We start from the raw sequence: 280,987 nt of genomic DNA, 5'->3' as shown, positions 1-280,987 counted from the left end.
CTTGGATTTTCAGAAGGCTTTTGATAAGGTCCCACACAATAGGTTAGTGTGCAAAATTAAAGCACATGGGATTGGGGGGAATATACTGGCATGGATTGAGAATTGGTTGACAGACAGGAAACAAAGAGTAGAAATAAACGGGTCTTTTTCCGGGTGGCAGGCAGCGACTCGTGGGGTACCGCAGGGATCAGTGCTTGGGCCCCAGCTATTCACAATATATATCAATGATTTGGATGAGGGAACTAAATGTAACATTTCCAAGTTTGCAGACGACACAAAGCTGGGGTGGAATGTGAGCTGTGAGGAGGATGCAAAGAGGCTCCAACGTGATTTAGACAAGTTGGGTGAGTGTGCAGTTTTGGTCTCCTTATCTGAGGAAGGATGTCCTTGCCATGGAGGGAGTGCAATAATGGTTTACTAGACTGATTCCTGGGATGGCAGGACTGACGTATGAGGAGAGATTGGGTCAACTAGGCCTATATTCACTAGAGTTTAGAAGAATGAGAGGTGATCTCATCGAAACATATAAAATTCTAACAGGACTAGACAGACTAGATGCAGGGAGGATGTTCCCGATGGCTGGGGAGTCCAGAACCAGGGGTCACAGTCTCAGGATACGGGGTATGCCATTTAGAACAGAGATGAGCAGAAATTTTCTCGCTCAGAGGGTGGTGAACCTGTGGAATTCTCTACCACAGAAGGCAGTGGAGGCCAAGTCATTAGATGTATTCAAGAAGGAGATAGATATATTTCTTAATGCTAAAGGGATCAAGGGATATGGGGAAAAGGCGGGAACAGGGTACTGAGTTAGACGATCAGCCATGATCATTTTGAATGGCGGAGCAGGCCCGAAGGGCCGAATGGCCTACTCTTGCTCCTATTTTCTATGTTTCTATGTTTGTTGTTATTGACTATTAAACTGTTTAAAAATGATTAATCGCCCGATTAATCCGTCCACCCTCCCCAGTTAATGGAGCCACTGCTCTCCTTCCTTGCTCTTTCCCCCATCCCCTGCCCACATTCACAGAGACAGTCTCCTACCCTCTGCCAGGTTCAGGACCCTTCCCCAATTCTTCCCTTGCTACTCCTCCCGGCTCCTACCTGACAAAAGCTGCTGCTCTCAGTGTGGGACTGTACAGCTCGTTGTGGGTGGGAAGTCTTGATCTGGTTATTTGCGGCAGTGAGGGGCAAGTCAACGGCAAGAGCTGCACGGTCTTCACGGGGCGACTTGAATTCCACCGATGGGGCGATGGAAGGGGGGGCAGTGATTTGCCGGGGGCCCTTCTTATTTATTCAGCGCGGACAATTACTGATTCCTCTTTATAATCTGCTCAGAATGTCAGCGATTGTCTCGAATTAACCAATGGCATCACTAGGCCCATTGTGACATTGAGGATTTCCAGTCCTCATTTGTTGGTTCAGTAGCCACTCACGTGGGCGTGTCTGTGAGTGCTCCGCCCACACTGACAGGCACTGTGGGAACACTGATCCGGGGTCTGTGGGAGTCCTGCCCACTTTGATGGGATCTATGGGAGTCTTGCCCCCCCCCCCCCCACTTCTCAGCATCTTTGGGAGTCTCTCCTTCTCTGACGGGATCGATGGGAGTCTCTCCCCCTCGGTCACAGTCTGTGGGCATCCTCCCCACCCCCCCCACAACAGGGTCTGTGGGCGTCCCTCCCTCACAACAGGGTCCGTGGGAGTTAGGGTTTCCCAATTCTGGTTGGACTTAATCCTAGAAGTTTCATCACATGACCTCCCGCCTCCCCGCCCACTCAAACAGCCATTTTTTCCCCCCATCTCCAATATTTTTACAATGAATGAAAGTATTCAAAGAAAATGAAAAAAAATATTTTAATACCCATATGTTTTACTTCCGGGTTTGCTCCCAGCAGTGTCCAGGAGATTAATCTTTAATTCCTTGAGACTCCAGGACAATCCTGGAGGGTTGGCAACCCTTGGGAAACTCTGCCCCCTTTGTTGGGATCTGTGACCTAACTCCATATACCCGCCTTAGCCCCATATCCCTTAACACCTTTGGTTAACAAAAATCCATCAATCTCAGATTTAAAATTAACAATTGAGCTAGCATCAACTGCCATTTGTGGAAGAGAGTTCAAAACTTACCAGCCCTTGTGGGTAGACATGTTTCCTAACTTCACTCCTGGAAGCCCTGGCTCGAATTTTTAGGCTATGTCCCCTAGTCCTAGACTCCCCAACCAGTGGAAATAGTTTCTCTCTATCCACCCTATCAGTTCCTCTTAATATCTTGAAAACTTCAATCAAATCACCCCTCAATCTTCTAAATTCCAGGAAATACAACCCTAGTTTGTGTAATCTCTCCTTGTAATTTAACCCTTGGAGTCCGGGTATCATTCTAGTAAATCTACACTGCACTCCCTCCAAGGCCAGTATATCCTTCCTAAGGTGCGATGCCCAGAACTGAACACAGTACTCCAGGGTTTTGTATAGCTGTAGCATAACTTCTATCCCCTTGTATTCTGGTCCTCTAGATAAAAAGGCCAGCATTCCATTAGCCTTTTTGATTATTTTCTGTACCTGTCCATCACATTTTAATGATCTATGTACACTGACCCCTAAGTCTCTTTGGACCCCCCACTGTTTCGAGCTTTTCCCCATTTAGAAAGTATCTGATCTATCCTTTTTAGGTCCAAAGTGGATGACCTCATGCTTGCCTACATTGAAATCCATTTGCCACAGTTTTGCCCATTCACTTAATCTATTAATATCTTTCTATAATTTTATGCTTCCATCTGCACTGCTTACAATGCTGCCTATCTTTGTGTCACTGGCAAACTTGGATATGTGGCTCTCTATTCAGTCATCTAAGTCGTTAATAAATACAGTGAATAGTTTTGAGGCCCCAACACAGATCCCTGTGGGACACCACTAGTCACATCCTGCCATTACGAGTACCTGCCCATTATCCCTACTCTCTGTCTCCTGTCGCTCAGCCAATATCCTAACCAGATCAATAATTTGCCCTCAATTCTATGAACTTCAATGTTAGCTAACAATCTCTTATGAGGGACTTTATCGAATGCCTTCTGGAAGTCCATATAAATAACATCCATAGACATTCCCCTGTCCACTACTTTAGTCACCTCTTCAAAAAAATTCAATCAGGTTCGTCAGGCATGACCTACCCTTTACAAATCCATGCTGGCTCTCTCTGATCAGCTGAAAATTTTCAAGGTGTTCAGTCACTCTATCCTTAATTATAGACTCGTAATTTCCCGACAACAGATGTTAGGCTAACTGGCCATTCATTGTTCGCTATTTTTTTAGAAAATTCCAATGAAAATGACATAAAAAGTTGTGTTATTTAGCTTCTGCAGAAACCGGATTGTGTAGATTTGGAGCCTCAAATTTGCTTCATTCTAAAGTCAACTGTGTAGGTGTACAACTCCAAAGTTGCATTTTCTGAGTATCTCACGATGTTAATCCCAATGATGCATGTTCGTCGCGGGTTGACATTAAACAGATAAAGCAGAGATTTTCAAAGGATAACAGTGATATTTTACACTCTTACTGACACAGTTGCATAAAACGCTCAGGGTTATTTTTGCTACTACGGGTCTTGACATTCCAATGAAAATGACATAAAAAGTTGTGTTATTTAGCTTCTGCAGAAACCGGATTGTGTAGATTTGGAGCCTCAAATTTGCTTCATTCTAAAGTCAACTGTGTAGGTGTACAACTCCAAAGTTGCATTTTCTGAGTATCTCACGATGTTAATCCCAATGATGCATGTTCGTCGCGGGTTGACATTAAACAGATAAAGCAGAGATTTTCAAAGGATAACAGTGATATTTTACACTCTTACTGACACAGTTGCATAAAACGCTCAGGGTTATTTTTGCTACTACGGGTCTTGACTTGTACAGAGGTACTGTCCCATGCACACCAGTCACCCTCTGGCACTTTGAACGAGTCTTCATGTTGTGAACCTAGATAGTGAGTGTTGATGGGCTGTTCAACTCTGGCAGGCATCACATATATGCACACACAAACTTTCCAGCAAGACCCACTGGATAGTTATCATAGAATGGTTACAGCACAGAAGGTGGCCATTCAGCCCATCGAAACCGTGCCAGCTCTTTGTAAGAGCAATCCAGTTAGTCCCATTCCCCCGTTCTTTCCCCGTAGCCCTGCAAATATGTTTCCCTTCAAATATTTATCCAATTCCTTTTTGAAAGGCACAGTTGAATCTGCTTCCACCACCCTTCAGAGGTTATCGGGGTGGTGCCCCTTTCTCCTTCCTATCCCAGGTGCACAGAGACCATTTATAGCCACTCGGGCTGAGCTCAACGAACTCAGCAGAGAATATAATTGAACTTGAAATCTTGTATTCTCTATGAATCAGTTACACACTGCCTTTACCACCCGAGCTATCAGAGATAATGTACTGTAAATAACAGAAAATTCAATACACAAAGCTTAAGGGAACAATGCAGGAATCAGTGCAGTCGATAAGCGCTTTATATAAATAGATGCTTTGCTGATTATACAACCATATTAACAAGAGCAATGTATAAATATAACCAAGTAACATTTTCAATTTTAAGTATACAGTATAATAGTTTTAATTTTAATTTTATCTGTCTGTTTTCTCCCCTCCCCTGCCTTCCTCTTCTCTCCTCTCCTGAAGGCATGGATTCCTTCCTGGAACATAGTACCACTGACATTGGACACCCTCTGGTGGCTATTTTGACTATTGGAACCATCACAGCTCAGCCCAAACCCATCCACATACTTGTACATGTACTTCCAGCAGAGGTCACACTGGTTGACTCCTCCCACCTTAGGTTGGCTGGCTGTTCACCTGTGGGAGGCATCGCGGCTGAGCATACTCTTTATCACACCCAGCCACTCGATCACACTCAGCCACTCGATCACGCCATCGCTGTCCAGGCTGATTTTTTGACACGTGTGAAGTGAAAGCAGGTAAGTTTGTCAGCGACAGCCGCACTCTCGTACGATCATGTTCTCGTGGTGACGCAACACCACCTCACCCTTTTCAATGTACAGCATGCTCATTGGACTCATTTTGATGGGAACACAGCAAGGCGAAGGCACCAGTGTGGGATGGTGGAATTTGAGCAAACTCTGAAAATATAAAAACACAGTTGGTGCAAAATCTTTAAAAGTCAGGTTATATTAAGTGTTACTTGAGGTTCATCTTACATATCGCACTTTACTTCTCCATCTTCACCCTGTATCCCTGCTCTCCTGAAGGTGCTGACTCAATAAACGGTACAGCTCTAGGAATAACAGCAGGCTTTTTATATGTATGAACCAGAGCAGTACATGTTGGAAGGCTATTTGACTATGGGGACCATCACAACTCAGCCTAATCCTATCTGCACACATGCACTTCCAGCAGAGATCACCCTGGATAACTTCTCCCCACCCTTTCTCCAGCTCAAAAGCACACCCACAACTGACCACGTTCATTCACCCAATAAGTTGAGGTTCCTTAACTTTTTTTAAGAGTATCTAGTTATTAATACTGGAGAATTGAGTAATTTTTCATTTCAGCATCCTCATTCTCATCCTTGTTTCTGAATCCCTCCCTATCTCTGTAACCTCCTCCAGTCCTACAACCCTCCGAGATCTCTGCGCTCCTCCAATTCTGCCCTCTTGCGCATCCCAGATTTCCATCGTTTCACCATTGGCGGCCGTGCCTTCAGCTGCCTAGGCCCTAAACTCTGGAATTCCCTCCCTAAACCTCTCCACCTCACTCTCCTCCTTTAAGATGCTTCTTAAAACCTACCTCTGACTATGCTTTTGGTCACCTGTCCTAATATCTCCTTATATGGCTCAGCTTCAAATTTTATTTGATAACACTTCTGTGAAGCCCCTTGGGCCGTTTTACTACATTAAAGGATCTATATAAATGCAAGTTGTTGTTGAAGTCTCCCTGAAAGATTGAATTAGGATAATGCTGCCAGCTCATATTAATGGTCAAGTAAAGTAGTCAATCTAATTTAACTGCAAAAGAGAAAGACACACCAGCATGCACAGTTGTAACATGTCCCTGTACTGCAACAACACCACTTCACCACTTGGGACAAGTGGGCAGCTGCAGTTAACAGTTGACCATGGAGTTGGAGGAAAGCAGAACTCTCCATGTGCATTGTCCTTAGAACTGCATCATGTACTGCCCGAGAGGGTGGTGGAAGCAGATTCAGTCGTAAGTTTCAAAAGGGAATTAGATAAATGAAGAGGGGGGGGGGAATGCAGGGCAATGGAGAAAGTGCAGGGGAGTGGGACTAATTGGATAGCTTTGTCAAAGAGCTGGCACAGGCATGATGGGCCGAATGGCCTCCTTCTGTCTTGTATGATTCTATGATTCTAATAAATTACAGCACAGAAACAGGCCATTTGACTTAACCCTACTATCAACATAACCTTCTATTCCTTTCTCCCTCGTGTTTATCTAACTTCCCCTTAAATGCATCTATGCATTTGCCTCAACTACTCCACATGGTAGCAAGTTCCACATTCTAACCACTCTCTGGGTAAAGAAATTTCTCCTGAATTTCTTATATTTATGCCCCAGGATTTCCTCACAAGTGAAAACACCTTCTCTAGGTCGACTCTATCAAATCCCTTCACAATTTAGGTCATCCCTCAGCCTTCTCTTTTCTAGAGAAAAGTGTCCCAGCCTGTTCAGTCTTTCCTGACAGGTATAACTTCTCAGTTCTGGTGTCATCCTTGTTAATCTTCTTTGCACTTTCTCCACTGCCTCTATATCCTTTCTGTAATATGGAGACCAGAACTGAGCACGGTACTCTTAAGTATGGTCTCCCCCAGTTTGAAGGTCGACTGCGGTTGATGGTTACGGTAAACTCTTTTTTCAATCACTAAAAGCAGCATTAAAAGGCAAGAGATGGGTGTTTAATGTGGGGTGACATTGGGACCCTACCTGCATGTAAGCATGGTTGGTGGGTTTGGCATCCTCCCCAGATGGAGACGGGCACTCTCCCTCACAGCGGAAGGCGTTGTATCTCTTAGGGAAGATGACCCAGGCACCCCAGCCGATCTTACCAAATTTGATCTCAAAGTTGATCCTCCGGCATCGGTTCGAGTTGTTGCTCTTACTCTGGTGGCGGGCGTGCCGGTATTCCAGGGCTCCGCTGCGCTCAGCCCTGCCTCTGGTGCGGGCTTTCTTTGGCCGCCGTGCCACCTTCCTGCTGTGCTTTGGCCGGCGGCCCTTTTTCTTTCGGGGCTTCCGCACTCGTTTGGAGCTTTTGGCGTCTTTCAGGAGCGAGGAGGTGTCCAAGCAACTCTGCTCGGGTCTCCTGGAGAACACCAGTAGCAGCGCCTTCTCCCTGGTCTCGGGCTTCCCCTGGGGGGCACTGGCGACACCGGGGTGGGACCTCTTCCTCCTGCAGGCTCGGGTCACCGGCTGCTGGAGCCTGGCATTCCTGCCCTTCTCACTGGACTGACTGCGGTCGATCCAGTTCCTCAGGATGTCGGTGACGTTGTAAACGGCGCAGTCTGTGGCGTCCTCCAGCACAGAATCAGGGGGGAAAGAGCCCAGGAAGAGCTGCTCCTGGCAGGTAGCGTGTCCACACGGGTATTCTGATTGGTGATGGATCTCCAGCAGGAAGCAGGACTCTGCGAAGGCGGGCAAACTGATCCTCAATTCGGCAAATTGAAGCGTCTCGTTGGGGACTAGTGTGGACATGTCAAAGGTGACAACCCACCGGCTCCCATTGTGACGGAAACCTAGGAACATAACAGCAACAGCAGAGATTAAACCATTGAATATGCAAGCACTTTCGATAGTTTAGTCACTAAACGCCCTGCCGAGTGTGATACAGAGTAAAAATATAGAAACATAGAAAATAGGAGCCATTCGGCCCTTCGAGCCTGCTCCACCATTCAATATGATCATGGCTGATCCTCTATCTCAATACCATATTCCTGCTCTCTCCCCATACCCCTTGATGCCTTTTGTGTCTAGAAATCTATCTAGCTCCTTCTTAAATATATTCAGTAATAAGCAGACCAGGGCACTCCCTAGACATCAATCCCTATACTCTGCTGCGTCCGCTGATCTCCTCCGAGGCAGTGGTAAGGTCTACATTTGACCTCGGTATCTATGGAGGAGCAGGTATCAGCCAGGATTCCCACTCCTGAATCGCTGCCCGGTGACTCCTGCTGGGAAGTGTGGATGTTGGGTGAGGATAGTGTTAGTTTGGACGTGATGCCTCTAATAGTTCAACAGCCTGCTAACACGCAGTCTAGGATGAAGAGCAGGTCAGGTGCCAGCACCTGTGGTGACTCAACGTAAGTCAGCATCTCCTGGAGAGGAAGGGAAGAGGGAGTGGGAGACGTTGAGAGTAGGTATAGCTGAGGCACAGTGTGGTACCAGCAGGGTGATCCCAAGGAATTATTAGCAACAACAATCGATGCTTCAAATTTCAGGAATAGACAAGATAATACTGTTCGAAAGTTAACAAAAATCTAAATGTGAAAATATCAAACAAGCCTCAAAAATAGCAAAGAAGTCCCAAAGACTGGATATTTCCTTCCCTTTTCTGTCAATTCTTTCCCCTTCTCTGCCGAAGGCATTGGCTCCTTGATGGGGTATGCATTCCATGGGGAATGTTGGCCAGGATACCAGGAGAATGTTGTTCTTCAAAATAGTGCCGTGGAGACAGGTTTAACGTCTCATCCAGAAGACGGCACCTCCGACAGTGCAGCACCTTTTAAGATGAGACGTTAAACTGGGGGCCAGTCTGCCTGCTCAGGTAGACACAAAAGATCCCATGGCACTACTCAAAAAAGAGGCAAGGGAGTTCTCCCAGAGTCCTGGCCAATATTTATACCTCAACCAACACCACTGAAACCAGATTATCTGGTCATTATCATCTTGTTTGCGGGACCTTGCTGTGTGCAAATTGGCTGCCGCATTTCCTACATTACAACAGTGACTACACTTCAAAAGTACTTTATTGGCTGTAAAGCGCTTTGGGACGTCCTGAGATGGTGAAAGGCACTATATAAATGTAAGTTCTTTCTTTTTTTCGAAGGCTGTGTAAGGGTGGAGGAGGACAAGGAAAAATAAAGCATCAGAATCCTACTTGTGCTGAACATCATTGGTGGCTTTGACCAGATTGGTCTCAGTGGACTGGATAGAAGCAAGACTTTTTTTTTATTCGTTCATGGGATGTGGGCGTCGCTGGCGAGGCCGGCATTTATTGCCCATCCCCAATTGCCCTTGAGAAGGTGGTGGTGAGCCACCTTCTTGAACAGCTGCAGTCCATGTGGTGAAGGTTCTCCCACAGTGCTGTTAGGAAGGGAGTTCCAGGATTTTGACCCAGCGACGATGAAGGAACGGCAATATATTTCCAAGTCAGGATGGTGTGTGACTTGGAGGGGAACGTGCAGGTGGTATTGTTCCCATGTGCCTGCTGCCCTTGTCCTTCTAGGTGGTAGAGGTCGCGGGTTTGGGGAGTGCTGTCGAAGAAGCCTTGGCGAGTTGCTGCAGTGCATCCTGTGGATGGTACACACTGCAGCCACAGTGCACTGGTGGTGAAGGGAGTGAATGTTTAGTGTGGTGGATGGGGTGCCAATCAAGTGGGCTGCTTTGTCCTGGATAGTGTCGAGCTTCTTGAGTGTTGTTGGAGCTGCACTCATCCAGGCAAGTGGAGAATATTCCATCACGCTCCTGACTTGTGCCTTGTAGATGGTGGAAAGGCTTTGGGGAGTCAGGAGGTGAGTCACTCGCCGCAGAATACCCAGCCTCTGACCTGCTCTTGTAGCCATAGTATTTATGTGGCTGGTTCAGTTAAGTTTCTGGTTAATGGTGACCCCCAGGATATAGATTGTGCTTTGAATGTCAAGGGGAGGTGGTTAGACTCTCTCTTGTTGGAGATGGTTATTGCCTTGCACTTGTCTAGCGCGAATATTACTTGCCACTTATCAGCCCAAGCCTGGATGTTGTTCAGGTCTTGCTGCATGCGGGCTAGGACTGCTTCATTATCTGAGGGGTTGTGAATGGAACGGAACACTGTGCAATCATCAGCGAACATCCCCATTCCTGATCTTATGATGGAGGGAAGGTCATTGATGAAGCAGCTGAAGATGGTTGGGCCTAGGACACTGCCTGAGGAACTCCTGCAGCAATGTCCTGGGGCTGAAATGATTGGCCTCCAACAACCACCACCATCTTCCTTTGTGCTAGGTATGACTCCAGCCACTGGACAGTTTTCCCCGATTCCCATTGACTTCAATTTTACTAGGGCTCCTTGGTGCCACACTCGGTCAAATGCTGCCTTGATGTCAAGGGCAGTCACTCTCACCTCAGCTCTGGAATTCAGCTCTTTTGTCCATGTTTGGACCAAGGCTGTAATGAGGTCTGGAGCCGAGTGGTCCTGGCGGAACCCAAACTGAGCATCGGTGAGCAGGTTATTGGTGAGTAAGTGCCGCTTGATAGCATTGTCGACGACACCTTCCATCACTTTGCTGATGATTGAGAGTAGGCTGATGGGGCGGTAAATGGCTGGATTGGATTTGTCCTGCTTTTTGTGGACACGACATACCTGGGCAATTTTCCACATTGTTGGGTAGATGCCTGTGTTGTAACTGTACTAGAACAGTTTGGCTAGAGGCGCGGCTAGTTCTGGAGCACAAGTCTTCAGCACGACAGCCGAGATGTTGTCGGGGCCCATAGACTTTGCTGTATCCAGTGCACTCAGCCGTTTCTTGATATCACGTGGAGTGAATCGAATTGGCTGAAGACTGGCTTCTGTGGTGTTGAGGATATCGGGAGGAGGCTGAGATGGATCATCTATTTGGCACTTCTGGCTGAAGATGGTTGCAAACGCTTCAGCCTTGTCTTTTGCACTCACATGCTGGACTCTGCCATTATTGAAGAGAGTCAAACAGGGATTGACGAGAGAGGTGGGCACAGAGTTGGGTGGCCTCAACATAGAATCTTGGAATGGTCACAGCACAGAAGGAGGCCAATCAAGCAATTTTTTCCCCTTCAAGTGTTTATCCAATTCCTTTTTGAAAGACACGATTACATTTATTTGCACCACCATTTCACGCAGAGCAGTCCAGATCACTAACAACCTTCTGCGCTAAAGGTTTTCCTCATGTTGCCTACATGCCCAGTTTAAAAAAGGGGCAGATTGGAGGTGTTGGGGGTAGAAATTAATCTTTAGCATCAGCGCATCGGCCGCTCGATATTCGTTCTATTGAAGGCAGTAGAGTTGAATATTGGGCGAGGCGTATAACCGGCGGCCGATGCAATCCCGCCCGTTTCGCGCTAACGACCAAGACGGATTTCTAGGCCGAGGTGTTAGTTGGGGAAGAATCACTGTATAAACTCGAAATTTCACCTTAATCGGCTGCAGCACGTCCAAATTTTAATTTGGGAGAGAAATACTGACAAAAATGTGTTGAGAAACGTGCAAATAAATTCAGTGAAAGTTGTTCCTGATCTTAGACAATGTAAAGCTAACAATTACTGGTCGGGTTGGGGCGGGGAGTCACACAAACCTTTATTGAGGAGAATGTGAGTGGGAAACCCATTCCCTGCAATGTTGAAACTGGTGCGATAGAGCTTGAAATTCCCCTTTCGATAAAAAAATGGGAATGCTTATCCTCTGACTAATTAAAACGTGGAAATGCACCATGTTAAAACTTGCGCTTTCTGACAATCTGATTCCATTCGACTTAATTGTTATAAAGAAAAAAAGACAATCTACTCTTTGTTAAGAGGATTTTTTCTTTCGGGTGGGACATATAAAAACAACTTTTAGCTAAGATCGCTTTGTGTATATATATACACATACATACAAACATGCACACTCAATACCAGAATATCAGTTAAGGAAAGGGATACTTTCAATGGAAGACCAGAAACGAAATTACAAACACAAAGATTAAACACTGAAACAAACTTGGGTCCCATTCTTCAAGAGAACACTTGCCTAAAACTTGAAAATTCAGTGTCTTGGGGCTGCACCATCTGTGGACTTACAGCTAGTGAACACAGAAAAACAATGAGAGCAGTCAGTTTTATCTCCATCGGGGAGCTTTCCCAACAAGCACAGGGCAGCAGTTGATTTCATTTTCACTGTTACTTCTTTGTGTTTAAAATTTCTCTTATCAATTATTGTCACTGTTTCCACAGATTAAGCCACTAAGTGAATCATGCAAAAATCAAAAACCTTACAGGGGTGAACATAAAAGTCAGGGTCAGAGAGATGCTGGAGCCTATTTTCTTCAATAACACCCAGGCATTTAAAGATATTGGGTGAATTGTATAAAATAAATGGTTGCACTTAATATAAGCAGTTATATAATTTCCCTTTTAATTATATTACCTAAGTTTGCCTCCTGTCGAGAGGGAGTGACCTCGGTACATTCTCTCTCTCCCCCCCCCTCCCTTTTCACTCTTACCACAGGCTCTGGTACGACAGTGGGGTCATAATTCCTTAATAAGAGTTTATTTTCCTGAAACCAGCTCCTTTACCAAAGACACAACCATATCCTCCCTCGGTCAAATAGCCCGCCAACATTCATGCGAGAGGAATGGCCACACGAAGGAAGGGAAAGGGGAAATGGGAGGTACCCGAGTGCTGAGACAATCCTTCAGGAGAAAAGAATAGAAAATTGGAAAAATAATTGCAGTCTACAAAACACCATTCATGAGATATGATGGGTAACGCTCGCTCTAACAAGCCATCCCCATCCAAAAAAAAAGTTAACCTGTCTTTTATATTTACAGATGTTAGACCAGCTGTGGAGCATTTTCTATTTTTAAAAACTCAGATCTTAAGCATTTTGCAGTATTATTGTTAATATAAACCCAGTGACTACACTCCAAAAAGACTTTATCGGCTCTAAAGCGCTTTGGGGCGTCCTGAGGTTGTGAAAGGCGCTATGTAGAAGGGAGTCTTTTCTAGTACATCATGCACCTATAAACTGAAAATAAAAGTGTCTTTTAAAGAATTTAATGCGGAGCATCACAGGAGCGTTATCAAACAAAATCGAAAAATAAGATTTGGAATTAGAAACTAATCTCATTGAATCATGTGTCAAAAGAGCGCTCGGCAGAATGTGGATTGGAGTTGACAGTCCCTGAGATAACTTGTCTACAATACACTCTGTGAGCAGCCAGATTGAGCAAGTATTACATTCCAAACCCCTGGCACGCCTTGATCCTATGGCCAATCCCTGTTCAAAGGCATCAAACCCTGAATGTGGATTGAGAAAGATTGGCTCTGTCTGGGAGAGAGATTTGGGAGAACCAGCGGCCAGATCAAAAACACAATTGCAAACCGAAACCAACACACACACACACACACACCAAACTCTAGAGCAGGTATACTTTACTTTTCGCAATCAGGCTCCGCACCGTGTCCGCCTCTGGTACCATGGGCCGTTCGTGGGATGAGAGGCCAGTGTAATTTCCCGAGTTGTAACTGCGGTACAATTTGATCATGTGGGAGGGGAGGTTCAGGCTGATGTTTCGAGCCTCCAGGCGCTGGATAAAAGCTGCTACCTCCCTCAGGGTCGGCGGGGGGCCCGGTTTGGTTTCCAACACACGCCAAGTCCAGTTGCCCGCCGGGTTCCCCTGGACCATTGAGATGAAGCCGAGGACCATCAGCAACGCTGCGGTTGGGAACTGCATGTCGACTGAAATAAGTGACAGCTCGCTGTGTGCACACCCCTTATATACAACCCACCCAATGCATATTAACGCCAACAATGTCCCAGACAGATCGAAAGTCATTATTTTGCTAATGTAGCCCATTCATGACCAATATTGCAGGTAGTAATTAGTTTTGCAGGACAACAGAAATTGTATTGTAATCTCCAATTTTTTTTACACCAATGTTACATTTGGTTTTCCAATTGTCAAATTATTCAGTGTTACTCAGCAGTTTCGATGTTTTATTTAATGGGAGCTTCAGATGTGTAGAAGTGATAGACTCGACGTGAAGCTGCTGCACAGGACTCTTGCATATAAACCAAACAGAAAATTGTATGGAGTTACCGCGCAATTTACAACCATTCGGAATAAACCCAACTTGAGGTGAGATGAAAGGCCATTGCGTGAGCTGCTCCTCTTGCATTACTGTGGGCTATCACTTTAAACTCTGATCAACCCTATCGTAAATCCGCCGCAATCGTTATGCATTGATTGTTGGTTTGTGATCAAGGGAAATTTAATACCCCTGGCTGGACATTGAAACATATATTTTTAAATGAATAATGACTTGTTTACATTAGCGATGTAGTCTACTCCTGAGAATTCATTTTTACACTACAAAATGGAATTATCCAACAGTTTAAGGAACACCTTGGGAAAGTTTTTCTAGATTATATAAATGTAAATCAGTGATAAAAGAAACAATTGAGTGACCAGATCATTTGAATTAAGCAACTTTGATCGAAAGGCGGACTGTATAAAGGAACTGATAACAGTGCACATGCAACTGGACAACCCATTTGATACAGATTTGTATTATCAATTAAATTCATACAATTTTATTAACCCACAAAGTTCAGACAGATATCCCCCCCCCAAGTCTTTGTCCTGAATTAAACAGTCTTTGTATGCTACTATTCTCTGTATTCGATGAATAGAAACAAGAAACTCTTGGAAATCCATGCAACAATTAACATGTGATTGAAATATATTGACAAGGCTTAGTATTTTGCTTTAATGTATTTAAAAAATTTAAATATAACTTACAAATATTTTCAGTCTATTGCAGAAATCAAGGAAGAAAATAAAATTAATTTCCATAGTTTCTCTAAATTAGCATAATCTATCGCTCTTAATTAAAAGTCTCCTAATTTCATTGAGTCTACAGCACAGAAACAGGCCATTCAGCCCAACTGGTCTATGCCAGCATTTATGCTCCACACCAGCTTCCTCCCACCCTACTTCATCTAACCCTATCACCATATCCTTAATTCAAATGATCTGATGATTGCAGGGCTATGGTGAAAGCGTAGGGGAGTTGGACTAATTGGATAGCTCTTTCAAAGTGCTGGCACAGGCATGATGGGCTGAATGGCCTCCTTTTATGCTGTATGATTCTATGATTCCAATTTTTAGCACTAAATTCCCACTTTGCTAGCTTAAAATTTTAAATGTAAATTTTTAAACTTTAAAATTCACATCCTTCTTTTGAAACCCCTCTACAGCCTCGTCCCTTCCTATCTCTGTAATCTCCTCCAGCCCTACAACCCTCAGTAATCTCTGCGCTCCTCCAATTTTGGCCTCTTGCGCATCCCTGATTTTAATCGCTCCACCATTGGCGGCCGTACCCTCAGCTGCCTAGGCCCTAAGCTCTGGAATTCCCTCCCTAAACCCCTTCGTATTTCTACCTTTCTCTCCTCCTTTAAGTCGCTCCTTAAAATCTATCTCTTTGACCAAGCTTTTGGTCACCTGTCCTAATATCTCTTTATGTGGCTTGGCATAAACTATTGTCTGACTACGTTCCTTTGAAGTACCTTGGGACATTTTTACTCCGTTAAAGGAGCTATATAAATGCAAGTTGTTGTTGTTATTTCTGATGCCTAATACAAATATTGGATAATTCAAAGTTGTTAGCACAAAAATGAATGCTCAGGAACAGACTGTAATCACAGGAGGGGTCACGGCTGAACCATTGTATTCTGTTACAATCATTAGAACTGAACACTTGAGAGTAGAGGCAAAGTACAATAGAGCATCAGTACTGTTTTATATATACCGTGCTATGGGTGAGGGAAGACAGTTCATTTAATTATACATCACAATGTTTATTCATAGGCCTTATGGCATACATTAAAGAAAGAAAGACTTGCATTTAAGGGATGAGGGACTTCAGTTATGCAGAGAGACTAGAGAAGCTGGGATTGTTCTCCTTAGAGCAGAGCAGGTTAGGGGTAGATTTAATAGAGGTGTTCAAAAGAATGAGGGGTTTTGATAGACCAGATAGGGGGAAACCGTTTCCACTGGCAAGAAGGTCGGTAACCCGTAGATACAGGTTTAAGATAATTGGCAAAAGAACCAGGGGGAAGATGAGGAGATATCTTTTTACACAACCAGAATCATGATCTGGAAAGCACTGCCTGAAAGAGTGGTGGAAGCAGATTCAATAGTAATTTTCAAAAGGGAATTGGATAAATACTTAAAAAGGAAAAATTTTCAGGGCTGTGGCGAAAGAGCAGGGGGAAGTGGGACTAATCGGATAGCTCTTTGAAAAAGATAGCACAGGCTCAATGGGCCAAATGGCCTCTTTCTGTGTTGTGTGATTCTATTCTACATAGTGCCTTTCACGACCTCAGGACATACCAAAGCGCTTCACAGCCAAGCGTTGTTAGTATTTAAAATAATATGATATCTACACCAGATTGGAACTTAGATACAGAAGTATGTGAACAGATCAGTGTTTGTGATAACTGAAAATGCACTTCACATAACTGTCTGTCCATGAAGTGAAAGGACATTTATGACTTAAAATGTATTCTCAACATTATGTAAAAGAAAGACTTGCATTTATATAGCGCCTTTCATGAACTCAGGATGTCCCAAAGTGCCTTACAGCCAATGAAGTACTTTTGAAGTGTAGTCATTGTTGGAATGTACAGAACATAAACTAAGCATGAACTCACACTGTAACTGTAGTGTCAGTGTGAACTCGTTTCACTTTGGGGTTGTATTCTCTAGAGTTTAAAAGGTTAAGGGGTGATCTGATCGAAGTTTATAAGATATTAAGGGGAACGGATAGGGTGGATAGAGAGAAACTATTTCCGCTGGTTGGGGATTCTAGGAGTAGGGGGCACAGTCTAAAAATTAGAGCCAGACCTTTCAGGAGCGAGATTAGAAAACATTTCTACACACAAAGGGTGGTAGAAGTTTCGAACTCTCTTCCGCAAACGGCAATTGATACTAGCTCAATTGCTAAATTTAAATGTGAGACAGATAGCTTTTTGGCAACCAAAGGTATTAAGGGATATGGGCCAAAGGCGGGTATTTGGAGTTAGATCACAGATCAGCCATGATCTTATCAAATGGCGGAGCAGGCATGAGGGGCTGAATGGCCTACTCCTGTACAATTTGCACACAGCAAGCTCCCACAAACAGCAATGTGATGATGACCAGATAATCTGTTTTAGAGATGATGATTGAGGGATAAATATTGGCCAGGACATTAGTCAACTATCTCTTTTATTTTCTTATGCACCCTTAACTCCAGTTTTGGTTTAACATTCCCAGGTACCAACCTGTGTGTCCAATGCAGGATAGGACAGTAGGGAGTCATGTTTGATACTGGCAATGTCAAAAGTGATTAGAACGAACTGACAAACTCACATCCCAGAAACCGGCTGTAAATCCTGGATTGGATATCACCTGTACTCATTTCATTGGATATCACCTGTACTCATTTCATTGGATATCACCTGTACTCATTTCATTGGATATCACCTGTACTCATTTCATTGGATATCACCTGTACTCATTTCATTGGATACCACCTGTACTCATTTCATTGGATATCACCTGTACTCATTTCATTGGATACCACCTGTACTCATTTCATTGGATATCACCTGTACTCATTTCATTGGATACCACCTGTACTCATTTCATTGGATATCACCTGTACTCATTTCATTGGATACCACCTGTACTCATTTCATTGGATATCACTTGGACCCATTTCATTGGATATCACTTGGACCCATTTCATTGGATATCACTTGGACCCATTTCATTGGATATCACTTGGACCCATTTCATTGGATATCACTTGGACCCATTTCATTGGATATCACTTGGACCCATTTCATTGGATATCACTTGGACCCATTTCATTGGATATCACTTGGACTCATTTCATTGTTAAACAATAGCTGTGAATGCACTGTGTGATTGGTAAGTGAGTTGAGATTTGGCAGAGTAGCAAGTATCTTAATTTATTATTGTAGAATTAGAAATGTTTTATTTTAAATGCACCAACCAGGTTTACCTTAACAGGTTGATAACTCTTTCATCAAGAGAATTCCCCACCCTGTTTCTAACCTTGTTGTAATTTTTCCTACCGCTTCACTCCCAACCCTCTTCAATATTTCTATTCCTGTCTGAGATATGGTTTCACAGTCACAGGGCATTCTCTGGTTCCTCATCAAAGTGTCCATTATTCATGTGTAAGTCTTGACAATGGGAATTAGCTGGCTATTCAATCACAGGGGGAATCACAACCGAACTCCACCCTGCCCTCACTGAGTGTCCCACCAACACCATGCGATTGCCATCAGCAGGACTCCTTAAATATAAAAGTGGCTTTAAATGGGTGGTTTCAGAGTTACCAAGTATGCCTGAACCCATCAGCTTGTTCCACAGAATGACTTTCTCCCCCTGCTGATCTCTGCCAACATTTGGCAACCTGCTGAAGAAATCTATAGTCAAAACAAATGTGAACAGTTTGCGCACACACAGTAATGTACTTCTCTCTTAGTTTTTCGTTGGCTGCAGATCCCGTGAGCTGACTCCTGCACAAATCCCAAACGAGTGTTGAATAGGGTATGAGCTATTGTTGGCAGGATGAGAGTAGTTGGGAGATCAGAACTGCTCTCTCTGGGGCTCAGGAGAGTAGCCTTGTACCTGTTTACTGATCAATGCTGTACCAGCCTTTGCTCAGTGGGTAACACTCTTACCTCTGAGTCAGAAGGTTCGAGGCCCACTCCAGAAACTTGTGCACATAATCTAAGTTGATACGTGAGTATAGAACCGAGGGAGTGCTGTGTTGTTGGAGGTGCCGTTGTTCAGATGAGATGTTAAACCAAGGCCGCATCTTAGGTGGATATAAAAGATCCCATTGCACTATTCAAAGAAGAACAGGAGAGATCGGTGATGGGTTGACTTGGAGATTGGTGATGTGGTGGATTTGGAGACCTTTGATGCTCCTAAACCTTTCCACCTCTCTCTCTCCTTTAAGACGGTCCTTAAAGCCTACCTCTTTGACCAAGCTTTTGGTCGAAGGAACAGGAGTAGGCCATTTAGCTCCTCGAGCCTATTCAATGAGATCATGGCTGATCTATGACCTAACTCCATTTACCCACCTTAGCCCCATATCCCTTAATACTTTGGTTAACAAAAATCTATCAATCTCAGATTTAAAATTAACAATTGAGCTAGCATCAACTGCTGTTTGCGGAAGAGAGTTCAAAACTTCTACCACCCTTTACGTGTAAGAGTGTTTCCTAACTTTACTTCTGAAAGTCCTGGTTCTAATTTTTAGGCTATGTCCCCTAGTCCTAGACTCCCCAACCAGTGGAAATAGTTTCTCTCTATCTACCCTATCCCCTTAATGTCTTAAAAATTTCAATCAAATCACCCCTTAATCTTCTAAATTCCAGGGAATACAACTCTCGTTTGTGTAATCTCTCCTTGTAATTTAACCCTTGGAATCCAGGTATCATTCCAGTAAATCTATGCTGCACTTCCTTCAAGGCCAATATATCCTTCCTAAGGTGCAGTGCCCAGAACTGAACACAGTACTCCAGGTGTGGTCTAACCAGGGCTTTGTGTAGCTGTAGCATAACTTCTACTGGTGATGAGGTGGATTTGGAGTCCGGTGATAGGGTGGATTTGGGGACTGGTGATGATGGTGTGGCTCATTGCAAGGTTGCTGTAAGGTCAGGGGCCTGTAAAGTTTCCCATTCGGGCTGCAGACCCTGATGTTGGGGGCAGGGATGGGGAATGATGTACACAGGGGTGTAACACTAAAGATTCAGGCCCCTGCCAGAACAAAATAGTTGCCATGGCAGCAAACACTGTTGGGGAAAGGGTGTTACCCTGGGAGACATGCACGCCACCTCAGGTATAATCACAATACTGCCCCTAGAAGCCATCAATATGGGGTATTAAGTTTTCAAAAAGTACAGTAGACTCACCATCCCTCCACCCCCTACCCCCGCCCCGGAAAATACAACACAAATAAAGACAATCCACATTTGTGTTTGAAAGTTAGGATGCTCCATGACTAGTGGGTCCATTATAAATGAGGTATTATTGACATCATAGGGCCTTTAAGAATAGGCTGTTAACACAGTCTGTGGCTTTGTTATGGGTCTGTAGGGGGTTGATTGATGTCTGCACCACAAAAAAAAGGAATGTGCAGCTACGTTGTTTGATTGATTCTAGGAACAAATAAGTCAAGTGGCCCGACCAAGGAGACTTAGATGTTAAAAGTCAGATTTTACAAACTACTGCATATTCATAACCTCGAAACTACTGAGTTCAAAGCAGTGGGCTAAATTGGTGCCTTAAAGTTAACTGACAAGTTGTGTCATGTTTAATGCTGAGATCTGGTGCTGGAATCCAGGCTCAATTGACTTAAAACAGCCTCTACTGTGAAGCTGCAGTATCCTGATCCCTTTACCTTAGTGCGTTGCCCCTGAAGGCAGCCCACCTTTGCCAGCGGTGGAGTGGACATCACCTCACAAAATGTTTTTCCTTGACTCTTTTAGCGAGGCAGCGCTGGTATCAATATAACCGCCCAGCACGTGTCTGTATAGGCCAGCGATGTGGTTTGCTGCTTTATGTCCTTGAGAGTTACTCCCTGCCCTGACTGCATTGACTCAGTGGTTCAGTTGGTCGCACTCTCACCTTTGTGTCAGAAGGTCGTGGGTTCAGATCCCACTCCAGAGACTTGAGCACACAATCTAGGTTGACACTCCAGTACAGTGCCGTCTTTTGGATGAGATGTTAAACCGAGGTCCCGTTTGCCCTCTCAGGTGAACGGAAAAGATCCCACTGTACTATTCGAAGAAGAGTAGGGGAGTTGTCCTGGCCAAGACCGGCCTTGACCCACCCATCCTCACTAACTACCATCCAATCTCTAACTTCCCTTTCCTCTCTGAGGTCCTTCATTGCATTATTACCTCCCAACTCTGCGCATCTCTTCCAGAACTACTTGCTTCAATCCCCTCAGATTGTCTCCTGCCCTTCTCACAGCGCCGAGTCTGGCAAATGTCATGAACGACCGCCCCTGTGACCGAGATGTATTATTCTTCTTTGACTTCCCCCCGGTGTTTAATTTGGTCATCCTACTGCACTGAATGGTAGAATCAGAGAATCATACAACAACTTGCATTTTTATAGCGCCTTTAAAATAGTAAAATGTCCCAAGGCGCTTCACAGGAGCGTGATCTGGCAAACATTGACACCGAGCCAAAGAAGGAGAAATGAGGACAGGCGATCAAACGTTTGGTCAAAGAGGTAGGTTTTAGGGAGGAGAGCGTGGTAGAGAGGTGGAGAGGTTTAAGGAGGACGTTTAGGGCCTAGACAGCTGAAGGCACAGCCTCCGATAGTGGGGCAAAGGAAGTCCAGGATACACAAGAGGCCAGAATTGGAGGAAGGCAGAGTTCTCGGAGGGTTGGAGGAGGTAACAGAGCTAGGGAGGAGCGAGGCCATGGAGTGATTTGAACGTGAGGATGAGAACTTTAAATTTGGGGTGTAAACTATACACATCAGATCCCCACAGGACAGTCCTAATAACCTGAATACATGGCATGGTATGAGAGTTCACTGGTGAGGCTGTACAAGGCCATACAAGGTGCCATCTGCCAGTTGCATTCCTATGTATAAAGGGCAGGAAGCAGCACCATCATACAGCCAGAGCCCCTGCATTTCATTCTATGGGATTACACAGCGAAATCCCACAGCACCACAGAGACCGGCCTTCAATGGAAATGTTAAAGAAAGAAGGAACTTGAATTTGTACAGCGTCTTTCATGTCTCCAGGTCGTCCCAAGGCACTTCACAGTCAATTAATTACTTTTGAAAAGTAGTCGGCATTTTTTAGGCAAATGCAGCCGCCAATTTATGCACAGCAAGGGCCCACAAACAGCAGTGAGAGAAATGACCAGTTTATCTGTTTTTGGTGATGCTAATTGAAGGATAAATTTTGGCCAGTGAACCGGGAGAAGTCTTTGAATAACGCCATGGAATCTTTTACATCCACCTGAAGGGGCAGGCAGGGCCTCGGTTTAAGAAAGAAATGGAGAAGATTGACCAAAGAAAGAAAGAACTTGCATTTATATAGCGCCTTTCACAACCTCAGGATGTCCCAAAGCCAATGAATTACTTTTGTGGTCACAGTTGTAATGTGGGAAACACGGCAGCCAATCTGTTCACAGCAAGGTCCCACAAAAAACATTGAGACCATGGCTTACCTCCCGACTCCCCAAAGCCTTTCCACCATCTACAAGGCACAAGTCAGGAGTGTGATGGAATACTCTCCAATTACCTGGATGAGTGCAGCTCCAACAACACTCAAGAAGCTCGACACCATCCAGGACAAAGCAGCCCACTTGATTGGCACCCCATCCACCACCCTAAACATTCACTCCCTTCACCACCGGCACACTGTGGCTGCAGTGTGTACCATCCACAGGATGCACTGCAGCAACTCGCCAGGCTTCTTCGGCAGCACCTCCCAAACCCGCGACCTCTACCACCTAGAAGGACAAGGGCAGCAGGCACATGGGAACAACACCACCTGCACGTTCCCCTCCAAGTCACACACCATCCCGACTTGGAAATATATCGCAGTTTCTTCATGGTCACTGGGTCAAAATCCTGGAACTCGCTTCCTAACAGCACTGTGGGAGAACCTTCACCACATGGACTGCAGCAGTTCAAGAAGGTGGCTCACCACCACCTTCTCAAGGGCAATTAGGGATGGGCAATAAATGCCGGCCTCGCCAGCGACGCCCACATCCCATGAAAGCATGAAAAAAAATGACCAGAAAATCTGTTCTTTTGGTGATGGTGCTTGAGGCACAAATATTGGCCAGGACACCAGGGAGAACTCCTCAGCTCTCCTCTGAAATAGTGCCATGGGATCATTTCCGTCCACCTTAGCGTCTCATCGGAAAGACGGCATGTCCGACAGTGCAGCACTCCCTCAGTACTGCACTGGAGTAGCAGCTTGAGTTATGTACTAAAATGGGATTTGAACCTACGACCTTCTGAGGGGAGGGGGCCGCGACAGGAACAATTTTAAAAGGGAAGTGTAAAAGCTCCTCAACAAATTCTGTCGAAGAAGAGACGTAATACTTAATTATCACGGGTAACACAAGCATGTTATCTAAAGAGCACCAACTGTACATTTCACAGCGGATCCCAGACACCGACACATCCACCCTTTAAGTACTGAAAGCCCTTTTGAGGTTTTGAATATTTTCAGTCATTAAAGAGCCGTAATATTTTTTTCTGTGTGGATTGCACTGCTGATAAATTGGAAAGTAGAGTTGGAAAGATGGGGATACATTTCTCAACAACCCACTCCTGGCAAAGAGAATCGCTCAATGGGAGAAAATTGGGAATGCTGATTGTCAAAAGAAACATTCACCCCCCCCGCTCTCTCCACAGAGGCTGAGCGGATCCGGAATTTTCCGCTTTTTGTTTCAGATTTCCAGCGCTACATTACAACAACAACTTGCACCTTTAACGTAGTAAAACCACCCAAACGTTTCCAGCAGTTTTTTCTTTGCTTTTTGTCAATAGATCTGATAATTTGGGGGTTGGACACCAGTTAAGAATAATGACCGTGAAAGCTGCTGTGTCTTGTTAAAAACCCATTGATTCACCAATGCCCTTCAGGGAAGGAAACCTGCCACTCCTACCCGGGCCGGCCTACACCTGGCTCCAGTCCCACACTACTCTTAATGCCCCCAGGGGTGGGGATTAAAAGCTGCCCTGTCAGTATTGCCCACACCCCAAGAACAAATAAATAAAAACACGACAACCATGACTGCTAACACCACAAATTCTCAATGAGATCCAACAGCAGTATATGAACTATCTGAAACAAAAAAGGCCACTAGAAATGCAATACTTTTATTCTGTCCTTGGGTTAATTCTGTGGCCAATATTTATCCCTCAACCAAATCACGAAAAAAACATATTTTCTGGTCGTGATCTCATTTCTGTTTGTGGGATCTTGCTGTGTACAAATTGGCTGCCATGTTTCCTACGTTACAAAGGTACTTCATTGGTTGTGAAGCGCTTTGGGACATCCCGAGGCCCTGAAAGGCGCTGTAGAAATGGAAGATAATTCTTTCTTTCGCACTATGTATATTATGGGATGGATCGTACAATTTAGTACGCCCGCGACAGAACATTGCATGATGGAAGCGGGTACGGGAATTTGAGGGCACAGGGCAGCATGCCCCATGTGTTCTCCACTGGCACTCAACACACTGAGCACCGCCCTTGAATTCCCAATAGGTACTCCCATGGTGCGAGGCTAATTCATTAAGTCTACCCGTATAATTAATAGCTGTCATGGCTCAATGAATTGTAAGACCCGCCCCTCCTATCTCTGTAACCTCCTCCAGCCCTACAACCCTCCGAGAACTCGGCGTTCCTTCAACTCTGGCCCCTTGTCCATCCCGCACTTCCTTCACTCCGCCATTGGCGGCCGTGCCTTCAGCTGCCTAGGCCCTGAGCTCTGGAATTCCCTCCCTAAACCTCTCCGCCTCTCTCTCCTCCTTTAAGACGCTCCTTAAAACCTACCTCTTTGACCAAGCATTTGGCCACCTGTCCTAATATCTCTTTATGTGGCTCGGTGTCAAATTTTGTCTGATTGCGCTTCTGTGAAGCGCCTCGGGATGTTTTACTGTGTTAAAGGTGCTGTATGAATGCAAGTTTTGTTGTACTGTAGTGCCAGGATTTGGGTGTTCACCATAAACCCATTCAAGCTTTGCTTCCGCAGTTCATGATGTTGTAGAGTTGCCAGCTCTAAGGAATGGACACATTCTAAGGAATGGACACATTCTAAGGAATGGACACATTCCTTAGAGGTTTCATCACATGACCTCTGACCTCCAACCGTCCAGTCCAGTCAAACAGCCTTTTTATCCAATGTTTTTATCCTGGAAGGTTGGTGACCCTATGATGTTGCCCGAACATCTGGCGCTGGTTGAAAACCCAGTGTAGGCAGTGGGTGCTTGGGTTACGGCATCATTGCTGGCAGTCTGACGTCGACAGCAGCACTGTAATATCAATGAGGTGGCACCAGTGCCTCTGGGAGCCTGGTTTACCACCTCCAGCGGTCGGCCAATAACCTGCCTTTCACAGGCAGATGGGGCACCTGGCATCTGTTTGGAGTGGTGCTGTTCGCTATAAACAGGCGTTAATTGGATTTGCGCCTTGTAACTCCCCGAGGTATAATCCTCTTTCACTGCCCTGGGGAATGTGATAACTGAGTGTAGCGACATTACAAATGCTGACTAATTACAGCTAGTTAGCACTGAATGAGCTGTGTTATTCAACAGAACCTTCCCAAAGTTCAAAGAGTTGCCCGGTATCTGTGGAACGCATCCCAGGAACATCTGATAAACTACTTGTCACTCCATTATCCATAAATGATCCCTAAAGGCTCATTCGTCCCCATTCAGTTTATGTTTTGGGCGCGATGCTGCTTGGTGGAGTCGTTTCCTCCAGAGAAGCTGAGGCCCGCAGGAAGGGAGGGCCTTCACTGGCATTCTGGACTCAGCTGCTCATCCTGCGACAAATTAAGACAGCATCGTCAGAGGGACCTAGGCCTCCAGTATAACAACAACAACAACTTGCGTTTTTATAACGCCATTAAAGTAGTAAAACGTCCCAAGGTGCTTCACAGCAGCGTAATCCGACAAACTTTGACACCGAGAAGTGACCAAAAGCTTGGTCAAAGAGGTAAGTTTTATTTTTTTAAATTCGTTCATGGGATGTGGGCGTCACTGGCAAGGCCAGCATTTATCGCCCATCCCTAATTGCCCTTGAGAAGGTGGTGGTGAGCCGCCTTCTTGAACCACTGCAGTCCATGTGGTGAAGGTTCTCCCATGGACTGTTAGATGGGGAGTTCCAGGATTTTGACCCAGCGACGATGAAGGATCAGCGATATATTTCCAAGTCGGGATGGTGTGTGACTTGAGTGCCAATCAAGCGGGCTGCTTCGTCCTAGAGCATTTTTAAAGAGGAGAGAGAGGTAGAGAGGCAGAGAGGTTTAGGGAGGTAATTCCACAGCTTAAGGCCCAGACAGCTGACAAAACATACAAAAAACATGTCCTGAGGCATTTCACAGAGGCATAAGAAAAAAAATATGGTTGCCAAGCCAAAGGAAGAGATATCAAGAGGGGCGATCAAAACCTTGCTCAAAACTATGGGATTTACAGAAGGTCTTAACGGAAGACAGGGAGATGACAGCACGGAGGGGTTTGAGGAGGGAATTTCAGAAGTTAGGCCTAGGCAGCTGAAACCGGAGGTGAGGGTTTATGCACAAGGGAGTGGAGTCAGAGGAATGTAGGATTTGAGGGGGTTGTAGCACTGGAGGAGATTTCAGAGATAGTGAGGTTCAATGTGAGGTGATGGGGGATCGGGAGTCGATGTAGGCCAGCGAGGACAGGGTGATGGGCGAGTGAGACGGGCCAGAGGGATGTGGCCAGGGTGTAGAAGCTCGGCAGGGGCAGGAGCCCCTTACTGCAAAATCAGGCACGATGTGCTGACGGTTTCTCTTCAAATCATTTTGGCCGACTTTGCAATGGAGGCGCGGCGCCACTGAGCCCTGGCACTGAAGAGGAAAGTTTACTGCCGTGATTTGTCACTCCCTGAGGGGAGGGTCCAGCCGCCAGAATGTAAAAACCGTGAGGAGTAATTTCGGCGGAAGATCGGCGGGAACCACAAGCGGCAGGAAAACCATCCACCCCCCCCCCCACCCCCCCCCCCCACCCGCCCCCAACTGCGTTGGAAATGCGACCCCAGAGTTTCAAACACCTGCGTCTATGCAAGCCTCCGATGTGTAGCTGTTTGCCTGTTGCCTCCCCGGTGCCGGTGAGTGCACCCTGCAATGGAAACAGAGCAGATTTGACTGCACCGGCAACCTCCAGCTCTCCTGTACTGCGACCCAGAGTATTGCTGACTGGTGCTGGGGTACATAGAGGTACATAGGGTCGTAGTAACAGGGGTAGTCCCTCGAGACTGTTCCGCCATTCCATCAGATCATGGCTGATCTGCATCTTAAACCCATTTACCCGCCTTTGCTCCGTATCCCTTGATACCCTTACCCAAAAAAAAAATCTATCGATCTCAGTCTTGAACATTTCAACCCCCAGCATCCATAGCCTTTTTGGGGGGAGCAAATCCCGGATTTCCATTCCCTTTTGCGAAAAAAATTGCTTCCTGATTTCACTGCTGAATGTCCTAGCTCTAATTTTAAGATTGTGGCCTCATGTTCTGGATTCCCCCACCAGAGGAAATAGTTTCTCCATATCTACGCTATAGAATCCCTTGACCATTTTAGAGGGCTAAGGTACTGCTCCTAATGTAGGAGCCCAGATAACTAATGCTAACAAGTTCTTCAGTGGCAGCCTTGGCTCAGTGGTTGCACTCCTGCCTCTGACTCAGACCAATCATGGGTTCAATCCCCATTCCAGGAGCTTGAGCGTATAATCTGGGCTGATATCTCAGCTCGTTACTGAGCGAGTGCTGCATTATTTGAGGTGCTGTCTGTCTTTCCCGTGAGATGTTAAACTGTGGCTCTTTCTGCTGTTCCGGTGGATGTAAAAGATCCCAAGGACTATATGGGGTGACGAGAAGTTCTGCCTGAATGTAAATCAGGTGGGTTCTATAACAAGTGGGTGATCTGCTCCACCAGATCACTGCCCAGTAGGTGATGCCACTGTGTCCTTACTGATTCCTTCCTATTGGGACTAAGGTAGCCATACTTGGCAATGGCCAGAGATTTTCCCTGATGTCTACCTGATTAGTATCACAAAGTCAGGTGGACAAAAATGACAACTAAATATTTAATTAAATTGAAGATTTAAAAAAAATCCCAAACTTGCAGGACAGGTGGGCTGAGCCAGGAAAGTAGAGATCAAGATGGGCAGCCTAAAGGTTGGTTCATGAGGAGCTTCCTAAAGGACGAGAGGAAGGTTTCAGGAGGGAATCCCAGTGAGGAGGACCAAGGCAGCTGAAGGCTCTGCCACCAATGGTGGGGCAAAGGCAGGGGTGGAAGCAAAGCATTTGGGACAATACGAGCCTTGAGGGGATTGCAGAGACAGGGAGGAAATTGCATTTATATAGCGTTATTTTTTGTGCTGTTGCTTGAGAGATAAACGCTGGCCAGGATAACTTGCCCACTCTTTTTGCAAGAGTGCCGTGGGGCTTTTAATGTCCACATAAGGAGGTTTAATCTTTCATCTGAAAGACGGCACCTCCGACAGTACAGCAGTCCCTCAGTACTGCACGGAGTGTCAGCCCAGATTATGTGTTCAAGTCTCTGGAGTGGGAATTGAACCCACAACATTCTGACTCAGAAGATGAGAGTGCTACCACTGAGCCAAGGCTGACACTTAAGAGCAACGTGAAGACGACGATGAGGATTTTAAACTTGAGTGATTAGTGTGGGACAGGATAGGGATAGCAGAGTTTTGAGAAAGTTGGAGTTTAAGAGGGTGGTAGATGGGAGGGCAACAAGGAGAGTATTGAAGTCATCGAAAACCAGTGGCAGAAAGACCCCCACCACCAGCACCGCTATAAAAAGCCCTCTTTGCAGCTACTCACTGCCTTCACCAGTTGAGCTGTTGTGAGAGGCACTGATCAGAGCTCGTTCCAATCAGTCACAATGTCCCAGCTATGGGGAGGAGGATCTGTCCTGCCTGAAGTCTGACTGATTACACATCGTTGTCGGGGGGAGGGGGGTCTGGCCTCTTGAGGCTCTTGTCACGAAGCTGCTGGTAGCTTATTTCAATTGGAAATATGTTTATGAGCCAGATTCCCATCTGTACTGTAGTGGAGATAGGGATTCTATTCAAACGTTAAAACATATTTACGATTGAAGTTTTTGTCTGCACAAAACCTGCAGAGCTATGTGAATGCAAATTGTTGGGTGGAATTCTCTGAGACCCCACGGCACTGGTGGAACACATTTGGCAGCTTATTAGAATATTGTAGCCAACGCAGCCACAATTCTTCAATAAGCTGCCTGAGGCACGGGAGGCACCCAAGGTAAGTTCTGCCCATAAACCTCTGGTGCTAGGAGTTCCTCACTGGTTGGGGGTGAGACAACTGAACTCCTGTTGACCCTTGTCTCTGCTGAATAAACAGGAACTCGACACAGTGAGAACCCCGGCTGTGACAGCCTGGCACTGCGACACTTTGAGGTGTAGTTCCTACCCGTGTAATTCCTAAAGTTGAGCTTTAGTTCTCAGGACAGGAAAGGCTCGTAATCAAAACATGAAATCGAGGGTAAATCACCATCCCTCCGTAAACTTGAGCCCATCCAAAACTCTGCTGCCCGTATCCTAACTCGCACCAAGTCCCGTTCACCCATCACCCCTTGTGCTCGCTGACCTACATTGGCTCCCGGTCCAGCAATGCCTCGATTTTAAAATTCTCATCCTTGTTTTCATACCCCTCCATGGCCTCGCCCCTCCCAATCTCTGTAACCTCCTCCAGTCCTACAATCCTCCGCGATCCCTGCGTTCCTCCAATTCAGGCCTCTTGCGCATCCCTGACTTTAATCGCTCCACCATTGGCGACCGTGTCTTCAGCTGCCTAGGCCCTAAGCTCTGGAATTCCCTCCCTAAACCTCTCTACCTCTCTGTCCTCCTTTAAATCACTCCTTAAAACCTACCTCTTTTACCAAGCTTTTGGTCACCTGTCCTACTATTTCTTTGGCTCAATGTCAAATTTTGTCTGATTACTCTCCTGTGAAGTGCATTGGGAAGCGTAATCAGGTAGGAAAAATTGACACCGAGCCAAATAAGGAGACATTAGGACAGGTGACCAAAAGCTTGGTCAAAGAGATGGGTTTTAAGGACAGCACACGGGAAAAGTCAGGGATGCAAAGAATTCTGCCCATCTCCCTGTTAGAATCTTTACCACAGTTTGTTTTGATGTACTTTTATTCTTCTCTTACTCTTATTCCCTCATTTCCCGCTTCACACACACACAATATTAGAACCATAAACGGAGGCTCAAAAGGAGGCCATTCGGCCCATTGCGTCTGTGCTCGCTCTTTGCTAGAGCAATCCAAAACTAATCCCACTGCCTCGCTCTTTCCCCATAGTCTTGTATCTTCCTCTGCTTCAAATATTTATCCACAGTTCCCTTGTAAAGGTCTCTGTCTCATCTCCTGCTTGTGGCAAAAACATTTCATTCTTCAACAACTCAAGGATATTTCCCTTTAATCTCTCTTGTCAATCTCAGTATTTGTCTGGAGATATCCCTCCGTTAACTGGAATGGCAGGTGAAAGGAAGCGTCCCCTGCTCCATCAAGGAATTCTCGTTTCTGCCTGGACAACTGGAGACATCCAGCGACTGGGCACAGATCGCCACTGGCAGATGCCAAGAAGCTGGTTCCCTGTCATGCACACATCTTGGAAACCGAAAAGAGTGAGAAAGAAAATTAAATGTTTTAAACAAAGAAACGAACAAAGTAGAATGTGTGGAAAGTGCTTACAGAGAGAAAAAAATCAGGAAACATACTTGATTCCTAAAAGTGTAGTAATAAGAGGTGACTTTTCGAGTTTGGGGTTACAAGGTTCATTGCTAGCACTGTTACCTCTGAGTCCGAAGGTTGTAGGTTCAAACTCAACCCCATGCTTTGAGCACCTAGGGGCAGATTTTGACTTTGTGTAAAAAGGGTGATAAAGAATCAGTAAACTGTTTTACATCTCTCCCGATTTTTATTTCAAAGTCAGTGGAAAACAGGCCGCCGATTCGCCATCACCTGTTTTTACACTATCGCACAAAGTCAAAATCTACCCCATAATCTTAACTGACACTCCACCGCAGTACTGAGGGAGTGCTGCACTGTCGGAGGTGCCGTCTTGCATTAAATCGAGGCCCGTCTGCCCTCTCAGGTGGACATAAAAGATCCCATGGCACTATTCGAAGACAAGCAGGGGAGTTCTCCCCAGTGTCCTGGCCAATATTTATCCCTCTACCAACATCACTTTAAAAAAAAACAAATTATCTGGTCATTTATCTCATTGCTGTTTGTGGGATCTTGCTGTGCGCAAATTGGCTGCTGTGTTTCCTACATTACAACAGTGACTACACTTCAAAAGTACTTCATTGGCTATAAAGCACTTTGGGACGCCCTGAGGTTGTGAAAGGTGCTATATAAATGCAGTTCTTTCTTCCAATGGTACAGACTCGTCTTCCAAGAGCGCATTTGACGTGCTGCATGTAATTTTCTGACCCGGTTAATTTAATGGTTGGAAAGTCTCGGGCCTGACGTGCCTGCATTCCTCTTATGTCCCCTCAGGGGGCAAAGCTCACTGTGAAATCAGAAATGCAACAGAATCAGTTAATAAAAATAGTAAATATTTCAAAAAGTCCAATTACATTTTTTTTTACATAGGAAGTAAATGACAATATGTCAGAGAAAAAGAGTAAGACAAAAAGGGGAACGTTCTGTGCACCCAGCAAATGATGCTTCACTTTGAAAAATTACATTAAAAGTAAAGGGACAGAAGTGATGTTCACCACTGTTCCACAAGGTGGCGATGTTTCACTCCCCAAAACGTCTCATTTTCAATATTTCTGGGGTATATTTCTCAGGTGTATTTTTGGGGTATATTTCTCAGGTATATTTTTGGGGTATATTTCTCAGGTATATTTTTGGGGTATATTTCTCAGGTATATTTTTGGGGTATATTTCTCAGGTATATTTTTGGGGTATATTTCTCAGGTATATTTTTGGGGTATATTTCTCAGGTGTATTTTTGGGGTATATTTCTCAGGTATATTTTTGGGGTATATTTCTCAGGTATATTTTTGGGGTATATTTCTCAGGTGTATTTTTGGGGTATATTTCTCAGGTATATTTTTGGGGTATATTTCTCAGGTATATTTTTGGGGTATATTTCTCAGGTGTATTTTTGGGGTATATTTCTCAGGTATATTTTTGGGGTATATTTCTCAGGTATATTTTTGGGGTATATTTCTCAGGTATATTTTTGGGGTATATTTCTCAGGTATATTTTTGGGGTATATTTCTCAGGTATATTTCTGGGGTATATTTCTGGTATGTGTTCCTGGGCCATATTTCTGGGGGTGTCACATCCTATGTGACTGTGACGATGATAAACTATCCCTCCTCATCCTTCTCGACCTGTCTGCAGCCTTTGACATGGTTGACCCCACCATCCTCCTCCAATGCCTCTCCTCCATCGTCCAGCTGGGTGGAACTGCGCTCGTCTGGTTCCATTCTTATCTGTCCAGTTGCAGCTAAAGAATTATCTGCAATGGCTTCTCTTCCCGCTCCCGCACCGTTATCTCTGGAGTCCCCCAAGGATCTATTCTTGGCCCCCTCCTATTCCTCATCGACAGGCTGCCCCTCGGCGACATCATCTGAAAACACAACGTCAGATTCCACATGTACGCTGACGACACCCAGCTCTACCTCATCACCACCTCCCTCGACCCCTCCACTGTCTCTCATTTGTCACATTGCTTGTCTGATATCCAGTACTGGAAGAGCAAAAATTTCCTCCAATTAAATACTGGGAAGACCGAAGCCATTGTCTTTGGTCCCCGCTGCAAACTCCGTTCCCTAGCCACCGACTCCATCCCTCTCCCTGGACAATGTCTGAGGCTGAACCTGACCATTCACAACCTTGGCGTCCTATTTGACCCTGAGATGAGCTTCCGACCACACATCCGCTCCATCACCAAGACCACCTACTTCCACCTCCGTAACATCGCCCGTCTCTGTCCCTGCCTCAGCTCATCTGCTGCTGAAACCCTCATCCATGCCTTTGTTACCTCCAGACTGGACTATTCCAATGCTCTCCTGGCCGGCCTCCCATCTTCCACCCACCATAAACTTGAGCTCATCCAAAACTCTGCTGCCCTTATCCTAACTCGCACCAAGTCCCTTTCACCCATCACCCCTGTGCTCACTGACCTACATTGGTTCCCGGTCCAGGAATGCCTCGATTTTAAAATTCTCATCCTCACCCCTCCCTACCTCTGTAACCTCCTTCAGCCCTACAACCCTCTGAGATCTCTGCACTCCTCAAATTCTGGCCTCTTGCGCATCCCCCGATTTTCATCGCTCCACCATTGGCGGCCGTGCCTTCAGCTGCCTGGTCCCTAAACTCTGGAATTCCCTCCCTAAACCTCTCCGCCTCTCTGCCTCTCCTCCTTTAAGATGCTCCTTAAAACCTACATCTTTGACCAAGCTTTTGGTCACTTGTCCTAATACCTCCTTATGTGGCTCAGTGTCAAATTTTGTTCGATAACGCTCCTGTGAAGCATCTTGGGACACTTTACTATGCTATAGTATACAATGCGAGTTGTTGTTGTTGTTGTTGTTGTTGTTGTTGTGGTGGTGGTGTATTTCTGGGGGTATATTTCTGGTATGTGTTCCTGGGGTGTGTTCCTGGGTATATTTCTCAGGTATATTTTTGAGGTATAGTCCTGGAGTATATTTCTTGGGTATGTTGCTGGGACAATTTTTGAGTTGTATTTTCGGAGTATATTTCTAGGGTGTTTCTGGCATATCTTTGGGAGGGTTGTATATTTTTGGGGTACAGTCCTGCGGTATAGTTGCCAACTGATGCTTGGCAGGTTCGTACTAAATTGTTCCTCTGTGCTTTTTCTAATGCGGGCATTGAATTGGTTATTTTAATGCATTAATATGGGAACTCCACTCGAAATTATACCCCAATGTAGCAACTTAGCACATCGCTCCGAAACATCACAAGGCATTTCACATCCAGTCAATTCATGTGACTGTTTCTCACGTAGGAAAACACAGGAGCTGTTTAATGCACAATGTGACCCCAATACGGCAGTGAGATGAATGGGTTCTAGTTCTGGTGCTTGAGGGAATAACACTGATTAGCAGATTGTGATCACTACAAACAGAATATCAGGTCCTTATCTCATTGCTGTTTGTGGGATCTTGCTGTGCGCAAATTTGGCATTTCCTACATTACAACAGTGACTATGCTTCAAAAGTACTTTGTTGACTGTAAAGCACTTTGGGACGTCCTGAGATTGTGAAAGGCACTACATAAATGCAAGTTCTTTCTGGTCTCAGCTGTTGGTTGAGGGATAAATATTAGCCAGGAGACCAGAGAGAACTCCCATTACTCTTCTTCAAATAGTGCCCTGGGATCTCTTATACCCACCCAAAAGGGCCTAGGTTTAATATCTCATCTGAGAGACAGCATCTCCGACGGTGCAGCAATCCCTCAGTACTGCAGTGGAGTGTCAACCTAGATTTTGTGCTCAAGTCCCTAGAGTGGGGCTTGAACCCACAACCTTCTGATTTAGAGGCAAGAATGCTGCCAATTGAGCCAAAACTAATACCTGCCTCTACACTTGAGTGTTTATATTATATAGCTGAGCTCAGTAGGCTACGGAGACTTGCATCCAACGATGAATCTAAGCAGAGGGAGAGTGCCGCACCGAAGTCAGTCTCTCGAAATAGAAAAATAAAAATTAAAAGCAGCTTTTGTGAATTGAGCACTATACATACAGTGAAGGACTGGTTGCTAGGAGACAGTCTGGCAACAATCCTGAGCTTTACGTTTACTCAGAAATGGTCGTTTTCAGCCGCACTCTAAAACTGAATCAGTGATTTAAAGTGGTAACTACACAATGCCATTTGATTTAACCAGGTTGCACTTATAAAATAAATATTTGAATCCACAAACAGATCACAGCCAGAGGCTACGCTGTATCAGGGAGGGAGGTCTTGGGATGTGGAAGTGGGGACAGGATGCACATTTTCCAATGAAAAAATGTGGTAAATTCACCGACTCAGAGCTCCCAGTGGGGAGCCGCACTCAAAGGGATCATCAATCGGGGAATTGGGTCAACAGTGTTGTAAAGAAAGAAAGCCTTGCATTTATATAGCGCCTTTCACATCCACAGGACGTTCCAAAGCGCTTTATAGCCAATGAAGTACCTTTGAAGTGCAGTCACTGTTGTAATGTAGGAAACATGGCGGCCAATTTGCGCACAGCAAGTTCCCACAAACAGCAATGTGACAATGACCAGATAATCTGTTTTAATGATGTTGGTTGAGGGATAAATATTGGCCCAGGATACTGGGGTGAATTCCCCATCTCTTCTTCAAAATAGTGCCATGGGATCTTTTACGTCAACCTGAGAGGACAGACGGGGCCTCGGTTTAACGTCTCATCCGAAAGCCTGTAGCCCCATCTCCGACTCACACTCCCTTTGAGCACGAATCCTTGCTGAGAGCGTAGGATCAGTGAATTTACCTAAAAGTTTATAAGAGATCTTCCCAGAGAAGATTAGCTGTTTTTTTGTTGGTTCTTGGAAAATAAATAAATCAATAATGTTTTCCTTAGACAATGGAGATCAATAAATAAATACCACAGTTAGAATCATAGAATCTTACAGCTCAGAAGCAGGCCATTTGGCCCATCGTGCCTTTGCGGGCTCTTCCCCTGCTCTTTCCCCATGGCCCTGCAATTTTCTCCTCTTCAAGTATTTATCCAATTCCCTTTTGAAAGTTGAATCTGCTTCTACCCCCTTTCAGGCAGCACATTCCAGATCATAACAACTCGCTGCGTAAAAAAAATTCTCCTCATCTTGCCTCTGTTTTTTTTTCAACTAGCTTAAATCCGAGTCCTCTGGTTACCGACCCTTCAGCCAGTGGAAACAGTTTCTCCTTATTTACTCTATCGAAATACAGAAATAAATCATGTAATATGGGTGGGGGAGGGTAGCTCTCTCCTGCCCATCTCTTTAGGGTGGGGCTTTTTATAGCAAAGGCCAAGAAATGTACAAAACAGTTTTCATCCCTTATCTACATCTTTCCCTCTTGACTAAGTATTGCTTTTGGCCCCCACCGTGAAATCTGTACTCTCCCCAACCATTTCACCCTCTTCCCGGACACTGTCTCAGTTTGTTTGTAACCTCGGAGTCCTATTTGACCCCGAGCTGAGTTTCCAACGCCAGATCCTCTCCATCACAGAGACCACCTATTTCCATCTCCATAACATCGCCCGTCTCCACGCCTGCCACAGCCCATCTCCTGCTGAAACCCTCATCCATGCCTTTATCACTTCCAGGCTCTAATATTCCAATGCTCCCCTGGCTGACCTCCCATCATCCACACTCTGTAAACTTCAGCTCATCCAATGTCTGAATCCTACCCCACAGCAAAAGCCACTCACCCATTATCCCTGCCCTCGATGATCTACCCTCATCCATTGGCTTCCAACCCTCCAATGCCTCAACTTAAAATTCTCATCCTTGAGTTGAAATCCCCTCATGGCCATGCCCCTCCCTACCTTTTTAAGCTCCTCCAGCCCTACAACCTCCCCCCCAACCCCGAACTATCTGTTCCTCCGACTCTGGCCTCTTGTGCGTTCCCCCCCCCCCCCCGACCTTTGCCCCACCATTGACAGCCGTGCCTTCAGCTGGCTAGACCCCATGTTCTGGAATTCCCTCCCTAAGTCCCTCCAACTCTCCTTCTTTAAAATCCTCCTTGAAACTCACTGGTAACCGGAAAACAGATAATGGGCCAGAATTTGCTGTGGCAGGGCATCCAACAGCGAGGAAAACTGGGCATTGGGGACCTGAGTGAACAGGGCAAGCAACTGTGCATCTCCTTAACCAGTGAGTTTGAAGGATTGTGAAATAAACAGCGGAAGGACGTGTAAATTAGAGTGGGTGAATTCAATGTGAAATCAGGTACAGAAAGAGAAATAAAGAGAGGGAAAGAAAGATTAGATTAAGAGAGAGAGAAAAGAGATGGAAAGGAAAAGTAAAAAAAAGTTAACATTTTTTAAAATTTGGCTCTTTTAAAATCTCCAACAACAATTAAAATCTGAAGGAATGAGACTCCACACTTGTAATAGTTAATTTTCAGTGCCAGAGCTTCTGATTGGCAGTAATTAACAATCATCACGTTTTTAAAAGGGTACTTACTCTTGTAATGACAAGACTTAACTTTCTGTGGCCAGTTTAGTTCATATTTACCGCGCAGATACAGCGACTTCACGCCTTTCAGTGCATTTCAGTGGTGAGGCAGGCAGCGAGATGCCGTTTTCTTGAAGCTAACGGTGGAGCAGCGCAACTCGGACAGCAACTTTTGGAAATTGTCATTTGACCGCGCATCTGCTCCTCGCCTGAAGTTGCTGCACCATTTACGCATGAATAACGGCGAGTGCCATTAGCCCCACCGTTATTCTGACAGCAAAATCTGGCCCAATATTTTCCTTGCCCATTGGAGCTATTTAAACAAATAAGTACCACAGTTTTATAAAGTGATCTGTCTCGATGAACAGTTCTCATTTTTCAATTCTCAGTATGAACAAAAAAGGTGAATAACCATTTGGAATAAATTACAAACTAGAAAGAATCCACTTTGAAATGTAAATAGTTTTAGCAAATGTAGTAAACCTAAATAATTTTCTCCAGGTAAATTAGCTGAGAAAATGTTGAAGAGGCTCATGCTTCATCTTGAGGAGATTGCCTGGCAGTCCGAAACAACAGAAAAGAAACATGCCTCAGTTTTAATAAACATAAGTTTCATAAATAAACTCCCTATTATATACTGTTTTTCCTGTCACAATTTAGCGTACAAAAAGGTCAAAAGTTCATCCTTCATTTTCTTTCATGTTTTTAGAAAAAAAATACAACAAATGTATTTTTACCTCCAAGCCCCCGAGATGGTTTCCTGCTTTTGTTCTGTCAGTAATTTTCTGTCATTTGGAGTGTAGGGTGAGGGAGCGGAAGAGAGTCTGACACTTTGCGATTGGCGAGCCACGCTGTTATACAGAGAAGCTACAACACAGAAACAAACCATTCGGCCCAACTAATTATGTTGGTGTTCCCTCTCCATGTGAGCAAATAGTCTTAATCACATTCATCCACTCTGTTCCCATATCCCTCTATCTCCTTTTCTTTCATCTAATTTTGAATGTTGATATAGTTTCTGACTCAACCACTAACCCTGGAAGTATTTCACAGATTCACAACTCTCCTGCTCTCTGTTCTAAATCTCTTACAATTAATCTTGTATCTATGGCTCCTCGTTCTGGACTCTTCAACTACCTGAAACAATCTGATTCCATCCAACCTGTTCCATCCTTTCATAATTTTAAACACTTCTATTTTATGACCCTGTAATTATAATAACAAACAAAGCCCATTTTTTGGGTCTTTCCTCGTATATGCATTTCCTAAAACTGGGCTGTACCTTCTCTCAGTAGTCCCAATATCCTTTCTATAATGTGGAGCCCAATGCTGCACACACTACTTTATCTGAGATGTTTTATATAGGTTCATCAGTACCTCTTGGCTTTTATATTCTATACCTCTTGTGATAAAACCTAGAATTCCATTAGCTTTGTTAAGACCTTATCGACCCTTTAACAATTAGGGAATTTGTACCCCCAAATCCCTCTGCTCTTTCCCAGCACCGAGCTCACTTCCATTCAGAGTATAATTACTGCTGTTATTTATTTACCTCATCCTTACTGACATTGAATTCTATCTGCCATCTTTTTAGCCCATTCCCCCTTTTTATCAAGATAGCAATATCCCTTTGCAACTCCCTTCAGTCTTCTAAAGAATTGACTATATCTCCTATTTTGGTCTCATCTGTAAATTTCCTTTGATCTAAAATTCTTAGAATTTATCTCAGAAAACTTTAGAAAGTTCATGGTTTATGTTGTTTTGAAGTTTTTCTGCATAAAGAAAACTCAGTTACCTTAGAAGTTCGATATTTTTTCACGAGATGGGGGGGGAGGGGGGCAGGTCTCACAAACAGCAAGTGCCAGCGTGCTCTGTGAATGTTCATTTGACTCAGTACCGTGGACATGAACAGCAGCCAATCAGGAGAACCATTAAAAAAAGTATTTCAAATTGAGCCTCAGGATGTGACACTTGAGCAGGCCGCTCCAAGAGAATATTTTCCGAGAATTTACCAACAATTCTATAAGTACTTTATTTTGATTTGGCTTTTTTCTCGTGGGATTTTACTTGGTGGAAAATTCAACAGGGCAGCTCAAACCGACTTTTTGACGCAAGTTGATTGATCCGGCTTCTGCTTTTACTGGTGGCTGCTGCCGACTGCTCATTTTTGGTTTGCAAACTTCTCGACTGGTGGTTTCCATACGTAATTGCTGCTCGCTGATGCGTACAGAATCTACCTCTCGAATTGTCCATTTTTAGCTGTTTAATAGATTTGAGCCAATCTGGTGAAAGTGGCAGCACCGAGATCTGTTTGCTCTAGTTCGTCGAGACTTTTTAAATAGACTCTGTAGATTGTTTGCTGTAGTGCGCTGTTTAAATAGATTCTGTTTGCTGAGTAAATAGACTGGTCTATGGATAAGATATCGTTTTCATATATATACTAGTGTAATGGCTCACTGTGCTATATAAATGCAAGTCTTTCTTTTTACGGTTGACAGCAGTTACTTAATGGATATCTTCCTCCCTCTGATAATGTTTAGAATTGTTTTTTGACTGCTCCGTCCGTGCCCTGAGTAAAACGACAATAAGAATGTAATAATTTAGTGCACATCATTAAGAAAATGCAGAGTGTCGACTGACACCACTGTGCCAGCCAATGAGTTGAAGGTGGGGCGGGACTTACGGCAGGACTCACAGCAAACAATGTATTTTACAGCAAATAAAGACTATTTACTCAGCAAACAAAGTCTGTGTAAACAGCGCACTACAGCAAACAATCTACAGAGTCTATTTAAAAAGTCTCTACGAACTAGAGGAAACAGAACTCATGACCAAAACTATAGCAACTTCTCCCGATAAAAGCAGGATTATTCCTCCAGCAAAAGGCAATGTGTGGAGGATAGTTACATACAAATTATGTGCATAAAATCAATCCCAGTCACTTACAGCAGTGCAGTATCCAGGCATGATTGAAGGGGGAATTATCCAATTATCTCCATTCTGGCAGGGAATAGTAGTGCCAAGAAAATGAGAGTGAAGTCTATATATTGTAGAAACTCTGCACACTGAGCAGTGACCTGATCATTTGATTCTTTTGCTTACATTATCATCCCAGCTTGCAGAAGCGAGACCAGGGTCTGAATGATTTTGCCTGCGGTAAAATTGCTGCCCAGTTAGAATGCCAGTGCCAAATTAGTGCTTTGGGCTCATGCCCACTAGGAAGCAGGTTGAGACTGCTCAAGGTTATTTTACACATGCACAGGAGACAATTACTCTGGGCTGGATATGATTCCAGGTCCCAGAGGTAAAAGGCCAGTGTACCAGCCCATTGCTCCATGCAGCCCCACAGGCTCCTCCATTTTAACTGATGGCAGGTTCTGGAGATTAGCTCTGTGTTACAGTGGGCTTAATATTTTTGTATGTGGAAGTGTCAGCCATGGTTCAGTTGGTAGCACTCTCGCCTCTGAGTCAGAAGGTCATGGGTTCAAGTCCCACTACAGAGACATAAGCACATAATCCAGGCTGACAGTCCAGTGCAGTACAGAGGGAGTGCTTCGCTGTCGTAGGTGCTGTCTTTCGGATGAGATGTAAAATCATAGAATGGTTACAGCACGGAAGGAGGCCATTCAGCCATTGAATCCGTGCCCTGTCTGCTCTCTCAGGTGGACATGGCGCTATTCAAAGAAGAGCAGGGGAGTTCTCCTGGTGTCCTGACTAATATTTATCCCTCAAACCAACATCACTAAAAACAGATTATCTGGTCAGTATCTCATTGCTGTGTGTGGGACCTTGCCGTGTGCAAATTTGCTGCCGAATTTCCCTACATTAACAGTAACTATACTTCATTGGCTGTAAAATGCATTGGGACATCCTGAGGTTGTGAAAGGCGCTATATAAATACAAATTCTTTCTTTCTTTGAATGACATGTTGGAATTTATGACCAAAGCAATCGACACTCACCAGATGAAGGATCTGGGGCTGTCCTGCCCTGTGCATTAACAAGGGTGAAATGTAAGGCCACTTTGATATCGGCAGCAGGAATATTTCCCAAGTCATTCATCTCGGCCTTTGTAGATTCTGATCTCTGGCCTCCTACAGTGTGCCTCCTTCTGCCCTCCTCTGCATTGATTTTTCAAAGGTTAATATTCTGCTTGTGTTTTTATTGGTTTCAAGAGCTACCAATTTCCTGTGTGTGTTTTTGTCAATTTCATACAAGATATTTCCACATGCTCGGGTTGTACAGAGTCCATGTTTTAGTACATGTTTCACAGGCGAATGCGGTGAGGGTAATATACAGTTCTATAGATTAAGGTGAGTGGTGCTCGGTTTCAGGGCCAGAGTTATCCCTGACCAGGGGAGGGGGTTGCGATGTTGCATTAGGTTACAGCTGCTGTTGGCATTATGCACAGTGGGGACTATCTCCTCAACAGGTAGCCCTGGGGCTGGTCTGGTTATCAGTTCCTGTTTTCTTTTAATTAAATATTTAACCAAAATATTAAAGTTTCTGCTCCCTGCTGCAGATACATTAGGTTGTTGAGTGCCTCATTTGGTGAAAACTGAGTTCTGGTCATTAAACGTGGGTCTCGTGGTGTGGCTTTGATAGGAGCTAGCCGCCCTCCATTACCCCGTCCTAGTGACCATTCTTCATTTATGAGCCTAGACGATGAGTGACAGTTGGACATTTGACCATGGGGGGAATCACAGCCACAGCTAATCATGTCCTTTCCCAATGTCCCTGCACACAAATATTCCAGAAGGACAAGTGGGACAGCAATCAGGAACCAGAACCCTGGCTGATTTTTCCCCGCCATAGGCCAGGGATACTGAGGTCAATTAGACCCCTCGACTGTTGCTGTAATGAACTCAGTGTCAAATCGGAGGCCTTCTGATCTGTTTGGTTTAATACCACACTAGGCGGAGCACACAGCCCATAAGTCATCAGGGTACCTACTGATGGTTTTCAGTGGTTATAATCACAGTAACTATTGGGTTAAATAACCTGACCATAAATTCTACAGGCCCTGTTTACTTTACAGACCTGGTTCATCTTTAACACATAATTTGGAAACTCAAAATGTGACACGTTTACATTCCATTTAAAGAAATCTGGCTTTGAAATGCTTTTAGATCTGCCTGCTTATGGACATAATATAAACTCCCAAGACAGATTGTAAACTATTTTTAATTAATAATGGGGCCACTGTTGAATTGTATAATGGTAGAGGTGTATTTTTCTTTGGTGTTGAGTGAATCTATTTCCAAACTTGCCCACAGACTGAAGGGTGCAATAGGTCAATTGTCAGTACATCAGGGATCATTGTGCAGAACCTGGGAATCACTTCTCCGTGAGAAATCATAGAATCATAGAATGATACAGCAAGGAAGGCGGACATTCGGCCCATCGTGCCTGTGCTGGCTCTTAGAAAGAGCGATCCAATTAGTCCCACTCCCCACCACTTTCCCCATAGCCCTGCAGAATTTTTCCATTTTAAGTATTTATCCAATTGCCTTTTGAAAGTTGCTATTCCAAAACATAAAAATAACATTACTTAACTTCACTACATTGTGAATTAAATAGAAAAAAGAAAATGAGATAATCTTTTAAGCCCGTGCGTATTTTTTCCGTCCTGCTGCGTGACCGAGCTTTGAGCTGGCCGGTCACCTGAAGGATCCTTCACTCATTCCCACTGTGGCACGCTGTCTCTGGTCAACTGCATGACAATGACTGCAGACTGATCCCTCAGAGGACTCGAGGGAGCTCTGAATGGGCACAGCACAAAGCTACAAGGTGGAGGGTTGCATGGTGGCAAGCACACGAATTAGAGCCAATCTGCTCTGCCAACTGGCCTGGGTATATGATGGAGTAACATAAAGATAGAACAACTTGCATTTATATAGCGCCTTTCATGACCTCAGCACGTTCCAAACCACTTTATAGCCAATGACATACTTTTGAAGTGTCGTCACTGTTGTAATAAAGGAAAATGCAGCAGCGAATTTGCAAGTTCCCGCTAATATAATGACCAGATAATCTGTTTTTAGTGATGTTGGTTGAGGGATAAATATTGGCCAGGACATCAGGGAGAACTCCCCGGCTCTTCTTCAAATAGTGCCATGGGATCTATTACATCCATCTGACAGGGCAGACAGAGCCTCAGTTTAACATCTCATCTGAAAGATGGCACCTCCAACTGTGCAGCACTCCCTCAGTACTGCACTGGAGTGTCAGCCTAGATTATGTGCTCAAGTCCCTGGAGTGGGACTTGAACCTACAAACTTCTGCCTCAGAGGTGAGAAGGCTACTACTGAGCCATGGTCGAAACCTAATGGAGCGGTAACAGCTATGCATTGTCCGAATGTGCCATTCTCTGGCTGATGTGCCACAGTCTAGCCATGGTGCTGTGGACAAGTTATGAACAAAAGCTCTTTTACACCCAGAATGTTGAAGATAGGATCTTGACATCTCAGCAGGGACTCTTTGAGGTCAAAGGAAGATTTGATAAGATTGAGATCCGATTAGCTGATTGGGAGGTTGATGATGTGACCTCATAGACTGGTGAGACGGTCAAGATAGTGAGCTAAACAGAGATCAGGGAAGTTGATAAATTGTGACGAAGTTGGGTGCTTAGTTAGTTGTAATGAACTGCTGCTACGGAAACTTTTTGCAGACGGTGACTCAAGGATAATTGTTTTTTAAAAAAGCGTGATCTAGTAGTGCTGGTTTTGAAAAAAGACTTGTTTGATGTGCTATCCTTTTGTATCTAATTTGTCATTGCAGCTGTGTGACCAGGTGACAGTGTGTGGTTTTTGCAGCATTTGGACAAGTTACTGTTGATAATGCCCTTGCAGTGGTATTTGGCCCAGAGATTGGTGATAACGTGAGGTTACTAACTAAATGTCATGGGGCGATTCAGGTTTATTCCTGTTTACCAGAATTTAGACCATTTCATGTGTAGACGTTCCTGACCTTTAAAGAAACAATAATGCACACGCTCTCGACTTGTGTGTCCTAAACATAGTGGGCACCAAGTAGCACTGGGAGCTGAAGCCTCAGCAACATTGATAGAGACAAACAAACAAATGGGCTAGGAAGTCCCATTGCAAACAATCTTACTGCCTACGGTGGATGAGATATATAGGATGCCCAAGGGCCAATTCCAGTCCATGTTCACCAACTTCTTGGCTGATTCAGGATTGACCAAGGATCTGATCCAGAGATCTTCACAACCCTCTGGAGAGTTCAGAAAGCTGAGTGCTGTGGGGCACATGACATTATGAAGCTATGGCAATCTAGAGAGTAATGGTTGGGTATTAGCAGGTGAGCAAGCTGAGGCACATTTTCCAACAGCTTTATAGGCCCCAGTCAAAGGTGGTTAATATGCCTAACAGAGAATCTCAAGTAGATTGCTGTGATATGACTGTAGGTGCTAAGCGAGGATCATAAGTGTAAGAGTTTTTATGGGATTGCAATATGAGATGGCTCTGTCAGCCTCTGGTCAAACTGCAGGTGGTGGGACATTCTAGAATGGGAAGTCTAGCTTGAGTGGATAACATTGCCTGTGATTCCCTGGGTGCATGGTTTGCCTTATCCATGGAATGCGTTAATCCAAAGAATGAAGGTGTGTGTTTACTGTTATAGTCACTCATAGTGGAGAAATGAGAAGTTATGAGACAATGGGTAGAATTCTCCTCACTGATTAGAAATGGGGGGAAAATCTACCCAATATCATAAGGCAAACATTTACGGTTCAAGGTAGGGCCCAAACTTATCAAGTGGAGGAAAGGTAAAATACAGATGATATCTCTCCAGCCTGGGACATTTATTTGTGCCCTTTATTTAACAAACCAAAGTGATCTGAGGAATGACCACATTAACTCCAGCACAGATAGGAGCAGTATTGGATAGAGAGTTGACCTCTTTCTGAAGGCCAACGAGTGGGACAGTGTTTTGTTTGTACGTTACCAGATTTGCAGAAGATCAAATCCACCATGTTTCAAGGCCAGACATGGAAGGATTATTGACCAGGCACTGAGATAGATTCCATTTGAGCATAGGTTGAAGGATCCTGGAGGCTTGCAAGGGGATCCCATTGGGGTGTGAGAGATCATGGGGGGATTTCTCCTCTGCAAGGGGAATCCTATTGGGAGCCCGCTGTGCATATGTAATGAGCTCCGACCCAGGAAAGTGGGTTGGGCTGGGGTGGATAACTGAAGGGTGGGCGGAGTCCCTTCCTACTGTAACTCCGCCTCTAAGAGGAGAATTGTCCCGCTAATATCTGCCCCTCTGGTTCTGGCCGTGTTGCATGCCACCAGCACAGCTTGAGAGGAGATTTGATAGAGGTGTACAAAATCATGAAGGGTCTGGACAGACTAGATAGAGAGAAACTCTTCCCATTGGCGGAAGGGTCGAGAACCAGAGGACACAGATTTAAGGTGACTGGCAAAAGAACCAAAGGCGGCATGAGGAAAAACTTTTTTTAAGCAGCGAGTGGTTATGATCTGGAATGCACTACCTGAAAGAGTGGTGGAAGCAGATTCAATCGTGGCTTTCAAAAGGGACTTGAAGGGAAAAAATTTGCAGGGCTACGGGGAAAGGACGGGGGAGTGGGATTAACTGGATTGCTCTTGCAGACAGCCGGCATGGGCTCGACGGGCTGAATGGCCTCCTTCTGTGCTGTAACCATTCTATGATTCCATGCCACGAATTCTGAATTCATTGACTTCCTACCATGTTCTTCCTCTCACTCTATGTTAAAATATATTTTCTTCAATTGAAGCACCGTTTCCTTCAGGCAGTGAATAGTCTAAAGCATCAACATTTCCAGAGGGTCCCCATGCGGAAAAGTTTGCAAACCTTTACGCTATGTGGCACTGCGTACACTTACTTGATTGATTTGTAAATTTCCCGGCTTTTTTTCTATCTGATTCCCTACAATAAATTAGAGACAAAGGATGTTAGGGAAATACAGACCTGAAATTATGAGACTCAGCACAGACCAGAAATAGAATCTGGGACCGTCCGTATGGCTTCGTAATGCACTGGGCAGGGCCTTCACCCACTAGGTTGTTGGAGCTACTTCACAAAGGATGTCTTTTAATTTTGTTGGGAATTCTTGAAAGTGCACACATTCTGGAGGAAGTTATTAAGGAACCCAACTAAATAGGCAGGTGGTAGAGTGAAACTCTGCAGATTAAACAATAAAATCTCAAACAGTTTGAACACCCAGAAGGAGGCAAGATGTCTGTACAAAAAAAGGGTAGTCAAGGAAACGGTGCATTACAGAGCAAGATCAAAGAATCTGACATTTCCTTCCCTTCCCTGGCCCTAATATTTGATGGTAGGTGAGGAAAGGTGACTGATGCACTCACTGGATGTGGCAGTAAAGACTGTGAGAGGCCCAGTGAGCCTAAAAGTGAGAAGCCATTCTCCGCTCTTGTCGTTACAAGGCTCCTGAATGACAGCAGGAACAATAAACAAGAGCCATGGATCTCGGGTAAGAAAGAAAGAACTTGGATTTATATCGTGTCTTCCACGACCTCAGGACGTCACAAAGCGCATTACAGCCAATGAAATACTTTTGAAATGCAGGCACTGTTGTAATGTAGGAAACGCGGCAGCCAATTTGCGCACAGCAAGATCCCACAAACAGCAACAAAATAAGTGACCAGATAAACTGTTTTTTAGTAGTGTTGATTGATGATTAAATATTGGTCAGGACACCGGGGAGAACTCCCCTACTCTTCTTTGAATAGTGCCGTGGAATCTATTAATTCCACCTGAGAGGGCAGACAGGGCCTGGGTTTAACGTTTCATCCGACAGTGCAGCACTCCCTCAGTAATGCACAGGGAGTGTTGGAGTGAGAGCAAACACCAGCCCTCAAATCATGCCCACTTCCACTCGGAGTTTGCCGGATAGCAATCAGGATGTGGAGCGCTGGCCATTTTATTCCTCCCCCTCCTTACTCTAAGGGTACTGAGGCCAAAGGTAGCAGCGTGACTGTTACCCTGGATGAATATCTGCTAAATCAGCACCGGTCCGGATCAAAGCTGGGATCTTCTGCATAGCTCAGCTCGACATTGCCTTCACCAGCTGACCCATGGGGAAGGGAGAGTCCATCATTACTTTTAGAGTTTATTAATAGTTAAGCGTTTGGATTATTTTTGGAGGCAGTTCTCGGTCATTAAATAACATTTTGCAAATCAAATTTAAAGAAGTTCTCTCTCTTTTACCCTCAGGCACTGCCTTGTGTAGGGATAAGATTATACATACTGACTACCCTCTGGTACCTTCCCTCCATCGCCATTCTCTCCATGTGTCCCTTCACAGTGTGTGATGATGGGCTATCCAACTATAGGGAGGCATCTCCTCCAAAGCAGAGCCAGTCTCCACCCTATGGCCGAGATTGGCTAAGACCACAGATCAGGGATTTGACCCTGGACCGTGCGGTTTACTGCCACAACACAAGGTGATTTAGGCATTGCACCAGGGGGTTCTGCAGAGACCTATTCCTATTGACTGCACCCAGCACCCCTGCACTGCAGAGCACCAAAATGGAGAGGTCCCATCTCTGATTCACCACATTTTCTTTTTCATTTGTTCTCAGGATATGGGGAGTGCTGGTAAGCCATATTTATTGCCTATCCCTAGTTGCCCTGAGAAGGTGGTGGTGGGCCTTTTCTCATGAGTAGTGACTGCTTCATTTTACAATAGAATAGCATGTTGGACCACTTCAGAGGGCATTAAGAGTCAACCATGTATTTTTTTTTATTCGTTCATGGGATGTGGGTGTCGCTGGCAAGGCCAGCATTTATTGCCCATCCCTAATTGCACCTTGAGAAGGTGGTGGTGAGCCGCCTTCTTGAACCGCTGCAGTCCATGCGGTGAAGGTTCTCCCACAGTGCTGTTAGGAAGGGAGTTCCAGGATTTTGACCCAGCAACGATGAAGGAACGGCGATATATTTCCAAGTCGGGATGGTGTGTGACTTGGAGGGGAACATGCAGGTAGTGTTGTTCCCATGTGCCTGCTGCTCTTGTCCTTCTAGGTGGTAGAGGTCGCGGGTTTGGGAGGTGCTGTCGAAGAAGCCTTGGCGAGTTGTTGCAGTGAATTCTGTGGATGGTACATGCTGCAGCCATGGTGCGCCTGTGGTGGAGGGAGTGAATGTTTAGGGTGGTGGATGGGGTGCCAATCAAGCTGGCTGCATTGTCCTGGATGGTGTCGAGCTTCTTGAGTGTTGTTGGAGCTGCACTCATCCAGGCAAGTGGAGAGTATTCCATTACACTCCTGACTTGTGCCTTGTAGATGGTGGAAAGGCTTTGGGGAATCAGGAGGTGAGTCACTTGCTACAGAATACCCAGTCTCTGACCTGCTCTTGTAGTCACAGTATTTATGTGGCTGGTCCAGTTTCTGGTCAATGGTAACCCCCAGGATGTTGATGGTGGGGGATTCGACGATGGTAATGCCGTTGAATATCAAGTGGAGGTGGTTAGACTCTCTCTAGTTGGAGATGGTCATTGCCTGGCACTTGTCTGGCGCAAATGTCGTCCAGGTCTTGCTGCATGCGGGCATGGACTGCTTCATTATCTGAGGGATTGCGAATGGAACTGAACACTGTGCAATCATCAGTGAACATCCCCATTTCTGACCTTATGATGGAGGGAAGGTCATTGATGAAGCAGCTGATGATGGTTGGGCCTAAGACACTGCCCTGAGGAACTCCTGCAGCAATGTCCTGGGGCTGTATGTGTGGAGTAGAATCAAATGTAGGGTCAGGTGGGTGGGAGCAAATTCCCTGAAGGACATTATTGGACCCGGAGTTAGGCCATAAATCACCAGGTTTATTGAATTCAATTGCACGGCTTGCCACTGGGGGATTGCAAACTCCTGACCTTTGAATTACTAGTCCACGAACCATAACCACTACACTACCAGATCCGATATGATGGCAGTTACTTGATCTCAGCTCGAGCTATTTCATTGTAGGGAGATGCTGAGCTAAGGCCAAATCCTTTCCCAGGGGTACAATGGAACAGGAGCAGGCCTTTCAGCCCCTGGAGCCTGCTCCGCCATTCAATTAGATCATGCCTGATCTGTGCTTCAACTCCATTTTACCCGCCTTATCTCCATATCCCTTTAAACCCTTATCCAACAAAAATCGAATGATCTCAGTCTTGAAAGCTCCAATTGACCCAATTCCATAGGTAAGGAGAGAATGACAGAGATTAACTCACCCCAGGGTGAGTATGTGCATCTCCTTGTTCCAGTTGCACAGCAGCATTGACCGAGTCCTGAGACCAGATTTCTTAATTAGTGGCGTTAAAACAACCCTCAGCAGTATATCTAGCCTCCATTATGAAATTACTAGTTCGTTGCCTCTCAGTTGGGGATAGTATGTGACACAGGGAAAGAGCGAGCCTCCATTGTGAAATTACTAGTTTGTTGCCTCTCAGTTGGGGATAGTATGTGACACAGGGAAAGAGATGAAAAATGCCTTAAAAAGAGGAAGTCATCTTTTCAATCACGAAAATTGTAATAGTTATGAGACACCAAAAAGCAGATTTTTATTATGTGGAGATTTTTATTGACAGAGGATCAATTCCATGGGGACTTTTAAAAAAATCATTCTGGGGATATGGGCAAGGCCGGCATTTATTGCTCATCCCTAGTTGCCCCTTGAGAAGGTGGTGATGAGCCTTCTTCTTGAACCACCGCAGTCCGTGTGGTGAAGGTGCTCCCACAGCTGTTAGGTCGAGTTCCAGGATTTTGACCTCGCGGCGATGAAGGAACTGGTTATCCTTTATTGTCCTTTCCAAGTGCCTGTTAGAATTCTAAGAAGTTTCTCCTTGTCTTCTCCTGTGCTGTGTTCATTATGACCTTGTGACCTGAGAGATGGTATTCAGCTCGTTTTGTGTCTCTTCAAAACTGGTTCCTCTCTGTGGGCAGGAACTCTGATTGAGATCTCCCGTCTCATTGTTTGACAATTGCCTCAGTGAGGAAGTTTAGTTCTGCATCAAGGAGACGCCCATTGAACTGCTGCCTACTTTGCACCTGACCTTTGACATTTGTACTTATGTAACGCAACTTTGTGCAACTTTTATAAGGCGTACCCTAAATGGAATGTACAAAAGTTGCAATGATAGAACTTGCCCCAATGTGCCGAGGCTGAAGAGAACAAAAAATTTGTGCATTAGAAATGGTAATCTTAAACAGGAAGGGGAAAAATAGACCCAAATGTTCATTAACCACTCATTGTGCAGCAGCACTTTGATCATAATCAACATGAATGGAACAATTTACTGGATTCATTTGGTTTTGTATTGTTATATGGTGCATTTCCTGTAAACGTCACACTTACTTCCTGTCACACTTCTGTCGTCACACTTTAACTTATCCTCTGACTCACTGCGAGCAACGCCGTGGGAGGTCTTCTGGTATTATCCAATAAAATACGAGGTGCAGCTGTTTTAAGGGGTAATTCTATGATTGCATGCTCACCGTAGTCCCGATTCTCGGACCCGTGCTTCCTGCAACAGGGGATCCCCACTGGAAATGTAGAAATGCATAAAGAGTTACTTGACCATAGTAAAGAAGAAATGCATGATGGATATTTGACCAATGTTAACTCCTTGGCTCCCATAATGGGGTAGCTACAGCACACACACATAGAAAGACACAATTGTGTAATTACATTTAAGCCTTGGTATGTTGATAATTAAGTTGGCTGTGCAGGTGCTTGGTACTGTCTGCACCCCCCCCCCCCCCGCCCCGAGCAGATAAGGGTATTGCTGACTATAAAATATAATGAGAATACAGTTTCTTGAGAGGCCATGTGGCCTTGAGACTGACTTCAGCCCTACTGATAACCAGCTTTAGAATTTAGGGAGGATAATGTTCTCAGGCCTACGAGGCCTACGTGCCAAAACAGGAATGAGCTATGGATGTCCAGAGGAGGCAGGCTCACTACTTGATTGACCAACTACCTGAACCCCTGAACCAATAAAGAATGTACATCTACACCCATATTCTATGACAGGTGGGCATTGCTAATTAAACTGTATAAATGTGAACTGTTTCCTTTGTTCAGTGAAGAGGTTGTTCTGACCATTGTTCCGAATACAGCTTCCCTTGTATATAAGTCAATTAAAGTAAAACTTTTCCCTTTGTGATACTGGTCTGAGTGTGTTAGTGCATTGGTATAGTGTTAAGTTTTTGACAGAAGTGTGGGATTGAGGATCACCCCCTTAACGTACTCCTAAAACACCATGGGGTAACTTTTCTGCTTCCAGTGCAGAACTTCGTAAGACTGGACTCCATTTTGGTCAGCGAGTGATTCACGGCCCTCTGATTTTCATGCCCATATTCCTAATGCACTCTTTTAGTCATAGAATCTTACACCACAGAAGGAGGCCATTTGGCCCACGTGCTTGTGTTGGATCTCTGAAAGAGCTATCCAATTAGTCCCACTCCCCTGCCCTTTCCCCAAAGCCCTTCAAATTCTTTACTTTTCAAATATTTATCCAATTCCCTTTTGAAAATTGCTATTGAATCTGCTTCCACTGCCCTTGTTCAGGCAGCGCATTCCAGATCATAATAACTTGCTGCATAAAAACATTTCTCCTCATCAGCCGTCCGGTTCTTTTGCCAATGATCTTAAATCTGTGTCCTCTACAGTTTCTTCTTATTTACTCTGTTAAAACACCTCATAATTTTGAACACCTCTATTAAATCTTCCCTTAACCTTCCCTGCTCTAAGGAGAAGAATTCCAGCTTCTCCAGTCTCTGAAGTCCCTCATTCATAGTATCGTTCTAGTAAATCTCCTCTGCATCCTCTCCAAAGGGTGTGAAGTTGCCGGGAGTCACTAAATTATAATATTTACCTCATTGCTTGTGTGGATTCCATTCCTGCGTCACCGTTGAACATCCAAGGGTTGGATTCCTGCAGATTCTCCCCATCGTTCATCGTAACTTCGGCATAAAACCCGGAGAAACTGCGTAAGCGGCCGTTTACACTGCTTCTCCCGGGGGTTAGGGCATGAGATCGGAAGAATCTCCGCAGAATAAAATAATGAAAGGGCTGGATTGCGTGCCTATTGATAGATTATTCCAGTTTGACAGATTGGGGAGGACCAGGGGACATGCATTTAAACTGCACTGAAGTAGGAATAGACTGAATGTTAGGCAGTTCTTCTTTTCCCAGGGAGCCTCGGGAATGCGTTGCTCACTGGGCGGTGGGAGCAGACTCTCTGCAAGCTTTCAATGGGGAGTTGGGCCGGCTCTTGGCTGGGGCAGCGATCGCGTCATATAGAAGGTAAGTGGATTAGCAGACAATGGTCATTGTGATCTCCTGAACTGGATTCGATCGGCTGAGGGGGGTCAGAGAGGAATTTTCCAGATTTTTAATTTCCTTATTGGCACTGGGTTTTTCAACGTTTTTTTTGCCTCTCCCAGAAGATTACATGGGGAGGGGGGGGGGGGTGTAAGGAAATGTTTAGTCCTGATGCTCCAGCCATCTTGGTCTGGGGTAGGCTTGATGGACCAACTGGTCTTTTCCTGCCCATCAATTTTCTTGGCGATCTTGCTGGATTGTACTGAGGTTTGAATATGGAGTGAGACAGGGATTGGGCTCAGCTCTCATGTCCTCCACAGGGGGAGATTTTAGAAAGAGCGTTAGGAACAGTAGGTTTACAATACACAATAGATGGTGCACTTACATAATGTACAATACAAGAACCTTCTCTGTAAATATGCACTTACGATTGAATTTGGACTGATATATTAATAATATTATGTGTTTATCTATAATATCAAATCCCCTTCTGCCTGTTCAATGAGGATTCCATTGCACTATTCAAGGAAGAGTTGTCCATGTATCTTAGTCAATATTCCTCCCTCAACCAGTACTACCAACAAACAGATTAACTGGTCATTCATCTCATTTGTGCTTTGTGCGAACTTGCTGTGCCTAACACTAACTCCCGGAATTGCCTATATAAATGACTGCACTTCAATAAAAACACCATTCAGTTGGTTGTGAAGTGCCTCGGGATGTCCTTAGAGTGTTGTATGGATTCAAGTTCTATCTTTCCAAATAATAATTCATCACAATTATAACTGGCAATCTCCCAAATGTTGGTAAATATGTTGCAGTTTGTATTGGCTGATGAATATTATTAACGATCAGTATGATTTGGGAAAGGGTTCACATTCGAAACATTAACCTGTCTTTTTTTACTTTTCAGCTGAGGACTGACCAGCCGTGCCCAGCATTTTCTGTTTTTACTTCAGATTGTACAACATACAGTAAAAGTTCCATAATCCACGAGGCTGCAGAATTGCAACAGCATCACTGAGAGTCGATCTTCCTGTACACGGATCGGATCGCTGCTGGCAGCAGACTTGGGAGGACCTGTCATGTAATAGAGGCAGCAGGTTTGTCTGAGGCAAGCCTCTCATCCGTGCTATTTAAAACAGGAAGAGACTTCTACAGACTGTTGGCTTGACAGCAAAAACTTCCAATTGCAAGAAGCAGTGGCTGTAAGTATTAACACTGAGGGGCTGTCTGTGTGAGAAGGATTTGCAGCCTCATTTCACTGTGCTGTGGGTAGATTGGGTGTTGCCAGGAGCCAACCTGCGATTGGCAGGGCAGTTGATGAATTCTACTTTGCAAGGGCACGCCCTCATATCCTCCGGTGTTGAGTCTTGCTTAATGTTAGTGTGCATGTGTGTGTGTACATGTGTGTGTGTGTACATGTGTGTGTGTGTGTGCAGAGAGCGGGTGACAGTGTGCACTAGGCTCCTTGTGCCGATGAAAGTATCTAGACTTTACTATGACCAGCCCTCCAGCTTCACAGACGTGCTGACTGGGATTCTATCGAGATGCTGTAAAGACTGTGCCTTTTCAGATCCGAAATCTTTTCAACGCGACCAGTTCTGTTAAAGGACTGAGCTGTTAAAGGGAACTGAATGTTTGCTGCAAAACCAGTAGCTCAGGTAACCAAAAGAAAAACAATTTTCTGTTTCTCCTTTAACTGATGATTGAACTGGTAGTTGGTCTGGGTTCGAACTCTGCCACTGACTTTCATGCAACAGTGATTAATGTTATATGCAAAAAGGGAAGTGAGTAAAATATAAAACACTTCAAAGCACGTGGTACTGCTCAGGAACTAGTATGTGTTCAAATGGATAAGTGCACTAATAGTGTTATTTAAGATGTGGAGATGCCGGTGATGGACTGGGGTGGACAAATGTAAGGAATCTTACAACACCAGGTTATAGTCCAACAATTTTATTTTAAAATCACAAGCTTTCGGAGATTATCCCCTTCGTCAGGTGACGAAGGGGATAATCTCCGAAAGCTTGTGATTTTAAAATAAAATTGTTGGACTATAACATAATGTTATTTAATGCAAAGGCTTCCCTAATGGTTCAACTGGTGTAAGTGAGTAACACACACCAGATGATACCAGTCTGTTGCATCTGATCTGTGCTGGGGTTAGCTGACCTTAGCTGAATGGTGGCACAGGTGCTACAATTCGGCCTCAGCGCTGCTGAGCTAGGGAGAGGGGGAAAAAATATCACCCAGGGCTTCTGCTAAGCATGTCAGCTGTGGCTCAGTGGTAGCACTCTTGCAGCTGCATCAGAAGGCTGTGGGTGTAAATCCCACTCCCGAAACTTGTGCACAAAATCTAGGTTGGCACTCCAGGGCAGTACTGAGGGAGTGCTGCACTACTGGAGGTGCTGTCCTTCGGATGAGACGTCAAACCAAGACTCTGTCCGCCCTCTCAGATGGACAGAAAATATCCCATGGCACTATTTCAAAGAATAGCAGGAGAGTTCACCCGGTGTTCTGGCCAATATTTAGCCCTCAATCAACACCTAAAAACAGATGATCTGGTCATTATCGCATTGCTGTTTGTGGGATCTTGCTGTGCACAAATTGGCTGCCGCGTTTCCTACATTCCAACAGTGACTACACTTCAAAAGTACTTCATTGGCTGTAAGTCTTTCTTTTTTCTTTCCTGCTTGCTGGCTTGTAACTCCCGCATGCACGCTATGTGTTCACGTTGTGCAAGGTTAGGATTGGGCTCAGGTACTGCATTCGCCATCTAGACCACTTGGGGGAGATTGCAGAGGGTGCCTGCGCCCACGGACCTCCCCGTACTCCAGCCCAAGTCAGTGCCTTCAGGAAAGTGGGGTTGGGTGGGGGGCAGAGTGGGGGGTAGGGTGGAAGGGAAGGGGAGTCAAAAACTGGAGAGAAAATTGAACAAGAATACTATTAGCTCGAGATAAAGAAAACAGATAGGTGTGTGTCCAGGCTGCAAAAACAGGATGTTCAGATACCACTAACATTGCATAAATGGGGCACTGCAACCATCAGCATTGCTGACTTTACAAGGGAGATAAACAGGAAGACTCTTTAATGTTAGTGAACACTAACATGAAAACATGGCATGTATGTGTTTTCAGAGTACAGAATCATTTTTTAAAAAAGTCTGTGCATGTATAGTCAGTTTGCACATTCAACTAAAGTAGGTTGATTAATAGATTTTAACAGGTATTTAATGGAAAGAGTTTGTGAGATGTTTATTGGATCTTTCATTACACAGTAGGAGGTGCAAAGAAAGAAAGAACTTGCATTTATATAGCGCCTTTCACAACCTCACAATATCTCAATGAAGTGCATCTGAAGTGTAGTCACTGTTGCAATGTAGGAAACGAGGCAGCCAATTCACGCACAGCAAGATCCCACAAACAGCGATATGATAATGACAAGATAGTCTGTTTTAGTGATTTTGGTTGAGGGATAAATATTGGCCAGGACACCAGGGAGGACTGCCCTTTTCTTCGAATAGTGCCATGGGATCTTTTACATCCACCTGTGAAGGCTGACAGGGCCTCGGTTTAACATCTCATCTGAAAGACGTCACCTCCGACAGTGCAGTGCTCCCTCAGTGCTGCACTGAAGTGTCAGCTTAGATTTTATGCTTGTCGCTGGAGTGGGACTTGTGATTTATCCCTCAACCAGCACCACCAAAAATAGATTAGTTGATCATTTATCTTATTAGCTGTTTGTGGAATCTTCTGTCTGCAAAATGAGTTGCCTTATTTTCCTACATAACAAGAGCAGTGTCTGGACTTTACAAAAAATGAATTCATTGGTTGCAAAATGCTTCAGGATGTTCTCGGGCCATGACAAGGTATTAATGCAAGTTCTTTATTTCTATATATTATACAATTATATCAAACATTCTCCCAAATCTCAGTAAATGTGCTGCCATTTGTAGGGTAGGTGCCCAATGCTGCTGAGATTTAACACTTCAGAAAAGGAGAAAGTCAATTATTTCTACAGCTGTTTGAAACAGGACGAAGAATATGCAGCATGATTTTATAAAGTCTAGCACTGAAATATGTGGAGAGGACGGTTATAAGTAGATGGGGATCATAAAGCATTGTAGTCAGTTAGAAATTGGTCTTTGCTAGTAGTGTGGAAACGGTCAATGGCGAATTAGCCGTCAGTTTTACATTGAACCCGATTTTTTTCCCCATTGAAATTAAAGAAAATCAGGTGACGTAAAGCGGGCAGCCAATTGGCTATCGCCATTTTGTCTGAGTTCCCCCTATGGGTAAGTTGGTAAACGCACAGCTCGTTGTGGTATTTATCCACACAACTCAAGGAGGCCCCAGGTCTGAATAATGATCTGTGTTGAGTACCATGATTTTTAAGTAGGGTGGCAGTAAGGGAAAGAAATCATCCCTGATGGAAAGTGTGTATTTAAGGTAAGGACAGGATTAGGCCTGGCTGCCCACCCCCGCCACCTATGGTCGAATGCCCTACTGCTTCAAATTCAGGTCAGCTGTAGATACCTTCTTGGGTTCAATAGCGTCAACTGCTCCCGTAAGCAAATTCCAGCTGCTTTACATGCTAGAGTTGACTCAGACTGCCCAATATCTACTTATACGGAATTCCCTCCCTAAGCCTCTCACCTTTACCACTCTCTCCTCCTTTAAGACGGTCCTTAAAACCTACCCCTTTGACCAAGCTTTTGGGCACCTGTCCTAATATGTGGCTCAGTGTCAAATTTTGTTTGAGAACCCTCCTGCGAAGTGCCTTGGAACGTTTTACGGCATTAAAGGTGCTATATAAATGCAAGTTGTTGTTGTTGTAACCCAGGGGATGTAACAATCCTTTGACATGAACTGGATTTTGCATCTTTCACATGTGCTCTCCAATCTTTCCCTAGGTGAATTGTTTACACTTCAGTGAGACAAGGCCAGAGGAAAACATTAAGCTGTTTCATTTCTCAGACAAGAAGTGACTATATGGAGCTTCTTGGACTTAATTCAATCAGTACAATTCATTAGCGCCTAATAATACAAAATAATGAATAAGCTCGTTGGGAACACACACAGACCACAAGGGAGCTGAGGCAGAGCCAGTTCTGTGCATCCACACACTTACACATAGAAAAAAGAAAGACCTGCATTTATATAGCGCCTTTCATGACCTCAGGACATCCCAAAGTGCTTTACAGCCAATTAAGTACTTTGGAAGTCCAGTCACTGTTGTAATGTAGGAAACGCGGCAGCCAATTTGCGCACAGCAAGGTCCCACAAACAGCAGTGAGATAATGATCAGATCATCTTATTCTACTGATGTTGGTTGAGGGATAAATATTGGCCAGGACATCGGGGCGAACTCCCCGCTCTTCTTCGAAATAGTGTCATGGGATTTTTTACGTCCACCTAAGAGGGCAGAAGGGGCCTCGTTTTAACGTCTCATCTGAAAGACGACATCTCTGACTGTGCAGCACTTCCTCAGTACTGCAGGAAGTGTCAGCCTAGATTTTGTGCTCAAGTCTCTGGAGTGGGTGACTCAGAGGCGAGTGTGCTACCATTGAGCCGCGGCTGGCATCATCATAATAGAAAATAGAACTGACTGTCTGTAACATTTCCAAGTTAGCAGACGACACAAAGCTGGGGTGGAATGTGAGCTGTGAGGAGGATGCAAAGAGGCTCCAATGTGATTTAGACAAGTTGGGTGAGTGGGCAAGAACATGGCAGATGCAGTATAACGTGGATAAATGTGAGGTTATCCACTTTGGTTGTAAAAACAGAAAGGCAGATTATTATCTGAATGGTGATAGATTGGGAAAAGGGGAGGGGCAACGAGACCTGGGTGTCCTTGTACACCAGTCGCTGGAAGCGAGCATTCAGGTGCAGCAAGCAGTTAGGAAGGCGAATGGTATGTTGGCCTTCATTGCAAGAGGATTTGAGTACAGGAGCAGAGATGTCTTTCTGCAGTTGTACAGGGCCTTGGTGAGACCACATCTGGAGTATTGTGTGCAGATTTGGTCTCCTTATCTGAGGAAGGATGTCCTTGCCATGGAGGGAGTGCAACAAAGGTTTACCAGACTGATTCCTGGGATGGCAGGATTGACGCATGAGGAGAAATTGGGTCGACTAGGCCTATATTCACTAGAGTTTAGAAGAATGAGAGGTGATCTCATTGAAACATATAAAATTCTAACAGGACTAGACAGACTAGATGTAGGGAGGATGTTCCCGATGGCTGGGGAGTCCAGAACCAGGGGGTCACAGTCTCAGGATACGGAGTATGCCATTTAGAACCGAGATGAGGAGAAACTTCTTCACTCAGAGGGTGGTGAACCTGTGGAATTCTCTACCACAGAAGGCAGTGGAGGCCAAGTCATTAGATGTATTCAAGAAGGAGATAGATATATTTCTTAATGCTAAAGGGATCAAGGGATATGGGGAAAAAGCGGGAACAGGGTACTGAGTTAGACGATCAGCCATGATCATTTTGAATGGCGGAGCAGGCCCGGATGGCCGAATGGCCTACTCTTGCTCCTATTTTCTATGTTTCTATGACTCCAGGACCTGAATATTAACTCGGAGCCGGGAAGGGAGCGTGGGGGGGAGAAGATTTTCAGACGGGAAACCCGGAGATAAGGGTTTCCTGCACGTCGTGACGATTTTGACGTTAGAATGTCTTTCAAATTTTTTCAACAGGTTTTGCACCCGACAGCCAGACAAATTGACGGACTGCGGCTGCCTGTCGGGTGGAAAGCAGCCGGGGAGAGATCAGCGTCTTTGGGGTTTGCATGGGGGCGGGGTGGGGGAGGAGGGGTTGGGGAAGTCGGACATCGTTGGGGGGGAATGGAGAAAGTTGTAAATCGTGGGGGCGGGGAGCGGACTTTAAAAGGCAAGCTTGATTAGCTGCGGGGAAACATTCCTGCTCCTCCTGGCCCACAACCAGTGCAATAAAGGCATTTACCTCATGCATTTGGCCCTTGATGCCTCCGTTTCACTGGTGAGATTCACGAGGTGTTAAATTCAAAGGTCTTTTAAATTCAATTTAAAAGTACTTACTTAACGTCTCATAATGGGGTAAATTGCTCCCATAAGTACCCACCCGCCTGCACTAACTATGGACCCGCCTCCTAGAGAGCCAAAGCAGGAGGTACCTAATCTGAAGACTAATCCCAATTGTAATGTAGGAAACGCGGCAGCCAATTTGTGCACAGCAAGGTCCCACAGACATCAATATTACAAACAACGTGTGTGTCACACCCTAGATGTCACACTTTGTTATGGATACAAAACACTCATAAACAAAAAGTAGAGGAAAGCCAGTGTCTTCCAATCTACAGAGATAGTTGCAAGTTAATACCCGGTACAGAAAGTTAATACCCGGTGCAGAAAGTTAATACCCGGTGCAGAAAGTTGAAATATAATAGTAATTGTCACTAACTATAAATAAACTGTTTAATATTTTTTTAAAAACAGAGATAGTTGCCATCAACAGAAAATAGTTTCTAATTGCTTTAAAAATATATAATTTTAAAAAAAAGACAGTCTAACCTTTAATTGACCTCAAGATCTGGCTAAGAGCAATTATCCTCTAACTGACCCAGGAAGTCACAACAATTGCATCTTATGACCTGAATGTTACACACCCGGTTAAACACAGCTGCACTGTGGTAGTATAATAATACACTGAATGGTATAACCAGCATTTTGTGCAATTAATCATGAACAGCACTACGGTAGATCCACTAGGAGGCTTTGAAATTTGTAGCCACCCGCAGAATGTGCCTTTTTAAAATTCCTTTTGCTGTGGATTTTTTTTGCATAAATATCTATAATATACTTAAAGTCTTGCATATAGCAAGCACTTCCTGTAAGTGTCACATGTATTTCCTGTAACGCTTTCCCCGTTGCACTTTCTTCATAACAGCCCCATTGTTATCGAACATTGCATTCTCCGATTTACCAGAAGCAATGCCATGGGAGGTCAGTTAAATCATAAAGTCACGGTGTGGTTTATCACATGGTATTTATCGAGGGATGTATTGGTACATTGGGGTCGATTTTCACCCCTTTCGCCTGGTGGTAACGGCCTCAAAATGGGGTTGGTTGTCTCTCCGCCCCATTAACCCTGGTGATGTGGTCAACGCCATTTTGAAAGGGGCCTTCTGACGGGTGTCCAAAGTGCCCGCCTGTTTCAGGTGATCGGACCCTTTTAATATGAAAATCAGGGTCCTATCACGTAAATAGGACCCCGATTATGAATTTATTTTGGAACTGGTTGGAGCTGGCACAGTGCACACTCCACCAGTTCCATGGGCGATGGAAGAGAAGAGGCCCAACAAAGGTAAGTCTTGAATCATTTTTGTGGGCCCCAGAGGAGCAGTTCACAGTAACCCATTCCAGCACAGGCCGAGTGGAGGTTGTTTTGAAGCACAATGTGGAGTATTCAGTAAAATATAAATAGCTACTGATAACCTGATTTCGGACTATCTTCATATCTGGAGATTGTACCATCATTGCTGCACTTGTTAGATTTTGTTAAATGTGCTCTCCCCTATCCCTTCCTCTCCATGGGCAGCCCCCCCCCCCCTTTATCTCTGTAACCTTCTCCAGCTCTACAACCCTCTGAGATCTCTGTGCTCCTCCAATTCTGGCCTCTTGCACAACCCCGATTTTAATTGCTCCACCATTGGCGGCCGTGCCTTCAGTTGCCTAGGCACTAAGCTCTGGAATTGCCTCCCTAAACCTCTCCGCCTCTCCACCTCTCTCTCCTCCTTTAAGATGTTCCTTAAAACCTACCTCTTTGAGCAAGCTTTTGGTCACCTCTCCTAATATCTCCTTATGTGGCTCGGTGTCAAATTTTGTTTGATAATCGCTCCTGTGAAGCGCCTCGGGACGTTTTGCTACGTTAAAGGCGCTATATAAATGCATGTTGTTGTTGAAGGTACTGTCTGTTGCCTGGAGTTGATTCCACGGGTGGTGGATGACGTTTAACACCTTGACTAAATGACCATTCTTCCTGTGGGTATCTGGACAACCAAGTGAGTGCTTTTCAACAGACGTCACTGAATCATAATCAGGAATCCTGTTTCACATTTCCTTTACCAAACCCAGAAAGGCTCCTTTATTTTGAATTCTTTGGTTGATTAGTCACAGTGGCTTGTTTACAACATTTTACAACATGTGCTGTTAGCACGGTAGTATTATATAACTCTTCCTTTTATTCCTTAGTTATATATATAAATTGGGGAACAAACGAATAATTGTTTTTGAACTGGCTAGTGTTAAAATGAAAGCTGTCCTTTCTATTGAGACCATCAGCTGAGAATGGGATCAAAGCTGTCTGGGAAAAAAATTAGGCCAGATTGTTGATCTGGTAATTAATCAGATAAGGAGGCTGCGTTTGTCTTATGTAATAGATGGAAATTGTGTCAGCGTTAGCATTTTCCCAGTGTGTGGCAGTTACTTGGTGCCATTGCCCATTAAGATGGTAAGGCTACCACAATCCCTTTGATCTGACCTTAATTGAAAATTCTGTAGCCAGAAACTGACTGAACCTGGTCCCTTAGTACAGTTCTCCCACTTCATTTGGGACATTCAGCATTACTGCAACGAGACAAAACTCCATGGGAGTAATTTTAACTTTTGGTGATAGTGTAAAACGGATGATATAGGACGGTTGCCCGTTCTACACCTCTCCTGATTTCCCTTTCCGATGATTTCAATTTTAATGAGTTCAACAGACGAGCTCCGTTGCCCAACTACTATTTCAAGAGGTCATTAAGGTCAGCGTGGACATGTGGATGTGTGACAGGATATAAAGATTTGCCGACTATGTACTTTGCTAAATAAGTCATATAGGAACAGGAGTAGGCCATTCAGCCTCTCAGGCCCCTTCCACCATTCAGTTAGATCATGGCTGATCTGTACCTCAACTCTATATCCGCCTTTAATCCATATCCCTTGATACCCTTACCTAATAAAAATTTATCGATCTCAGCTGTGAACCCAGCATCCCTAAACTTTTGGAGGAGAGAATTCCAGATTTCCACTACCCTTTGTGAAAAAGTGCTTTCTGATATCACTCCTGGAAGCCCTCGTTCTTATTTTAAGATTGTGCCCCTTCGTTCTGGACTGCTGCACCAGAGGAAATAGCTTCTCTGTATCTCCTCTATCGAATCCTTCATAATTTTAAACACCTCGATCAGATCACCTCTTAACCTTCTAACTTCAAGGGAATGCAACCCAGGTTTATGCAACCTGTCCTTATAATTTAACCCTGTAAGGTTAAATAGAAGCTACACTACACAAGGAGCGAATCATTAAAGGAACATGGTCCTTTATTGTATTTTCAAGGCCTTCCTATATTTTAGGAAGTCACTGTACATTTTGATCGCACAGTGCTTACAGGAGGAGGACAGGGAGCCGATCGTGTTTCTTGGCGCGCTCGCGGAGATTGATATGGGTTGGAGGGTTGAGGCAGTTTGTCCCATCTTGGTTTCGGACGGTCATTTGGATCAGCAAATGAGGGATTCTTCACTACTGGCCTGCTCACAGTCACGTTGGATGGAGTTGTTGTCCTTCCTCATCAATGGGCAGGTCACTGGGGGGGCAGGGCGGCACCTGACAACAGCTTGTGCTCAGAAAATCCACGTAGAATTGTGCGAGGCCCTACTCCACATGTTGAGCCTCACTAGACACCGGAGCAGGTTAGAACTCGGCCTGTAAGACCAAGGGGCTGATTTTGTCACTGATGCTGCACACCAGGAACGGAGCCTCTCTCATTACCCCTTCAGTCTTACGTCTTGATTTTGAAATGTAATTAAAATCGCCGTAAGAAATGGAATGTTGGAATTGAGAAGAAACTTCTTTACTCAGAGAGTGTTTAGAATGTGGAACTCGCTACTATGTGAGATACAGTGGTTGAGGCGAATAGCATAGATGCATTTAAGGGGAATCTAGATAAGTACATGAGGAAGAAAGGAATTGAATTGTTGATAGGGTGAGATGAAGTAGGGTGGGAGGAGGCCCGTGTGGAGCATAATCACCGGCGTAGAGCAGTTGGGCCAAATGGCCTGTTTCTGTGCTGTAAAATTCAATGCAATTCTATGTAAAGGGAGTAAGCTAGAAATTGTAAAATTAAGGGGGCTCATGTAGTGAAACAGCGGGTTGGAGGGCTTGTTTCTGTAACAGTCTATGATCCTATGAGGTGTGGACGTAACTTCCATCTTTGTCTATAAAAAATGACGAAATGACGAAAACAACACTGATCTTACGGTTTGAGACAGAGATACAGATAGTATTGAGGCAGGACTGGTATCACTGTTCATATCTGAGGCTGGCCTACCTTGACTAGGGAGACTTATAGTACAGTCACTTGCTAATGTCCATTTGGAGGGATAAAAGTACATTTATGTAATTGTCCTTATAAATTATGCCTCGTCTTTGGCCCTTCTGTCCTTGGCATCAATCAATATCTCCGAGAGGGCAGGTCATAACCTGCTCCCAGAGTGCCACTGGTGCCCATATAGGAGGTCTGAGGGGCAGTCTGAGAATGACTCACCTCAGATTTTCCTCCTCCCCCTCCCCACCCCCTCACTTTGACTCCTGCCCACTAGGTGGAGTTCAGATCTGTAACTGAGAGAATGGAGCCTGTGTCTCGTCCCCACTCGGTGCTCTGAGAGTCTGAGCTCTAACACTTAACCCCTTGCAGTGTTTGTTTTACTCTTGACTCCTGGTGTGTGCAGGGTGTGACTCCTGGTGTGTGCAGGGTGTGACTCCTGGTGTGTGCAGGGTGTGACTCCTGGTGTGTGCAGGGTGTGACTCCTGGTGTGTGCAGGGTGTGACTCCTGGTGTGTGCAGGGTGTGACTCCTGGTGTGTACAGGGTGTGAATCCAATGTGTACAGACTGCGACTCCTCATGTGTACAGGATGTGACTCCTGGTGTGTACAGGGTGTGACTCCTGGTGTGTGCAGGGTGTGACTCCTGGTGTGTGCAGGGTGTGACTCCTGGGGTGTACAGGATGTGACTCCTGGTATATACAGGGTGTGACTCCTGGTGTGTATAAGGTATGAATCCAGTGTGTGCAGGGTGTGAATCCAGTGTGAACATAAGAACATAAGAACATAAGAAATAGGAGCAGGAGTAGGACAATCGGCCCCTCAAGCCTGTTCCGCCATTCAATAAGATCATAGCTGATCTGATCCTAATCTCAAATCTAAAGAACACAAGAAGTAGGAGCAGGACCCGGCCACTCAGCCCCTGGGCCCGCTCCACCACCCATAGGGCCTTGACCGATCCGAACTCAGCTTCATGTCCAATTTCCTGCCCGCTCCCCGTAACCCCTAATTCCCTTCACTTCTAGGAAACTGTCTATTTCTGTTTTAAATTTATTTAATGATGTAGCTTCCACAGCTTCCTGGGGCAGCAAATTCCACAGACTTACTACCCTCTGAGTGAAGAAGTTTCTCCTCATCTCAGTTTTGAAAGAGCAGCCCCTTATTCTAAGATTATGCCCCCTAGTTCTAGTTTCACCCATCCTTGGGAACATCCTTACCGCATCCACCCGATCAAGCCCCTTCACATTCTTATATGTTTCAATAAGATCGCCTCTCATTCTTCTGAACTCCAATGAGTAGAGTCCCAATCTACTCAACCTCTCCTCATATGTCCACCCTCTCATCCCCGGGATTAGCCGAGTGAACCTTCTTTGTACTGCCTCGAGAGCAAGTATGTCTTTTCTTAAGTATGGAGACCAAAACTGTATGCAGTATTCCAGGTGTGGTCTCACTAATACCTTATATAACTGCAGCAATACCTCCCTGTTTTTATATTCTATCCTCCTAGCAATAAAAGCCAACATTCCGTTGGCCTTCTTGATCACCTGCTGCACAGGGTGTGTACAGGGTGTGACTCCTGGTGTGTACAGGGTGTGACTCCTGGTGTGTACAGGGTGTGACTCCTGGTGTGTACAGGGTGTGACTCCTGGTGTGTACAGGGTGTGACTCCTGGTGTGTACAGGGTGTGAATCCAGTGTGCATGGGGTGTGACTCCTGGTGTGTACAGGGTGTGACTCCTGGTGTGTACAGGGTGTGAATCCAGTGTGCATGGGGTGTGACTCCTGGTGTGCATGGGGTGTGACTCCTGGTGTGTACAGGGTGTGACTCCTGGTGTGTACAGGGTGTGAATCCAGTGTGCATGGGGTGTGACTCCTGGTGTGTACAGGGTGTGACTCCTGGTGTGTGCAGGGTGTGAATGCTGGTGTGTACAGGGTGTGAATGCTGGTGTGTACAGGGTGTGAATGCTGGTGTGTACAGGGTGTGAATGCTGGAGTGTGCAGGGTGTGACTCCTGGAGTGTGCAGGGTGTGAACGCTGGTGTGTACAGGGTGTGACTCCTGGTGTGTGCAGGGTGTGACTCCTGGTGTGTGCAGGGTGTGACTCCTGGTGTGTACAGGGTGTGATGTCCAAGATCATAATTTCCGAGATTATTGTGATTTTCTTCCCACTTTGTCGTAATTTATTAGCTTATTGAAGCCAACATCCATTGTTCGTTGATGAGGATCTGTGAAGTAGTCCAGGGAACATCTGTCAGTCTTGTCTATCACTGATGATGAAAAGGACGTTAAGTAGGAGAACACCGCAAAGATTTGGTGAGGTGAGATTTCAATAGTCAGCGGATGTCATTCAGCCGTGGATCCTGTGTGTTTAAAACATTTCTCAGGGAGTTTGCCTGTGATTTACTGTAGTGAGAATTTAATCAGTGTTTATTGTTCACCTTGAAAGGAAAAGTTTCACTCGGTCTCAAATCATTTTTACAAGATTTGATTTTTTTCCCTCAAGGGAAGTGCTGACCTATATAGAGATTCACTAAAACAAGAGCGAAATACTGCAGATTCTGGAATTCTGAGATAAATACAGAAAAATGCTGGAAACATTCAGCAGGTCAGGCAGCACCCGTGGAGCGAGAAATAGAGTTAACGGCCCTGATATTTACGGGGAGGCAGGGAGGGCGCGGGGGAGGGTGTTTGTGTGTGGTGGGGGAGGGGAGGGAATCCCGGAGATCCCAGGAAGGCGGAGGTCCTGCTGAATTTAACAACAGGACCTCGTCATCATTTTTTAACTCTGTTTCCCGCTCGGCAGCCGGCCAGATTGACAGGCTGGTTGACAGTCGGGCGGGAAAGCCTGCGGTAGAAGGCCGCAGCGTGGGACCCTTGGGGACGGTCCCCAGCAACCGGGAAAGATCGGGGGTCGGACCGGCAATCGGGAGGGAGGGGGGGGGGGGGGGAAAGGCTCGGGAGTTTGGGGGGGAGGGCGGCTGATCGCGGCAGAAGATTAACTTAAGGAGCTGGGGGGAAGCACTTCTGCTCCTCCTGGCCCACAAGCAGTGCTGGAAAAAGCTCTTAGCTGCTGGGTCCGGCTGTTCGTGCCTCTCGGGACACTCACACGGCTAGAAACCTCCCACCCCGCCGTAAAACGGGCACTTATGAGACGGGTTGGGGTTGGGTGACCCGATTTTTAACCTCTTCCCCCGGCATTGTGTGGGGAGGTTAAAAATTTCCCCCAACGTTTCAGGTCGCTGATCTTTTGTCAGAATTGGAAGATGTTAGAGATTTTATTTAATTATTATGATTTACTCAGCCTTCTGCTTCTTTTTACTATTCAATAGGTGTCCTTCAGTTTAGAAATAGCCTGTAAATCAGAGAGTCGGAGGAGCTGCGAGACTTTTCAGTGATCTGTGCGTAACTCGTTTTATCAGCAAAGCAGCGCAAGAGCCTTCTCTGCTCCCAGGATAAAGCAATCCTTGCAGTTCCAGATCCTCACTCAAGCTATAAATCGTTGTCTTTCCCCCTCCTACTCTCTCTCACCTCCCCTCCCCGCCCAGGGTGGGGAACGATTCCCCGAGCACCCAGCCACCCTTGCTCAGCTGACCGTTCTTGGGGCGCCCGGCTAGACGGTGAGTGTGGCGGGCTATTCCACCACAAGAGGCATCACGCCGGAGGCTGATCTGTTCTCGTGCCGGACTCCACACATGGACGTTCCAGCCAGAGTCACTGAATAGCAATCAAGAGCGGGAGCCTTGGCCGAATTTTCTCAGCCTCACTCCTAGCTTTAGGGCACTGACGTCAACTGTAATGTCTTTACTGTTACCCGAGAGGCAGTCACTTAGGGTTTCCATTCCTGATTGTTATAAAGAAAGAAAGAGTTCGCTTTTATATACCTCAAGATGTCCCAAAGTGCTTTTCCGCAGGTACTTTTGAAGTGCAGTCACTGTTTATGGGGTTGAGGGTTGAGCTGTGATGCACCCCATGGTAAAATAGCTCGCTAATACTCAGTGCCTAGGTACTGGAGGACGTCTGGTGCCCACAGAACTGTACCCCAGCAAGAAACCATGCCTTTGGGAGAAGAGGGGAGAAAATGGAGGCCAAAATAACAAAAAAAAAACTTATCATTTATATTAATGCAGCAGGCTCACTCTCATGGCTGCGAGACTTTTCAGTGATCCCTGGAGTGGTACAGAGTCAGCTTTCAAAAGGAGTTCAAAAAAATTACAATCAGTCAAAGCTTTCTGCCTCACCTTTGCACAAATAGAAGCTACTTTCACGTTGTAAGTAGGGCAGGAAATAGCCACAATGTGTGTGTGATTGTGTGTGTGTTTTGTGTTTGTGTAGTGTGTTTTGTGTGTGATTGTCTGTTGCGTGTGTATCGTGTTGTGTGTCTGTCTGTGTGTGTCTGTCTGTGTGTGTGAGTTTGTGTGTGTGAGTTTGTGTGTGTTTCAGTTTGTGTGTGTTTGTATGTGTGAGTTTGTGTGTGTGTACGTGAGTTTATGTGTGTGAGAGAGATTTTGTGAGTTTCTGTGTGTGTGTGTGAGATTTTGTGTGTCTGTGTGTGTGTGTCTGTGTGTGTGTGTGTGTGTGTGTGTGGTGGCGGTAAAGGTCTTTTGCAGCTCAGTCTGTATCTGAGATGATGGGGGTAGAAATTCATATTCGTAGGGAAATTAATATCCAATGGTACTCAATAAAGTAAATAATGCCAGTTCCCTGAGCTTCTGAGTTACAACATAGACGCACTGGTCAGTGGCAGTGGACTCCTCGGCTGCAGCCCTGTTATGTAAAGGAGGCAGTGCTGGGTGTCTCCACAGGCTCAGTGACAAACCACAGCGGGGAAGCTTCTGCTAAGCCTCAGATATGAGAAGTCAGCCCCTGTGGCACTGGAGGCAGCTGGTGGGCATTTTATCTGGGCCGTGGCTCAGTTGGTACCCCTTTCGCCTCGGAGTCAGAAGATTGTGGGTCTCTCCAGAGACTTGAGCACATGATCTCTGCTGACTCTTCAGTGCAGTACTGAGGGAATGCTGCACTGTCGGAGGTGCCGTCTTTCAGATGAGACATTAAACCGAGGCCCCATCGGCCCTCTCAGGTGGACATAAAAGATCCCATGACTATTCGAAGAAGTCATGATGTGGAGATGCCGGTGATGGACTGGGGTTGACAATTGTAAACAATTTTACAACACCAAGTTATAGTCCAGCAATTTTATTTTAAATTCACAAGCTTTCGGAGGCTTCCTCCTTCCTCAGGTAAATGTTCAGGAGCCTGAACATTTACCTGAGGAAGGAGGAAGCCTCCGAAAGCTTGTGAATTTAAAATAAAATTGCTGGACTATAACTTGGTGTTGTAAAATTGTTTACAATATTCGAAGAAGAGCAGGGAAGTTCTCCCCAGTGAGCTGGCCAATATTTATCCCTTAACCAACATCAGTAAAATCTGGTCATTATCTTATTGCTGTTTGTGGGATCTTGCTGTGTGCAAATTGGCTGCCGCGTTTCCTACATTACAACAGTGACTACACTTCAAAAGTACTTAATTGGCTGTAAAGCGCTTTGGGACATCCTGAGGTAATGAAAGGCGCTATATAAATGCAAGTTCTTTTTGCTTGCTCCATTTTATCACAGCAATCCTCTTACTCTCTCTAAAGCATGAATTAATTTTATTAGATTTAAGATTACTGGTCTCCTGATGGGTGAGTGTGTAAATCTAGTGGTTTGAAATTGAGGCCAGGGAGGTCTCAGGTTCAATCTCAAGTCTGCGCGGAGTTAACTGACCTCAGCTGAGGTGGCAGAGTGAGTTAATACAATTGGCCTCACTATCCCAGAGTTAGAAGGCGGTGTGAGGGGGATTCAACCAGGGTTGTCACCCTTGATCACTGTCCAGTGAACCCTGCTGGAAAGTGCACGTGTGTGGACGTTGAGTGCAGGGGTGGGGACAGGATCGGGCATGGCTGTGATGCCCACCATGGTTGAGCAGCTGGGCGGCGCTCAGTGTGAAAGCTAACACATGAAAGAATGGCCACGAAGGTGAGGTATCTGCGACGTGCGGAACTGTAGTCAGAGAGAACACAGGGGGGGAAAGACCAGAACAAACGGCTGGCTTGTGCTGCCAGATCGAGTTAAATGGACACAGTGAGGCCATTCATCACTGAGGACCTTCCCTACGCTTTCTGCACACACATCGTTCAGTTTTCAGGAGTGTCCTAGTTTCACAGCAGCAATGCTACAATACACCTCATTCTCTAACTGCTCCTGCGGTGTCCTGTGAACAAAGGGGCCTGTGTTTTTGCCGCAGTGAGTGGAAGTTCTGTCACTACCTCTTCCTATTGTGGGGCACAGACTGCACTGATAAGCACCCAGCATGCGTCTAAACAGCTGGAAAACAAAGGCATAAATACAGCCAGTGTCCGATGGAAGGAAGTGAGCATGCAGCTGCAGGATACATCTGGCCAGCAGTTCCCAAGTTAGAGGAAGAGGGGACTTGCACACACTCTGACTTTCCTATTTAAAGGCCGGAAGTGAACAGACCTTGGGCCAACTCGACCCTGGTATGTCATCCACAGTATCAGTAATCCGATCAGGGGCTTCCACACGGGGACACAGGCTGAAATCATCTGACCTTCATTCTATTCAAGTGAGCAGTTACTCCTATACACAGGGCTAAAAATTCAACTAACAATGCTGCAAATAAACCACAAGGACAGTCAGCAGCTGTAAAGAGAAAAGTCAGATTATCAGCTCGGCTGGAAGACCCTTCGAAACACCTAAAGTCTTAGACATTTCCAGCAGAATCTTTCCTTCGCTCCTCTCCTTCCTCCCAAAAAACGTTTTTTTTAATGCCGGACGGGGTTTTTTTTTGTGTTATTGGGCTGGAGTGAGTGGGTCAAATTGTTCCCTCCTTCCCAGCTCCTGAAAATCGACCCGTAACCTGGGGACTCCCACCCACTATTACGCCGACCCTTTTGGAGCTGGGTGAGTGGGGGGTAGATCTTCAAGCTGCCGCCCGGGCGTAAAGCTGGCGTTGCCGATTTGCCACTCGGGCGGGTTCTAGGGTGGGCGGACCAGCCGCTATCATCACCCGTTCGTGAAGGTGAGATCTCAAAGACAAAATGATACAGATATCGCTGCAAGCGGGCAAGAGCAGGATGGGATGTGAAGGCACATTTTCAGGTAGTGGTCTAGCCGTCCTGGATCAACACATTGGCCCATAAAAGGCACATTGATCACTGTCTAGGCATTGAGTGATTCCACATATAGCTATTATATTCCTTTTGTGAAGTGTAAATTCTAGACAGCTGAAGCAGTTTTGATCTTTAGAAAATACTAGACTGTGGGACCGCTGTTGCTTACAGAACTGCCTCACTACTTCACAGTCATAACGGGGAAATTCAGTTACAACCTGAATAGGAAAAGTTATTTGGTTCAAAGGCATCCTTACTACATCCTCATTAAGTTCTCATTGCACCTTCAATGTGTCATCACCGTGCCCTCATTCCATCCCTCGTTGCACCCTGTGATGAAGTGTACATCCATTCCCGGTATGTTAGGGCACTAGGACCATGGGGGAGTGGATAGTGGCAGCTAGCTAGGCTCCCAATAAGTCACCACGGGTGTCACTGATCAAGTGAAACAAGCAAGGGGGCTATAAAACCCAATGATTTAGGGAGGAGAGGGCGAGGGCACGGGCACGGGCACTGACTGGCACACTCGATCACAGCATCACAGCCCTCATTCCATCACTTGTTATGCTTTCATTCCAGCCTTGAGGGGCTGAATGGCCTACTGTGTTCCTATGAGACTGTCTGGTGTGGTATAGGAGTCTGATGGGACCGTCTGGTGCGGTATAGGAGTCTGATGGGACCGTCTGGTGTGGTATAGGAGTCTGATGGGACCGTCTGGTGCGGTATAGGAGTCTGATGGGACCGTCTGGTGCGGTATAGGAGTCTGATGGGACTGTCTGGTGTGGTATAGGAGTCTGATGGGACCGTCTGGTGCGGTATAGGAGTCTGATGGGACTGTCTGGTGTGGTATAGGAGTCTGATGGGACTGTCTGGTGTGGTATAGGAGTCTGATGGGACTGTCTGGTGCGGTATAGGAGTCTGATGGGACTGTCTGGTGTGGTATAGGAGTCTGATGGGACTGTCTGGTGCGGTATAGGAGTCTGATGGGACTGTCTGGTGTGGTATAGGAGTCTGATTGGACTGTCTGGTGTGGTATAGGAGTCTGATGGGACTGTCTGGTGTGGTATAGGAGTCTGATGGGACTGTCTGGTGTGGTATAGGAGTCTGATGGGACTGTCTGGTGTGGTATAGGAGTCTGATGGGACTGTCTGGTGTGACTGTCAGCTTTACTTTAGGCCCTTTGCATGTTGGGAGCTAGCACAGAACCACAACAGTATAAAAGCAGCTCATGTTGTGATTAGGAAGGGGGATGTTGGCCAGGGTTCCAGCTTTTGATTATGGTCCAACATTCCCTGATGGAAAGCTCAGGTTTTCAGAATTTGGGGTGAGAACAGGAAATTGGCTCAACTGTGATGCCCTCTGTAGTAGACTAGCCGGCCGGCATTCATTGTCCAGCCTCCATTGAATGGTAAGGAGCTGGATATGCCCATGGAGCTACACCAGGGTAAGAGCTGGCACCTACAGGGAGGTAGGAATAAAACTGGATAGATAAATATTAAATAATTCTGTTTCTGTCAAGAACGAATCCAGTGTAATAAAATAATGTGACACTGCTTTAGGTCATTAATTACTGCAGACACTGAAATATGAAGAGGTTGCACCACTGATTACAATTAAAGTATTAGCTGTGGCTCTGTGGTAACACTCTCAACTCTGAGTCTTAAGATTGCAGATCAAGTGCAACTCCAGAGACTTGAGGTTAGCTGGTGCCAACTGTGGAACTGTACCACAGTGTCTCTTGGGGGATCTTACAACACCAGGTTATAGTCCAACAGTTTTATTTGAAAACCACAAGCTTTCGGAGATTATCTCCTTCGTCATATGCGATTTGAGAACCTCTCATTCACTCACTCACCTGACGAAGGAGATAATCTCCGAAAGCTTGTGATTTTCAAATAAAACTGTTGAACTATAACCTGGTGTTGTAAGATTCCTTACATTTGTCCACCCCAGTCCATCACCGGCATCTCCACATCATCTCTTGGGGGAGGGAAGGAGAGAAAATTAGGGGGAAAGAAAATCAACATTTTCGTGAAGTCTGTTATTTAGGAACATATATTCAAGTGTTAGAAGAAATCACATTATCTTTTCGCAATATGTGTTTCAGAGATTATTGTTACATTAAGATAGGTGGTCGGCTGGTGTAGTGTGTTGATGGGTGAGGCTCTCAGATGTGTCAGCTGTGGCTCAGTGGGTAGCACTCTCACCTCAGAGTTAGAAGGTCGAGGGTTCATACTCCCACTCCAGAGACTTCTGTACCAAATCTAGGCTGACTCTCCTGTGCAGTACTGAGGGAGTGCTGCACTGTCGGAGGTGCCGTCTTTCAGAAGCCCCGTCTGCCCCCCTTCATGTGGATGTAAAGGATCCCATGGCGCTATTTTGAAAAAGAGCAGGGGAGTTCTCCCTGGTGTCCTGGCTAATCTTTATCCCTCGACCAACAACGCTAAAACAAATTATCTGGCCATTTATCTCATTACAGTTTGTGGGACTTTGCTGAGTGCAAATTGGCTGCTGCGTTTCCTACATTTACAACAGTGACTGCACTTTAAAACTGCTTTGTTGACTGTAAAGTGCTACCTTCATCTGGGAGTAAGTCTCCATTTTGCTCCATATTGGGTGTTGTCAGCTCTGAGTTTGAAGCAGAGCCAGGGTCAAGAAAAGGGCAGAAGAGAAGTCGTTTGAGATCTGAGGTTTGCTTTGCTGATAGCTCATTTAGTGAGAGCTCATTTAAGCTTTCCATACCACAATTGAAAGATAAAATGGGGTCCTATTTAAAAACTCAGGCTCCTGGTGCCCGAGCTTACACTAGAGCTGTTATTTGGGCCCCTCACTGATAAAAGAGACTGATTCTAAATTGGACAGGAGACATCTTAAGGTTGCCAACCCTCCAGGATTGTCCTGGAGTCTCCAGGAATTAAAGATTAATCTCCAGGATACTGCTGCAAACGCACCAGGAGAAAAATCATTGGGGCTTTAAAATAAATGGTGTTTTTATTTCTGGAATGCGTTTCTTTATTAGTTATAAAAATATTGGAGATGGGAATAAAGGCTGTTTGACTGATGGTCAAGATTCAACCAAATGGGTATTGGAAAATGTATTTGCTTTCCAATTGGCCATGGGAAGACCATGCGCCTTGAGGATGGCCGTGTCGGGCGACCGATGGTGGGGTGGGATGGGAGGTCATTTGATGAAACCTCCTGGAATACGTCCAACCAGAGTTGGCAACCCTAAATACACAAGGCCTAACAGAAAGGAGGAGAAGCCTCAAGACTGTGTCAATCTTCCCTGGTCAGCTTTGACTAGGATTTTGTCTGAGTATAAGTACCAAAGAGACAAGAGGCATATTTTACCTTTAGTCTTTTACGTGTAAATCCCCTTAATACCCCTTCCTGACACCTCACAACTCCCTATCTCTTTTGTTTCTTTTTCTCTGCTAGCTCCCCCTTCTAGGTTCTACATGTTTTACGTTCTTCGTGATGATGAACCAATTCATTAACCAACTGGCACACTAATATTAAAATATAACCCAACTTCCTTTCAAGATGAAGTTAGAAAATTGATTGCAATCTGACACTATTTTACCTCACTCTACCTTGCTCACCATTTTAAAAATACAATAGACACACACAGGTTTTCAAACTTAGGTTTCTCTGATGCACGGGTATGCAGATATTAATCCAAGATTGGGTGTAGTTGGCGCTGGCTGTTTTTTTTAAAAAAGCGTATTTATTCCATGCCTTTTGTGTCAGGAAACAATCATTAGCTCTCTCAATGGCTGAGCTAGTTAAAACGGTGAGAAGCCAAGACATGGAGACCAGGAAGGCCTCCTGAGAAGTTTGAGTTTCTCCAACCCTCGCCTCTGTGCTTCCCCCACTTCCTCAGCCCCACCATTGGTGGCCCTGCCTTCAGCCGTTCAGGTCTTAAGCTCTGGAATTGTCTCTCTACCTCTCTCAACTTTTTAAGACACTCCTTACAACTAGGGGGAAGATTCAAGGGGTGCAGAGTAAACATGTTCCCACAAAGAAAAAGGGTGGGGCTGCCAAATCTAGAGCCCCCTGGATGTCAAGGGCCATACAGAGTAAGATAAGGCAGAAAAGGAAAGCTTATGTCAGACACCGAGAGCTCAATACTGCAGAAAGCCTAGAGGAGTATAGAAAGTGCAGGGGTGAAATTAAAAAGGAAATTAGGAAAGCAAAGAGAGGGCATGAAAAAAGATTGTCAAGTAAAATCAAGGAAAACCCAAAAATGTTTTATAAATACATAAAGAGCAAGAGGATAACTAAGGAAAGAGTAGGGCCTATTAGAGACCAAAAAGGTAACCTATGTGTGGAGGTAGAAGATGTGGGAATGGTTCTTAATGAATACTTTGTGTCTGTCTTCACAAAAGAGGGGGACGATGCAGACATTGTAATTAAGGAGGAGTGTGAAATATTGGATGGGATAAACTTAGTGAGAGAGGAAGTATTAAGAGGATTAGCATCTTTGAAAGTGGATAAATCACCAGGGCCGGATGAAATGTATCCCAGGCTGTTAAAAGAAACAAGGGAGGAAATAGCGGAGGCGCTGACCATCATTTTCCAATCTTCCCTGGATATAGGCATGGTGTCGGAGGATTGGAGAACTGCTAACGTTGTATCATTGTTTAAAAAGGGAGCGAGGGATAGATCGAGTAATTACAGGCCAGTCAGTCTAACCTCGGTGGTGGGCAAATTATTGGAATCAATTCTGAAGGACAGGATAAACCGTGACTTAGAAAGGCACGGAGTAATCAAGGACAGTCAGCATGGATTTGTTAAGGGAAGGTCGTGTCTGACTGACTTGATTGAATTTTTTGAGGAGTTAACAAGGAGGGTCGATGAGGGTAGTGCATTTGATGTAGTCTACATGGATTTTAGCAAGGCTTTTGAAAAGGTCCCACATGGCAAACTGGTCAAAAAAGTACAAGCCCATTGGATCCAAGGGAGAGTGGCAAGTTGGATCCAAAGTTTGCTCAGTGGCAGGAAGCAAAGGGTAATGGTCGACGGGTGTATTTGTGACTGGAAGGCTGTTTCCAGTGGGGTTCGGCAGGGCTCAGTACTAAGTCCCTTGCTTTTTGTGGTATATATTAATGATTTGGACTTAAATGTAGGGGGCATGATTAAGAAGTTTGCAGATGATACAACAATTGGCCGTGTGGTTGATAGCGAAGAGGATTCTGTAGACTGCAGGAAGATATCAATGGACTGGTCAGGTGGGCAGAAAAATGGAAAATGGAATTCAGAGAAGTGTAAGGTAATGCATTTGGGGAGGGCAAACAAGGCAAGGGACTACACAATAAATGGGAGGATACTGAGAGGTGTAGAGGAACAAAGGGACCTTGGAGTGCATGTCCACAGATCTCTGATGGTAGCAGGACAGGTAGATAAGGAGGTTAAGAAGGCATATGGGATACTTTCCTTTATTAGCTGAGGCATAGAATATAAGAGCAGGGAGGTTATGCTGGAACTGTATAAAACACTGGTTAGGCCACAGCTTGAGTACTGTGTACAGTTCTGGTCACCACATTACAGAAACGATGTAATTGCACTAGAGAGAAGATTTATGAGGATGTTGCCAGGGCTGGAGAATTTTAGCTATGAGGAAAGATTGGATAGGCTGGGGTTGTTCTCTTTGGAACAGAGGAGGCTAAAGGGTGATTTAATTGCAGTGTACAAAATTATGAGGGGCCGAGATAGAGTGGATAGGGAGGATCTATTTCCCTTAGCAGAGAGGTCAATAACCAGGAGGCAGAGATTTAAAGCGATTGGTAGAAGTGATTGGTAGAGAGGAGCTGAGGAAAAATGTTTTCACCCAGAGGGTGGTGGGGGTCTGGAACTCACTGCCTGAAAGGGTGGTAGAGACAGAAACCCTCAACTCATTTAAAAGTATCTGGATGTGCACCTGAAGTGCCGTGACCCACAAGGCTACGGACCAAGTGCTGGAAAGTGGGATTAGGCTGGGTGGCTCATTTTCAGCTGGCGCGGACATGATGGGCCGAATGGCCTCCTTCTGTGCCTTAAATTTGCTATGATTCCATGATTCTACCTCTTTGACCAAGCTTTTGCTCACCTGTCCTAATATCTTCTTACATGGCTCGTGTCTAATTTTGTTTGATAATTCCTCCTGAGAAGCGCCTAGGAAATTTTTATTATGTTAAAGGAGCTATATAAATGCAAGTTGTTCTTGTTGAGTTGGTTGTTTGGTCTGTGCTGAGTTGATTTCAGTGTCGGGGGTTAAGGGCAGGACGATTAATGTGGGTTCTTGCTCCTGATTGCATTTGAGTGACACGGAAAGTGAATGTTGGGTGAGGACAGGATCGTTTGACTGTGATGCCCATTACAGTCAAATATCCTGTCAACATTCACTGGGATAGAAATTAGTCTGGGCCTGGTCCTGCAGGAACAGCGCAAGCTCAAACAGAGAGGCCTGAGGACTCTCCTGAAATTGGGTCTTTGGCCTCGTCTACAACTTTGGGCTGAGCTGTTGGCGCCTCCACGATGCTCGGCCCATGAGAGAAATCAATTTTGGGCCTCAGGCAGCGGCTCTCAGGTAAGTTCCGTTGGGGGGGGCGGGGGTGAGGTCAGATCGGGCAGCGTTGGTTGGGGGGGGGTGGCGGTGGCGATTGCCAGGACTGTGGAGTTGGGTGGGGGAGGTGGGGAATCATTCCTGCTCCTCCTGGCTCCACTTTAGGCCCGGGAACGCCTAAAAAATGGCCTCCACGAATTTAGCAGATTGGGCGCAGGATGTCCTTCGTCCAAATTGGTATGATTTGCATCTATTTTACGCCTGAAAAATGGGCGCAACGTTGACCAATTTCTACTCTGTTGTCCAGTCTCACACATGAAGGAATGGCACTTGGATGAGGTACCATCGATTTGCATCGCTCCACCATTGGCGGCCGTGCCTTCGGCTGCCTAGGCCCTAAGCTCTGGAATTCCTGCCCTGGTCCTCTGCGCCTCTCTGCCTCTCTCTCCTCCTTAAAGCCTGCCTCTCTGACTAATATCTTCTTATGTGGCTCAGTGTCAAATTTTGTTTGATAACGCTCCTGTGAAGCGCCTCGGGATGTTTACTACCTTAAAGTCGCTGTAGAAACGCAAGTTGTTGTTGTTGTACTGGAGGGAGCCTGTTCCCTGTGAAAATGGACCCCAGCCAAGTGTTAATGCCTTCAGGGGAGGAGTGGGAGAAAACCGAGTGAGAAATTAGGGAAAGAAAATCTGTGATGCATCGTTCTATTTTTGGCACCCTTGTTATTAATAAAATAGAGGCTGGAAAAGGATTTTTTTCAGTCTGGTGATGGCGTCCATTGCAAGGCCTCGCAGTTCTGGTAGGTGACCTCTGAGACAAGCAGGATATCGCCTGTATCTGGCATCCTATAAAATTTACAAGTTGTTTGGCAGAGATATCCCTTGTGGATATGGAGTAAGTGGTGAAGTAACAGTAACGTGAATCCCCAGTGTAAGATATTCCTTTCCACCCTCTTTGGTGCAGTGATACTGCACTCGCCAGTTCACACCATAGAATGATACAGCACTGAAGGAGGTTATTCGGCCCATTGTGCCTGTGCTGGCTCTTTCGAAACAGCTATCCAATAAGTCCCACTCCCCTGCTCTTTCCCCTTAGCCCTGCAGATTTTTCCTTCTCAAATATATATCCAGTTCCCTTTTGAAAGTTACTACTGAATCTGCTTCCACCACCCTATTCCAGATCATCGTAACTCGCTGGGTCAAACAAATTCTCAAGTCCCCTCTGATTCTTTTCCCTCTCCTCCTTTACACTAGAAGACACTGATGGTGCCCACGAGCATTAATCTTGCTGAATTCTTTCCTTCCCTACTCCAAGGTGTACTTGCAAGTAAAAAGCTTGCAGGGCTACGGGGATAGGGCGGGGGAGTGGGACTTGCTGGATTGCTCTTGCAGAGAGCTGGCGCGGACTCGATGGGCCGAACGGCCTCCTTCTGTGCTGTAACCTTTCTATGACTCTAAGGTCAGAATCGTCCCAGCTGCTGTTGTGGGTGAGATCGGCTAACTCAGTGCAGACTCTAATCTTCTGGTCTGCTATGGGTCAGTATCACACCAGCAGTGTCATTATAAAATGATATGGGGAATGGCATTCAAGTAGATTGCTCCAGTTGAAGAGATAGCTTGGCACAGGCACGATGGGCCAAATAGCTTCCTTCTGTACTGTATCTATGATCCATGAGGAAGAAAGAGCTCACATTTTTGCCACTTAGTTTGTAGCTCACTTTCACCTGTGAGCCAGAAGGTTGAGGGTCCAAATTGCACTAGGGCTTGAGTACAAAATCTAGGCAGCCTCTGTGCAAGCTTTTTGTCTCCATAGGCTGCAGAGGTGTGTACCATGGAAGACAGAGACCTTGTATTTGCAAAGCGCCTTTCACGACCTCAGGATATCGCAAAGCAATTCACAACCAATGAAGTACTTTTGAAGTGTAGTCACTGTTGTAATATAAGAAACATGGCAGCTAATTTGCACTCAGCAAGGTCCCACAAACAGCAATGAGATAAATGACCAAGTAATTTTGTTTTTAGGTGTTAGTTAAAGAATAAATGTTGGCCAGGACACCAGGAGAAGCCCCCTGTTGTTCTTCGAATAGTGCCATGGGATCTTTTACATCCACCTGAGAGGGCAACGGGTCCTCAGTTTAACATCTTATGTGAAAGATGGCACCTCCAACAGTGTAGCACTCCCTCAGTACCGCACTAAAGTGTCAGCCCGGATTATGTGCTCAAGTCTCTGGAGTGGGGCTTGGACCCACAGCCTTCTGACTCCGAAGTGAGAATCCTAGGGTTGTGAATGGTGCTATATAAATGCAAGTTCTTTCCTCTTTCCATCTGTATCCCTCAGCTGAGGAGAAAGAACATTTTAGATGTGCTGATGTGGAAAGTGGAGTTATCAGGGCAGATACAGTAGAGATGGAGATACTGAGAGACAGGAACAGGGATTTTACAGTAATCAGGGAGGGAGAAGTTTAATCCAGGTAGTAGTGGGAATACATGGGCCTATATAAGGTCATAAGTCTGTTCAGGTGAATAGTAAGGATCCCACAGCACTATTCAAAGGAGAGCAGGGAGGTCTCCCAGTGACCTGGCAATCATCCCTCCCTCAAATATCACTGCCAGAAAACAGATTCACTTGTTATTCGTTTCATTGCTGTTCGTGGGATCTTGCTGTGTGCAAATGGCTGTCACATTTGCCTACATAAGAAAAGCCACTGCACTTCAAAGTAATTGACCAAATGTGAGGAGCTTTGAGACAGTTCTGGGAGTTATGAAAAGATGCTACATAAATGCAAGTCTTTCTTTTTAAACGATGAAGGATAGGGCAGGGTTTGTTTAGGATGGTGTTGAACAGGCGATTATAAACCGTTGCCATTTTATTTCATTCCATTTAGCCAGTGTCTTAAATATTAACTGGCGAATGTCTGACATGGCTTTTGTTGAGTCAGAGGACAATGCTGCTTTATAACAATAGAATGTTCTTCACAAAGAGGTTACAGGAAGTGTGACTCTTGCAGGAAGTGTGCACTGAATACAAGATCTTTAACTTAGATGGATTATATTCAGGTTCTCAAATTTAGACGACCCATGAATGCACAGATATTAACCCAAGGTTGCAAGAATAAACTGTTATCCAATAATAAGGTTTGACAATAGTTATCCTGCAGTTCGTGCATCGCTGAAATGCAGTACATACTTCAAAGCAGCATTAAATTTGTAGTGAAACTGCTCCATTAACCTGGTTCCTTTTACTATGAAGAGCATTGTTCAGCTTTTGTGAACACTTTATTTCAAGACAGCATGAACTAGCTCTCCCACGGCTTATGCAGTGATGTCAAAAGCTGGCCTGCAGGCCAAAACAGCCCACACGCTGAAAGGAAAGAAAAAAGGAACTTACTTTCCTCTTTCACAACCTCAGGATGTCCCAAAGCGCATTACAGCCAATGAAATACTTTTGAAGTGTAGTCACTGTTGTAATAAGCCAACTGCAGCACCTTTATGTTGTTGAAAGTTCCTGGACATTGAGGACTAGTGGTAGATTTGCCGAATCAAGGAACAGCCCGACTGAAGCATTCTCTCCCACCCCCCCGTGCTGGTTTTAGTGGCCCAGGAGCGTGTCTCCTGCTGTCTGTGTACATTGAGGAAAAGTCTTTTGCTGTGGGAATTATATTCTTGAAAATAATGGAGTCTTTTTAAAGATGTACTGTGACCAGAAAGGGGCTGAGTGGAACAGAGGAGAAATATCACCAAGGGACAGAGAGAGAACTGGAGGAAAAGAGAGAGGATCAGAAGAGAAGACAGAGAACCAAAAAGAGGTTCTGGAAGGTAAAGAAAGAACAAGAAGAAAACTAAAGAATCAAACTTTGGAAAGAGGGAGGATGGAGCAAAGGAGGGAGAGGACTGGGGGGAAAGCAGGATGGGTGTACTCACATGGTCTCTTATTTTTGTGTACGGGGGTCTCACTTTTTTTGTTTATAGAGGATTCACATCATTGTGTAATCACATGCTTCCCAATCACTGTTTTGACGCCTGTATCCAGCCACCAGCTGTAAAGGGTTGGACATCCCTAGCTCAGTGTGGTACTGACTGAAAGTCCCCGGTGCAGTTCCTGGTCTGTGCTGAGTTGGCCAGGGTAGATCTGTGGTACTCCAATTGGTCTCAGTGCCCTTGGCAAGAGATGGGGGAATGAGGAGGGGAGGAGGAAGGAGCGGAGGAGGGTGTGAAATCAGGCAGAGTTCCCACTCTTGATGGTTATCCAGTGCTGCAAAATACGAAGGTCCAGTGCGACCTTCGGGTAAGCGTACTCCAAGGCGGCCTTCGAGACACACGACAACGCAAAATCGTCGAGCAGAAATTGATAGCCAAGTTCCGCACCCATGAGGACGGCCTCAACCGGGATCTTGGGTTCATGTCACACTACACGTTACCCCACCAGCGAACAAATGTTATCTGCTTTTAATATAATGGGTCATTTGCTGGCTCTCTCTGCCTTCCGGATGTTTCTGCCTCTCTCTGTGTTTTTTTTCTCTGTTTTTTTTCCCTGTTTGTTTTTTTGTTGAATGTGTATTCGGGGGTTCTGCAGGTGACACCTCTCTGTCTGAACACGGTGATTGCCTTGGCAACGGGCAGTTGCAGGGGCAGTCTGTAAACACCATGTATTGTTCTATATGTATAAATGCGTAGGCTTCAAGGAGCTCTTGAAACATTTGCCTGAGGAAGGAGAAAATCTCCGAAAGCTTGTGAATTTAAAATAAAATTGCTGGACTATAACTTGGTGTTGTAAAATTGTTTACAATTGTCAACCCCAGTCCATCACCGGCATCTCCACAGCAAAATACTTGTGTGGGGACAATAGGTGAGAACAGGATGGGGTTTAACTGTAACACCTTGGGATGAAATGGCCCTGCTGACATCTAAGGCTTTGGTTCACACAATAACAACTTGCATTTATATAGCACCTTTTAATGTAATAAAACTTCCCAAGACGCTTCACAGGAGTTTAATCAGACACAAATTGACACAGAGCAAAAGAAGATGATATTAGGACAGGCGACTAAAAGCTCGGTCAAAGAGGTAGGTTTTAAGGAGCGTCTTCAAGGAGGAGAGAGAGGCAGAAAGGGTTAGGGAGGGAATTCCAGAGCTTAAGGCCTAGACGGCTGAAGGCACGCCTGCCAATGGCGGGGCGAAGGAAGTGGGGGATGCACAAGAGGCCAGAATTGGAGGAATGCAGAGTTCTCAGAGTTGTAGGGCTGGAGGAGGTTATAGAGATTGGGATGGGTGAGGCCATGGAGCCATTGGAACAGCTGGATGAGAATGAGGCATTGGTGGACTGGGAGCCAATATAGGTCAGCGAGCACAGGGGTGATGGGTGAACGGGACTTGGTGCGGGTTAGGATACGGGCAGCAGAATTTTGGATGAGCTGAAGTTTATAGAGAGTGGAAGATGGGTGGCCAGCCAGGAGAGCATTGGAATAGTCAAGTCCAGAGGTAACAAACGCATAGATGAGGGTTTCAGCAGCAGATGAGCTTAGGCGGAGACGGGCGATATTACGGAGGTGAAAGTAGGCGGCCTGTGTGATGAAGAATGGCCACCTGGGTGCAGTCGGTATCTGAGAACCATGTCCCAGCCTCAGGCAACTCCTTAAGGAGAAAAGGAAATAAAATAAAGCAGGGCGTGTAGGATTGGCCTTAATGGTAAAAGTTAAACCTTGAACCTGACTTCCATGACTCTAGGAAAAATGATTAATTGCAGTATTTTACCTCAAACCTTTACCTCAAGCCATTTCCTTTCCATAGACATCCTGCTATGATGTTGATGGTGTCAGGCCTTTGATGCCGACTGCATTGTATTACATCTGTGGCATTGTTGTTCTGAGCAGCCCACAGCCTCTGGCAAAGCTGTCATGATGACAATCAACTTTGTTGAATTTTGTTTTGAAGATCCTTTCTCGTAAAGTTCCAGTAACACAGACCTCGTTAATAAAATTGTCAGGAGTGTGTTGTGCGTGTGTGCGCGCGTGCATTGGGGTTGTGTGTGGGGTGTGTGTTTCCCCCTAAATTCCAATAACCCAAGTAGAGTTAACGATTTCAACGTAAGAGATTGGAGTCCTAGACTTAAACGGGCTCAAAAGAAATATATCCTGTGGGATAGTTGCCATTTATTCCAGAGTACGAAGAGAGAGGGGGGAAGAGAATTGTGAAATAGTGATGGCCATTATGAGGAGTTTGTTGAGCATTGGGGAAGTTAACTTGGTGCCCATTTTAAAAGGTCGGGGGGTCACCTGCAGACAGGTACCCGCAGACCAAGAGTCTTGCTTCAGTACAATGCTAAATAATGGAATCAATCTATAGCAAACTTGATGATTACCTGTCTCTAGCTGGGCTACAGTTCCAGAGAATGTTGGGTGCTTTTAGTGCCTCACCCATTCTTACTTGCTCTCTAGGGGCAGGCAGGATCAGCAGGCTGTTCGACCATGAGAGACTTCACAGTTGAGGCTGATCCTGATCCCACTTTACAGCCAGGGTCGCTGAATAGAAAACAGGAGGGAGAAGACTGGCTGACGTGCTTTCCTCTCCCCAGCCCAGGGACCGATTGTAGCTCTCCCTCAACTGATGCCGAGGGCATAGACGAGGGCCTTTACCAACTGTGCCATCGGGGGAGCTGAATGTTCATTGACTGCAGTGCAGTGGGAGGATGAGTCATTTAGCGACTTTATACTTGTTTAATTGAGCACAGGTTTCACGAAAAGCGCTTGTTTTGAAGCCGACATGTTCCATTGACGTGTCGCTCACTGCGGGTCATGAAAACAACATCTCGTGGAAACCCTTCATAACACGTGACGTGAACAATAATTTTAAAATAATGGTTAGAAATCTTTACTCGGTCTAATCATTATATTAAAGATTGTATATCTATCGGTATCAGCCATGGCTGAGTGGTAGCACTCTGGCCTCCGAATCAGAAGATTGTGGGTTCAAGTCCCACTCCAGAGACTTATCATACATAATCCAGGCTGACACTCCCAGGGAGTGCTGCACTGTCGGAGGTGCCGTCTTTTGGATGAGACATTATACCGAGGCCCCGTCTGCTCCTCTCAGATGAACGTCAAAGATCCCATGGCACTATTTTGAAGAAGAGCAGGGGAGTTCTCCCCAGTATCCTGGGCTGATATTAATCCCTCAACCAACAGCACTAAAAGAGATTATCTGGTCATTATCATATTACTGTTTGTGGGATCTTGCTGTGTGTAAATTGGCTGCTGCATTTCCTACATTACAACAGTGACCACACTTCAAAAGTAATTAATTGGCTGTAAAGCGCTTTGGGACGTCCTGAGGTCTTTCTTTTTCTTATCAATTAGCATATTTATATTTATACACAGGTGTCTGTAAAGGATCCGTAGATCCATTCCATGACTAGCATTTGTTAAAATATTTGCATTTTTCTGAACATAACCTAATGCTGTAGGTTCAGCTCCAGTTCCAGTGGCAACCTCTGCCAGACAGGCAAGGTGGAGCCACTGCCCCCGGTGGTGGGGAGGACCACTGGAGCAACAGAGCAATGGAAATAGCAGCGAGTATTTCCTTTCTGATCGTGGGTGATGGCCGTGATCGGTCACTGTTGGTGCCCTGGGATCTGCCCACGGTATAAAGGCGGCAGATCCCAAACCAATGGTCCCATTTCCACGGTGGGCAGGTCAAAGCCATCGCTGACACACAATTATAAATAACAGCATAGAGCACAAGAAAAATGATAAACTTATACAAAACATTGGTCAGGCCAGATTTAGAGTGCAATCTTGAGCCCGCCATTATAGAAAGTACACAAGCGTAGATTCACCAGGATGATGCCAGGGATCAGAAATTATAGCTATGAGGAGAGATTCAAGATACTGGGACTATTTCCACTGGAGTAGAGAAGGCTTAGAGGAGATTTAATCGAGGTTTTCCAAATTAGGAATGGTTCTGAGTGAATAGGGAACGACTATTTCCTCTGGTTGTGGGGTCAGTGAGGAGGGGCCATGAACTAAGAGTGGAGAGAGAGATTAGGAGAAACTTCTTTGAGCTCGGATTGCTTTACCACAGAGACTATTGTATCTTTCAAGGGAAAGTAGGATAAATATTTGAATCTGATGTTGATTCAGGGCTATGGGGAAGAGTGTGGAGCAGTGAGATTATGTTTGGATTGGAGCTTCAAAGAGCCAGCATGACACGATGGGCTGAATGGCCCCCTCCTATGCTGTAAACTTCTAGGATTACAGTGTCAGCTCTAGCAGCAGTGCTGGATTGTAATTGGGTAGTGTACATGTGTCTGAAGCAAATGCAGCACCACTGGCAAAATGGCAGTCTTCAGCACCACCTGGCTAGGGATGGGCTGTTGTATTTGGGCCGAGAACGCGCTGAGCTCTCAGTCTGCCCACTTTGGCCAGCAATGCAATTACCACAGTGCTGGTTCCTGGAGAGCCTCACCTGGCCTCAGCCATAGTCTGCAGCCAGGAAATGGAATGCAACATTTGAGTAACTGCGCAGGTACAGATGCTGGAGTCCCAGTCATGGAATTCCCCTTGGTGTAAACAGTGGGAAATGAATCATGTGGAACTGGTGCCCCTGGATTATAATACCCCCTTTATATTAATAACACAGTATCATAATATTCCCTTTATATTACTGACATACTATTATAATAACCCCTTTATATCACTGATACTGGATTATAATTTTTAAAAAATTCATTCATGGGATGTGGGCGTCGCTGGCAAGGCCAGCATTTATTGCCCATCCCTAATTGCCCTTGAGAAGGTGGTGGTGAGCCGCCTTCTTGAACTGCTGCAGTCCGTGTGGTGACGGTTCTCCCACTGTGCTGTTAGGAAGCGAGTTCCAGGATTTTGACTCAGCGACGATGAAGGAATGGTGATATATTTCCAAGTCGGGATGGTGTGTGACTTGGAGGGGAACGTGCAGGTGGTGTTGTTCCCATGTGCCTGCTGACCTTGTCCTTCTAGGTAGTAGAGGTCGCGAGTTTGGGAGGTGCTGTCGAAGAAGCCTTGGCGAGTTGCTGCAGTGCATCCTGTGGATGGTACACACTGCAGCCACAGTGCGCCGGTGGTGAAGGGAGTGAATGTTTAGGGTGGTGGATGGGGTATCGATCAAGCGGGCTTCTTTGTCCTGGATGGTGTCGAGCTTCTTGAGTGTTGTTGGAGCTGCACTCATCCAGGCAAATGGAGAGTATTCCATCACACTCCTGACTTATGCCTTGTAGATGGTGGAAAGGCTTTGGGAAGTCAGGAGGTGAGTCACTCGCCACAGAATAACCAGCCTCTGACCTGCTCTTGTAGCCAAAGTATTTATGTGGCTGGTCCAGTTAAGTTTCTGGTCAATGGTGACCCCCAGGATGTTGATGGTGGGGGATTCGGCAATGGTAATACCGTTGAATGTCAAGTGGAGGTAGTTAGACTCTCTCTTGTTGGAGATGGTCATTGCCTGGTACTGTCTGGCGTGAATGTTACTTGCTACTTATCAGCCCAATCCTGGATGTTGTCCAGGTCTTGCTGCATGCAGGCACGGACTGCTTCATTATCTGAGGTGTTGCAAATGGAACTGAACACTGTGCAATCATCAGCGAACATCCCCATTCCTGACCTTATGATGGAGGGAAGGTCATTGATGAAGCAGCTGAAGATGGTTGGGCCGAGTACACTGTCCTGAGGAACTCCTGCAGCGATGTCCTGGGGCTGAAATGATTGGCCACCAACAACCACTACCATCTTCCTTTGTGCTAGGTATGACTCCAGCCACTGGAGAGTTTTCCTCCTGATTCCCATTGACTTCAATTTTACAAGGGCTCCTTGGTGCCACACTCGGTTAAATGCTGCCTTGATGTCAAGTGCAGTCACTCTCACCTCACCTCTGGAATTCAGCTCTTTTGTCCATGTTTGGACCAAGGTTGTAATGAGGTCTGGAGCCGAGTGGTCCTGGCGGAACCCAAACTGAGCATCGATGAGCAGGTTATTGGTGAGTAAGTGCCGCTTGATAGCACTGTTGACATCACTTTGCTGATGATTGAGAGTAGACTGATGGGGCGGTAATTGGCCGGATTGGATTTGTCCTGCTTTTTGTGGACAGGACATACCTGGGCAATTTTCCATATTGTCGGGTAGATGCCAGTGTTGTAGCTGTACTGGAACAGCTTGGCTAGATATCCCCTTTATATTACTGACACTGGATTATAATATCTCCTTTATATAGAAAGTATTTGTGAGTGGATAGCGGATGAGAACAGGGTGGGGTTTAACTGTGACACCTCCAGATGACATCAGGGTCTTGGCTCACTCAGGTTACCAAAGGTGCTGCCAGTGATTGAGCACCAAGTCCCAGCATCAGTCAACTCCTTACGGAGAAAAAGAGAGAAAATTTAGAGGCCTAGCAATTTGATGGCGCAATGCCTGTTTTTCAAGTGCAAAACAGGCACCTAAGCATCCAATATGGTGGGACTTGCTCTCATTGCCTGCCATATTGGTAAAGGCAGAAAAAGAGGTGTCCAGTCCCCGTGCCTGAAACAGGAGTTAGGGCCTTTGCATGTGCAAATAGGGGGCCTCATGCCTGTTTGAGGCCCCTTATGCAAATGTGGGCTGTCCTGACACATGTTGAGGAAAACGTGGTCTAAAACGGCCTAAAGGGATCACTGGAGGCCGCCACCAAAAAGGTAAATTAAAAAAAAATAGTTGCTTGAATGTGGAGCTGGGTGCAGGAGACCATTGCCAGCCCATTCCCGATTGTCCCACCTTCCCTCCCTCCTGATTTCCCCCCCCCACCCCGGGACCTGTCTGAGGGTTACTGCTGGCGACCTGAAATTGAATCCTCTTTGCCAGCGAGCTGCCTGGGGACACCCAGCAGGCGTCTGCAGCTCACCGGCCTCATGTAAATGAGGCCTGAGGCCCAACATTGATTGGGCCTCGGGCCTACCCGTTCCCAAGAAATCGTTCCCTGTGCCCAGTTCGCGCCGGCCTGCCGGCGCAAACCAATTTCTGGGCCAGAGCATGTCGGATTGGCCTTCTAGGGTTTAGGACAGTGGAACTGGACCCACTCTGATTTGTGCTTCTTCTCCCCCCTTCACGTTCTGGCCTACGCTTTGACTCCAGGGCTGATGGAGACCAATTCAGAAAACGGAGACCCATTCCTCTGAAAATCCTGTTTTCCAAGTTGACCTCCTCCAGTGGGCTCAGTGGGAGACTGAAGGCATAGGAGATAGATTTAAGGATCTTTCAAGTCTCCACTCCGAAAAAAAATGCATAGCGCAGGCACATCCTGAGCTGGCCCAATGTGCTTTGCAGGCTGCAAATGGGTCGCAAATTTACATCATGGCTGGAGCACGTTGGAGCCATGAACCGGCTCATTCCTTCTACAAGGCCATTGGTTGAGGCAGTAATACTGGTAACATGCTGAGACCCAGGGGGATCTCACCACTGCCCCCTGAGCTGTGAGCAGACTGCTGGGTTTGAATTATGCAATAGTCCAAAGCTCTGCTGCCCATATCCTAACTCTCACCAAGTCCTGTTCACCCATCACCCCTCTGCTCACTGACCTACATTGGTTCCCGTTCCGGGAACACCTTGATTTTAAAGTTTTCATCTTTGTTTTCAAATCTCTCCATGACCTCACCTCTCCCTATCTCTGTAACCTCCTCCAGCCCTGCAGCCCTCCAAGATCTCTGCGCTCCTCCAATTCTGGCCTCTTGTGTACCCCCCCCCCCAACTCCCTTCGCCCCACCATTGGCGGCCGTGCCTTCAGCTACCTAGGCCCTAAGTTCTGGAATTCCCTTCCTAAACCTCTCCGCCTCTCTCTCCTCCTGCACGTCACCAGCTGACATGAATGCAATTGTGTAAAAGTGCCCTTAAAAGATTAAAAAAGGCCATATCCATTTGAGGCAGTCATGATCTGGTCATGAGACCTCGCTATAGGGCCAGAAGTGCTAAAAACTAAGGGTAGAATAAGTAACCAAAGGAGCATTGATGATTGTGAAGAGGATGTTTATTAGACAAAGACTGTGACAAACCACAGCTGTGTTCAGTGTTCTGCAGTTGCTGGCTTCCTGTTGAGATGTCTGGAGCTGAAAGGCTTTGATTTCGAGAAATCTTTAAAGGAATTGCATCCGTCAGTCACATGGCAGCACTTTTAAAGAGAAGGGACAGCTCCCTGCATGACAACCAGCCTCGAATCCAGGATGAGAACTTCTTAAGTCGGAATTCGGAAGCAATGACATCCGTGGGCCTCTCCCGGCTTTTACTCCATTAAATCAGGCTCTCTCATCCCACAGCAGACTCTTGGGCCCACAAAAACCTGGACCAAACAGTCTGCTGCTGGGATAAGGGAGCCGGATTTAGGAGTGTAAATATCAGGAGTCACTTTATGGATGCTGGCCTCCCAGCGTCTGCACAGTCAATACCAACAGCCCAAATCCGTACAAGGGCTTCACATAGTAAATATTTGTATGTCAATGCTTGAAAATGAAATCAATGAAGTCCATCTAAATCCAAGGCTCCTGCAGCATGGGATAAAGCAGGCATGTGCAGGCTTTCTATCTTCATGGCCACATATGTGAGAACCAGGGAGTTTGAGGAATAACACTTAAACTTTAAATCCATGTTTTCATTTGCATACATCTCAAGTTGCTGCTATCCTAAATCAGAACACCTCATCTTGTTATCTCATTTAGGTTTTTGGTAACTACGCCAAATACAAACTGAACAAACGAGCAAATGAGAAATATGAACGCAAATAGAACTGACTTGAGAGCAACGCGTGACTCTAAGGCCACAGGTTGGACACCCCTGAGCCCATGAACTAGCGTGAAATCCCACTGCTAGGCATCGGAACTTTGCGTTCCTCCATTTCTGGCCTCTTGCACATTCCCGATTTCCTTTGCCCCACCATTGGTGGCCGTGCCTTCGGCTGCCTAGGCCCTAGGCTCTGGAATCCCTCCCTAAACTTCTCCGCCTCTCTATCGTTCTATCCTTTTAAGATGCTCTTAAAACCTACCTCTTTGACCTGTCCTAATATCTCCTTATGTGGATCAATGTCAAATTTTGTCTGATAATGCACCTGTGAAGTGCCTTAGGATGTTTTATTACATTAAAGGTACTTTATAAATGCAAGCTGTTCTCTCCAAAGATTTTTTTCTAAGAGCAGGGGAGTTCTCCCTGGTGTCCTGCCCAACATTTATCCCTCAACCAACATCACTAAAAGAGATTATCTGATCATTTATCATTGCTATATGCAAATTAGCATTATAAATTACAAGTGTCTACACTTCCAAAGCATGTCAATGGCTTTAAAGCCCTTTGGGACGTCCTGAGGTCGTGAAAGGTGCTATATAAATGCAAGTCTTTTCTCTTTGCCCCACCTTGCTTGAAGGTACCAACTGATGTTCGAGTACAGGTCCATGGGTGGCAAAGCCCCTCTGTTACCTTGACCAAGTGATCATTCTTGATAGTTAGGACTGGCACTTTCTTTGATCTTAATGGCCCAGAGAGCCTACTTTGACCTTGTCCTTACCCGGTGTCCACATACACTTGTAAGTTAATGATCAGGATTGTGGTTGATCTCTTCCCTTTGCAGGCCCTTGGACTTTGAGGCCTAATGTAGCACTGTCACCCAAACTGAGATTGGTTAGCTTGGCACAGACCAGCGATCGAATCTGGGACGTCACTGGTCTATATCATACCACCCACTGCATTCACCCATTGAGCCAAGGGGTATGTTTCTATACCAGTGTGTGATACTGATGTCGGACAAGGTTAAACAGAAGGGTTTACATTTCCCAGTTCACTCCACAATGGACTTGCCCACTGATGCATAAATCCGACAGTCTGGCTGGGATGAATGTGGTACAGTCTGTTATTGTGGGGCATCGCACTGATCAGACATTCCAGTCCTAGAGCTTAGGAAACTTCTCGCATATGTGTTAGCCAGTGTAGGCCCATAAACCCACTACCACAGGATTGTCACCTGTTTATGTTACTGGGCCACTCATCGCAGCTGAGCTATCTCAGGAAGGTTCAAGCAATATACACTCTTGAACAGAAATGCCTTTCCTTTATGTTGTCGAGTCCGGAGTAAATTTATGAAACACTTTGAATGTGGGATCTGAGATTCTTGTCAGCAACCAATAAATAGACATCAATTGTAGATATGCCTATATGACACCTACAATGCAGTGTGAATCTGTGTTATCATTTGTCATATTGTAGAGAGGTTTTTTTCTGCAGTGTTCACCAGCTCGGAGTAGCTGGCAGAGTTTTGCGATTTTGAAGCTAGCGGCTAAAATTCAGCCACCAGAATGTTTACTCAGCTCCCTGCAGCTCAGTCTTAAGACCCAATAAGGTCTCAGCTTCTAAGGAGGAAGCTGATCTCAGCTGCGGTGCAGCCTTTAGCCTGGAAACATCAGCCAGTGCCCAGTGACACCTGCTGGAAGTGTGTGTGAATGGGGACATCAGACCCAGCTGTGATATCCCCCCATGACCAAATAGCCTGCTAGAAACTGATTCTTGAGGCCAATTGGGCAGGCTGCTGTGACGTCAGCTGACACAGCATAAACTAGAAAGGAGGAGTGAAAAATGGGGGGGGGGGAAGGGAAGAACTTTCCTCGTAATTTATTCTCCATTCCTTTCCCGTTTGAGCAGAATGGGGCCCCGTTTCCTTTATTTATATTTAGCGTGCTTTTTTCACAGCTAAGAGTTAACGGATTAGCCAAAGCTGCAGTTTAAAGCAGAGTTCAAAGAGACTTCTTTTTGTGGTCTTGTATGGATCGAATATCAGAAGTGGAGCCAACTTTATGCTCCAACCTTAGAGGTTCAGGTGTTTTAAATAAATGAAGTCCAGTAATTTGACAGTTTTACTGCAAACATTGGCCGAGGTCCCTGTTTATAGGTAGGAAAAAGTGACGTCGTTTTGCTAAAGCTACTTTTTACAAGGACATACGGAGCGTGTTTCCACATTCTGAAATAGGCTGATTTTTGGATATTAATAAAGACAGAAAATGCTGGAAATCCACGGCAGGTCAGTCAGCCTCTGAAAGAGAAGAGACACGTTAGCGTCTTTGGTCAGGACCCTACGTCAGATCTGGTGCGGTGGGGCTGAGAGGGTGGGATACGGGTTCTAAGAAACTGCTGCCCCCTCCCCACTTTGGTTTGGTCGGCCGACCACACGAACAAATCGTCCTAATCGCATTTGCCCTCCCTGTTCCTGTATCCCTTCAATCCCTTTTTCCTTCATCCACCTCTCCAATCTAATCTTGAATGCTGACAGTGGTTTGTGCCTCAGCCACTAACCCAGGCAGTGAGTTCCACAGCCTCACAACTCTGTGTGTGAAGAAGTTTCTCCTGCTCTCTGTCCTAAATCTCCGACATTTAATCTCGTAACTATGGCCCCTCGTTCTTGACCCCCCCTCAACTACTGGAAGCAGTCTGATCCAACTGCCCCATCCTTCCTTAATTTTAAACACTTCTAGCATATCACCCCATAATCTATGGTGGTGTAATGAAGAAAAGACCCTTTTTTTTGTGCCTCAGGCTGTTATAAGTATGCAGCTGAATGGAATAAATAATCAATTAGTTAGAAATGGTTCACTGACAGATAAATAATCAATTGCTTTGTTGGATAGTTGATTCAACTGCCAAAGGAAATCAGAGTTCACTTTTACCAATTGATTAAATGAATAACCCTTCCTAACAGCACTGTGGGAGAACCGTCACCACACGGACTGCAGCGGTTCAAGAAGGCGGCTCACCACCACCTTCTCAAGGGCAATTAGGGATGGGCAGTAAATGCCGGCCTCGCCAGCGACGCCCACATCCCATGAACGAATAAAAAAAATAATCAATTTTCTAAATATAGACAAATCACTGAATCGGAAGAAGTTGATAGGTTCTTGGTTCTGGTCCCATTGAGAAACCTGTGTGAAGATCCGAGATACATAGTGTAGGATATCACCAAAGTAGAAAAGAGCAGCAGAGAAGATGAGGTAAATCAAGTGGTAAGGTTTAAGTGGTACCAAGCTTGGATTTTGTAAATTTGCGGATTGTAGGAGGAAAGGAAGAATGTGTGTAGGTTTGGGCAGCCCATTGAGAGGGCACATCATAGATTTTACCAGGATGATGCCAGGGATGGGAAACCATAGTTATTTGGAAAGAGTTGGAAATAGTTCCAAGTACTCCCTCAGTATTGCACCGGAGTGTCAGCCTAGGTTATGTGCTGAAGTCTCTGGATGACGCTTCAACCCATGACCTTCTGACTCAGGCGAGCGTGCTACACACTGAGCCAAGGCTGACACCCTGACATTTGAAGCAGAGGAAGGTACAGGGCTATGGGGAGAGAGCAGGGCAAAAAGCTGGCAGAGATAGGATAGACTGAGTGGTCTCCTGTGTTGTAAATTGTGGACAGAGTGGGGTGGAAATTCGCCTTGACTGCAATGGAATTGAATATCGGGCGGCACGTATAACAGACGGTCGATGCGCTACCGTGCGTTTTGCGTAACCACCCAGGCGGATTTCAATCTCGATAACTCGTCAATGCATGTACTCCATCTCCCTCACTCTTCTGTCCTATAGTTTCGTGGTAATCTGGTCCTAGCCATGGATGTCAGCTTGGCTCAGTGGCAGCACTCGCAACTCTAGAGTCAGAAGGTTGTGGGTTCAAACCTCACTCCAAGGTTTGACTCACAAGGCATGCCAGTGTAATAGTGATTGGGTACTGCATTGTCAGGGGTTCTGTGTCAGCCCGGATTATGTGCTGAAGTCCTGCACTGGGACTTGAATCTACAACTGGTGAGAATTCTACCAACTGAGCCAAACTGGAACCTGCATTCACTATAATCAATATTTTTAACATGAGAAAGTTACAATGCAAATGTCAGTTCTTATCATATTGAATTTGACTTGGGTTTGCATCAAAGACAAAGAGAAAAAGATGTGACTCATTTAATGTTTGCTCTGCTCACTTATCAACAAATAAGTGACCGTAACAAGTATAGAAACAAAAATATGAAAAATCAAAATTTCAGATGATCATTTAAAAAGGATCTCCTTTATACAGCAACATAAAGAATATCCTAAGGACCCCCACAGCTAGGCATAAGGAAAATGGACACCAAAGCAGGAAACGTGAGATTAGGAAGGGAGACTAAAAGTTTAGTCAAAGGGATGGGTTTTGAGGAGGCTTTTTTAAGAGGCGAGGAGGGGGAGAGGTCTAGGGAGGGAATTTCAGAGAGCAGGGGTCAGGTGGTCAAAGGTTCTGCCACCTTTGGGACAAAGGAAAACGTCCAAGAGGCTGGAGTCGGAGGAATGGGGAGCTCGGAGATGGTTGTAGGGCTGAAGGGTTGAGAACCAGGTTTGATTTTTAAATTAACGAAAAGAAATGTGTGAGCAAACAAACACTGGTGGGTTTAGCCGAGTAGGCATTCCATAAAATGTTTCACCTCCTGGCCCAGTGGCAGTCAGCATTCTTGGTGGGAACGTTGATGGAAAAGAGGTTGTTTTGACTGACAGGCAAGAATCATCCAATCGGCATAGGAAGGTGGTGCGCTGTGAGGATGGACATGTTGGGCGACCAACGGCGGGAGCGTGGGGGCGGGGCAGTTGAAGGCCGGAGGTCGTATAATGAAACCTCCAGGAATATATGCGACCAAAGTTGGTAACCCAGTCCCCTGCCGGAGACACCACTTTGAGTGGAGAAGGGAGGGATTGGGGGGAGATGTGGGGAATGCAATTAACTGCCCTTCTTTAAAAATACCGTCGATCGATAAGGTTCACTGAGTTAAAAAGGACCAAGAAAAGATGCCTAAATTCATCAAGCCGTTAATTTTGAAAGTGTGCGGTCCAGTATTAAGGAAGCACCATGTTGCAGCCCAAATATTTACTGAAAACATCCTGTGCTGACGTAAGAATCAGATTGTGGTTTAGCTGAACAGATTGGCACTGCTTCCTGCTCCTGTTTGAAACAGATGCTACACAGCAAAGCTCCGCCTGCCTGACAACAGTTCTGATAATCTCTTCACCATTGTTTCCTGTGGTTACTAGAGTTATTGGGTTCATCTGTCAGTGCTGAGAGTAACTGACATTTAATTTAAATTCAGATTAGGATTTTCGGTGTTTTGTCTTAGGAAAATCGACTTGTAATTTTTTCCAAAACTGTTTTTGGTGTCCATGGTGATAACCTTTGCCCCACAGATCTATCTCTGCTTTAGAGGCTTGAAAGTATTTGTGCATTGATGTGTAGTTAATGTGTTTAAGGAACACCAGATTGGAATTAAACCAGTTTTCTATTGCTTGCCTGCAACAACCCAAAGGGTTCTTTGGTGGAGGGGGGAGGGGGGGAGGGGAGAGGTGTGGGGAGGGGGGAGACTCTTGTTTCAATAGCAAAATGTGCCCAGTACAATGGAATAGTGAAAGGAGAGAGCTTTCTGAGGGTTTCAGCCATGAATGGGGACTTCAGACAAAAGCAAAGTGGCAACAGATTCATTAGAAGCTGAGGAACAGATCCTCAGCATCTGCAGTCGGTGCCTGTACACACTTACCCCTCCGCATGGCCCACTTCTCTCACCTTCGAGAAAGTAAGTTCACCCGTTTTTACTGCACTGGGTGTAATGCTGTGTGTGCGTGCCCACTATAGAGAAACATGAATGAAGTACACAGAGTCCGATCTTTTGCTGCGCTCTTTTGGAATTCTCTCCTCCAAAAGGTTGTGGACGCTGGGAGTCAAGTGAAATTTCCGAGACTGAGATCGATAGATTTTTGTGAGGGTCCCAATGGATTGGGAGCTAAGACGGGGAAAATGGAGTTGAGGTGTAGATCAGCCATGATCTAATTGAATGGTGGAACAGGCTCGAGGGGCCGAATGGTTCGCTCCTACTTTTGTTCCTATGTAACTTGGTGTCCAGTTGTGTATTTCCGTTTTTAAATAGATCCTGACCGACATGCTGTGTGTTTGAAACAATATCCATTTATTTTTCAGATATTCAGTATTTGCAGATTTATTTTAATCTCTGACAGGGCACGTACTGTCATTGTTCATCACACACACACACACACACACACACACACACACACACATAACTGGAACCTTTCTGCCCAATGAATTTAGAGGTATAGCTGGGTAGCAAAATATACAAAAAGGTAATGAGAAAGATTTGCATTTATATAGCGCCTTTCATGACCTCAGCACGTCCCAAAGCGTTTACAGCCAATGAAGTACTTTTAAAGTAGCCATGATGTGGAGATGCTGATGATGGACTGGGGTGGACAAATGTAAGGAGTCTTACAACACCAGGTTATAGTCCAACAGCTTTATTTGAAATCACAAGCTTTCGGAGCTTCAGCTGTTGGACTATAATCTGGTGTTGTACGACTCCTTACTTTTAAAGTATAATGTATGAAATGTGGCAGCCAATTTGCACACAGCAAGGTCCCACAAACAGCAATGAGATAATGACCAGATTTTTTAAAATTTCAACATATACTTCATTTCATAGAATTTAAAGTACACACAGTTCAAAATAAATATCACAATTCCAAACCAGTACAATTCAAACCAAAAACACTACAGATTGTACACAAAGCAATCTCAATATTACAATTCAAACACAGTATTTCTTATTACTCCTGGTGTACAATATAAGGTGGGGTGGCCTTTCCCCATAGAGCCTTTGCGTAGGTCACACCTCGCTTCAGTGCGTCCCACAGCACCTACTCCTGGACCTTGGAGTGAGCCGGTCGGTGACACTCGGTCGTGGACAGCTCCTTCAGCTGGAAGACCAGCAGGTTTCGGGCGGACCAAAGGGCCTCCTTCACCGAGTTGATGGTCTTCCAGCCGCAGGTGGTATCTGTCTCGGTGTGAGTCCCGGGGAACAGTCCGTAGAGCACGGCGTCCTGTGTCACCGAACCGTTTGGGATGAACCGGGACAGATACCAACGCATCTCTCTCCACACCCTCTGCGCGAAGGGGCAGTCCATCAGGAGGTGGACGACGATCTCCTCCCCGCCTCAGCCTCGAGGGCTGCTCAACCAGATAAACTATTTTATAGTGATATTAGTCAGGACACTGGGGGAACTCCTCTTGCTCTTCAATTAGCACCATGGGATCTTTTACGTCCACCTGAGAGGCCAGACGAGGCCTTGGTTTAACCTCTCGTCTGAAAGACGGTACCTCTGACAGTGCAGCACTCCCTCAGTACTGCACTGGAGTGTCAGCCTGGATTTTGTACTCAAGTCTCTGAAGTGGGACTTGAACCCACAACGTTCTGACTGTGAGGGAGAGCGTTCCCACTGTTAGGAAACACCCAATGGAAGCTGCCCTTTGATAAATGAGTACCTAACTCTAACTAACTTACTTTAATGTTGCTCTCCTTTTGTTCGGCTGGTTGGTGCTCAGTCCCTTGCATAACTGAGCCATACAGATTCCATCCCTAGTTTTTCCTGAGTTAACTGATCTTAGCTGGGATGCTGTGGGAGGAGGGGGAGGGGGGGGAGGGGCGGGGGCTGTTGCAATTGACTTCATTTGTCACATTTAAAAAAAAATATCAGCCAGGCTGCCAGTTCCTGATCGATATCTAACGGCTCCCACTGGAAAGTGTTTTGTTTTGGCTTAGGGCTTGGCTGCGATGCCCCGTGTGGTCGAATAGCCAGACTACACTGATTGTGTAGGTTCACATATGAGGAGCGTTCACTTTAGATGAGGTGGCAGAGAGTTCCACTGGAAGCGGACCCATACCGGGGTCAGTATTTTCCGGAGGTGTGTTGTTTCCGTATCTTCGCACTCCCCCCCTCGGAGAACAGTGCGAAGTAGTGGGAGGACTCGCGGGCTGATTAGCAGGCTGACAGGCCGCGACGTGAACGCTCCTATCCACGGCCGTAACCGTCTTGTTGGGGCGGTTAGTCCGATAAGGCGGGAGGGTTTTATGGGCTCCCGCAACCCATACGACGAGGGAGGGGCCACCCACGCCCACCGGACTCGAGTATTCCACTGGACGACAGCCCAGAATTCAGAGCCTGCGCCCTAACCTCCACTCACTGGGACTGTCTGGAGTGGGGTTCGAACCCTGCACTTTCTGACTCGGAGGCGGGAATGCGGCCACTGTGCCAGGTAAAAATATCGGAGTGTTATCTGCCACAAATTATTATATGTAGCAAAATTGACGTCTATATTTAAAGTCCGTCTTTGATAGTGGCGTTTTAAGTCGGAGCAAAGGCACAGATGCTGAGACATGCTCTCCTGCCACGGCTGGCTGCTGCCCGGGAAGGCTCTCAGTGTCTTATCCTGTTGTCTTTATGCGTGGCCTTTAAGCAGCACTCAATCAAAGCCGTGGCCATCTGGCCACCAGATGTGCTTTGATTGCTTGTGGCGGCGGGCGGAGGGGGCCGGCCTGTGAGGGACTCTGCAGCGTGTTTCTTGTGAGCGCAGGATCGAAAACCCCAAACCCAGCCAAAAGGTCGCCAGTGAAACTGAGAAGGCTGAGCCCTGACTTGGACACGGTCCTCGAGCGCTTAACAAAGCTTTGGTCGGGCTGTTGAGAGGCGCAAGAGATTTCTTCATTCTGTTTCTCTCACCGCCCCCCCCCTCACTTTAAGAGTCACAGGAAGTGATGCAAAATCTTTGCTCTCCAGAAGCAGAATATGGCTGAAAACAGGCACCAGAGCAAAGGAGAGGACAGTTCTACGGGCTCTCCTCTAGTGCAGTAAGCAGACTGTTGTTTTTTCATCCTTTACAGTGGGGCTGGAGGCCCCAGTATGTCGCAGGGTGCTTCTGATAGGGCTGACCAAATATCTTTTTTAAATTTTAACTCTTTGAGCAGCCAAGCCTCTTGCTAATTCACTCGGAATTTTCTTCAAAAACTCGTTTGAAATAATTTGCCCAGCTCCTCTGCCGACATGTCTGCGTTCAGTCGGTTCTACCCCTTAGACTGCAGTTTTGGTGATTCGATGGAAGATTGAGATTAGATGGGAAATTGTTTACTTGGCCTGGCCGGTTGTGGGCATCATGTTTAGTTCTGGTTGTGCGATGCCTACCCACCCCACCCACCCCACCCACCATACCCCACCCCCCACCCCCCCCCCCCCCCACCCCCCCCCCCGGTTCTTTGCCCCACTGCCCTTTCTTCTCACCTGAGGATCGACAAGCGAGTGTCGGTAAGCTGTCGGCAGGGGGAGCTGAGCCTGCTCCTGTCCTCACACGATGTCCGTGCGGGCACACTTATCAGTCAGACTCACTGGATAATGATCGGGAGGGGGGAACCCCCCACCCCCACCACCACCATGTGATCCAGAGGTACTGAGGCCAATTGCTGCACCCTTACTGCTGACCTGGTGCTGGGTCACCACCTCATTTGCCTCTCTTGAGAGCTGTAGGACTATTCTCTACAGATAGAAGACAGTGCATATGGAACTGTTACCTGACCCCATTTAACGCCATTAGCTGTATATTTCATAGCAGGTGCAGCACAGGAGGAGGCCATTCGGCCCATCGTGCCTGTGTTGGCTCTTTGAAAGAGGTGTCCATTTAGTCCCACTCCCCTGCTCTTTTCCCACAGCCCTGTAAATTTGGGGCCTGTGAATCGAACGTCTTGTTTTGTGTTGACTTATGGAAAAATTGCAGCTCCTCTAATGGCTCATTGGGTCGCACTCTCACCTCTGACTCAGAAGGTCATGAGTTCAGGTCCCACTCCAGAGGCTTGAGCACAAAACCTCGGTTGACACTCCTGGTGGAGTGCTGCACTGTCGGAGGTGCCGTATTTCGGATGAGACGTAAAAGATTCAATGGCGCTATCCTGCAGAGGAGTTCTCCCAGCGTCCTGGCCAAATATTTATCCCTCAATCAACATCACTAAAAGAGATTACCTGGCCATTATCACATTGCTGTTTGTGGGATCTTGCTGAGTGCAAATTGGCTGTGCATTTCCTACATTACAACAGCGACTACACTTCAAAAAGTACTTCATTGGCTGTGAAGTGCTTTGGGATGCCCTATGGTTGTTAAAGGTGCTATATAAATACAAGTCCTTTCTTTGACTAGGGGTGAAATTGGTCTTTGGTGATAGCGAATTGGCAGCCGATTGAGCACGGAGTTCACTCAGTGAGTAGTCGATCCGTATGGACCAGCAAGGTCCCAGATTCCATTTGCCTTATCCGTGCTCAGTTTACTGATGTCAATTGGGCCAGCAGTAAGGGAGCTACAATTGGCCTTTGTGCCTTTAGCTTCAGGAGGGAGAGTAAAATCAACTCGGCTTCTGACTCCTGATCGCCATCCAGTGATCCACGTTTGAAAGTGCTCGTGGTCGGATGTTGGGTGAGGAGAGGGTTGGGCTCAGCTGTGCTTCCTGGTCAAAGCCTGTCAGCACTCAACGTCCAGGCTCAAAAGATAATTAAAGGCCACCTAAGGTGAGGTACCTCTGGCGTTTCTGAAGAGAGGAGGGGAGGAGAGAAAAATTCGGGAGGGGGGGGAATAAAAATAACACCAGAGTGTCCCTTTCTGCCCAATCCAAGTCCGTTTAAATCGATGCTTTTATTTTCCCTTCATTCCGTCAATTGAATGTTAAGATTTAACTTTGCGTGTGTTGCATAGAAAATCATTGTAAAGCCTTTAATAAGACCCCAGCCTTAGTATTAACGAAACACTGGCATTCTACAGCCTTTCACTGAGATCAGCAGAGTTGACTAGAGTTTGAAATTATATTAACTTCACTTTTGGAAAAACATGTGGAATTTTGTAGGAAGACTGTGTTGCATTAAAGAGGACATGTGATGAAATCTGGTTTCAATACATTTCCCATTCAGCTTCTGTAGATTAGCAGTAAAAACTTCCCCTTCTCCTCTGTCCTGTGGTCAAAGTGTTGCAGAACATCTCTCCAGTCTCACCCAAACAGACAATCTTCATGTGGTAATTCAGATAGCAACTGTCAGCATGTTATTTGACTGTCAGGCAGAAAGGGCATCGGAGTACTCGTTGTTGCTCTGGTTGGGGAGTACTTGTTGCTCTTCCGGGTGTGGAGTACTTGTTGTTGCTCTGGTTGGGGAGTACTCATTGTTGCTCTGGTTGGGGAGTACTCATTGTTGCTCTGGTTGGGGAGTACTCGTTGTTGCTCTGGTTGGGGAGTACTTGTTGCTCTTCCGGGTGTGGAGTACTTGTTGCTCTGGTTGGGGAGTACTCATTGTTGCTCTGGTTGGGGAGTACTTGTTGCTCTTCCAGTTGTGGAGTACTTGTTGTTGCTCTGGTTGGGGAGTACTCATTGTTGCTCTGGTTGGGGAGTACTTGTTGCTCTTCCGGGTGTGGAGTATTCGTTGTTGCTGTGGTTGTGGAGTACTCGTTGTTGCTGTGGTTGTGGAGTACTCGTTGTTGCTCTGGTTGGGGAGTACTTGTTGTTGCTCTGGTTGGGGAGTACTTGTTGTTGCTCTGGTTGGGGAGTACTTGTTGTTGCTCTGGTTGGGGAGTACTTGTTGTTGCTCTGGTTGGGGAGTACTCGTTGTTGCTCTGGTTGGGGAGTACTCGTTGTTGCTCTGGTTGGGGAGTACTCGTTGCTCTGGTTGGGGAGTACTTGTTGCTCTGGTTGGGGAGTACTCGTTGTTGCTCTGGTTGGGGAGTACTCGTTGTTGCTCTGGTTGGGGAGTACTCGTTGTTGCTCTGGTTGGGGAGTACTCGTTGTTCTGGTTGGGGAGTACTTGTTGTTGCTCTGGTTGGGGAGTACTTGTTGTTGCTCTGGTTGGGGAGTACTCGTTGTTGCTCTGGTTGGGGAGTACTCGTTGCTCTGGTTGGGGAGTACTCGTTGCTCTGGTTGGGGAGTACTCGTTGTTGCTCTGGTTGGGGAGTACTCGTTGTTGCTCTGGTTGGGGAGTACTCGTTGTTCTGGTTGGGGAGTACTCGTTGTTGCTCTGGTTGGGGAGTACTCGTTGTTGCTCTGGTTGGGGAGTACTCGTTGTTCTGGTTGGGGAGTACTCGTCGTTGCTCTGGTTGGGGAGTACTCGTTAATGCTCTTCCGGGTATGGAGTACTTGTTGTTGCTCTTCCGGGTGTGGAGTACTCACCCCAGTTAAGCACTGTCACTATAAACTAAATAACTCTGAGGTATCACTGTCAAAACCCTGTACTGGTCATAAACTGTTCGTTGCGCAGTCCTTTATAAACGGCTAATAACGAAGGCTTTCTCTTGTTACAGCTGTTTGTGGATTATGGGTACAACTGCCAGTACAGCTCAGCAAACGGTATCAGTCGAGCAACCGAGTGACAACGGCCAAAGCAACGGGACGACAGACAGCAGGCGGTCGATCAGCGTCAACTCCTTCCAGACACTCGGCATTCACAATAACAAGGCCAAGTCCATCATCACCAACAAGGTGGCTCCTGTGGTCATCACGTGAGTCTGACTGTTCAAATAGTTCTACACTGTGCAGGTGGCAAAAACAAAGGCCTAGTGCCCAAAGCTCATCCTTCTCGTACGTCCTGGGTTTGGAGTAAAATATTACACAGAAATTTACAGCACAGAAACATGCCATTCGACCCAACTGGTTATGTCAGTGTTTCTGCTCCAATTGAGCCTCCTCCCACTTTACTTCATCTCACCCTATCAATATATCCTTCTATTCCTTTCTCTCTCATGTACTCATCCAGCTTCCCCTGAAATGCATCTATGCTAATCGCCTCAACCACTCCCTGTGGTAGTGAGTTCCATATTCTCACCACTCTCTGAGTAAAGAAGTCTCTCCTGAATTCCTTACTGGATTTATGTGACTATCTTATATTTATAGCTCCTGGTTTTGGACTTCCAAAAAGTGGAAACATCATCTCTACTTCTACCGTATCTTTCCTGATAGTTATACCCTCTCACTTCTGGTGTCATGCTTGTGAATCTTTTTTGCACTTTCTCCATTGCTTCTATATCCTTTTTGTGAAGTGGAGACCAGAATTGTGCACAGTACTCTAAGTCTGGTCTAACCAAGATTCTATATAAGTTTAACATAACATAGAATCATAGAAAGGCTACAGCACGGAAGGAGGCCATTCGGCCCATCGAGTCCACACCGTCTCTGCTTTTGAATTCTGTTCCACTAGAAATGAACCCCAGTGCTTTGTTTGCACTTCTTATGGCTTTGTTAACCTGCGTTACTACTTTTAATGATTTGTGTATCTGTACCCCCAGATCCCCTTGTGCCTCTTCCCCATATAGACTCTTATTTTGCAAGTCGTATTCCTCCTCCAAAATACACCATCTCACACTTCCCTATATTGAAATTCATTTGCGATTTACACACCTATTCTGCAAGTTTGTTAATGTCTTGTATTTTGTCGAGCTGCTTTATAAAGTGCTGCCTGTTGACAATTTGGAGTTGTTCCAATTTCTCTACAGAATATCTCGGACCCACATTGGTCTTCCATATATTCTCTTTCCTGTTGGAACCTTTCCCTGCCTGGACAATCCAGAAAACCTCTTTGCATCACTCAATGAGCTGAGCTGCATCATGGCTCGTTACAAAGGCTTCAGAGCTGATTAGTGTCTAATAGTGTTAGCGATTAGTGCTCTTTCTTTCTCTCTTTCTCTCCCTCGCGCGCTCTCTCCCTCGCATTCGCTCGCTATCTTGGCCTCAGTATCCCTGAGCAAGGGAAGGCAAAAATCAGCAAAGGTTCTTGTCACTGATTTCCATCCAGTGATCCCTGGACATCAGATGAGGAGAGGACCATTCTTGGCCATGGCACTTCTCGGTGAGCGGCAGACATTAAGGGGTTAATTTTAACCTAACCCGCCCGGCAGGAGACTGACCGGATCGGGTTGAACGCCGATTTGATAGCCTGCTTGATTTAACTCTCCATTGTAAACGGCGTGCCCCCTAACTATCTAGGCGCACAGACAGTGGACCCTAAGGTAAGGTCGTGGGAGGGTCCCTGATTCCTTCTCCATCTCCGACCCCAGAATAAATCTTCATGAAGAGAAGGGGAGAAAATGATGACTTTTGTTTTTGTTAGCAATGTTTCACAAACCCTTCCTAGACTGACATGAAACCTCCAGGCCACAGAACATGTTTGGATCTGCAAAGGGTTAACTTGCACATTTTATATACAAGGTGCTGCCTGGAACAGATCTCACCAAGGGGTTAATTATGAACACTTGACAGTAACTCTGGCCTCTTGTGCATCCCCCACTTCCTTCGCCCCACCATTGGCGGCCATGCCTTCAGCCCTCTAGGCCCTAAGTTCTGGAATTCCTTCTGCAAGTCTCTCCGCTGCGCTACCTCTCTCCTCCCTCAAGAGGCTGCTTAAAACCTGCCTCTTGGAACAGGTGACCAAAAGCTTGGTCAAATATCTTTTTATGTGGCTTGTGTCAAATTTTGTCTGATAACGCCTTGGGACGTTTTACTACGTTAAAAGCACTATGTAAATGTAAGTTGTTGATGAGGAATAATAAAGGGAATGGGGACCGAGCAGAAGAGTGGGAGTAGACTAGTCAGCTGATGCACAGGAAAACATTGATCGTCTTGATGGGCCGAATGGCCTGTTTCTGTGCTGTAATGGTTTCTGATTCTGTGATTTTTCTCACAAAAGTTAAAACGATGGGGACCGTCCAGCTTTAATAGAAACACTGCATATCAGGCAAGGGACATCAGATTTATTGCTGGTTCGGTCGACTGCGCATCAAATAATGTTCTACTCCTGTTCCTATGTTCCGAGGCCATTCAGCCCCTTGGGCCTGTTCCGCCATTCGTTGAGCTCGTGGCTGATCTGTATCCTAACTCCATTTACCTGCCTGAGCTCCATATCCCTTGACACACTTGGCTAGCAAAAATCTATTGATCTCCGATTTAAAATTATTAATTGAACTAGCATCTACTGCTTTTTGTGGGAGAGTGTTCCACACTTCTACCACCCTATCTCTGTGACTTCCTCCAGGCCTACAGCCCTCCCGAGATCTCTGCACTCCTCCAATTCTTGCCTCTTGCGCAGTCCCGATTTTAATCGCTCCACCATTGGCGGCCGTGCCTTCAGCTGCCTAGGCCCCAAGCTCTGGAATTCCCTCCCTAAATCTCTCCGCCTCTCTCTCCTCCTTTTAAGACGCTCCATAAAACCTACCTCTTTGACCAAGTTTTAGGTCTAATATCTCCTTATGTGGCTTGGTGCCAAATGGTGTTTCATACTCGGTCCTGAGAAGCACCTTGGGACTTTTTACTACGTTAAAGGTGCTATATAAATACAAGTGTTGTTTGTGTGAAGAAGTGTTCCCTAACTTCTCTCCTGAAAGGCCTGGTTATGTCCCCTTGTCTTAGGCTCCCCCAACAGCACTTCTGCATATTTTTGTCACTTTATAACCATAACGAATCCAGTTAGGTTTAATTGTAAGATATATGACTCTGTAAATATGAAGTGTAGTCAGTGGCGGGAATGATTTTTGATGGGCAGGTTTCCGCACCGTCAAACACTAATAATGACAGTAAAACCAATCGAATTTCCGGAACATTCTTCCCTTACCTCCAAGTTCCTTCCTCTGGTGCCCAAGGTGCTGACTCAGGTTGCCAACCCTCCAGGACTGCCCTGGAGTCTCCAAGAATTAAAGATTAATCTCCAGGACACTGCTGCGAGTAACCCGGGAGAAAATTCATTGGGGGCGTTAAAGTAAGTGGTGTTTACCTTCTTTGAACACGTTTGTTTATTAGTTATAAAAATATTGGAGATGGGAATAAAGGTTGTTTGACTGATGGTCAAGATTCATCCAATTGGGTAATGAAAGTCTATTCGCTTTCCAATTGGCCGTGTGCATGAGGATGGACACATCGGGTGACCAATGATAGGAGCTGGGGAGGTCATGTGATGAAACCTCCTGGAACGCATCAAACCAGAGTTGGCAACCAGGGTGCTTGTTCATGCTGGGAGTTAGTTCCACAGACGCCAGCCACCCTCTGTACCTCGCTCAAACACTTGGTCTTCTTGCGAGACCCCATACTGTGAAGGTTGGCGGGCTATTTGTGGGGAGTGTCCGAGCTAGGCCCAGTCCCCACATACCGTGCATCTGGAGTTGCCATCTCTGGGTGGATGCTTTCCTGGAGGTTTTGTCACATGACCTCCTGCCTCCAAACGTCCTGCCCAGTCAAAAAGCCATTTCTTTTCCCCCATCGTCAATATTTTTACAACTAATAAATGGAAGTGTTCAAAGAAAATTTTTTTGATGCCCCTGTGATCGCTCTCCTGGGTTGGTCAATTCCTGGAAACTCCAGGATGGCGACCCTACATGTGTCCCCAAATGCATTTTCCAGCACAAGCCACTAGGTAGCGATCAAGAGCAGTACCCTGGCTGATTTGTCCACTGTGCCCTTAGGGGAGCTCAGGTGAGACTCATTACGAATGTCTCCTGTTTTATTTGGCAACGTGGTTGCGCAGTAGCTTGGGGTGTTGTGATACAGGCACAGGGTAGCATTCCCAATTGGAGCCTTCAACCATGCCATTGTGGGGATGGTACTGAATGAAGACCAAGCACTTCCCCACGAGGAAGGGGTAGGGGAGAGCCAGTGTCGTCAGTTTGCTTGTCTACACTTCCGAGGGTCTGTATATGGCATGACATTGGCAGAGGGATGGGAGCAGGTCTCCAGCCCATTCTCTCGACCATGGGAGGGAAACTGGTGGAAACTATTCGTGTCCACATGGCAGTGGACAAACAACAGGCCATAAAAAAAATCTCTTTCCGTCCCCCGCCTCCCCCTCACCTCCCCTCCCCTCCCCCCACCCCCAGCCTCAGAAAATATCTCTCTGAGAGGAAGGAAATGGAGTGGCTGAATCACAGCTGCTTTTGTTTCATTTTACTCTACCTCACCGCAGTATAATTAAACTGCTGGCCAATTTGCCTGCGTGAGCCTTGACAGTGAGTGCTGAGGCTGTTCAACTGTGGAAGGCTTCACAGCTGAACCCAGTTCTGCCCTTACCCAGCAGCTCCCTTACCCAGGGCTTCCATTAGGAGGTCGGTGGATGGCGATTGGGAGCCTGAGCCTCGGCCCATTTATCTCTTTACCTTCTATAACCCAGTGTCTTTTGCATGTGTCCTGGAGGCTCCCTTTCGAGAGAGCCCAGAGAGCAAAACGAGCAGCAGAGTTTTAAAAATAAATGAGCACGATTCTTCTGAGCTAAAAATAAATAAATACGACTTGATATAAATTTAGCCTAGATTATTGTTTGTGTAATTTGGTCCAATGCTTGTTTTAAGTCTCAGCAACAGCACGGCAGCTGTGAGGAGAGGACAAGAGGTGAGGTGTGCAGATTGGGGACAGGAGAACATCTTGACTTACGGTTTAAAGCAGGAGAACAAACCGAGGTGAAGGTACAAGGACTAGGGTTGCCAACCCTCCAGGATTGACCTGGAGTCTCCAGGAATTGAAGATTAATCTCCTGGGCGCGGCTGCGAGCAAACCAGGAAAAATGTCAAAGGGGCCTTAAAAAAATTTTTTTCATTTTCTTTGAACACTATCATTTATTTCCCTACATTACAGCACTTCAAAAGTACTTAATTGGCTGTAAAGCACGTTGGGGGCGTCCTGAGGTTGTGAAAGTCACTATATAAATGCAAGTCCAATCCTTTCCTTATTAGTTATAAAAAATATTGGAGATGGGTGGGAGAAAAGGCTGTTTGACTGGGTGAGGCGGTTGGAGGCAGGAGGTCACGTGATGAAATCTCCAGGAATATGTCCAATCAGAGTTGGCAACCCCAACAAGGACCAGAGTGTAGACTACCACCAAGATTGAAAAGAGTAAAATAGAAGACAAGGTAAATCAGGGAGTGACTAGGCGCTAGGTGAAACCATGCTTGAATGCTCATGTATCCTTGTGATAACACGTCGATGGAATGCTGTCAGTAAGCTTAATTCTTTTCTATTTATTTCAGGTATAACTGTAAGGAGGAGTTTCAGATTCACGATGATTTGCTCAAAGCGAATTATACCCGCGGGAGAATTTCGGCTAACTTGCCGGAACACTATCTCGTTCAGGTAAGGCGAGAGTGTGAGTAAAAAGATGTCTTGAGATATGTAGTGTAAGGGGCACCTGAAGGTGTTGTGGTGGGCTCTCCCCAGTGACCTGCTGGGTTAAGCAGTGCTTGGTGTGGATTAGGGAGATCCCAGGTTCAGTCAGTAGTATGAAGACGACAACTGATCTCATCATTGCTGTGATCACTATCCTGTGATGCCCAATATGGTTGAATAGTCTGCCAGCATCCAGCATTTGGCTCACAAGTGAAGAACTGCTGCTAGGGTGAGGTACCGGAGGAATTCTGATGGCTACATAACTGTACCCCACTACGAGCCTACAACTTCGCTATTCAACTGTGGCTCAGTGGGTAGCATTCTCGCCTCGGAGTCCTGATGTTTGTGGGTTCAAGTCCTACTCTGGAGAGTTGGGCACACAATCTAGGCTGACACTCCACTGTAGTGCTGAGGGAGTGCTGCACTGTCGAAGGTGCCGTCTTTTGGATGAGATGTTAAACCGAGGCCCCTTCTGCCCTCTCAGCTGGATGTAAAAGATCCCATGACACCGTTCAAAGAAGAACAGGGGAGTTCTCCCCGTTGTCCTGGCCAATATTTATCGCTCAACCAACACATAAAAAAACAGATGATCTGGTCATTATCACATTGCTGTTTGTGGGAGCTTGCTGTGTGCAAATCGGCTGCTGCGTTTCCCACATTACAACAATGACTGCACTTTTTTTTTAAAAAAGTGTTTCATTGGCTGTAAAGCGCTTTGGGAAGTCCTGAGGTTGTGAAAGGCGCTATATAAATGAAATTCTTTCTTTCAGTGATCTGTGGATAATGAGCAAGAACTAGATTGAGGTCAGCCGTGATGCTCCAGTGGTAAAATAGCTGCGGAAACTGAAGCCCGGGTTTTCCGATCGGTGTTATTTTAAACGAGTTCCCAGCAGTGTTAAAATAAAGCTGATCAGAAAATCTCGGCTTCACTGTTTGGGTTTAGACATAAACAACAACCACTTGACACGAGGTCCTGAATGGCTGCTGGCACCTCTGGGTCCAGAATCAGTCAGTGTCTTCAGGAGAGGAGAAAACAGGAGAGCAGAGGGGGACTAGTGTGGGGGCAGGGGGCAGTAAGCAAGAGGACAGAGGGAACATCTTGGGAATTTGCACGAAATCGCAAAGAAAAAGAAACATTTTCCATTTGCCGCGCATTGTTACATCCTTTGCCAAGATTTCATTGAATCATACAGCACAGAAGGAGGCCATTCGGTCCGTCGTGCCTGTGCCTGCTCTTTGAAAGAGCTATCCAATTAGTCCCATTCCCCTCCTCTTTCCCCATATCCCTGCAAATTTTTCCTTTTCAAGTATATATCCAATTCCCTCTCGAAAATTGCTGCTGGATCTGCTTCCACCGCCCTGCATTCCAAATTGTAACAACTCACTGCGTAAAAATACCTCCTTCTCATCTCCCCTCTACCTGAATACAATGCAATGGGTCTCTGATCGTTTTGCCACGTTAAAGTGTGTAATACATGCTTGCAAGGAAAGTATGTTGCTTGGTTACTGTCAGCTAGTGCTATTTAAAGGGGCACTGCCTTCATGGACAAAGTGGCTGGGAATTTCTTCTTTGTTTTGGCAAATAGGGAATAGCAACAGTTTTATCACAATGATGTTACCTGCAGCGGGTGTGATTTTCACCATTGCTGCACACGTTTGTGAACACTTTCTCGTTTGTTTGCTTGTTGTTCCTCTTCCCCTTCCTATGGAGGCAGTGCCCCTTTAAGGCTAGAGTCTGAGTTGAGTGTTTGCATATTTACGGGCTCAGTCACTGAATCATTTCGCAACACTTAAAGTCCAGCGTCGCAGTGATTGAAGCAACAGCTGGTGATAAACTGTCTCAACAATAACAGGGGCTGTGCTGGCTCACCTTCACATGTATTACTGATTGGATTGTGTACAATCTGTGGCACATCTCAGGGCAAAAGCACAACTGAAACCCCTTGTGCAAAAAAAAAGTGAGCAGGGCTGCAACCCTGTGCACCATGAGAGACACATCCACACGACGCAGCCTGTCGCTAGTTCAGCTTATTAACAAAAAGCCTCTCTGCAATAAGAAAAGTCCCTAGTGGTTGTCATTATTAAGAATGTTGATATATTAAAACGGTTCTTGTCTATCAAATGAAAGAACCCTGAGGCATTTAAAATTCCTTTTTAGCACACTCTTATACAGGAGGAGGCCATTCAGTCCCTCGGGCCTGCTCCGCCATTCAGTTAGATTATGGCTGGTCTGTACCTCAACTCCATTTACCTGCCTTTGCTCCATATCTCTTGATAGCCTTACCCAACAAAAATCTATCGATCCCGGTCTTGAAAGCTCCAATTGACCCCCAGCATCCACAGCCTTTTGCGGGGAGAGAGTTCCAGATTTCCACAACCCTTTGTGTGAAAAGTGCTTCCTGATTTCACTCCTAAATGGCCCAGCTCTAATTTTAAGAATATGTCTCCACATTCTTGACTGCAAGTCTGTATCAGTGTGGCAAACTCTGACAGTATATTGTGCAGTATAAAAGAGAGTTTGATTTGAGGAGAGGTTATTGTAAGGGGGTATACGAGATAGTTAAGGGTATAGAAAAAGTTAACCCAAAAATATTACTATATAATGTATATTAAATTAAACTGTGCGATTAGTACCAAGGGGGACAGGTTTAAACTAGTAAAAGGTAATTTTAGGACTGATATCATGAAATCCTTCTTCATACAGAGAGTGATCAATGTGGGAATAAACATAGTAGTGGAGGCAAAAACCCAGGAATCATTTAAGAAACAATTGGACACGACTGGATGGATGAATTAAGATGGGCCAAATGGCCTTCCTCATCTGTAATTATCTTCTGACTTTGTGTTCTGGCATGAAAATATATCTATAATTTTAATAGTTAGAAAAGAGTTTCTCTGGGCTACCCCAACAGCTCAGTGAGTTGCTGCACCACACGATGTCAAACTGAATCGTACAGAACCGAGGGTCGTGGGTTTAATCTGGGATCTGTGCTGATTTGACTGATCTCAGCTGAGACTCCCAATTGGCTTCACGGTTCTTGGAATTGCGCGCGTGATTGTGGGTGACGACTCTTCAGTGACGCCAACTGTGGTCGAAAAATCCCTCCATGGCCTCACCCCTCCCAATCTCTGTAACCTCCTCCAGACCACAACCCTTTGAGATCTCGGCGCCCCTCCAATTCTGGCCTCTTGCGCATCCCCGATTTTCATTGCTCCACCATTCGCGGCCGTGCCTTCAGCTGCCTAAGCACTAAGTTCTGGAATTCCCTCCCTAAACCTCTCCGCCTCTCTACCTCTCTCCTCTCCTATAGGAAGCTCCTTAAAACCCACCTCTTTGACCAAGCTTTTGATCACCTGTCCTAATATCTCCTTATGTAGCTTGGTGTCAGATTTTGTTTGATAACACTCCTGTGATGTGCCTGGGGACAGTTTTACTACGTTAAATGCGCTGTATAAATGCAACTTGTTGTTGATCAAACTGTGTGTAAACGGGGTTTCTGCTGATCTTCCACCAGAGTTATGACGACAGGTCGGGGACCCTGCCCGAGAGACCGTGAAGCCGTTTATTTAAATGATATTATTGTCCGAATCCTGCCACTCTTACTCGGCCTGCCTTTGCATTTGCCTATAATTTATCTTTCAATTGTGTTCCAGGGGAAATATTTTATGGTCTGCGATATCTACAACAAAATAGACGTCTTGAACACTACCGGCAGCTATGGAGTGCCCAACTTCAGGCAGGCCAAGGGGAGCTATCCAGTGTTTGGAATGGGACAACCCAGTCTTAACGGTTTTAAGCAGGTTCTCCAAGTGTTTCAGCAGGAAGGTTATGAGGTCAGTGCCCATCCTTGTTTCACTTCTAATCTTTCAGTTTGTTGAGTGGAAACTCAATCCCAAACAGTCCCAGTTTTTTTTTTGTCGAGTGGTTCAGTGCTGTTGCCAAAATTGGTACCTATGGAATTCCTTTTGTAGGAACATCCTGTGTTGTTTTAGTAACTGACCCCCTTCCGTACAGGAATCAGTTATCAGAGGCAGTTCCTGTTCTGCTTGGCACTATCTCAGCAGATTTGAAGGTGAGGAGGCTGCATTAAAGTGATTGGCCAGAGAGGTCAGCCTATTTTTTTACACATGGTCTTATTATAATATTAACCAGTTTGAAACGACTGTGGTTACCCTCAGTGTTAAAATAACACCAATTGGATAATCTAGGCTAATGAGCTAAAATCGAGACTCATCGCACACTCTCCTACCCAAACACATTCCATCTCAGGATCTCACAGCTCCTTATCTCCCTCAGTCCCTCCTTCCTTTTAAAACCCAAGCTTAATGCCCCCTAAACACTACTTCCCACTTACCTCCTCATCTTTTTCTCTCGCTTTGACCTCAGTGGCACCCTGGGGCTCTAACCCTTCCCCTTAGTTTTGCAATTTAAATGGCCCAGATTTTGCTGCCAAATTAACGGTGAATTTAATGGTGCTCGCCGTTGTTAATGTGTAAATCGTCCAGCAACTTATGGCAAGGAAGAGATACCCCATGAATTGCAAATCGCCACAAATTGCTGGATGATTTTGCCACGCAAAAACGGCAGCTCGTCCTCAACCTCCCCGTGAATTTCAAGAAATTGCTACATTTGCGCATTAATTGCCAATTAAATGTGCTGCAGAAAGTTAGGGCTAGTACTTAACAGCGTAAGGACCCTTTTAATGATGAGATTTATGTTCCTGCAATGCCACTCTACCTCTCCAGCCCAGAAAGGGAACAACTGAAACTGTGGAATCTCATTCCCGCAGGTAGTAAATTGTTCTTAGAGATTTTTGAAATTTGAAATTTTAAATGTTTTAATTTTTTTCTTACTTTTCCTTCCTGTCTCTCTTTTCCTCTCTCTTCATTCAATCTTTATTTCCCATTCTATATTTATTTTTTGTACCTGATTTGACTCTAATTCACCCTCCTTATCTGTCGTTCCTGTTTCTTTCTCAATCCTTAAATCTCATTAGTTAGGAGATAAACTGCTGGTCCCGTCACTCACTAAGGTCTCAGATGCCCCGTTCGCCCTTGCTGACCTGTTATCGGCTCGCACTTCCAGCAAGTTACAGGGCAAGAGCTGCAGGGTGAGGGACAAAGTCTAACAGGGCGCGCCTCGAGATGCCCCACTCCAGCAAATTCCGAGCCATCGAGTTCACAAGCTTTGATTATAATAGAGACATAATCGGTTTAAACTGCAACCTGAGTGGGTAAGGAGAGGTGATGGATAAAGTCCATCGATGTTTAGAAGCTGACTGCATTTGGACGGGACAAAAATACAAGATGATTTACTAAGGATGAGAAGAAGAAGAAATATAGCTGGCTCGGGGCTACCAGATTTCATAGAATGGTTACAGCACAGAAGGAGGCCATTTGGCCCATTGAGCCTGTGCTGGCTTTTTGTAACAGCAATCCAGTTTCTTTGTAACTTGTTAAGTAATGAGATAATTTAATAGTACCATTAAAAAAAAATTAAACCATGAATTTAAAGATACTTTGGTTCGGCAATGAGTTGAGGTGTCCATACATTGTGTCATCTAATGGTGGATAAGTCTCACATCTATGAGACCTGGTATCAGATCTTGATATCAAAGATAATCAGAGAATTCTCCAAACAGGGATTACCAACAAGGAGAATGGAAAATCAAATCGGCCCATCTTATTGAAGGGCAGCATTAGCAAATGCCTGGAGAAGGTTTGCCAACTGATTCTCTCAGCTGGGTAATAATGCGTGACGTGGGCTAGCACATTTTCCTGTCCCTCCCTTGTTGGCCCAGTGTTAGACAGGAGCAGTTCACTGGAATCCTGTCCAGCCCTAGGATTGCTGGGATTTCCTGCCCCAGGCAAGACCCAAGGGGATTAGGCCAACTCCTGTAATTGAGTCCTGTGGATGGCCCAGTAATTTATTTGCAGGAGGTTAGGCTGCAGTCATGTCTGTCGATTGATCTCTGCTCTTGATCTGGGCGGTTTTCCCTAGACCTATGGCTGGTTGTTGTGGAGAAGCAGGAACATCAGTAAATCCATTTACATAGCCCCTCATCAAGTCTCTCAGGACATTCTAAAGCACTTCACATTCATTGAATTACTTTGAAGTGCATTCGTGCTATGTGGGTGAATGCAGCAGCCATTTTCCGCACAGCAAGGCCCCGTAAACACAAATGAGATGTTTCATCAGATAATATATTTCTGGTAATGTTGGTTAAGGGAAAAATGTTGACCCGGACACCAGAAGTGTCTGCTCTTTGAACAGTGCAGGAGATTTCAACATCCACTGGAACATGGAGGCAGGGCATCAGTTTAATGCCTGAAGGGCAGTACCTTCAACAGTCCAGCACTCCCTTATCAGGGTTGCCAACCCTCCAGGATTGGCCTGGAGTCTCCAGGAATTGATGATTTATCTCCGGGACACTGCTTTGAACAACCTGGGAGAAAAATCATGTTTTTTTTACATTTTCTTTGAACACCTCTTTATTAGTTATAAAAATATTGGAGATGGGGGAAAAAAGGCTGTTTGACTGACAGTCAAGCACCATCCGATTGGATAATGAAGAGTCTTTTCACTTTCCAATTGGTGTGGGAGGGCATTGTGCTTTCAGGATCGACGTGTTGGGCGACCAATGGCGGGAGTGTGGGGAGGGCGGGGCTGTTAGAGGCAGGAGGTCATGTGATGAAATCTCCAGGAATACATTCAACCAGAGTTGGCAAGCCGATCCCTCAGTACTTATCTGAACTGTCAGCATAGATTATGTGCTCATGTCCAGGAATGTGTTTGAACGCACAACCTTCTGACTGAGAGATGAGAGTGCAACAAACTGAGCCAAACTGACTCTTGACAACTGACAAAAAAGACACCCAAAAGAGCACACTCAAATTGTTCTCTCCTGGCTACAGGAGAGAAATGAGATTCATTGTATACCAAGTGAAAGATCTGAAAGACCTATTAATTCAATCTGAGCAGCCCAGTGAAAGGGACCTTGTTGAAGTATATAAAATATTAACTGTTTTTGTTACGGTAAATCTTGAGTATAACTTTAGGACAGCATGGTAAGAACAGAGGGCTTTAATATAAACTAGTGAAAAATAAACTGAGATCAGATATCAGAAAGAACTATTTTCATGAAAAGGGAGATAAATGTTTGGTAAAATTTGCTGTATCATTACAGACTTGAGGCAATGTCATGAGGCTCTGCTGCTGGCTTGGAGCTCTGCTAGACGCAAGCACTAGTCTGAGATAGGGCTGTAACACTATAGACCCATTTCTTTGATCTATGCTGGCCAAGGGGTCAGCCTTGGTTCAGTTGGTACCACTCTTGCCTCTGAGTAATAAGATTGTGGGTTCAAGTCCCATTCCAGTCACTTGAGTATGTATCTATGCTGACGCTTCAATCCAGTACTGAGGGAGTGCTGCACTGTCGGAGGTGCTGTCTTTCAAATGAGATGTTAAACCGAGGATAAAAACAGAAAATTCTGCACACGCTCAGCAGGCCAGGCAGCGTGTGGAGAGAGAAATAGAGTTAACGTTTCAGGTTGTTGATCTTTCATCAGAACTATTAAACCAAGACCCTGTCTGCCCTCTCGTGAGTGTAAAAGATCCCATGGCACTATTCAAAGAAGAGCTGGGGAGTTTTCTTGGTAGCCTGGTTATCATTTATCCCTCAATCAACATCACAAACAGATTATCTGGCCATTTATCTCGTTGCTGTTTGCAGCATATTGGTTACTGTATTTCCCTACAACAGTGACGACATTTCAAAATTACTTTATTGGCTGCAAAGCGCTTTGGAACATCCTGAAAATGTGGAAGGCGCTTTATCAACACAAGTTCTTTCTTCCCTTCTTTCCTTACTTCCTTCTCGGCAAAGTCTGGTAGCCAACTACATTGGGGACAGCAGGTAGAGGAGGGTGTGTTATCCTGTTAAACTTTGATTGACAGCTTGAGGTATCAATTGGACATGCAACCCCGGGACTCCTTCCTTCTCTGCCATTTCCTGAGCTCAGTCTCTCTATCACTAGGAGCACGAAAAGAATGTATAACTGTTGGCAGATGTAACAATGTGTTCCTATATTCCATTATCTAAAAGTGTTACCAAACATGGATTGTGATATTTGTCCGGTTCCTATTTTTTTTGTTTTTAATGAAGCAGGCTTGAGGTGCTGAATGGTCTACTCCTGTTCCTATGCTCTTATGTTTGGTTATAGACTCGCTTGTAGAGTGAGCTCTGCTGTATTATTTTGCTGCCTTTTGTTGCTGTGTTTGAATACTGGGCTGGTGGTTCTGAATGTTAACCGATGTTCAATGCCAGAGGGATGGATGCAAGTTCAAATCGTGCCCTGCATCACGTGGTGAGATATCAAGCTGAGGTGGGGTCTCCCAGCTGAGGGGAGGTGGGACAGTGTGGAGGAGAGGGGACATGAAAAAACAACGGAGGGAACAGTCATACTTTAATGGTGTGTGGTGCCTATGAAGAAACAGTAGCCTACTGGTTATGCTACTGGCCTAGCATCTGAGTTCAAATCATACCACGGCAAGTTGTGAAATTAAACTCAATAAATCCAATAATTTGTGGGCTGGCACCAGACAGATGACCTTGTAAAGCTGCCAAATTATTGTAAAAAAACCCCACAGAGAAGGGAACCTGCCTCTCCTACCTGGTCACGTCTCCACATCACCCAGTCCCACAAGATGGTTAACTCTTAATGCTACTCTGAAGAACCCTCAGAGCAACCAGGGATGAGCAATAAATGCAGCGTTGCTCACATCCTGAGTGCAAATGTAGTCCCGCCCCCGCCTCCCTCCACTGCGGGTGTCAGGCCAAACAGCTAAACAACAAAATGACCTGCGTTACACCGTCTGCCCTCTCACATGGACGTAAAAAATCCCGTGGCACTATTTCAAAGAAGAGCTGGGGAGTCCTCCCTGGTGTCCTGGCCAATATTTATCCCTCAACCAACACCTAAAAACAGATTATCTGGACCTTATCCCACTTCTGTTTGGGGGATCTTGCTGTGCACAAATTGGCAGCTGCGTTTCCTTCATTACAAGAGTGATTACACTTCAAAAGTACTTCATTGGCTTTAAAGCGCTTTGGGGCGTCATGAGGTCGTGAAAGGCGCTATATAAATGCAAGTTAATTTTTTTTTTAAATGTTCATTTTTTTGCAGGAACTTCTGTTTTTCTGTGTTCGGGAGGAACCTGTTGTCTTCTTGCATGTGGAAAACGACTTTATTCCATACACTCCCAGAAGCAAAGAAAATCTTCACGAAAACCTTCATGACGTAGGGAGAGACGTGAAAGTGGAAAAACTAGAGCTGACCATCAGGAAGGAGGTAGACTTGGATATTACTCATCCTGAACGTATTACTGTAGCTGATCTCTTCAATGTACTTGAAGTGCTTCGGAATGTTTGAGTCATGTGATGAACTCTGCGTTCCTCCATTTCTGGCCTCTTTGTTAATTGTTATTTTTTTTATTCGTTCATGGGATGTGGCCGTCGCTGGCGAGGCCAACATTTATTGCCCATCCCTAATTGCCCTTGAGAAGGTGGTGGTGAGCCGCCTTCTTGAACCGCTGCAGTCCGTGTGGTGAAGATTCTCCCACAGTGCTGTTAGGAAGGGAGTTCCAGGATTTTGACCCAGCGACGATGAAGGAATGGTGATATATTTCCAAGTTGGGATGGTATGTGACTTGGAGGGGAACGTGCAGGTGGTGTTGTTCCCATGTACCTGCTGCCCTTGTCCTTCTAGGTGGTAGAGGTCGTGGGTTTGGGAGGTGCTGTCGAAGAAGCCTTGGCGAGTTGCTGCATTGCAACCTGTGGATGGTGCACACTGCAGCCACAGTGCGCCGGTGGTGAAGGGAGTGATTGTTTAGGGTGGTGGATGGGGTGCCAATCAAGCGGGCTGCTTTGTCCTGGATGGTGTCGAGCTTCTTGAGTGTTGTTGGAGCTGCAGTCATCCAGGCAAGTGGAGAGTAATCTATCAGACTCCTGACTTGTGCCTTGTAGATGGTGGAAAGGCTTTGGGGAGTCAGGAGGTGAGTCACTCGCCACAGAATACCTAGCCTCTGACCTGCTCTTGTAGCCACAGTATTTATGTGGCTGGTCCAGTTAAGTTTCTGGTCAATGGTGACCCCCAGGATGTTGATTGTGGGGGATTCGGCAATGGTAATGCCGTTGAATGTCAAGGGGAGGTGGTTAGACTCTCTTGTTGGAGATGGTCATTGCCTGGCACTTGTCTGGCGCGAATGTTACTTGTGATTTATATCAGTTAGTGTTAATTGTATTCAGGTGGTGTGTGTCAATTGGGGACTCTCTTGTATCCTTTTTAGCTTATCTAGGGTGTGTGTGTAAAGGGGAATTTCTGTGAATAAAGGCTTGGAAGCAACTGAAATCCAGGCTCTAGTAGTCTATCCTTCAGCACTTGGCTATCCAGTTTATAACATCTTGTCCATCCCCCACTTCCTTCATCCCACCATTACTTCTGAGTCAGAAGGTTGTGGGTTCGAGCCCCACTTCAGAGACTTGAGCACATAATCTAGGCTGACACTCCAGTGCAGTACTGAGGGGGTGCTGCACTGTTGGAGGTGCCCTCTTTCGGATGAGACGTTAAACTGAGGCCCCGTCTGCCCCCTCAGGTGGACATAAAAAGCCCTGCAGCACTATTCAAAGAAGAGCAGGAGAGTTCTCCCCGGTGTCCTAGCCAATATTTAGCCATCAACCAACATCACTGAAACAGATTATCTGGTCATCATCACATTGCTGTTTGTGGGAGCTTGCTGTGTGCAAATTGGCTGCTGCATTTCCTACATTACAACAGTAACTACACTTCAAAAGTACTTCTTTGGCTGTAAAGCACTTTGGGACGTCCTGAAAGGCATTATAGAAATGCAAGTCTTTCTTTTCTTATTGGTGGCCGTTCCTTCAGCCATCTAGGCCCTAAGCTCTGGAATTCTGTCCCGAAACTTTTATGCCTCTCTACCCTCTCTCCTCCTTTAAGACGCTCCTTAAAACCTTTCTCTTTGACCAAGCTTTTGGTCACCTATCCTACTATCCCTTATGTAGCTCAGTGTCAAATTTTGTCTGGTAACGCTCCTGTGAAGCGCCTTGAGACATTTTACTACGTTAAAGGCACTGTATAAATGCTGGTTTGCTCTTTCCTTCCTTGTCGTGCATGCAATAGATTAAATCTTTAATATAGTCGTGGAAGAAAATATTGAAGTTTAAAAGTGTGTTAGAAATTCGGCATATGTTATGCAATCTCTTAGTGAAGTTACATTTTAAAAGTGTGTGAAATTTGTGCTGCAGGATAATATAGTGTCATTTCTTGAAACCCTTTTTAGTCTCCCGATGTCGACTCGTGCTGAGTTTCATAGGCTCCAGTACTGTATCCAACTGTCTTTTCTTCATGTGTGAGCCTAGACCAATGACTGGCTATTTGGCTGTTGGAGCATCACAGCTGAGCCCGGCCCGACAACCTTTTTCAGGAGGTGTCACTACATAGTGATCAGCACTGGGGACTACGGTTGATTTTTTGTTTGCACCTTTCTCGATCAGGGATGCTGAGGCCAGGTGTCCAGCCCCTACTGCTACACTAGTGAGATCAACTCACTCCCCTCATTCTGGGCACGATAACTGGCAAGTGGGACCTTTCTGGTCTATTAGCCAGTGTTCATACCAATGGTGCCATCAGAGAGCTTGGGCATACCATTGCACCCAAACAGCGCTGAAATCCGTAGCTACTATAGTAACTAAAATAGGGATTGCACCTTTTGAATAACGCAGCGATCATGTGTTAATTAGAAATGAAAACTATATACATTTTTGCTTTCAATTTTCAGCTTTATAACTTTGCCCAGTTGAACGACAATGTCAATTATGTCTATAATGACATAGAACACTTTAAGGATGAACCTCGGACCATCTGCATTCGCCGTGAAGAGGACATCCATGTAACAGAAGAGGTTTACAAAAGACCTTTATTTACCAAGCCTTCTTGCAGGTATGGAGCATGAATTACGATGGTTTTCCTAACTGTTAAAGATCCTAAGGCATGCAAGTTTGAGATGTTTTGTCTTGAAATAAATGTAGTCAATGAATGCACAACATATAACTGCAACAACATACAACATTAATTGGATCCTCACTCAAAGGATGGTGGGGTGGGACATGGTGCCAAATGGACCACTGTTCTGAGGTTGATAGTAACGGATAAGTAAAGACTCGAGGGGACTTCTCTCAATGTCTAAGTGGGAACAAAATGTTCAAATATGTTATGGGCCAGGAGATATCAACGAATTTCTAGCTTGATGGAGACCCACCATCTTTTCCCTCCTCGGCTGAAGGTGGCAACCTGTAAGGTAAACTAAGGACACAGATGCCAAGCATCTTAGATGTATCCCTTGGGGCAGTGCTGAGGCACAGATTTCTGGACTGGAATGTGGGCAGGACTGGGGATTCTACAATTGCCACCAGAATGGGAGAGGAAAGAGATTAGCCAGGGTTCCTTTCCACTATCCAGTGGCCCTGCTGGAACGAGTGTGGAGAACAGGGGTGGGGCTGGGGATGGGGGGATGGGGGACGGGGGTCCAGCCGAGCTTTGAACGCCCCCTCAGTTTAATCAACTGCCTTCTCTCTCTGTTCAGGCTCACACATGAAGACTGACCACTTGGGTGAGGTATTAAAGGGCTGCCAGTAACCTTGGAACCGTACCCGAGTATATTGTCCTTGCTTTCACTGACACACACATCGGTAACATGCCATGTATTGTGACCACCTCGCCCTGGGCTAGCATGCTGCAGCGGCATAGCCTGTGGCCTTGTATCCGAGCACCCATAGCAGTTTGGAATGGGGTGGGGGGGGGAGAGGAACAAGATAAAATGTGCAGGAAGTCAATGCTTGGTATTTGTCAGGTTATGTTCACAATTTGTTAAAGTTTCCCTGTGAAAAAAACAAATGTTTGGACCCTAGCCCTCGTTAGAATTGTTTAGTCTGATTTCACTCGTGTACCTTTGCAAGATGTGACAGCCCCCTCTCCTAAAATTCCACAGACATTTCCATGTTTATGTAAAAGAGATATATTTCCCACTGTTTTACTGGAACCTTCCGTGGCTGTTTATTTTGAATGTCCTGCTTTGCATCGAGTGCCTGGAAGAGAGCACGTTCTGTATAAGATGTCAGCTTGGCTCAGTTAGTAGCACTCTTGCTTCTGAGCCTCACCGCACAACCTCAGCACATGGTCCAGGCCGACACTGGAGGAGTGCTGCATTGCTGAAGTTCCCAAGGCCCCATCTTTGCACACGGCAAAGGTTCCACAAATAGCAGTGAGAAATAGAATAATCATTTAATCTGTTTTAAGTGGTGGAGCGAGGAATGGTGGCCAGGACACCAGGAGAACTGCCCGCTCTTCTTCAAATTCTGCTTAGTAAGTTTAACATTCACGAGAACAGACAATTGGAGCCTTGGCTTAATGTGTCATGTGAAAGACAGCACCTACAGCAACGCAGCACTCCCTCAAGTGTCGGATCATGTGCTGAGATCGTGGTGTGGGGTCAAGGGGTGAAGCTTCTGTGCATGCGCGGAGCCCTGTTCTCCAGGCAGCTAATGTTTAATGTTAGGAGATCGGTTAGGAACGGCGATATAGTTCCAAGTCGGGATGGTATGTGACTCGGAAGGTAACATGCAGGTGATGTTGTTCCCATGTACCTGCTGACCTTGTCCTTCTAGGTGGTAGAGGTCGCGGGTTTGGGAGGTGCTGTCGAAGAAAACTTGGAGAGTTGCTGCAGTGCATCCTGTGGATGGTACACACTGCAGCCACGGTGCGCTGGTGATGAAGGGAGTGAATGTTTAGGGTGGTGGATGGGGTGCCAATCAAGTGGGCTGCTTTGTCCTGGATGTTGTCGAGCTTCTTGAGTGTTGTTGGAGCAGCTCTCATCCAGGCAAGTGGAGAGTATTCCATCACACTCCTGATTTGTGCCTTGTAGATGGTGGAAAGGCTTTGGGGAGTCAGGAGGGAGTCACTTGCCACAGAATACCCAGCCTCTGACCTGCTCTTGTAGCCATAGTATTTATGTGGCTGGTGCAGTTAAGTTTCTGGTCAATGGTGACCCCCAGGATGTTGATGGTGGGGGATTTGGCGATGGTAATGCCGTTGAATGTCAAGGGGAGGTGGTTAGACTCCCTCTTGTTGGAGATGGTCATTGCCTGGCACTTGTCTGGCGCGAATGTTACTTGCCACTTATCAGCCCAAGCCCAGAAGTTGTTCAGGTCTTACTGCATGCAGGCACGGACTGCTTCATTATCTGAGGGATTGCGAATGGAACTGAACACTGTGCAATCATCAGCGAACATCCCCATTTCTGACCTTATGATGGAGGGAAGGTCATTGATGAAGTAGCTGAAGATGGTTGGGCCGAGGACACTGCCCTGAGGAACTCCTGCAGCAATGTCCTGGGGTGAAATGATTGGCCTCCAACAACTATTACCATATTCCTTTGTGCTAGGTATGACTCCAGCCATTGGACAGTTTTCCCCCTGATTCCCATTGACTTCAATTTTACTAGGGCTCCTTGGTGCCACACTCCTGTCAAATGCTACCTTGATGTCAAGGGCAGTCACTCTCACCTTATCTCTGGAATTCAGCTCTTTTGTCCATGTTTGGACCAAGACTGTAATGAGGTCTGGAGCCGAGTGGTCCTGGCGGAACCCAAACTGAGCATCGTTGAGCAGTTTATTGATGAGTAAGTGCCGCTTCATAGCGCTGTCAACGACACCTTCCATCATTTTGCTGATGATTGAGAGTGGGCTGATGGGGCAGTAATTGGCCGGATTGGATTTGTCCTGCTTTTTGTGGACAGGACATACCTGGGCAATTTTCCACATTGTCGGGTAGATGCCAGTGTTGTAGCTGTACTGGAACAGTTTGGCTAGAGGCATGGCTAGTTCTGGAGCACAAGTCTTCAGCACTACAGGTGGGATGTTGTCGGGGCCCATAGCCTTTGTTGTATCCAGAGCACTCAGCCGTTTCTTGATTTTCATGTGGAGTGAATTGAATTGGCTGAAGACTGGCTTCTGTGATGGTGGGGGTATCGGGAAGAGGCCGAGATGGATCATCTACTCGGCACTTCTGGCTGAAGATGGTTGCAAACGCTTCAGCCTTGCCTTTTGCATTCATATGCTGGATTCTGCCATCATTGAGGATGGGGATGTTCACAGAGCCTCCACCTCTTGTTAGTTGTTTAATTGTCCACCACCATTCATGACTGGATGTGGCAGGACTGCAGAGCTTTGATCTGATCGTTGGTTGTGGAATCGCTTAGCTCTCTCTATAGCATGTTGCTTCCGCTGTTTAGCATGCATAAGGGTGTTTGTATTGGTTCATGTCTATGATAATGTTGTGTTTGATGCCTGCTATTTCAGGTACCATCGGTTACCACTGTCCTTGGATGGGCTACCTCTACAAGCGCAGATAGACATCTTTATTAATTCACTCAGGGTAAGTATGGACACTCGACCCAAAATGGGAGCATCAAAAGCACCTAAATCTGCAGATCCTTGGTCTTTTCTTCCCCTCCAATTCTTTTGATGGTTCTGCCTCTTGCTGGGGTACGGTTCTGCAGACACTCCCAGCCCTCTAGTGTCTCACCAAAGTTCGGCTTCTTTGTGTCCCTGATGCTAAATACCCGTCCTCTTTAAGGTTCCTTTGCAGGCTTTTCACAAGTGGCCACCCCTGCCCCGCCTGATTTCCCACCTCCAGATCAGTGTCTAACGGGGAGCTTGCCCAGCGCATTGTAATGAAAGACCAGGGACCAAAATCGGTCGGGTCCCGCACTGACCTTTCCAAGTGGCAGCAGTAAGCAGCCCGCCCGCCCGATTAACACGCGTCACGAGAATCACCCCCGTACTTTGTTCTACCAATTTTATCCTTTATTTTCTATGTTTAAAGCCTTTTGCTTCCCTTGTTCCTTCTGCTCCCGCCCGCCCCCAATCCATTTTGGAAATCGAAGAAACTTTGTTGAAATTGCCTTCTTTTGAGCCAATTAACTTGCAGAGAACTCAAGATTGACAGGGCAGTGCCAGGCCTGTCCTGAATCTTTGCTAGGTTTTTCCACATCAATCGAAATGGGGCTGCTGACTGCCAAGTAAACTTTACTGACGATTCCCTACCACAACTCGGGTACGGTAGAGTAGTGGTTATGTTACTGGACTAATAATCCAGATGGCGTGAGTTCCAATCCCACCATGGCAGCTTGAGAATTTGAATTCAGTTTTTAAAAAAAAAGCTGGAAAAAAAAGCTGGTATCAGTAAAAGTGACCATGAAACTGTCTGATTGTCACTAATGTCTTTTGGGGAAGGAGAGCTGCTGTGCTTATACAGGAACAGGAAGAGGCTATTCAGCCCCTCGAGCCTGTTAACCATTCAGTGAGTTCATGGCTGATCTGTATCCAAACTCCATTTACCCGCCTTGGCTCCATATCCCTTAATACCCTTGGCTACCAAAAATCTAGTGATCGCAGATTTAAAATTATTAATTGAGCTAACATCTACTGCTTTTTGCAAGGGAGAGAGTTCCACACTTCTACCACCCTTTGCCTGAAGAAATGTTTCCTGACTTCTCTCCTGAATGGCCTGGCTCTGATTTTAACGTTATGTCCCCTTGTCCTAGACTCCCCCACCAGCAGAAAAAGTTTCTCTCTATCTACCCTATCAATTCCTTTCAAAATCCTAAAAACCTCAATGAAATCTCTTAACCTTCTATATTCCAGGGAATACAAGCCTAGTTTATGTAATCTCTCCTCATAGTTTAACCCTTGGAGCCCTGGTAACATTCTGGTGAATCTGCGCTGCACTCCTTCTGAGGCCAGTATATCCTTTCCAAGGCGTGGTGCCCAGAACTGTACACAGTACACCAGATGCGGTCTAACCAGGGCTTTGTACGTTCTCGCCCTTTAGATATAAAGGCTAACATTCCATTCGCCTTTTTGATTATTTTTTGTACCTGAGCACTACATTTTAGTGATCTGTGTACACGGACCCCATAATCTCTTTGGACCTCCACTGTTCCTAGCTTTTCACCATTTAAAAACTACTCAGACCTATCCTTTTTTGGTCCAAAATGGATGACCTCAAACTTACCTGCGTTGAAATCCATCTGCCACTGTTTTGCCCACTCACTCAATCTATCAATGTCTCTTTGTAATTTTATGCCCCCGTCTACACTACTTACTATGCCACCAATCTTTGTATCATCAGAAAACTTGGATATATGGCTCTCTTTACCTGGTCTGCACTATGTGTGACTCCAGTCCCACACCAACGTGGTTGACTCTTAACTGCCCTGTGAAGTAGCCTAGCAAGGTACTCAGTTGTATCAAACTGTTAGCTCCCTCCCTAACAGCATTGTGGGAGCACTTTCACCACACGGACTGCAGCGGTTCATGAAGAAGGCCCACCACCACCTTCTTAAGGGCAACTAGGGATAGGCAATAAATACTGGCCTGATCAGTGACTCCCACATCCCGAGAATGAATTAAAAACAAAAAGAATTGTGTGACCGAGCAGCAAGTCCTGCCTGTGGTGAACCAAGGATTAAGTAACGTGCCTACACATGCCTGGCTGTGCTGTCATTCCCACTCACCAGCACAATGAGGTCAGATACAGAGAGCTGTCTCGTGTGGGAAATATATCATCCTTCCATTTGTTTTAATTCAAAGACTTTTTTATTATTGTGTCCCTCCCCCACGAATATTCTGGGTCTCGGTCTCGCGTGGGCAGGAGTCCACTCGCTGGTTTATTTTTAGCTAAACGATTTGATGTTCCCACACGGATCAGACTCGGCTTCTTGCTGGTCTTATCTCTGTTACAGTTAGTTGCTTCAGTGGAAGTGCGGAGCATAGAGAGCGAGCAAGCTAATAGGAGACAAATAGCAAAAGAAAATGAACTGTGCTGTATTAGTTGTACATTTCCATTTGGATGTTTTCATTGCTTGGTAAAGCATGCCGCCTTTGAGATTGGAGTATTCTAAAAATGTGTACTTTACATTACATAGAATGTACAGGACAGAAACAGGCCATTCGGCCCAACTGGTCTATGTTGGTGTTTTTGCTCCACAGGAGCCTCCACCCACCCCTCTAACTAAAGAAGTTAAGGATAGTATTAGATTCAAAAGAAGAGACCTGTAGTGCTGCCAAGAAAAGCAGTAAGCCTGAGGATTGGGAGAGTTTTAGAAACCAGCAAAGGACGACCAAAAAATTGATAAAAAGGGAGAAAATAGAATATGAAAGTAAACTAGCAAGAAATATAAAAACAGATTGTAAGAGCTTCTACAGGTATATAAAAAGGAAGAGAGTAGCAAAAGTAAACGTTGGTCCCCTAGAGGCTGAGACAGGAGAAATCATAATGGGGAATCAGGAAATGGCAGATGCGTCAAACAAATATTTTGTATCTGTCTTCACAGTAGCAGACACAAAAAGCATACCCGAAATAATGGGGAACCAAGGGGCCAATGAGAGTGAGGAACTTAAAGTAATTAATATCAGTGGAGAAAAAGTACTTGAGAAACTAGTGGGACTAAAAGCCGATATATCCTCTGGACCTGATGGCCTATATCCGAGGGTTCTAAGAGGTGGCTGCAGAGATAGTGGATGCATTGGTTTTGATCTTCCAAAATTCCCTAGATTCTAGAATGGTCCCAGCAGATTGGAAGGTAGAAAATGTAACCCTGCTATTCAACAAAGGAGGGAGAGAGAAAACAGGGAACTACAGGCCAGTTAGCCTGACATCAGTCGTTGGGAAAATGCTGGAATCCATTATGAAAGAAGTAGTAACAGGGCACTTAGAACATCATAATATGATTAGGCAGAGTCAACATGAAAGGGAAATCGTGTTTGACAAATTTATTAGAGTTTTTTGAGGATGTAACTAGCAGGGTAGATAAAGGGGAACCAGTGGATGTAGTATATTTGGATTTTCAAAAGGCATTCGATAAGGTGCCACATAAAAGGTTGTTACGCAAGATAAGGGCTCATGCGGTTGTGGGTAACATATTAGCATGGATAGAGGATTGGTTAATGGACAGAAAACAGAGAGTAGGGATAAATGGGTCATTTTCAGGTTGGCAGGCTGTAACTAGTGGGGTACCGCAAGGATCAGTGCCTGGGGCTCAGCTATTTACAATCTATATTAATGACTTGGAAGAAGGGACCAAATGTAACGTATCCAAGTTAGCTGACGATACAAAGCTAAGTGGGAAAGTAAGCAGTAGGGAGGACACAAAGAGTCTGCAAAGGGATGCAGACAGGTTAAGTGAGTGGGCAAGAAGGTGGCAGATGGAATATAATGTTGGGAAATGTGAGGTTATTCATTTTGGTAGGAAGAATAGAAAAACAGAATATTTTTTAAATGGTAAGAAATTATTAAATGTTGGTGTCCTGGTATAAGAAACACACAAAGTTAGCATGCAAGTATAGCAGGCAATTAGGAAAGCAAATGACATGTTGGCCTTTATTGCAAGGGGGTTGGAGTACAAAAGTAAGGAAGTCTTACTACAAATGTACAGGGCTTTGATGAGACCCCACCTGAAGTGCTGCGTACAGTTTTGGTCTCCTTATCTACGGAAGGATATACTTGCCTTAGAGGCAGGGCAACGGAGGTTCATTAATCAACTTGATTAATTCCTGGGATGAGAGGGTTGTACTATGAGGAGAAGTTGAGTAGAATGGGCCTATACTCTCTGGAGTTTAGAAGAATGAGAGGTGATCTCATTGAAACATATAAGATTCTGAGGGGGCTTGACAGGGTAGTTGCTGCGAGGTTGTTTCCCCTGGCTGGAGAGTCTAGAACTAGAGGGCATAGTCGCAGGATAAGGGGCCGGCCATTTAAGACTGAGATGAGGAGGAATTTCTTCACTCAGAGGGTTGTGAATCTTTGGAATTCTCTATCCCAGAGGGCTGTGGATGGTGAGTCGTTGAGTATATTCAAGGCTGAGATAGATAGATTTTTGGATTCTAGGGAAATCAAGGGATTTGGGGATCAGGCAGGAAAGTGGAGTTGATGTTGAAGATCCGCCATGATCTGATTGAATGGCGCAGCAGACGGGAGGGGCTGTATGGCCTACTTTTGCTCCTATTTCTTATGTTCTCTTCATCTAACCCTACCAGCATACCCTTCTATTCCTTTCTCCCTCATGTGTTTATCTAGTTTCCCCTTAAACGCAACTATGCTATTCGTCTCGATTTAATCCTTGTGGTCACGAATTCCACATTCTAACCACTCTGTTCCCTTTCTTTCGTGCTAATTTTCTTCCCTCTCCTCGTTTGCTGAGCGCCTCGACTCTTTTATTCGGGGACTTATCCAGTACCTCACCCAAGTGGCCTTTGTTTACGTGCGAGTCTTCGCAGTGTCAGCAGTCTTTTTGACTGTGTTTGGGGGTGGGGTGTGGGCGGGGAAGACGGGGGCAATACAGTTGAGCGAGATCTTGTCCTCACCCAGTGTCCACACATGTGGACTTCCAGTGGAGGTTGCTAGGCAGCGAACAAGAATGGGCATTGAGGCAACCTTTTTGCTCTCTTACTGCCCCAGACAGGGATTAGTTGACTCAGCAAAAGTTTCCCACATTTCTATATTTATATGTCATCACATTTTGCCTTTTTGTTAAAAAAAAGTCAAATTACAGATCCTTTTTCGCACCTCTGGTAAAACTGACAGTGAATGCAACAGTTGCAAGTGTTAAATTTAACAATGGGCTTATCTCCCTGATGCTTCAAGCCTGTTCTGCTTTTCTTCACCCGTCTCAAAACAGTTTTGCTTCCGTCCTCTCCTTTACACAATGTCCTTGTTTTCCCATCTTTGGGCAGGTTATGCAGTGCAGACTAATCACTCTGCATTGGGCAGGCTGACCATTTTAGTACAAAGTGTCGGGGCTCTTGCATGTTTGTGTATTTGAGGCTACATTCTGCAGATTACAGTAACCAAAGAAAAACGCTTGCTTCATAGGTCTTTTAGACAAGTGTGCAGCTGAATTTACTGTGTTTATTTATGCAAAATTCATTGTGTTAAACATTATAGTAATGGAATCTAACAGATAATGATCTGACGAATAAATGGTATGCTGTTTCATAAACTGTTGCGCACAGTTTAAACAGTCCTGAGATATTGTTCGATATAATTAAAATGTATATATTTCTAAAAGAAGTTGCAGTAATTTGTCATACATGTTTTAAAAGTCACATTACTTTAGTATATCTTGTCAAGGTGTATATTAAATCACTATCTGCAGTGATACTGAGCCAGAGAGATGGGGAATTTTATTCATTCTTGGGATGTGGGCGTCGCTGGCAAGGCCGGCATTTATTGTCCTTCCCTAGTTTCTCTGAGAAGGTGCCACAAGTCGTTAATAGTTAGATATTGGCACAGAATTTGCTGTCAAAATAACGGTGAGGCTAATGGTGGTCACTGCTATTTATGCACAAATGCTACAGCAACTTCAGGCGAGGGGTAGATGCGCAGTTAAATGTGGAAATCCAAAAGTTGCTGTCTGAGATGTGCTGCTCCGCCATTAGCTTCGCAAATACGGCATCTCGCTGTCTGCCTCACCATTGAAATGCATTGAACGGCACAAAGTTTCTGTATTTGTGTGGTAGATACGAACTAAACTCCCCATAGAAAGTAAAGTCAAGTCATTTCAAGTCTAAGTATTGTTTTAATGACATGATAAGTCTTAATTACTGCCAGTCAACCTCTCTGGCACTGAAAATTAACTATTACAAGTGTCAGGTTTTAATTGTTGGAGATTTAAAAACTTTCCCTTTCTGTCTTTTTTTTTCTCCCTCTCTTAATCCAATCTTTATTTCTCTTTCTGTACCTGATTTGACACTGAATTCACTCACTCTAATTTACACTTCCTTCTCAGTCCTTGGGCTGTTAATTTCACAATGCCCGGTTTCCCTCGCTGTGACTTCATCAGCTCGCACTTTCAGCAATTTGCAGCGCAAAATATCATCGACATTAAACGGGCAAGTCTAACTAAAGGCGGACGCTACAGCAAATTCTGCCCTTTATCAGGATGACCAGCACTTGTCACCCCTTTATATTCAACTTGGTCAACAAAAGGCAGTTCAGCGCTCCTAAGCACTTTTATTGTTAAATTCACAAAGACAAAATAAACATATCACAAGACCTGTGTCTCTCCTCCCTGCTAGTCTGCCCCTGATCTGAAACATTGGGTTTTATAACCCACTTGCTGCGTCTACTTAATCAGGGACATCTGTGGTGACTATTGGGAGCCTAGTTGGCTGCCACCATTCACTCTCCATAAAGAATGAAAGATTTGCATTTATATAGCACCTTTCACGACCTCTGGACATCCCAAGCCTCCTAGTGCCTTAAAATAACGGGAGTGGATGTACACTTCATCACAATACTAAGAAGAATGATTACAGTCGAACTGTTCAGTTCATGTCTGTTATACTTAGATAGCAGAATGAAAACATTTGTTCCTTAAAAATATCCTTAATAACACCCCTACTTATGTGGATCATATTTCGTAGGAGACTCCAAATCTCTTGCTTCTTCAGGACTCCAAAAGACCTCCTCCTGCAATGGTCTTCAGCTGTCAAGTTGGAGTTGGCAGGACAAATTTAGCGATGATTCTGGGAACTCTTGTGCTGTATCACAGGAAAGGCTTTCCTGAAAAATGGGGGTGAGTAGACATTTTGTCTAATTGTCTAATGGAACCAAAAACATGATTTTATATATATATATATTATTAAAAACTTAACCAAAAATTTAAACATGGTAGACTTTCTCTTGCCATAATGTTCCTTGAGATTTCCCAGGGTGTGTTCCTTTTATTTTCAGGCCCATATCTTAATACCTGAAGATAAAAGGGCCATGTCTCTAGCAGCCCTAGTATATTCATAGATATTTGACTATCGCTGCCTATTGTCAGCTTGGCTCAGTTGGTAGCACTCTTGAGTCTGAAGGTTGTGTGTTCAAGCCCCAATCCAGGACTTGAGTACATAATCTCGGCTGACACTTCAGCGCAGTACGGAGGGAGTGCTGCACTGTCAGAGGTATTGTATACAGATGAGATTTTAAAATCAGACAGTGCTCACCTGTTTAGGTGGGTGTGAAAGATCCCATGCATGTTAAAGATCCCATGCCACTATCTAAAGAAGCACAGGGAGTTCTCCTGTTGACCTGGCCAATGTTCCTCCCATAACGAAGCACTGGTCATTCATCTCATTTGCTGTTTGTGGGAACTTGCTGTCCACAAAGTTGAATACCGTGTTTGCCTTCAAAAATATTCCATTGCTTATAAATTGCTTTGGGATGGAAGGGTGTGAGAAGGTGCTGTATAAATGCAAGTTCTTTCTTTCTTACCCTATTCTTCTTGCTCTTTGCAGAACTGACCAGAACACCAGCATTAAAAAGAGAGAGCAATTGCAAGTTATCCAAAACTTCATCAAGGCTCTACCAAAGGGACAGCAAGTTGTGGAAGAGGTCAGTGGTAGTTTTGCTATTTGAGAAAACAGGCTCCATTTTTCAACCACTCCATAGTTAATGGTCAGAAAATCTAGTCCCCCTGATGGCAACTAATCCTAGAACTAGAACTGGGTTCATCGGCTGCTTGTATATTACTGAGTGGTCAAATTTAAAATCATTGTCTCTGTCTTTAAATTCCCCCATGGCCTTGCCCCTTCCTATCTCTGAGACTTCCTGAAGCCCTACAACCCTCCTACTCTCTGAATTCTGTTTTATTGACTCCAGCCTCATGCACTTCCCCCTCTCTCTGCCCCACTGTTGGTGGCCATGCCACCAGCCAACCAGATCCCACGCTCTGGAATTTCCTCACTAGACTCCTCCTTCAACTGTCTCCCCCTTAAAATCTGCTTCTCTTTGGTAACCCATTCTAATGTTTTCCTTCTTTGGCTCGGTGTCTGTTTTCCTTGTACCTCTGTGAAGCACCTTGGGAGGCTTTTCTACATTAAAGGGGCTGTATCAATTCAAGTTGATGTTGTCTTCAATGGTTATTATGTCTCACGGTCTGGATGGCATCCTCCACTAGGACATTTGGCAGGGTGAGACAGTCTGGCTCTCTTTATGAATGTCGTCACCACTTTTCGATCAATGGATTGCTGGAAGCGTAATATGAGCATGTGTGGTGAGAGAGAAGATCAGGGCAATATCAAAATTACCTCTCTAACATGGAATACCATGGTTCTACATAACACTCTGCACAACAATCTTACTAAGATCTAAGAAAAGGCATCTGACTTAGGTAGGCAGGTTTAAGTTCTAAGTGGCCCTGGACTTCAAATCAGAAATCTTTAAGGTAAGCTCTCTCCTACTTTACATTAAAGTGTTTGTAGTTGAGATGAGATTTAGGAGCTTATGGGCATGTTGCTGTTATTTGAACTGAATTGTTAGGTTTTGTAATTGGGGAGAACTAGTGAGTAAGGAGCAGAACATGAGCTAGAGCCTTCAGGAGAAAAAGTGGGAGAATTATTTTGTAAGTGTGAGAGTGAAGCTCAAGTCATTTATTGTTCAGTTGAACCCTGAGATTGGTTTATTGATCCATGATCTTCTGCCATCCACCTGGAATTTTTTAATACCATTTGGAATTTAAGGAAAAAAGACTGCCATTGTATTTGGTTACCAACACAACCATTTCTGAATTGTGACGCTGTGAATCAACTTAGCAAATTTTACCTAGCTGTTTGAAACTAGGCTTTCTGACCTGAGTTAAATTCCAGGTTGATAAATCATAGAATCATACAGCACAGAAGGAGGCCATTCGGCCCATCGTGTCTGTCTCGGCTCTTTGAAAGATCTATCCAATCAGTCCCACTCCCCTGCTCTTCCCCCATAGCCCTGCAATTTTTTTCCTTTTCAAATATATATCCAATTCCCTTTTGAAAGTTATTATTGAATCTGCTTCCACCACCCTTTCAGGCAGCGCATTCCAGATCATAACAACTCACTGCGTTAAAAAAAAATTCTCATCTCCCCTCTGATTCTTTTGCTAATTATCATAAATCTGTGTCCTCTCGTTACCGACCCTCCTACCAGTGAAAACAGTTTCTCTTTATCCTTATTTACTATATCAAAACCCTTGATAATTTTGAACACCTTTATTAAATCGCCCCATAACTTTCTTTGCTCTAAGGAGAACAACCCCAGCTTCTCTAGTCTCTCAGTCCCACACAACTGAAGTCTCTCATCCCTGGTACCATTCTAGTAAATTTCCTCTAATAAATGATGTGTTGGGTTTTACAAAGTATTGGGAAACCCACCACACAGAGGATGCAAGGGACATAGCTACTCCCTGATGGCTCAATAAGTTAATATACCATCTTGGTATTGATTCATGGAGATCAGGAGGTCCCCAGATTCAATCCCTGGTCTGTGTTAAGTTAGTTTATTATAGGGCGTTCGAGAGAACGCTAAAGTTATCCTCAGGAAGGTGAAAATCAGCTCCTGATTGCTATCCAGCCTGTATGTGGATGTCAAATGACCACAGCCCTGGTCAAACAAGCTGTTGAAACTCACTGTCTAGGTTCACACACAAAAGAATGGCCATTTGGATTAGATGTTGGAAGGCTGTTGCCTACAGAAGGCAAGGAGAGCAAACGGAAGAGAAACAAAGAGCGTGTAACCCATCTTTCACCGCTGTTGCATTTCTCTTCTATCAGGTGGACACAGCCATCGCACTCTGTTCTGAAATGCATGACATTAAAGAAGCCATTTATGAGTACAAGCAGAAGCTGGAGGGCCTTGGGGAGAATTGTCAGGTTCAGGTAAGTGAGGAAACTGTGGGGTTTTGGGGGGAAGGCTCTCGAGGTACAAGGCCGTAATCCAACTGAGGGGTTCAGTTGATGCCACAAGCCGAGGCAGTAAGACACCTCTTGGTGGCTCAGTGTGTGAGTGCACTGCCCAATATTGACCTGAGCAATATAGACCAAGGAGGTCCGAGTTTGATCTGGGATGAGTTAGCTGGTCTCGGTCGTGAAGCAGTAAATGCACAGCAGTTGCCTCCAGCATCCCCCCACCCCCCCCCCTCCCGGGCCAAGGAGTGGAAAATAAATCAGCCAGGGTTCCGACTCCTGATTACTGTCCCATGGCCCTTGCTGGAAATTTGCAGAAGTGCAGATATTGAGTTAGAACAGAATTAGAGTGGGTTATGATGCCCTCTATGGAAAAACTGTCTGCAGACAGTCACTGTCTAGACTGATATGGAAAAACACCTCTTAAGGCAAAGTATTGGACGGCATACCGCAATGGTGGAACTGTACCCGTCAAGAGTCAGAGCCTTCGGGGAGGGGGAGGGGGGAGAGACCTGGGGGCATGGGGGAGGCGAATGTCTAAAAGAACAGTGAAATTCAAATTATTTGGTATTCAGTCGAGCCCTGAGATTAGTTTACTGCCTATAATCTGTCACCACTGCAGTATTTTAATGTCATTAGGAAATTAAGTGAAAAGAATTGACTCCATATTTGGTCACAGGCATAAAATAACGCAGAAGCTCACAGAATATTGCGTTGTTGATAGAAATGATTCCGAGTCCAGTGGAATACAGGTTGATGCATCCAAACTGGTTGGGACCGAGCGTTGTGTGCAATCGTGATTTATTTGGAGCGGTAACCTTAGTGGTTTAGTATCCCAGCGCAGAGCTTCATGTGACGGGAGCATAGAGCAGCTGTTCACCCATGAGGGTCAGCGCACGCAATTTACCCTCTGCGGAAAAATTGCGAATTAGGCGCCCGGACCCTGTGTGCGAAGCCCTGCGTCAGGAGCGGTAAATCGTAAAATGTACCCCCTCATGTACGTAAAACGGACAATGCACTCGTTAGGGCCGATCTTACGCACGGGCGCTACCAATGGGGAATGGCCCCCCCCCCCCCCCCCCCATTATGTTTTTATACCAGTTTTTAATGGTAGGAAATTTAAAAATAGGACACATATTTAACAAGAGTTAACACGGGATCTGCTTACTAGAAATGCTGCCTTTCTGCTGCTGCAGTGCCGGACTGTACCGGGTAATTTCTGATGAGGAATTACAAAGAAATTCATTAGCTCTCATTATGAATGGTGCAGTTTCACACAGCATACCCTCAGTGTAAGTGAGTGCGTGTTAGAAAAATCGTGACTGGTGCAAATGCTTTTAATGGAATGGAAATGTCATGCGTTATGTGGTTTAGTAGCAGGCTCATTCCAAGTGAAGTGTTTCATTTGACGATGCCCAGAAAATCACTATAAATTTTAATGAGCATTTTCTATTGTGGTCTAATTGTTTTGGCAAAAGCTTCCTGTAATTGCACCCTTTTAATATTCAGATTAGCATTTGATTTAATATTTTCTTGAAAGTAATTGATCTTTAATTATTCCGCAACGTGACTGCAAATAAATTAAGCCTGTGAAAAGTGGCATGTCAACACTTAAATCAGATTCGATAATAGAATGCATTCATGAAGTTACTAGTGCATCTCCCATGGCGATGCTAATGGTATGTCGGGTGATGCACTGTTTTGTAAGGCTTAGAGTGTTACACCAGGTGACTTAGAGCTGCGTGCCTTTAAGGCCACAACGTCTAATTTTTAAGTCAACACGGCTACAAGTCAATTCAGCTCAATCAGAATGTTTGGTGAGCTAACTTTGCAGATTGGAAAGTGTTGTAAATTTCAGGCTGCTGCTCAGTGACCAGCCTTGTTTCTTTTTTTCTTTTCTATTGCTTTGTATCTGTAACAAAATGTGGTGTTTCTGGTGTGTGACGGATGTGTGCTCGATGCAGTCTTTTTACGTAGATAGATACGTATCCAGATAATGTATCACTTAGACTTTACTTACGCTATTATCTTTGGCTGAAACTGAGACTGAGATCCTCTGTGAGTTGCGGCCTGCTATTCTAACTCATTCAGGGACACCGTAGCCGTGTTCTGCTATAACTCATTCTTTCCCAAGTGTTCAGGACTGTGAAAAGCCTTGGCCTCCCCAACTCCTACAGTCTACAAGCTTTTAAAACCCAGGGTTTACCTCATCTAAGAGCTGTTCTTGATTTATCTTGCCTTCCTTCCTACTCTTTTTTTTAATCGTCCTATACTCTAGACCTGTTGTTTCTCCATTTCAAAAAGAAGTGGATGATTGTGACTTACTGTTCTGTGAATTTTATTTTCTTGCTATGTTTAGGGAAACAGCACCAAAGAGTATTTTCTCCAAAGAATACTACAGAGCACGGAATGCTATTTCCACCTTGTCGCTTTTAACTTCTATCTTCATGAACAGGTATGTGCATCGGAGAGAGCTAATTACATGTGACGTGTGTGTTGTCTAATAGAATGGTCAGTGTATTGTGACCTATGAGACTACGTGTATCCTGTTGTTAAAATTTACCTCCAAATATCGAGACTTTGTTCAGATGGGAGTGCGGATCAAAGAATCGAGCGCAGAGCCTCACTCGATGGGAGCAGAAGGCACTGTGCTCACTCTTCCCACTCCCTTCGCCCCACCATTGGCGGCCGTGCCTTCAGCCGTCTCGGTCCTAAGCTCTGGAAATCCCTCCCTAAACCTCTCTGCCTCTCTCTCCTTCTTTAAGATGCTCCTTAAAACCTACCTCTTTGGCCAAGCATTTAGTCACCCATCCTAATATCCCCTTCTTTGGCTCTTGTCAATTTTTGCCTGATTACACTTCTATGAAGTTCCTTGGGATGTTTTTCTACATTATAGATGCAAGTTGTTGTAAATTCATTAGGGGAGCTAGAGAGGAGACTCTTAATTAAAAGTTTTATGTTGTGATAAGGAAGAAAGAAATGTACAAAGCAAGCAATCTCCCACAATTTCTGCTTTTACTACTAATCTTGACTTCCTTAATAAACAAAAACTATAAATATACCTCATAATTTAAAAAAAATTTCTACATTTTCTTGCTCACGTTAGTGCTGGGGAATTGAACTCTTCCCATTCCAGACTCCAAGCATCAAGCATGCCCAGGACAAGTAGAACACAGCCAGATGTAGATTAAACCTCTTTGGGGATATGGGGATCGGGCAGGAAAGTGGAGTTGAGGTCGAAGATCAGCCATGATCTGATTGAATGGCGGAGCAGGCTCGAGGGGCCGTATGGCCTACTCCTGCTCCTATTTCTTATGTTCTTATGTTCTTAAAGCTCACATTCTTCCAGTGTTGTCCAATATGTTAGTCACTGGTCACATGTGGCTAATTGGGAATCCAGATGTGGCTAATTGCATTTTGTTTAGTAAATAAAAAATGAGTAATAGACACATTATTGGGCATGTGATCCCAATACTCATATTTGCACGATGTGTGAACTTTAACCTTTTTGTGCATTTGTTGGTAAAATGTTAAGAGAAAAGCAGAGTGTACGAGTGTTTTTTGATCATTGTGAGTGCTTTATTTCCTTGGTTACTGAATGGTGGTAGATGTTTGTTTTGTAAATATACACATAAAAGAAAGTCTTGCATTTATATAGCGTTTTTCACGACATCGCAAATCGCTTTACAGCCAATGAAGTATAGTCACTGTAATGTAGGAAACGTGGCAGCCAATTTGCAATGACCAAGGTCCCACAAACAGCAACTTGATAATCGGTTTTAGTGATGTTGGTTGAGGCATAAATATTGGCCAGGACACCGGGGATAACTCCAGTGCTCTTCTTCAAAGTAGTGCCATGGGATCTTTTATGTCTACTGGGGGAGACATGGCCTTGGTTTAACGTCTCATCCGAAAGACAACACCTCCAACAATGCCGCACTCCCTCAGTACAGCACTGGAGTGTCAGCCTAGATTTTGTGCTCAAGTCTCTGGAGTGGGACTATGAACCTTCTGACTCAGAGGCGAGAGTGCTACCAACTGAGCCACAGCTGATACATCTGATGTGCGCTTACCTGTATCGTGTATAAAGTGTTTTCCACTACAATTAGTGCCTGTGGCTAAAAGGATGTCGCCATAGCCACACCTGTGGGCTAGTCAGCAATTTCTGTTGGACAACACTGCTCTATTCTGCCTCAGATAATGAAAGGGTTTGATAGGGCAGACATAGAGAAAATGTTTCCACTTATGGGGGAGACCAAAACTAGAGGTCATAAATATAAGATAGTCACTAATAAATCCAATAGGGAATTCAAGAGAAACTTCTTTTCCCACAGAGTGGTTAGAATGTGGAATTCACTACCACATGGAGTAGTTGAGACACATAGCGTAGATACATTTAAGGACAAGCTAGATAAGCACACAAGGGAGAAAGGAGTAGAAGGGTATGTTGATAGGATTAGATGAAGTAGGGAGGGAGGAGGCTCGTGTGGAGCATAAACACCAGCATAGACCATTTGGGCCGAATGGCCTGTTTCTATGCTGTCGACTCGATGTAGCCCCATCCTCAGAAGAGCGCCTCCTACTGCAGCAACGTGACATCCTTTCCATTTCCCACAGCAGTCAAACTGTGGCCTCTCTGATTGAGATTGCCAATTAGTCCTGCATTTGAGATGGTTTTGTTGTAGGCTAGGAACTGGATTAAGACTGCTCAAAATCATTTCACAGAGGACTCTTACAGACAGCAGAAAGGAAAGACTTCCATCCCAGCAGTCTAGGCTGGATTTGAGCCCAGGGCCCAAAGGTGAAAGGTTAATGTCTAACACTGCACCGCCCAATTCCCAGGCAATCATTGTTAATGTCAGGAGCCGGTTACTGAATGTTGCCACTGAAGTTGGTGTTGTGATGATAGTGACACCTGCTACGGAGAAGTAAATGTGAAGCTTTCCTTCCGCCAATGTCCGTGCTGCCTTTTCTTATTATTTCTACATTGGCTGCTGCTGCTGAAAGGTGAAGCTTTCCTCTTCTCCACAACAGACGATTTCACCACACAACGTCACCAGATTCAATGGCAGCCTCCAGGGATGCACTCTTGATATAACAAAATTAATCTGTTTTCAGGTGAATATTTTCACACTGAAAGCATTGGGAGAGGAGTGTGTAGGGGGTAAAGTTCCTAGCCAGAATCTTCCTCACCCTTTCCCACTTGTTTTCAGATCGTCCCGGGGCATTAAACTGGGGTCAGTTGGACGGGAAGCCCTCTGCCCAATCCTTAAAGATGGCCGCACTCATTGTGTTCCCATCCCCTTGTGTGTGGATCGTGCCCTCTCATCCTCTTCCCTCACTGCCACGTACCAATGACGAATGGGCGGGGATTTTTTTCTGCTCCACCGGAAGTGGCAATAGTGGTTCTGTTAGGGTTTCCAACCCTCCAGGATTGTCCTGGAGTCTCCAGGAATTAAAGATTAATCTCCAGGACACTGCTGCGGACAACTGGGGAGAAAAATCATAGGGGCTTTAAAAGAAATGTGTTTCTTTTTACTTTCTTTGAACATGTTTGTTTATTAGTTATAAAAATATTGGACATGGAGGGGGGAAAAGCCTGTTTGACCGATGGTCAAGAATCATCCAATTGAGTAATGAGTCTATTCACTTTCCGATTGGCAAATGTAAGTGGTGCACCATGAGGATGGGCATGTGGGGCAACCAATGGCAGGAGTGTGGGGGCGGGAGGTCATGTGATGAAACCTCCTGGAATACGTCCAACCCTAGGTTCTGTGGCATCGGGAGGAATAAACTCAAAATGGCGTCTTGTGAAACTGCTGGAGGCGATCTGGCCACTGCTGTCTCTTCCCCCAACCCTCCGACTGCTCGAAATGTGCAGCTGGGCCCAGGCAGAGCCGACAAGAGAATTTCCCCCTTTAGCTATTGAAGGCTGCTATCCCTTTAATTTTAGTCCTTGGCCATTCCAGCTGTTGTAATGCGTGAACCACTGCAGCACCCTGTGACTTCCCTTCCCCACATAGCCCCACTAATAGCGCTGGCAGTCCCCCCGTGAACACCTAACCGACCCCCACCCAGGAAGTTAGGACAGGTCGGACCGGGGGTGAGAATTCTGCCTCGACCCACTTCTCTCACCGATCTTGCCATTCAGAATCTGGTTCCCCTCATTTCCTCAACTTTCCTGTGTCTTTAATTTTACAGAGAACATAAGGATAGTCAAGAATGAGAATGCGCCACTTGTTCCAATAAAGCGCGTCCCTCCAGCCCCTTAACTCTCCGTTTAAGAGTCTAGGCATTGAGGGTCAAATTTTAGTGAAAAAATAGGCAGGGAGATAAAATCTGGAACACACAATTTTATTCTGGTCAAATTCATGAACTCAAGCAAAATGCACCTGAGTGTTGTCTGAAACAAAATTTGATTTGAGGCCTTTAACTTCCCGTCAAAGCCGTCTGAAGCCTTTTAGCTGAGCTGCTAGTTGGCGATATCCAACCTTCTGTTTCAGTTTAACATTATGTGATGTAATAAACAGGTTTCTGGCAATTGAAATGATTTGAGTCAGTTTGCAGATGCTGTCCTGTTGTGAATTGCTGACACGTACTAACACTTGTGTTGTCTTCCAGTATCCTTTGGCCTTTTCACTTAACTTCAGCAGGTGGATGTGCAGGCACCCCTGGATGTACAGGCTCTTGGCTGGTATGAATATGTCTGAGCTTACAGCCCCTTGTGACTTGGTAACAAAAGGCATCAGAGTGTTGGTAAGTTACAGCTGAACACAATCAGTGTGTTAAGATTTGGAGATTGTCCATGTTGTCAATGACTTTTCTTTTGTGCACTTTTCTCATGTAGCATTTATACTAAGTGCCTTTAAATGTCAAGGTCCTAAGCTCTGGAATTCCCACCCCCAACCTCTCCGCCTCTCCACCACTCTCTTCCTTTAAGACCCTCCTTAAAACCCACCTCTTTGATCAAGCTTTTGGTCACCTGTCCTAATACCACCTTCTTTGGCTTGCTGTCAATTTTTTTTGCTGATTACGTTCCTCCGAAGCGCCTTGGGACGTTTTACTACATTAAAGGCGCTATATAAATGCAAGCTGTTGTTGTTGTTGGTGTGTGTCTTATTTTGGACTAGAAGTAACTAAACAATATGCTACAAAAGGGATCCCTACTCCCTATTAAAGGGGTATCAAAATCAGAAATCTCTAGGGCTTTCATTGGCTGGGATATATCTTGTGAGCCCCGACCAGCCCTCAATACCTTGCCCACATCACCGTTCTTCACATCTCTTGTCTAGACTGTGGGAGACATCAAAGCCAAACCTGATCCTATTCTCCTTCAACATTCACGCGCACACTGTCCAGCACAGGTCACTAGACAGCAATCAGAAGCAGAAGCCTGAGCTGGGTTTTTGTTACCATCCCCCCCCCCTCTCCTTAGCCCAGGGGCACTGAGGCCAATTAAAGTACCTCCATTCCTGCCTCCTCTGAGATCAGCTAACTCAGCACAGACTGGGGATTGGAACTTGAGACCTGCGTCTGTATATCTCAGTTCCATATTGGCCTGTGCACTTCCCCACTGAGACTGAGGGAGCTAGTTTCTAGTCTGTGAGCCAGAAATTCCTGATCTAACCAAAATGGCTGGTTGGCAACAGCTGCCTCGGCAACGTTCGAGGAGTACACCACAACCTTGTCAAACTATTTTAACACTGCAGACTTACTATAGTTGAATAATCTTCTTGGAGACAAACCCTGCTGAGTTGCACAATGTCCTCATTATGAGTGCAAGTTAGACAGCTTTGAATGGCTGCCTTTATCAGTAAAGCATAAAATGCAGATCTAACACGGGATCTTCCTTATCTGGGACTCAGTACCTCAATGGGGGAAATCTTACCAACTGAGCCATTGTGTGGGAAACTTTGAGGAGTTTCTCAGTGGGCAAAAGAAGTGGTCACACCAGAGTGATTTGAAAAGTATTAAAATATTGTTTGAGGGAAAGGAAATAACTGTTTGTAATCCAAAGGATTATTTTACAGTTTGTATGCAAAGCATCCAGGTTCAGTGCGATTGATGATAAAGTATGGAATATGATTTTAAATCTTATCTCGTCTTTGTTAAGCCGTGGCCATCAAAAATCCCTCACGAAAGCAGAGCAGGGAGTTTACCCGGTGCACTGATTAAAATTCTGCTCTCAACCAACACCCAAGTTCATTGAAAGTCAACCACACAGTGTGGGACTGGAGTCACATGTAGGCCAGACACCAGGCAGGCCTGGCAGGTTCCCTTCCCTGGCTGGGTTTTCATGACAATCCGGCAGCTTTTATGGTCATTTTCCCGGTGCCAGCTCACAAATAACCAGATTTATTGAATTCAGTTATCACAACTTGTTATGGTGGGATTTGAACTCTCACTCTCTGGGTTACCAGTCCAGTGCCAGAACCACTAGACTTCCACACCCCATAATAATAATCAAAATGACTCACAGGATGTGAAAAGCTTTGGGATGTTTCTGGGTGATGTGCTGTATATAAATACATGGCATTTTGTTTTTTTTTAAATACAGTGGTAGTGCCATTTTCTGCACTCTAATTATCGGCCTTCTCAATTATCTGCCAGAATATTTGTGGGACAAGGCTGTGCGGGAGATGTTGCTTCAGTACATAGTGGCTAATATTTCTATTGCACTTGTCTTCATTCCTTTGACTAGGGTATTGCTGTACATTATGTGCAGGACTAAGTTGTAGGGATGGTCCATTATCTGTCAGTTTTCCATTATCCACTGTGTGTGTGTTTGTTGCATAATATTTACAGCACAGAAACAGGCCATTCGGCCCAACATGTCTGTCAGTGTTTATGTTCCATGCGAGCCTCCTCCCACCTTACTTCATCTCACCCTATCAACATATCCTTCTATTCCTTTCTCCCTCATGTACTTATCTACCTTCCCCTTAAATGCATCTATGCTATTCGCCTCCGCTACTCTTTGTTATAGCAAATTCCACATTCTAACCACTCTCTGGGTAAAGAAGATTCTCCTGAATTCTTTATTGGATTTATTGGTGACTCTTGTATTTATGTCCCAGCCTTTTCAGTCTTTCCTGAATGTTGTACCCTCTCAGTCTGGTATCATCCTTGTAAATCTTTTATGCACCCTCTCCAGTGCCTCTATATTCTTTTTGTAATATGGAGACCAGAACTGAGCACAGTGCATGTGTGCACACCGCCATTACTGGTGATAATGAAGATCCCACGGGGTTACTGCGATTGAATGAATGCAGAAGAGCCGTGTGTTTCTTTTGTTTCCAACAGACAAGAAGTAATCACAATCCAGCTTGTTAATGGTTTTCCTCGGGGATAGATATGGTAATGTGGAAAATGTGTTGCAGTCGGGTTATTTTTAGTAGCTGTGTATCAAACAATTTTGGCCTGTGCTAATCGGAAATTTGGGCACATATTGTTTGGAAAATCGGCACTGGGCTTGTGACTTTACGATTTGCACAGCTAGTAGATGAGACTCAGAACTTAATCCCAAATATGCTGATTTATTCTAACTGGAGATTCAGAAATGCCATAGCTGTGTTCAGAGCATCCAATTCGCTCCAGGAGGTCTCGGTCTTAACCCTTAGCCTGTGGTGCATGAGTTTATTCACCTCGGCACACATTGTTCCTGGAGCTCATGGTGAGTGTGCTATTACGACCAAAGGTTGTCCTTGCTCAACCCCATCGACCTTGAGTTCTTTAACATTTAATTAAAAAACAGGCCTATGGAGCTGGTTTTTAGCCATTTAAATTGTGTTTTTTTTTTGCAAAGTTGCTCCCCTTTCTGAAATGAAGGAAAGGGAACAGGGAAGCAGAAAAAAATAAATAAACAACTAGAAAAAACATTGAAAATATAGGCCAGAGCTGGTTGATTAGTTAGAACAAAGTGCAAACTTAAAGTTGAATGAGGAAAGGAGATAAGAGGATGAAAAGGACAACACATTGAGCTTCAATTATTTAGAATGCTTTCAGTTTATTTTATTGCTTTAGCATTAATATTACAGCAGTATTTGCATCCCAATGTCAGTGTCTTTTTTAGTCTTGCTATGTGTGAGACCCAGGGACATGGGATGCTCCCTGAATCTGCTGACTGTCCGAGTGTTAAAGGTTGTTTGTTGATTGTCAGATGGAAGGAGAGTGTTGACGTTATAGAGTTGGCACGTAGAAAGAAAGAACGTGTATTTATACATCTTCAAGATTGCCCCAAAAGGCTTTGCAAGTGATGAATTACTTTTGAAGTCACTATGCAGGTTTCGAGCATACGCTGCATGTTCCTACATAACAACAGAGTAAGTAAGCTTGTCGTCTGATAGGTGATCCCGCTGTCACTTCCAAACTCCCAACACCCTCTCCATTGCAACCTTTCCTATTTTCCTCTAATTTACTGATACCACTATGTTCATTGTTCCTCTAAAACATCTTCAGTTGTTGCTTCTGACATACTCTGTCTCTTCCCTCTGCATCCTCATGCTGCAATTACACACCTAGTTTAACTCGGGCGAGAACTGTGATACTCGTTTCCTCCCTCAGTCTTTCATTCCTCCTTCAGAGTAGGGTGGGAGGAGGTTTGTGTGGAGCATAAACACTGGCATAAACCAGTTGGGCCGAATGGCCTGTTTCTGTGCTGTAATTTCTACGGAATTCTATTGCAGGTTTTTTAAAACCTAAACATGTCATCACCTAATCTGTATTTGACTTATTTCATCTCCTTTCCCATTCTTCCCAAACTTGGTGGAATCTTGTACTATGGCCCTTGACCCTTTGCCTTGGGTTCTCTACTTTAAAAACCCACAATGCTGGCATTGGTGACTGGGTACTGAAGAGCAGACCTTGGATTACTCCAGTTTTCTCTATTGAACTGCAGGGCTCTGGCCTTGATACGTTGACAGTCTTCCAACACGCATATTATAAAATAGGAAACTGCTGTTTTCTCCTGGCTGGGAATCAGATTTCAGATCTGGGAACAAAAGAGTATTCTCGGTCCAGACTAGGGCTTTGTGAGCCTGCTTTATAGGGGTTAGAGGTTCAGTTCCTGGCACAGATTGTGATTGTTTGGGAAGCGGTTAACGCCAAGGGAAAAAAAAACACATCCCCAACTTCTCTCTGACTGCTAAAAAGTATGAAGGGCGAGTCCACTAATGGCTCAGTTGGTAAGTTTATTGCCTAATGTGGAACTGAGCCATTCTGACTAGGATGTCAACGCCTCATTTTAAAAATTCTCATCCTTGTGTTCAAATCCCTCCATGGTCTCGCCCCATCCCACCTCCGTGACCTCCTCCAGCCCTACAGTCCTCCGAGATCTCTGCACTCCTCCAATTCTGGCCTCTTGCGCATCACCGATTTTCTTCACTCCACCATTGGCGGCCGTGCCTTCAGCTGCCTCGGCCCTAAGCTCTGGAATTCCCTTCCTAAACCCCTGCGTCTCTCCACCTCTCTCTCCTTCCAGAATTTATACTACTACAAAGAATGACTAACAAGCAAGAATTCACATATTGTCTCTTTGCCCAGGAACTGTTATTGAAGGAAGTACAACTTAATTTGCACCTAAGCAACACTTGCATACCTTGACTAATTTACAGGTCAAACAACCTGGCCTATGTCCCTCAGACCACCGGGCTCTAATCTCCAGTTTGAAATTGGGTCAGGAAGATGGCTTCTATTTTGATGCAAGTTGAAAACTCTGCTTCCCTCGAAGAGATACTGAAGGGTGACTGCCTTAGTGAGACTGTTACCCATGTGGGGGAGTCAATGGCGGCAGGGCAGAAAGGAGGAGAACTAATTGGGGAAGAAATAAAGAATCTGCTCCTCGGAGTTGGATCTCCGATTGATCTGACAGGAACATTGCCAATTTTGTGGATACTGGCCGATTGTAGAGTGAGGCGATCCTGGGGTGGGCCTTGAATGGGCCAGCAATGAGCCGGAGTTTTTCTGTGGTCAGGAGGAACACTCCTGCTTCTCCCAGGCCCACAAAGGTTAAAAACTGAAAGCTTCCTGGGCCTTTTTGTGAGCGGCCTCCTGTGGTTAGGTTGCTCAACGCCTGGTAAAACTAGATGGAGTATGCACATCGCCTGCTCTGCCTATCCGTACCTGAATTTCGCTTTTGGGGTCCGACAACTGGCATGGGATCCCAATTTGCATAATTAAGGAGCTTGACGCCTGTTTCAGGCGGGCACCTCGGACCGCTAAAAAGTCACCCAAGCCAATGTGGCGTCCGGCACAGTTTGGAGGCCGCAGATCATGACGCAAAATTCAGAGCTGTTACATTGATTTTAAGCTGCAAAAACTGACGGCTGTGAGTTGAATTTCTCCTCCTATTGGTTAGTTTAATTCAAGGTGAATGGATTAACTGTATAATATGGTTACTAATTAAAGTCGTCATTGTAGAGCTCCCCAAGTGCTCACTGAAGTTATCCAGAGAATAGTTAAGCCTACCAGACCAGGAAGGTCCCATATCTGAAGTCAAGTCTGCCTTAAGTTAACTGATCTCAATCAGAGCAGTAGAGTTGGCCCCATTGTTTCTGGGCTAGAGAAGGGAAGATTGGAATGGGTTAGGGAGGGAAGGTTGACCATTATCCAGGTTTAGGATGGGGAAGACAGGATGGGATGGGAAGACCAGATGGGATGGGGAAGGGAAGACCAGCCAGTGTTGCCACTCCTGTCCATCATCCAGCAAACCCTGCCGGAAGTGTGGCTGTATGGATGTTGGGTGAGGACAAAATTAAGGATGATTATGGTGCTCCCCGCAGTTCAATAACCCCACTCTCTCAGCTAACACATGAATAACGGCCACTTGAGCGACTAACCAGAGGGTAGCCAGGTCTGGGCCAAATATTCCACTTTTAGGAGCAAAGGAGAGGGGAGAAAATTAGCAAGGAAGAAAAGTTGTCTTATTGTGAATATAATTACTGAATGGTAAATTTTCCTCACTAGTAACTCCCATTTTCATTTTAACAGGTTGCAGATGAAACTCCGGATGTGCTCAGCACAGTGAGAGAAATGAAAGTAGCCAATTTCAGACGGGTTCCAAAGATGCCAATCTATGGCATGGCACAGCCCAGTTCAGAGGTAATGCAACATATTCTTGTGGTGTCTTACTGTAACATGGTAGGGAGTATTACAACATGATCAGTCTTTCCTTCCTCCTACAACCTAAGCCTAGCACCTCTTTACCTTGGCTTCTTGATTTACCTTGGCTTACCTTTTCTCTTCTCATTTTTTTCCTCTTCTCTTTTCTCCTTTCCCCTTCTCTCTTTTTTCTTCTCTTTTCTCTCTTCTCTTGGTGATGCTTTGTATTTTGGGCTTTGGCCCTTCATCCAGGTCTTGCAACAAATCAGTCGTCTTTTGGCCAAACACACAGCTGAATTGTTGACTGCAAATCCCAGACAATGACCCCACACAGATCGCACTCCAGGATGAATAATCCCCAGTCGCCCAGGGAAGTTAGGAGAATGTTTTCTTTTATTGTGGAGAGGGTTGTTAGCACGTGGAGTACCCTAGCAGAAAGTGGGAAGCAGAATCCGTATAAGCTTTTAAACGGGACGTGGATAAGTATTTGAAAAGGAAAAGTTTAATAGGCTATGGGGAAATGCCGGTTGAATGGGATGAAGTAGATAGATTTTTCAGAGAGCTGGCTCAGGCACGATTGTCCGAAAGGTTTCCTTCTATGCTGTAAAATTCTGCAATTGTAAGTACTTTTGGCTAAAGCTCACCATTTAGATTATTGATGCAGAGTGATGGATATCTGTCCAAAACAAAACATAGGGGAACAAAGCAACACACTTTAAACGGCCAACAGTGTTTGATCTGATGACCAACAGTTCTTGATATGGTCTCTGAGACTATGCACCAATGCCACCCTCAAAGACAAATGCTTGGACACAGTCATCATGTTGGATACCCCCAACTTGGCCTGTGGTGGTTTCTTTCTGCTATGCAAGCCATTTTTATGGAACGTAAAGCCACATGCGACAAGACCTAAAGAAAGACTTGCATTTATATAGCGCCTTTCACGACTTCAGGACGTCCCAAAGCTCATTACAGCCAATAAAGTACTTTTGAAGTGTATTCACTGTAGAAATATAGAAAACATGGCAGCCAATTTGTGCACAGCAAGGTCCCAAAAACAACAATGTGATAATGACCAGATAATCTGTTTTAGTGATGTTGGATGAGGGATAAATATTGATAACGGTTCCTCTTGACAGGCATGTGGCTCAGTCCTGACCTACCTGACCGACGAGAAGAGGAAATACACCAATATCCTGTGGGTGAACTTGCGAGACGAGGTGGTGCTGGAAGGGAATGGCCAGATGTACATCCCCCGGGAACCGGCCTGTTTAGAGCAACCCATCAGTGTACCCACAGAGTCACCAGATCAACTGGAGGTGAGTAATCTTAGGGATGTTTGCTACAAATTACTGTGAGTGATATTATAGTATAAAATATCACTCTAGGACACCGGGGAGAACTCCACTGCTGTTCTTCGAATAGCGCCGTGGGATCTTTTATGTCCACCTGAGAGGGCAGACGTAGCCTCGGTTTAACATCTCATTCGAAAGATGGCACCTCCGACAGTGCAGCACTCCCTCGGTATTGCACTGAAGTGCCAGCCTAGATTATGGGCTCAAGTCTCTGGAGTGGGACTTGAACTCACAACCTTCTGAATCAGGGGTGAGAGTGCTACCAATGAGCCACGGCTGATTTATGTAACATTTATTATTTGTAGTTAAATAGCAAAACTTAGGGCAATTTGGGAAGCAAAGTAGAGTTGATTGGAGTATAGGAGTTTCACTGCAGGCAAGGCTGAGGCACTGCAGCATCACCACTGGAGGGAGGTGTGACAGGTTTACATAGGCAATTTCCATTATAAATGTGGACACAGGAATTTATAATGGAAAAAAATGTTGACAGGGAGTGTGAAATCATTGGAATGAAAATCAGACAGGTTCTATAAAGGGCGGAGTATCCGCTCCACTAGATTACTGCCCACGCAGTGAAGGTGAAAATGTGCCTCAAGATTTTTAATATATTACATAAAAATATCTAATCCCACATTTACTTAATAATGGTGCATTTCAGGCGATCCAGTAGCACATTGTGATGGTTCAACCTACATTTCCTATTCAGTGAGTTCCTGACGTAATCCAGGCTGTCTAGTGGAAGTAGTGACTGGAGGTCAGGGAGTTAATCTGGGCCAACTGTTGGTTCCAGAGCAGGATTGGCGGGGGGCCGGATCCGGAGCGGGACTGGCGGGGGGCCGGATCCGGAGCGGGACTGGCGGGGGGCCGGATACGGAGCGGGAGCGGCTGGGGGCCGGATCCGGAGCGGGATCGGCCGGTGAACAGGTCACCGGCTGAGTTGGGGAATGTTAAATCCTCTGAGTGAAACCTGATGACACAGGAAAAAAAATTCACAAAATTACAAGGTGTGTTGGGGGGGGGGGATGGGAAAGAGGAGGCTAAAATGAAAGATTTCAATGGTTTATTCACCCTTAAAATCCTTTACCAAGTGTTGTTGACTAGGTGCACTGTGTTGTGCTATAACACATGTTTATAACATTAAAAGAAGAGACCATTGCTGCAATGCATTCTGGATAGTTTGTTCTCTGTGCCGTCGGTGACTTTACACAAAATTTTGCCTCTTAAATAAAACTCATTTTTATGTAATGGAGGAGGGGCCTGGGGAGATAAGATATATTTTAGGTAGGAGACAGCAGGGGAATAGGAGCAAAAGCTGGTGAGGACAAAACTGTGATGAATAAACTTGTCTCTCAGCCAGCTGGGTCACATTGGCTGAGGACAAGCCTGGGGCCCAGTTGGTTCAAGTTGGAGGAGGTTGCCTTGCAACAAGTGACAAAATCTGAGGGGGGAAAAGAAACAAATAAGAGATCGGAGATAAATATTTTAAAGTCCTTGGAAGCATCACATGCTTTGAGTGTATTTGTCTGATTTTAATAATTTGCTATCCTAATATATTTTTAACCTTAAGATAAATTACACAGTGACAATCAGATAAAATGGATTCCTGCCAAACTTATAAATTAATCGTAGGTCAAAGTAATTCTTCAGCAAAAAGAAACAAAAGTACATTTTGTTTGTTTTTGGAGAAAATACAAAATGAAAGACAAATGAACATATTTGTGGGTTATATTAATGTATAGTGTGGTTTTATTTTTCTTTAAAAGAAACTAGAGAGCAGCCTTAAAACCGAGATCCTGGAGTCACAGAAATTGCTTGAAGTGCGCCTGGACCAGGAGAAGCAGATGAAGCTGTTTAAAAACTGCCTCACCATGCAGGAGATTTTCAACCAACTCAAAAGCTCCCACGAGGGCCTGCTTTACAGGCGTGTCCCCATACTCGACTGCTGTGCTCCAAGAGAAAAGGTAAGGGGACACTGAAACCGAGCGAGAACTGTGACAAGGCTATTGGAGCCTTCAAAAATGTGCCTGCATGTTAAGTCCTTAGTGGTGCAAAGACAGAGTGAGAGGATGCACATTCTGAACCCGCAGTTTCCTACTCAGTGAGTTTTGAACAGCAGCCCAACCCATCCCATCCCGAAGCCTGTAATTCATATTGGCTACGGTTCCATGGATGTTGAATTCCAAGTGGTGGTTTTTTGTGTATAACCCCAGGTCGTTGGTAGATTTTTTGACCGTGGGTTCCAAACTCGATAGCCTCCAGACGCAGTAATCCTGGCTGATTTTAATCCTACCTAGATCATTAGCACTGGCCATTACAGTTATTTTGCCAACACTTTTATCTTGTGTTCATGGTGGTCTCCATGAAGCAGTATGAGGCTCTGAAAGCTGTGCCACATGCATGCCGTGCGAGGGCTATTGTGCTGTATTTTTAATTCGTTCATGGGATGTGGGTGTCGCTGGCAAGGCCAGCATTTATTGCCCATCCCTAATTGGCCTTCAGAAGGTGGTGGTGAGCCGCTGACGTGAACCACTGCAGTCCTTGTGGTGAAGGTTCTCCCACAGTTAGGTAGGGAGTGCCAGGATTTTGACCCAGCGACAATGAAGGAACGGCCAATATATTTCCAAGTCAGGATGGTGTGTGACTTGGAGGGGAACTTGTGCCTGCTGCTCTTGTCCTTCTAGGTAGTAGAGGCCGTGGGTTGGGAGTGCTGTTGAAGAAGCCTTGGCAAGTTGCTGCAGTGCATCCTGTGGATGGTACACACTGCGGCCACGGTGCACCGGTGGTGAAGGGAGTGAATGTTTAGGGTGATGGATGGGGTGCCAATCAAGCGGGCTGCTTTGTTCTGGATGGTGTCGAACTTCTGGAGTTGCACTCATCCAGGTAAGTGGAGAGTATTCCATCACACTCCTGACTTGTGCCTTGTAGATGGTGGAAAGGCTTTGGGGAGTCAGGAGGTGAGTCACTTGCTGCAGAATACCCAGCCTCTGACCTGCTCTTGTAGCCACAGTATTTATATGGCTGGTCCAGTTAAGTTTCTGGTCAACGGTGCCCCCCAGGATGTTGATGGTGGGGGATTCGGCGATGGTAATGCCGTTGAATGTCAAGGGGAGGTGGTTAGACTCTCTCTTGTTGGAGATGGTCATTGCCTGGCCCTTGTCTGGCCCGAATGTTACTTTTCACCCATGAAGGGTGACATAACCGGGCTTCCCTCGACACCCAGAGTTGTGCACTACCCCAAAATGCCCATTTGGAGGCGGTCGTGCTGGATGTTTTCAGGAAAGAAGGAAGGAAAATGAAGGGAACAGTTTTTAAAAGAAAATGCAAACTTCACTTGAAGATTTCAGTCTGAATTCACCAGATGTTTCTTTTTCACTTTCACATCGACTTGTCATTTAGTGCTGTGACTTTGTTTCCCCACAAGGACTTTGATAAGCTGATGGAAGCCATGAAAATGATTTTGGCAGAAGATTCCCGTTCGGCAATCGTATTTAACTGTCATAACGGGAAAGGAAGGACAACAACCGGCATGGTGGTATCTGTCCTCGTTCTCTGGCACTTCAAGGTTAGTGCCTTTCTCCCGTCCCAGACAACGATGTTTGATAGGCCCTTACCCAAAGTCAGGCCCTTGGGTTAATTGCATTGTGAGGCACTGATGACTTTAAGTTACGCACTCCAGGCACTGGTTATCACAGAGTAATAGGACTTAACTAATCAGGATTAATGGAGCAACATCCTGTTTTGAACAACTTTATATAATTTGCCAAAGATTGATTACCAAAGCTTGGCCTTTAAAAATTGATATACCACTGTCGAGGCAAACAATTTAGCTCCTTGTTTCACAGATTTAGAGATACTGGGATAAATTTCTGGCCTCACCACCTGGGCTGTAATCTGGTGAAACAAAGTGCCCGTCCGTTACAGGATCCATTCATTTCAACAGAATGAAAATTATATAACAGCAACAACAACTTGCATTTATACAACACCTTTAACATAGTAAAACATCCCAAGGCGCTTCACAGGAGTATTATCAGATAAAAATTGACACTGAGCCCAGAAGGAGACATTAGGACTGGGAGCCTATGCAGGTCAACGAGATTTCACGCAAATTAAGATACGGGCAGCAGATTTTTGGATGAGCTTAAATTTAAAACGGGCGTGCGGTCCCATCCACCAGATGACTACCTGGGTGTGAAGATGAGATTCTACCCCAACGAGTGGGAAATGCAGGACGAGAGAGTGACAGAGGCGTGCGGAGAGAAAGAGAGAGTGACAGAGGCGTGCGGAGGGAAAGAGAGAGTGACAGAGGCGTGCGGAGGGAAAGAGAGAGTGACAGAGGCGTGCGGAGGGAAAGAGAGAGTGACAGAGGCGTGCGGAGGGAAAGAGAGAGTGACAGAGGCGTGCGGAGGGAAAGAGAGAGTGACAGAGGCGTGCAGAGGGAAAGAGAGAGTGACAGAGATGTGCAGAGGGAAAGAGAGAGTGATATAAACAAGGGAGGGAGAGATACAGAGGGGAACACTCAGACTTTCATAAGGAGGGAAATGGTGAAAGATGTTTGTGCAGATTGACAAAGGCGCAGACTCATGAGGGGGAGATAGACACATGCACTTCGACCGAGAGAGTGAGAAGTGCAGCCAGAGGCAGAATAGCAAAGAGATAAAGGACCAAAGGTAAACGGACGAAAACGTCCCAGTGTTAGAGGAAAATTCTGGTCAGGGCACATCGCATCAATGAAGCACGATACTTTCTATCACCTGAGTAATATCGATTCCATCATGCACTTTCATTTCTCAATTGCAAGGCAATGAATAGAGAGGATTGTGATGTCGGGGTTGTTGCACATTTGAGATTATTCCAAACCTTGATTGTAACACGGCCGCTCTCACCGTTATGTAGTCAGGGTCGATAGATGTTACTTTTTCAAATGGCTCACTTAGTAGCAACTCTGCCCAGTACGGAATTGAGCCATACAGACCAGTTAGCTGGTCTCAGCCAGGTTGCCAGTTGGGGTGGGGGGTGGGGGCGTTGTTAGAATTGACCTCAGTGACCTGGGCTATGGAAGATGGGTGGGATTGGTGCAGCTGATCGCTGCCCTCGAACCCTGATGGAAAGTGCACATGCGTGGGCATTGTGTGAGGGTCGGATCTGGGCATGATGTGATGCTCTCTGTAGTCGAATAGCCAAGCTCACACACACAAAATCGCCACTTTGATGCATGCTGGAGACCGTCTGGTGCTAGTTGAACCATCTCCGAGCACCAGCTGATGCTTTCAGGGGGAGCGGAGGAAAGGATTTCCAAACAGCCAGACGACCTTAATCATAGTTCAGGGCCCCGAGTCTTGTGGGTCTAGAGTGGGCAGAAGTCCGATTTCCATGGGTTGGGGGGGGGATGCATACAATCTGCTTCTGGCGGGATGCCCCACGTTTAGACCTCACCGTTAAATTCTGGTTGGGGGAGGGGGGAGGGCTGTGGGATCTTTTCTGGGAAATAAATCCTTTTACGCCCTTCAGTAGAGACTTTTAGTGATCTAACCCAGCAAACTGACGAACTGTGCTCATCTAGTTCCCCATTCTTGTTCCAGGGAATTCCGGAAAACAACGAGGATGAACTTGTGAGTGTGCCTGACGCCAAATACACGAAGGGAGAGTTTGAGGTACGTGAAGGCCGGCTACATCGAGTTACACAGAAATCAGGCCATTCGGCCCAACTGGTCTATTCCGACGTTTATGCTCCACACGAGCCTCCTTTCGCCCTACTTCATCTAATCCTATCCTTATATTCCTTTCTCCCTCGTGTGCTTATCCAGCTTCCCCTTAAATGCACCTATGCTATTTGCCTTGTGGGAGCGAGTTCCACATTCTAACCACTCTCTGGGTAAAGAAGTTTTTCCTGAATTCTCTAGTGGATTTATTAGCAACTATTTTATATTTATGGCCCCAAGTTCTGGTCTCCCCACAAGTGTAAACATTTTCTCTACGTCTCCCCTATCAAACCCTTTCATTATCTTAAAGACCTCTATCAGGACACCCCTCAGCTTTCTCTTTTCTAGAGAAAAGAGCCCCAGCTTGTACAGCCTTTCCTGATAAGTATATCCTCTCAGTTCTGGTATCATCCTTGTGAATCTTTTTTGCACCCTCTCCAATGCCTCTAAATCCTTTTTATAATATGGAGACCAGAACTGTGCACAGTACTCCAAGTGTGGTCTAACCAAGGTTCTATACAAGTTTTACAAACAGATTTGTGTATCTGTACTTTGAGATCCCTTTGCTCCTCTACCCCATTCAGACTCTTATTATTCAGGCAGTATGTGGCCTCCTTATTCTTCCTACCAAAATGCACCACCTCACATATATCTAGCTCGCTGGACAAGCAGGACCTCCCAGCCCGTGAGGACTGTGTGAATATTTGTGGTATACACGTATTTAGCAACCAACCTCACCGTTCTAGCCTGTAATCTCCTTCGGGTTTTAAAGCTGTGCATCGCGATACGTGGGCCTTCTTTGTATTATGGGCCTGCTTCTGTGCTAAGTGGTACTGCAGTGTGCTGGAGGGGGGGGTCCCACTGTTCTGGGCTCCACTCCATTTAAGCTGCAGAACAGATTCTAGAGCAACAGAGACCCAGCTCTGGACGTACTAGAGGAGTTTTGGAAAGGTGACTTTCTGTTGGCTGCGAAAGGCCTGTGCAGGGAGCGGATTTCCTCAGGACTTCTGCTCTGTCACTATAACTTCGGTGGACACCCCGTTTCAGTTGCAGCCCTCTCACCTCTGAGTCAGAAGGTCGTGGGTTCGAGCCCCACTCCAGAGACTTGACCCCATGATCCAAGCTGACACTCCAGTGCAGTACCGAGGGAGTGCTTCACTGTCGGAGGTGCCGTCTTTCGGAAGAGACGTTAAACCGAATCCCCGTCTGTTCTCTCAAATGGATGTAACGATCCCATGGCCACTATTTTGAAGAGCAGGGGAGTTCTCCCTGGTGTCCCGGCCAATATTTATCCCTCAACCAACATCACTAAAACAGATTATCTGGTCATTTATATCATTGCTGTTTGTGGGATCTTGCTGTGTGCAAATTGGCTGCCGGCTTTCTTACATTGCAGCACTTCAAAAAGTACTTAACTGGCTTTGAAGCGCTTTGGGACGTCCTGAGGTCATGAAAGGCGCTGAATACATCTGCTAAACTTCACCCGCAGTTACAGTGGCAGAGAGGGATAAGCCTGTAGGTGATTCACCCCCTAGGTCGTTGCATTATACGGGTGGGCTGAGTGCCTGTGAGATGATGGCTACTGGCAGCTTGAGGTGCCCATAAAACCCTTGGGGTCCATTACCTTCCCTGCAGTTACTAATATCGCTGAACACCCGTTGGTAATGTTGCTGAACAAATTTTTAAACAGGCGATCTGCAAACTTGGCACCGTCGCCTTGTTGCACCCAGCACTGCTGGTACAAGCTGTCAGAATGTTACCGTGCATTTTTCCCTTCTAATTTGAAGCAGACCAGAAAACACTTATTTTACTCAATTATACACAGTTCTGTAACCCTCTCCATAAATACCTATTTCCAGGCCCAGACCGGCTCCCCTATACCTGCCGGTCTTGAGGAATGTGACGGTTGCTATGGTAACCGGGCCCAGTTGTTCAGCGATGCCCAGATGAGTTTGAACGGGGCTTTTCAGGTTCGGTACACTTGCCCGTGACACTGGTGGCACCCTATGCGTTGGAGGCTCATTTATTTACAGCATTGCCACCTACATAAAGGCTGCCATTGGCCCACGTCAAGGCTGCCATTGATTGCGGTGCTTTAACATAAAGGAGTCTGACGAGGGGGCGATATATTTCCAATTGCAGAACGGCAGCATTGATTTCAGACACCTTTCCCTCCAGGTTGTGATGCAGTTAGTTCGATTCCTGCCTGAAGGACATAAAATGAAGAAGGAAGTGGACATGGCTCTGGATGCTGTGAGTGAGACCATGACTCCGATGCATTATCATCTGAGAGAAATCATCATCTGCACTTTCAGACAGGTGAGTCACTGCCCTTATAACACCGTCTGTTAAAGAACACCTTCCATTTACACGCGAATGGTAATCTGGCTGTGGGTTGGAATATCTTTTGTAAATTATATTAGCACGTCTATTAAAACTACAATATGAGGCAGAGGTATATAAGATAATAAACAGGGTGGAAAAGTGCGATTCAGAGACCCTGCGAGTGGGTCAAAGGGCACACAGGGTCATTCGAGTAAAGGGCAAATTTAAGTTTGCTGTCGAGACTGTCTCCTTCAATACATGGGATGAAGCTGTGGAGGCGAAAACACTGGACTTATTCGAAATAATTGGATGCAGTGAATCGCAAACCTGTGGGGTCTCTCAGCACGAGATGGGCCGAATGGCCTCCCTCAACCACATTTCTCGTGATCTCGATATTTTGTGTTTTGTCATAACAATTATATCTTAGCTGCCAGTTTGGAGCGGGGCTGTAATTCTAACATGAGTTTGTGAGGTGGGATGTCAGCCAGTTGGCAGAGTTTGAGGCGAATAACACATCAGCATTGCTGCTACTGTCGGTCTTCATGTGAGTCTAGTCCGTCACAAGACGTGTTGGTTGTTAATGAACTGGAATTTGTGCTTTCCTCCGCACTGTCAGCTTACCATTTACATTCATGTCAATAGCACATCAGAAGAGGAAAGAAACTAGAATGTGGAACTCGTTACCACATGGAGTGGTTGAGGCGACTAGCATAGATGCCTTTCGGGAGAAGCTAGATAAGCTCTCAAGGTAGAAAGGAATAGAAGGATATGCTGATAGGTTTAGATGAAGTAAGGCGGGAGGAGGCTCATATGGAGCATAAACACCGGCATAGACTAGTTGGGCCGAGTGGCCTGTTTCTGTGCTGTACATTCTATGTAATTAGACCACACCTGGAGTACTGTGTTCAGTTCTGGGCACCGCAACTTAGAAAGGATGTATTGGCCTTAGAGTGTAGATTTACTAGAATGATACCTGGACTCCAAGGGTTAAATTATGAGGAGAGATTACACAAACTAGGGTTGTAATCCCTAGAATTTAGAAGAAGGGGAGATTTGATCAAAGTTTTCAAGATATTAAGGGGACTAATAGGGTACGTAGAGAGAAACTATTTCCGCTGGTTGGGGAGTCTAGGACTAGGGGACATAGCCTAAAAATCAGAGCCAGGACTTTCAGAAGTGAAGTTAGGAAACACTTCTACACGCAAAGGGTGGTAAGTTTTGAATTTTCTTCCACAAACGGCAGTTGATGCTAGCTCAATTTGTTAATTTTAAATCTGAGATTGATAGATTTTTGATAACCAAAGGTGTTAAGAAATATGAGGCTAAGGCGGGTATATGGAGTTAGGTCACAGATCAGCCATAATCTCATTGAATGGCGGAGCAGGCTCGTGGGGCTAAATGGCCTACTCGTGTTCCTATATTCATAATTCTATGGAAACTGGAAATCAAAGGATAAATGCAGGTGAAATTAAATTGAGCGGCATTGAATGAAGTTTTATTTCAACATCCCTTTTCTAAATGGACTACTTTCCTGTTTTGGGCACCCACCGTCTGTACCGTGTTCTCTCAGCTCACTGCCATGCCCTCTGATTCAGAGGCCCCCAAAAGATGCCTAGGCCGCAGCCTCAGAAAAGTGCCAGTAGTGCCGCTTTTTTTCCATTCGCCACATCCTTTCCCAGTAAGGCTGTCAACCCAATGATAGTCTCGGGCTGTGGGTCCATTCTGAGCAGGGATTGGGTTGAGACGGCTCAACTCATTTCATGTAGGTCCCTTTACAGTCAACAGACGTAGAAAATACCTTCATTTGAGCTCAATCTGAACCCTTGTCCCAGAGTTAAAAGTTGCTAATTCTTCGCACCACCCAGTCCCGAAGATTCATAAAACTAATTCTACAATAACAACATGCATTTATATAGTGCCTTTAACGTAGTAAAATGTCCCAAGGCGCTTCACAGGAGCGATTATCAAACAAAATTTGACACCGAGCCACATAAGGAGATATTAGGACAGGTGACCAAACGCTTGGTCAGAGGTAGGTTTTAAGGAGCGTCTTACAGGAGGAGGGCGAGGTAGAGGTGGAGAGGTTTAGGGAGGGAATTCGAGGTTAGGGCCCAGTCAAACGTCCAACTTTTAAAAGTTAAGATCTGAAGACTGAATTCCAAAAGTATCAGCAACAGCTGGAACCTCGTGGTGTAATGTATGAGTAGGACCTGTAAGGCTATCTGATAGAAGCTGATTTTCAAATGACCCATTGAGTGTCCTCAGTCAGTGGGGACACTGCATGTTGTGTATTTATTTCAAGGAGAATTTTGGCAGCTTAGCAGCCGATGGTAGCATTGCATACTCATGGAAGATTTAACTCCACGTTGAGTCTGTGACAGTATAAAACCCCAGAGAAAAGAGAACTCCAGTGACCCCTGTATCTTACATCCTGATCATCTCCATTAAATGATTAAAATCCGACCCCTCCCGGATAAAGTGTAACCGGGCCAATAAAAATGTGACTTATTTCGTTGTATCGATATACCCTTCATGGCCTCACCCCTCCCTGCCTCGATAACCTCCCCCAGCCCTACATTCACCCCTAAACTCTCCATCCCATTGACTTTGGCCTCTTGTGTATCCCCTCCTCCCTTCACTCCACCATTGGTGGCTGTGCCTTCAGCCACCTTGGCCCCCACGCTCTGGATTTCCCACCCTAAACTCCTCCAACTCTCCAGTGCTCATCTCCTCCTTTAAGGCCTTCCTTAAAACCCACCTCTTTGACCCAGCTTTTGGTCACAACCTTCTGACATCTCTTCTTTTGGCTTAATGTTCATTTATTTCTGATTACACCTCTGTGACGTGCCTTGGGATTATTTTTTCAATGTTAAAGGTGCAAGTTGTTTTTGAGAGGTCAGCCTTGGCTCAGTGATAGCACTCTCTCCACTAAGTTAGAAGGTCATGGGATCAAGTCCCACTCCAGGACCGAAGCACCTAATCTAAGCTGAGGGAGTGCTGCACTGTCAGAGGTGCTGTCTTTCACCTGCTCTTGCAGGTGGATGTAAAAGATCTCGTAGCACTATTTTAAGAATTGTCCAGGCCAGTATCACTCCTTCAACCTAAAACCGATTATCTAGCCATTAATCTCACTGCTGTTTGTGGGACCTTGCTGTGGTGTGCCACATTTCCTACATTATAACAGTGACTATACTTTTAAAGTACTCCTGACGAAGGGTCATCGACCTGAAACGTTAACTCTGTTTCTTTCTCCACAGATGCAGCCTGACTTGCTGAGTATTTCCAGCATTCTCTGTTTTTATTTTAAAGTACTTTGTTGGCTGTAAAGTGTTCCCGGGAAGTCCTGAGGTTGTGAAAGGTGTTTTATAAATGCAAGTTCGTTCTTGCTTCTTTCTCAATCTTAAAAATAAAAATTGGCTCCAATCTCCCCAGGCCCATTCCAAATGATCTCAGCACATTCTGGGGATCAAACCTGATCAGTGTGGCTCAATACCACACATTTTCTGTAAAAGGGATGGTGTTAATGGCTGGAAGGGAGGGGGAATTCAAAGCTGCAGTAGTTGACGACAAGTATATTAACCTTCTTTTGGATCATAATTTGTGACCTGCCCGATATTCATAGAATCATAGAAGTTACAACATGGAAACAGGCCCTTCGGCCCAACATGTCCATGTCGCCCAGTTTATACCACTAAGCTAGTCCCAATTGCCTGCACTTGGCCCATATCCCTCTATACCCATCTTACCCATGATAGAATTTCCGCAGATGTTGGAAAAGAAACAAATAATGCACATTGTTATATCAACAGGTACACTGCTATCTTTTAGTATATTTAATCATTGGCTATTTAAAGTTTTATATTATTGTTTAATCCATAAATGAAGACAGAATTTGTTATTGAATTTCACCAGTAGGTGGAGCACTTGCTCTACTTTATGAAGCAGCCATTCCCCCTCAGTGAGCGAGTGACAACACTCAGCCTCGCTTTCCTCTGCTCAATAATTTCAAAGAAAAATCCGACATTGGCAGAAACTGCAAATGGACTGAGGGCTGATTATTATTCCTCCAAAAATGGATTGGCAAACATTTGCAAAAATTTCAGGGAAAAGCCATATTCTGATTGTTTGCTTCTTGTTCAAGATCATTATTGGGAGCTGGTGCAGCATTCCGCAGGTGTGTGTCAGACCTGCAGTGAGTGAAATTAAAGACCTACCCCACGGCAGTGAGAGAAGTGAAAGGTACTGGAGGGGGGGGTGGGGAATGGGCACGGGTTGGGGGGACCAGGCACAGAGAGGGGAGGTGGGGGAGGGGAAGTGAGGGGGTGGGCGGAGAACCGGGCATGGAGAAAGAACAGACAGTGGCCTCCTTGACTTTGAATTCTCTTTTGATTACTCTCCGTAATTGGCTCAGAGCAGGTTGAAACTGTCAGCTTTTCACATGTGCACGTGTCCCTGCTGGTGAGGAGCAGCCATGGGCAGGGGAGGTGTGGGTGACACTCTGTCTCTTGGGCTGAGTGAGGAGATCAACCCTGGTTCAATGAGGAGTGTAGAAGAGAATGCCAGGAGCAGCACCAGGCGTACCTAAAAATGAGGTGCCAACCTGGTGAAGCTACAACACAGGACTACATGCATGCTAAACAGCAGAAACAACATGCTATAGACAGTGCTAAGCGATTCCACAACCAACGGATCAGATCAAAGCACTGCAGCCCTGCCACATCCAGTCGTGAATGGTGGTGGACAATTAAACAACTAATGGGAGGAGGCGGCTCTGTAAACATCCCCATCCTCAATGATGGCGGAGTCCAGCACGTGAGTGCAAAAGACAAGGCTGAAGCGTTTGCAAACATCTTCAGCCAGAAGTGCCGAGTGGATGATCCATCTCGGCCTCCTCCCGATATCCCCACCATCACAGAAGCCAGTCTTTAGCCAATTCGATTCACTCCACGTGATATCAAGAAACGGCTGAGTGCACTGGATACAGCAAAGGCTATGGGCCCCGACAACATCCCAGCTGTGGTGCTGAAGACTTGTGCTCCAGAACTAGCTGCGCCTCTAGCCAAGCTGTTCCAGTACAGCTACAATACTGGCATCTACCCAACAATGTGGAAAATTGCCCAGGTATGTCCTGTCCACAAAAAGCAGGACAAATCCAATCCGGCCAATTACCACCCCATCAGTCTACTCTCAATCATCAGCAAAGTGATGGAAGGTGTCGTCGACAGTGCTATCAAGTGGCACTTACTCACCAATAACCTGCTCACCGATGCTCAGTTTGGGTTCCGCCAGGATAACTCAGCTCCAGACCTCATTACAACCTTGGTCCAAACATGGACAAAAGAACTGAATTCCAGAGGTGAGGTGAGAGTAACTGCACTTGACATCAAGGCAGCATTTGACCGAGTGTGGCACCAAAAAGCCGAGTAAAATTGAAGTCAATGGGAATCGGGGGAAAATTCTCCAGTGGCTGGAGTCATACCTAGCACAAAGGAAGATACTAGTGGTTGTTGGAAGCCAATCATCTCAGCCCCAGGACATTGCTGCAGGAGTTCCTCAGGGCAGTGTCCTCGGCCCAACCATCTTCAGCTACTTCATCAATGACCTTCCCTCCATCATAAGGTCAGAAATGGGGATGTTCGCTGATGATTGCACAGTGTTCAGTTCCATTCGCAATCCCTCAGATAATGAAGCAGACCATGCCCGCATGCAGCAAGACCTGGACAACTTCCAGGCTTGAGCTGGTAAGTGGCAAGTAACATTCGCGCCAGACAAGTGCCAGGCAATGACCATCTCCAACAAGAGAGTCTAACCACCTCCCCTTGACATTCAATAACATTAACATTGCCGAATCCCCCACCATCAACTTCCTGGGGGTCACCATTGACCAGAAACTTAATTGGACCAGCCACATAAATACTGTGGCCAAAAGAGCAGGTCAGAGGCTGAGTATTCTGCGGCGAGTGACTCTCCTCCTGACTCCCCAAAGCCTTTCCACCATCTACAAGGCACAAGTCAGGAGTGTGATGGAATACTCTCCACTTGCCTGGATGAGTGCAGCTCCAACAACACGACACCATCCAGGACAAAGCAGCCCGCTTGATTGGCACCCCATCCACCATCCTAAACATTCACTCCCTTCACCACCGGCGCACTGTGGCTGCAGTGTGTACCATCCACAGGATGCACTGCAGCAACTCGCCAAGGCTTCTTCGACAGCACCTCCCAAACCCATGACCTCTACCACCTAGAAGGACAAGGGCAGCAGGCACATGGGAACAACACCAACTGCAAGGTCCCCTCCATCCCAACTTGGAAATATATCGCCGTTCCTTCATCGTTGCTGGGTCAAAATCCTGGAACTCCCTACCTAACAGCACTGTGGGAGAACCTTCACCACACGGACTGCAGCAGTTCAAGAAGGCGGCTCACCACCACCTTCTCGAGGGCAATTAGGGATGGGCAATAAATGCTGGCCTCGCCAGTGACGCCCACATCCCATGAACGAATAAAAAAAATGTATTTGCTGTCGATGGGGGAGAGAGAGGACAGCAGAAATCACCATTTTAAGAACAGAAGGTGACGAGGAAATACAAATCTGTGCTGGCTTAATAAAGGAACAATAAATGAGGGAAATGGAACTGATTTGGTAGAGGCTGGTTCTCTGCATTTGAACCTATGTTGATCATTTAATTCCCGGCTTATTGGTATTTTTGTGGCTTTGATTTATGTTTATCAAACTACTGTCTACACATTACCGTCTTGAGAAACTCTCCCACTTGGCTAAGATGAGCTACAAAATTACCACACACCATTATTACTAACTTTCGGATCCTAGACCGGGCCTCCTCCCCCGACTGGGTCAGTGGTCAGGTGGCGCGCTGTGCGGCTGATTGTGAACAAAAACTCTCACATCCACGGTTTGTCCTGTCTTTAGACAATGGTGCGTGTTGGGGGTGAGAGTGTATGTGAAGAAGGTGTGAAGGGAAATTGCAATGTCGTGTACATGGTGTGTTTTTCATTGAAAAATCCGGGTGAAGGGCCAACGTAACGCAGCACAGCGCCAGCTCTGAAAAGAATAAGGTGGAAATTGTTTTTATGAACATGAATCAAGACAAGGTGCTTAGTCGATGCCAAGTTTGGGTTTTAAAGGTCTGCGGGTTGTCACTGTTTGGCACAATAATAAATCTTGGTTCGTAGTGAAACTATGGGAAGCAAAGTACAGGCTAACTTTCTTCCCCATCAAAAAAAATTAATAGTGTTGACATTCAGATTGTACTACTTATTTGAAGAAGGAAAGACAAACAAAAAGAAAAAATAAAATAGCTGGAAAGGAAAAAAAAAATTTAAAATATTACTCGAGACCAGTGCAGATTGGTGGTGTATTATTTAAAACTTACATCTGGATTCCTTCCATATTAAGCTTGCTGCAGTAATAAAGTTGGTTTATTGAATTCCGATATCACCTGCAAAGCCTGATAAGCATCCCTAATAGGAAGAATTTATAAAGCACCATTCACATCCTCAGGATGTTGCAAAGTGCTTTACGGTGAATGGGTTTTGAAGTGTAGTCACTGTAATGTAGGCAAATTCTACAACAAAAACTTGCATTTCTATAGTGCCTTTAACATAGTAAAACATCCCAAGATGCTTCACGGGAGTATAATCAGACAAAATTTGACTCCGAGCCACATAAGGAGACGTTAGGACAGGTGAGCAAAAGCTTGGTCAAAGAGGTAGGTTTTAAGGAGCATCTAAAAGGAGTAGAGAGGGGTATAGAGTTTGCACACAGCAAAGCCCCACAAATAGCAATGAGATGAATGTTAATGGTGGAGGGATAAATGTTCGTCAGAACATCAGGAGAACTCCTCTACTCTTCTTAAAATAGTGCCTACGGATCTTTTACATCCATCTGAACAGGCAGACAGGGACTACGTTTAACATCTCCCTCTACTGCATTGAAGTGTCTCTCTAGATTATGTCCTGGAATGGGGCTCGAACACACAATCTTCTGACTCAAATGCAGAAGTGTTATACCTAGCGGACACTATGATTAATTAAGCTTAAGGTGTCAGCCTTAGCTCCAAGGTAGCACTCTCACCTCTGAGCTAGAAGGTCATGGGTACAAGCCCTACTCCAGAGATAGGTACATGGGAACATAATACTTTATTACTTTAATTTTAGCTGAGGCATAAAATATAAGAGCAGGGAGGTTATACTGGAACTGTATAAAACACTAGTTAGGCCACAGCTTGAGTACTGTGTACAGTTCTGGTCACCACATTACAGTAAAGATGTGATTGTACTAGAGAGGTTACGGAGGAGATTTATGAGGATGTTGCCAGGACTGGAGAATTTTAGCTTTGAGGAAAGATTGGATAGGCTGGGGTTGTTTTCGTTGGATTAGAGGAGGCTGAGGGGAGATTTAATTGCGGTGTATAAAATTATGAGGGACCTAGATACAGTGGATAGGGAGGACCTATTTCCCTTAGCAGAGAGGTTAATAACCAAGGGGCATAGATTTAAAGTAATTGGTCGAAGGATTAGAGGGGAGTTGAGGGGAAATTTTTTCACCCAGAGGTTGGTGGGGGTCTGGAACTCACTGCCTGAAAGGGTGGTAGAGGCAGAAACACTCATCGCATTTAAAAAGTACTTGGATATGCACTTGAAGTGCTGTAACCTACAAGACTACGGACCAAGAGCTGGAAAATGGGATTAGGCTGGATAGCTCTTTTTCGGCTGGCACAGACACGATGGGCCAAATGGCCTCCTTCTGTGCCATAAATTTCTATCATTCTATGATTCTATAAACACCTCCAAGATCCCCTGCAGCAGTTTAAGGAGAAGGCTTACCACCACCTTCTCAAGGGCAACGAGGGATGGGCAATAAATGCCGGCCTTGCCAGCAACACCCATATCCTGAGAATGAAATTTAAAAAAAACTAGCCAGATATTTCAGTACAGTACTGAAGGAGTGCTGCACTGTTAAAGGTGCCGTCTTTTGGATGGGACATTAAACTATGGTCCTGACTGCCCTTTCAGATGGAGATAAAAGTTCCCGTGACACTATTTTGAAAAAAGCAGGAGAGATTGCCCTGGTTTTCTGGCCAATATTTATCCCTCAACCAACATCATGAAAACAGATTATCTGATCATTGTTGTTTGTGGGACTTTGCTGTGCACAAATTGGGTGCCACGTTTCCTACATTATAACAGTTCAGAGGTGATTCATTGGCTGTAAAGTGCTTTGGGATGTCATGAAAGATGCTATAGAAATGTAAGTTCTTTCTTTAATAAATGCAAACATTTGGTAAGATGTGTGTAAGTATGATGTTGGAATTCATCACCACATTAACTTAATTTAAAATCAGTTCTTGTTTTGCGTGGAAAAAATATCAGATTCAATAAAGCTTCAGTAAGATCAAACAAATCTTAGTAAACATTTCACAAACAGTGTGAAATGCGTACGTGCAGTACAGCAAATGCATTTATCAAGATATCATTTGAAAGTGCATGATTATAATTTCCGACAGAGTTTACTTTTATTGGATACCGAATACGATGCAGCTTTGCGTAAAGATAAACACTCAGGTCTAGGATTGCCAACTCAGGTTGGACGTATTCCAGGTGGTTTCATCACATGACCTCCTGTCTCCAACCGCATCGCCCCCACCTCCCACCATTGGTCGCCCGACACGTCCATCGTCACAACGTACGGTCTTCCCACAGCCAATTGGAAAGCGAATAAACTTTCCATTACCCAATTGGATGAATCTTGACCGTCAGTCAAACAGCCTTTATTCCCATCTCCAATATTTCTATAATTAATAATCAAACGTGTTCAAAAAGTTTTTAAAAAACATTTATATTGCCCCTATGAATTTTCTCCTGGGTAATTAATCTTTATTCCTGGAGACTCCAGGACAATCCTGGAGGGTTGGCAACTCTACTCACGTCAAATGTTGGTGGAAAAATCACTATTAAAAACTAAAAGTAAAGGACTACGTTTCACTGGGAGTGAGTCTGTGGGGATTGGGAAGAAAACATAATCCATGACCAGACGGCTGCTGAAGTCACCTCCGTCTCCTCTTACACAGTTGCAGACTTGTGTCTGGAAAAGCAGTCTCCTGTCTCCGTCGGCATTTGCTCAATCTTCGTTGAGCTGTCGAGTACAAATGTTGCACTTTCGACAGCTGGTTCACCGTGTTCTCACATTCTCCTGTTAAGTGTCTTGTTAACTGCATGAGAAGCTTTAGCAGATCGTTGTTACAGCTAGGGGGTGATTGGCTGCTAGTTCTTCAACGTGTTAACGAAATCGAATTATCAAAATTCAGATTTCAAAACCACGAGCTCCTGTTATCCCATTAGTGGGAAGAAAGAAAGAATTTGCATTTATATCGTGCCTTTCACAACCTCAGGACGTCCTAAAGCACTTTACAGACAATGAAGTACTTTTGAAATGCAGTCACTGTTGTACTGTAGGGAAACGCGGCAGCCAATTTGCACACAGCAAGCTCCCACAAACAGCAATTTGATAATGACCAGATAATCTGCTTTAGCGATGTTGATCGAGGGATAAATATTGGCCAGGACTCCGGGGAGAACTCCTGCTCTTCTTCGAAATGGTGCCAGGGCAGACATCAGTTTAACATCTCATCTGAAAGACGGCACCTCCGACAGTGCAGCACCCCCTCAGTACTGCACAGGACTGTCAGCATAGATTATGTGCTCAAGTCTCTGGAGTGGGACTTGAACCCACAATCTTTACACCCCGTGCGATTTTACTCTCCCTCCGGCGGGGTGAAAAACAGGCGGCCGATCTGATCCCGTCAGTTTCCCGTGGGTTAGGTTAAAATTCCCCGTTATATCTTATAAATTGTGACAACCTCCCCTGTCATACATCCTTTTATTTTATTGATTTTTTTTTGTGTGTGTGCGTGGGGAGAGATAGCAATAAATATACCATTGACGATCATGTTCAAACCCTACTTTAAACGTAAAATAAAAACAAACTGCTGGAAACACTCAGCAGGTCAGGCAGCATCTGTAGAGAGAAATTTGTTTCTTTCTCCACAGTAGCTGCTTGTTATTTTATTTCAGATTTTCAGCATCCGCAGTATTTTGCTTTTGTTCCCTTTACTTTAAACACACTGGCTGTTGCCAATTAACGGAAATTCTTCTCATTTAGAAGAAGGTAAAATTTCAGCACAATGCTTTCCATGTATTGTAGTTAACACCAGCAATGATTTTTAATGGTGTCAGATCAATGTGTTGGTAGATGGGGGAAGGGCTATAGTTAAAGGAAGTGGCAAATCAGGTTAACTGGATGCATGTGTAATAACCACTTTAGCAAGGAGGTGAAGAATCCCTATTTAAATTTGTTTGATCCCAAGCCATGAAAAATAAGTTGCGTATCCTTGCACATCTGGGGCAGGAATTTCGTCTTTGGGGGATGGGGGGGGCGGTTAGTGGCGGGGAGCTGTTACCACTGGCCCCTCTTCCTGGGTCACGGATCATTTCCTGTGCCGGGTGGGTTCCTAGCGGGATTCCTGCCACCGAGAGGGAACCTACCGCTGGAAGTCAGGCAAATCAGGCGGTGCTGCAGCAAGACCACACCATAGACTGAGGCCTACAAGGTTAAGGGAGCTCATTTGGAGAGCGGGATAGAATCATAGAAGTTTACAACACGGAAACAGGCCCTTCGGCCCAACATGTCCATGTCGCCCAGTTTATACCACTAAGCTAGTCCCAATTGCCTGCACTTGGCCCATATCCCTCTATACCCATCTTACCCATGTAACTGTCCAAATGCTTTTTAAAAGACAAAATTGTACCCGCCTCCACTACTGCCTCTGGCAGCTCGTTCCAGACACTCACCACCCTTTGAGTGAAAAAATTGCCCCTCTGGACCCTTTTGTATCTCTCCCCTCTCACCTTAAATCTATGCCCCCTCGTTATAGACTCCCCTACCTTTGGGAAAAGATTTTGACTATCTACCTTATCTATGCCCCTCATTATTTTATAGACTTCTATAAGGTCACCCCTAAACCTCCTACTCTCCAGGGAAAAAAGTCTCAGTCTATCCAACCTCTCCCTATAAGTCAAACCATCGTTTCTATAAAGCTGCCTGATAGCAAAGGGAAATACATGATCTTATGGCAGTAGCCCATCTTACAGGCCTTTGATAGAGAACATTGCTCAGAGACATTTTAAACAGAAAATGGTATTATATTGGCAATTTCTTGCTACATTTTTAAGTCTATAAATGTTACACACCTTCCAGTATATTTCTCAGCTCAATGAATCCATAATGGTGACCAGAAAGATTTTCAAAAAATATATTTTGCCATCTCTTTTCACGGGCAGCTCTCATTGATTGCGTAGTTTCACGTATCCTTTAGTAGCTTGGGACATGGACAGTGAGACAGAAGGCTTCGTCTAGGCCCTGTTTTTACATTGACATACTGAGAAGCTGTTTCCCCTGGCTGGAGAGTCTAGAACTCAGGGGCATAGTCTCAAGATAAGGGGGCGGCCATTTAGGACCGAGATGAGGAGAAATTTCTTCACTCAGAGGGTTGTGAATCTTTGGAATTCTCTTCCCCAGAGGACTGTGGAAGCTCAGTCGTTGAGTATATTCAAGACTGAGATCAATGGATTTTTGGACACTAGGGGAATCAAGAGATATGGGGAAAGGGCAGGAAAGTGGAATTGAGGTAGATGATCAGCCATGATCTTACTGGATGGTGGAGCAGGCTCGAGGGGCCGAATGGCCTACTCCTGCTCCTAGTTCTTATGTTCTTATTTTATGTTCTTATGTCCTATGATTTACCTTTCACTAGGTAGTCCCGGGGAGTGGCAGTAGGATTATTGGAACTGGAGTAGGCCATTCAGCCCCACGAGCCTGTTCCAACATTCAATTAGATCATGGCTGATCTGCACCTCAAATCCATTTACCCGCCTTTGCTCCACATTCCTTGATACCCTTACCTAACAAAAATCTATCGATCTCAGTCTTGAAAGCTTCAATTGACCCCCAGCATCCTTTTGGGGAAAAGAGTTCCAGATTTCCACTACTCTTTGTGTGGAAAAAGTGCTTCCTGATTTTGTTCCTGAATGGCCTAGCTCTAATTTTAAGATTATGTCCCCTTGTTCTGGATTCCCCCGCCAGAGGAAGTACTTACTCTGTATCTACCCTATCAAATCCCTTTATCATTTCAAACACCTCAATTAAATCATCCCTCAATCGCCTAAACTCAAAGGCACGCAAACCCAGTTCATGCAACCTGGCCTCATAATTTAACCCTTTGAGCCCTGGTACCAATCTGGTGCGACTGCGCTGTGCACCTGCTCACTCCTCCACCTCCCCCCCCCCCCCCCCCCAGGCCGGTAAATCCTTCCTGGGGTGTGTGGTGGTTAAAGGGGTGGGGGGGAGGGAAATGGGCCTGGGAGCCAGGCGTCATCACCCCCCCAGCATTTCCAGGTGGTGAGATGGGAGGGGTGACCGGTGAGGGGAGGGAAATGGAGCTCGGAGCCAGTAGGTAGTGGCAGGCCTGGCCCCATAATTTGACCCCTCCCTTCCCCTGCTCGATTTCAGGCCCACTTTATCCCTGAAACCCACAAAGTTCTTTGAAAGTGATCAGGAACTGATTAGAAGCCATTTTCAGTGAGTACTAAAAACAGAACATGCTGGAAACACTCAGCAAGTCAGGCTGCATCTGTGGAGAAAGAAACAGAGTTAACGTTTCAGGTCAATGACCCTTTGTCAGTGTTCTGACGAAAAGTCATCGACCGGAAACGTTAGCTTGTTTATTTCTCCACAAATGCTGCCTGACTTGCTGAGTATTTCCAGCATTTTCTGTTTTTATTTTAAAGTACTTTGTTGGCTGTAAAGTGTTCCCGGGAAGTCCTGAGGTTGTAAAAGGTGTTTTATAAATGCAAGTTCGTTCTTGCGTCTTTCTCAATCTTAAAAATAAAAATCGGCTCCAATCTCCCCAGGCCCATTCCAACTGATCTCAGCACATTCTGGGGATCAAACCTGATCAGTGTGGCTCAATACCACACATTTTCTGTGAAAGAGATGGTGTTAATGACTGGAAGGGAGGGGGAATTGAAGGCTGCAGCAGTTGACTACAAGTATATTAACCTTCTTTTGGAACATAGATTGTGACCTGCCTGATATTAATAGATGTTAGAAAAGAAACAAATAATGCACATTGTTATATCAACAGGTACACTGCTGTCTTTTAGTACATCCGCGGTATTTTGCTTTTGATTTAGTGAGTACTGTCACTTTGAGATTGGATTGCGTTAAGTTGCAGTAGGCGGCTAATTTATACAATTCCTGACACAACTTAGTGACAATGCGAATGGTTCTGAGAGCTTTCTGTGTACGTGAAGGTATATGATAGAATTTATTAGAAACTGTTGACTCTTTTAAGTAGGAAAGTCACAGTTTCTTGGGGGAGGGGGAAGGTGATATGGGAAAATAGCTTTGAACTGAGCATGAATTGTTGCAATGCCTCTCTCTATCTTATTGTGTCTGCCCAGCTGAACCTCCTACTGCCATTAATTCCCATTTAAGAACAAACAGACCTTTATCTAAGGGCTCTTTCACTAGATGGCTGTATATTTCAGCAGACCAATCATAGCCATATGTGGCCCTTCAGCCCCCGGTGAATTACCTCAGCCCTGAAGAACATTCGTGTGATCCTGCGATACAATGGAGCTTCTTTCTGCAACCCTTTCTGATCATCGAGCTGATAAAGCACTTTTTTTCCTGAAGTACTGCCTTTTGCAGGAAGCATGGCTGTTAGCTCTTAAAGAGAGCACCATTCCAGTAAATGATTACACAGTTTTATGTCTTTTGTGCAGCTGTAATTCACAAAGTTGGGAGACGTGTACTGCATCTCATCTTTTAAAAACCACAGATAATTCCCCGCAGTGGGATTTCTTGGAATCTAAACCCTTCTGATCATTCAGCCAGTTTTCATACTTGAGGTATATATTGTTCAAGACAAGCAGTCTCTCTCATTAAACTGGGGCCACTAAAGTATTGAAAAAAAGTGTTTTTACTTTCTCGCTGTCTGATTTCCCCAGTGTTGTTATACACGCACGGTGCCAATAGCAATATTTACAGCATGTGGCAGATAAATGAAGATCAAATTGGGCAGAAAGACAGTCACTTTTTCATCTTTCGGAGCAGGTGAAAAGCACTTCTGTTTAAAAGGCTTTGGGAAGCTTTTTGTACAGCTGGACTTCTGTATCAGATTAGACTTCAGTTCTCAAGGGACTATTTTTTATAATAGTACAATTTACTGCAAATGAATATAACGAAAGAAAGAACTTGCATTTATATAGTGCCTTTCATGATCTCAGAACGTCCTAAAGCGCTTTACAGCCAATGAAGTATTTTTTTGAAGTGTGGTCACTGTTATAATGTAGGAAACGCGGCAGCCAATTTGCGCACAGCAAGATCCCACAAACAGCAATGTGATAATGACCAGATAATCTATTTTTTTTAGTGATGTTGGTTGAGGGATAAATATTGGCCAGGACACACAGGAGAACTCCCCCGCTCTTCTTCAAAATAGTGCCATGGGATCTTTTACTTCCACTTGAGAGGGGCAGACAGGGCCTCGGTTTAACATCTCATCCGAAAAACAGTGACTCTGCACTGGAGTGTCAGCCGAGATTATGTGCTCAAGTCTCTGGAGTGGGATTTGAACCCACAACCTTCTGACTCAGAGGTGAGAGAGTGCTACCACTGAGCCATGGCTGACTAGCATCAAATTATTTATTTAATTCAATTTTACGGGAAGGGAGTGGGGGGAGGGTTGTAGCGGCCGGGAAATGCGGGTAGCAAGGAGGTCTTGCCGAATTTAATGGCAGGGCCGAATTTAATGGCAGGACCTCATTTGAATATTTTTCCTCCGTTTCCCAGCCAGCAGCCGGCTAGTTTGAGAGGCTGTCGGGCAGGAAGGCCTGCACTGGAAGGCCACAGCTGGGGCACGGGGCAGAGGGAGGGATCGCGGGGGAGATTGTGGATCGGTGGAGGGGGCACAGACTGTGGCAGGTTAGCTTGGGGAGGGGAGGACGCGAAGCACCCTTGCTCCTCCTGGTCCACAAGCAGTGCTGGAAGGGCACTTACCTGCTCAATCTGGCCATTCTCGCCTCCCTTCAGCCCTGGGAAACCCAGCCCGCAGCTGTTAAATGTAAAAGTCTGTTAAAATCTGAGGCACCTAGCCTCAATTAACATGTTTAAATTACTGACCCACCTCTTGAGAGCAGGTTACTCGCCTGCCCCCCAATTCACCCCGGTTAAACCAGATGTAAGTGCGTTCGCAGCGGGTTGGGGTCAGGTTTCAGAATTTAACCCCCTCTCCCGCACATCCTTGGGTTAAAATTCCCCCAAGATATCTCTGTCTCTTTCTCTCTCTCTCTCTCTAATTAAAGGCCCAAGGCCCATAATGCAGGACAACACCTGAAAAGAAGACAAGATGTGGTAGATCAAAATAAAGTAATTAGGTGATGCCAAACTTGGGATTTAAAAGACTGAAGTATTTTAACATTACCCAGAGAAACATGGATAATTATACATATAGGGGCCACCCCAGGATTAGGCAGGGCAGTATTAGCACCTCCACAGGAATGCTCCAGTATTATGGCTTTTTCATTAAACACTTTCTTTCTCTCCCTCTCTCCCTGCCATCTCCCCTACTCCATCTCACCCACCCTCCTCTCTCTCTCTTTCCTTCTCCCTCTTTGCCATCTGTCTATCTCACTCTCTCCCTCCATCTCTCCCACTTTCTATATCCCTCTCTCCTGCTTCCCATCTCTCTTTCCCATCTTCTCCCCATCTCTCTCTCCCTCTCTCTTCCCATCTCTCCCTCTCTCTCTCTCCCTCTTCCCATCTCTCTCTCTCTATCTCTATCTCTCTCCATCTCTTCCTCCCTCCCTCTCCCCATCTCTCTCTCCCTCCATCCCTTTCCCCATCTCTCCTACTCTCTCTCCATCTCTCCTACTCTCTCCATCTCTCTCCCACTCTATCTCTCCATCTCTCTCTCTTCCCATCTCTCTCCCTACCTCCCTCTCCATCTCTCTCTCCCTCCCTCTCCCCATCTCTCTTTCCCTCCCTCCCTCTCCCTCTCTCTCTCTCTCTCACCCTCTACCCATCCCTCTCCCCATGCCATTCATAAAATCGCCCCAGAACTTTATCTTCCCTTTCCCCCCTCATCCTTTTGGTTTTTCAACTCCATGTTATTGATATTTTTAGCCCTTTCTCAATTTTCCCTTTCTCCTACAATCTTCAGGCTTTTAAATTGGAGGCTGAGCATCACCTAATCATGGTCTCCCGGCTTATCTTGTCATCTATCCTACTACTTTGAACCTTGTGGCTCTCCTGCAGCAAGAGCCTCACCTATAGAGAGGGATGACATGGGAGGTGGCTAGCATGTGGATTAAACACAGTTTATCTGATTGGAATCACATTCTACCAGAGCAGATGGTGATATTTTCTTTGCTACAATAGACCAATGCCTAAAGGGATCTGTTGCACTACAGATGTGTGAAATCTGAACTGTGATTTCTTTGCACAAATGTTTTGTTATCTTTCTGTGGAACCTGCATAGCTCATTTTAGTTTGGTTTGTTAATTTGAGCTTTGAGTAACCTCTCACAGTCAACAACCCAGAGCTGTGATACTGTTGCCAAAACCAAATAAAAACACTGCCAACTGCTGTGGGCCCTGGTTTCATCTGGCAGCACAGTTTCAGTCTGGTTTCCATGCTTAGAAATAGCCGAGTCCTGATTTCAGATGCTAACTTTGACCATAAGCTTTTGAATGGGCTTCATTGAAAGCTCCATGGGTCCTCCTTCAGGCTGCACATTGACTCTGATTTCTTTTCAGTATCGCTGTACCAAATCATTTTCAGCAGGTTAATATAAAGTTGCAAATCTGCTAGATCTTTTATTGACCCTGCCTCAGCTAATTTCGAACCCGCTCCATGCCAATTTTTCTTTAAAGTGTATTTCTTCCATCCCAGTTTCTCCGTTCTTGAAGGCAGGGGTTCATGTGTTGGTTGAGGTGCTGAACCAGCATCCCAGAGGTCATGGATTCAAATTCCACCGTGGTAAGTTATGCGACTGAATTCAATAAATGGGCCAGCACCAGGAAAATGACCATCAACTAATGTCCTTCAGGGAAGGGAGCCTGTCGTTCCTACCCAGTCTGGCCACTCCTGTTAGTGGCCTAGTGAGCCTTTCAGTTATAAAAGAAATAATCACTACGAAGGACGCAGAAGGCCCACCAGCACCTTCTCGGGGCAACTAGGGATGGGCAATAAACATGGCTTTGCCAGTATTGCCCAAATCCTGAAAACAAACTAAAAGCACCAGCTGCTACTGCCCTTTATCTAACCAAGTGACAAATTCTTCAAGCGTGAGCCCTAGCAGTAAGTATTACCATGTAATCCAACCTGGGGAGTTGGTGGCGGGACGGGGGGTGTGGAAATCACAACCAAATTATGTTTCGTTCTGAGTTGATACCAAACATAAGCACACATTCCCAAATTGGATAGTGATCAAGAGCAGGAATCATCGAATAATATAGCACAGAAGGAGGCCATTTGGCCTATTGTGCCTGTGCCGGCTCTTTGAAAGAGCTATCCAATTAGTCCCACTCCCCTGTTCTTTCCCAATCGCCCTGCCAATTTTTCCCCTTCAAGTATTTATCCAATTCCCTTTTGAAAGTTCTTATTTCTGCTTCCACCACCCTTTCAGGCAGTGCATTCTAGATCATAACAACTCGCTGCGTAAAACAAAAATCCTGATTAATTATTTTTGCTCCACCTCACCTATAATACTGAGGCCAGTTGTAGTGTCGCTACAGCTGCATCTGGTCACCAGACTGAGCAGAAGGCTGCCTTTCTTTCTTCTCTTCTTTAGATCCTTATGACACCTTGAAGTACAATGTCTGGAATGTGATTGACTCTCTGAAAACTTGTATATCAATAGATGAGAAAGCACCACATTGGAACATAGAGATAGGAGTAGCCATTCAGCCCATAAGCCTCCTCCACCAGTTTTGTTAGCCATGGCATGCACTATCTTTTTAATCCCAATTCCTGCTTTTTCTCCATACCCTTAATATCCCACTTCCCAAGCAAACTTCTACCTTTTAAACCACCTCAATTGACTTTGCATCTATGGCTTTCTAGGGCAGTGTATTGCACATTTTCACAAAGCACAATGTGACATGTTAGATTTCCTAACTCAGTACAGATGAAAGAGGAATTTCTGTCCTTGGGTTTGTATCCTAACTTGGACCAAGTCCTGTTCACCTATTGACCTACATTGGCTCCTGGTCCGGCAACACCTCGATTTTAAAATTCTCATCCTTGTTTTCAAATCCCTCCATGGCCTTGCCCCTCCCTGCCTCTGTAACCTCCTCCAGCCCTACAACCTTCCGGGATCTCTGCGCTCCTCCAATTCTGGCCTCTTGCGCATTCCTGATTTTAATCACTCCACCACTGGTGGCCGTGCCTTCAGCTGCCTGGGCCCTAAGCTCTGGCATTGCCTCCCTAAACCTCTCCGCCTCTCTACCTCTCTCTCTTCCTTTAAGACACTCCTTAAAACCTACCTCTTTGACTAAGCTTTTGGTCACCTGTCCTAATATCTCCTTATATGGTGTCAAATTTTGTTTGATAACGCTCCTGTGACGTGCCTTGGGCCGTTTTACTACGTTAACGACGCTATATAAATACAAGTTGTTGTTGTTGAAATAGAAAGAGGCAGGAAAGAGATAGAAAGTGGAAGCACAGGCTGTGGTCTTTAATGTGACAGAGATCAAATGATCTTCACTTTATATGTGCTCTTGACTGCAGCATCATCATTATAACATATTGACAGACACTGGTTTAATAGGGGCGGCTTTACGGTCGAATGGGGAGTGCCGCATTCAGGGAGAGTGTGCCGCAGTATTGTGGGTGCACAGTGCATGCTTGTGGATGGAATATCATGAAAAAGAAAAGACTTGCATTTATTTGGTACCTTTCATGACCTCAGGACCTACCAAAGCACTTTACAGCCAGTGAAATACTTTTGAAGTGTAGTCACTGTTGAAATGTAAGAAACGCGGCAGCCAATTTGCGCACAACAAGGTCCCACAAACAGCAATGTATGAATGACCAGATGATCTGTTTTAATGACCTTGGTTGAAGGATAAATATTGGCCAGGTCACTGGGGAGAACACAGACGTGTGAACCGGGTCTCTGTCAATCTTCTCCTAAAGTTACAGTGGCCAATCGGAAAAACGAAAGACATTCCCGGCATGTGTGTGGATTCAGATTGGAGCAAAATGACTACCCATGCAGGACTTATTAAAAGCAGCCTATATAAAGGCGATTACACCTAAACACAGTGGTTTTAGAACTTTTGGGGTATGATGTGTATCATAGAATCATAGAAAGCTACGGCACAGAAGGAGGCCATTCGGCCCATCATCTCTGTGCTGGCCAGAAAAGAGCCATCCAGCTTAATCCCACTTTCTAGCACTTGGTCCGTAGCCCTGTAGGTTACGGCACTTCAAGTGCACATCCAAGTACTTTTTAAATGAGTTGAGGGTTTCTGCCTCTGCCACCCTTTCAGGCAGTGAGTTCCAGACCCCCACCACCCTCTGGGTGAAAAAAATTCTCCTCAGCTCCCCTCTAATCCTTCTACCAATTACTTTAAATCAATGCCCCTGGTCACTGACCTCTCTGCTAAGGATATTAGTATATAGCTATTAGTATTTAGTGTATATTAGTAACTGGACCAATCTGTTGACGTAAGTACAATTTGCCAAATAGATGAAGGTTACTTCATTGCACATAGTGATTTTACCTCAGCTAAAGTTCTCCGTGCATTTACTTGTCAATATGATGCATTTAAGTTGATAATGGAGGATGTAATGATTAGTTCTGAATTGCCAGACGGCACAAATTGATTTTCAGAAACAACAAAGGCTTTGTAATTTGGAAGCCAGCTCGATAAAACCCTTGCTCTTAAAACCCCTGCTCTTAAAACCCACACACAAAAGGATGGGAAGGGTGGGCTTTTCCCTGTAAAGTTGTGCGGCCATAAAGAAGACCCATCTGCCATATGTGTGATTATTTGCTCATGTGAAACATGATGTCACACAATTATTTCAACATTTAGCAGGACCGGGTGACATGCTGGACTAGACGCTAACCTCTCACCTCCGTATCCTGGCTTCAAATCTTGGCCAGGTTTATGCGATGAAAATCTTAAACCTTCAGGAGAGAAGGGGAAGGGGACAAGAAAGAAATTCTTTACCACCAGGTCCATCCCACCCTTGTGACCTGAGGTTGCTCTCACTTTAATAACAGTTTTGTGCTGGTGACTTATATCCAATGGAAACTGAGCTGAGACTAATTAACCTAGCTTATTTACATAAAATGCCTTTTATGGAAAATATATTTGAGATTCTGCAAAAATCTTTTGCGAATAGAGGTAGTGCAGTATCTGTACAGTATATTGATGTACAATATATCTACATGTAGTATATGTACCGTACAGTATATGTAGCCTACAGTATATATACTGTACAGTATACTTCTGGACACAGGTAATTTCATGAGGCTCTAATGCAGGGTCTCATTAGTCACAATCACAGTTCAGAGATTCAGGTCTTTGGTGTTTTAGCCAAACTCACATCTAACAGGACTCCATAACTGACAATGAAATCATAGAAATTGAAGCTGTGCTGGTCAGTCGCTGTGGGACAAAGCAGAAATTCAGCCGCATACATCCCATGATTTTCCACCTTGGCCACCGAACACCCAAATTTCCGACATGCGCTCCTGATACATGAAACTGCCCGCCAGCAGTACAGATTGTAACATTACTCCGCCCCCCTCTTTACTGCAGTGCAACCTCTGACAGGATGCAAATTACTTGCGGCTTTCTATATAAAATGCCCTCTGTCATATTTTCCATCCAGTAACGCACAGCTCTCAATGATCACTGCTGGTGACACAATCCTGACATTGGAGCAGTGGGAACATGACCCAGGATGTGGAAGCTGTGTGCACTCACAGTAAAGGAACGAATTGCAATGACCTTCATGAACAGCACTCTTGGAACCTACTGTCATTAAATGTGGATTATTTTGGATTTATGTAGGTTAGAGACTTTTGATGTGCCCAGAGATATGGGTGGACAGATGTGCAGGAAATGGTCAAGTATGTGTTTGGACTGTCCTCACAGGACAAGGGCTTTCGACCTTTGTTCCTACTCTTTGCCTATCTAACAACAGTGACTGCACTTCAAAAGTAAAGCACTTTTGGATGTCTTGATGACATGAAAGATGCTGTATAACTGCAAGCTCTTTTTACTAAATCTGAAGTGAGATGTGATCCTGACTCGTGTCTGAAAATAACAGTCAGACCAGGGGTAGTGAGCCGTGTAGCTAATGGATGAAGTGACTGGGTTTGCCAAATGGCAATGGGGTTATCAAAATATTGCAGTCTCTAGTGTGACCGTGATTGCCAATTGTGCCCAATGGCCTTTTCCTATTCCAGCAAATTCTTATTTCTAACAGGGCCATAAACCGTTGCTGATTATGTGTTACCAATCACACAGCGGGAGAGCAGCTTATTTCCCTTAATTTCTGGCAGGGTTTTCAACTTCTTCCATTTCTGTCCAAAAATGGAGACTGAGCCAAAGAGGGAGACATTAGGACTGGCGACGAAAAGCTTGGTCAAAGAGGTAGGTTTCAAGGAGTGTCTTAAAAGGGCTGATGCCAGGTGGGAGAGTCGGACTAGAGCGTTTTCGCCCTAATTCCGACCTGCGCTGGAGTCTAGTGAGGCTCCTCACCGACCCTAGGACCCTGCAAGTTACTCCCAATGGTATAAACATAACGGGAGCTGATCTATAAGTGTGGAGCACATCGGGCTGGCAGTGGGCCGAGTGCCTGCACCGCACTGCCCGATCGAATAGCCAGAAGTACAGAAGGGAACCAGAGAGGGTGACGACGTGAACGGGAGGCGGTAGCAGGAGGAAAGTTTTATTTTAAATGTCCCGCTGAGACCGTGCCCGAGCAGCTCACCCGACTCTATTTTCGAGCAGGCCTCAAAGTGGGCTCTCCCTGAAAACAGCCTTATTTAAATATTTAAATCAGGGGGTCCCATGTCATTTGTAAGACCCCAGTGCAGTTTTCAGGTACCAGTGGGCAGAGCGTACCCCTCCCAGTTGCTTTGGACTAACCAGCAGCCTTTAAAGGGACCGTGCTGCAGGCTGCTCCAAAAACTGCAGTGCCACTGATTCTGTGGGGCCCGAAAGAGCACGAGTGCTCCTCCCGGCCCACCAAAAATCTTCCCACCCACTGTTGGCTGCTCCATGGTCTCTCCTTCCCAGGATTGTGACCCCCACCACCACTCCTTCTTTTGGCCCAGCTCAGTGGAGGACCCATTGGATTTTCCACAACCACCCCAGGTTGACGGTCCAATTCAAATGGAGTCCGACCATTAAAATAGTCCAGATCTCTGGCTATTCGATCAAGTGATGTGGTGCAGGCACTTGGCCCACTGCCAGCTCAATGTGCTCCACACTTGTAGATCAGCCCCCGTTATGTTTATACCATTGGGCGTAACTTGTAGGGTCCTGGGGTCGGTGAGGAGCCTCACTAGACTCCAGCACAGGTTAGAGTTAAGGGTAAAACGCTATAGTCCGACTCTCCCACCTGGCATCAGCCCTTTTAAGACACTCCTTGAAACCTACCTATGACCAACCTTTTCGACACCAGTCCTAATGTCTCCTTCTTTGGCTCAGTGTCAGTTTTTGTCTGATAATGCTCCTGTGAAGTGCCTTGGGACATTTTACTACATTAAAGGCTCTATAGAAATGCAAGTTGTTGTTGCCTTTCTGGCCTCCACACATTAAAAATTAAACCACTCAGAGAGTGGTGGGAATGTGGAACTTGCTACCACAAGGAGTAGTTGAGGCAAATCGCATAGATGCATTTAAGGGGAAGCATGATAAGTACATGAGGGAGAAAGGAATAGATGGATATGTTGATGGGGATAGATGAAGTAGGGAGGGAGGAAGCTCGTGCGGAGCATAAATACCGACATAGACCAGTTGGGCCAAATGGCCTGTTTCTGTGCTGTACATTCTATATAATTCTATGTAACCTGTCAAGGAATTAGACAAAGCTAATTATGCAAAACATGAGTTCTAATGATGCAATATATTTTGTGGTTTGGTTGTCATGTAGCTGGGGGCAGTGAGGGTGTTTGTTTAGTCTACTGTGCGATTTAGGTTTAGAATTGTTTATACTTTGAACATTCCTTTGCAAAGAAAAAGTACTTGGTTATTAGAATATGATGGGACATGTCGTCAAAAATGAAAAATATTTAATGAAAAGGAGATTGAGATAAACACAACCACAATAATACATGGCTGAGTCTAAATGATCGTTTTGAGGTTTAAACAAAGATTAAATAAAGATATGATATACTGAATTAAGGGTTGAATATATCTGTGTCTGTGTTGGTGATGTTATGTATTCTATTATAATGTTACAGACTGGTGCATAACGATACAACTAATTTAACAAGAAGCATTCTATTTTCAGTTTAGAAACCAATATGGATGGTGAGAGTCCAGTATGCTTATTTTACATGAATAATAAATGCCTGATATGGAAAGTTGATCGTAATGTGGAGACTTGCAGTCTGTTTTTAGGAGGCATCTACAGCCTAATGAAAGCTTGACTTTGTCTGAAGGTTGACTCCATGATGACCAGAATTCTACAATGTCCTCATCTTTCTACATCCAACACAAATCAATTAATGCCAATTGAATGTTGCATTCACTATAAAATTCACCTGATTTGAATTAAAACAATAGTTTAAGGTAAAACAGATGGGGGAGGAATGTGTCCCATACGGTTTTCCATTAAAAGTATCCTTATTGCACCTAGAATTTCTGGGAAACCTATGGTAATAGCAACACAAAGCAGCATAGTGGCCTTCAGTGAACATCACCTGGCATGACAATGAAACTTAACAATGGGCTGGAAATATCAGCAAGCAGCAGGGCTCTTGTAAAGAGTGATAATAACTGTAACTGTAAAACCACAGACATTATGTGTGTGGATACTGTAAAATAACTGATACCAGAGAGTGGGTTAAAAGCTGCAACCTAACATTGGGATTCACTTACATTTATAAGACCCTCTGGCTTTGCTTCTCCTTTACTTCCTTCACTTCAGGTAATTTAGGTTTACTTTAAGCTGCGTAGACTTGGCTTGTATTCCCTTGGTTACAGAAGATAAAGCAGTGATCTAATTGAGGTGCTAAGATGAATAAAGGATTTGGTAGGGTAGATAGAGAGAAACAATTTCCACTGGTGGGGGAGTCCAGAATAAGGGGGCATAACTTTAAAATTAGAGCTAGGCCATTTAGGAGTGAAATCAGGCAGCACTTTTTCATGAAAAACGTAGTGGAAATCTGAAACTCTCTTCCCCCAGAAAGCTCTGGATGCTGAGGGTCAATTGAAAATGTCAAGACTGAGATCAGTAGATTTTTGTTAGGTAAGGGTATCAAGGGATATTGATCAAAGGCGTGCAAATGGAGTTGAGGTACAGATCAGCCATGATCTGATTGAATGGCAGAGCAGGTTCAAGGGGCTCAGTGGCCTCCTCCCGTTCCTATGTTCCTATACGACCCAACCAATTGAAGCAACTTTGCTTCACAAGTCAACTTGCAGGTAGCAGTGTTGTTCTTCCTCCCACTATCTTGTTTGACAGTTTATCTGCTCGCAGTATTTTATGAAGATGTATGATGTCCTGTGGAGAGGTGCCTGGCCTCAACTGTACAGGTGCCACAAGGATATATCAGGAGCCCATGACACGGGATTGGTGGGTTTAGACCTACATCTCATCACTCTGTGGGACAGTGTTACGGGGATTTGCCCTTGAGCAGGAGTTTGGTTGGCACTGGATCCTCACAATAACTGATGTTGCAAACCTTGGTTTCGTTGAGGAACTAGCATCATTTTGAGAGGAGGGTTACAGCATTTGCAACACTTTGAATGTTGTTAATGCGCCAAATGGAAATGTTGGCCGTGTGTATCTCATTTGGAATCAGCATAGCTGCAGTCAGCTGCTGAAGAATGGGCTGATGCTCATTGGAATAAACATTTTAATTTATATTGATGCTACCAGTTTCTGCTTAGATCAATGGTCTCTTTCACCTTCTAACCCTTGATTTCAACCCATCCACCATGTAAAATGACGTCCTCAAATAGTCGTGGGTCTTGAAGTCCTACAACCGTATTAAACGTCTAGCATCAGGGTTAAGACGTTAGGATTGCCCTGTGATGGTTTTAGCAGACATTCATTGGCTGAATTCGTGAAAGGCGCTATATAAATGCACATCTTTCTTTTTCTAAACCATTCTGTAAGCTGTCAGCAGTTTTTATTTTTTATTCATCTTAAACTGGATGGAGTTATTCTGCAGCAACAATTGTTCCTATTTGTCTCTATCAGATTACATTGAATTACACAGAATCTACAGCACAGAAACAGGCCTTTTGGCCCACTGGTCTCTCCTGGTGTTCATACTCCACCTGAGCCTCTTTCAAATGTAATTACCTCTTCCCACTCTGCCCCTGTATCGCTCTATTTCCTTCTCCCTCGTGTATGATGGGGCTGAGGTGGAAGAATGCCAGCCCCAGTGATAGATCTACCCCTCTAGGTTCTATAAGTGGGCCAGACTGGTCAATCACAGCACCGGGGTCTACTGTGGACCCACCTGGTTTGGGTATCGGGTTACCAAGTCCATCACAGAGAGCTGACTTGGTTCCAAACGTCCATCTTCAGGTTCATCACCTTGGAGTCACCTCAAACCCGAAGTGACGCCTCTTCCTCTCCCTCCCCTGAGGGCGATAACCACTAGTTGGTTATAAGACTACCGGCAAGCTAGGGTTTGAGTCCTCACGCGGCAGACAGCTGGTACCAGGAGCTTGTCACATGTGGCCTGGTGAGTATCACAACTCACCATTAAATGTGACTTCTATACTTAATAAAGAATCTCTGTAATGAGCCATGATTTGAGCCACATGATAGGGTGCCGTTTTCTGGAAGCACTGTGCAAGTGGTCTGACCTGGTATGCTAACTGTAAAACCTATTAGAGCAGTGACGATGCTTTCCTCAGTGGACATTAACTTTACAATCATTTTGCTTTGAAAATTGCCAAGACACCCTTTTTTGCACTTCAAAGGGTTAATTTAACTATTTGTGCTCCTAGCATGCAGCTTAGGGCACCAGGAGCACATGTCAGGAATTAGAGGGCAGAGGTCAGCAGGCCCCACCGGATTGTTGATTAATCGACAGAGAATCCCACAGGGAATGCTAACCTCTGCACCCGGCTTCCCAGTGGCGCACCAGAAGCGCAATTTCATCTAAACCACCCTTAAAAATCCATCCTGAGCCCAGATAATATAGTAAAAAAAGACAGTCCTGTATAGCACCCTTCACGACCTCAGGATACCCCAAAGCACTTTACAGCCAATGAAAAAGTATCCCACAGTCTCCATACAAAAGTAGTCCAAAGTCCACGAGAGGCAGTGGCAACTCATGTCAATGCGTACAGCAACTCCCGAAGGACCTGGCTTCAAATACGCAAGTTCAACAACCTCAGTCAATCTGCTAAGCTTGGCCCAAGCATTCTTTGAAGTAAGACACCAAATGCATGGTGCACTATACTCTCAGTCTTTCACATTAGGCGTTCTTTGAATGTTTTCCATGCATGACTGTTTTGCCACAGGGTACTTTTGAGATCTTCTACCAGTATCTACAATGCTGCCTTCACTCACCGTGGGTTCAAGTCCCGCTCCAGAGAATTGAGCACACAATCTAGTACTGACGGAGTGCTGCACTGTAGGAGGTCACTGTTGTAATGTAGGAAATGTGGCAGTCAATTTGCGCACAGCAAGGTCCCACAAACAGCAATGAGATAACCGACCAGATAATTTGTTTTAGTGATGTTGGTTGAAGGATAAATATTGGCCAGGACACCAGAAAGATCTCCCCTGCTCTTCTTCGAAATAGTGTATTGGGATTTTTTATGTCCACCTGAAAGGGCAGACGGGGCCTCGGTTTAACGTCTCATCTGAAAGATGGCACCTCCTACAGTGCAGCACTCCGTCAGTACTAGATTGTGTGCTCAATTCTCTGGAGCGGGACTTGAACCCTCGCGTGGACTTTGGACTACTTTTGTATGGAGACTGTGGGATACTTTTGCTCCAAGAGGACCTCAGTGCTGGTATCTGGGAACCTAGAGCCCCTTGGTGTTGCTTGTGCAACCTGTTTCTTCTTCTGCACTATTTCAATGTATATTGCACCTCCACAGACCCTTCACCGTTTAAGGCCTAACTGCCAGCTTTTAAAGTTGGCAGCAAACTCAATCTCCAACCCAAAAAGTCCTGAGCTCCCAATACGATCACATTTGCTGGGAGCTCACTGAATTTACGTCAGTGAGGCAGCCATGGAAGTTTGAATGTGGACTGCTCCACCATACAAATTGACGGTTGAGAAGCCTGCTTCTCCCTAATTCAAACCCAGACAGGAAGATTTACCCCATGTTTCTTGTCTGATCGAGCAGTGTGAACAGAGTGAACTACATTTTCTCCATAAAATTGACGCAGTCTGAGGATGTACTGAGGGTAAAGTGAGCACGAAAGAAATATCAAAATCTCTGAGCCACATAAGAATTATTTGTTTTCTTGACAAGTAGGCCTCACCAAAATACTTCCTTATGTCTCCATTCCCCTGCCATTTGTTAGACATTCATTAATTTGAAACGGCTGACAAATTGCATCTAAAAATTCATTAAACGGCATGTATGAGTCGTCAAAAACACAAAGGGTTGGAAATTCACAGCAGGTCGGTCAGCATTTGTGAACAGAAAAGAATTTAATGTTTCGAGTGTAATCCCTTATCGGAACCAAAAACTGAAAAGTGAGCACAGCATTTTAGTAAAGTCTGCAAAAAGAAGGGGAAAGAGAAGAGACAACAGATACTGCAGTCACAGAAAGGAAACTCATGGGTTGACTGATCTGCTGTTTGCTCAATAGAAAATTAGGGAGCTGTTGGACGACATAAAAGATCACCTCAGCGAGGCAATCGAAAGACGTTAAAAGATTAGAAGAAACTGCAAACAGCTACAACAGCAAAAGTCCCACGCAAGGGAAAAAGGCGAGACAATGGGGGAATTGGAGGGGAAAAAATGCTCCGTTAACGACTCACGCTGTTATTAATGCGCAAATCGGCCAGCAAGTTCAGTGGATTCAGAGATACGCCGTGAGTTGCCAATCTCCAGAACTTGCTGGTCGATTTACACCGCTCCGCCATTTGCTTTGCACAAACTGCATCTCACCCTTAGCCTCCTCGTTATTTTTAAGAGCTTGCTGGATTTGCACATTAATTAACCATTAAACTCGCCACAGAAAGTTACAGCTGCTAATTAAGAGTGTAAGTATCCTTTTAACGATGTGGTAATTGTTAATGCAATGCCAATCCCCAGAAAGTGAACAATTTAAACTGTTCAGTCTTATTCCTGCAGGTAGTAGATTCTTAGAGATTTTACATTTTTACATTCTTTTCTTACTTTTCCTTTCTGTCTCTTTTTTTCTCTGTCTTAATCCAATCTTTCTTTCCCTCTCATTATTTCTCTTTTTGTACCTCATTTGACTCTAATTCACCCTCCTTCTCCGTCGTTCCTCTGTTTCTTTCTGAATCCTTAAATCTCATTGGTTAAGGAGATAGATTATTGGTCCCGCCAGTCACTAAGGTCCCAGATGCCCTGCTGCTCTCATCGTCCCGGTGTCAGCTCACACTCCCAGCAATTTACGGCGTAAAACATTTTTGAGCTGGAGGGTGCAGGGAAACGTCCAATAGCGCACGCTGCGAGATGTCCCACTCCAGCAAGATTTGGCCCCTTCTTAACACTGGTCAAACAGGCTCACACATCGATAATGGCCACTTGCACTGTTCCCTCTAAGCTGCGCCTGTGCGCGGCCGCGCAGCAGTCTGTTGTGGGCCGCGCATTTAAACATTCCATCCGCGCACCAAACCAGCGCTCTCGGCCCCCCTCTCACGCTGATCAGTCCCCAGGCCCCTCTCTCACGCTGACCAGTGCCTGGACCCCAGGCCCTTCTCCAGCTCTGCCTCCCTGGTCTCCAGCCCCAAGCAGGCTGCTCTGCCTCTGGTGCTGAGGAGTGTCCGGAGGTCCGAGTGTCCGATCCTGTGGCTCCGGCCCCAGCCGCTGCATTGTTTACCGCGTCGCTAGGAAATGCAGTCAGCGAGCAGCTGATTGGCTGTGCGGAAACCAGACCAGGAAGTAAAATCGAAACCGATGCGTTTGTCAGTGGCCAATCACAACTGGACTTATCCACCCAATCAGAGGCCAGACGTCTCCACCCAATCACAGACCAGGCACCTTCACCCAATCACAGATGAGGGGCCCCTACATAAAGGCAGCCAAAACTAATGAGAGCTGCAAGATGTACAATTAGAATGCAATAATTTTTTAAACCCTGCTGAGGATTCAATGGAGAGGGGGAGGGGCGAGTTTTAATTAAACTGTTCTCTATCCCCAAATTCACACCGACTGATTGGACAGCTGTTTTGTATTTCTGACTCAATTTAAAAATTCTGATTGCACACGATTTATTAAGCTGATTCGACAAAAAACTGACTGGAATCGTTCCTATCAGTTAATTTTTAATAAAATATAACGAGACTGTCTGCTCAATCCTAGTGCAACTTAAGAAACCCATTTCATAAATTATATAAATTTATCAGCCAATATAACATTCAATTGTTACAATTATCCATTATTTTGTACATTTGTTGTTTGTTATTTACCCTGGATAATGTTTTCTAAAAAGATGTTCTACTTAAAGTTGTGATTTTTTTACGGTGGCACACACAGCCTTTATATCGGTGCACAAACCCAAATTCATTCCGCACATGGCCGAAAAAATTAGAGGGAACCTTGGCCACTTGGGTGAGATATTGAAAGGTGCCCAAGCCCTTCATGCACAGGCTGAGAAAAAATAACAATCTGATTGAAGGTCCCACGCCATAGTCTACCTACCAGGATAGATATTGGGCCAAGTTTTACTGTCAAAATAACGGTGAGGCTAATGGCGCTTACCGTTATTTATGCACAAATGCTACAGCAACTTCAGGCGAGGGGCAGGTGCGTGGTTAAACATGGAAATCAAAAAATTGCTGTCCGAGATGCGCCGCTCCACCATTAGCTTCGCGAAAACGGCATCTCGCTGTCTGCCTCACCATTGAAAAGCATTGAACGGCGTGAAGTTGCTGTATTTTCGTAGTAGATACGAACTGAACTCACCACAAAGCTAAGTATGGTCCATTTCAGTCTAAGTACCCTATTAACAACATGATAAATATTAATTACTGCCAGTCAACCTCTCTGGCACTGAAAATTAACGTTTACAAGTGTGGAGTCTCATTCCTTCAGGTTTTAATTGTTGTTGGAGATCTAAAAAATGTAAAATTTAAATTAAAACTTTTTTTAACTTTTCCTTTTTGTCTTTTTTTCTCTGTTAATCCAATCTTTCTTTTCTTCTCTTTATTTCTCTTTCTGTACCTAATTTGACATTGAATTCACCCACTCTAATTTACACTTCCTTCTCAGTCCTTGCACTGTTTATTTCTTAACTCTTCAATCTGATTTGTGAAGAAGTTATACAGTTCACTCAGACGCTGTTAGATGCCCTGCCAAAGTAAATTATGGCTCATTAAAATACCTCATTTAACTCCAGCTGACCAGCGGTGCATGAGATTTTTAAGTGATTTATTCATCCAAAATACCCGTTAAATTCTGTTTCTTACACTCTTTAAAAAGAGCAATGTTGCCTTGATATCTGATCAATAATAGCTGATATTTCTGTGTTCACGCTGCAGAGTGCCCGCGATTTCCCAATATGCCGACCAACGGGCAGCTAGAACTTGTAGTGTTATCCCCATAAGTTAAAACATTCCCTCGAAGTGTAGGTACAGACAACAGGAGTGCTGGAATAGCCCTGGAAATCCCCTCAACAAAAATTACATTTTGTTTGCTAATTTAGTGTATGTAAAAGAATGAAGTGTAATTATATTACTGTAAATAGCTCACATGTTCAAGAGAAGAGTTAGAGAAAGAAAGAACTTAGATTTATATAGCACCTTTCACATCCTCCGGACATTCCAATGCACTTTACAGCCCATTAAGTATTTGTGAAGTGTATTCACTGTTGATATGTAAGAAACGCAGCAGCCAATTTGCGCACAGCAAGGTCCCAGAAACAGCAGTGAGATAATTGACCCAATAACCTGTTTTCAGTGGTGTTGTTTGAGGGATACATGTTGGGCAGGACTCCCTTCCTCTTTAAATAGTTCCAGGAGATATTTTACATCCAGTTGGAGGGGGAGATGGGGCCTCATTTGGACTTCTTATCTGAAAGATGGTATTTCTGACAATGCAGCACTCCCTCCGCACTTAAGAATCAGCCTAGATTATGTGTCCAAGTCTCTGGAGTGGGGTTTGAACCCATGACGTTCTGATTCAGAGTACTACTGAGCCCAGGTTGACACTTTGAGGAGGGTAATAATTAGTAACATTTCAGTAGCACTGTAAATACAATATGATAACCCATTGATCGGTGTTTCATGCTGTGTAAGGAAAGAGTTTGTATTTACCTACCACTTTATCACATCCTTAGGACATCCCAAAGCACTTATGACCAATGGATTAATTTTTGAAGTACAACCACTGTTGTTATGTAGGTAAACATGGCAGCCAGTTTGCTCACAGCAAGATCCCACAAACAGGAAATGGATGTCCAATCAATTGTTGGTGGTGTTGGTTGAGGTAAGAATATTGGATGGAGAACTCCCTGCTGTTACTCAGTGCGGCATTGAGAGGACTCATTGCTGTTCAATAGTGTTGTGGTTCTTTTAAATCCACCTGAGCAGGTAGACAGGGCCTCGGTTTAATATCTCATCCAAAAAGCAGCACCTACCTAACAGCACTGTGAGAGCATCTTCACCACACTGACTGCAACGGTTCAAGAAGAAGGCCCACCACCACCTTCTGAAAGGCAACGAGGGATGGGCAATAAATGCCGGCCTTGCTAGCGATGCCCATATCCCACGAATGAATTTTTAAAAATCTGTTACCTGTTAAAAGTATTTATAATAATGTACTGGGCACGTGCAATAATTTGATGGAACATAAACTATTGATAAAAGTTTAATAGCCGCACTTGCACACTGTTCTCAAACCTTTGTGAGCTAGTTGTAATTATGTATTTAAAGATCATCTCTAATATAAATTAGCTATATGCGGTATAACATTTTAAGACTAAGCTCCTTTAGCCAATGACCACCATTATTGCAGTATTTGCTCTGCTTTCAGAAGTTGGGTGCAACAGTGCCAACCTTTCCACTGGGTTTTGAGCTCCCAGCAGAGAAGTCCTGTAGCAGTGTGAGTGCTGTGTATTAGGGCTGGTGCAGGAAAAGGTTAATTCAGCACTCTGAACCTTCCTACATGGTGCTTAAAGCCCAGAGGATCCGACTGGATTTTCTACAACCGGGCTCAGATGCAATTATAAAATTGTGTGCATTTGCTGAGCTCAACATTGTTTCTATTTTAACTGCATCAGGTTTGTTCCAAAATGCTGGGGGGGATAAAAGTGATTAAGTGCTTGTGGGGGCAGTGATTTGACAAAAAAGCGCCAATATGTTTTTGTGGAATCTGGTCTCCGAGATGTCTGCAGCCGTGGAGCTGGAGCACAGATGCCTCTCTGTATTCAAACTATCAGTTTAAAACCAGACGCTTCCTGAAGCTGTGTGAAATGTCAGACTCCATCCCCGCCTGATGCTGGAGGCACTTCTCTGCTCCTGACTCCACTTCTAGGTAGTGACTATTCAGAATTCAGCTGCACACATTTTAACTCCATAAGATTGCACTGGCAAAATAGCAAGTGAAGTTTATTAAGCCCCGTGATTGATTTGAAGCATTCATTTATATATAGAAAATATGATTAAATCCCAGACTTTTCTTGTGCCATTTTTCTTTCCATATTCCTTCAATTAGCTGAACGGCTCCACAGTCACCACATTAGTGTTTGGATAATTGAGAGCTAAGGCAACAGGAATTCCATAATAAAAGGTAATGACACACTGAAATACAGATACTCCACCCCCGATCATGCAAAGTGTGCTGTGTTTATGTCTTTACAAAGGCAAAGGTTTATTGAAAATAGAATGCACATGATCCAATGAGACTGGAGTGCACGTGGCCCGGGGAGACTGGAGTGCACGTGGCCCGGGGAGACTGGAGTGCACGTGGCCCATGGAGACTAGAGTGCACGTGGCCCGGGGAGACTGGAGTGCACGTGGCCCGGGGAGACTGGAGTGCACGTGGCCCGGGGAGACTGGAGTGCACGTGGCCCGGGGAGACTGGAGTGCACGTGGCCCGGGGAGACTAGAGTGCACGTGGCCCGGGGAGACTGGAGTGCACGTGGCCCGGGGAGACTGGAGTGCACGTGGCCCGGGGAGACTGGAGTGCACGTGGCCTGGGGAGACTGGAGTGCACGTGGCCTGGGGAGATTGGGGTGCACGTGGCCCGAGGAGACTGGAGTGCACGTGGCCCGGGGAGACTGGAGTGCACGTGATCCAGGGAGACTGGAGTGCACGTGGCCCAGGGAGACTGGAGTGCACGTGGCCCGGGGAGACTGGAGTGCACGTGATCCAGGGAGACTGGAGTGCACGTGGTCCAGTTTCCAACCATCCCACAGCTCTGTGGAATTCACTTCCAGGGTTAGTCTTTGAGGCAGAAACTATGTCAACATTCAAGATCAGATTGGATAGGTGGACAAAGAAAATGGGGTTGAAAGGATATGGGAACTGGGTGGGTAAATGTGATTAGAACTATTTACTTGCATGGAGGGTAAAGGGCGACACGGACTGGTTGGGACGAATGGCCTGTTTCCATGTTGTAACTTATAAGTATTTCTGATGGACCACCACGTGGCAATTGTTTAAACACTTTAATCTGATGGCAGCTGAGCGGTTAGTAATCGGATTCACCACCAACAGTAGTCTGTTATCACCCCCACTGAGGATTCAGTTGTGTTAACAAGTTGCTTTTATTCTGGGACCAACACAGCTGATTTGATACCAGAACAGTCGATTATAAAGAAAGACACAACTTGCATTTATAGATTTCCTTATCACATCCCCTAATGTCCCAGAGTGTTTTTTAATCAATGGATCACTTCAAAAGTACAATCACCGTTGCTATGTAGGCAAATGTGGTGGGCAATTTTGCACAGCAAGATCCCACAAACAGAAAATGAATGATTGACCAGTTAATGTGTTGGTGTTGATTAAGGAAGGCATAATGTCCAGGACATCAGGCAAACTCAGTGCACTTCAAATAGTGACACAGGATCTTTTACATCCATCTGAGCAGGTGAAAGGGGCCTGAATTTAACATTTCGTCTGACAGCTTTCTGACTTGAGCAAGAGTGCTACCATTGAGCCAAGCTCACAGCTGTGTATAGATCGGAATGTAGAGCTGCTGCTTGTTTGTTCAGCTGTGTCGCTGTTGTGGAATTGAATTTTCTGTTGTGTTCTTTCTGATGTAATACTCCATACTTTAAGCAATCCTGAATAGAACTCACCATCATTATAAGGCTCTCTTTTAACCTCATGCTCAATAACAACAACAACTTGCATTTATATAGCACCTTTAACATAGTAAAATGTCCCAAGGCGCTTCACAGGAGTGTAATCAAGACAAAATTTGACACCGAGCCACATAAGGAGATTTTAAGACAGGTGACCAAAGAGGGAGGTTTTTAAGAAGAATTTAAAGGAGGAGAGAGAGGTGGAGAGGTTTAGGAAGGGAATTCCAAAGCTTAGGGCCTAGACAGCTGAAGGCACTGCCGCCAATGGTGGAGCAAAGGAAATTGGGAATGCATGAGACCAGAATGTGCCTATGTAATGATCGTTACATTGAATTACTACTAATTCATTGGCTGTCATGCACTTTGGAACATCTTTAGGGTAGGAAAAGAGCATAATAAATGCAACTTCTTTCTTTTCTATTTACATATTCAACTTGGTCTGAAATCAAGATGGTGGCTGGAACCACTTTATAAAAATAAATTGAGTGACCTGATTAGTTCAGATTGCAGCGTTTTAATTGGTTGCTTTTCTGTGAGATTCTTTTAATATACTTCAAAATACTTTAACCATGGTTACATTAGTTCAGATATATTAAAAAAATCTTCCCGTGATGTTGTTCACAATGATATACTAAAGTGTGATGTCTGAAGTGTGATAACTAAGGAAATAAGTGTGGCCCTTACAGAAAGTGTGCATTATACGCAAGACTCTTAATATATTACCACTAAGTTGCACATGGCCTTGACTATAAGTTTTTTTAAAAATAGACAATGACAATAGAGTTGGAAGACTTCAGAAACTCACTCTAAGTGGGCAGTGCCTGCGACTACATTGTGACAGTTGATGTAGCAAGATTGAATGGGAAATGTTGACATGGCAATTTAGAACTGTAAATGTTGACACACAAGCATGACCAAAATCAGAAAGTAAGGTTGGTGGACAGTAAGTGTGCACCCTATGCAAGATTTTTTAATAAATTAATAGCTAACGCACTGCACATAGTATTTCTAAGTAGTCAACTACAAATTATAAAAGCCACTTTCTAAGACTTCTTCAATTCATAAATGCTAACCAGCAAAATGTCCATTTTAAACTAGGAAAAATTGAAATTAAATTTGGTTAAAGCTTTAATTTCTATAGAAACCCGTCCCAGTACTCAGTGGATATGAGTGTTCCCAGTTATCTGTGCTCCTTTTTTTGCTATTTAACCTCACTCTCGTGCTCATTATTATAGTGCTATAATGGTTACTTTTAGGTTTATACTGGGTGACAGTTTCACCTTCGACCGCCATAAGAGTATAGTGCGCCCAGGTGTAATTCTGCAAAATAATGCTGATTACAGGTGTGATGTTCCATAATAAAAAAAGAACTTGCATTTATATAATGCCATTCACGACCTCAGGATGTCCCAAAGTGCTTCACAGCTAATGAAGTAATGTTGTAATGTAGTAAAAGGAGATTGCTGTAATCCTTCCAAATGATTCTCTAGTCTAAAATATACTCTGTATCCTAGAAAGGGGAGTCCTCAATATTTCTTACTTGTCTAATAGAACAAAGACTCTCATGCAGTTAACCAAAAAAGTTCCTGTAAATTTGGTGTATTTAGAATCCACCTTCTACAACCCATTTGGCTGTCCCAAAATTAGATTTCCAAACTTACAAACTGTTAAAATATATATATATTTTAAAAAAACATGGAGAATAAAGCACAGGACTATAAAGATACTGCTATGGCAAGAGCCATTGGCTTCCAGCCCTTGTTGGTTTGAGGTTTAGCTCTAACAAACCAATTTCTAGATAACCTCTAGCGTGATTACTTAGAACATTTCGATGACAATGGCCAACAGCAACATGACCCAGACTCCATATTGGTGCAGTGAAACTTTCTGATATCTATATTAAGGTTCCCCTCATTGTTTAATAGAATGCGGTAGATTTAATCCCTGTTCCACAGATGGATGAAAATGCCCACAGGCACGACGGTGTGATATTAGGGAACAAAGGGACTTTCACTACACCACACATATCACTGTATTATGCTGTTTTACTGGCTGCCAAATAGCTAGGCAAACAATAACCATAGAGCTAATTTTTGATCTCAGTGAGAGTTGCTTTGGCTTCAGGAGCCCAACACAGGAGTTGCTGAATTGACTCTATGTGAGTAAAATGTACATCTTGGAGCCAAGCTACTTTCCAATACAAAGCTGGAGCCATTCAGTGGACTTGAGCTGATCTCCATGGGACTTCCTCATGAGCCAAGGAAGCATTGACAGGAACTTTGCATAATATTGAAGTAGCAACTGAATACTTCACTCCAGTCATGACAGTGAGCTTGGGACCACCCATTTAAAAATAGTTTGACAGTAAACAGTAAATGCTTTTGGCTCCAACTAGCTACATGGTTGATTTTAGAACCAAAGCTGGTAACTACTTGGCCTCGATAATGAATTATGTAATTTAGTACTTTGTTTGAACTTTGCGTCATCAGACATTTTAACGCATTGGCTATTTTTGGTAGCCTATCCAAAAACCAAATGAGAAGTGATTGTTCAAGGATTTTAAAATGTTCAATTCTTAATAAATTGACAGCATGGCAAGAAGAAAGAACTTCAAAACATTATGGTGATAGAAATGTAGAGGCTCTGGCCATAGTACTGCTCTGTTGTGATAGTTAGAAATGTAGTGTAGAACTGAATGGTATACAACAGAATGGAGAACAAGTCCATTAAAGAGTATTGAACTGAGCGGTGCAGTGGGTTAGACACAGGTCTTTCACCTCTGGGACCAGCATTTAAATCCAGCCCAGATTGATGGGAGGAAAGTATCTTCTGATTGCTGGCTATAAAGATCCTATGTGATGTGATGTGAGTTTGGGCAGTCTCAATCCAGTTGCTAGTGAGTATATGCCTATAGCATAAAAGTGATGCTAATTTGTAAAATGCCAGTAATGGGTTTCCTCATGAGATGAGGAACGAAACATAACTGTGTTCTGCCTAATCTAATTGTGCTTATTGCTTTACCTGACCTGGGAGTGCTAGATGCTCAGACCGGGTGTCTGCAGTGGAAAGTGTTCCATTCCCAGCACTAATATCTTTCACCTTTTTGAGCACCAAAAAAAAAATTAAAAGAAGAAAATAATGAAGCATCTGAGGGCAGGTTCTCTGATCGGGCTTTCCTGTCGAGCATTGGTACAAGAGCAGCTTGGAGTGATCTGCATAATGATTGTCCCTCCAATCCTTTCTGGTTGAGCTTCTTCACTTTGCTTCTTCTTGGAATCAAAGGAGAAAAGGTGCCCATCACTTTAGAAACATAGAACTTGTAGCACTGGAAGAGACTGTTCAGCCCATCAGGCCTGTGTCTGTACTATCCCCTCAACTGGTGCTTGGGTTATTGGAAAGAAAATACTGCTTGATCCCTTACTAACTGCTTAGGAAGAGAACTAGCTGACCATGATTTTATTGTCCAATGTGTAAATATCAAACAAATCCATCCCACACTTACCATGTAAACAGAACTAGATGTGAATATAATATCCTTTACGGAGAACACAAATTCTGTGGGCTTTTGTTTTAATTTCTTAAATAAGAAGAACTTGAAGTATAGAATGAGAAAAGGCCTTTTGGTCAATAAAGTCTGCCCCTTTCTGCGGACCAACCTGCATCACAGTCAACTCTGCCTGACTTGCTTAAACCATTTCAGAGAAGTGTGAATAGTCACGGGTGTTTGATTGTCAGTGTCTATACTTACTTTTCCAGCCTTTAATTCCAGCCTTTAACCAGAAATGCGATCCAGTTCCTCTTTAAAGGTCTTAACACAGCATTGACTACTTTTGAAGGGAAGCTGTTCCACATATCTAGCACCCTGCAATCGGGGAAGTGTAGAAGGTAATTCTTCAGATCACTATTGTTCCTTGAGGTTGGTAAATTTGGTACTGTGCTTATGTTCCTGCAGTCACAGTTTCAGTTTAATAATCTGATTATACCACTTGTCGATGCCTTATAGCATTTTGAAGACCTGGATCATGTGCTCTCTGAATATCCCTAGGCTAGGGAGGAGAAAATCAAGTAGGGCTCCCATTCCTAATTGATGGCCAGTGGCTGCTGTTGGAAAAGGGACGTGTGGCTGTCAGGTGAGGAGAGGTCAGCATACCGCTGTGGTTAAATAGCCTGCTGAGATTCGCTGTAAAAGCCCATGATTGAAAAATAACACTTGGGCAAGGTATCAGAGGGTCCCCATAGAGCTGGATCCCAGAGTGATCTTTTAGGAGAGGAAGGGAGAAAATGGGGGAGGGATGCAGAGGTAGAGTGACTGAAGTTTCACACGGTACTTCAAATGTGGCCTGATCAATGAGTTGTCCAGGTTGAAATAACTTGATCAACTCATATTCAAATGGCATGCCCTTGGCTTACATCTCAATGCATAATTAGCCTTGTTGATAAGAGGTTCACACAAAATGGAAACTCAGTAAATGGTCAATAATCACTCCTAAAGCCCTTTTTCTTAATGGATGCTAATCCATCATCTCTGCATTTCATGTTTTCTATTTAAATGTGTATTCCTTTATATTTATCCATATTAAAATCTATCCTAAGCCAATCCCTTTAATTTGTTCAGTTTTCTTTGGAAGTTCTCAGTCTTATCACCCGGCCACATAACTTGGTATCAATAGTAAATTTTGTAGCATTCCTGGAGCACCCTCCTCCATGTTAATAAATGAATAATGTTAGGAGCCAAAGACCCAGAACGGACCCCATCAGGATGCCATTTGTCACTATCTCTCGGGCAGACTCTATTCCATATAACAAAACCTTTCATTTGTGTTGCCAAGTTAATTTGTAATCCTATTTACCATTAATTTTGAGCCTTTATTTACTTTAAAAGACTCACCTATGGAACTTTATCAGTTGCTTTCTGAAAACCAAGCATATTGTGGGTGATTTTAATCCCCAAGAACAGGTGGGTTGGGGGCGGGTGGGAGTTGAAAATAGTTGTTTTTTTGGGTCACAACTGAAAAATTTTCAGATTTTACATTCCCAGTGGGAAGCCTGTGCTTTCATGCGCCCAAGTTAAACCCGGAAATAAAGCCGGGTTGTGGTTGCGACCCAAAAAGCAACCATTTTCAACTCCCACCCGTCCCCAACCCACCTGTTCTTGGGGGTTAAAATCACCCCCATTATATCCAGTGAATAACCCTCATCCATCAATATCCTTTTTTTTAATCTTCTACATTATTTGTACCTGACTTGTCCTTTTTGCTCTCTCCACTTTGTATTTATTGCTAGGAAAATTTGGATCTATTTTGCTGCTATCTACAATGATCTTTCTTTGACTTCTTATCTCTTCTAATAATCCTTTTATGTGACTCTCAGTTCTCACTGCTTTGTGGTTCGTTGAATTTTCTGAAATAATTCTTAATCGTGGTGTTGTTTTAGACCTCGCTACTTTTCCATTGTGGTTCTGTACAATATACTTCCTTCTGGGTAGTTATCTGTGGCCTAGTGGTAGCCATCTTGCCTCTGAGCCAGAAGGTTGTGGGTTCAAGTCCCACTCCAGAGACTTGAACACATCATTCAGGCTGACACTCCAGTCCCAGCACTGAGAGGGTTCTGCACTGTCGGAGGTGTCATCTTTCAGATGAGACCTTAAACCGAGGCCCCGTCTGCCCTCTCAGGTGGACATAAAAGATCCCATGGCACTATTCGAAGACGAGCAGGAGCATTCTCCCCGGTGTCCTGGCCAATGTTTATCCCTCACACATTACTAAAACAAATAATCTCATCGCTGTTTGTGGGACCTTGCTGTGCCCAAGTTGGCTGTCGTGTTTCCTACATTACAACGGTGACGTATTTAACTGGCTGTAAAGCACTTTGGGACGTCCTGAGATCGTGAAAGGTGCTATATAAATGCAAGTCTTTCTTTCTTTCTCCTGGGCTTTATCGAGCTCAATGAACCAGTGCAAATTCAGCCTTCTAATATCCCGTGTGTACACTTCCTTCTTTTGTTTGTGACAAATTTGGAAATGCTGTAGTTCTGACATGGCCTAAGGGCCAATTACAGAGAGCAATGGCCATGCACTCAATGTAGTTTTTCCACACAATTCCACTCATTCACTGTAATACATAATACTTTACCAACAACCTTTGAACCAAGTCCCTACACAAATTTTTAAAATTGATTTTCCGCTCTCTTCCCGCCTCAATTGTTTTTTGTTTAAGCACATCTAAACTTCCATGTTGTTGTTCTGTGGGCAAATATTCCTGTGTTCTTTTTAATGTAGTTCTTACTGCATTGTAAACACTTTGAAGCACACTCACGTTGCAATAGCTCTATTAATGGTGCGCGTTGGTGAGGAAAGATCATCTACTTGTGGCCGCCAACTCAATCTGCAAAGATCACACTGATATTAACCCGTCGCATGTAAACATAGAAATTAACTCTGCCCCAAATTACTCAAAGCGGAAAGGAAGAGGAGACAATGCAAAACCCCTTCATGTGTTATAGTTGTTGCTTTGTATAATGTTTCTCTACATACATTGCTGTATGTGCACGAGGGTTGTTTACATATAATTGTTCAGTTACATCTGATTATATATGCAAATAACCAGCTCTTAAAAAGGGTAAAATTCTGCTACTGCTTTTGTCAGGAGGTTGTGGGCTGCATTTATACTGCATTTAAACACTTCTTCAGGCAGTTCTGACAGACGGGGGTAATTTAAACCTAACCCGCTCAGTGAGAAACTGTGGAATCTGATCGAATGCCGGTTTTGCACCCCATCCCAGGTAACATGCCGTCCAGTTTACACCAAGTCCATCCTATTTTACACTCCGTCCAGTTTACACCCCATCCCAGTTTACACCCCGTCCATCCCATTTTACACTCTGTCCAGTTTACACCCCGTCCCAGTTTACACCCCATCCCAGTTTACACCCCGTCCATCCCATTTTACACTCTGTCCAGTTTACACCCCGTCCCAGTTTACACCCCATCCCAGTTTACACCCCGTCCATCCCATTTTACACTCCGTCCAGTTTTACCCTCCACTGAACCTTTGCACGGACCCTCTGTAAGGCAAATGCCGCCTTTTTCACACTGGGATGTAACATATTCCATAGAAAAGGAAGTCTGTTCCAAACAAAAGCCGTCAGTCAGTGTACTAACCTACTAATTGGGGATGGTCTTTAAGATTAATGGGGTTAATTGCTGCATACTGGCAATCGGCTTTTCAGTTGGACAGAATGGAAAAGAGGACTGGTTAGTTCCAAGCCAAGTGAAGAATGTCATTGAAATGTTTTCGGGCTTGATCTGATTTGATGAAATAACTGATTACAGACCCAACCCACTTAATAACAACTTGCTAAAGAAGTGGCCTCCTTTAAAGACTAACAGACCATAACATTCCACGTATCTAATAGCAACAGCAAAAAAGATGAAACCTTCATTAAAGCAATTTCTGGATATAAGTGTATTTGCTCTAAGATGAATTGATTATGTTAATGAGGAGCACATGGAGCTGTTGATGTCATGACCTCATGATGAAACTTTAACACTAAACAGGAACTCCCACTGGTCCCCATTTAAAAGGTGGCATCTGTCATTTGTTTCTTTATTATAATACAATGTTAATCTCTGAATTAAAGGTGTGCTGCGTTCATTTTGAAAAGCTCACCTTCCTAAAATTACCATTTTGTTCTGATAATTCAATACGATTCTGCTTTCCATCTTTCAACGTTTCAATTGATGTAGAACATTAGTTGTGTTTATTTTGGACTGATCACATTTCTTGGGACCAATAGAGATATCATAATTTTGATGAACTGAATATAATGGTAGGATGTATTCATTTGGGTTAGATTATTAAGCAGTAATAGCCGTTTGTTTTTGGATGAATTGCTACTTATGGAGTCCCCTCAAACTCTGTAACCTTGGTAGGGAGAACAATTAGGCAGTAAGTTACAGTGGCCTTTTCACCCCAGTAGCTCCCGTACACTAATAATTGACAACATATGCTTTGTGGCAAGTTTTTGAATTCTGTTTCATATAAATGTTGCAGGAAAACCAATATAACCTACTCCCTTTTTAGCAAGACTGTGGTGCATTTATATTCAGGCAAAATTTTAAAAAGACTACTTTACAAAATCATTGGAACAGTTCCTGGTTTTAAAAAAAAAAGAAACTTCTGAGTGAAAGGCTAAATAGTGTCGTTATTTGAGATTTTTCAAGATCGAAGGGGATGAGGGCAGTGTCAAATCTAAATGGGTTTGCAGGCTGCAAACAACTTGCACAAAGTTGGGGTGGGCACTCTGAAGCAGTGGATTGGGGCCTTTCCTTCTTTAGACCTGTCTACCTCACAGTCCTACTAGCTGGTCTTGTGTTTAGTTATGTATGTGTGAGATGAAATATTTTAATGCTGGTGAACACTTTCCTATTCCAGTGTCTACCTCTGAGCCAGTAGACTGTCAATGATGGACACATATCTACCTCTGTCTCTGTCTCAGTAGACTGTCAACGATGGACACATATCTACCTCTGCCCCAGCAGACTGGCCAGGATGGACACATATCTACCTCTGTCCCAGTAGCTTGTCAAGGATAGACACATATCTACCTCTGTCTCTGTCCCAGTAGACTGTCAACGATGGACACATATCTATCTCTGTCCCAGTAGCTTGTCAAGGATAGACACATATCTACCTCTGTCTCTGTCCCAGCAGACTGGCCAGGATGGACACATATCTACCTCTGTCCCAGTAGCTTATCAAGGATGGACACATATCTACCTCTGTCCCAGTAGCTTATCAAGGATGGACACATATCTACCTCTGTCTCTGTCCCAGTAGACTGTCAACGATGGACACATATCTACCTCTGTCCCAGCAGACTGGCCAGGATGGACACATATCTACCTCTGTCTGAGTTGACTATCATGGATGGACACATTTCTACCTCTGTCCCAGTAGTCTGTCATGGGATTATGCTCTCCTGTACTGACCCCGCCAGGGTTGGCAGGATCTGTGGAATGGCACCTCATTTACACGGGGGTCAGTGAACACCCACACCGCTGCAGGCGCATCCCTGGCATCTGCCTATTCCATGTGACTGGAAAATCCCCCACTTGCCCTTAAAAACCCAGCCAAGATCCCTTCAGCCCCTTTAAAGGAGGCTGATCCAGATATTTTGGAAAAAATAATGTCCATATCTTCAGGGGCTGAAGCTGCTTTCCTTGCTTGGACACCCCCGCCCACCGATGGGGTCCACTCGCTCCTATCTACAGGCCGGTATGCTTCGTCCTACTTGATGTACAGCCTCCAGTCCTACAATGGGTCCTGACTGAATTGAGAACTCCTGGTGTAGGGAGTCCCCATCCTTGACTTTGCCCTTTGATGTCACTGACCTTTAAAGGGCGGGTGCAGGATTCCCCCCCTCCACCCTTTACAAGGCTGACCAGAAAAGAAAGAACTGAAAAAATGTACTTGCATATAGCACCTTTCACAACCTCAGCACGTTGTGAAGTGCTTCATAGCCAATGAATTACTAACGTAATTTGGGGAAGCACTGCAAGGTCCCACAAACAGCAATGGGATGAATGACCAGATACTCTGTTTTTTCTGCTGGTTTGTTGAGAGATAAATATTGGCCAGGACACTGGGGAGAACTCCCCTGCTCCTCTTCGAATAGTGCCGTGGGATCTAATACGTACACCTGAGCGGGCAGACAGGGCCTCGGTTTAATGTCTCATCCAAAAGACATCACCTCTGACAGTATAGCACTCCGTACTGCCCTAAGTGTCAACCCAGATTATGTACTCAAGACACTGAAGTGGGGCTTGAACCCACGACCTATCTGACTCAGAGATGAGAGTGTTATCACTGAACCACGGCTGACATCTTGGAAAATCTCCGAATTGGTGGGGACCTGGTGGCTACATTTGAAAAAAGTACTTAATTGGCTGTAAAGTGCTTTGGGAGGTCCTGAGGTCATAAAAGGCCCTATATAAATACAAGTTCATTCTTTCTTTCCATTGAAAATATGGTGGGAGTCTGGCGGAATCCCCAAGGAAATTCACGGCCATTGCCTTGCTAAACAAATGTTTGTCAACTTTTTTGTTTTTTGGGAGCAAGAAAAGCCAGGCATAATTTTTGTCACAAAGATGTCCCTCGATGTGATTTATGTTATTAATTTCTGTATTTATAAACAAAAGATAAAAAAAGTTTGCCACTTTTTACAAGATGATAATGCACCTTTAAAAGCTTTTCTTGTTGCCTATCAGGCAGATTTGAGGCACAGGATATTCCCACCACTCTATAGATTGCGTAATGGATGGAACGGAAAAGGGTCTGTTCCCTTTGATCATGCGCACAGCCATTTTGTTTTAACACAGATGCGCCTCAGCATCCAAATTCCCCCTGATTTTGGCCAAGTTGAAACTTTCCTGAGAAAAGAAGCTTAATTTTGTCCAGTTTGAATGACTATTCCTGAGTCAGCATTCATCCCTAATAGTAACCATACTGAGCCTGGCTCAAAAGAATGAACTATTCACCCAGAAGTTAGCAGCGAAACCAAGTAAACAGATAACAGGCAAAGTCAAAGAAGCCATTCGAGATTTGGAAATCCCCTGGAGCACGATGTATTTAGTGATGTTGATGTGCAGGTTGATTCCCTGCCCCTTTGCTGTCAGACTACTTTATGGTTACACTTGAATGCATTTTACATCTTAAAATTCTGCAGTGGTTTCTGACCACATGGTACGTGCTTTGCATAAAGGTCGTGAAAGCTTTCTTCCAAGAATATTTAACAAAGCAGTGGCCAAAGGATGGGATCTGGCAGACATACCCAACTTTGCACAGATGGCAAATGTTTAATTAGGAGAGTTTAAAAAGTTCCCATTTAGGAAAAAGAAATGCCATGTTATTTTTCATGTGCCCCTCATTGATGGACATTTGTAATCAAAGGTTTTTTTGAAAAGAGGAAAGGATAAGCCCATGATTTATTTTGCATACATAATAATTAGTAAATCTTCTGAGAAGGACATTCACCTTTATAAGGAACGAATCAGTTCAAAAAAGTTTGTTTCCATTCAAGTTCTGTGGAACAAAAATATCTATACCTATTTTTAAAATATTATTTGACAAAAATATTACAATAAAGTAAAATGAACATTGTTTGCTAATACTAAAGATTAATGGTGTTTTTTTATGTGTGTGTATTTTATGTGTACCAGTGCAGCTCCCATAGTGTTGATCATGGTGAAATTTTAAAAGCATTTAATTGAGTACATTCGCTAACTCCAGTAGAGTTTATACATGTTACAAAGTCATCAGTCTCTCTCAGGTAACGACGGACAAACTGACGTCACAGCTATTGCTGTAACACCTGCCAATATGCCCATTACATTCATCTTTCTTTGGCATTCAGTTCTCCCACCAGAGGTGTCACTGTGGCATGAGTCACCCAGGTTCGTCTGCCATTTTAATTTTCTGCCATTTGGTTATCTTTACCTGGGCTTCATTTGCTGGTCCACTCCACTTTCCAGCCTCTCTCTTACCCAGCAATTGCACTGGCCTTTTCCTCCCACCTTCTATGATTTGTGACCTCAAGATATCCCAAAGGGGTAAATATTGGCCAGGACACTGGGGAGAACTCCCCTGCTCTTCTTCAAACTAGAGAGCTCAGTTTAATGCCTCATCCGAAAGACGTCACTTCCGACAGTGCAGCACTCCCACAGTACTGCACTAGACTGTCAGCCACAACCATCTGAACCAAAGGCGAGAGTGCTACCAATGAGCCACGGCTGACACTGATCTGAGCATGTTAAACATTTGTATGATAACATCACTGATGGTAATATCCAGGCTATTGTCTTCATCCTACAGTTTAATGTTGGAAATAAGTATGTAAGGGCAGGAGTGCTACCACTGAGCCACAGCTGACACCACGGCTGGTCTTTTCCTATCCGTCATTTTGTGTATGTTCATAGTAATATATATATTAACAAAATAAATGCAAGACAGGGTATCACTGGTGCAGGGTGACAGAAGTTGGAGGCTTGGGTGATGAGCTTTATCTTGTATATTGCACAGGAGTGTGAGAAAGGTGAAAATTTGAGGGCACCATTGAAACCTTTGCAATTTTGCAAAATATTATACCCAAAGTTGAGTCAGAGTAAACTCCCAGATGCTTGTTGGTGCCGCACCAGCATAATGCAGCCTATCAATGTGCTGAGTTTTCTTGCAGTAATTAGTAACTGGAGAAGACCAGCTGATCCTGGCTGCTGCAGACTGTGATATCTTGTGACGTTTCCGGTGATACGTGAAACAGACTGGGGTTGAGTCACTGGAAAAATGATCAGCGATTTGTTTTCCCAAGAATTGCTGGTCAATTTTCAAAAAAAATCCCATACAGCCCTGCTTGAAGTGAAACAACACTTGATCCAAATCCAGGTTGACGTAGGGTGCTGAGTCGGCATAAAGTTGCTTTTGATGACAGCCTTGAAAAACCTTCAATGTATTGAACCCATTAAAAATACTAATGGAATGTAACAGGAATGTGAGCTGGCACATTTTGCTGCATTTTTCTGAACCATCCAGTAAATGTCACATCCACGTTTTTGTATTCAAAAAATGAAGAGTAAAGGCCAGAATTCAGCAGAACTGCTGCTAACTTTATCACTGGAAAAGTTATGAGGAATTCTTGGCAGTAGAGGTGAATGGCAGTCTGGAATGCTATGCATGTGTACGTACAAACTCAAGCAGGCACTTAAATAAACTTACAGCCTTTTTTCTAGACGCATACTGAGTGAGGACACCCTTGATTTTGCAGTGGTATTTCAGACTGTTAGTTTCAAGAAACAGCAGGGATCTGTGTGCAAAAAACAGTCTTAAAAATTTCTGATACTCTCCTTGTGAGGAAGAACTATACCTAAAGTCTGAGGCAGGAAGCTCTTTATTGTCATGCACACAGCACACTGCTTGTGCTTTGGCCTGTGAGTAAGTTCCACTCACTAGCATACAGCTGTGCCATCAAAAACACCCATGTGGCATTCTGTGCCAATGCTGCCCATCGGGCCAGGATATTGATGCCTGCTCAGGGGAAAAAAAAATGCCTGCTCTTCTTTTTCTTCTAGTGTAGTTTACAGAATGCGGGTGCAAATGTGCCTCCATTTGATGACCTGAAGTTCTGAGGTGATTTGCAGGGCTGGAAATGCAAGGTGATGTTGCAGCACTCTGTGAATTTGTTTTGGAATTTGAGGTTTCCTTTCCCTTGTGTTTTATGTATTGTAGAATTGTCTTTTCGGGGGAGATGGATTGAAAGCCTCAAGTGTAGCAAGAAGTCTGAAAATTAAATTATCACAGACATCATAATATTGGCCATGGAATTCCAGATAGTGTTGCTCTTTCTTGCTTTCTCTGTCACATTTTTAAAATCACTTAGCTGAGTTTTGAAATGCCAACCACTAAATCTAGTTTCTTGTGACGTGCCTCAAAGGTTCAGTGAGTTTATCCAGTGAGTAACTGAGCCATACAGTTCGAGAAAAGAAAGGAAGTAAGGAACTTGCATTTATATGCAAGACCCCAGGACCTCCCAAAGCACTTTACAGCCAATGAAGTACTTTTTGAAGTGTAGCTACTGATGTAATGTAGGAAACGCGGCAGCCAATTTGCGCACAATGTGATCCCACAAACAGCAATATGATAATGACCAGATAATCAGTTTTAGGTGTTGGTTGAGGGATAAATATTGGCCTGAACTTCGGGGAGAACTCCCCTTCTCTTCTTCGAATAGTGCCATGGGATCTTTTACGTCCACTTGAGAGGGCAGACAGGGCCTCGGCTTAATGTCTCATCCAAAAGACTGCACCACTGACAGTGCAGTGCTGCATTGAATTGGCAGTCTAAATTATGTACTCAAGTCTCTGGAGTGGGGCTCGAACCCACGACAACCTCCTGACTCAAGACGAGAGCGCTACCGCTGAGCCAAGGCTGACACAGGAGGGCACTGGGTTCAATCCCTTGTCTGTGTGGAGTTCACTTATTTAAGTTAGGGCGGTGGCTAAAGGTGCTGTGGTTGGTCTAGGATTAGGCAGGGAATATTTAACAGGGTGCCAGCTTCTGATTTCCATCCAGAAAACCTTTGCTTGGAGGTGCTTGTAGGTGAGAACCAGATGAGGACAGCATTGAGCATGCATGTGATGCTCCCTGGAGTTGAATATCTGCTCATACTCACTGTCTGGAGGACAGTATCAAAAACAGGATAAGATAAAAAGATGTTTTTTGGAGGACATTTTCATCCACGATTGATTTGAATCTTTGGAAAATACAATACTCACGATCTCCTCCTCTCCTGCTCTGAAGGTGGTGACTCATATTGGGGTACAATTGAGGGGTACCATCACCAAGCAAGCCATTCTTCATCTGTGCGTATCCTAATTGACCATGTGAGCATCAGAGCTAAGCCTGATCCTCATGTGGTGTTCACATATGGACTCTTTCTGGCAGGAGATAGCAGATAGTAATCAGGACCAGAACCCTTGCAAGAGTGTTTGGTGCCAGTTCTGGTACCCCAACTGTTTCCGATGCTGAACTAGGATAGCTTAATGCAAACCAGCAATTGGACATGAAACTTTTGTGCTTTGTGTGTCCTAATGCTACACTGCAAGGCTCTTAAAGCAACTTGGTTATCAGACGGGCCCTACTTTTGTAACAACATTGAGGAAAGTTGAGAAAAGTGCTGTGCTGATTTTATCCGTTATCAAAATAAAACTCAGCCTACTGTAGTACTGTGAAATGCAGGCATGGCAGAATAGATGCATTAAAACATTTACCTGAGGAAGGAGGAAGTCTCCGAAAGCTTGTGAATTTAAAATAAAATTGCTGGACTATAACTTGGTGTTGTAAAATTGTTTACAATTAAAATCAGAGCAGTTTAATGACTGTTAAAAGGCACTTTTATATTGTGTGGGACCCCTGCTGGTGGTGACCGGTGCTGGTGGGGACCCCTGCTGGTGGGGAACCCTGCTGGTGGTGACCGGTGCTGGTGGGGACCCCTGCTGGTGGGGAACCCTGCTGGTGGTGACCGGTGCTGGTGGGGACCCATGCTGGTGGGGACCGGTGCTGATGGGGACCCCTGCTGGTGCCACTGAGTTCTCCGAACACGCCGTAACTTCGATGGAAGATCCACGAAAGCTCCAGTAAAATGGCATAAACGCGTTTACATTGGGTTTTCTGCGGATCTTCCATCAAAGTTGCGATGGTTGATCAGGAGAACCCCTGCGGATGTTAATGCCGTCGGTTTGTGCTGAGGCAGCTGATCTCAGCCGCGATGGTGATGGGGGTGATCCAGTTGGCGTCAGTACCATTAGTCCCGATTTTTTACCCACCACACCCGTCTCAAGAATGGGGCGGTGGGGGGTGTTAAAATAGGGGCCGTGTACTTACCTCCCCATTTGTGCGACGATCCTGCCCGCTACCAATTTAATTCCTGGGTTTCGGGAGGCATCGGAGGCACTTGCAGGTAGGCGAGGGCCTGAGAAATAGGTTTAAGTCGGGGTCCTATGATGCAAATAGGATCCTGATGCAATTTTAACTGGCAGTCGTGCGAATCTCGACCGATGCCAGAGCCGCCAGAAAAACCTGCTAGCAAACATGATCGGGGCCAGAGGAGGTTCAGGAAGGTGAGGTTTTTTTTAAGGTTTCCTTGTGGTTCAGGCAGAGCAGGAGTCCTCTGGGTCCCACAAGAACACCTTGGGTCTCTTTTGCCCTGGGCTTCCCTCCCTCCCTCCCCCGACCGTGATGCCCTCCTGCCCCTCACCTTAGTTCCGGCCGGCCAGGTATTGATTCCCGCCGGGTTCGGGTGGGAGACTCGCCTCCAACATCAAAATGAGTTTAAATCCCTCTGGGCCTCACTGGGTACTGGGATTTGAGCCTGCCACTCTCCTGCACCCCCCTCGCCCCCCCATTCACGCTCTGAGTTACAGAGGGGAAAACTGGCAAGTGTTGCTGATCGCTGTTAAGTGAATCCTCCTGGAAGTGTCAGCGTGTAGATATTGGGTGAGAACAGAATCAGCCTCTGCTGTGATGCCCACCTCCCCATCGCCCCCAAACCTCCTCACTGTTCAATAGCTGATACTCACTGTTCAGGTTCACATATGAAGAATGGGTGAGATCTACCTTCTGTGAAACTGTGTCCCAATGACAGGAGTCATAACTTTAGGAGAGGAGCAGGCACAAAAAGGGGGGGGAGGGGGAATTTTTCTGTTGTTGTTAAGTATCTGAAAGTTAATGAAACACCTTCCATGACGTTGAGTGATAAATTGAAATAGATTCCTGTAAACTGAAGGGACAATCCTTCAACAGGGCGGAGAACAGACCTGTTAGTATCGTAATGGGTCAGAGAGATGAACATCAATGATGTATGGAGTCATGTAATGGAGCAAGGTTACTCTGATCAGTGTCAAGGCAGTTTGCCAGTCATTTCAATTAAGATAATGAAATTAGCCCTGTATGTTTTAGAGGCAGTAGATGATACAATCTCGAGACACTTTTATTGAACAGACTTTGTTAGTTTTGTCCTTCTGGTTAATTTAATTATCTACATATACAAACTCTTCTTTACTTGATTAATTGAGTTTTTGCTAATGCGCTCATTGATTTGAGGCATGTTGTGCTCAGGATTCTTAGCACAGCGGAAATCAACAGGACAGATTTATCTGTATTGGTGCCCGGGAATCTGCCCCATCTGCAATGGATGGGGCAGATTCACCTGAGTCTGTGCCCGGGTGCAGTGGATGGGGCTGATTTACCTGAATCTGTGCCCGGGTGCAGTGGATGGGGCAGATTCACCTGAATCTGTGCCCGGGTGCAGTGGATGGGGCAGATTCACGAGTCTGTGCCCTGGTGCAGTGGATGGGGCAGATTTACCTGGGTCTGTGCCCGGGTGTAGTGGATGGGGCATATTTACCTGGGTCTGTGCCCGGGTGCAGTGGATAGGGCAGATTTATCTGGGTCTGTGCCCGGGTGCAGTGGCGGGCAGATTTACCTGAGTCTGTGCCCGGGTGCAGTGCACGGGGCAGATTTATCTGTATTGGTGCCCGGGCACAGTGGATGTGCAGATTTATCTGGATCTGTGCCAGGGTGCAGTGGATGGGGCACATTTACCTGGGTCTGTGCCCGGGTGCAGTGGATGGGGCAGATTTATCTGTATTGGTGCCCGGGTGCAGTAGATGGGCAGATTTACCTGCATTGGTGCCCGGGTGCAGTAGATGGGCAGATTTATCTGGATTGGTGCCCGATACAGTGAAAGGGGCAGATTTATCTGGGTTGGTGCCCGATGCAGTGGATGGGGCAGATCTATCTGGGTCTGTGCCCGGGTGCAGTGGATGGGGCAGATTTATCTGTATTGGTGCCCGGGTGCAGTAGATGGGCAGATTTACCTGCATTGGTGCCCGGGTGCAGTAGATGGGCAGATTTATCTGGATTGGTGCCCGATACGGTGAAAGGGGCAGATTTATCTGGGTTGGTGCCCGATGCAGTGGATGGGGCAGATTTATCTGCGTTGGTGCCCAGTGCAGTGGATGGGCAGATTTACCTGGGTCAGTGCCTGGTGCAGTGGATATTGGAAGATTGAGTGGGTTGGAGTGAACGCCTGTAAAGGAACCCACCTGATCTTCTGAGCTAGTCCTCCCAGGTGCACATTCTCATCAGTCTCCCCTAATGCATCTTTATTATGGACTACAAAGCCATTTTAGTCCTCAGCAAAGGCAAAAGGAGCAATTGGTTCCTTTCCTTTTTTTCTTGCTTCATCTAGAAGGCAGATACAAAACATTCCAATTGATGACAGGAGTTATTCTGATAGTAAATCCTGAGTGAGATAAATGCTTTCTTCTTTCCAAAGCATTTTGATATCTCTAGGGCTGATACTGGGATTCTCAGAGCTGACCATGCCATGGGATTCGGGGCTTTCAAATTTCAATTCATTTTTGATTCTGGTCTTTAGATGGGACATTACTATTCATTCTGAACAGTGGTTTTGAAGTAGGTCTCCAGACATAAAAGTAGAAAATCTAGGAGCACAAAACCACTAACTCCCCAAGATTGTCTGCGGTTTTTGATTCCCATTCTATGTTTGCCAAATAATTACAGATGACTGAGGATGTCAACCAATGGAGGATCTGAGCTTTGAATGTTTATAATAGACATTCCGCCCCTTTAACAACAAGTTGAAAATTGCAATCTTCCGCTTAAGGACAAGTTTAATCTAACTACACATATTTCCGTCTTCTTCTATGACAGTAAGGTTTTGTTATGTGCAAGCTTTCACTTGTACTAAAGCTTTCTTTTAATCCAGTGCACCACAGTTTTGTCCTGTTTTTCATGATAGTCTGTTACATTAATCCTCTGTTAAAGACACACTGTCATATAGCTCTATAGCAGTGTGTTGGTTAGGGTACTGGACTAGTAACACAAAGATTGAGTTCAGATTCCAGCCTGGCAAGTTATGAAACTGAATTCAATAAATCTGGTAATATTAGGCTAACACCAGAAAAGTGATCCTGAAACACAGAAACATAGAAAATAGGAGCTGGAGTAGGCCATTCGGCCCTTCGAGCCTGCTCCACCATTCAACATGATCATGGCTGATCCTCTATCTCAATACCATATTCCCGCTTTCTCCCTACATCCCTTGATGCCTTTTGTGTCGAGAAATCTATCTAGCTCCTTCTTAAACATATTCAGTGACTTGGCCTCCACAGGTTCACCACCCTCTGAGTGAAGAAATTTCTCCTCCTCTCAGTCCTAAATGTCCTACCCTGTATCCTGAGACTGTGACCCCTCGTTCTGGACTCCCCAGCCTGGGGAAATATCCTCCCTGCATCCAGTCTGTCTAGCCCTTTCAGAATTTTATATGTTTCAACGAGATCCCTTCTCATTCTTCTAAACTCAAGTGAATACAAGCCGAGTCAACCCAATCTCTCCTCATACGACAGTCCTGCCATCCCAGGAATCAGTCTGGAGAACCTTCGCTGAACTCCCTCTATGGCAAGTATATCCTCTCTTAGGTAAGGAGACCAAAACTGCACACAGTACTCCAGATGTGGGCTCACCAAGGCCCTGTATAACCGCAGTAAGACATCTTTGCTCCTGTACTCAAATCCTCTTGCAATGAAGGTCAACATACCATTTGCCTTCCCAGCTGCTTGCTGCACCTGCATGTTTGCTTTTAGTGACTGGTGTACAAGGACACCCAGATCCCTTTGTACATCAACATTTCCCAATCTATCACCATTTAAATAATACTCTGCCTTTCTGTTTTTCCTTCCGAAGTGGATATCTTCACATTTATCCACATTATACTGCATCTGCCATGTATTTGCCCGCTCACTCAACTTGTCTAAATTGCCTTGAAGCCTCTTTGCATCCTCCTCACAACTCAGGATCCCACCTAGTTTTGTGTCATCAGCAAACTTGGAAATATTACATTTGGTTCCCTTATCCAAATCATTGATATATAGGGGTTGATTTTAGGATGGCCGAGCGGGTGCGTTGGGGGCGGAGGGGCTCGTAAAATCGGGGAATCCCGGAGCGGGTCCAGAGCCCGGCTCCAACTGCCCACTTTCGGGTTCCCCAGTGACGCGTTCGGGTGCACGCGCAGCTCCCGCATGCGGGACTCCCACCGGCAATTAAAGCCAGCGGGATGACAATTTAAATACTTACTTACCTAGTTGAGGTACTTGACGGACCTCATTGACAGGAGATTTTGGCAGGGGTGCAATTTTTATGGATCCTCAGCGTGTTTCCCGTGCTGTGGGAACCACTCCCTGAAGCAGAGGTGTTTCAGTCAGCAGCCAGTGGGAGATGCAAAGGATTTTTTGACAGTTGGGATGAATACCTCATTTATTGCAGCAGGGCACTGTCACTTCAGACAAAGTTTTGGCTGCAACACCTTTGTCTTTCCACTCAAAATTATTAATTTATACCCTAAACTCTGCAAACACATTTACCTACTTTACGGACCCCCTCAAACTCACACCGTCAGGATTGGGGGGGGGGGCGGGGGGCGCCATGGCTGCATTCATCACTTCATCTGAGGACGAGCAACATCACCAGCCTCGCCAGCCACGCCGTCCACCTCTGCCACGTGGAGCTCCACAACACAGTGCTGCGCCACAGGCACCTGCACAAAATAGTCATGCAACTAAACATACACTCACTGTAGGGTGACCCAATGGATGGCATCAAGTGTGGGTGTTCATGGAGAACCTCATGAAAGGGACTTATTGCACAAGCCAGTCAAGAATGGCCAAGACGTGACAGTAGTGGTGACAATATAATATTTAATGTGAGTTGAACCAAAATCAAATATAAATAAAAAACATGACAAACCGTCAAATCCCCTGTGTGCTCACGAAAGCTTTGCCTTACGCTTCCTACTACTCATATGTGATGCATCCCCTGTGGCTGCTGCAGAGGTAGTGGCAGGTTGGGTGAGGGTGACCGTGAAAGAGATGCATCACAGGGTGAGTATGAGACAGAGCCATGAGATTGTATGAGGATTGGGTTGAGTGGTACTGGTGGGATGAGTACTGGGGAGGTGAGTAAGTGCAGGTAAGTTGAGGATGAGGTTTGAGTGGGTGTGAGGAGTGATGTGATAGAGTAGTGTTGGCAGTGCAGAAGGAGTTGTGGGGTGGGGGCAGTGATGTGGAGTGCAGGAGAATGAGTAAGTGTGCTCACTCTGGCTGACCTAGTTAGGTCATTGAAGTGCTTCCTGCACTGTATCCAGGTGCGGGATATGTTGCTGGTGCTGCTCACCTCCTCTGCCACCTCGAGCCAGGCCTTCTTGGTGGCAGAGGCAGGCCACTTCCTCCCATCCGCCAGGTAGAAGATCTCCCTCCTCCTCCTCACCCCATCTAGTAAGACCTGGAGTGAGGCATCATTAAACCTGGGAGCAGCCTTTCCCCTGGGCTGCTCCATGTTGTAATTTTGGCTGTTTGCTGCAGGAGCAGCATTGGAGGATTTCCCCCTTTAAATAGGGCTCCTCCAGCTGACAGCCTGTGATGCGGGTGCGCAGACCGCCCACTGCGCAGGTTTCCAACGGGAAACCCGGAAGCCAAGGTAAGTGGCTTCAATTTACTTGCGATTGCGTGGGGAATGCACCGATTTTACTGGGCAGGTTACCCATACGCCCAGTTGACCCCCCATTGCCAACCCGCCTCCCTGGTAATATCGGGGCCATATTGTCAATAGCTGGGGCCCAAGCACTGATCCCTGCGGTACCCCACTAGTCACTGCCTTCCACCCCGAAAAAGACCCATTGATTCCTACTCTCTGTTTCATGTCTGTTAACCAGTTTTCAATCCATGCCAGTATATTACCCCCAATCCCATGTGCTTTAATTTTGCACACAACCTGTTATGTGGGACTTTATCAAAGGCCTTCTGAAAATCCAAATAAACCACATCCACTGGTTCTCCCTTATCTATTTTACCAGTTACATCCTCAAAAAACTCCAGTAGGTTTGTCAAACACGATTTCCCTTTCATAAATCCATGTCGATGTTGTCTAATCCTGTTGATATTTTCTAAGTGTTCTGTTATCACATCCTTTATAATAGACTCTAGCATTTTCCCTACTACTGATGGTAGGCTGAAAGCTACTGGATCCCTGTTTTTTTTAAAAAAAAGAGCACGACTAGTTTATTAATGTCCTTCAGGGAAGGGAACCTGCCATCCCTAGTCATGACTCCAGGGCGCACTAGGTGATTGACTCATAATGCCCTCTGAAGCCACTTGGTTTGTACAATCATTTGCTATTGAGGACAACTTGGATAATAAATGCGTCTGTTACATATGTTGAGGCTGCTATGATATTCTCACAGCTACAGCGGTCCTGGTCACTGCTGTAATTGGTCCGAGCATCTTATGTTCAGGAGTGTGCCAATATCTAATTATACTATCACGTAACGCAGAAGTATAACAATGGAAACCCCTTGTGATCTGAACTGGACATTGTATCTTTCATATGTGTACTTACGTGTTTCTCTAATCTATCTGAAGACAGAATGAAACACTTAGTGAGACAAGGCTCGACTAATCATTCAGCTGCTTTATTTTGTAGATAGCAAGTGAGTACATGGAGAATGATTAAAGCAAATCTCACCTTGATTCAACTAACCACAGAACCTCCCGGAGAACAAGGAAAAATAGTAAAAAATATCTGTTACCTGATTCAGTTAATATTTCCTGGTCAGTTTTCTGATTTTGATTGGCTCCGAACTTGAAATGAGTAAGTTTTCCTCGCTAGACAGGGCCTCATCCCCACACCTGGCTGACTGTCCAACTTTTTCTTTGTCCTTTTCTCTCTGTGTTCCCAGCAAGTGAGGGGCTGTCCCTCTGATCTGTTCCCTGTTCAGTGATGTGCCAGTAGACCTGCCAATAAAATCAGCTACCTCGCCTTCTTTCTTGGGTTATGGGTCTCAAGAAAATATCTCCTACTATTCACGAAATGAATAGGGGCCCACCTTGGCTGAATGGACCAGAGATGAGACAATTTCTCTCAGCGCGTACCCGTATTTCCAATATTTGCTGTTATTGAGGTGATTCTCCCCACCGGAGGTGAGGAGTTGGAACATTTTCCCTCTGCTGTTAGGACTGGAAGTAAATCCAAGGTAGGCAGACTAACCCTGAACCCTACTGGTCTGTGTGGCACAGTACCAGCCCACTTATCCACTGAGCTATCAACGGACCCTGCCAGAAATAACTTTTAACCGAACCAGGTGTATGATCCTTCAGACAATCACATACTGCAATTAAATTGCACTCCCAAAGTTTTATGGTAGATTGATGCTAAATGAAGGACTGATTCCGCCAGTGCTTGCTTCCGGCAGGGACTCAGCAATGTATATCAGGAAATGGCCAATATACTGGCTACAATTTTCTGTCGATCAATTTTAATGGACAGAAAATTGTCGGCAGCACATCCGCCATTTCTCAAAAAACACTGCCGCCTGTGAAATTGATCGCTCTTATTTCCAAATTACAAAACGTTTTTTTTAACGTTTTTGACAGAAAAGTTAAATCGAAATTTCTTTGCCATTAAGAAACAGCGTGTAATAAGGCACTCAAAATGTCAAGCCAGTTGCACATTTTGCTGAAATTTATTATTCGTTCTTTTGACTTAGTTGTTTCTCCAGGAAAGTATCCTGAGACTAACATGAGATGAGGATGGTTCAGCCCTCAGCAGACCCCATGTCTGCTTTTGTGTGAGTGTAGACAGTTCTAGCCAAGTCTCTCAGTAGGCCGGCAGAGCTCAACATATGGTCTGGATTTGGTTGAAATAAAGGCTGACACCTTACAAAGGAATGATGAACCTAACCTTGCAAGAACTGTCAAACAGAATCATGGCCTCTTAACTCAAAAGCAGCATCTCCTGTCCTGCTGAGGCGATCAATGCTTAGCGTCATGCTTAGTTGCGGTGACTTGTGATTAATTGAGTCAGGTTATGGTGTTTGATATCAGGAATCAAACATTTATTGTATCTTAGAGATCAAAGGCTCTTAAACAACTTTTGGTAAAAAGACTCCTGGGTATATTTTTTAAGCGTAGAAAAAAAAGTTTAAGAGGATTAATATGAACAAAGCTCTACTTCTGTAGGCTAGAACATTTACTAGAAACAGTAAAAAGCCATTCGGCCTTCCCTTTTTTGATAGACTAACCCCATCTATTCATAGTCTCTGCCGTCCCTGGAAAGGGTTAGTCTCTTTCTGTTTGACTGAAAATGTCAACCAGCAAAATGTATTCTTCTCAATTTGGATGTACCAATGATCTATAGAACTGTCTGGTGATCTATCCCTGCCCTCCCCTCCAGACTGTACAATTTTATAGAAGTTGGCTAGGTTTTGGCATTACAAGATTTTTGTCCATTCATCAAAGTCCTTACCAAGATTTTGTTTTTTAAAACAAAAGGTTTGCCAATTTGAAATCTAGCGCTACGTGAAAAAACTATCAGTTACTGTTGAATGTCAGTTTAGCATATTTGGATACTTTCTCAGCAGCTTCATTCCTGACACAGAGGGGAGATTTTAATTGGCAGTGGGTTTAGGTGGACAGGAGGCAGGCCTGGGCTGATTTAATTGTTGGGCCTCATTTACATTCCACGGGCCAGTTGCCTGCTAGCATAGAGAGGCAGCTGGCCCCAAGCCGGCAGGTGGAGATCGGGCAGCCAAGTGTCCACCTGCCATCATGCAGATAGTTGGGGGGGAGGGGGGCGAGGAGGGGGAGCATGGCAACAAGCCTCTCCCGGCCCACAAAGAAAAGCTTAAAATGTACCTTTTCAGGCCTCTATTTCTTCAGGTTTTACTGAGCAGGGCAGGCACGGTGGACACCCCTTTCAGTGCCGGTTAAAATGCTAGCGGGGTCCTAATGACATCATGGGACGTCAATTTGCATGTGCTAATGAGGCTCCTGATTCAGGCAGGAGCCTCGGCCACCTAAAAAAAAGGCTCAGTTAAGATGGCCACGGGCGAGAACTGGGCGATAAGTTTTCAAGGGTGATTTTAACTGCGTGGCCACCCTGTTCACATCAGGTGGCGTGGGTTAAAATCGCCCCAGAGTCTCACTTGACAGGACTGCAGATCGGAGAATTAGGCATGGAGATTAGCAGGTCTGATTTCCAAGCTCGACTCTCTCTCTTTAATGCTCCCTTTGAGAGAGACTCTGCTGAGGACGGAGTCTGAAGATGTCCGCTGTTAACTCAATGTGATGCTTAATAGGATTCATCAACGCAACATGTCAAAGTTTCCTATTTCTCCCTGTCCTGAATCTTCCACAAGCAGGTTTCTCATTTTGCCTTTTGGGAGAAGAGGTCTATAGAGAAATTGTTTCCACTGGTGGGTGGTTCAGTAAACAGAGGACACAGATTTAAGATAAGAACCAGAGGAAAGATGAGGAGAAATTTCTTTAAGCAGCGAGTTGTTATGATCTGGAATGCACTGCCTGAAAGGGCAGTGGAAGCAAATTCAATAGTAACCTCCAAAGGGAAATTGGATATATACTTGAAAAGGAAAAATTTGCAGGGCAGTAGGGAAAGAGCAGAGCAGTGGAAGTAATTGGATACATTTTTCAAAGAGCTGGCACAGGCACGATGGGCCGAATGGTCTCCTTTTGTGCTGCATGATTCTATGTAATGATTTCTAATCTTGTAACAGAAATCTGGAGCCAGAATTCATCTTTGCTAATATTAGCAAAAGAGTAGATGTGTGTGAGAAATGGTGGGGCTAATTGTGGTCACAAGGAGATCATCACAGGCTCAGAGCCCATGATTTTTCCGTCCATTGAAATCAATGAATGGGAAATCATAGACTGTACCCCCACGATTTACCACACTGCGCCCCCATGAGTGCAGCTCCTCGCCTGGACCATGGGATCCAGGAATCGGCCCTGATATTCAGCATGTTTGATATGCAGTATCCCCAGCAGGAATTTTGCTTTGATCCCCTTCTCCCCATTGTTTCATGATATCTCCATCAGACCATCCAAGTGCTGAATTTCTCACCATATTTTGCTCATGTCCACTGCTGTTCTTTTTTGGACAATCAGCCAATTTATTTATTTTGTTGAAAAATTGTACCAGCACAAAGATCGGCTGCCAGATTCTGACTCAAAATGGTGCCAAGCTTGGAGTCTGAGAGAACCTGGTTAAATTAAGTGAAACTTTAAATAAGTCCAGAGTGAATCTCCATTGGGATGGGGTGTTGACGAGGTGAATGGAAAGGAATGCAGTGTATCAAGGAGAGTGCTGCCTGCCTCCCAGCCAGTCTTCCTTCAGAGAATCACCAGAGGTCAGCCTCTACTGCCTGCACTTTGCAGACAGAAGCCAAGTTCTTTTTCCTTCCTTACATTGGATTTTGGGTTGTCTTTGCATTCACTTACACCACTTTATGCAACTGTGTTTCAAAGAAACAAAATACAATAAAACCAGCCAAAATGAAACTTTCCTTTGCACACTAATTACACAATGATTTTTTGTGTTGTATATTGCAAAACACCTTTGCTACACGTTTTGATTGTGTGCTACTTATTGTGCTCCATATTGGACCTGTTAAAAAGTTACGGGATGGGGAGTGGGAAGATTACCTCTGTTATTTACAAGAAAATTGTAAAAGTACATAAAACAATGACATGACTCCATAAAATCTGTAGTTTTGCCAAAAATACCTATTTACAGAATCGAATTTTTTTAGATTTGTTCTTGTGATGTCGGTGAGAGCATTAAGAGTAAACCATGTAGTGTTGGACTGGGGCACGTGCAGGCCAGGATGGGAAGGGTGGCTGGTTCCCTTCCCTGATGGACCAATTGGGTTTTTTGTGAAATTATAAAGGGGAAAGGACTAAAATGTAGTACAGCAAAATATTGTGAAGAGCATGTGCTTGGTATTCTAATTGAAGGATTCCAAAAACTATAAAACAAATGACTGCTAGTACCTAAATTGACCTCTTTCTGTCTTTCATACAGTTTGGTCTTGACCATGTTTAGGGCACAGTCTAGCAGAGATAAGTGCAATCAGGGTTGTGTGAGAGTACCCATAGGATCTGTACCAAGATCACTTCATGGAGTTGCCCTGGCCCATGCTTCCAGTACTATCCATCCATGTGCACTACACGTTTCTCCGGAGCACTTTGCAGAATCTTTACTGAGGGGGGTCTTTGTGCTGAACATGGCTCTGCCAACAATAACTGTAGGTGCCAGCATCAGTAGTGCTTTATCACCCTTAATCGCCCCTGGCAGGGGTAATACTAGCGGTCTGGAGCCACAGCACTCACCAAGAAAAGGTTCCTCAGACACCAAAGAGAAACTGTTTAAAAGCATGTAAAAATATATGCTTGTTAATCATTTGTCTTCTGCCCGCCTTTTTTTGTTAGTGTAATGTTTCTTACTTAAACTCAAATTTAGGATTTAAGGGTGCCAGTGAAGAACCTCATTTTGGAAACCAGTTGAGTTATAACATCGGGAATCAGTGAGGGCAATCTTGGGCAAAATTTTACCCCTTCAGAAAGCCCTGGCTCTTACGGGTTTCTGAATCCTCAAGTATGAGTAGAGATTATTCTCTCCTGTGGACATTCACTTATAATCCTTTGTTGAATGAGCATGTTGTGGAGTACTGAACATATCACAAAGTATGGCAGACTCCCTGAAAACTGTAGTATAATTCACCACCACCAAGCAGCCTAAAGGTACATTTTAATGATATACCAAAGGGCCGATTTTAACCTCCCTCCACCCCCTCTCCGGTAACGATGTGGGCGGGGGATAAGATGGCGGGGGAGTTCACACCGTGTTTCCGTCCCCTCATTTTTACTTGCCTAAATTCAGGCATGAGAAGCCCGCCCGCTCCAGAGGAGAGGGGCCTGATTCAAATGGCAGTGTCGCGTTGCGATCACATCATCGGGGAGCGCACGCCATTTTAACCACGGGCTCAACTAAGACCCAGTCTCCAATACGCCAGTCAAACCTGGCAGCAGCTATGATCCAGGCCACAGGAGGCCGAGGTACGTGACTTTTACATTTTTTAAAAAAGGTTCCTTCTGGGTCAGAAGGAGCTGGAGTACCTTGGGCCTCTTCTGCCCCAGGCTTGCCTCCTCTCCTCTAATCGCCGACTTGCCGACGTCCCCCACCCCCCCAAGACCTGTACTTACTTTGCCAGGGCCCATTTCTGGGCCTCACCCCAATCAATTTTGACTCCTGGTTGCCAGCTGTGATATCATTCCCACCAGCTTCAGGTGAGAGTCAGAGTCGGGGTACGTAAATGAGACCCGGGTGTTAAAATCTCCCAGGCCTCACGGTCCAGTGGGGTGGGGGGGGGAAGGTGGGGGGCAGACGATTTGCTGCCTGCTTCAGCCCTTGCACCCCCAATTCCAGCCCCAAATTAAAATCGGCCTTTATAGCAACAGTTGATAAATCCACCACATTATACTTACCTACTCCATATTTGCATGTATATGGGAGTTATTAGCATAGGTTTAAAGAACTAACCATCAGCTTCAGGATCAGGGCTGCATGCTGTAAGAGGGGAGAAGGGAGATGGATTTTAGCCAGAAGTAGGGTGTATGTGGTTACTCAATCCCATTGTCTGCCTGGCATTAGCTAGTGCCTCAATCTGTAGGGATGTTTTGTGGAGTTTCTGAAAGGTGGCTTATATTGGCTTTAAAGAAGGGGGTCCAGACATCTTGGTACTTTCCCAGTTTTAGACTTTATTTAAACTATAGAATTTCTTAACTGTGAAGTTCATGTACGAATGGCTGACAGGTTCATGCTACAATATGTTGTATTTTTACACAGGCATTAATCCATTTATTTTAAGCTGATTATTATTATTATTATTATTATAATACAAATATTAGAGTCGTGTAGCACAAATATGTTAAGTGTTTGTGTGTGAATGTCACTGGTATATCCTAATATCGATATTCTACCTGGTCAAAACAGCTACAGTGGGTGACCTAAATCATTTTTCTTTTCAAGTGTGTTGAATGCTTGAGAGGTGCTGTGAACAAAACAAGCTAATATTTTTTTTCATTTGTTCATGGGATGTGGGCATCGCTGGCAAAGCCGGCATTCATTGCCCATCCCTAATTGCCCTTGAGAAGGTGGTGGCGAGCCGCCTTCTTGAACCACTGCAGTCCGTGTGGTAAAGGTTCTCCCACATTGCTGATAGGAAGGGAGTTCCAGGATTTTGACCAGGTTTTGTTTTGATAAATGGTGAATCATTGTGACTGCACTCGCTATTGACAATCTCAACCAACCAGAGTCAAAATGACCATGCAAATGACAATTTAGTGTTGTTACAGTTGATGAATTCAGTAATCTACTGCTATTCATTTTGGTCAATGATATATTTGAAACTATATTATAAATTCAGACAACTGTTTCATACATGTAGATGACGCACATTCTTTTAGCGATATGTCGCAGGCTGCTTGTGCCAAACAGACATTTTAACACTTCACGTTGCAGCTGTAAATTATGATCATAGAATGGTTACAGCAGGGAAGGAGGCCAATCGGCCTGTCAAGTCCGTGCCGGCTCTCTGCAAGAGCAATCCAGCTAGTCCCACTCGCCCGCCCTAACTCCGTAGCCCTGCAAATTTTTTCCTTTCAAGTACTTGTTCCTTCCAATTCCATTTTGAAAGGCATGATTGAATCTGCCTCCACCACCCCCTTGGGCAGTGCATTCCAGATCACAATCACTCGCTGTGTATAAAAAAGTTTTTTCTCATGTTACCTTTGGTTCTTTTGCCAATCACCTTAAATCTATGTCCTCTGGTTCTTGACTCTTCCACCAATAGGAACAGTTTCTCTTTTTTTATTACTGTGTCCAGACCGTTAATGATTTTGAACACCTCTATCAAATCTCCTTTCAACCTTCTCTGCTTAAAGGAGAACAACCCCAGCTTCTCCCGTCTATCCATGTAACTGAAATCCCTCATCCCTGGAATCATTCTAGTAAATCCCTTCTGCACCCTCTCTAAGGCCTTCACATCCTTCCTAAAGTGCTGTGCCCAGAACTGGACACAATACTCCAGTTGTGGCCGACCAGTGTTTTATAAAGGTTCATCATAATCTCCATACTTTTGTACTCTATGCCTCTATTTATAAAGCCCAGGATCTTGTATGTTTTCTTAACTGCTTTCTCAACCTGCCCTGCCACCTTCAATGATTTGTGCACATATACCCCCAGATCTCTCTGTTCCTGCACCCCTTTTAGAATTGTACCCTTTAGTTTATATTGCCTCTCCTCGTTCTTCCTACCGAAATATATTACTTCACACTTTTCTGTGTTGAATTTCATCTGCCACGTGTCCGCCCATTCCACCAGCCTGTCTATGTCCTCTTGAAGTCTATCACTATCCTCCTCACTGCTCATTACCCTTCCAAGTTTTGTGCCATCTGCAAATTTTGAAATTGCGCCCTGTACACCCAAGTCCAAGTCATTTATATTATATATATATATGATGTCACCTTAGGAAATGTTGGGATCAGGATGAAGAAATGCATTAAAATGATATGATTAAAAATAAATCTTTCACAGTACTTCACATCAAATTTTGACATTTTCCTCATGTTCGAACTTTATTATTGTGAAAGTTTGCATTGGATTTGAATTGTGACATTGGTGAGTCATTTCTCGGATGCATAAATGATATGTCTCATTCCTCCTGTACCTCACTTTGAGACACTGTGCATACCCGGGAAGGTCACAGCTTTGAACCCCGGTTTGTTCTCCGCTGGGGCAGTGGAAGAGGCAATACACTGGCCTCAGGGGTCCCATGGACAGGGAGAGGTTCAGCTGTGATGTCCCTCCTACAATTCAGAAGGCCGGTGACATTCACCGTCTAGGCTCACATGTGAAGAATGACCAGTTGCTCAAGATATGGGAGGCCATCCAACAACCCTGGGACTATACTCTAGCATCTGTCATCTCTTAGGAGTGAAAGGGACAAAGCTCGAGGGAAAAAATCCTTCAAAACACAATCAAAAACCAACTCTCCCAAAGCTGGAATCACCCTTGAATCAACAGCAATTTTGTTTGTGCCTCTGTGTGAGGTAATGCGAGTCTACATGGGGTACATTTTGTCTAATGAATGTTGGGTTTGTGCCTTTGTCGTTGAATGAACTGAATTAATTTCCGTTCAATACAGTGGGTACTGATTAGATAGTTGAAAAAGGTACAAATGCAATTGCATCACGCAATCCAACATCACCTCATGATACAGGACTTTAGACCCATTGAAGAAATGGCATATAGTCCTACAGTGTTTAAAAAACCACTGTTTTAATGCTTCAATTGTAAACATTGGCTGTGTCTCTTAAATGTCGCCACATTCTTATAAAAGGAGCTGTTCTACGTTTCACATGTGTAAAGCTTTCACCGGGAGCCCATATCATTTTAGTTTCCACACAACAAATCATTCCAATTTTGCACTGCCTGTGAAAAGGGATAAGGCAGCACTGTGTTATGCACAAGAAGGTCAAAAGACTGATATGTTGAGAAATGGAGCAGTGAAACTGCCAGTAGGGCTATGCTCTGAGTTTTATTAATGTACATAGGCTCTCAGTGAATGCCTCAGCAGGCCCAGGCACTGTTTGTCTGCAGCTGTGGCCAGGCAATTCAAGAGATTTTTATTGTGAGAGATGGTCAAGGCTCAAAGTTTGCTGTGTAGTCATTTCTTTCCCATTTCAGTGCATCAGGGTTCCCAGGGTAAATGCTGGAATGCAAGACCCAGGAATATGACTTGAGCAGCAGGGAGGGTCAGGCATTGGTTGATATTGGGGTCACTGAGAAAATGTTTCTAGTATATTTGTTTAATAAACTGTTTCTTCGACATTCTCCCAGGAGACAGTTTGTCAGTGTTATGAACTCAGATGTTTTTGGTTTCTGCTCTGTCCTGAATGCAGCAATTTTGTTTTGGCCATTGCAGATAAAAACAGCTAAATCGGAGAAGGAGATGCAGCTGTTGCGGCTGCGAAGTCTGCAGTACCTGGAACGATATATTTACCTCATCCTCTTCAATACCTACTTACATCTGGAAAAGAAAGATTCCTGGCAAAGACCTTTCAGTGTTTGGATGTATGAGGTAAAAAAAAGCCTGTGACTGTGACGATGTAGTTTTAATCTATTCTTCTTCTTTTAAGAGATAACCTAGGATCTCAAACAGGTAAGCAGTGTGTCCTTGGTAGCTGGCTGTGAGGGTCCAAGAATCCCTGAATGACACGTGATCAATCTCACACTGTACGACCTCAAGATCAATACCCCAGCTATAAAGCTGCCCCATCACTTAGGAGTGAAGCCCATGCAGATGATCAGTGTTTAGATTGGGAGGTAGAGTATCTTTCTAGGATTGGGAGGTGCTGTCATTCAGATCACTACTGAATTCCTGGATGACAATACCTTGAAGGTAATTGAAAAGAACACCTTAGCCGTTCACGGCACTGGGCCTGCTCAAAATATTTCTGTTTGGAAGCAAAGTGACTGTTTTAACAACTATCAATGTGTTCATGGCAGTCAATAGAGGTAATGTCAAAGTTTGCACTAGGGTAAATTTTATGATTTTGTACTCCAGGTGGGAAGCTTTGTCCACAGAGAGCGTGAAATTTGTTGGCATGGCCCCACCACCATCATTTTGCTAGGACTGCACATTTATAAAATTTGTCCTTAGGTTTTTGGGAGCACACCATCAGAAGATGAAGTTATATCAAAGAACCAGCAACTGACAATATAGAGGTCACCACTGTTTGCCTCAGCATGGTGCTAGATACGAAAAATATTTTAGCGGAAGGGTCATAGTTCGTATTTGAACTGAGGGCAGTGTGTATTGTTTGTTTTTAGACCTGACATCTAGACTGTTCCTTTGAGATGAGGTACACTGACAGAAATCTAAGTTAAGAAAAACTGTTACACAGGTAAATAGTTTTGCTTTGCAAATTACAACTAAGTCATAATAAGATTCCAGGATCTAATGGAAAAGGACACAATTAAACAAATAGATAAGAGTTTGTCAGATCCAAAAAATAAGTGACTCGATGAAAAATCAAAGACAATGACCTTAACAAACAAACTTGCAATTATATACTGCCTTTCACATCTTCAGGTTATCACAGCCAATGAAATGCTTTTGAAGTGTAGTCTGTTGCTATGTAGGTAAATGTGGCAGCCAATTTGTGCTTATCAAAGTCCCACAAACAGCAATGAGATAAATGAACAGTAAGTATGTTTTTGGAGGTTTTATTCGAGGGATAAATGTTGACCAGGACACCGGGAGGTTTCCCCTGCACTAATTTGAATAGTGCCAAGGTTTTTTTTCAAGTCCACCTGAACAAGCAGGTGGGGCCTTAAATTAAGGACTCATCCAACCCAAATGAACACCAAAGACCAAGAACAAAAGAGTTTCAAGCCTCAAACCTATGTTCCTCTCAGCACAAACACAACCATACCACAAATCTTAATGTACCCTTCCTGCAAGACACAAAACATGCAACACCTGTACAGAATACATGTAAACATGTATATAAATAAAAACTCAGTTTAGAGTCAATCCAGAGCCCAAACTGTCTTGAGGCAATTTGCCTTATAATTGAATCACCAAATAAATTAGCATCCTAAAATTTCCCCTGTAATTTGCTCCCAATTTCTTCCCTCTTCTCATGATGAGGTGCAGTTCTGCAGGTGCTGACATCACAGTTGAGGCAATCCAATCCACATCTGATATCCACATATGCACACTTTCTAGCAGAGGTCACTGGATGGTGATCATGTGCAGGAATCCTTGTTAATTTCCTTTCACTTCCCCATAGTGAGAAACACCAAGGCACTTTCAACAACCCCGCTCCCCACAATGTACTGACTGTGATCAGCTAACTCAGTATTTCTGCCTCACCTTTAATTCTAAAAGAACCAGGGGTGGCCAACCTGCAGTTCTAGAGCCACCCAAATCCTTGCTATCCAGCTGTTGAAGCCCTGGCCATTTTTCTATTTATACATATTGATTTGCTGCTTTGTCCTGTTCGAATGTTGTGGATCGGGAGGTTTACAAAGAACTGTTTTTAGCACCATTGCCTTATTGGTGGATAAATCCTAAATCAGATCACCATGATCTGCCAATGTTAGCAACTTGAGACACCTGCATGGACTTAAACTTTATATGTTGCACCCAAGGCCCCATGTTACACACTATGTAGTCCATGAAAACAAAAGCTTGGATACCCAGCCATAAACTAATACTGATTTTCTACAGGCAAAGAAAGAAAGAACTTATATTTATATAGCACCTTTCACATCCTCAGGGTGTATTTCAAGGTGCTTCGCAGCCTGTGAGTTACTTTTGAAGCGTAGTCACTTGATTTGTAGGCAAATGTGTGCAGTAAGGTCCCAGAAACAGCAATGAGATGAATCGGTTTTAATGGTGTTGGTTGAGGGATTAATGTTGGCTGCGACACTGGGAGAACTCCCTTCAAAAAAGTGCCATAGAATATTTTATGTTTACCTGAACAGACAGATGGGACCTCGGTTTAAAGTCTCATCGCAAAAGATGGCACCTCCAACAATGCAGCACTCTGTCACTGCACTGAAATGTCACCTTAGATTATGTGCTCAAGTCCTGGAGTGGGGCTTGAATCTATGACCTTCTCAGAAGTTGAGTCAAGTTGACACTTTTGCCCCAGCATATAAACATATATACACAATGAGAAGACCTAATCTTTAGAAAACAAATCTATAACTTCATGCAGAGGTCAACTTTCCTTTTGGTAACCTACTTTGGTCTACCGTAGCACCTTAGCTTACAGCACAGAAGGAGACTATTCTGCCCTTCGTGTCTGTGCCGGCTCTTTGCTAGAGCAATCCAAAACTAATCCCACTATCCTGCTGTCTATGCATTGATAGAACCAAAGAGGTTCATATTACAGAAGGAGGCCATTCAGTCCATCATATCTACGCATCAAAACCTTAACCATACAAAAACTGTAGCTGAAAGGACTTTAGAAATATAAACATTAAGCTCCTTGCCTAGAACGGTATTGTCTTGGAGTTCACTGTCTGGTTTGCTATTACACATGGTTTTACGCCTTCCTGACTTTCACTGAGGTATGGGTCAGTTTGATTCCTACATGTAAAGACCAAGTGATTAAACTTATAATACAAAGCAATGGATTTGGTTACAGATGGAGTTTTTGTAAATCACATTGTTAATCTGATTGTGCATGGAATTAACAATTGCATGTGCGTGCATGTGTGTAGAAGAGACTCGATGAACATGTGTGATGTTTTCTGAGAGACAATGGGATGTGAATTATTGTGATCTGTTCGATTGTGTGAGGTGCACATCTGAGAATTTCAGACCTTTTCCAGTGTCTCTCTGAGGTGCAATTCTCTCTGTCGCTAATTTTGGAGAAAAAGCTGGCATATACAAAGAGGGATTGTTCATTATATACTCTGTCTTTTTTGGTAAAATTGTTGATAGGGGTGTCACGCCTCACATGAGGCTCACTAACAACCATGACTTCCTTTTCAAACCTAGCTTTTGATCGCCTTTCCTATCTCTTCTGTTAATGCTCCATGCCTGGCCACTTCTGAAGTGCCTGGGGACGTTTTAACGTGTTAAAGCTGCTAAATTAATGTCTGCTCTTTGGACTTAAAAATTCTGTAGTCAAAGACAACACTTAGAAAATATCCATACATGTAAATAATTTGACTTAAATTAGCTCACTTTAATATCACGGCAACACCTTTAATCTAAGCTTCCCCCTCCACCCAGACATTGCAATGAACTCAGCAGGCACTTTTTATCACTGCTACCATTTCAGATATATCCATGACAGTAATGTCATTCACCACCTCTGTACACATTGCTGAATTGATATAAAAACAAAAAAACACTGGAAATATGCAGCAGCTCAGTTAGTATCTGTAGAAAGAATCGATGCACTTATAATCAGTTCTCCACTGTAATTGTGCCACAACTACAGAGAATGCACAGTAATGTGTAACAAATCAATTTTAATCTCTATCTAGTCGGGCTTGAGGTCATACATGGATCTATCCCTATCGAGATCTTTCAACTACAATAAGTTTCCTTTTGTTTTATTTCATCTATGGTGTGTTTCAAAAGTTATTCCTATAATATCTAGAACACTATTAAAAGGCAGAAGCTGTGAATAAAAATTCTGTTCTTAGGGATGCTGTTGCAGGAGGGACCAGAGAGCAAGTAGTATAATTGGATACTATGATTTGTCCACCTTCTGAGATTTTAATAGTTACTGCTCCCAAAGAGTACGCAGTGACTGAAATGAGTATTCCTTTAGTTGAGAGTAATGGCTGAATTTGAATGACACTGCTGTTTCCCATGAGATGTTGTAGAGGAAACCATCTTTCATTGAAAAACTTTCTGGCAGGAAGGTAGAGAGTGAAAAAAATGGTTCAGTAGATACTGGCAAACTGCACGGTGTTTTTTTAAGGTTGTGCAAGCTGTGAGCCACTGGCAGAGTCATCCTGCAACAATGTTTAGTTTGTGAAAAATCTGTGCAAGTTTGGCTTCAGTTTCTACAGGATGTTTTACATTACATGCAAGGTAAAATGCAAGCCTTTTCTTGGTACTCAAAAGGCTTGAGTACTTTTGTGATACTTCCTTTCATTTCACACCCATAAATTAATAAAGCTAAAATAATTCAAAAGACAACATTTGCACAATGCGCCTTCTGTGTAGGTGTGCTGTCATTTGGTTTGGCACAGGATTTGCCCTATGAAAATATAACACTACACAATGTATAGTTCAACAGGACACTATAGCAGATGTATCATTTGGCTGATTTAATTGATGATGTCCATTTGTTGTTAATATCAACCAGAGTACAGTGATGGGTCTGATATAAGAGGAACGTCTATTTTTATAATTTTAAAGGAAATCCAAATTTGTGATGACAAGTTGTTACAAAATAAGTGTGCGAAGTTTGTTGTATCTCATGGTCCATGAATTTGCTCTGATTTCTATGAGAATTGCTAATGTTGACCAAACCTGCACTGTGGAATGTCCTGTCTATCCTCATTGCTACATCTGACTGAGACAGCAGTGGAAAGGGGCGAGTGGGAGGGGGGGGGGGGGGGTGGGGGGTGGGGGGCGGGAAGAGAGAGAGAGAGAGAGAGAAGTTGCAACCTCTCCCTGGTGCTGATGTCACATAGCAACATCTGGGCTAAACTACAAAATTGCAAAAAACAGCTGTAAGTGATTTTTAAAAAAACATTTGGAATGGGATTTCAATCCAGATTGGGTTTGTAAAGAGCTTTGATGGTTTTAAATACATAACGTTAATATAATCAGTAATCTAAGGGGATTGGGTGGTGTAGTAGGTTTGCACACTGCCCTTTCATCTTTTGAGTCCTGGGTTTGAATTGAGCTCAGATCAATCAGATAAAAAATCTTTCATCTCTGCTGACTGCAGGGATATTCCGTGAAATTACTTTGGACAATTTCAGCCTAGTTTATGGTAGTAGTAAACTGACCATAATTCAACTAGTTATACTATAATGCAGGGAAGTCAACATTTCCACAGAGTGGCTCTGGTTCTTTGATGCTTTAGGAATACAGGGAAATAAATGCAGCAAAGTGTCCTCCTGAACAAAACAATGGTGATTTGAGAACTTACTTTGCCCCTTGGTACCTACTGTTTCTTTGGCATTGAAAGATGCCAGTAAATTAGAATGGAATAAGAAACATCCATTTGACCCATTAAGCCCACATACACAGAGCAGGTCAACTTGTTTGGCACCAGGGCATGATACCCACGTTCTCCTCACTGAACAGCACCTGATTATCTAATATAATTCGCTGAAAACAGTTGGTACTCGATGAATCATTGATAAACGCTTCGTAAATTCTGAGAATTACCTCTCTTTTTGTAGGCCTAGTATATCTATACAACCAACCGCTACTTTTGCAATAGGCCAAACAATGAAACCAGCCCTAATTTAACACACGAGCACCTGCCCCACTGCAGAGTGATGTGAAGATTCACTGAGAAATTGGAGACTTCAACGCCCAGTGTTATGTTTTTGTGAATGGAGTTGTGATCGGTGCGAAAATACCAGATACAGTAATGTACAGGCAGGAAATAAACTGATGCACAAAAATAGCCACAGAAACACTCAGAATACAAAGTGCACTGAAATGCAGTGAACACCAAAAGCTCCATCAGAAGTGATCAGTATGGGCTGTACCCCACCGTGAAGTGTCATATAGAGATAGATGAATACTGCTTATGTACCTGATCCTCTTGATTGTTAATGAAGATGATGAATATTTGAGGGTTAAGCACAGATTCTTGTGAATATCCATTAGCCTTTGCTTTTCAATATGATCCAGTTCCCTCAGTTGCCACACATTATTTGCTTTTATTGTGGAACCAATTATCAATTCACATATCAAATACTCCTTTTAAAGGATGAGGCATTGCCTTCGTTAATCACTCTTGTGCTCTATTTAGCCAAATACCTTTTGAAATACCTGTTTAATCACAACCTACTATTTGAGCCATTTTCATGAAGAAGTCCAATAAATTAGCACTCCTTAATATCTCAAGCACTATTCTCAGTTTTTGGAAACAATACTCTCTTAAGAAAGCTTATGTGAGTAAAGGCTGATTCCCGATTAGCGAGGATTTTATTTTATTAGGGCTACAGACCCATGATTTCCTGACCAGTTGATTGTATTGAGCTCTGCTCCTCACCAAGAGAATCACAAATATTAAGCACTGCCCCCAGTATACGTCCAAGGTGACTTAATATTTTCTTAATTATAACAAAATGCCAGTTGTAGGACTTCTCTGTGGTAGTAAAGTTGATGTCCTGGGATGACATAGACTTAGGGCATCTCATTCCACTGAGTGTACGTTCATCATCTTTATAAGACCAGTTTACTCTTAAACTAAAATGTTTGATTTTAATTTCCTGAGATGTCCCTATTTTCCCATATTTATCTCTAATTCTAATTTTAAAAAATATTCAAACATTCTTTGTATTAGACCGTTTTCATCTGTTGCCAGTCCTTAATCTTGCGAACCGCCATTGTATTTCCCTTGTACCTCTCTAGCCCCCATTATCACTTCGACCTTGGTCAAGACAGTAATCTCTTAGTATCATAGTATGTTGCAGCACAGAAGGAGGCCATTCAGCCTGTCATGCCTGTGCCGGCTCTTTAAAAGAGCTATCCAATTAGCTCCACTCCCCTGCTCTTTCCCCATAACCCTACATGTTTTTTCCCTTCACTGGAATAGATTTTAGCTTCAGATCTTTGGTTAAAAAGAAATTCCATTTCTCATCTGTTTTTCTGCCTTTTAGCAAAGTTTTCCAGAAGATTTTCCTGAACTCTAGTCTCATCTCAAAATTCTACTCTTGTTAAAGTCCGGCATTAAATTTATTTTTCCTCCCCATGTTTGGCACTTGCCCTAATAATATGTTGAATCTGAATCTGATTCTCAAAAGTTACATGCTTTCCTGCCACAAAGCTGCTTTGTTATTGGTAGCTTGTTGCTGAACACCAGACATAATACAACATCAACTTTGCAAATTTGATTTGCGTGTAGTGACCAAATGCCTTCTCTGATTGCTTCATTTATCTGTTTTGTTCCTTTGCTCTACACTCCCCATTCCTTTCCTATAGTTGCTGACCTGCAGTCCATTTATTTAAGGTCATTGACTCTTTTTCCAGCAATCTCCATTATGTGTCCATTTTCATGGCAGCCAGCTCAGTGTGGCAATTAGTAGTTTGCTACTCTTGGCCTCTTACCTATTCTAACTTGAACTCAGGTTAAGCTTTTAACAAATATTTTCTTCCCTTCTTCTCACTATCACACACCCAATGAGGTACAGGCAGACAGTCAGCTCCAGCCCATCTTCAGTGCTCTTCTGATTATGTTTTTGGAGGAGAGGGCGCCCAGGGTTACTCTTTGCTTAAATATTCTTCCCTCCCTCTGGGGAAATACCTGGCCTCTCCCTATATGCACACTCATACATGTCTAATGTGCCTCTGGTGCTTCTCGGTAACTGCGCGACTGAAATCAGGCACTAACCCTGTACAAAATCTGAGTCCAACCTTTTTGACGCAGAACGTATTGAAGTCCACTATGCAGAACCACCCAACGCAAATTGATTTGGATTATATAACCACTAAAGGTACAGTTATACTGCCATTTTTGAATCATTATAGAATAGTTTTGGGTACACAAAACCACAGAAGGAACGGTGTAATTCAGGAGACTGTCCAGTGCACTAAAATCATGAGGTACAGACTCCATCCAGGAGGCTCTCTCTCACCGAGTGCAGTATAACCCCAGCCTCAGTTGATTATCATATCATCTTTAACTGGTAATGCAATTCATCGTTTCACTTTTAATAGGTCTGTACCTTTTAAACACACTTCATTTCTTAAATATACTGTTTGCCAATCCTCTGGTTTTAGCATTACCGGTAGTGCAAAAAGTTGTTGAAGTACTGTTCAATAAGGGCATAGAGAACCACACTAGAAAAGATAGACATTTGTTCTTACACTTATGGGTAACTTACTTAACTCAGAAGTGCTCCATTGAGCCTAAAACACCTTGGGCATTGGCTGTTGCTGAGATCCAAATAGTTCCAAAGTGGGAGGGGGGAGTGGGCATTAATGCTCTCTGCTCCTCTTCTGTGCTTTTAATGTTGCATATGTGATTTCAGTGGGATCTTTCTATTATCTTGGTGTTATTAACACTGGGAATTGTAACTGTATTTGAAAGTTTTCCAGTTGTCTTTCTCTTATTTGCTGCTTACTAATTATCCCATGATCCTTGATTAATGCACATGGAGAATACAAACTGCTAGTATTTCCACCATCGGCAAATTCATTTCATGTAATTTATTTTTTAGGCACCACTATTCAATCTACCCGTTGAAAGTGTCAGTAATTTTGCTAATTCTGCCCGTTTTGCCTGCCAGCACCGTAAGGAATCCAGATGCCACCAATTTTTTTTAAAAAGAAAGACTTACATTTATATAGCGCTTTTCACAACCTCAGGATGTCCCAAAGTGCTTTACAACCAATTAAGTATTTTTGAAGTGTAATCACTGTTGTAATGTAGGAAATGTGGCAGCCAATTTGTGCACAGCAAGCTCCCACAAACAGCAATGTGATAATGACCAGATTATCTGTTTTTAGTGATGTTGGTTGAGGAATAAATATTGGCCAGGACACCGGAGAGAATTCCCCTGCTTTTCTTTGAAATAGCGCCGTGGGATCTTTTACATTCACCTGAGAGGACACACGGGGCCCTCTCAGTTTAACATCTCATCTGAAAGGTGGCACCTCCAACAATGCACTGGAGTGTCAGCCTAGATTTTGTGCTCAAGTCACTGGAGTGGGTCTATGAACCCACGACCTTCTGACTCAGAAACAAGAGTGCTACCAACTGAGCCATGGCTGACGATTTTGAACCTTTACTCTCAAATTCCACACAATGTTTCTATTTCTTAACCTTAATATTTCCAAAAGGCCAATGATGTTTGTGCCCCTGTGTGAAATACAACCAAGGGCACGCTTCATTCATCTTCTAATACTTTATTCACTGAAAGTAAGCATTGAGCCAGGCTAGACAACCAAACACATCTGAATTTATCTAAATGGGTTGAAACGAATCCAAGTGCACCAACTTAGAGGGAGCAACTGTTCCCCCAGGGTTAAGATGGTCAATCTGAGACGGTTACCTTTTCTTTGCTCGGAGAGCATGGGCTTTTTACTAGAACTTGACAGTCAGCTACAAATGTTTGACTACATTTGTAGTAAAGTTACTTGCTTTTTTTAATTCATTCTTGGGATGTGAGTATAAATGGCAAGGCCAGCATTTATTGCCCATCCCTAGTTGCCCAAATTGAGTGGCTTCAGAGGGCAGTCAAGAGTCAACCAGGTTGGTGTGGGACTGGAGTTACATATAGGCCAAACCAGGTAAAGATGATAGGTTTCTTTCCCTAAAGGATATTAGTGAACCAGTTGGGTTTTTATGACAAAATGGTCATTTTTCATGGTCACTTTTACAGTTACCAGCTTTTTATTATTTCCAGATTTTATTTTATGCTGAATTCAAATTCTCAAACTGTTGCAGTGGGATTTGAACCCATGTTAATCTAGATTATTAGTCCAGGTCTCTAGATTACTATTTGAGTAACATAACCACTATGCTACTGTAACCCCTTCAAAATTTCCCATATTCTAGGTTTTTCAGGCGAGAAGCGGGTGGTGGGCAGTTGATAGTCTCCACCGTGAGGTGTGCCTTGGTTCTGCTCCCCCAATGTTTCACACAAGTTTGTGGCTGTGAATGAGTCAAATTCCAATCTTTTCCATGATATTTAGATTCTTCTCCTTGCTTCCTATTTTTTTAAAGATCACAAGACTATTATGGATGGGGAGGTCTATCAATCCCATCTTAATTCATCCATCCATAAACACCCTGCAGTCCCCCTCATTGCAGCATCCAATTGATTTTTAAATGATTCCAGGGTTTTTGCCTTCACTACTCTGTCCAGGATTCCATTCCATGTGCTGATCACTCTTTCCGAAAACAACTTTGGTTTGGTTTTGGAAAATCTAAACTTTGCATACTGAATATAATCTTCCAATTCGCTTGTCCCTGTCACTGATGCAGGAATTTTAACTTTAATTGGAAAGGCAATTTCATCGGATGTCTTGCATAAAGAAGATATATTTTAATAAACTAAATAAGTAAAGCATCCAAAACTGAAATAGATTTATTAAAATATCCTTATTCCCATGGAAATGGCAGAAAGGTTTTGTAAGCTGTACTTTACACATGTTGCACAATTTTGGTATTTCATTAAAATAAGTATTTGTAAATTTAGTTCAAATAGACCAATGAATAGGATCTACAGGAATGCAGTCAATGTTGCATAAAGCTGAAACCAGTTCATAAATGATATAGATATTGTAGTTTGTTTGTTTGTGAGATGTGTTTAACTGTCTGGGTTTTTCTGCGCTCTGATCCGTAACTGCAGTTTCAAAAGGTTTTCAGCTGGAATTTACAAGCTTATTCCGCTTCTTTTGTCACTGCTTGTTTCACATGTTAACCTTAATGAAGTCTGGGTTTCTTGTTTTCGTTGTTGCATTAATCGCTATTTGTGGTTTGGTCAGCTGTACTCGTATAGCAAAGACTGGAATTTATGCACATTCTTTACAAATTACTGTCCAGCTGTCAAGTCCCCCACCAACCCCAGATGTTCAAACTTGACACTAACTTTGTGTCTATTATTGTAATAATACATCCTATCAACTCATTTTTCGTGAGTTGGAAACATTTCTTTCACATTAGAAGCTTAATTCTACATTTTTTTTAAAGTAGCAATTTAAAATGCAGGAATGATGGCTTTCATAAAGATAGGCATCTAGCAAGACTTCTACTGGATTTTAGTTTACCAGGTAGCATTATATTCAGGAGGAGAGTTCAAATGCCAATAGGATGAAGCCTGGATGAGGACCATTTTGCCAAGCCTTGAGAGTTTGTAGTAATAATGCTTTATTGTGGCAGGTCGTATTCTAATCCAATATTCTTGGAAATTATGGAGAAATATAAGTCTCCAGTTTGCCTTGTTCTATACTGCTTACTTCTTATTGCAATTATGTTTCTAAGACTGTTCTCTTCAGTCTTGCATCTAATTATTTTGGGGCACTGTTGTACAGGCACTGGATTGAATCTGATACCTGCTTAGAATAGTGCTGAGCTGGCAGAACTAGTCAGCAAAAAGGGGAGGTCTAAATTTTAATGTTAGAGCTGACTAGTTAGTTGGCTCTCTAATGGTACAAATGAAGTTCTGCTGTAGCTGGTTTTAGGTTAAGAAATCAAAAGCAAGGGGTAATGTTAAACTGGTACAAGACCTTAGTTAGGCTGCACTTATTGTGTACAAGTTTGGACATTCCATTATAGGAAGAATATAAAAGCAGTGGAAAAGGTTCAGCATAGATTCACTATGATGTTACTAAGGATGAGGGGTTACAGTTATGAAGAGAGGTTAGGGCTTTTTCAACTAAAGATGAGAAGAGAAAGTGGTGACTTGATAGAGGTCTTCAAGAAGTGTCTCAATAAGGTAAATAGTGATAAATTGTTTTTACTGGTCAAGGACTGTGATGAGAGGACACAAATTTAAGATAATTACAAAAAGAATTAAAGCGGAGTTTAGCAAAATATAATTACATTGAGAGCGGTTCAAGTGTGGAATTTGCTGCTACAAACTGTTATTGAAGCAGAGTCCATGACTGTTTAAAAGATTAGATAATCACTTAAAAAAAAGGAATATTTGAGTGGGATTTGACTGGGTTGCTCATGATGGGCCGAATGGTTTGTTTCTGTGCTGTAACATTCTATGGTTTTACGAAGCAGGAGAGACTACCTCAATGATGTGGTCTCATACTGTTCAATGAAACGCTGTTATTTTGGTGACTTTGTAGCTGAGAACTGCATATCACACATTGTGTGTATAATATAATTGCCCTATTGGTACTTGTACATTTATTTATCTGCATATTAACCTTTTAGAGATATATTAAACCATGTACAGTATTGAGTATTAGAAGTCATGTGAGGATAGTTAGGATAATTTAAATGCATGAACGCCTGTGGTCATTTCAAATCCAGTATAATGTGCAAACCGAGGCTCATTACTTACAGCTCTCCAATGACGAGGCATACATTACAACCACAAACAGAAAGGCCACTACTGTATTAATAATTATGTACAGATCAAATACTAATACAAGATTTCTGCAAGGTGGATGGGATTAAGTTACTACACTCATAACTATCAATGTAAAGGCATCCTAAGAGGGAATACCAGATCATAGATATCTATTTACTTCTTCCTAATGCCAGATTTATTTGTTCCTGGCATCTTTACCCACTTGTCCTTTGTGCAAATCCATTTTAGCACTGGAGGTGGCAGTAGTTAGAATACTTCTGAGACCTGGGTTTGGAATAATTCCAAATTAATTGAATTTGAGCAACCTTAGCCGAGCTCCTTCCAGGCATGACTACGCAGCCCAAAACTAGCAATAATTGATCATGAAGTGACACAAAATTGTTAGTTTCACTCTCGGAGGCCACAAGAGTTGAGGTAGGAAACGAAAATATCACAGCGGTGCATTAGGGAGTTACGGTTTACTGATGAAGCAGTGTAGAGAGAGTTTCACACTGGGCCTGATCATTGGACACCTGGCCTCAAGGTGTCTAGTACTGATTATTATTTTCTTGATGAGTTCAAAATTTACTTCTTCCCCTGAAAAAAATCATAAGGCTAAGGTTTTTGGCTATGTCAATGCCACAGTTCATCACAGTAAATCCAGTTTTTGATTCTTTGTAATTGCCATCACTAAGGAAGAAATGAAATGGGATTCAGCAACATCTTCCCAAAAAACAAAATTGTGCCCATAGTACGAAGACAAAGGAAGACTAGAAAAGTAGACATTGAAGGTGAGGAGCTGGGAAGTCGTAGGTCTGACAAAGAGGTGAAGAGATACATTGTAGCTGGGAGCAGTATATGGAAAATGTTCTAGGGGAGGAGAGATATATTATGGGATGTGAATAAGAGTGCATGAGGCTGGTGTCCAGTTGAAGCTTCTGTATGGTGATGAAGGCTTAGATGCCAATAAAAGCATGGAAGCAGAAGCTGGTTGCTTTTGGAACACACTGTGTAAGGAGGATGTTGGGTATTACCTAGCAGGACGGAGTAGCCTGTGTGCAGTAGCAGAAAACAATTTGGTGATAAAATGACAATATGTGTGCCATGTAGTTTGTGTATGCACAGTGTTCGCAAATTCTAGAAACCAGCTGTTAAATTGGCAGATTTTGTTTATGTCATTTGTCGTCAGCTTTTCTCATGTATACCTCAGAGGGATAATGACATGAATCTGCCCTCCTGATATGGACCTTTGACTGCCAAGATTGCACACTGGGAACTTGAGTGTGTTATGGATGAATAATCGGGGTTGCACGCCCAAATTCCAGAGACATGCTCATGGCATGCAAAGCTCCACGCCTGGTTGCAAATTCATAAAATTACCCCTCAGATCTCTGGAAGTTTAAGAAACAGTTGAGGTTTTCTTAAGTAAATTCATTGGTTAATTAAGAAACTGAAAGCTCTGACTTCATGTTGTTGAAAGATAACTTTAACAGACTGAAACTTCAGAGTTGTAAAAGCAGGCATGTATGGATAGCACCTTCTCAGGACTTCCATTAAGCAATTCACAACCAATAAATTACTTTTGAAGTGCAGTCACTGTTGAAACATAGGCAACATGAGGGTAAAAAGTGAGATTGTGCACGATTTTAGAAAACTGCATGATAATAGTCATGACATTCTAATCATAATGCTGATGGTAACATACCTAAATGAATGGGTTACTGCCAATGTTATGATCAGAAAACCATGGCCAATTTTCTAGCTATTGCTAAATGTTAAACATTTTTTAAGTTACTTTCCTGAACAATAATATCGTTTCAGAGATCGTGCGATGCCTTCTGGCCATTCAGTTTACAGCTTATTCAATACATATAATTGGATTAAAAATAGGAATTTCAACTTGTGCAGAAACAGCTGTTATACTGTATAGTGGAGCAGCTGTTTTTGTTTGGCAATGATATAATCTGCAGTGACTTGTTTCCCCCAAATAATAGCTGTCTGTTGGCTATGGTGTTGAATTAATGGCATGTTGATTGCTTTACTGTGAACTGTGTCTCCTTACTGCAGATCTCCTGTTTTCTGTAGCATTGCCTCTTTCAACAACCAGGAAAACAAACTTTCCACAAACAAACAATACAATAGCACTATTACAACAGATCTGCTGATTTCTAATGCCTCTAAGAGTTTGTACATCTTCAGACCAACTAGTGGGTCAGTAACAATGCCTCCCTTGAAACAAGCAAGGGCAAAGTTCATCATCACTTGAGGGGATGAGGTCATGTTCAGGAAATGAGGGACACAGTAATCAATCAGCTATCAAGGGGTATGAAAGAACCCTGTTGGCTGGTACACAACACAGCACAAGCAGAGCTATTCTCTCATTGTTTACAAAAGCTTTCAATCTTCACAGAAGCACTCTCTGTATGGATTGCCCTCTCCAATCAATCCACCGTGGTGTAGTTTTTCTCCCTAAATTTGACTTTATTCCTCCTCTTTTCGTATTTTGATTGTGTATCAGGTCTATGCAAAGCACTCTTACCTTAAGAATGTTTAAATAGCATTGTGTTGCAAGGCAAAATCTCACGGGTCAAATTGAAGCTATCAGACAGTGTGGTGGCTATTGACTGTGGGTGATTTTTTTATACATTGTGCTTGCTGATACAGTACTGCCAGTATTTGAGCACTAATGTGAATAGGGGGCTGCAATCAAAATCAGGTGCACTATGATGGAACAGTGGAGGACTGACATAGCTCTAAAGCCCCACCCTTTAACGCATCTGTTCAGTGCAGATTTCTGGTCTCTGACTTGGTGGGATTTCTATGGATTGAAAAGCATTTACTCTCCTGTCTGTCCTTCTCAACCAAGAAACTGATTGGTACCACAGGAGGCCATCAACATTTCTAAAACCTGCCCTGATGACTCAGCAGGTTTATCAGACATGGTAGGCCTGGGTTCAGTCCCTGGTCTCTGCTGATTTAGCTGAGCTCAGCAAGTATTTCCACTGCTGATTACTCTCCAGTTACTTGTGCTGGAAGTATTTGTAAGTTGACTTGCTTAATGTGCCCTACAATCAACTACAGTACTGACACTCACTGTCATATTGGTCACTGGGTGTGGTACTGGAGGGTGCCCTTGGAATTGTACCTCAGTAAGGAGATAGCACCTTCAGGATGGGAAGGGAGAAAATTGGTGAAGTTGTAGGAAATGTTCCATGAAAAGAAGTTTAAGTAAAAGGAAGGCTTCACACCAAAGCAAAAGCAGTGAAAGACCATTTAAGGCATCTTGGAGATGGTCTGATGTACACTTATGCTGGCTGTGACCAGTAGCACTATGATGGACTTTTTGCATCAGTGCACCAAAAAATCTCACTGGAGTTTCAGTGACACAGGATGCAGCATAACAGCAGCATCAATAACATTGTTTTTGTAGCTTCACAGTTTAATTTTAATCATGTCATTGAACTTAATAGAAAACATTACAATGAAAATGAGAGCAGGCACTGTGGGGTAGACAGTGACCTTTCACTTCTGGGACCTGGGTATACCCAGCCAGACTGAGGCAATGATAGTCTCTGAGTGCTGTCTGTACAAGGTCCGAATGCAAAATCAGCTTGGGGCCCACAGCAAAAACAATTGCCTCTAATTTTGCACAAAATTGGCAATCTCACTTGGGGTGAGATCACTTCGTGCATTAGAGCTAAGTGTGCAGTAATTTAGTGCATGTTTATCAATGGAATATTACATCATTTTTACCCATGCTATGCCTAAATTCATTCCAAGCCCAATCTGATTTTGCACACATAAACACAGATTCTACCACATTGGTTTAACCACATTAATTATTTTTGGGCTTGTTGAACACCAATTAAAGATGAACATGCAAATTTGCACATGCTTCCTTTTCAGGTGTACATTTCTATTAATGATACCAATATCAATGTTTTAAACTGAGACAGTGTTTCAATCTATGTCAACTTGTTAGTGTTCCATGAGAAAAATTAGCTTTTATCACTGAAATTGGAGGTCGTCAATATTAAGCATTCAGACTGTTTGAAGGGCATGACTGATGACTTTTGGAACCAGTCAGATCACTTGCAAAGTGAGACTGGAAGCTGCTAGAACTAATTAATTGGACATTACTTTCTCTCACTTGGTTGTACATGAACTTGAGGCTGAAACGTTTTAAGATGAGCTGATGGTTTCTGAGAATCACAGTTACAATTGTGTTTATTTGGTACAAAAAGAAAAAAAGGACTGCAAATGCTGGAACATGCATTTGTGTATACATTAAGCTTTTTTCCCTTGCATTAAAATTGATGAGTAAACTGCAGTTTAAGTTATGGCAACCTATGTCCCACTACACTTTCAGAGTAACTACCTGTCTTCATGAATCAGAAAGCCAATATTTCAAGGCTGTGTCAGCTTTCTAGTTTTCTAAGTTACCATGTATGATGATACCAGCTATAAAGGTGACATTAAGATGACAAAGAAAGTTGGCAGAGGTCCAGCATGAAGCAAAAAAACAATTACAGTTTAATGCAGGTGGTTTTATTTTTGTAACTAAAAATAAAAATGTGCATATTATATAATGTATTGCATGACTTCTGGAAAATGTGTAATTTTAGTTTGATTTATTATAATTATAATTTATTATAAGTTTGTAACTGTTCATTAGATTCCTTAATCCATTAAGAATCTAACACATACAGCATGGTGGTACAATACACAGAATGATGGGATGAATTTTCATAACTGGAATTCTGCACACCATACAGGCTTGATCTTGGCAATCCCATTAGGGCAGTGGATAGCCACTCTGGGGAGTGCAAAATCCCTACTATTTAAGTGAAATTGTAAGCAGTTATCTCAAGCTACATTTGCTGAGGCCTGACAGGTTAACATAAGAACATAGAACAAGGATTGGAAATTACCATCCAGTCCATTAAGCCTACTCTATCCAGATATGGTGCAGATATGCACACTATTGACCCACCCCCACCCTCTAGTCATGCAGTCTCCTAGGAGAGGCAAAAAATCAGGGGCTAATTTAGGAAACGCTCTGGGAAATTCTTCCCCAACTCCCTAAGGCAATCAAACAAAGATCCAGAAGACTGCGTTGACCCATAAATCCTTCCAATCCCAGCTAATCTGAAACCTCTGGCCCACTGTGCACTCCTGCCTCCCGATGTTCTATCATATCCTGCGCTCTAGAATTCAATTCCTAAACCCCTGTGCCTTGCTACATTTCTTCCCATCTTCAAAAGCCTCCTCAAAACCTATCTCTTCGACCAAGTCTGCAGTCGCCTCTCCAAACTTTTCATCTCTCACATGTTTACTGCCTGTTCCCTTTCCCTTTTATGAAGCACCTTGCAACATTTCACTTTGTTATAAGCATTCAACAAGTGCAAGTTGTTGTTTTATTTGTTAAATGCAAGGATTGTATAAGTCCCTTGGCTCTATAGATATGTGTTATACATTTTAGAAAAATATTTGTGAAAATATCAGTGCACCAGAGTTTATAAAGTCCAAGACGAAAGCTTAAATTGATATAATAATGTTTATTACAATATAGGTACTAGTTTCAGGCCAATCTTTGATGAGGTTAATGGGTGGAGGCAGACATGAATTACACTGCCAGCTTCACATTGCTCTCTGGGCAGACAAAACACAACTCTGTGTAGGCATTTCTTGCACATAAATGCAGAGCTCCACTCACCAGAGTCTGAATGCTAATTAAATGTTAATGTTAGCAGAGAGTTGAAAGGTCAGTTAGCTTTGTGATAGTGGTAAAAAGTATGGCTGCATATAGTGACACCACAAGTCCTGGCCAGAATGGAGATGATTGGGTAATTCCCCCGTTAATCATGCCTGGAGACCGCACTGCTGTAACTGACTGGGATCGACTTTACGCACATAATTTATATTATGTAACTATTCTCCACTCACTGCACTTTGCTGGATAAATAATCCTACTTCAATCGGGAGACATTGCTGTAGTTTTGGTCATGAGTTCTGTTTGCTGTAGTGCGTAAAACCTCTGTTTAAATAGACTGTTTGCTGTAAAATAGATTCTGTTTGCTGTAAGTCCTGCCATAAATCCCGCCCTGCCTCAAACTCATTGGCTGACACAGTACAACTTATTAGCTGACACAATGGTGTCAATACTCACTGCGAAAAAGTAAACATTAAAAAAGCCAATGGGCTGCCTTTTCTTTTAACGAGTTTGCATGGGCCGGAACAGGTATGAGACCATATCCTGGGGAGCTCTGGCAACTCTTGGCAACTCAGGAAATGGAACAGAAATTGTGGAGTATAACTGGCCTAGAACACTGATTATTTTCTTCAGAAATTATTCTGGTTGGGGTTTCATTCAAGAAACTTTGCAAATCCACGAGTAGAGTTGGTTTTCCTTTTGAATACTGTTACACGCTTTGGTTGTAGCTGCTGCCCATGTGCTTCAAAGCTCCATGCCTGGATCACAAGTTCATAAAGTTACCCTTCGGATGTCAGGAAATGTAAGAATTAGTTGAGGCTTCCTTCAATAAATCCATTGATTAATTAAGAAACCAAAAGTGCTGACTTCATGTTCTTCAAAGATAACTTTATCAAGTGGTCTTGGTTTAACTTTTGGTTTAATCTGAATATAGTTGCACATTTTGATTTTATCTGTTGCCTGTGTGCTTCAAACAGCGTTGTCATCCAAGTGCACATTTCCCTTCCTTATTATTCAGTATCACAATTCCATTGATGGGATGGGTGCATTATGGTTTACTTCCACTGGCAAACATTGGACATGTTTCCTTTCTGCAATGGTCATTTCTTTTGCTTAAAACCATTTAATTGTTCAAACATCCTGTTCTCCTGCTACACAACCAATACAGTCCCATGCTGTTGACAAACATCCAGCAGCTAATTCTAACAAGTACCTACATCATCTAACTGCATCGTACTAATATCCATCCTCATGTTTAACTAGTCAATGTTAGTCATTTGTGTAAAATAGGTTTTGATGCTGATGGGCCACAGATGCACAGTGACTTCTTTTGGTTGTGTTATGCGATATTGTTGTGTGATGCAGGTTTACTCTCCTCTGATAACAAGTATCCAGTTTTCCATTTTCAGCTTAGCATACATAGAGCTTTGTTTTATAAGAAGCAAAGAGGTCAGTGATCTACACAGAGAAAGACAGTTTGAAAGTATGGCAAAGTTTTCTTTCTAAAAGTAATACTCAGTTTCTTTACTACAATTATTTGTGATCTTTGGCAAAATAATATAAGAAATTGTATTTGATAAAAGGATAAATCATAGAATAAAGAAGTGTTTGAAAATATCAGGCGTGGTATAGCATAGTCTCTGTAACTAGTAGTGTATCTGTCCAAGATCTGACCAGAAATTTCAATCCCAGAGTTTGGAGAGCATGCTGCAGAATGAAATGAAACACAAAAGGATTATGAAGGACTTCCTGGCATGTGGGGTGTTGTAAATGGCCTATTCCCATCATCTATATAGCACATGAATAGCCCACGACTATGTGCTGTGGGAAAGATTCACCTTCTGCATCTCCATTAGCCCTGATAATTCATATTGGCATGTTTGATCTACTCAATGGCACATGAAAGAGACACCTGCCAAGTTCAGTCACAATCATTGCTAATGAATTCAGAGTGTACTAAGTTCACTTAAAAGGTTCATTGGAGTCAATACCATCTAAGCACTGTAATTACTGTAAGCCAGTTCTTGCTTCCCTTGTATTTATTTCATTTTGTTCTAATTGTGTGGTTTATCTTTTGCCTAGAAATGTATCTGAGGTGATGGATTGCATTGTTAAAGCAGTTTTAGAAATTAAGTGCAGCACTGTTATAATGAGCACTTGGTCACTGCAAGATTGTACAAAGTACATCAAAATTAAAGTTATAACTAACATTGACAAATTATAGCAACAATATAATTAAGATCGTGAAGGCCTGTGGGGTGGAGTGAGTTAAGTGTAATGCTTAATATATAAGATAGTGGCACTGTAAATATATTTGTTTCTCTCCTGTAATTTTTTGGAGGTAATGAAAAGTATATGGTAATTCTGATGTAGTGTGTTTGGGACGTTTTGCAGAATTGCATTCTCAAGCTTTGCAGTGCTCAGAATGTCTCAAGGAGACTCTATAGACCATGGAGTTAACCCACTGTCTTGGGAGCTGGGTTTGAACTACAGTTGGCAACTGGTCAATTTTTGCTAGCCTGGCTGACTTTTTCAAATTGACAGTAGTAATTGGTTGACAGTTATAACCAATGACCACATTTTAAAATATTTTAGGGCAGAAAATCTGGCTACTGTATTGCTAGTTAAAACTTTCAACTGACAGCTGGTGGCAATTTTTTTAAAAACCGAGCAAGACTAGTGAAAATCAGTTATGAGACAACGACAGTTTGCACTCAATCCAAACTAATGGCACAAAAGTCTCCTCTCCGTGCCTGAGTCTCAAGTGAAATCAATTTGGCCAGTTTAAACCCATTTTATAGCAGGCATGGGCTCTGAATACCAAAGCATCCATAAATTGGCAATCTCAATCAGAGAGGCCTTAGGGAGACTACTGAGTGAAGTGGAGAAAAAATACAATGATGTAGCAAGGGATACTTTTATGAAGTTGTAGTTACTGAGCCACTGGCAGGAATGGGAGTTTTACTCTGCGTATTGCTGTCAGATAGTTGCCCTGAAAGTATTTCCTACTAACAGTGAGTATCAAGAGTGGAAAAGATTTCCAGTTTTCCCCATCAATATTCCTTACCCTGATCAGCAAAAGAAATCACCATAAATTACTGGACACAAAAGATCTCCTGGCACAATCAAAGTAGAGCAGGGGAGTTCTCCCGGTGTCCTGGCCAACATTTATCCCTCAACCAATACCACCAAAACAGATCATCTGATCATTGTTTGTTGGACCTTGCTGTGTGCAAATTGGCTGTTGTGTTTCCCTGCATTACAATTCAGAAGTACTTAATTGCTTGTGAAGTGCTTCACGACGTCCTCAGGACATGAAAAGCATTATATAAATTCAACATTTTTTCTTTTATTCAACAGTAGAAAAAAGATAATTCATAATACACACAAGTTACAACATGGAAACAGGCCATTTGGCTCAACCAGTCTGTGTCAACATTTACACTCCTCGTGAGCATATAATGCTAATCATATTTACCTGCCCAGTTGCCATATCTATTTATTCTCCTTTCTTTCATCCACCTATCCAATCTAATCTTGAACATTGACAGTTTCTGCCTCAACCACTAAACATTTCACAACCCCAACCCTCTGTGTATAAAAATTCCTCTTGCCCTGAATTCTAAATCTCGTACATTTAATTTTGCCTCTATGGCCCCTCATTCTTGACCCCTCAACTACTGGAAACACTCTGCATCTATCTACCCTGACCTATTCAATCATAATTTCAAAATTTGCAGATGCACGAAACTTGGAAGGCTAGTGAACAGTGATAGACTTCAAGAGGATATAGACAGGCTGGTGGCATGGGCGGACACGTGGCAGATGAAATTTAACGCAGAAAATTGCGAAGTGATACATTTTGGTAGGAAGAACGAGGAGAGGCAATATAAACTAAAGGGTACAATTCTAAAGGGGTGCAGAAACAGAGAGACCAGTGTTTTAGAAAAGGTTCAACATAACTTCCTTGCTTTTGTACTCTATCCCTCTATTTATAAAGCCCAGGATCCCGTATGCTTTTTTAACCGCTTTCTCAACCTGTCCTGCCACCTTCAAAGATTTGTGCTGTGCCACATATACCCCTAGGTCTGTCTGTTCCTGCAATCCCTTTATTGTACCATTTGTAGAATTGTACCATTTAATTTATATTGCCTCTCCTCATTCTTCCCGACAAAATGTATCACTTCGCACTTCTCTGCGTTAAATTTCATCTGCCATGTGTCCGCCCATTCCACCAATCGATGTCCTCTTGAAGTCTATTACTATCCTCCTCATTGTTTACTACACTTTCAAGTTTTGTGTCATCTGAAAATTTTGAAATTGTGCCCTGTACACCCAAGCCGAAGTCATTAATATATATCAAAAAAGCAGTGGTCCTAGTACCGACCCCTGGGGAACATGACTGTATACCTTCCTCCAGTCCGAAAAACAACCGTTCATCAGTACTCACTTAGCCAATTTCATAACTATTTTCTCTTTATCTAGAAACATAGTAATTTCATTCTTAATTAAAGACTCTAAAATTTCCCCTACTATAGATGTTAAGCTAACTACCTTGTAACTACCCAGATTAGTTCTGTCTCCCTTTTTATAAATGGTTATTACATTGGCCACTCTCCAGGTCTTTGTCACACATCTACACTCAATAGAGCCCGGAAATGTAGGGGGTAATTTTAACCTAACCCGCCCGGCGGGATACTGATAGGATCGGATTGGCTGGTTGTATTATACCCTGCCTGATTTTACTTTCCATTCAATGGGTGGAAAACAGGTAGCTGATTTGATCTTGCCAATTTTGCACCAGGCAGGTTAGGTAAAAATTACCCTCCTAATTTCTAGGGCCTCAGCAATTTCCTCCCTCAGGATCCTACGATGTATCCCATCAGGCCCTGGTGCTTTGTCTTCCTTTAGCCGAACTAACTTATCTAAACTTTTTCTGTTATCCATCATAACGTTGCCAAGCTTGCTCTCAACTATTGCAGGATTCACCTCTTCTCCGATATCCTTCTCTTTAGTAAAGGCCGATGGAGAGTACTTATTAATGACTTTTTTGATCATCATCTACAAATTGACATTCCTGTCCTCTCAGGGGTCCCACCTTGCTTTTAACAATTTTTTTACTGATATACTTGTGATAGATTTTAGAATATGTGTGAGTAAAGGTTAGATTAAGGATTTGTTCTTGTACAGCTTGAAAGTACTCTTTACTACAAACATAAATTGGTTGACATTTCTCCTAATGAAAAGCAGGACAATGCCTGCTTTCCTTTGTAATTAATGATCTGTAGATGAAACTATTTATTCAGAAATCATGCGTTTCAAAGCATGCAGTTCCAGGAATTTTAATTTACTGAGAAAATTAGGCTTTCTTCCATTTTTCTTTGAGAGCAGTTTCAGCCCCAAAGTGTCCAGTTGGGTTTTGAGTTGTAAAAAGATATCAGCCCAGAATTTCCTTGGAGCTGCTCTCACTCTGCTGGCATGACTTTGCCGGTAGTGCGGTGGAAATCCTGTTCACCTGTAGAAGGGGGAACAGCTCAGAGAAATTTCCAGGTCATTGTGTAAGATATGATGCAGCCACAACATTAACTTGCATATATGTAGTGCCAATAATGTAGTAAAACCTCCCAAGGCGCTTCACAGCAGCATTATCAGACAAAATTTGACACCGAGCCACATGAGGAGATATTAGGACAGGTGACCAAAAGCTTGGTCAAAGACGTAAGTTTTAAGGAGCATCTTAAAGGAGGAGAGAGAGGCAGAGAGGTTTAGGGAGGGAATTCCAGAGCTTAGGGCCTAGACAGCTGAAGGCATGGCCACCAATGGTGGGGCAAAGGAATTTGGGGATGCCAACAAGAGGCCAGAATTGGAGAAATGTAGAGTTCTTGGAGGGTTGTAGGGCTGGGAAAGGTTACAGAGATAGGGAGGGACGAGGCCATGGAGGGATTCGAGTCATTGCTGGATCAAATGTAAGGAGCCAGTGTAGGTCAGCGAGCACGGGGGTAATGGGTGAATGGGGCGTGGTTCGAGTTAGGATACGGGCAACAGAGATTTGGATTAACTGAAGTTTATGGAGGGTGGAAGATGCCAGGAGAGCATTGGAATAGTTGAGTCTGGACTATTATTTCCAAACGTATCTGTTCTATCTCTGCTTTAAGTATTAATAATTCAGCTGTAGTTTGTGTCATTAAAATGAATGAAAGCTGGAAATTGACAGCAAAAAATGATTCGGTACTGCTTTTGATTTTTTTAAAATTGAGAAATCTAGGTGAAGGGCTCATTGGGAAAGTTTTAAAGAGTAGGTGAGAATTTTTTTTTTTATTATTCATTCACGGGATGTGGGTGTCGCTGGCGAGGCCGGCATTTATTGCCCATCCCTAATTGCCCTCGAGAAGGTGGTGGTGAGCCGCCTTCTTGAACCGCTGCAGTCCGTGTGGTGACGGTTCTCCCACAGTGCTGTTCGGAAGGGAGTTTCAGGATTTTGACCCAGCGACAATGAAGGAACGGCGATATATTTCCAAGTCGGGATGGTGTGTGACTTGGAGGGGAACGTGCAGGTGGTGTTGTTCCCATGTGCCTGCTGCTCTTGTCCTTCTAGGTGGTGGAGGTCGCGGGTTTGGGAGGTGCTGTCGAAGAAGCCTTGGCGAGTTGCTGCAGTGCATCCTGTGGATGGTACACACTGCAGCCACAGTGCGCCGGTGGTGAAGGGAGTGAATGTTTAGTGTGGTGGATGGGGTGCCAATCAAGCGGGCTGCTTTATCTTGGATGGTGTCGAGCTTCTTGAGTGTTGTTGGAGCTGCACTCATCCAAGCAAGTGGAGAGTATTCCATCACACTCCTGACTTGTGCCTTGTAGATGATGGAAAGGCTTTGGGGAGTCAGGAGGTGAGTCACTCGCCGCAGAATACCCAGCCTCTGACCTGCTCTCGTAGCCACAGTATTTATATGGCTGGTCCAGTTAAGTTTCTGGTCAATGGTGACCCCCCAGGATGTTGATGGTGGGGGATTCGGTGATGGTAATGCCGTTGAATGTCAAGGGGAGGTGGTTGGACTCTCTCTTGTTGGAGATGGTCATTGCCTGGCACTTATCTGGCGCGAATGTTACTTGCCACTTATCAGCCCAAGCCTGGATGTTGTCCAGGTCTTGCTGCATGCGGGCTCGGACTGCTTCATTACTTGAGGGGTTGCGAATGGAACTGAACACTGTGCAGTCATCAGCGAACATCCCCATTTCTGACCTTATGATGGAGGGAAGGTCAGTGATGAAGCAGCTGAAGATGGTTGGGCCTAGGACACTACCCTGAGGAACTCCTGCAGCAATGTCCTGTGGCTGAGATGATTGGCCTCCAACAACCACTACCATCTTCCTTTGTGCTAGGTATGACTCCAGCCACTGGAGAGTTTTCCCCCTGATTCCCATTGACTTCAATTTTACTAGGGCTCCTTGGTGCCACACTCGGTCAAATGCTGCCTTGATGTCAAGGGCAGTCACTCTCATCTCACCTCTGGAATTCAGCTCTTTTGTCCATGTTTGGACCAACGCTGTAATGAGGTCTGGAGCCGAGTGGCCCTGGCGGAACCCAAACTGAGCATCGGTGAGCAGGTTATTGGTGTGTAAGTGCCGCTTGATAGCACTGTCGATGACACCTTCCATCACTTTGCTGATGATTGAGAGTAGACTGCTGGGGCGGTAATTGGCCGGATTGAATTTGTCCTGCTTTTTGTGGACAGGACATACCTGGGCAATTTTCCACATTGTTGGGTAGATGCCAGTGTTGTAGCTGTACTGGAACAGCTTGGCCAGAGGCGCAGCTAGTTCTGGAGCACAAGTCTTCAGCACTACAGCTGGGATGTTGTCGGGGCCCATAGCCTTTGCTGTATCCAGTGCACTCAGCCATTTCTTGATATCACGTGGAGTGAATCGAATTGGCCGAAGACTGGCTTCTGTGATGGTGGGGATATTGGGAGGAGGCCGAGATGGATCATCCACTCGGCACTTCTGGCTGAAGATGGTTGCAAACGCTTCAGCCTTGTCTTTTGCACTCACGTGCTGGACTCCGCCATCATTGATGGGGATGTTTGCAGAGCCTCCTCCTCCCGTTAGTTGTTTAATTGTCCACGACTGGATGTTGCAGGACTGCAGAGCTTTGATCTGATGCGTTGGTTGTGGAATCGCTTAGCTCTGTCTATAGCATGTTGCTTCCGCTGTTTAGCATGCATGTAGTCCTGAGTTGTAGCTTCACCAGGTTGGCACCTCATTTTTAGGTACTCCTGGTGCTGCTCCTGGCATGCTCTTTTACACTCCTCATAGAACCAGGGTTGATCCCCTGGCTTGTTGGTAATGGTAGAGTGAGGAATATGCCGGGCCATGAGGTTACAGATTGTGGTGGAATACAATTCTACTGCTGCTGATGGCCCACAGCGCCTCATGGATGTCCAGTTTTGAGCTGCTAGATCTGTTCTGAATCTATGCCATTTAGCACGGTGGTAGTGCCACACAACACGTTGGATGGTGTCCTCAGTGCGAAGACGGGACTTCATCTCCACGAGGACTGTGCGGTGGTCACTCCTACCAATACTGTCACGGACAGATGCATTTGCGACAGGTAGATTGGTGAGGACGAGGTCAAGTAAGTTTTTCCCTCGTGTTGGTTCGCTCACCACCTGCCGCAGGCCCAGACTAGGTAATGGCAAGCATGGGTTTTATAAACCAAAAGACTATAAGACTCAGGGTGCTGGATATTTACTTTGTATTTATTTCTTCTGAAAAATTGTCAAAGTCTGTAACATTCATAGGAAAAATATATACAAACAACATCAGTAAGCAGTGTACAATACCATATGCGAGAAAATTCCTGGTTAAATAATACTGTAGAAATCTGCACGTTTAATGAAGGGCAATTGTAGGAATGCAAGCTTAAAAATAAATGAGGGGTAATTTTCCGAATTTGTACCCATGGGGAGAACATGTTGGGCGTGCCCCACACGATTTTCCATTCATTAATGTGGTGTTGTCTATTAATTTTAAAGGTCAGAAAATCCTGGTTGATGTGCGCCTGAATTCCTGTCAGGCGCTCTTCGCAGGCGAAACGTCGTGCCAGGAATGAGATTTTGTAAAATTATCCTTACGGCATTGCGTTTGAATTGATTGGTATTGGGCTTCCAGCCAAAACTGGTGCTTCCTACTGAGTATTAAATAACTGGTTCAGTAAGTTTGGCTGACGTGAAAATGATACCAGATTGTTTAACTCGTCTGCCTCCTGCACATCGAGAAATGCTGCTTACTTTTTCAAAGATAAATTAAATGCAGAAAGCAAACAAAAAAATCGATAATATTGTGGGATTAAGAAATTCCTAATAGATCAATTTTAGCAAGGCTTTTGACAAGGTCCCACATGGCAGATTGGTCAAAAAAGTAAAGGCCCATGGGATCCAAGGGAATGTGGCAAATTGGATCCAAAATTGGCTCAGTGGCAGGAAGCAAAGGGTAATGGTCGATGGGTGTTTTTGCGACTAGAGGGCTGTTTCCAGTGGGGTGCCGCAGGGCTCAGTACTAGGTCCTTTGCTTTTCATGGTATACATTAACGATTTGGACTTAAACGTAGGAGGCATGATTAAGAAATTTGCGGATGACACAAAGATAGGCCGTGTGGTTGATAGTGAGGAGGAAAGCTGTAGACTGCAGGAAGATATCAATGGACTGGTCAGATGGGCAGAAAAGTGGCAAGTGGAGTTCAATCCAGAGAAGTGTGAGGTAACCCATTTGGGGAGAGCAAACAAGGCAAGGGTATACACAATAAATGGGAGGATACTGAGAGATGTAGAGGAAGTAAGGGACCTTGGAGTGCATGTCCACAGATCTCTGAAGGTAGCAGGACAGGTAGATAAGGTGGTTAAGAATGCATATGGAATACTTTCCTTTATTAGCCGAGGCATAGAATATAAAAGCAGGGATGTTATGCTGGAACTGTATAAAACATTAGTTAGGCCACAGCTTGAGTACTGCGCACAGTTCTGGTCACCACATTACAGGAAGGATGTATTTGCACTAGAGAGGGTGCAGAGGAGATTTATGAGGATGTTGCCAGGACTGGAGAATTTTAGCTATGATGACAGAATGGATAGGCTGGGGTTGTTTTCCGTGGAACAGAGGAGGCTGAGGGGTGATTTGATTGAGGTGTGCAAAATTATGAGGGGCCTAGATAGAGTGGATAGGAAGGACCTATTTCCCTTGGCAGAGAGGTCAATAACCCGGGGGCATAGATTTGAAGTGATTGGTAGAAGGATTAGAGTGGAAATGAGGAAAACTTTTTTCACCCAGAGGGTGGTGAGGGTCTGGAACTCATTGCCTGAGAGGGTGGTAGAGGCAGAAACCCTCAACTCATTTAAAAAATACCTGGATGTGCACCTGAAGAGCCATGACCTGCAGGGCTACGGACCAAATGAGGGAAAGTGGGATTAGGCTGGGTGGCTCGTTTCTCAGCTGGCGTGGACACAGTGGGCCGAATGGCCTCTTTCTGTGCCATAAATTTTCTATGATCAATAGCCTCAACCAGTGATTACTTTGCTGACACAGTGAGAATGGTAATCGATAAAACAGGCTGCAACATAGATGCTGTGGTGATGCAGCGTGTTGATGCTGAGGCCTGGTATGGTGTCTGTAATCCCATACGCTAGTCTACAGTTGCATCTCCATGGGGAAATAGAAATGCTTTCCTAAGGCTGGCTCTTAGTACCCAGTTGTGAGTGGCTGTGGCAGATGGTTGGGATCAGGTTACCTGTACCCCCCACCCCATCCTCCTCTCTGGAAGTGACACAAGAAAAAAAAATAATAATCAAGTCCTGACTCTCAAAAGAAAAAGTACTCTGGAGGAATAGTCAGCTTCATCTTATCTCTTTGCCATAGAGGACCTGGATTAGACAGTTGGTGATGGCTAAGTTTGGTGTGCATCACTGGACTTTAGACATTTAGAACATCAATGTGCCTGGCATATTGCAAGCTGTCCTGCATAGGTCCTTCCACCACATTGAAGCCAGATGTCGCTTGTTTAGTTGATGAGGAAACTTTGAGGCTTGGGCATGGAGATTGGGTATATGAGTGCTTGGGTTCATACCCAGAGTTCGGGGCCTACCACAGTTGGGTTTCAGAGATGCAAATGATTGCAGCTGATCTCCACACCTTCAACTAGTAGAAACATTGTTCAATGGGATATGGTGTGTGTCCATGCTGTGGTCAGGAGAACGGTGGCAATGCACCCACACTTTTTATGGTGCTTGTGAGGGCTTCTTTGTCTGCCAAGCAAAGGCTGAAACCCATTCTTCGCAATTGTGTAATTGGCTAAGTGGGTAGCACTCTCACCTCTGAGCCAGAGGCTTGAGCACATAATCCAGGCTGACATTCCAGTGCAGTACTGAGGGAGCGCTGCACTGTCGGAGGTGCCGTCTTTCGGATGAGACGTTAAACCGAGGTCCGTTTGCCCTCTCAGGCAAAAGATCCTGTGGCACTATTTGAAGGAAAGCAGGTAGCGGGGTCTCTTTGTAGTTGAGTTGGCTCCAAGACTGCCTGCCTGATGATGGAAGAATACAACTCACTCAACCTACTGTGGCAGCCTTGGTAATGTGATACCTGAACTAGGTAGGTATGCAAGTACTCCAGGGCACTCTGATGATTGACTAGCTAGTCTGGCTCATTATTGGGATCGGGGTGTGGGGGGGGGAACCTGTTACGGGAGAAAGGAGGAGGCTAGGATTTTTCAGATTAGGCAACAGATAACCTTGAAAGAGAAAGCTGAAGATAGAGTGGTCCTAGCTGGACAAGCAGCAGGAGGTTTCCCAGCGCACTGTATCAGTAAAGTATGCCCTTCAACTGTCTACACTCCAGAAATACTCCTATGTATATCTGGCAAACATAAACCTTGGCTGTTGCCAACCTGCAGCTGAGCTTTAGGCAAGTGGGATATATCCCTATGGGGAAAGAGTGCACTCTCTGTCAAGCAGACAGGAACTCTATCTGGTTAACAGCTGTACAGTAAACAAGGATACCGTGTCCCTGAATTTCTTTGTACTTTCTGCCACTGCGTCGCCGTAATGTTGCCAGAAATGCAGCGGAGACGACGTTCACATGCGTAATCAGGGATTCCACTGCATTTCCAGCGAGGTTACAGTGGTGCAGCAGCAGAAAGTCTGAAATTCAGGCGCATGCATATAAGTTTAATTTACACCAATTCTCAGAGATTATACATATAGGTAATGTTTGAGTTATAATATATTACCCTGCTTATTAAGTTTCCTTATGGATTAACTGTCGTCAAGAGGATAGTTGCCGTCTGTAGAGATCAAACAGCAGACACTCAGAAATGTTTCCACTTGTTGAAGGAAAAGGAGCTGATGTTTTAAGTACTGGCAGTTTCTTTCTTACTGAGTCATGAAACAAGCCTTGACACTTTCTGACCTTACATCTGGCACCATTGTGTCATATCCTAAAGATTCCCAGGAGTCTGGTGCCTAGCTTCGAACTTTAATGAAATGAAGATATTCCTCAGTTTGAAGAAGCAGGAAAATGGTTTATGCCCTAATGGAGGATGAAGAAAAGCATTTTGTGTAACGTTTCTTATTCACAGTACACTCAGCGGCTTCTTTACTGCTCAGTTTCTATTTTTTGCATTCTTCTTACAAAGCCAGACACTTCAGCACTGTATCTCCCAGAACTTGTACTTAACAAACCTATTCTACCTGATTGGAATTAACAATTCCATAATATCATTATACAACTGTACCAATATTGTCACAATACTTATCCACTCTATATTGTTAAAAGCTGGTGCAAAAATCCCTAATAAGTCCTCTGCATAATATCCCTAGATTCTATCATCTAAGATAAACATCCTGTTTGCTCCTCTGGCGGCATTGATCAGACATTATTCCAATGAATGGCAAGAGGGGTTTAAAAAGTTAGCTATTCAAGGTATCTTTCCAGATTCTAGTAAGATCTGACAATATCTCCTCAAATGCTGGTAACCTGAGTATGAGAGAATGTAAGCATATAGAGAAAAGACCATTTAGCATATCAAGCATGTTTTTTCCACAGACGATGTACAAACTCCTCCACCGTGGAATCTATCAGACCCATTTAATCTCCTAAAACACCAGAATGGTTTTAATCTATCAACTGCTGGGTTATGGGCCTGACATGCTTCTACTGCACCACTTTGTCGAGTCCCTAATGACTAGGCTTGATCCATGGTGACATTGGCATACATAGTCTCACTTTATATTCACATAAATGTAGCAGTCTGACTAACTCTTTTCATCACTTTCTCTCCTTATTGATTGTGAAATTAACTATTTTGATAAAACAGTGATTGGAAGAGAAAAGCAGGAAACATACAGGAACGCACATAATCGATTGTCTTTGGCACAGCTTCAGAGAGAATAGTTGAATGATCATTGACATCAAGGATCCTAAATTAAAGTAAAGTAATAAATCTTTTGATCAATAATGCAAATGAGATATTACTATGTGTCCATTTACCCACTTTTAATACTTCACTTCATTGTTGCTAGATGTATGACTAGGGACAAATCATGTATCAATCAGCACGGGAGAGTGTGCCTGTTGTGTTCAATGTAAGCTGGCTTAGAGAGACATCATTTGAAGTCTACCATAAGAGAGCTGCTATCTAAATTGAAGGATATGCAGAAGTCTGTGGAAGCTTATATGTCCATGCTATGAATGCTTTATTCATATTAACATTGATCTCAGCACAGTGAAACTATTTTTCCTTACTTGTATGTAATCCACAAAAGAATTATATATGAAACTATTGAGTATACACATGTCCCTTGTGTGTCTCAGTAATCATACAAAGGAAACATTTTTCCCTCTCCCAGAAGTTCCAAAGGATCTTTGAGAACCATCAGGAAAATGAAAACATTTTGAGACTGGGCAGCCTAAAAGCTGTAACAGTGGAGAGCTGAACCAATATTTACAAGTCCCAGCTTCAAGTTTGAGTCTTTACTCTAATTTGAAGCCTGGTTCTCTCTATCTGTGAGTTTTCCTGGATCTCAGTTGGGCTACTGGATGGAGCATTTCACTACACTGGATCTAAGTCTTCAGGGGCAGAGACAGGAAAATCATTTAAGATGACCTACCTACTGTATAATAGGGATCGGCAATGATGGTGGCCAGTGATATGTGTGTGATCTACGCTGCTTTCCTAACTGAAGGAATACACTTTGAAAGCAGGGATGGAGAAAGAGGAGTAAAATTATATATAAAAGTATGAAACCAATGGTTTTGAAATTAAGAGTGAGCTCTTTGTGACTATTTAGAACAAATATCTGTAATAATGAATCGACCTTACTCTTAGAGGGAGGTAAATGAGGTTCCATTTTAATATAAATCATACACTTCACAAACATTAAAAGAAACTGGAAGAATTACGCTAGAAATAATTTAGTGGTTTTTAAATATGGATATTACAATGCAAGCTAACTACTCAGTGTAAGGATATGAACACAGAATACCACAATACTTCTCAATACATCTTCAGTTGTGGGAACCTGCTTCCAGATGTAGCTTGAAGCACAGTAACTTTATTAGTTCTTTCTTTCTTTAGCAGAAAAAAAATCAATGTTTGTATTCTAACAGGATGTTAAAGTAAATGTAATTGTGCCATACTTTCAGAATAAGGAAGTGTGTACACATATAGCTCCTTTTAATTAGCTGTTTAAGGGTGCAGTGATATCATTTTTCCTCCACATTTAATGATTTAATGGGCAGTTGACCTTGTGTGTTGGGCATGCAGAAAAATCCTAATGATCCCCCCGCACAAGGAACCTTTTATCCTCATGCATAAGAATGATTCTTTATGGAAATATAGAACTTTTAGTTCTTAAAATATAAATACTGGTATGGGGCGTTAAAGCATCACCCACAAAGTGGAAGAGATGAGTGCAGTATTGCTCTTGGAATGCACTGAACAGCAAGCTAATGTTTTCTCCTATTAAATAAGCTCAGAATATTTGTTATAATATACAACCTTGTACGTTGCAAGCTCATTTGTAAGAACAGTAAGTACACTACACGCATTAATTATTAACCTACATTACACGGCAGTTTATCAGAGAGTTCCATTTAAGCACAATAAAGTTGCTCTGCCAAATGATCCCAAACATTGTGCTTCTTCTACCCTTTTTCTTTTCATACTAGGTTAGTGCAAGCCAACTGTTCTGTTGTCAGGACAGAGATTTCAAATGGGCATAGACATCATGGAGGTATTTGTTTGAATTTTAAAAGCCAACTCAGACTCCTAAGTAACATTTTAACATGTCAAGAGGCTTTTGGTTATGCCTCTGTGAAGCACTTTGGAACATTTTTCTATGTTAAAGGTGTTACATAAATGCAAGTTGTTGTTACTACAAGGTATCTGCATTATATTTTTAAAATGCAGACAAAACAAAGCTTTAATTTTTTTTAGGAAACAGCTAAGGAAGAACTAGATTGCTTTACACAAAGGGGTAAATTTCTGTTTTCACTACCTGCCTGATAATCTGGCAATGGGATCACCGGCCATCAGTGAACCCCGATCACCATCCGATCCTCATTCCATCTGAATGAAATCCACCAGATTACCGCCCATGCAGTGAAAACAAAAATTCACCCCAAAGTGTCAGCTGCAATGTTAGCCGCATTCCAGCATTAATATTAACTATTCCAGGAACTGCTTCTACTCAAATGCAGTGGGAGAAGCACCTACCCAGCTAATGTAATAGTTCCATATCTTGATTATTTTCTTCTCTTAGTTCTCTTAACTACCTTGGTTATTTGTATATCACCCACATAATCATCATCATCGGCTGACTATCGTTGGACTACCTGTGACTGTCCTCCACACCTCTATATTTATCATGCATTCCGACTATCGCTCTTTCGTTGATTTGTTCTGTACTGCAGCTGCATCACAGCTTGCAGGTTGTGGATGCCATTGGCTAATTGTAGGGTTAGCTCATCCACTTGTTGATGGCGTTTCCTCCATCAAGGGTCCCACTCCTTCCTCTAGGCGCTCATCTGCCTGAAACCGTTGGCACTTTCTGGTGGTGGCCAGATTACTTAACCTCCGCCCGGCACTCGGCATTGACCAGTCACAGGTAATACCGTCTACTGCCATTACGGTGGCACCTGACCTGACTGGTATGTCACCCAAACTGGGTCTCAAATCTAGGCCTATAACAACTATACGTATTAGATTACAAAAGTATTTTGTTGTCATAGCAACACTCCACAGTGAAAGAAATGCATTATAGAAGGAGGCATGTAACCGATTTTTAAAAAATGATATGTAATTCAGATCAAAAGTACAAGTAAAGCAAATAGAATGTGGTGATCTAAAGCCAGAACAGTAGGGTACAAGTCTTCACAGGCTATGCTGGGGCTCTAAGAAGCAATGGTCAGACCACAAGGTAGAACTGTGTTCTGTTCTAGTTGCCACTGCACCAAAAGCACATACAAGCAGTGGTGAGGGCATAGAGAAGAGCAACAAGATTGACCTCAAGTGCAAAGGGCCTGAGCTATGAGGAAAGGTTAGAGATTAAGCTCTAAGGTCCAGAAAGAAAGAAGTTAAGCAGGAATATAAAATATTAAATGGTACAGGTAAAGTAAATCCAGAATATTAATTCAAATTAAGTCATAAAATAGCACCAGAGGAGATAAATATAAATTAGTGAGGAATCTATGATACTAAACCAGGAACAGCAGTGGAATCAAAGCAAGCAGCTCAGAAATTACAGAATGAGTTGGACAAAATTTGAATGAGCAAAAGTCAGGAGGGTGATGGAATACTGTCCACTTGCTTGGATGAGCGCAGCTCCAACAACACTCAAGAAGCTCGACACCATCCAAGATAAAGCAGCCCGCTTGATTGGCACCCCATCCACCACCCTTAACATTCACTCCCTTCACCACCGGCGCACAGTGGCTGCAGTGTGTACCATCCACAGAATGCACTGCAGCAACTCGCCAAGGCTTCTTCGACAGCACCTCCCAAACCCGCGACCTCTACCACCTAGAAGGACAAGACAAGCAGGCACATGGGAACAACACCACCTGCACGTTCCCCTCCAAGTCACACACCAGCCCGACTTGGAAATATATCGCCGTTCCTTCATTGTCGCTGGGTCAAAATCCTGGAACTCCCTTCCTAACTGCACTGTGGGAGAACCGTCACCACACGGACTGCAGCGGTTCAAGAAGGCGGCTCACCACCACCTTCTCAAGGGCAATTAGGGATGGGCAATAAATGCTGGCCTCGCCAGTGACGCCCACATCCCATGAACGAATAAGAAGAATGGCAGATTAAGTGTAATGCAGACAAATGTAAAGTATTGCATATAGGAAAGAAAAATGGGCAACACATATACTCTATGAATGGTGTTGAAGTAACTGAGGACAAAGTTGAAAGAAATTAGGGCCCCGATATTAGCGAGGAAGCGGGATGGCAGCAAGGGGGGTGACTGGGCACATGGGTAACCTGCCCAATAAAAAATGTCCGTTTCGCACGCGATCACGAGTCAATTGGAGCCATTTAACGTGGCTTCCGGGTTTGCCATCCAAAATCTACGCAGCGGGCGGACTGCGCACCCACATCACAGGCCGTCAGCTCTATTTAAAGGGGCAGTCCTCCAATGGCTCTCCTGGAGCAAACACCCACACACCAGTGGAGTAGCACAGTGGCAAGGCTGCTTCAAGATTCAACGATGCCTTACTCGAGGTGCTACTGGATGGGGTGAGGAGGAGGAGGGATGTGTTCTACCCCACGGACGGGAGGAAGTGACCTGCCTCTATCACCAAGATGGCCTGGCTCGAGGTGGCAAAGGTGGTCACCAGCAGCAAAGGTGGTCACCTGTCAGCAGCAAAATCTCCCGAACCTGGATCCAGTGGAGGAAGCTCTTCAATGACCTAACTAGGTCAGCCAAAGTGAGTACACTTACTGATTCTCCTACATTCCGTCTTCCACATCACCGCCCCCACACCCCAACTCATTCTGCACTGCCAACACTTCTCTATCACATCACTCCTCACACCCACTTAAGGCTCATCCTCAACTTACCTGCACTTCCTCACGTCCCCATTCGTCACCCCAACAATACTACTCAACCCAATCCTCATACAATGTCATGGCTCCGTCTCATACTCACCCTTTGATGCATCTCTTTCACGGTCAGCTGCACCCAAGCCAATGCATTCATCGGTTGGCCACGTCACCATCACTCACTCACACGTCTGTGCTTTCTCCCCTTATAGGAGAAGAGAGCTCAGAAATCATGGCAAAGGGCAAGGACCGGAGGGGGGCCACAACAAATAGTCATCCTCACAGACGTGGAGCAGGAGGCGCTGGAGCTCAGCCGAACCCTCAAGTGCCTGTCCGTCGGGGACGTTGAGACTGGCACCTGACAAACGTCTGGTGACATAACTTTAACATTCATCACACACAATATGAATTGATGTTAACATGCCTTGCCATCTTCAGCATCTCAGTATGCTCATCGCAACATGACACATCTGTGATGATGCTTAATATTGCCTTCTGTTCTCTTACAAGGCCTTCAGCGACCGCTGTGACGGCAGAGGGCGATTCCCCAGAGGAATTGCCGGCCTCTGAGGGTGCGCCGTCACATCTGAGCGAGCCATCCACCAGCGCATATACTCACAACTCGGTGGGTCCTAGTCCACAGTTAGTTGGGTTGGCACCTGATGAGTTACCACACACGTGAGCACGAACAGATACTGGTGGCAGGGCAGCTGAGGAGAGTCTGGGTTGGTGGGAACACTCCTATCCAGGCTCTGCTCAGCTGGACGCAGATGCTGAACCCTGGGGGCCATCCTTTAAAAGGAGAATGATCGAGGGACAGCAGCACATTTGCGAGGTGCTGGAGCAGGTGCCACGCACACTCTCCACAATAGCGCAGAGGATGAAGGAGTCCAACTCCTGCATTAGTGGAATGGCGGCACAGGTACAGGAGGGAATCTCTGAGATAGTGTCACAGGGACACGAGCAACTCTCTGAGATAGTGTCACAGGGACGTGAGAGCATCTCTGAGATAGTGTCACAGGGACGTGAGCAACTCCCTGAGATACTGTCACAGGGACGTGAGGGCATCTCTGAGATAGTGTCACAGGGACATGAGCAACTCTCAGAGATACTGTCATGGGTAAGTGCGGGAATGTCTGCAATGGAGAGAAGGCTAGCCTCCATTGAGCTTCAAGCAAGGCTCACAAATGAGTCCATGCAGGCCCTGACAACGGCCGTTTGGACTCACAATGATCAACATTCTGCCGCCTTAAACAGACAGGCAGGTACACTAGCACTGGACTTGCAAGGCTTCACCAGCAGGGCGGTAGGAGTGATGTGGGCCTGGCTTGGTGTGGGGGTGGGGGGGTGGTGGGGATAATGGTGAAAGGGGACTGGAAGTGGGGACACCACTCAAAGTGCTCCCACGTCTCACCCGTTGCCCCCCTCTCAACCAGTACCCGCAATGCTGCCTCCTCTCCAGATGGCCGAGTCTGCCCCTGCACAGGTGGAGGTGGAGCAGTCTTTGGAGGGGCTCTCACGTGGACCAAAACCTAGAGGCCGTAGGCCCAAAGCATCTAATCGGTCAGGGCATGATCATGAGCAACCTGCCACTACCTCTGCTGCAGCCACAGGGGATGCACCACATATCAGTGACTCCCTGGCTTCACGAGCAGCCAGGTGAGCCGCTGCTCTGCCCATGGTTTGCTCCTGCTCCTGCTCCTCCACTGCCTCCTCCTCAATGTGGGTGGCAGATGTTGATGGGGCCTCCTCAAGCGGCACCCCACTCTGTTGTGCTCTGTTGTGCAGGGCACAACACACTACTATAATGCGTCCCACTCTGTCTGGTGTGTATTGAAGCACTCCCTCAGAACGATCAAGGCATCTAAATCGCATCTTGAGCAGCCCGATAGCATGCTCAATTGTGGACCTGGTAGCGATGTGGCTGTTGTTATATCGATGCTGTTGCTCAGTGATGGGGTTCCTCAGAGGTGTCATGAGCCACGTGTGCAGGGGTTATCCCTTGTCCCCGAGGAGCCAGCCCTTAAGGGTGTTCGGTTTGTGGAAGAGGGGCGGGATGTTGGATTCCCGGAGGATGAAGAAATCGCGCCACATTGCTGCTAGGAATCGTGGCAGCTGGCAGGGAATCTAGCGCACACGTGAAGGAATCTTTTGCGGTGGTCACAAACGAGCTGAGTGTTGATGGAGTGATACCCCTTCCTGTTGATGAACAGTCCTGGCTCATGTGGAGGTGCTCGATTGCACCCTGAACCCGTGGGAAGCCAGCCACAGATTGAAATCCCATTGTCCTCTCCGTCTGGCTGAGGTCATCCATGGGGAAGCTGATGCATTGCGAGGCCCTGTGAAACAAGCCGTCGGTGACCTGCCTTATGCTCTTGTGTGCAGACGACTGAGACACCCTGGCGATGTACCCGGTGGCACCCTGGAATAATCCGGAGGCGAAGATGTTGAGGGCAGTGGTGACTTTGACAGTGACAGGTAAGGAGATGCTGCTCGGCCCAGCTGGGAGCAGCTCGGCATGAAGGAGGCCGCAGATGTCTGCGACTACCTGGCGACTGACTCTGAGTTTCCGTATGCACTTCTCCTCAGAGAGGTCCAGGAAGCTGAGCCTCAGTCTGTAGACCCTGTGGCGAGGGTAGTGCCTCCTGCGATGGCGCTCTCTCTGTTGTTGCCTGCTGTGCTTTTATGCAGGTGCCTGTGGTGCAGCACTGTGTTGTAGAGCTCCACGTGGCGGAGGTGGACGCCGTGCCTGGCAAGGCTGATGATGTTGCTCGTCCTCGGATGTAGTGGTGAATGCAGCCATGGCCCCCCCCATCCTGACGGTGTGAGTTTGAGGGAGTCCACAAAGTAGTTCAATATGTTTGAACAGCAGAATTTTGAGTGGAAAGTAAGAATTTTCAGTGAAAACACAAAGATCTTGCAGCCAAAACTTTACCTGAAATAACAGAGTGCCCTGCTGCAATAAGTGACCTTTTCTCCCCATCTGTCAAATAAGCATTTGAATGTCCCACTGGCTGCTGGCTGAAACACGTCTGTTGCATCATGGAGTATTTCCCACAGCACAGGAAACATGCCGAGGATGCTTCAAAATCGCACACCTGCCAATATGTGGAGAAAATGAAGTACTTCAAGTACTTAAACTAGCTCAACAACTATGTAAATGATCATCTGGCCAGCTTTAATTGCCGATGGGACATCCGCATTCGGGAGGCGCACGCGCACCCGCACCCGGACGGGTCAGTGGGGATCCCGGAATTCTGTGGGTTGGAGCCAGGCTCCAAACCCGAATAGTATTTCCCCAATTTTTGGAGCCCCCAATGCACCCGCAATTTCCCAGGAAAATCGAGTCCTAGGAGCCTTATTAGCTCAGCATGTCTAACCAATGAAGAGCAGCAATGAACAAAAACAATAAAATGTTGAACTATGTGGACAAAATAGTGGAATATAAGTCAGAGAAAGTTGTGGTAAAAATGTACAGTACTATGGTCAGACCGCACCTTGAATACTGTGTTCAGTTCTGGTTGTCTAGACACAAGGGAGACATTCAATCCAGAGGCAGTACAACCAAACTGATCTTTAGTGTCAAAGGACTAAGATATGAGGAAAAACTGGATAAACTTGGGCTTTTCAGCCTAAAAGGAGGTGTCTGAGAGGTGATTGTGTAAAGATATATAAGATGGTTAAGGGAATGGAGAAGGTAAATCTGGAGTAGCACTTTACGTTAAATTGCAAGAGTAGGACTAGTTCAAACTAGTAAAAGGTAAGTTTAGGACTGATATCAGGAAGTTCTTCTTTACACACAGAGTGATCAACATTTGGAATGTATTTTCAGATAGAGTAGCCAAAGTGAAGGCTCTGGGGTTCAATTTTCAAAGTGAAAAACCGGGGAGGGGGGGGGGGGGGGGGTTGGGGGCGGGGAGAGGCATTGAAAATTGCCACCATTTCAGACCCGCCCATTTCCGGTTTTCACCAGGGCAGGCGACCAACCCGCTCCCAGAAGGCAGGTCGGGCCATAAAATCTTTCAAGGAGGCTTTGGGCCACCATTTTTCTGGAATTCCCGATTTCAACCCCGAGGGACCGGGATTCCAAGGCCTTCTGTTTTACGCCTCGTGAAAGGATGCAAAAAGGCCCGAGACTAACAGGTAGATGCCTAGAAAGGCACAGGTTGTGGGCCCGGAGGAGCAGGAGTGTTTCCTCCAGGCCCAACAAGCCTACCTGCACCGACCCCCCAACGATTGCGGACACCCAACCCCCGATCGCGCAACCCCCCACCCCCCGATCGCGCAGACCAACGATCCCCGACCACGATCTTCCCCCACCAACCCCGATCCTCCTCCCAAACTCCGATCCTTCAACCCCCGACCCTTCCCTTCAATGATCGCAGACCCCTGATCCCGACCCCCGTGCCAACCAATGTCCACCCATGCCCCCCCATCCACACAAACAAAAACTTACCTACAGACTTACCTGAACTCTCCCTGGCTGGTCTCCTGTCCGACTGAGACCAGCCTGTCACTCAGGCCGGTCAGTCAGACAGGAAACCGACAAAAAAAAATAAAAGACGTCCTTAAGTCAAAATCGTAAGGACTTCCGGGAAACCCGTACTAATGGGTTTGCTATCCTCAATTTGACCCCTCCGCCCCCATCCTGGCTCGGTTTTGAAATTGAGCCCCTGGAGTCTTTAGAAATAAATTAGATACAGCAATAGAGGAACTGTAGAGTCTTTCTGGATTAGGGTTACCAACGCTTCAGAATTGTCCTGGAGTCTCCAGCAATTAAAGATTAATCTCCTGAACATTGCTGCGAGCAACCCAAGAGAAAAACGATAGGGGCTTTAAAAATTGTGATTTTTTTTTCATTTTCTTTGAACGTTTTTGTTTATTGGCTATAAAAATATTGAAGATGTCAAAAAAGTCTCTTTCACTGGGTGGGGTGGTTGGAAACGAGAGGTCAGGTGATGAACCCTCCAGGAATATGTCCAACCAGAGTTAGCAACCTTATTCCAGATGGATTAATTAAGATGGGCTGAATGGCTTCCTTTGTCCATAATCGTCTTGCAATATAAAAAATTCTTCAGACTTCCTGTTTGTCACCCCTAATCCCTGTTGTTACATTGGTAACAATGAGAGGTAACATCTGCTTCTATTACCTTTAATTCCTACTATTCAGTTCTTCCATCACAAGTTGCCTCAGTCAGCCTGCCATTTTGTCGTGTTACAACAAACATACCATTTCCTCTGGCTAAGTGTGAGCAAGGCCACGGGCAAGTCACTCATAGTCTTAAAATTGCAATCTGGGCCCAGAGTCAAATTTTCAATTCAATTTCTTTAGAGGACTATGGAAGAGAAGCAAGTAATGAAGATGAGACTGCACCTCCTTGCAACTGCACAGAGCTTGGGTCTGGTTTCAGTACAATCCACAGGACCTGACATACAGATGAGATGTTATAATGGTCAGATTATGAAGTCCACTATTTTCAATAGAATTTAAATAAAGGTTAGTTAGTTTCAATATTTTACTACCTGCAAATACAATAATGAACTTTCAGTGTTGTATTGTGTTGGAATTGGAGACCTCAAGTTGAATAAAGCACTTGCCCACACCCCACTTCAATCAACTCAGTTCCCCAATTTACCAAAACATGCCAGTATATCATTACTTCCAGATTGTTCATGTACAACAGCAATTGATAGTTTCTGAATATCTTCTGGCATCATAGTGAGCAGTTTTATGTAATAAATGTTGGTAAAACTTCCATTCTGACTTCTGTTATCTCTCGATGATAATTTAGCTGATCGACCTGTGTGCACCCATTCATTAAGTTATTTCAGTCACAGAACAAGTATTTTTGCTCCACAGTTTGAAAAGTTTTTATGTTGCTTTGAATCCTACACTTTGCTTTCATGTTAAATAGTATTGAATTGTGCAGAGCACGTATTCTGTTTATGTCATGTCCACTAAAAGAAGGATAAATCCAATCCGGCCAATTATCGCCCCATCAGCCTACTCTCAATCATCAGCAAAGTGATGGAAGGTGTCGTCGACAGTGCTGTCAAGCAGCACTTACTCACTAATAACCTGCTCAGTTTGGGTTCCGCCAGGACCACTCGGCACCAGACCTCATTACAGCCTTGGTCCAAACATGGACAGAAGAGCTGAATTCCAGAGGTGAGGTGAGAGTAACTGCCCTTGGCATCAAGGCAGCATTTGACCGAGTGTGGCACCAAGGAGCCCTAGTAAAATTGAAGTCAATGGGAATCAGGGAGAAAACTCTTCAGTGGCTGGAGTCATACCTGGCAAAAGATGCTAGTGATTGTTGGAGGCCAATCATTTCAGCCCCAGGACATCGCTGCAGGCGTTCCTCAGGGCAGTGTCCTAGGCCAACCATCTTCATCTGCTTCATCAATGATCTTCCCTCCATCATAAGGTCAAAAGTGGAGATGTTTGCTCATGATTGCACAGTGTTCAGTTCCATTCTCAACCCCTCAGATAATGAAATAGCCCATGCCCGCATGCAGCAAGACCTGGACAACATCCAGGCTTGGACTGATAAGTGGCAAGTAACATTCACACCAGACAAGTGCCAGGCAATGACCATCTCCAACAAGAGAGAGTCTAACCATCTCCCCATGACATTCAATAGCATTACCATCGCCAAATCCCCCAACATCAACATCCTGGGGGTCACCATTGACCAGAAACTTAACTGGACCAGCCACATAAATAGTGTGGCTACAAGAGCAGGTCAGAGGCTGGGTATTCTGTGGCGAGTGACTCACCTCCTGACTCCACAAATCCTTTCCACCTTCCACAAGACACAAGTCAGGAGTGTGATGGAATACTCTATACTTGCCTGGATGAGTGCAGCTCCAACAACACTCAAGAAGCTCGACCCCATCCAGGACAAAACAGCCCGCTTGATTGGCACCCCATCCACCATCTTAAACATTCACTCCCTCCACCACTGGCGCACCGTGGCTGCAGTGTGTACCATTTACAAGATGCACTGCAGCAATTTGCCAAGGCTTCTTTGACAGCACCTCCCAAACCCACGACCTCTACCACCTAGAAGGTCAAGGGCAGCAGGCGCACGGAAACACCATCACCTGCACGTTCCCCTCCAAGTCACACACCATCCCGACTTGGAAATATATCGCTGTTCCTTCATTGTCGCTGGGTCAAAATCCTGGAACTCCCTACCTAACAGCACTGTGAGAGTACCTTCACCATACGGACTACAGTGGTTCAAGAATGCGGCTCACCACCACCTTCTCGAGGGCAATTAGGGATGGGCAATAAATGCTGGCCTTGCTCGCGACACCCACATGCCATGAATGAATTTTTAAAAAATGAAATATTTGACAAAGCATCAAAAACACAATGTGTGTTTATTGCAATTCTGATTCCCTTAGCAACAAACCTAAAAGTTTCTTTCTTCCAAGAAAATTTTCCCGCATCTGTGCTCGTGAACCCCCGATATTTCCTAATATAGATGTTATCTATTTCAAATTTTGCTAATGTTTATGTGTGCAGGAAGAGAAAAGGCCCTGAGGCCCCAATCACTCTTATCTTTCGGCAGTTTCATCCCTGTGTACCAACCCTTCCCCAATCTCCTGGGACAGGTATAAAGAAAACAGGCACTTACAGCATTTAAAGGGGAAGATAAGGAGCTTGAAATTGATTTGTTAAGGACATGGGGAGCCAATGGACTAGACCAGAGTAACAGGTGTGGAACTTGGGACATGTGGAGCCAGTGTACCACACCAGGGTAACGGAAGTGTGGGGCTTTTAGCTGGAAAGGTTATAAGCAAAAGCATTCTGAATGAGTTCTAGTTTATGTAGGGTGGCAACTACATCATATTTTTAAAGGTACCAGTGCTGAACAGTACTCAAGGGGTTAACCATGACTTAAACAGCAGTAGTAAAATCTGTTGTGAAATCGTGGCATCATATTTTTATGTCTCCTGTGAATTGTAAATATTACTCTCCAAATTATTTAAAATAATTATTTGACTGCATGTGGTGATTTAATTGAAAACAAGTCCTTTAACCAACAAACCCGTCATCTTGGATTTACTTAAACAATCTGCAAAAAATTAAAGAGGAAAGCAAGTCTAGGAGAAGGACTTTTTATTCAAAATACTCGCCCATTTTAAGCTGGAATAAGGTAGATTTATCAAATCTGGTCTAGGTTTTCTAGGAAATCTATCTTTTCCTCTAAATGGGAGATACATTTAATAGAGGTACTCATCCAAGACTTATCTTCCCCTTTAAACACTGTAGTAGTCCAGTAACATCAGGATCAATGCCTTTCCGAACATCTTGCAACATATCAAAAGAAAATTTTAAGCAGATATGCCACTTATAATCTTATCTGGCAGTAATTGTCATTTCTTTGCTTACTAATAGACCATGTTTTTCCAACTGTTGCTTCAAAAGTACATTTTCTACATTTAGAAATTTATGTAATGAATTTGCTGATTACATTCATGCATTAGTGATTGTTTATTTCAAACTGCGATTTGAGATGAAAAACATAAGTGGTTGAAATCATATTGTGTGATATTTGTAATGATAAATTTAATGTGTTTGTATGGAGATTTTAAATATATGAACACAAGAATTTAATTTGTGACGTGAAGTAACATTGTTGCAATAATCAACAATCAATCTACTGTTTCTAAGTAGTTTCTGGTACATATTTTGCTTTATAATTTGTATTTATCCTGATCACAATAAGGCTTAAGCAACTGTTAGTAAAGAAATGGTGGCCCACTAGAAAGAGAAGCAGGAAATTGACACTACTGTGAGAGAACTACATCTTACCAACTGTTCCTGTAAATGTCCGGAAACTGAAGGGAATGAGAGGGCTGTGAATACAATCTTTGCTATCTGAGAGTTGTGTCTTTAAGTTAAACATCTCACAATCTGCTACAATTTGGGCAAACTTGTCTAGCAATAACTATAGCTAATATGGAACACAGAAACATGCTGGTACACCAAAATGGCAATTCATGAATGTGCTGTACTGGTCAGCTATGCTTATTGGGAAATTGCAGGCACGTGCCACTATCTTAATGAACAGAAAACGGTAGGCAGCGTGCCTATGTTTCCTGTTGTGTGTAGCGGGCGAAGATCCCTGTTGGTAGTGCGCATTGTAAACTAATTTCCCGAGTTTTATCTTTGGCTTTGATTTAACGTACATTGAGCTGGATTTTCTTGCTGATGGTGGTAATTTTGATCAACACTGCTACTGGTGAATTGGAATTAGTGACAGATGCAGGTTACATCCAGCATTAATTTGCCCCATCTCCAGTCCTAGCAGGAATAAGCTTAACCCTAACCCTTCCACATTCTCTTGGATAATTCTGTGTATTTTGGGATAATGGAATCAGTGTACTGCCACCACGAATGGAAAAAGATAATTAGCAAGCATGAAAAACATGATATAAGTAAATCTTGTATCGGAATATATTCACATTTTCTGATCCTTGCTTTCTGAACAGTTTCTTTTTGTCATTCTGGTCATTTTTAAAAATTTGCCTTGGGGCAATGTCTTTAAGAACCATCTCTTTAATAGAAGTTCTGCAAAACAACAATTACCATATCAGCACTAGCTTTAGCTAATGGACCATTCAGATCACATAAAATTTGAGGCTTCAAAGTTGGCTTCTAGGCTCCATTATCAACTTCAACTAATGGGCCTCAGACAATTGTACTCATTTTTAATAACTTGGATTTCTGTTTACAGTATGTATTGTCAGACCCACGTGAATTCATTTTGCAGTGGTTAAAATTGCTTTAAGTAAGGTGAATGGTGTCCAAAGGGATAGTGTGCATGTGCTGTAGTTTTCAATGTCTGTGATGCGGTGCCAAATGTACTTTGGCACCCACACTTGCCAATTGTGGGGTAAAATTTTATGTATACATACTGTTTGCATCAATGCAAGGTCACATTCAGGGGTTAAATATCTTTGTTTTTTAAATTTATCTTCAGCTTTTTAGAAATATTAGCTCTATTTCAAGCACTGGTTCCTACTGTACAACTAACATAAATTGCAATAGACATGTTTTTTCCTTTGATATTTCCAATAAGGTTCTTTGTTTTAACATGCTGCAAATCAAATTGATGTCAAAAGGAGCTTTGGAATTTTGTCTTGATTAAACCATCTTCTTTGTATGCATTCATCCAGGTAGCAGCCAAGGCTGGAGTCTATGAGATCCTGAATCGCTTAGGGTTCCTTGAATTTGAAGACCCTGAGGACACACCACTTTCTAGACTATGTCACCGCTGGCTGCAGCAAAATACAAACTCACTTCCATTCCGAGGGGAGTTCATTTAGTTTCTTTTGCCCTATGAGCTGCCAGATACCTACTGCTTGGTCAGTGGTTGTACAACTTTGACTTTCCTAAGTCTTTAGAACTGCTTGTTTTACGTACATCCTAGCGGAATAACAATGGAAAAGTAAAGTGACAAATGGATAAACATTTGAAGCAAAACAAGTGACAGCGCTGTGGAGAGACAGCAGGGCAGTGGGATTAGTTTTGGATTCCTCTAGAAAAGAGCTGTCACAGATATGATGGGCCGAATGGTCTTCTGTGCTAACTTCTATGGTTTTATGTGAAAAGGCCAGGTTGTTGTTGAGTACTTTTGTATATACATTTATACCATGAAATTTATCAGAGGGGCCCCCTCAACCGAAAAAATAGAACAAGACTTAGTAATTCTGCTGAGACCTGCAGTGACTTGAAAGTTGGCAACGATCCATTTAATAACCAACTCCAACCCCAATAACACATCATCATTAGGCACTACACTGCCTTCACAGAAATGAGCACTACTACAAAAGGTTAAATAAATGAAATAAATATGGGGTGAAAGTATTCAATAGCGCTTCCATAGTATACGTAGAGTGTATAATTGTGGGCCACTGAATAGGAAAACAGCAACTTGTGGTATTACAACCTTTCACTCACTGAATATTTTTCAGTGACCCAAAGCCGTATATCCTCTGTCTCTTTACTTTTCAGAATTACAGTGCGAATATACTGTTGAGCATTTGTTAAATATTATAATAAGTCATGTCATATCACACCAGCTCATGTGGTCATTTAGCATTTTTGGATCTTGAACGTCATGTCAAATTCAAAGTATTTCCGTTGTGTATTAAATGTGGTACATTCATTTCTGTTGGAATACGCTGCATTCATTTGGCACAAGAAATAATTGAAGTGAAATGTATTGGTTAAGTTTTCTACTTAGATTCCAGATGCACTATCTTCCTCTCAAGTCAACTCCACTGAGTTACAGGTTGTTTTGGTAGATCTGACATATTTTTGTGCCACTGCTGTTAAAATCAAGAGTGTTATCACAAATAATGCAAAGCTTATCTCTGTCGTGCCTTTTAAAATGGAGATAGACTGTTAAAGGAGTCTCAGTTTGGGCTTTTGCCAAGTATACATTTTAATCAAAATATTTGCAACAGTTGCGAATACTTTTATAATTATTACAATAAGATATTGTAAACACTGCATAGGATAGATAATGTAGCTTATTTCAAAATAAAAGGGCTGTACATCTGAGTATCCTCTCGAGGACAAAAACGTTTAATCAGGCAGTTAATGAGGATTCTGTTAATGCTGAAAAGTATTTGTAAATAAAGGGAATATTTGATTTTTACTCTTAGAGAATTTATGTATTTAAAACCTTGTATCACGAATAACCTTAATGAGGGGGATTACACCTTTTTGGTGTCTTTCCCTCCCAAAAGATAGAATCTACCTGCTGCTGGTTTAATTATCTTCACTGTTCTGTCGGCTACTTTATAACAAGCTAATAGTCACAGGTAAGGTTTTCTTCCTGATCTACAGAAAATTAACATTCAAACAGCAATTTACTTCAACTGTATATTGAAACCATAATGAGTATCAAGTCTGGCATCGAGAGCAGTGGCCACAGTTTGTTCTTGTGCTGTTTTTATAGCCTACTGTGCTCCCATACTCTGCAAGGGTTTGGCACTTTTTTCTTCCACTCATCTGTTGTTGCCAGTTGTCTTTCCTGGATTCAGTGCTACTCAAGCTCAGTCTCCAGTAAAAGAAATGAAAAAAATCCTATTCAACAGCACTTAAAGGACTATTAACATATATAGTATCATGGTTTTCATGCAGACATTTCAGTCGCGCTCGAGGTTTGAGTCCCGGCAAATAACATCCCTTTGCTTTCCAGCTGGAGAGGGACCAACGCTGAGTCCTGCCACAGGCAACTGGTTCAGTTAGGAATTAAATGGAGGCACAGAGGCTCTGCTGGGGAATGGGAAGCAGATGTGTGGTGCTGTGAGGCGGGGCGGGGGGAGAAGAAAGTGATGTCTGGGCTGAATATATATGTTGCATGCTAGCGAAGCAAAAATGCACCCAGCACCCTTGGTGCCAGGCTAGATGGTGGGCTATGGCAAATTGGAGAATTCATCATTAAGACAGGTGAATGTTCATGTGCAACCTGCCCCCAAATCTAGCATAAGGCACCTTATGCTTCAATTATATTTTCCTTTTGTCCTCTTTATGCTTTCTTATGTTTTATATGAAAGGCAGTGGCTGCCACATTTTCACCTGATGGCGAGTGCTTTCAAAAAACTGCAGACCATTTAGATGCATCACTGTTTCTCAACCAAGATTCGGGAATAATATTGCAGCTGGCTTTGTAAATGTGGTTGTTTCTTATGTTTTTATTGGAGATATTCCCAATCACTGTCAAACTGTCTACGCATTACATGTACCTGAAGAGCAGAGAATGCATCATTCAGATCAGCAAGTTCAGCTGCGAACAATTAGATTAATAAACAGGGCAACAGGATATTTTTGTTTGTTACAATATTCTGTGTTACAAAATGATAAACTATGATACATTTTTCTGTTTATATAACTTTGTTCTAGGAGTGTAGATTAATTATTCACAATAAGAATTAGAGTAAAATAGTTTTTAAAGAAATTCATAATAATAAAAGTTTTTAAATGTGAATGCAATAATGCATTCACATTTAAGTACATCGGTTAAAGGAACGTCACAATTGTTTTTCTGTTAACCCATAGGCCCATAATAGAAGAAAACCTACTTGAGTTAAATTGCACAACCTACTTGAGTTCGTCAACACCAGCCTTTCCCATGTGGCGTGATGCACTGGTTAGAACCAAAGCAAACAATTCGATCTTCTTAATCCTAAAAATGGGAGAATCAATCAGTAGAGAGTCCATTTGACTTGTTAAGGATTTAATTTATTGTTTTATGCTTTTTAGTTAGATATTGACTGCTGTTAATTAAATAGAAATGAGTGTGTCAGTCCAGTGTTGCAACATGTTAGACTGAGAGACCAATGTTTCTCCCAGTAATATTTACTGGCTGGGAAGTCCACCTCATTAGATGTGAATTGGAGTGAAAGTGAGATCCTTAGACAACAGAAGGGAAATATAATCATCTGGAGTTTGATACTGGATGTGCCTCAAGAACCTGTATCAGCTGGCCTCCTAGTAGTATGGAAAGAAACTACAGGCATGTCTGTGGTGATGGGGAAAAATACATTTTTAAAAAAGGAAGAAAAATACCAAGGTCACATTTGTTCCAGTTAATATATCACTAAGTACAGGTTACACTGAAATATGGAAAATGTGTTTCAAATTGTAGGATAAATTCAGTGATACTTCGCTCCTGTTACAAAGCCTCTCTAGACAAGAGTGTTGGTTAGAGATAGGGCTAGAACAGTATAACGCTAGTTCTTCGACCCACACTCTGCCAAGGTGTCAGAAGATTGAGAGTTAAAATCTCACTCAAGCGATTTGAGTACATAATCTAGTCCTGAGGGAGTGCTGTACTGTTGGAGGTGGCATTTTTCGGATGAGAAGTTAAACTGAGGCCCCGTCTGCCCTTTCTTGGTAATGTAAAAGGTCCCATTTGAAGAAGAGCAGGGGAGTTCACCTGATGTCCTGGCCTACATTTATCCCTCAACCAACGTTGCTAAAACAGATTATCTCATCGCTGTTTGTGGGACCTTGCTGTACGCAAATTGGCTGTCACGGTTCCCTATTAGTGTTATACTGTTCTAGCCCTATCTCTAACCAACACCCTTTAGAGAGGCTTTGTAACGGTGACTACACCTCTAAAGTACTTCTTTGGCTGTAAAGCGCTTTGTACAGCCTGAGGTTGTGAAAGGCGTTTTTAAATGGAGATTCTTTCTTTCAATTGTGTCTAGCAAGACTGCCTGGGAATGCAGCCTCATTGAATTTATCCTCATTTTGGTTATTGAATTAGGCTATTTCAGACCTGTATAAATCCAATGCCTCCTAATTACAGACCTGTCATTTTGGAAGAACATGGTAAAAATGAAATACATTTAACTTTCATACAGTTTCACGTGTAGTTTATCACGTGTAATGCCTTTATCATTCAGTTGATGGTTCTGGCAAATGGCCGACATGCTGCCAAAATGTGAGACTGTGCCTTATGCATATTAGTATGGTGTGCTTGTTTAATAATCAGAAAGGAAATTTAATAGGTCGGAAAAAAAAGTTTTAAAAAATCACAATTTATTTGATTTTTTAAAAATGCTTTCTGATGACTGCCAATTTCTCTCGATTCACATTTTGAAAAATGTAAATTACTTGTTCAATTAACTTTTTCAGTGTACATAAGAGGGTTTTTTGCCTTATTTTAATGACATTAAGTGTTTTTTTTAATATGCATACTGTTGCTGTGCTAAGATAGAAACAAATCTGTGAATACTATTTTTCAAAGGAGGAAGGAAAGAAAAACTTTTACAAACAAAGTATTGAATATTATCCCAAAGGATTTCAGTGCTGAGTTGAAATAGCAGCGTGCTGCTGGGGTACTATTTAGTAGCTTTAATGTTTAACTATTGTAAACCTTTTTGTTTGCAGAGAGCAATTTGTTTGTAATGTGTTTAAATTTAAAGAGTACTGTACTTTCTGTGAACTGCAAAAAAATTCACACTGCTTAATTTTGTAGTACAAGAGAGTAAATTATTAAATGTTTTGCACCAAATCTCCTTGACTTGTTTTCTTTGTAAAAAAAAAGCTGTGCAATTCCCTGTTTCACGAGAATGAATATACGGACTGCGGTAATGATCTTGGGGGCACATATTCGAATCACTGGCTTAGTCAGGCAAATGTGTACATTTAGTCATTAGTCACGCAAATGTGTACATTATTTTCCTGTGGGGGTGGAAAATCAGTTGATGCTGAAACAATTGAGAGGGAACCAAAATCTGACAGACCTAGATTCCCAATTTCTCAAATAGGGATTCTTGGTTTAAAGAAATCTTGCAAATTTTGCAATTGGTAAAGGTGGTTTAAAATTTAAAGGAAACACATTCTGGATCAGAACCTTGTATGTAATCCTATCATTGATAAAGGGTTTTTTTCAATTGAGGTGCTGTTTACTAGTTTTCCAAGTCAAAAGTTCCTTTTGTGGTAATTATTTATAATTGCTGGGAGATATCCTTGGAAGATAATTTAATTTGATTATTTTTGAACCCATTAATGGCAAATGGGTGATTCAAACTTCAAGGATACCCAAAATCAATACGATTGAATCCCTGGTCTGTCATTAAGGTGTCTCTCTTCTGTAGGCACTTCGGTCAACTTTGCAATAAACTCTGTGCCTACAGTGTGTGTCATGTCCCTGGCCATTTTCAGTCTATTGATAAAAGTACCCCCTGCTCTTACAACTCTGAGGGGTCGATTTTTACTCCCAGGTGGGAATGCGAACTGAGTGCCAGAAGATGCAGGAGGGAGGCTCGGACGATTTTAATGGCTAGGCCTCATTAGCATACCGCAAACCAACTTCCTGACCAAATGGCTTGGGAAGTTGGCGTGAAGTGGCTGCCCGGCCGTTAAAATTAAGCGGCTTGGAGGCCGCCGCCAGGGACCCGCGGGAACGGTACCTAGCACAAGGTAAGTCCATTGGGGGGAATCCCAGTTGGGGGAGGGGGGAAGCCCAGGGTAGGGGAAGCCCTTGGCTTCCTTGTGTGGCCTGGGAGAGCTCCTGCTCCTCCTGGACCACAAGGAAACGAAAAAGAAATGTTTTAAAAACTTACTTTGATGGGCCTCTTCTGGCCGTGGCTGCAGCTCTCAACAAGTTTGGCCGCCACAGTTCAGGCCTAAGTTCAAAATAGTAAATCAGGCCCCAATTGCATCATTGGAGCCTGATTTGCTTATTTAAAGAGGACCCTGTCGGCCAGATTGGGGTGGGAAAGTGCCCGTTCCATTTTAGCTGCCAGACGGGGTAGTTAAAATTCCCCTCTAATGTCTGATTCAAATTACCTATGGTAACTAACCTAGGGTATTAGCCATGGCTCGGTGGTAACACTCTTGCCTCTAAGTCAGAAGGTAATGAGTTCAAGCCCCACTCTTGAGACTTGTGCACATTATCTAGGCTGAGATTTCAGTGCAGTACTGAGGGAGTGCTTCACTGTCAAAGGTGCTGCCTTTTGGAAGAGATGTTAAACTGAAGCCCAATCTGCCCCCTTAAGTGGACATAAAAGAACCCATGGCATTATTTGAAGAGAAGGGGACTGACTTGTAGTGGTCTGGCCAACATTTATCCCTCAACCAACACAGTTTATCTGGCCAATTACCGCATTGGTGTTCGTAAGACTTTACTGTGTGCACATTGGCTTCCATGTTTCTTACATAACAACAGTGACCACACTTCAAGAGTACTTCATTGACTGTGAAGCAGTTTGGGATATCCTGATAATGTGAAAGGCGTTATATCAATACAGGTTTTTTCTTTAACTTCATTTAAATTGACTCAATGTTTCTTTATATTAATAATTTATCAACTGTGAAGTAGAAATGTGTATTACAATTAATCAGAATACATCACTTTTAATATACAATTGTCTAGAGGGGGTCATACTCTCAGACCATCCTAAGTTTATGTATGGTGCTGCTTGCAAGAAGGATGGGTTGGGAAAACAGCATTTGGAAGAAATGTGTGGAATTTTATATTTGCTGCGTATAGCATTAACTTAAATGAACTGTATGGGATAGATGTTTTTGAAAAACAATCAGCTGAATCACCCAGTCTGCAGCCATTTAAGAGTATTTTAAAAAGTAAACTTGGGGTAATTACTGCTATTAACTGCCCAAGCACTGAACAGGGGTAATTAGTGGTATTTACCCCTGAAGCACTAATGAGCAATGTTTTTGTATCTTAATTTATCCCTGGCAGTAATTTACACCATCCCACAGAATGCCGGATGCAATCATGCAAATTAAAACTGGTAATCAACCAGTTGACCTTCATTAATCACGCAGACTTGGGAGCAAACAAAAACTCAGTAAGGCATGCTTTAGAGATTATGAGTTTCATATTTTAGTTAAAGATTCTAAAGAAAGTGGCAACTCTTGGCTCAAAAAAGCCATGTGGACAAAGCAAATGGGTTTTTAGCTAAAACGATTCAAAATTAAATACATTCCCAAAAAGGGATGTAGAAAATTGCAGGAGTGGCAAAATGACCCCAAAAGCCTGGCAAGGCTGAAAGTGGCACATAGTAAAATTTTTGCAAAGCAACAGCAAGCCTGAAGATGCATCAAGTCAAAAATACTTTCTCCAGCAAAAGGAGAAGTGTTTAAGTAAAAATAAAGAAAACTGAGACAAAACAGAAAATGCAGGAAACACTCAGCTAATCAAACAACATCAGTGGGGAGAGCAGACAAGTTAATGTTTTGAGGGTGAACCCTTTTTCAAAACTGAAAAATAAGAGGTGGACAGTCGTATTAATAGTCAGAAAAAGGGCAGGGGGGGAAATATACATTTCTAAAATACAAACAAACCCAGAGAGAAATCATGAGTGCTATGATGTAACCTCAGTCAAGTAATAGAAGTATGAAGACGTTAAAGAGATAAAGGGTGTGCAAATAACCAAGGAAGTGGGAGGCTCGGGGAAATGGTAGAAATTGGGAAAGGAAAACCTGGGTTCAGAAATGCTTAGATATTTTACCTTTATAGTGAGGGGAAGAGCACATTAATGAATTATTGTGTTTTTTTTTGTCATATTATATCGCTCACTGTTTAAAAAGATCAGCACACAGGATTCCTGTTTGTGCCAATTTAGGCTGGTATAACCTAAATGCTAAAAAAAATTACACCGCCTACAAGTACATAACACATTGTTGACTTGTATCTGCATTCCATAAAATCTGCTAAGAAATTGTATCATTGGTATTTTATGCCTCAGTCTTTTAAAAATATTCTTTTCTCAGATGCTGAAGATGCAAAAAATGCCATAAAAGAGCAAATTGTATTTTGAGTTTTATATCTAGGGGCACTGAATACAAAAGGAAGTGATGATGAATCTATACAAGACATTGCTTAGACTACAGGTGAAGTGCGAGATGCAGCCAATGGCCAACAAAGTCCTGACCAACACATGCTGCTAGAATTGGGAGAAGGAGGCACAGTGCTTATACAGTAAGTTTTTAAGCCCGCATCAAGCTGTTGTGTCATTTCTCCTGCTCCCACAACACCTCCATGTTAACTCAGAAACCAGTGCTACTGCCTAGCCCCTAGTCCTGGAGCCCCCTTCTGCCTGAGCTTCCCCCTCCCCCACCCCCACTTTCATTCTGCTGCAGGTGGTTAGTAGCAGCAGTGTTTCGCCAGCAGTCAACATACTATTTAGGGACATGCCTCTTTTCAGTGTTTGCTGTTCAAAGCCAGCCATGTACTGCACTTTCAAACAGAGACCTACGCACAGAGCACAGGGCTTAATACCTGGGATTAATGATGTTAATGCAAAGTTAAACAGCATGTGTGTGTGGGTGGTACACGTCGTGTCCTTACTATCGTTTTGTTGGTGGTTGCACTTATGGTGTACAGTTTTCGAAACCCCATTTTAGAAAGGATATTGCAGTCATGGAAAAGGTGCAACTTAGATTTATTAGGATGACGCCGGGGATGAGAGACTATGGGGCCGATTTTAACTTGCAATTGTGGGGGCGGGTGTGCTGCAAAAATCGGGAAAGCCAAATTGCTCCCGGCTGGGTCTGGCGGCATCTCATTATCCATCGCTGTTAAAGTCACCACTGCCCTCTTCACCTCCGTATCATTCCAGGGTGCCACCGGTGACATCGCTGGGGTCTCTCAGTCATCTGCACACAAGTGCATAACCCAGGTCACTGACAGCTTATTTCACAGGGCCTCGCAATACGTCAACTTCCCCATGGATGACCTCAGCCAGACAGAGAGGGCAGCGGGATTGCACTCTGTGGCTGGCTTCCCACGGGTGCAGGGTGCAATCAATTGTACCCATATAGCAATCTGAGCACCTCGGCATGAGCCAGGGCAGTTCAATCACAGAAAGGGGGTATGACTCCATCAATGCTCAGCTCGTTTGTGACCATTGCTAAAGATTCCTTCACGTGTGCGCCAGATTCCCTGGCAGCTGCCGCGATTCCTTCATTCTGAGGGAATCCAACATCCCGGGGCTCTTCCACGCACCAAACACCCTTAAGGGCTGGCTCCTCGGGGACAAGGGATACCCCTGCACACGTGGCTCATGACACCTCTGAGGAACCCCATCACCAAGCAACAGCATCGATACAACGACAGTCACATCGCCACCAGGTCTACAATTGAGCATGCTACGGGGCTGCTCAAGATGCGATTTAGGTGCCTTGATCGTTCTGGGGGAGGGCTTCAGTACATACCAGACAGAGTGGGACACATTATAGTGGTGTGTTGTGTCCTGCACAACATGGCACAACACAGAGGGGTGCCGCTTGAGGAGGGCCCATCCACATCCGCCATCCACATTGAGGAGGCGGCGGCGGAGGAACCCATGGCTAGAGCAGCGGCTCACCTGGCTGTTCATGAGGCCAGGGAGTCACTGATATGTGAACAGTTCTCCCAACATCAGACAGTGTGAAGAATCCAGTCCTCAGACCACCTGGAAAGAGCAGCGCCAACACCCTGCACAAAACAGTCCTGCAAGTACACCCACTGTAAAGTGACCCAATGGGTGGCATCAAGTGACGCCGTTCATGGTGAAGCTCATGAACGAGCGCTAGCACAAAAGCCAGTCAAGAATGGGCAAGACGTGATAGTAGTGGTGAGAATAACAACATTTAATGTGAATATAACAAAAACTAAATGTAAATGGAAAACATGACAGTCTGTCAGACACCCTTGTGCATACCCTTTATGCTCACAAATCCTTAGCCTTCCTCTTCCTAACGCTTCTATGTGGTACATCCCCTGTGGCTGCAGCAGAGGTAGTGGCTCATGTTCATGCCCTGACTGCTTAGATGCTTTCGGCCTACATCCTCTGGGGTTTGGAGTTCGTGGGGGCCCCTCCAAAGACTGCTCCACCTGCACCTGTGCAGGGGCAGATTCAGCCACCTGGAGAGGAGGCAGCATTGCGGGTACTGGTTGAAAGGGGGGCAATGGGTGAGACGTGGGAGCGCTTTGAGTGGCGTCCCCACTTCC

At 44.3% G+C, this 280,987-nt stretch overlaps 2 protein-coding genes across 5 annotated transcripts; one reads left to right on the top strand and one right to left on the bottom strand.

The window, feature by feature from the left end:
• Positions 1 to 4,500: 4,500 nt before the first annotated feature.
• Positions 4,501 to 13,681, bottom strand: LOC137303982 (nodal-like). The gene is made up of 3 exons (XM_067972375.1): positions 13,384 to 13,681; positions 6,950 to 7,755; positions 4,501 to 5,127 (listed from the first exon to the last, which is right to left on the bottom strand). Exons 1-3 carry the CDS (start codon positions 13,679 to 13,681, stop codon positions 4,975 to 4,977), a joined length of 1,257 nt encoding a protein of 418 aa, XP_067828476.1. The 3' UTR covers positions 4,501 to 4,974.
• Positions 13,682 to 53,391: 39,710 nt separating this feature from the next.
• Positions 53,392 to 275,539, top strand: LOC137304153 (paladin-like). Of its 4 annotated transcripts, none has more exons than XM_067972656.1 (20): positions 53,392 to 53,498; positions 102,530 to 102,727; positions 108,227 to 108,329; positions 112,017 to 112,196; positions 117,549 to 117,713; positions 120,220 to 120,380; positions 123,797 to 123,872; positions 130,925 to 131,076; positions 131,783 to 131,879; positions 134,072 to 134,176; positions 136,563 to 136,658; positions 140,825 to 140,959; positions 147,191 to 147,301; positions 148,441 to 148,620; positions 150,420 to 150,617; positions 152,078 to 152,218; positions 154,239 to 154,310; positions 156,537 to 156,677; positions 223,916 to 224,071; positions 265,822 to 266,153. In XM_067972656.1, the coding sequence occupies exons 2-20, from the start codon at positions 102,543 to 102,545 to the stop codon at positions 265,978 to 265,980; spliced, it is 2,613 nt and encodes an 870-aa protein (XP_067828757.1). In that variant the 5' UTR covers positions 53,392 to 53,498; positions 102,530 to 102,542; the 3' UTR covers positions 265,981 to 266,153. The 4 variants fall into 4 exon arrangements, with proteins under 4 accessions (XP_067828757.1, XP_067828756.1, XP_067828755.1 ...); XM_067972655.1 differs by lacking the exon at positions 53,392 to 53,498 and adding an exon at positions 53,717 to 53,954; XM_067972654.1 differs by lacking the exons at positions 53,392 to 53,498; positions 265,822 to 266,153 and adding exons at positions 98,958 to 99,059; positions 270,684 to 275,539.
• The last annotated feature ends 5,448 nt before the right edge of the window (positions 275,540 to 280,987 follow it).

The sequence above is a fragment of the Heptranchias perlo genome, chromosome 36 (genome assembly GCF_035084215.1).
Source record: "Heptranchias perlo isolate sHepPer1 chromosome 36, sHepPer1.hap1, whole genome shotgun sequence".
Classification (NCBI taxonomy): domain Eukaryota; kingdom Metazoa; phylum Chordata; class Chondrichthyes; order Hexanchiformes; family Hexanchidae; genus Heptranchias; species Heptranchias perlo.
The sequence above is the reverse complement of the archived record's forward strand: the minus strand, read 5'-3'. Positions and strand labels throughout refer to the sequence as shown.

Bases quoted from the DNA above. Each gene is read 5' to 3' on its own strand.
- LOC137304153 (XM_067972653.1), top strand. From the start codon at position 98,998: ATGGCTGAAAACAGGCACCAGAGCAAAGGAGAGGACAGTTCTACGGGC. The intron at 108,330-112,016 runs GTAAGGCGAGAG...ATTGTGTTCCAG, and splicing joins CGGAACACTATCTCGTTCAG to GGGAAATATTTTATGGTCTG. The intron at 150,618-152,077 runs GTAAGGGGACAC...TTTCCCCACAAG, and splicing joins GCTGTGCTCCAAGAGAAAAG to GACTTTGATAAGCTGATGGA.
- LOC137303982 (XM_067972375.1), bottom strand. From the start codon at position 13,681: ATGCAGTTCCCAACCGCAGCGTTGCTGATGGTCCTCGGCTTCATCTCA. The intron at 7,756-13,383 runs GTAAAGTATACC...TTATGTTCCTAG, and splicing joins GCGGAGCCTGATTGCGAAAA to GTTTCCGTCACAATGGGAGC. The intron at 5,128-6,949 runs GTAGGGTCCCAA...TTATATTTTCAG, and splicing joins CCAACCATGCTTACATGCAG to AGTTTGCTCAAATTCCACCA.